The 269,974-nt window shown below is 59.1% G+C and overlaps 13 protein-coding genes across 42 annotated transcripts; 6 read left to right on the forward strand and 7 right to left on the reverse strand.

Moving 5' to 3' along the window:
- Positions 1-4,757: 4,757 nt before the first annotated feature.
- On the reverse strand, positions 4,758-24,163 carry TCF25 (transcription factor 25). The gene is made up of 18 exons (XM_037142658.2): positions 23,849-24,163; positions 21,423-21,578; positions 20,382-20,456; positions 19,202-19,320; positions 18,638-18,703; positions 13,574-13,656; positions 12,558-12,688; positions 12,115-12,214; positions 11,007-11,100; positions 9,767-9,859; positions 9,542-9,647; positions 8,739-8,898; positions 7,578-7,665; positions 7,034-7,192; positions 6,797-6,887; positions 6,406-6,485; positions 5,195-5,267; positions 4,758-5,013 (listed from the first exon to the last, which is right to left on the reverse strand). Exons 1-18 carry the CDS (start codon positions 24,035-24,037, stop codon positions 4,855-4,857), a joined length of 2,022 nt encoding a protein of 673 aa, XP_036998553.2. The 5' UTR covers positions 24,038-24,163; the 3' UTR covers positions 4,758-4,854.
- Positions 24,164-27,148: 2,985 nt separating this feature from the next.
- SPIRE2 (spire type actin nucleation factor 2) lies at positions 27,149-63,615 on the reverse strand. Of its 4 annotated transcripts, none has more exons than XM_053672231.1 (15): positions 63,407-63,615; positions 42,691-42,734; positions 38,904-39,269; positions 36,326-36,406; positions 36,048-36,212; positions 35,261-35,347; positions 34,937-35,060; positions 34,683-34,852; positions 33,905-34,094; positions 33,039-33,160; positions 31,850-31,984; positions 31,240-31,307; positions 29,120-29,147; positions 28,333-28,448; positions 27,149-28,067 (listed from the first exon to the last, which is right to left on the reverse strand). In XM_053672231.1, exons 2-15 carry the CDS (start codon positions 42,721-42,723, stop codon positions 27,845-27,847), a joined length of 1,908 nt encoding a protein of 635 aa, XP_053528206.1. In that variant the 5' UTR covers positions 42,724-42,734; positions 63,407-63,615; the 3' UTR covers positions 27,149-27,844. The 4 variants fall into 4 exon arrangements, with proteins under 4 accessions (XP_053528206.1, XP_036998568.2, XP_036998582.2 ...); XM_037142673.2 differs by lacking the exon at positions 63,407-63,615 and adding an exon at positions 51,047-51,717; XM_037142687.2 differs by lacking the exon at positions 63,407-63,615 and adding an exon at positions 51,047-51,717 and having other exon boundaries at positions 27,897-28,067; positions 28,310-28,448.
- Positions 63,616-63,742: 127 nt separating this feature from the next.
- FANCA (FA complementation group A) lies at positions 63,743-99,219 on the forward strand. Its single transcript, XM_037142792.2, has 43 exons — positions 63,743-63,915; positions 64,308-64,417; positions 64,574-64,658; positions 65,229-65,371; positions 65,489-65,584; positions 66,593-66,666; positions 68,259-68,371; positions 68,762-68,844; positions 69,348-69,381; positions 69,839-69,905; positions 71,497-71,609; positions 72,381-72,457; positions 72,659-72,800; positions 73,118-73,251; positions 74,562-74,672; positions 75,502-75,597; positions 75,690-75,749; positions 76,468-76,556; positions 77,236-77,296; positions 77,385-77,434; positions 78,384-78,460; positions 79,780-79,893; positions 80,971-81,107; positions 81,474-81,544; positions 81,754-81,850; positions 81,929-82,116; positions 83,110-83,206; positions 84,161-84,337; positions 85,751-85,824; positions 87,474-87,599; positions 90,247-90,331; positions 91,433-91,599; positions 92,088-92,193; positions 92,821-92,877; positions 93,026-93,130; positions 93,885-93,994; positions 94,806-94,959; positions 95,889-95,951; positions 96,314-96,416; positions 96,754-96,829; positions 97,001-97,154; positions 97,264-97,356; positions 97,701-99,219. The coding sequence occupies exons 1-43, from the start codon at positions 63,837-63,839 to the stop codon at positions 97,806-97,808; spliced, it is 4,356 nt and encodes a 1,451-aa protein (XP_036998687.2). The 5' UTR covers positions 63,743-63,836; the 3' UTR covers positions 97,809-99,219.
- ZNF276 (zinc finger protein 276) lies at positions 97,380-107,217 on the reverse strand. The gene is made up of 11 exons (XM_037142708.2): positions 106,607-107,217; positions 105,507-105,810; positions 105,155-105,201; positions 104,613-105,059; positions 103,601-103,679; positions 102,505-102,588; positions 99,892-100,002; positions 99,747-99,822; positions 99,346-99,463; positions 98,460-98,559; positions 97,380-98,385 (listed from the first exon to the last, which is right to left on the reverse strand). Exons 1-11 carry the CDS (start codon positions 106,794-106,796, stop codon positions 98,142-98,144), a joined length of 1,800 nt encoding a protein of 599 aa, XP_036998603.2. The 5' UTR covers positions 106,797-107,217; the 3' UTR covers positions 97,380-98,141.
- VPS9D1 (VPS9 domain containing 1) lies at positions 107,217-119,203 on the forward strand. Of its 3 annotated transcripts, XM_037142697.2 has the most exons (15): positions 107,217-107,485; positions 108,698-108,773; positions 110,390-110,482; positions 110,575-110,737; positions 112,205-112,316; positions 112,387-112,449; positions 112,879-112,931; positions 113,020-113,107; positions 113,318-113,403; positions 113,756-114,225; positions 115,178-115,307; positions 115,549-115,757; positions 116,022-116,118; positions 117,429-117,533; positions 117,779-119,203. In XM_037142697.2, the coding sequence occupies exons 1-15, from the start codon at positions 107,387-107,389 to the stop codon at positions 117,945-117,947; spliced, it is 2,013 nt and encodes a 670-aa protein (XP_036998592.2). In that variant the 5' UTR covers positions 107,217-107,386; the 3' UTR covers positions 117,948-119,203. The 3 variants fall into 3 exon arrangements, with proteins under 3 accessions (XP_036998592.2, XP_036998588.2, XP_036998594.2); XM_037142693.2 differs by having other exon boundaries at positions 107,321-107,485; positions 113,020-113,403; XM_037142699.2 differs by lacking the exon at positions 113,318-113,403 and having other exon boundaries at positions 107,322-107,485; positions 113,781-114,225.
- A 66-nt stretch (positions 119,204-119,269) lies between these two features.
- SPATA2L (spermatogenesis associated 2 like) lies at positions 119,270-123,477 on the forward strand. Of its 2 annotated transcripts, XM_037142719.2 has the most exons (3): positions 119,270-120,065; positions 120,301-120,604; positions 121,707-123,477. In XM_037142719.2, exons 2-3 carry the CDS (start codon positions 120,302-120,304, stop codon positions 122,652-122,654), a joined length of 1,251 nt encoding a protein of 416 aa, XP_036998614.2. In that variant the 5' UTR covers positions 119,270-120,065; position 120,301; the 3' UTR covers positions 122,655-123,477. The 2 variants fall into 2 exon arrangements, with proteins under 2 accessions (XP_036998614.2, XP_036998611.2); XM_037142716.2 differs by lacking the exon at positions 119,270-120,065 and having other exon boundaries at positions 120,101-120,604.
- A 6-nt stretch (positions 123,478-123,483) lies between these two features.
- On the reverse strand, positions 123,484-130,080 carry CDK10 (cyclin dependent kinase 10). 5 transcript variants are annotated; one of them, XM_037142738.2, is made up of 13 exons: positions 129,948-130,080; positions 128,263-128,335; positions 127,620-127,691; positions 126,970-127,072; positions 126,797-126,878; positions 126,628-126,695; positions 126,020-126,072; positions 125,807-125,876; positions 125,392-125,451; positions 124,963-125,086; positions 124,774-124,895; positions 124,420-124,472; positions 123,484-124,097 (listed from the first exon to the last, which is right to left on the reverse strand). In XM_037142738.2, the coding sequence occupies exons 1-13, from the start codon at positions 130,032-130,034 to the stop codon at positions 124,000-124,002; spliced, it is 1,065 nt and encodes a 354-aa protein (XP_036998633.1). In that variant the 5' UTR covers positions 130,035-130,080; the 3' UTR covers positions 123,484-123,999. The 5 variants fall into 5 exon arrangements, with proteins under 5 accessions (XP_036998633.1, XP_036998626.1, XP_053528204.1 ...); XM_037142731.2 differs by having other exon boundaries at positions 124,756-124,895; XM_037142750.2 differs by having other exon boundaries at positions 124,010-124,097; positions 124,774-124,869.
- On the forward strand, positions 130,076-143,915 carry CHMP1A (charged multivesicular body protein 1A). Its single transcript, XM_037142763.2, has 9 exons — positions 130,076-130,191; positions 132,162-132,244; positions 137,035-137,336; positions 138,670-138,689; positions 140,145-140,222; positions 141,243-141,389; positions 141,604-141,732; positions 142,147-142,334; positions 142,514-143,915. Exons 2-9 carry the CDS (start codon positions 132,195-132,197, stop codon positions 142,533-142,535), a joined length of 936 nt encoding a protein of 311 aa, XP_036998658.2. The 5' UTR covers positions 130,076-130,191; positions 132,162-132,194; the 3' UTR covers positions 142,536-143,915.
- On the reverse strand, positions 133,432-137,092 carry SPATA33 (spermatogenesis associated 33). Its single transcript, XM_037142779.2, has 3 exons — positions 137,004-137,092; positions 136,557-136,724; positions 133,432-134,686 (listed from the first exon to the last, which is right to left on the reverse strand). Exons 1-3 carry the CDS (start codon positions 137,038-137,040, stop codon positions 134,472-134,474), a joined length of 420 nt encoding a protein of 139 aa, XP_036998674.2. The 5' UTR covers positions 137,041-137,092; the 3' UTR covers positions 133,432-134,471.
- A 1,983-nt stretch (positions 143,916-145,898) lies between the features above and the next one.
- Positions 145,899-152,473, reverse strand: DPEP1 (dipeptidase 1). Of its 2 annotated transcripts, none has more exons than XM_037142810.2 (11): positions 152,113-152,473; positions 150,091-150,265; positions 148,294-148,426; positions 147,910-148,042; positions 147,646-147,796; positions 147,454-147,523; positions 146,990-147,166; positions 146,814-146,898; positions 146,662-146,737; positions 146,333-146,468; positions 145,899-146,257 (listed from the first exon to the last, which is right to left on the reverse strand). In XM_037142810.2, the coding sequence occupies exons 2-11, from the start codon at positions 150,192-150,194 to the stop codon at positions 146,090-146,092; spliced, it is 1,233 nt and encodes a 410-aa protein (XP_036998705.2). In that variant the 5' UTR covers positions 150,195-150,265; positions 152,113-152,473; the 3' UTR covers positions 145,899-146,089. The 2 variants fall into 2 exon arrangements, with proteins under 2 accessions (XP_036998705.2, XP_036998697.2); XM_037142802.2 differs by having other exon boundaries at positions 150,091-150,431.
- Positions 152,474-165,006: 12,533 nt separating this feature from the next.
- CPNE7 (copine 7) lies at positions 165,007-174,468 on the reverse strand. The gene is made up of 15 exons (XM_053672226.1): positions 174,295-174,468; positions 172,561-172,743; positions 170,104-170,178; positions 169,816-169,890; positions 169,366-169,449; positions 168,998-169,087; positions 168,811-168,909; positions 168,530-168,616; positions 168,161-168,220; positions 167,376-167,509; positions 166,814-166,868; positions 166,408-166,459; positions 166,209-166,342; positions 165,642-165,878; positions 165,007-165,448 (listed from the first exon to the last, which is right to left on the reverse strand). Exons 1-15 carry the CDS (start codon positions 174,466-174,468, stop codon positions 165,251-165,253), a joined length of 1,737 nt encoding a protein of 578 aa, XP_053528201.1. The 3' UTR covers positions 165,007-165,250.
- A 4,447-nt stretch (positions 174,469-178,915) lies between these two features.
- Positions 178,916-198,674, forward strand: ZNF507 (zinc finger protein 507). 13 transcript variants are annotated; one of them, XR_005082138.2, is made up of 11 exons: positions 178,919-179,012; positions 179,312-179,451; positions 179,843-180,416; positions 186,498-188,638; positions 189,727-189,844; positions 193,191-193,305; positions 194,774-194,908; positions 194,999-195,288; positions 195,832-195,870; positions 196,639-196,913; positions 197,461-198,674. XR_005082138.2 is itself a non-coding variant. In XM_037142834.2 (10 exons), exons 4-10 carry the CDS (start codon positions 186,500-186,502, stop codon positions 196,788-196,790), a joined length of 2,988 nt encoding a protein of 995 aa, XP_036998729.2. In that variant the 5' UTR covers positions 178,916-179,012; positions 179,397-179,451; positions 179,843-180,416; positions 186,498-186,499; the 3' UTR covers positions 196,791-198,674. The 13 variants fall into 13 exon arrangements, 9 of the variants coding, with proteins under 9 accessions (XP_036998729.2, XP_036998773.2, XP_036998719.2 ...); XR_005082139.2 differs by having other exon boundaries at positions 198,366-198,674; XM_037142834.2 differs by having other exon boundaries at positions 178,916-179,012; positions 179,397-179,451; positions 196,639-198,674.
- A 2,896-nt stretch (positions 198,675-201,570) lies between these two features.
- DPY19L3 (dpy-19 like C-mannosyltransferase 3) lies at positions 201,571-232,436 on the forward strand. 7 transcript variants are annotated; one of them, XM_037142894.2, is made up of 19 exons: positions 201,572-201,741; positions 202,622-202,763; positions 203,571-203,707; positions 209,130-209,220; positions 210,650-210,771; positions 211,260-211,405; positions 212,532-212,655; positions 213,331-213,465; positions 215,243-215,374; positions 216,598-216,699; positions 218,007-218,080; positions 218,273-218,431; positions 219,919-220,029; positions 220,560-220,671; positions 221,192-221,248; positions 224,515-224,597; positions 230,416-230,548; positions 230,740-230,898; positions 231,920-232,436. In XM_037142894.2, exons 2-19 carry the CDS (start codon positions 202,661-202,663, stop codon positions 232,079-232,081), a joined length of 2,142 nt encoding a protein of 713 aa, XP_036998789.2. In that variant the 5' UTR covers positions 201,572-201,741; positions 202,622-202,660; the 3' UTR covers positions 232,082-232,436. The 7 variants fall into 7 exon arrangements, with proteins under 7 accessions (XP_053528186.1, XP_036998789.2, XP_036998781.2 ...); XM_037142886.2 differs by lacking the exon at positions 201,572-201,741 and adding an exon at positions 201,756-201,876; XM_037142902.2 differs by lacking the exon at positions 201,572-201,741 and adding an exon at positions 201,904-202,002.
- The last annotated feature ends 37,538 nt before the right edge of the window (positions 232,437-269,974 follow it).

Genomic DNA, 269,974 nt, shown 5'->3' on the forward strand with positions numbered 1-269,974 from the left:
CTCCCTCTCGGGTCCCACACTTCGGCCTAGGGACCGACCCCATCTTCCCACCCCAAAGGGCGAGACGGACGCCTGCCAGCGCCCTGTCGGTGGCCTGAAGGGGCCGCCAATGTACTCTGAGCTTCACCGGACCCCGTGGGGATCCGAGGGGGCAGGAAATGGCCTAACAGGCACCGAAAGAAAACCCGGGGCTGAGAGACCCTGGTTCAGAGTGGCTGTGGGTGCGGGAGGGGGGCGGGGCGGCTGTGCGGCCCTGAGTCTCGCTGTCCCCTCTGCGGCGGGAGTGCCACCGCCCCTCCCCCACTGGCGGCAGTCGGTCTCCGGAGGGACCGGCGTTGTGCCCGGCCAAACGCAGCGCCTGGTGTGCGGCTGCTGCTCACTGAATGTCGAGTCAGGCACTGTGATAAGGACCCAGCCAGGTGAGGGACGGCCGGGGGCCGGGGGCATGGCGGCGTTTCTGTCTCACTCCCTGGTGTCGCCTGTGTGCCTGGACTCTTGGTCCCAGTGAGGCGCGAGTAGGGGCCAGAGTGCGTGGAGAGCCAGAGTGAGCATAAGGCGGGGTCTCCTGCAGGGAAACCTGGGGAAAGGGCTCTCCTGGTCGGAAGAGAGGGGAGGGGGACCCTCACAGGAAGGCAGACAGCGGGTAACAGGTCCTTCTGACGTCTCAGTGACAAACCCTCCAGGAAGGGTGTCCACAGTCAGCCCAACAAGCTTGTGGGGCTCCCGTGTCAAGGTGCAGGCTCAGGAGGGGCCTGCGGGCTGTGCCGTGCCCGGGCCCCTCTCTTCCCCTCCTGAAACTCCCCAGTTTGGCAAGTCTAGAAATGGGTCTTTTGTTCTCCGGTTGCCCCTCCCCCACAGTGTGGCTTTCCGTGGTTGGCTTCTGGCCACCTGGGGCCCCTCCCTGCCCCCCATTCAGGGGGTCTTTGGTGAGCATTTGGCTCTCCCCTGGAGCTGGCTGTGCCTTCCTGTCTGAGCGAAAGAATAAGCTTTGCAGCATCCTGTCAGCCAGGACCAGCTTCTCTGTGGGATGGCACTGGGCCTGGACAGCACCCCCTCCAATCCCAGGGGGCTCTGGTGCTGGCTCAAGGCTGACTCACCATCTCATCTACCAGCAAAGGCTGGCCCTGCCGGGAACCAGCTCCCAACCCCGAGGCCAACAGCCAGGGCTGGAGCTGCCAGCATGCGTGGGGTGGGGCCTGGCCTGGTGGAGCTGGCGGGGCTGGCCAGGGGGCTGCAGAGGGCACTAGAACTGCCCCGGTGTTGGCTGGTGCACCACTCTGGACTCCACTGAGCCTGCACCAGGAACAGGGCCGACTGCCTGCTCAGTGTCTGTGGAGAACCCACTTGGCTGCAGCAAGGGCCCCCAGTACCAGGCAGCATGGCTGCCCCAGAGGCAACTCCCAGGGACCCCCCCACCAGGGGACAGCTTCACTGTAATTTGGGGGGGCCTTTCAATCCCCTACCAGGACTGATGGTGCTGGAGGGACAAAAACCCCAGACCCTGATACACGGGGGACCCCTGCAGGGGTGGGGGCTCCCCATGCTCTGCCAAGGCCACAAGAGGGCGTGGTGGTCCTGCTTCTCTGGTAGCCGAGGTCAGCCTGGACAGCACCAGCCTGGCCACCATGGAGGTGACGGGACAGGGCAGCTGCCCCTCTCTCGCTGCCCTGGGCTGGGTTTACACACAAAGAGAAGCAAAGATGCGGCACCTGACTGGGTGTAGCAAGGGCCCACTCGCTCCCCTGGGGCACGGCCTCAGGTACTCTGGGCCCTTTAGGGTTTCTAGCTGGCGTCTGGGCTTGCTTCTCCCCCTCATCACTCCCACCCAAGCCTCCCCAGCTCCTCCATCCTCAATCTTCATAGGACTTCTGGAAAGAGCTGAGGCGGGTGGTAATGAGGCTGCTTCAAGTACAGGATTTATTACCAGGCACTTCCCAGCCCTGAGACCCTGGGTGCTGGTCACTGATTCAGATGGCCTTGGCACCGAGCAGGTACTGGCTGGCACTACATGTGGGTGCTCCTGGTGCAAATGGGCCAGGTCCCCAGCTCCCCCTGCACCAGAAGCCCAGAGGAGATTCCCCCCACACTCCCCCTGCCGCTCCTGCAGATGTGGCCCTCCACCTGGGGCAGCTCCTCACTTCTTCCCGAAGCAGCCCTGTGGGTCTGGGTCCTGCTCCTCATGGGACCCCTCCTCCCGAGGCTGCACGAAGGCTCTGCCAGCTCCGGACTTCTCATCCAGGTGGGTGGAGCCTGGGTGGGTCCTCACCCGTCTCTGGGTTTAGGCAGGGCCCTCCCAGAGTGGGTGTACCTGTCGAGGAGCTGGGCCTGCCCCATGCCTGCCTTCCCCCAACTCCCCGACATACATGCCGATTCCTCTCTGGCCCCAGCCTGTCTCTGCAGCCACACCTCCAGATTCCTAGCCCGTCCTCTTTGGCGAGTGACTTGGCCAGCCACACGGGAGCTGGGCTTGGTGGCAGCCACGCTTCCCGTGGCCCAGCACGTGCCCTCCCAGGGAGCACAGCAGTGCCTCTCAGAGTGCCTTCCAGAGCTGCTGGCTTCGGGAGGCGTAGACAAGGGTCCACGACGGCGTGGCAGATGATGAGGGCCGGGCAGAGGTGGAAGTTCTTGAAGACACAGTGGCAGATGGGGCGTTGAGGACACAGGACAATGAGCAAGAGGTACAGGAAGAAGGGGCCCCAGCAGAGGAGGGAGCTGCCCAGCAGAGTGGTGAGCACACTGAGCCCTTGAGGCCCAGGCCCTGCAGGACCAGGCGCTGCCTGCCCTGAGGCAGGTGAGGCTGTGGCTGAGCTTCAGCACGGCCAGGAGGAGGCTGAGACCCGGCAGGGCCGCCAGGGGGGCACAGGAGGCAGCAGAAAGGCCAGTGGTCAGCGGGAGAAGTGGGGCCAGGAGGGTGTGGGGGTGTTTTGAACATATCTGTGACATTCCTGCTGAAGTCCATTCTCTCCCCCGTCCACCCAGCCTGACGGGCCTGCAGGCACAAGCACACGTTAACGTCCGCTCACAAATAATGACCACTCCCTGCAGTTGCACAGCTCTCCCTCCTTCTGTTTTGAAGTACATCACAGGTAGCACACACTCGTTAAAAGTGTGTGATCAGAAGAGCCAGGGAAGCAGTCCCAGAATGAGGCGCCCTCAGCCCGCCACACACAGTGCTGCCTCTTCCCTGGGCTCTGGTGGGCAGCCACATGTTCCCACAGGGGACATCAAGAAGAGGGGTTTCATGGTCAGAGGCACCTCTCCCATTTTCCAAACTGGAGGACCCACGTGCCTGTTACTGGCCATGCACAAGCCCCCCACTGCCCACAGCTGAACAAAAGGACGGGCCCCACCGCAAACCCCTCCCCCCCATCGGTGCCGTACCCCAAAGGGTCCCAGGGCCTGAGCACAAGGCTGCACCGTGGCAGGAAAAGTGGCCTCAGCAGCTGAGCGGGGGACCCGTCCCTTCCACTCGCCTTAGGGCCCCCACTGCAGCCCTCCATCCCTCCTGCCATCTGTCCCTGGGGCGCAAGGGCATCTTCTGGGTGAGCCAGGCTGGGACCCAGCTCCTGTCATGGCATTCCAGGGACGTTACTATTTCCGACTCTATAAATGAAGACTTTGAGGAGTCCAGTGCTCCCCTCCCGGCCCCCCAGCCTGAGACTTCAAAAGGTGTGAGAACTGGGCAGCCTCTGGCCAGTGACCACAACCCTCTTCCTGGTGAGGCCTCAGGACAGTCCATCTGGTTCTCACTGGACTCTGGGGACCCCATGGCAGGGAGACAGCAGGTACAGCCGAGCTGTACAAAGTGGACATGCAGCCGTCCGCTTTGTGGTCAGTTACAGTCATGAGGGAAACATCTATGGTGATCACAGATAATCTTGACGTCAATCACACCACCGAATCTCCAGTGCCCCTGGGAGCTGGCGTGCAGAGTAGGCATGGACACGGTGTCCCTGGAGCCCGCCAGAAAACCAGGCACCTGACCCACAGTGAGAGGTTGAGAGTTGGAGCCCTCGGTCTTGTTCATGGTTGTCCCCCTGGCACCAAGCACAGTGACAGGCACACACCAGGCCTGCATCACACGAGCATCCAACGTACAAGTGAGCCCCACAGGGACACCAGGGCACGAAGAGCCCGATGAAGGGGAAGGAAGGGTCCTGCAACCAACCACGGCCACACCAGCGAAGTGGGGTCACTGCCTGACCGGAGGCGCAGGTGGCCTGGCCCTGTTGTCCTCAAAGAGGTGCCCGAGAGCCAGGGGACACACAGGCACGCGGGACGTGTAGCCGTGCCCTGGCTCTCGCCACAAAGAAATCTCAGGAAGGGCTGGGCCAGAGGTGGGTCACAGGGTCGTTTCAACTTGGGAGGGCACCCAGCAGACAGGATTCCTCCAGTTCACTACTCATGCCCTGGATCCTTCTGGAACCAAACAGGCTCCCGAGTCACAGGCAGCCCTGTGTGGTTCTCAGTTGCCAAACAAGTGTGCCAGCACCTGCCGCAGCTGACTGGCCCAGCCACCAACGCTCTGTTCGCCCTGAGGAGCAAACGTCCCCGTCTCTGCCCCGTCCATCCTTTGGCAGCCCTTTCAGGCTGCCCTCTGACTCTGCGCTTTCCCACAGAGCCCTTCCACTGGGCTGGGCAGCCCACGCCCATGTGCCCAGGCCGGTTCTCAGCGGTATGTGGGCGAAGGCACAGCCTGGGAAAGCAGGGCCACGCGTGCAGGAGTGGCTGTTCCCGCCGACAGGAGAGACAGGACAGGCAGGCAGACACCATGTTTTTACTTTGGGGAGCTGGCCAGTTCCGACCAGATGAGTCAGGACCGTCACTGCACAGTGCAGGCACGGCGTCCCCTGTTCAGTCCCACTCCCCATCCCCCTCGGCGTGGGCCTCCTGCGGAGCCTCCGGGTCGTAGAAGTGGAAGGTGGCCATCATGTCTCGCACGGCCAGCATCAGCCTGTTCAAGCCCTGGTTGCGGTCCAGCCCCTCGGCCCCTCCATCCTCTGGCCTCTCCCCCTGTGGCAACGAGACCGGTGTGAGCAGGGCTGTCAGGCACAGGAGAACCTGCGGAGGCGAGGAGGCCCTGGAAGCCACACCCAGCACGGCCAGGCTGACGGAAGAGAGTTCTGTCCAGTTGGCAGCTACAGGCTCAGGTGGGCATGGCCCAGCGACCTCGGCAGACAGCGTGCTCACCTACCTCTGTGGTGTAACTGGGCAGCAGTGACCGAAAGAAGAGGGCAATTGTGTTTCCACGGCTCGCGGGACTCAGCCTGAAAAGGAGAGGAGGGTCAGCAGACAGAGCAGGGGTGGAAAGGCAGCGGCTAGACAAGGGCTGAGCTGGGACCCAGAGCCCCAGGGGCAAAGGGGGAGGCTGTTCCTGAAGGTGGCTGGCTCGCTGAACCGGTGGAACGCACTGCACAGGGGCCTGCTTCTGAGAAATGCTGTGGGTTCAGAGTGTCCTTCAACACTTAGAGCTAAAGGGGCATAAAGGGGCCAGAGATTCCGGAGCAAGTGTCCCACGAAGACCCCTCCTGGTGAAGGGCGGTACTGCAGCCCAGCTCTACCAGACACAGAGCTGCCCTTGGGAGGTGGGAGGGCCTGCTCCAAAAGCTGACAGTCCACAGGGCTGGGCTGGGGGCAGGGTGGGGGACACCCCTGAGTCAGTAAAGTCCCACAGCCATTCCTCAACACTGTGATGTCCGGCATGTCGGCTTTTTTCTGAACCCGTGAAACTAATTTCCACCTTGACTGCAGGGTTTAACTGGGAAATGTTACCTCGTGAACATGCAATCCAATTCTTATAATTTGGTGGAAAAAATTCACCCTACAAAACATGTTCTACCAAGATCTGAAAGCCCCTGCTCCCTTAAACGAGTCAAGTTGGAGACGACCCTTCCAGACCTGCGAGTCAGCGCTGGGGAGCTCGGATCGGCAGTGATGCGGTTTCAGAGGCCAGAGAAAGGAAGCAGCCACCCACCCCCCGCAGCCACGGACCCTCCCAGCCCAGACGCGGGGCCTTTGCACGAGCTGACTCTTCTGCTCAGGCCCAGCAGCTGTCACCTCATCGCCTGGACAGGGCGCCTCCGGCCACAGTGCGCCCACCACTCCTCCCACACAGCTGCAGGTGGCAGTCCCCAGTCCCTGCCCCTGGTGTGCCTCCCCCACCAGACTGCATGCGCCAGGAGCACAGAGCTGGCCTCACTCTTGCTTCCCACTGAATACACAGCACCTGCGACTGAGCAACGCTTCTGCATCAGAGAGAAATAACTGACGGTGTTCACACCCGCAGAGGCTGGTCTGTGACCCCAACACTCGGCTCTGTGGACCTGTGTCTGGAGGAAGCAGCAAGCCCAGGGTCCAAAGCACTGAGCCAGAAGGCAAAGGAGCGAGCGACATGCAGACAGGTACCTCTCAGGCCTCGTGTAGGAATAGATGGTGTCCGGAGGAGGCAGAGGGTCAAAGCCCATCACAGACTGCGTGGTCACGTCCTGCAGAAGGTGACACAGGACAGAGAGACAGTCAAGCCCTGCGCTGTGCTTCCCTCCCCACAGCCTGTCAGCCGATCCTGCTCTGGACTGGCCCTTCCTGCGGGAGCTGACCCTGGTGGCCAGGCAGGGCTTACTGTACCCAAGGCTCGGGCAGCAAGGGTGGGACACACGACCACCCGCGTACATGCCACAACCTCCACCCAGGGTGTCAGGATGTCTCTGCGGAGCAGCAGGCTGCAGGCTGTGGGCGCCCGAGGCTCTGAGGGAGGGACCAGTTCACATTGGCTCCTGCCGGAAGCCCCATTCCTTACCGGGGGGAGGGCGGCAACAGCTTCCTTGATCTCAGAGAGGATCACATGACGGTGGATATTTCTGGGTGCACGCTGGTAGAGCACCTTCCGCCTGGGGCCCGGGGAGAAGAAGGGACAGCCCATGGAGTGAAACCTGCCCTGACCCCACGTTCATGACCCAGACCCCTGAGCAGTCGGGCCTCGTGCTTCCTGTGCGAACCCATCAGGCCAGTGCCCCCCCGGCTGCCCCAGGCTCACCTGCTCTCACACTCTTCCACGGCAGGGTCCCCGGCATCCACCGCCCGCAGGACCTCCCGGACGTTCTCCTCCAGCCAGCTCATGGTGGTGGCCTCCTTCCACAGGAAGTGTGACCGCCCAAGGTACAGGCTCACCAGCTGCCGCAGGGCGGGGGGCTGGCTGTGAGACAGCAGGGCCTGTCAGCACGGCCCACCCAGCGCCCCCCCACAAGCCCACGGGCAGCTGTGAGGCTACGTCCAGGCTGTGCCCAGGTCCTGAGGAGAGCAGAAGCTGCCCAGAGAGGGGGCTGCCAACCTGGGACGTACTGCTACCTGGGAGTTTGGGGGCACACGGTGCTTTCTTCTGCACATGGTCCTCACTAAGCACAAGTTCATTAATGGGAACAGAGAGAACAGAAGGGACGTGGGGCCGCTGTGCCCTGCACCCTTGCTCCTTGGGAAGCCTTGTGCTTTGGGCTGCAGGCCACTCACACACCTGCCAGGAAGACAGGCCCCCGCCATGAACACACGGGCACGTGGCCCTCAGAGCATCTGCCAGTCTTTACCTGATCTCGGCACTGGGTCCGAAGAAGTGGTGACCGGCGACGGCGGCGTCAGGCCGCACGCTGCAGTCCTCCAGCAGGGGCATCAGAACTGCGGGAGGAAGCACGGCCCCAATGTGTCACTGACGCCTGGGAAGGGCCCGCTGTCCTGCTGCCTCCCAGTGGCCCTGTCCGCATGTGAGGGAGTGGGCTAGGACCCCTGCGAGCATGGGAGCTGGACGTCCTCACCACAGAGGCCACACACCTGTCCCCTCAGCGGCATCCACCCTGAGGGAGAAACCTCCTCCCCAGTGACTCTCCAGGGCCTCCTGCCCCAGGTCCTGCCCAGAGGCAGCTGCGTGGGCGAAGGCCACGTACCCCTGTGGGTCACAGAGCAGGCTGCGTGGGTGGGCAGCTGTGCCACATGGGGGGGTCCAGAGCCACGCCTCTAACACCACCAGGCAGTGGCCTGGAGGCAGACCTCCCTCCTCCACATGAACAGACACACAGCTCCAGCCGCTGGGTGGGGAGGGTCCGTTCCCTGAGACCTGCCAGGCAGCCCTGCGTGCACAGCAAGTCAGGCCAAGGTGCGCGGCAGGGCTGCGGTGGCTGAGGTGTGGGGCGCTGGAAGCCTGAGCCGCTTGCCCTCCTCCCCGTCCCCTGCACAGCCCTTCCAGTCCCTGTCTGCTCTGGCGCCACCTCACACACCGTCCCAGTGCCTGCCTGCCTCCCTGCTGCAGGGGACAGTGGCGAGCTCCTCTTACAGGTCAGAGCCCTCTGAAGATGTGTGAGGTGCACTTCAGCCACCGAAGGGATGAGCCACAGGCCTCTGCACCCTGACACCCACGGGACAATGGTTCCAACCTGTCCTGCAGGTTGTCCACAGGACAACCTGCGTCTCAGCCCCTCCAAACGGAAAGAGTCAGGACCACAAGACAAGAGTGGGAAGCCCACCTGGCTAACTTGCCCTCCTGCCCCACTTGTCCCTCCGTCCAGGGCCTTGCTTCCTGCTCCTTAGAAAATGCCACACCTTCTTCAGAAGCTAAGTCTTTTTCAGACAAACAGCCAACATCAAAGACATCCTAAAACCCCAAGCTACCCTGAGACCCAAGTAAGTCCCAACTCCTCCTTGGCTTTCACTCGGTCCCTCGGGCTGGTCTGACAGGGAGGGCTCGGGGCACCCACCTCCGGGGAACATGGTGAGTGCCTGGCGCAGCAGGAGGGAGGCCTTCTCCCTTGTGGAACTGAGCTCCTGCTCTGGGAGGTCTGCCTGCTGGCTCAGCAGGAAATACGCCAAGGGCACGGAGAAGGCAAAGTTTGGGAGCTGGGACAGGTTCCGGTGAGCCTACAAGGAGTGAAGACGGAGGCAAAGTTCCCAGCCTGCCAGCACACACGGCACCTCTGCAGCACTTAGTGTGACAATGACAGTCTCCCCTCTGGGGGGAAACGACACACAATCTGCCCCTTATCCACGGGGGACGTGCTGCGAGACCGCAGTGGGCGCCTGGCGCCGTGGCCAGCACCGAAGCCTGCGAGCACCGTGTCCCCGCCTGCACATGCGCATCCGTGACCAACTCCAGTTAACGGACGGGGCAGCGTAAGAGACAAGAGTAAAACAGAATGACAGTTTGAGGTACCAGAGTAAGAACAGCACAGATTTCTCTTCTTTCTTTAAACTTCACTGACGGAAGATTTATTTCCACCACAGATTTTAACAACCTCAGCGTGATTTTTTTCTTTCCTTGTCCAGTCGCTTAAATGAAACTTTTTACAGCTTTCCTGGGGCAGTGCCGAACCTCTGGCACCGGCGCTCTGGTGCTCTGGGGCATTAATAAGTGAGACTGGGGGAACCTACGTACAAGCCCTGCGATGCCTTGACAGTCTCTCTCATAACCCAGATGGCTCATCTGTGCGCCTGTCAACCAGGCTAGATGCGCTGGGGTCTCCCAGGACCCTTGCCAGGGCCCATGTTGGGCGCTCACTCCTACCTCCCACTCCTCAAACAGGCGGATCAGGTACTCGTAGCTGCGTGCCCGTAAGGCCAGGTGGTCCACCAGCAGCAGCATGCACAGGGGGTCCTCGTCTGGCTCCAGGCTTGCAGAGGCAGCGCGGGGCAGGGGGCAGAGGGAGATAAAACCCAGAGTGAGCCCATGTTGCTGTCATGGGCCTGCAGCTACTGAGGAAGAGGCCGCGGCCGCAGCCAGGATGCCTACCTCAGGATGAGCTTGCAGTACTCCAGCGCCGTGCGTGGGCAGCCACGCTTCTCTAGGAAGCTCAGATGCTTGTACAGGGCCAGGTAGAAGCTCCTAGACCCAAGACAGTGCCGCGTGAATTAGAGCAACAGCAGGCCGCAGAGCCACGCCGCCCTGTCCTGCTGGCTGCGCCGGCACTTCCTGTGGAGCCTAATCCGTGAATGTCCGGAATGTTCCTGGGTCTGCAGAGAAGGCGACGCTCCGCTTGTTGTTTGAGTTACACGTGTGTCCGTGTACAGAAAACCAAGCTTATCTGGTAGGCCGAACCTCTATCTTGGGTTTTTGTTTAAGTCATTGAAATGAGCAGTCAAAACCCAGTGCCATCACCGCCTGGACCCGCCTCTCACTCCAACAGCCACAGCAGCTCTGTGGCCGGAGCATGGAGTCTGTGGCAGGACGATCCGAGTAGACCGCTGTTTTATCCAGACCTCCCGCCCAGCTAATGCCTGGAAGTGTGAGTACTTCACAACCTGCCCCAGTGAGCTAAGAATTCACATGGAGAGACCAGGCTAACAGACACCGGCAGTGGGCGGCTCAGATGGAGCCCACAGTGCAGGGGTGCAGTGGGTCAGCACGCCAGGGACCAGGGTGGCCTCTGGTGGGGGCAGGAGCCAAGAAAACGCTCCTGGCTGCCGACACCAGAGAGAGCTGGGGAGCAGAGGAGGGTGTGGAGAGCCCAGGACAGCCAGCATGTCCCCCACACCAGGGCCCTGACGACCAGGCTGAGATGAGCGGGGGGCTGCTGAGGCCACTCAGGGCCTGAGCAGGGCCCTCAGGGCAGCAGAAGTTTCTGCAAGACGCAGGGGTCCCATATGCAGAGTTCAGGTCACTGCCAGAAACAGGGTCGGGCTGCACCCCAGGGACACACTCAAGAATCACACACACTCGCAGACAAAGCGTGGCAGGGCACTCTACACTCACAGGAAATGAACCCTTCCGTGCAAAGACACATGGGACCCTGAGTACAGACCCCCCCAGGGTGAAGTGGCTCATCAGGCTCACTTCTGACATGGACAGGCACGAGCCCAGTCAGTGGTCCCCGGCCAGAGCCCAGCCTCCTGCATTTACGCTTTAAATACAGTGCGATGCCCTGTCTGAGCCACCAGGGGGCCCCGTGTGGACAGCCCATGCCCCTGCTCCCGCTCCCCACCACAGGTTCTCAAGTCACCTGCGAGGAAAGAGCAAGGAGGTGTGCACGCACCTGTTCTCAGGTCTGCGGTAGTCCAGCCGGCACACCCCACTGGTGAGGCTGAACAGGGGGTGGAAGGCACACTCCATGCTGTACAGCGCTCTCTCTGTGGGCCACACAAACACCAGGGGACAGCGTCACAGCCACCGTGCAAGAGACTGCAACCCCGTCCTCTGTGCCTCACAACACGGAAAGCTTGGCAAGGAAGGAGGTCAGGTGGCTAGGACTGAGGGAAGAGACGGGGCACAGACGTGACGCTGGAGGTCCCCGAGGCCACTCTGCACTGACTTCACCCACAGGGCCTGAGCTGGCAGCTCCGGGATTCCAGACAGAAATGCACACACGTCCTTCCCTGGCCGGGTGGCTCAGGCGGTTGGAGCACCATCCCACAGACAGAAAGGTAGTGGGTTCTATCCCCAGGTGGGGCACGTAGAAGGTAACTGATTGACGTCTGTCTCACATACTGATGTTTTTCCCTCTTTCTCTCTCTCTCCCTTCCTCTCTAAAAAGCAATAAAAAAAATATCCTCAGGTGAGGATTAAAAAAAAAAAAAGAAATGTACTCATGCCCTTACAAAACTCACACACACAGGCTCCAACGACTCATCCACAAGGGCTGAAACGCGGGGCATCTGCCGAGTGCAGTCTCACAGTGGAACGCCACCAGCCTTGGAGACGGTGGTGAGTGAGGCACCCAGACAGACACGTTTCTATGATTCCACCGTTCAGAAAGGTCCAGAACGTGCAAGCCCAGAGACAGAAAGCAGACTGGTGGTTGCCCGGGGCTGGGAATGTGGCAGGTGACCGATGAGTCCAGGCTAACAGACACCGGCAGTGGGGGCTCAGATGCAGCCCACAGTGCAGGGGTGCAGTGGGTCAGCACGCCAGGGCCCTTTCATAAGTAATGAAAGTGGTCTAGGATGTATGAGGGGCTGTATGAACTATACACTTTTAAGTGGGTGAATTTCATGTAACATGAATTCTACCAAAGCTGTTAGTTTCACAACATCTTGGCAAACCCATTCGCATCCTAGCATCATCAAATGACACCTGTGCCACTAGCCAGCCTCTGACACACTCGGGTGAAGGGACGGGAGGGCTGGGCAACAGGCAGCTCTCACCCACGAGGTCTCGTGCCATCTCCTGGTCGTCCTGGAAGCGGCAGGCGTCGCTGAGCTGCAGCAGCGAGTCCACGTGGTAGGGGCTGGTCTGCAGCAGGACCTGCGAGGCCAGAGAAAATGCTGGCCACAGCCGTGGGCAGGGCCCTCCAGGGACGATACCCAGGAGACACCAGACCCCAGGGCACAGCTTTCTCTTGGGTACCAAGCCTCAGGGAAAACATCACCAAGGGTGACTCAAAACGCCCAGCTCAGACACTGATGGGCATGGCTGTGAAGCCAAACCCCTGACTTGACTGGAGAGGCAGCTCGGGACTCTCTGCGCCCAGGTGTCTCCGCCTGCCCGCACCCCCAGGGCCCAGGCCCCACACCCAAGGCAAGCAGTGAGCCCACACTGCCTGCAAGCATGGCCCTCGTGCCCCGGGCAGCCTGCGGGCCCCACGCACCACGATGTTGTTGGGCTCCATAGACTCCACGGCGGCCAGGAACTTGTGCTGTGTCTGCTGGTACTCCTCGCTGTGCTCGAATGCAAAGTAGGACAGACCTTTCTTGGACTCCAGCAGCCGCATGGACAGGCCTGGGGACAACGCCGGGTCAAGGCCCTCAAGGTGCTCTTGGTGGGGAAGCTCTGCACTCAGCTTGAGCTGCCACAAGAGCGCCAGCCCCACCAGGCCAGCCAAGTGGCTGCCGGCCCGCACCCTCTCTGTTCTTTCCTGCAGAAACGCTCCCCCAGGGAGTGTGGACAGAGCACCAGCCCTCGGGACAATAGTGCAGGGGCCAGCCAGGCAGGGAGGAGACGTGACTGAGACCCGTGACCAGACGCCGTTTGTCCCTGCTCCTTGTGCCCGAGCCTTCGGGGCACAGGGGCTGTTTCTGCAATAAACCTGGACTCCCATTTCCCTTCAGCACCTTCACGGACTCGGCCCGCGGTCCCCGGTCGCCCTAAGCTCACACTGTGCTGATGGCCGCACTAGGGCCACGTGCCCCAGGACACACGGCTAACATGCCCCCATCTCTGCCCAGGCTCGGGGCGTCCCTGCCTCACCGCTCACCCCCACCCCAGCCCCAGGCCGTGCAGCCGTCCCAACAAGCCACTGGCCCACACCCCACACCTTTCTGCACAGCTGCTGTTTAGCTTTAAAGTACATGACATGTTAGTTTGCAACAAAAAATAAAATGTCACACTTTAAAAACGAACTTGATTGCTTGCTGTGGTGTAGGATCCACAGGAAACAGCAAGAGGACAGGGAAAAACCGCACTCGAAACGTGGTCGAGATGACACACAGCTGGTGGGGGGGCTGTGTCCCAACGCCAGGAGTGTCTCCTCTGGCACCGTGCCAGGCCCTCGGTCTCCACACACGGCTCTGCACAAGCCGAGGAGAGGCCGGGCCAAACAGGCTCAGACCCCGGCGGCGCCCAGCGGCGGCCCCAGCACAACCCCACACCGCCGCAGCCCCTCACCTGGCTTGCTGTACCGGGGCCAGGTGCTCTTTGGGGTCGTCAGCCACGTACACTTGGGGTACAGGCGCTGTCTCTGCCGTGGCCTGTGGAGGACAGGACGTGGCACAGCTTCATCTGTGCTGCCCAACCTTTGCCCAGCTGTGGAAGCAAAACCGCGGGGCGGGGGGAGAAGGTGCACGGCTGCACCTCCACATGCGGTAATATCCTCATGTGACCACTGCTGGACGAAGCTGGGGCCCGGGACCTCAATAACCAGACAACGAGAGAAAGCAAAGAAATAGGAAACTGGCAGCTTGGCAAAGTGGCAGGGGAGGTGAGGGGGTCACAAACCCACACTAAAGACGATGAGGAGGAGAGCGAGCCTGCAGGCACCCTGCGGACGCCCACGAGCCGCGTCTGGGGGACGGGCAGGGCAGGCCATGCATGGGCTGACCTCCCTCTAGACGCGAGGTCCGTCTCCCGCCCTCTCTTGGGACTCCCCAACCCAACAACGTTTGAAAAGGGGAGAGACCTGGCAGCCTGCTAACGTCAGCACTAACACCAGTTCCTGGGAGGAGGCTAGCCCAACAGCAGCACAGGGTGGGCGGCAGGCACAGCTCTGCAGGCTTTGGGGTGGGTGTCCCCGCAGCCCCTTGCCCCATACCCAGGGTCTCTCTGCAAGTGGCAGACCTACCCGAGCACTGGTCACAGGAGGGGGTTCCACTCTGTTAGTGATGTTTTATTTCTTGAGCTCAGTGATGAGCACACGGACGTGTGTATGTACTTATCTATATATTTTTAATAAACTTAACTATTTCACTTATGAAAAACAAGAGTGATGACTTCTGGCCAAGATGGAGGCGTAGGTAGACACACTGTGCCTCCTCGTATCACCAAAAGACAACGATAATTTAAAAACAAAAAACAACCAGAACTAACAGAAAAATCAAACTGTAAGGAAGTCCATCAACCAAGGAGGTAAAGAAAACACATTCATCCAGACCAGTAGGAGGGGCAGTGATGGGCAGCCGGGCAGAGAGGACTCACAGCAAGGCAGTGGCTGGAGGATCAGGGCGGGCAAGGTGGCCACTGGCAGACCTAGTGAGGCGGTGGATTATGGACTAGGCAGTCCCACATTCGTGTGCAGATAAACCGGGAGAAACAACTGGGGAGCAGGGCGGACTGCGCACCCCCGGGCCCCAGTGCAGGGAAATAAAGCCTCAAACCACCGATTGAAAACACCTGTGGGAGTTGAGGTGGCAGCGGGAGAAACTCCCAGCCTCACAGGCAGTCCGCTGGAGAGACCCACAGGGTCCTAGAACGTACACAGACCCACCCACCTGGGAATCAGCACCACAAAGGCCCCATTTGCTTGTAGGAAGTGGCAGAAGAGACTGAAATCCGACAGAGAGCAGAGCAAGTGCCATTGTTCCCTCTTGGAACCCTCCCCAACATATAGCGTCACAACACAGTGACATGGATTACCCTGCCAGGGCGAACACCTAAGGCTCCGCCCCTCACTATGTAACAGGCATGTCAAAACAAACAAACAAAAACAGATCAAAGCTCCTGAAAAAATACAACTAAGTGATGAAAACATAGCCAACCTATGAGATGCACAGTTCAAAGCACTGGTGATCAGAATGCTCACAGAATTGGACTTCCGCCAAGATGGAGGCATAGGTGGATGTGCCGTGCCTTCTCACACAACCAAGTTTAGAGACAACTAAATATTAGCAACAGAAAACACAACCAGAACACGGAAAATTGAACTTTTCGGAAGTCCGTTAACAACAAATTCTTCAGCCTGACCGGTAAGGGGCGAAACCAGCGGCTGGTGAAGCGGGGTTGCACAGGAAAACTCGGTCAGACGGACTCAGGCGCGCGGAATCCAGGCGCAGGGTTGGACCTAGTGAGCGACCGAGTGACCGCGGGGGAGACAGTGGGGGAGCGGTGCTGCGTGTTGACTGTGGTCGCGCATTTGTGCACGGGCCGACTGGCGAGGGAGTGAGCGGGTGGACCGGGCCGGCGGGTCCCCGCGGCAAGCAGCAGTGGAGGGCACCGCCATTTCCCTGCTCCGACCCCACCTCCACATACAGCGTCACAACCCAGCGACCTGGGAGTCCAAGGCGCCGCTTCTCACACTTAAAGGACCAGAACAGACCAAAAATGGCGCAAGAAGATCTCAAAGCCCCAGAGCCCATAGATCTAAGCCATGAAGAAATACCAAAACTCTCAGACACACAGTTTAAAACACTGGTGATCAGGATCCTCACAGAACTGGTTGATTATAGCCGACAAATTAGACAAACACATGAAGGCGAAACTAATTGAAATGAATGGAATTGCACAGGACACCAATAGCAATGAAAAGGAAACTGGGACTCAAATCAATGGAGTGGACCAGAAGAAAGCAAATAATGGCCAAACAGAAAAGAGTCAAGAAGCAAGAATTCAAAGAAATGAGGAGAGTCTTAGGAACCTCCAGGACATCTTTAAACGCTCCAACATTTGAATTATAGGGGTACCAGAAGGGGGAAAGGCACAGCCACCAGTGGAAAACTTATTTGAACAAATAATAAAGGAGAATTTCCCCAATCTGGCAACAGAAATAGACTTCCAGAAAGTCCAGAAGTCCAGGAAGCTCGCAAAGTCCCAAAGAAGTTGGACCCAAGAAGGAACATACCAAGGCACATCATAATTACATTACCCGAGATTAAAATTAAGGAAAGAACCCAAGAAGCAGCAAGAGAAAAAGAGAGAGTTACCTACAAAAGAGTTCACGTAAGACTCTCAGCTGATTTCTCAAAAGAGACCTTACAGGAAAGAAAGGGCTGAAAAGAGGTATTCCAAGTCATGAAAGGCAAGGACCTACATCCAAGATTGCTCTACCCAGCAAAGCTGTCATTTAGAATGGAAGGGCAGATAAAGTGCTTCTCAGACAAGCTCAAGTTAACAGAGTTCATCATTACCAAGCTCTTATTATATGAAATGTTAAAGGGATTTATCTAAGAAAAAACAGATAAAAAATATGAACAGTAAAATGACAGCAAACTCACAATCATTAACAACCACACCTAAAACAAAAACAAAAGCAAACTAAGCAAACAACTAGAACAGGAACAGAATCATAGAAATGGAGATCACACGGAGGGTTATCAACAGAGGAGTGGGAGGGGGAAAGAGGAGAAAAAGCACAGAGAATAAGTAGCACAGGCGGTAGGTAGAAAATAGACAGGGAGAGGTTAACAATAGTATAGAAAATGTAGAAGCCAAAGAACTTATATGTACAACCCATGGACATGAACTACAGGGGGGGAAATGTGGGTGGGAGGGGGTGTGCAGGGTGGAGGAGTATGAAGAGGAGGAAATGAGACAACTGTGCTAGCATAATCAATAAAATATACTTTAAAAAATGAGTGAAAACTTAAACTGTGTTAGAAACAGGGTGAAAAAGCACGTTTCTGCTCCCAGTAAGAAGTCAAAAGCTGCAGGGGAGGACGGCCACACGAGACAAGCCCGCAGACCCGCAGGAGACTGACCTGGGAGACGGTTCTGCACAAGTGGCCAGGTGCCCACAGGAGAGGTAACTGTGCCGTCTGTGGAATCCCAGGGACAGCCCAGACCTGCAGAGACCTTCCTATGGACAGACTCAGACTGGACCGAGGCGGCTTTGACTGTGCTGGGCAGTGGGACAGGGGGTGGGAGGGGCAGAGACAGAGGGGAGAGGGCCATGAGCCTGTCACAGCAGGGTGCCAGTGAGAAAGGGCAGAGCTCGCAGCGGACGCGACTCTGAATGGCCAGCAGAGACGACGGGCAGGCGCCCGTGGGAACAGGTGAGGGACGAGAGGCAGGACGTCTAGGGAGGGGACCTCGGCTTCACAAGGCCATCGGGTAGAACTTAAATTTTCAGAAATAGATAAGTATAAACCAATAAAAACAAACATAATTATTATTAACTCAATTACTAGCTTCAACTCAGACAGAAATAAGACCAGGCAAAAATGTCAAGAAGTGGCAGCGGCAGACCAACAAACGGGCACAGGGCACGAGGGTCGGGGCAGGGAGAAGGCCGGCCTAGGGTAGCCCAGGTGACCAAGAGGAATGGTTTGAAGTGCAAATGTTTTTCATTAATATTAAAAAAGAGAGAGAGAGACAGAGTCAGAAACCCCTGTGTCCTAAATAAGACCAAAAATAAAAGCAAACTATAAAGTAAAAACCATTATAAATACAAGGAAAGTGTAGGCAAACAACAGGGCAAAAAGTCCTCACTCGACCTTCCTCATAATCAAAGGAAGGTCAAATCATCAACACAGCTGTCCACGTGCTCGGGGCAGGAGGGGGGGGGACGGGGACACAGCTGTGCTGCTCTCCTGGTGGCCAATGGTGTGACGTGTCGCTGGGAAACCCAGATCGGGGTGACTTCTGTAGAAAGGCTGGAGCAGATACAGGGGCTGCAGCTAACACACAGGCCAATGCCCATCCCCTAGAGAGCAGTCCCCCGCACACCAGGGTGTGGCCGCCGGGTGTGTGGGGACCGGCAGTGCTCTGGGACCCTGGGGAGGTGCAGTGACCAGCAATCTGTCCTGAAGGGTTGTCTCTTGGGGGTTGTCAAAGCAGGAAATTCTGACTTGCTTGAATTTTTTAATTAGAAGTATTTAGTTCTATAATTGGAAAAAAGCTCTGTAATCAGACAAAGCTTCTGTCAGGGTAAAGGCTCTCAGAACACCTGTCCTCCCACAGGGAGCCCCAGAACCAGCCCCTCACGCCCTGAGCATTTCTCGTCGAGATTCCCACAGGGCACCAGCCACTGAGAACTGTTACATTAACAGAGATCAAACTTGTCCCAGAACTGAGACTTCAAGTTTCTTGTGCTGCTAATTGAGAAGAATGAACCTACCTAAGATTTCAAGGCTAGCAGCTCAGACTCGAGGAATCTCAGAGCCTTTGCTACAGAGAGCAGCGGGCCCAGCAGCCACAGACAGGCCCAACTCCAGCGGGGCCCTGGGCCCAGCACCCACAGGGTCTCTGCTCACCAGGGCTTGGAGAGCCTGCAGTGGAGAACATAACCCACGCTGGTCTTACCTTTGCTCCCCCAGGACAGCTCGAGCGCCAAAATACCTTTTCAGTTCGGTGTCAGGATTCAAGTGTCTAGAGAATTTAAAATTAAAACAAAAAAAATTAAATTGAGTTCTTTTACAATTCCCCTGACTCTGGGAATTTTAGAAAGTCACATAAAATCCCCAGTGGGGAAAACTGCTATTTTGGCGTCAAAGACCCTTTGTAAGCCTGCTATCTCTACAGCCACCTGACCAGAGGCCAAGTCGGGAAGGTGAAAGGCCTGGACTAGGTGGGCATCCCCCACTGACTCAGCAGCAGCCTCTGCAGTGGCCACGGGCTTTCCTTCAGCACCTGCGGGGACCAGATGAACGACTGACCCCAGGATGACATCCCAGGGCAGCAGTGTCCCCCACACACCCAAACTAAGAGTGAGAGACCCCTGGAAATGGAGGAGTCCTTTGTTCCCCTTTCTCCTTGTTCCTCCACATTCGGTAATGAACCCCTATCACTTTCATTCCAGGAGAGTAAGCGTTCCTCCTCCTCCTCCTCCTCCTCCTCCTCCTGGCGGGGAGCCCTGGTGGCCGGTACCTGTGCTCCACATACAGGACGTGCCTCCTCGTACTCAGGGGCTGCGGGCTGGGCCGCCCCAGGCCACCACTGTCCTCGATCCGCTCCAAGATACGATCGATGTCTTCCAGCCCATTTTCCTAAAAGCCCCCAAGCCCTGTATTAATCACCGTCTTCACTTCATTTTAAACATCAAAACAACAGATAACATTGTGATTCACTTTGACAAAGAACAACGGCCACACTGCTAACTTCCTGAAGGAGAGCGAGCACATGACCCAGAGCGGAAGAGAGTCTTCCTGGGAGGGGCTCCGAAGAGACAGAAGCAGCACAAGGGCCCCGGGCCATCTGAGTGGCGAGCCCACACCCCTGGCCTCACAGGTCCACGCACCTCCTCAGGTAATTGAGCTGGGCCTGGAGATGCTGATGAACAGCCACAAAGCTGCAACCTCTTTTGGGGGACTAAGAGAGGGGGACAGGGAAGCCCAAGGGCAACATGGAAAACACTTTGTGGGGACACACTGCCCCTGGGGCATCTGCTCCTCAGCAGTGGACGTAGGTCCGGCCTGGAGCTGCAGGACGAGGGGCTCTGCCATCCCACAGAGTCATCCGGGGGCACGGTGGGCTTGGGTCTCAAGGAATGACATGAGCAAACACAGAAGCAAAGCTGGGTAAGCAATTTCCCCTTTAAATTTCTCTAACCTCTAAATTAGTTACACTCCTGGTGGGAAGAAATCAAAGTATCAAACAAAACCAAACTGCTTTCCCTCCCAGACGTGGTGGCATCCCTAACACCTTCCCGACTTCTGTGAGAAGTGCTGCAGGCACCAGCCCCACGGAGGGACACCGGACAAGACGAGCAAGGCCGGGCTGCGTGCACAGGACGCGGTGCCTGCGGTGGGCAGACTAAGCTGATTTCCACAACAGGCCACGGCTGCGGAGATCGGGCCGAGGCTCGCGTGTGTGGTGCACAGCGGCAGATCTGAGAGACGCTCGCCATGAAGACGCGCGAGCAGTCTGAATGGGGGGCAGTAAGAGGAGACAGGGCCACGGACCCGGTCCTAAGCTCCGTATTTCGTTTTATCACGTGACGGTAAAGCCTCGAGGACATTTCTGCTTCACACGGACAAACGAACGAGCTGCCTCCGACACCACCTGCGAAACAGCCAGGAAAGGATGGGCGGGTGTCCGCCGAACATACCAAAGTTTCTCCCGTAGCATTTTTCTTATTTTTCTGCTTCTTTTTCTTCTTTCGGAGTTTGCCACTCGTATTAGACTAACAAAAGAAGCACATCTTAATCAACGGGAAGAGACAATGAGACCTTCCACCCTGACACCCACAGCGGAAGCTACTGAGGGACAGTCACACAGGATGCAGGCCTGATGTCCCCCTTCCACTTCCTGAATGTCCTGGGACCTCACCTACTTCTCTCAGACAACAAACAGCTCCCTGAGCCGCCCCACCTCTGGTCCAGCCTCCCCCTTCCTCTCAGACCTCTTTCTGACACAGCTCAGGGCTCCCTGTGACCTCCTGAGGCTCAGAGTTCTGACGTCTGCCCACCGGCCCTCTGCTTTCACCCTTCACTTTGTCAAGCTCTCTCCTGCCACACTCGACCACCGGGAGCCCGGGCCCTGCATCACAGTCCCTATAGCCATGTCCCTCTGCCTGAACACCTGGCACGCCCTCATCTGGCCCTCTGCTCCCATCCCAGTGTGGAGCACTGGGAAGGCACCCCCACACTCATCCACTCTCCCCAACTGGAGCTGTCCATTCATCCATGTCCCCCTCAACCAGAGGCCCCTGGAGGACAGAGACTTGTCCCGAGAGCCCAGGAGGCTCCCTAAGCATGTGTCGGATAAGTGAGCGAAAGGTCTTTGTAGGAGTGTTCCCAAGTGCCCCGAAGAACACAGAACTAGAGGGGCCTACACATTTCTTCAAGGTGTGTCCACCCAGGGCCATGGTCCACCCGGCCTGAGCTCCAGACGCACATTTCGGAAGAGCACGCACCCTGCTGAGCAGGGGACTCTCTCGAAAATTAGGGAGACGGCACTTGTGCTGGGGAGACTGGTCTGGGGACCCTGGATGCAGCAGCCCCGACAGCCACCAGTCTTGAGGATTTCATGCACATCTGACCAGGGCTCCCCAGGAAATCTGGGGTGACTGAGCAATGAACAAGATGGAATTCAGAGAGTGACAGCAGGAGTATGTGCCTGGGCCCCTCTGCCCCACACCCCCCCACACCTGCTCCAGGGGTGCTGCCCTGCCAGCCTCCTCTCCATCCTTCTTGCGCTCGGCACCTCCACTCTGGGACCTCCTTTTGCTCCCCGACACCGCAGCATCTGTGGGCAGACTCTCTCCATTCACCACTGGCCCCTCCTCCAGGTCCTCAATGTTTATCTGCAGAAACGGAGGGGAGAGAAGGGGGTATCGTATGGGTGTCCGGTCACCACTGCGTCCTGAGCTACTGCAAGACGCGTCTGCATCGGCGGCAGGGAGGCCACACGGGGCTGTGGAGGAAGGAGTGCCAGCGTGCTGTGCCCCGCAGGCCTCAGTGCCAGCACCTGAGCAGGTCCTGGGTCAGGGCTTCCCCGGTCCACAGAGGGGCTGCGGCCCACGTGGCCCATGGTGTCCTGTCTTCAGAACCGGCAGCAGGCAGAGTCCCCAAACATCACAACTTATCCCCCATGAGCACCGCCCAGGGCCACTGTCACACAATGGAGTCCACACTCACCCCCAACACGGATGAATCTGAGGATCACAGTGTTGAACAGGTGCAACTCCCAGGACATTCCCCACCCCCCCGCCCACCAAACACACACTCTGGAGGAGAAATGGAGACAGGGGTAGGGGTGGCAGAGGTGGGTACAGGTTACTGTGAAAGCTCTGGCCCTTCAGCTAACAAATTAATACAGAAATAAAAGAGGCCACCATGTAGCAATAACCAGATCCGATGGACCCAATCCGGTGCACTCAAGTCCAAAAATAAAGAAAACTGTATGTTCAATTTAGAACATCTAAAAAATATAAATCTAAAAAAAATCTATTCTAACCCTGCAAGCCTGAGATAGTTTTGAAGTGCAACTGGGACCACGCTGTGTTGTGACTTTTCATTGATGAGAATGCAAGGCAAAAGCACCACTGCCGTCTCCAGTGGGCCTGCTGTCCAGCGGGAAAGTGGCAGAGAAAGCAGGGGTCAGTTTTGTGCTCTTGGGTTTGCCTTCCTCACCAGTGGAGAGTTCCACGTGGAAGCATAAACTCAGGAGTGTGCAATGTGTCTAGCAGGCCCCTGGGTCTCTGTGGATGAAAGAGCACCTGATTGGACAATGCTGGAATGCTACCAAAACGGGGTCTGCCACGGCACCGCCACTAGCAGGCGACTGCTCCCTCAGACACCTTCTTCTGCGTGGCAGCATCAGGACGTCAGGGGCCCCGTGTGGTCTGGCTGGTTAGGGTCTTGAAGCAAAGCGGGAAGCTGGAATGAGGCTACTATGGATATCTTCCCTAAACTGTGGGTGTCATGGAGGACCGGAACCCACACTTTCCTCATCATTTAACTAAGGGTGCCACCGGAACCTCTTGTTAGTTGGGTGCTGGTTTCCTAGTATAAAGTAATGCTCTCTTCCTTTTAAAAAATCCTATTTTTTAGCCCCCTTTGGGAATCTGAGGTGTTTTAAGGAATTCAAGTTCACAATAAACTCTAGGCCGAGCTAAACCTCAACAGAACGAACTGCTGATTCTACATGCACACTGGGCACGCACTGTGCAGGACACACAGGTGAGCAAAACACGTGTTACCAGCCCACACAAGGAGCTCAGGGAAGCAAGAACACGGTAAAGCACATAACGCCCTGGCAGGGTGGCTCAGTTGGTTGGAGCGTCGTCCCATACACCAAAAGGTTGCAGGTTCTATCTCCGGTCGGAAACGTTACTCTCTCCCTTCCTCTCTCTAAAATCAATAAGCATATCCTCAGGTGAGGATTTTTTTAAAATCTATAAAAAAGACACAGTACACACAAGAAAATTACAGACTGAGGCCAGCGCTAAGGAGACACGGGTGGGGTTTATTCCTTCAATTCACAGCTACTGTGTTACTTCTCTGTGCTGGACACCTGGCTGGCGGTGATGCAGCGATGAGCAAGACACCACGTCCGGTGTGAGGAATAAAGAAGAATGTTTGTAAAGACCCTTCAAGTGCCTGGCGTGGAGATGAAAATCAAGGGAAGAGCACTCAAGATCCTGAGAAGGGGAGCCTCGCCCCCCACGCTTCCGCCCCGCCCACCGATGCCACAGCCCCGCCCACTGCACGGCAGCCCCACACCTCAACTGCTGGCTAAGGTCACCACAGGCAGCTCAGACAACTTGCCCCGCCCCTGGTCACAGTGGCCTCGCCCCGAGCGTTGGCTCAAACCGGAGGTGGCCCCAACCCCAAGTGGCCCCGCCCGCTGCCCCACCCCACCCCCAGGACCGCATGCCCCGCCTACTCCCCAGGCCCCGCCCTCTCCAGTGCGGCCAAGACCCTAGGTCGCCCCGCCCTCAGGACGTCACTGCCTCACATCCCCACCCCACCCCCACCCCACCCCCACCCCACCGCCGCGCTGACCCGCCCCGTGCAGACCCGCCTCCCACGCGGGGTCCCCGCCGCCCCTACCCCAGGCGGCGCAGCTCACCAGCTCGAACCGGTTGTTGACTTGGACACCCTCCTTCTCTGCAACCCGGAGGCGCCGAGCGCCTGGTCCCCGCTTTGGTCCTTCTTCCGCATCATCGTCATCACGGAAGCCAAACTGCAGGGCGCCGGGCCCGAGGGGCTCCTGTCCGCGCTGTTCCCCCCTTAGCCTCCGGAGGGCCCGGCGCGACATAAGACCCAACGGCCGCTGACGTCTAGGGACTGGGAGAAGACTGGCAGAAAAGAGAGCGGCTGACGCGCCTGCGCACTTACGGCACGCTGGCGCTCGGCTGGCTTGTGGCGTCTGCGCGCTGCGGCTCTCCGGGACTTCCGCTCCGTTCCCGGTAGCATCAAGGAAGGTGCGGGCATGCCCAGACTTGTTCTCGCGCGATTTGAGTGCCCCTGGCGGGTGTGTCCGAGTCTTCCGGAGGCGAGCCTGCGAAATGTCGGGCTGGGATGTGGGAAAGGGGCGCACAGGCTCCCAGCCTCCTGCGCTGGGACCTAGGCCCTGCGTGGGGTCAGGCAGGCGGTGCCAGGTGAGGGGGCGATGCGCAGGTGACAGCTGGAGGGACCTAGAGGGCCTTGGTCCCCGCTCTCCGGGCCCTGCCCGTGACTCGTCAGCCTGACTCTAAGGCTGTAGACCGGACAATCCCCGCATTAGCAGTGAGCGCATCCAAACCGAGTAGCTCCCCAAAGCTGCGGAATTCCGGGAAACACGCAGGGACAACCCCCATGCCAGGATGGATTGAAACCGAATCTGTCCTGCTTGCTTTCCGTCGCTGATGCGCCCCAAGTAACTTCTTGTACCTCTAGATATGGGAAACTGTGGTCTGAGGTGCACTCGCCACCCTAACTGCATCATAATCTGGGAGGTTGTTAAAATAAAGATGAAGGACCCAGCCGTAAACATTTCAGGTGGGGCGTTGACATTTTAAAAAGCTCTTTGGAAATTAAAGTGTGAATGCAGACAGGACCTAGAACCCTGCACTGCCATCCAAGTGCAAGAGCGAGATGACCTGGTGTGGCAGCCTTGAGCTGGGGATGGCTGTCACTATGGATCCTGGCCAGGTCCTGTGCTAAATTCTCACCTCATCTTGCGAACTAGGGATCCCCTTTTACAGGTAAAGAGAGTGGAATTCAGAGAAAAACTGGCCAGGTACAGCATGGCTTTGCATTTGTGTCTGTGGCTCCAGAGTTCACAGGAGGAAGTGTAACAGTGGAAAATTGTAACCCACCCCACAGTTCTTTCAACATTGTTTCTGTAAGTGCGGACTCTGACTAATATGTAGCTTATAGATGAACAGCATGTTTACATAAGAATCCTAGGAATTAATTTCAAAAGATACAGTCCCTGACCTTCAGGCACTGAAGGGCCTGACCTCCAGCTCTGGCAGTTTTGCTGACCTTCATTCCTGGAGCCGGATGACGTGAAGCCAGGATGATGAAACCAGGATGACTCACAGTGGACCATCACTTGCCTTATGGTAATGGGCTGTTCGTCTGCACGTAGGGAACTTCACAGCCCCTTTCTTGATCCTAATGTTCTGTTCCCCTTTTCCTCCTTATAAAAACCTCTGCCTCCAGTGAGAGATGGAGATGGGCTTTGAGATGTGAGTCCTCCATCTTCCAAGACATGGGGTTTTTAACATGAGTCCCACATCTTCAAGGAGACGGGCTTTGAGTCCTGAATCCCATCTTCCACCCATATGACCAGCATCTGCAAATTAACTACTTCCCTTTACACCAGCACCTGCCTCTCAAGTATTGGCTTTCCTAGCGGTAGGCAGCCAGACCTGTTTTCGGTGGCAGAAGGCCACTGGCAAGGATGGAGAAGGGGAGGCAGGAGGGGATATGGCCTGTAGGCCTGGTCATTGGATCTCGAACAGCTTCACACCACTGGCTTATAGCTTCTGCCTCAAGCTCCTGCAGCCTCACCTGCTCTAGCCACTCCCCCTGGGTCCCCTAGAAATCCCACCCCCATCTGCAATCCAGCTAGAGGGTTGTGCTCAGCACAGGTGGGCCCTCCAGGACGCCACCCTGCTGTCCAGTCTGTGCAGGGCCAGGCTAGCTGGTGAACAGGTTGTGTCCCTTCCTGGTCCAGTGGTGTGACCAGTTTATGCAGGCTTACTGTGGGTGGAAACTCAGGAGTCTGAGGAGCCTGGAGCCGCTTTCTGCTTTCCCCATCACAAGATAGCTGTGTGACCCCGAGGGGGGCAACGTGCAACCCCATTTGAGTGGCACCTTCCTTGAACCTGAGCCTTCCTTGAGCCTGAGTCCACGTACCACCAGAAATGTGTATGTAAAGTTTTAGAGGAAGTGACCTTCGTGGGTCAGAACCTCGGACGGGGGCGGGCAGGGCTTGGTTCCGTGGGCACCGCACAGCCTCCGGACCTGCGGTCCTCAGGAGGCAGGCCCAGCAGCCTGGGGACAGCAGTGCCAGTGACACCCTCTCCGCCCAGCCAGACAGGTTTTTGTGTGGCCCTCCATTTCCAGGGCTTCCCGTGTGGGCCAGAACCCCAGTTGTCCCATGTTGAATTGGGACAGTGACAACAGTGCTCACCCCCCAGGAGCATCTGCTTGTGGAGCTGCTGCCCACATGTGCGCTTTCTCCTTGCTGGCTGTGTGTCTGGGAGCAACTCCCATCCTTTTGGTCCTGTTTTCTCATTTTTGAATAGGAATAATACCACTCCCTGCCCGTGAAGTGCTCAGAACAAGGGCTGGGAATTGGCTACCGTTACTGGCTCCTGTAATTTTGCGTAACTGAATATTCTGGACCCCAGCTGATGCAATATCTTCTCCCATAAACCCATCTGTTACAAGTCATGTGCCTTGGGCCTCCTGTAGACCCCTGTCCACCGGGCAGGCATTGGAACCTGGTACCCAGCAGGCCTGGGTTGAGGTCCCGGGAAAGCTGGGTACATCTTTAGCAAAGTTCTTGGGATGCTTTCAGTCTCAGTTTCCTCATCCACAGGGTAAGGATGACAACAGATGCCACCTCCCAAGTCCATGTGGGCAGACAGGGCACACAGGTGCTCCTCCAGTCACCATCCCCAAGAGCAGGGTAGAGATGCTTCCATCCCACAAACCCCAAGGAGCATCTGGGGGACTAGGACAAAGGGTCCCCCAGGCCAGCCAGTGACAGGCAGCCCTGCTGGCCTTAGGACCAAGGTGTTGGGTTATGAAGTGGGGTGTAGAGAATGGCAGTGGCATCCCCATCCTGCCCCCGGGGGCGGATGGCCCCTCAGAGCCCAGCTTCCACCTTTGGAGGACACCTCCACTGCTGTGGCCGAGCAACCCTTAGTTCACGCCCCGACAGGAGACTATGAGACCACCTTTATTAGGCCGAGAACATAACCCACAGGTACAGGCTCCCCCAGGTGACCAGACCCAAGGCGTCGCAGGGTGTGGCATTGGGCAGGGAGTGAACCTGGCCACAGACCTTCCCAGGGGATGGCCTTGGGACACCTGCCTGGGAGAGGCTCAGCCCATGCAGGTTTCCCAGGTGCCTCCGAAGCCTGCATCCCTGCTGCAGAGCACAGACGTGAGCCGGGCGCTCCATGCCCCCCAGACCAAGGTGCCCTTCCCAGCCAGGACATCCACCCGAGGAGGGATGGAGAATCACTGCAGGGGCAGGGTCTTCCCCAGAACCCCCCCCCCGGCCTGCCTCCAGTCTGCCCTCCTTCCCATCCTGTGCCATCCCCACCCCACCCAAGGAGTCCAGAGGAAACAGCCTCCCGGGGAGGGTACTGGAAATGAGCCTGATGGGGGAGGGGCCAGGAAATGTATATAAATATATAGGCTGTGTATGTGTTATATAAATGTATCTATATATGTATATATGTACATGCACACTTGGGAGGCTGCTGGCAGCTGGGCCCTGGGACAGGGTGAGAGGGTGTCCAGCCTGGTCCAGAATGGGCCCAGCTCCTCCCCAGAGGCCTGGCCACCTGAGGCCACCTTGAAAAGGCTCTCGCCAGGTGGCCTGGGGTGGCAAGGGCTATCACTGGTAGTCAAGAGTCCAGGTGCTCGGGACGTAGAGGGACTGGGTCTGGCGAGTGCGGCGAGGAGTGGTATTGAGGGCGTCCACACTCTTGCGGCTTGAGCGCACCACGTCCGCCACAAAGCTGGTGCAGTCGCTGCAGACGTCCTTCAGGACGCGGCCGTGGGTGTACATGTGCGGGAACTCCTCCTCCACACTCTGCCACTGGGGCCCCTGCAGGGACCTGGGGCAGGATCTGGCGGTCAGGGAGGCCCCACCCCGCGTCAGGTGTGCAGGGTTTAGGAATGGACGTGCGAACAAAGTGCATCCCAGCAAAACCGCTTCCTCCGAGTCCCAGGCCCTCACCACCCAGCACGGTTTCCGTCTTACACCCCCAGAGCCCTCCCAGACCCCTGCATCTGGTTTCCTTGGGGTGTCCCAGCAGACAGGACTCCCCACCCGCACCCTGGCTCGCGTTACCGTTACCGGCAAAGAGCAAAGGCACGCACTGGAAGGCATCTCTCCTCTGTGTCACTGTGGCTTTGGACGCTGCCACCCTCTGAGGACTCTCAAAGCCCAGGGTGTAGACAGGGATGTGTGCAAACTTCTTAGAAGGCATCTTCATCTGTGGACGAAGGAGTGTGGGTGGAAAAAGTCTTTCCCAGGGACAGCCCAAGCTCCTGAAGCCCCCTGGGTCACCGCGAGATGCCACGCCTGGCATCTGAAGGCATGTGCCTCTTCACACACACACCCAGCCACAGCCACTCACACACAGGCGTGGAGCGGGCCCTGTGCGTTTCCCAGCTCACAGGGTCGAGCATCGGGCCCTGTACGCAGCAGACAGTCCCCTGGGACCAGGAGTGGTAGGGTATGACCTCGGGGTCTGGAAACACTGGGGATGAAAACCCCTCTTCCACAGATTCCTGTTTCTGGGCTGAAGCGTTAACGGGGTGACGCACTTCTAGTCATTACCCATTTACATCAGTGCACACGTGTGCGGACACCTGAAGTTACAAAGAGCCCCCCAAACACTGGAGGACGTGTGGGGTCAGGAAGCTAGGACTTTTGGGGGAAGGGAAATGTTTCTTGGCATGGTCTTATTAACATGGAATGTTAAAAAAAACAAAAAGCAAAAAACCACAGTCCTGGAAAGTGCAGGAATGGGTTCCGCCTGCGGGGAGGAGAGGCGAGGGTGGTGTCCTCTGACAGGAGACCGCAGAGCCCCCGGGGATACTCCCGGCCAGGCAGCAGCCAAGCGAGACCCCAGGGGACTGCCCAGACCCCACGGAGCCTCACCTTTACGCTGCAGGAGGTGCAGACCGCTCTGGAAGGGAAGAGGAAGAGGGTCAGCCCGGTGAGGCCTCGGAGTAACAGCTGCTTCCTGGCAGGTGTCTCAGCAGCACACCTGCCTCTGGCTGGGCCCCTGGTTACCTCCGTGTCTCACTAGCATTTGACTCTCAAGTCTAGCTTTTCTCTTTATTTAGTTCTACACCCAAACTATTCCTGTCCTTCACGGCTCTTTCTCAGCATGTGTGGTCTGGAGTTCTCACCCCCCCCCCCGCACCTGTGTGGGTCCCACGCTTCTCACCACAGGAACCATCTGAGCCAGAGGGGCCACGATGAACGTTTTTTATTCCTCACATCTGATTTCAGAAGCAAATGCACTTTTTTGGGTAAACATTCAAACATTAGAATTGTAATTCAGACAATGGGTCCTCTTCTCTGAAGCCCAGTCCTCAGAGATGGCCCCAGCCAGAGATGCAGCCTTCATTTTCCTGGTATAAGCTTAGAGGTGCCAAGATGCACATTGCAAATAGAAAGGCAGTGGTGTCCAACGTGCCGTTCCATCGAGATGCACCAGGGCTCCTCCACATCAGTGCAAATCGCCCAAGTTCATTTTTAGAAACAAGCAGGTGATTTCTTGGGTGGGTGTCCCATCAATAAACCACTAGGTGAATTTTATTTTATTTCACTGTGGTCAGGGAACACACTTTGCGTGACTCGAGTCCTTCTACGTTTTTAACACTTGTTTCATGCCCCTGAATATGGTGTATGTGGGTGAATGTTCTGTGTGTACTTGAGAAGAACATGTCCTGCTACTGCCGGGGGCAGGGCTGCTCGTTCCCAGGGTGGGTCAGATCTTCTAGAGCCTCAGCTTCTTCCCGTCCCCCAGTTCTACCAGTTGTCGAGAGAAGGCCACTGAGGTCTCTAGTTATAACTGCATTTACCTATCTTCCATGTCGCTAACTTTCTGAACATAAATGGAGCTCACAACTTTTAATGTCCTGATCTGCTGATTCTCACATCTGTGTCAGTTCTCCATGATTATGACTGATTTTTCTCACGATAGGTCAGGTCTTCCTGCTTCTTGACATGCCTGCTAATCTTTGACTGGATGCCAAGCATTTTATCTTGCTGGGTGCTGGATACTTTTTATTCCTATTCTTTTTTTCATTTGATTTTTTAATTACATCTTATTGACTATGCTATTACAGTTCCAATATTTCCCCCCAGCCCTTCTCCACCCAGCACCCCCGACTCCCCCAGACGATCTCCACCCCATCGTCGATGTGCATGGGTCAGGTCTGTAAGTTCTTCCGCTGCTCTATCTCCTATGCCATACTTTGCATCCCCGTGACTATGCTGTAACTACCTATTTCTATGTCTTAGTCCCTTCACCTTTCTTGAGCTCTGTCCCGGGAAGCAGTTAAGATACTTGAGAATAGTCTGGTCCTTTCAGGTCTTGCTTCTGTTGATTGTTTAGGTCTGGGGCAATGCTTGGTCTCGGTACTTATCCCCCTAGTAACCAAGACCTTCTCGTGCTTTCCACTTGGTGGCCCATGAGTTACATTCCCGCCACCGCTGGTGGGAGCAGACGCTAAGTAGGGTACTGTTCCTTAAACCTGTAGGGGAGGGTCTGTAAGCTTTTTCTCTAAAGGGTTATATAGTATTTTAGGTGTGGCTAAATGACTAACGAATAAAACTCTATTAATACAAAACAGGCGGTGGCCATGTTTGGCCCATGGGCTAGAGTTTGCCAATCCCTCATTCTTTCAAAGCCTTCAGTAATTTCCTTACATGGGTGTATTGACCACTCTGCTGAGCACTCAACGGGGACCTTCGGCATGTCACTGAGGCTTGTTCTCGGGATAGCTCTCTCCTCCCTGAGGGCTCTGGGGCCTGGGGCTCCTGGGGTGCTCAGCTCCACCGCTCAAGGAGCCGAGCAGGCGCTGACTCATGGCCCAGAAACTCAGGCAATGGAGGTGAACCAACCCCACCTTTTCTTATGACCTGCCTGAGAGGACACCGCCACCCCCAATCACAGGGAATGTTCTGTCGGACAGTGCTGACCTTAGGGCTTCTCACCTCCTCCTGCCCATGTTAATTCACAGCCAAGGTGCTTACAGAAGACTCACCTTTTGCAAAAGAGACAGGTGGACGGCCAGGAAAACAGCGGGAATTTGCTTCGGCAACAGCAGCAAATCTGCAAGAAAAGGCCTCGTAGAAGATCAAAACATTAACATTATGAACATTAAATGGTAATAAATTCACAACTATCAACAATTGGCTTAAAAAAAACCCAAATGAAGCAAACAAGCAGAACAGAAACAGAATCATAAATGCGGAGATCACATGGAGGGGTGTCAGTTGGGAGGGCGAAGGAGGAGGTTGGGGGAAAAGGCACAGGGAATAAGAAGCACAAATTGGCAAGTACAGACCAGACCAAGGGAGGTTAAGAACAGTATAGGAAGTGGAGAAGCCAAAGAACTTATATGCATGACCCATGGACATGAACTAAGCGGGGAGCTTGCTGGGGGGAATGGAAATACCAGGGGGAGGAAGGCAAAAGGGGAAGAATTGGGATAACTGTAATAGCATAATCAATAAAATGTATTATTTTTAAAAAGAAAAGGCCTTGTTAGAGTCCAGTTTTGTCTAAAGTTCACTGGGTCCAGTCCTGTCCCCCCCACACCCCCATCCAGGGCTGCTGTGTTGTGAGGGTGTCCAGGGTCCAGGCTGCCTCACCTTCCCCTTCTTCAGGCTGCTGAAGAGCTCCCTGTTCTGCAGGAACTTCTCCATCTCAGCCTTGACCAGCACGCGGCGCACGCCCATCACCTCCTCCACGGTCAGAGCCAGGCTCTCCGCGGGGTGGCTGAACTCCTGCACACGGAGCAGGGGTCGGTGCTCCCTGGGGCCCTCAGTCCTGGGGCCTTGCAGGAGCCTCCCACAGCTCTCTTCCCTGCGGACCCTGACGTCTTCCTGGCCTTGGTCCACCCAGGCCCAGCAACTCCCACAAGGCCCCGTGCCTCAGCTCACGCACTCCGGGAGCTGCACGGGCCTCCATGACTTCTCTGACGAGACCTTCTGACGCGGCTGTGGGAGAGGCTCCTCCAGGCTCACCGAGCTCTTAGACAGAAGGTCGGCAGCCCCCACTGACACTCCCACGGCCGCCTCCCTACCCCAACCAGAGGCCCTGAGCTGGACCCGACCTTCAGAAACTGTGCGAGGCCATCAGTGTTTGTTGCTGTAAGCAGCCGTGTTCAGGGGTAATTTTCCGTGCAGGGAAGGACAACAAATTCAGAGCGCAGGGGAAAGCATTGCCTTTGTGGGGGGTATTAATAGTAGTACTACTGTGCATTTACGCTTTGCAAAGCATTTTAACATCTGATCTCACTTGAGCCTCTTGCTCAAACATCAAGGAAACGATACAGAGCACCCACTGACGTCTCTCCATATGCCGGCCAGGTGCCCGCTAGACAAAATCCCACCCTGAGGCTCTGGTCAAAATGCCAGCAAGTGTCAGAGCAAATTTCACAGCTAATGAAACCGAGGAGCAGGGAGGGTCAGCAGGGTCGTGGCTGAATGGAGACCACCGCCTCACCCCGGGAAAGGGCTCCCTAGTGCCGCCACGAGGACTTCAAGGCATAGGGTCTCTCCTCTGTGCTAAGCAGGGAGCTGGGACTCTACATGCCCACTGTCCCCTTGGCAAGGTCCTTCCCTTCCAGGGGCCACAGTGCCCAGAATGCCCAGCAGGGGGCAGCAGAGACCTACCTCCCCAGACGGCGGCCAGGGCCGCATGGACCAGCCACGCCCACCAAGGGAGGCAGATGCCACTCTGGGCTTCTGCTGGAGCCTTGTGCTGGGCACAGGTGAAGCTGAGCACTCGAGATGCATCCACCCCAGCCACCCTGGCCAGCGCTGCCCTTCCACTCACCAGCCACAGGTGATTGGTGTCTGGGGTGGCAGAGGCCTCTGGCCTGTCCCCTACTGAGCTCAGGTCACCGTGTCGGGAGGAGCTGGGATCAGCCTGGGACTGGACGCTCACAGGGAAGGGACCTGAGGAGGAGTTCAGAGACCCTGTCAGAACAACCCGGCAGAGATCCTGGAGGGGGCTGCCCAGGGGAGGAGGCAGTGGGGTGGCTTCACGGAGGCAGCAGGAGTAACCAAGCAGAAGGTCGAGTAGAGAGCACGTCACCCACGTCACGGGCCCATGCCGTGCAGCAGGCCCAAGGGACCCCGAAGGGGTCTGAGCCCCATGAATGAGCCAACGTTGGGAGTTCCAAGGCAGCCACGGCGCAGGCCCTGTGGGACCTGCCTGCTCTGCGGTCCCACTCACTGCACCGGCACTAGGGACCCAGAGGGCAGAGAGGGGCAGGGGGTCAAAGGCAGACTAGCCTCCACCATGGGGTCTCCGAGTCTTCAGGTTGGCGGAGACAGTGAGGTATGCACTGGCCTGGCCGGGACCTCTTCCTGGCCAGGAAAGGGGGTGACAACTACCAAATGGGACCATTCTGAAAGTGATCACAGGCCGAGGTGACCTAGAGGGCAGAAAGGGGGCCTGGCCAGGTCCGGTGGAATGACAACCCCATGTCCTGCCCGCATTTCGTGTGGCCCCAAGACTCGACCTGTCCTCCGTGACGATGGACGCAGAGGAGGAGGCCCTTGAGACTCGGAGGTGACAGAAAACGGGATGAGCTCCCTGCACCCTGCAGGTGCCACCTGCTCAAGAACAGGGACCCAGGCCAAGGGACACAGCACCCAAAGGACAGGACCAAGGGAGGGGCGAGAGGAGGCACTTGCCCTGCTCCTGGGTGCTGGGTCGGCAGGTGTGCATGCTGCCCGCACGGGCGCGAGACGGCTCCAAGCCTCTTGGGGGCTGAGTGGCTGGCTGCAGCCCAGACGCCCCTTCTGCCCGGAGCTGGGCGAGGTCGTGCTCTGAGAAAGAGCGGTCCCGCTTCAGGGTCACCTCCCCACACGGAGACTCTTCCTCCTGCGGACACACCAGACCCAGGCCTACCCTCACCACTCCACCCATAGCACGACCTGCCCGTGCCTGCACTGGGGCCACTGGGGCCACGGGGCCACCCTGCACCCACAGCCCAGTCCAACTGTTCTCTGGACAGGAAAGGCAAGTGGTCCCCAAACCAAACCGTTCCCTGCAGCCTCTGGAAAGCCCTGGAGAGGAGAGGCCTGGCATCAGGTGGAGCCTGCTGAGGTGGTCACCAACCCGGCCTTCCCAGTTCAGGGGGCAGCGAGGACAGGCTGGGAGCCCTGCTAGGACATGTTGGCTTTTCACCTCGACCAGGGGGCTGCTCAGCTTCCCTCCCAGTCCCAAGATGACAGTCCTTTCAGTGCCGTGGGAACAGGGGCCTCAAGGCCACTGTCCCTGTCATCCTCTGGTTCCCACCATGCTTGTGCCCAGGACAGGACACCAGCATCAGGGAAGGGTGCTGCCAGGGGTCCTGAGCAGTGGACACCGCAGCTGGAGGCTGCACCTGGGTTTGCTCGGCCCCTTCTCACCTCCTACCCCCCCCTTCCTCCCTCCCTTCTGTCTCTTCAGGCGCCTGCGGGGTCTGACCTCCGACGTGTTCATCTCCTCCATCTCTGCCAGTGTGGGCGCCTTCAGCAGGACCCGGGGCCTTGGGCGTCGGGCACAGCTCCCAGCGTCCGTCAGGGACAGGTTGATGCAGGAAGTGGACTTGACATCCCCAGAGCAGGCGTTGAGGATGCAGGGCAGAGAGCCAAACCCTGGGTGCGGGGGCAGGACGGGAGGTGAGGGAGGGCGCAGGTCGAGAGGTGAGGGGTGGCAAGGAGGGGGCATCCCTGGCTCACCCCGGCCACCCCAGCGCTCGGCGGCCACGGGGCGCAGCCTCCGCTCCTGCTTGATCTCCTCCAGGATCTTCTCGTGCAGGGTCCTCTGCTTCTGGGGCAGGGGGCGGAGCCTTCTCTCCGAGACCTGTGGGGGTGTGGCAGTGCAGGGTCCAAGGGGTGCGAGCCAGCGGGCACAAAGTTGGGGAGAACCACCAGGAGCCCACACATCAGGGAGCAGAGAGGTGCCCATTGAGCTCCTGGGGCACCTCCCTCCGCAAGAACTCCAGGCCGCCCTCCTGGTGGGAGGCGGGGGCGGGGGCGGGGCTGTTGGTGAGGAGCTGACACCTGCTTCAGTGGAGGCCGGGAGCGGATGAAGTCCAGGATGAGTTCGTGCGCGTCCTTCTTCACCCTGGGAGGGATGTCCCCATCGACCTGTGGGGAGGCGAGGAGACCCGGACCGTGAGACCCCCTGGGGCTGTCGGCTGGGGCGGGGCCGGGAGGGTCTCGCTGAACCGTGAGCAGGACCAGGCCCTCGCAGCCTCCTCCGGTGGCTCCCCAGGAGCTCCTGGAGTCCGGGGCTCTTCCCAGGGAATGCGGGCAGGGTGGTCGTGAGAGTCGGATGAACTGGCACATTTGAAATTCTTAGAGTGGGCCCTGACTGCTGCTTGGTGGGTTGGGTGATGTTTATTCTGAAAAGTGCAGGGTCGCCGGTGCAATTCCAGGTCAGGGCACCTGCCTGGGTGGGGCAGGTTTGGTCCCCTGACAGGGTGCTTACAAGAGGCCCCTGATTGGTTTCTCTCTCACATCGATGTTTCTCTCCCTCTCCCTTCCTTTCCCTCCCTCTAAAAATCAATAAGATCTTTTAAAAGTAAAAACATTCCTAGAGCGATGCCAGCATCCGGCAAGGGCCATAGAAGCATCATCACACTGGACGATCCTGTAGCCTCAGCTCCCAGCCCTGGTTCTCCAGAGCCCATGACTAAGCTCTCCCTGCCCTTGACTCACTGAGTCCCCGGTGCGACCCTGTGAGTCTGGGCCACATCTGCCGACTCCCACTGGGACCCTGGCTCAGCTTGGTTGCCCGCACATGGCAGGTGGGGCGGCCTGGCAGCAGCAGCCGGGGCCTGCTCACCATGACCTTGCGCAGCTTGTAGTTCCTGGCGCGGATGTCCTGCATCAGCATCTCGAAGGGGGTGAGCTGAAACTCGGTGGGCAGCGGGTTGAACTCCTGCTCCTGCACCTTCTTGAGCTTCACACCGTGGCGAAGTTCCCGCATGAGCTGCACCCAGAGCCGGGCCTGCACCCCGAGGAGAGGAGGATGGCCCTTAGCCACAGCAGGGCTCCCCGGGCCCCCTCGGCTCCGGTCCTCAGGGACCCTGGACGGGGGTGGGGGTGGCGCCCTCGTCTCACCCAGTCCGTGTGCCCCAGGTTGTCAAGCTCCGCCAGTGGCTGCTCCGCCCGAGGCTCGTCCTCCCGAAGTTTCTGCAGCATCTGTGCAGGGGGGGAGGTGGCAGATGGCAGCTTGGGGGACAGGCACCTGCCGGCCATTCGCTCGGGCCCTGCCCTTACCACACCAGCTGTGATTCCACCAGTAAGACAAGGGCTTCGGCTTGGGGGCTCAGAATAATATCTGGGGAAGCTGAGACGTCGGCCATGGAACCCACGGGACCTGTGACATCCCATCACTGCCTCCGGCAGCTTCTGCTGGGCAAGCACACCTTCCCTGGTCTGCTGCGCACCCCCAGCGAGGCGAGGGGCCCTCCACACACGGCTCAGAGCCCCGCTCGCCTGCGCCTGTGAAGCGCTGTTCCTCAGACCTCAGCCCACGGCCCCTCCTCAGGGGTGCCTTTGCTAGCCTCCTGCCCTGGGCCATACGCACCCACCCTCCCAGGGCACCCCGGACCCAGCCAGAGGTCTGCACAGATCTGCTTCTGTGACTGTTGTCTGCACTGTCGACTCCGAGAGGCCAGGCCACACCTTCTGTGGTTCCTCCTCACGTCGGTGTCCCTGTCTCCTAGTACAGAGTGACACGTGCCAGGTCTCGAGTGTTGTTGGATGGAGGGGAGTCGGGGGAGGCCTGGGTGAGCGAGAGAGTGAGCCCCTGGAAAATGGTCACGGGCCTGTACTGTTTGAACTGGGGAAAATGCCACCATTGTGGCCAGGGCCCAAGAAGGACACCGGGGTCGTCAGGCAGCTCCTGCGCTGAGAATCTGGGAAGAAGCTGCCGGGTCTGCTGCCACCATTGTCCTGGGTCTTGGCAGCTTCCGGGGCCTCTGTTCTCACCAACCCCTGAACCCCCACCCCGGAGAAGCGTCTGCCCTTTGGCACACAGTCCTTCCCCCTTCTAAGACAGAACCGGTTTCCCTGGCTATAGCCCCAAGTCACTTGCCAAACTGCTTTGGAACACTCTAGAAAACACCGCCAAGTTCCTGAGAAGCACAAGGTGTGTGAGTCTAAAAATAGACTATGTGTGACCTGGTGGTCCCTGTGGGCGTAGGGAATGAAGGTGTGCCTCCCATTCTCCTGCAGTACGTACACCTGTCCCCGAGCAGGCTGTCTGCCCAAAATGCCTGACAGGCTTGTCCCACAGAGAGACCCTCCTCCCTCTGCGCCCGCCACCAACTCGCCGAGCCTCTCCTGGGTCTACTGCTGGGTCTTTGTGCTCTTGCTAAAGAAAGAGCTCCTGGCGCCTGGGTCAGGAATCGACTCTTAACAGAATGGAGGCTTCAGAGCACCCACTAATTAGGGCGTTAGAAGCACGTCTCCACGATGCTGAGGAGTGGGGTGGGAGGCCAGCAGGGGCCGAGGACCCAGCCCACCTTGGGTCATCGACTGGGCCGCAGACCAGGCCCAGGAGGCTCAAGTGGCAGCTCTAACTGGTCCTGCACTGAGTCCCCGGCATCAGTCAGAACAAGCCTGAGAGCCTTCTCAGGCCCAGAGCGCCAGGGACACTGCCCAGAACACTTCAGGTGGGAGGAGAAGAGACCGCACCCATCATGGGTCACGGCGAAACCAGGGGCCAGCATCAGTTAATTCCAAAAACATCTTCTGCCACTTGTGCAACAGAGGGAAGCTAAGGCCCCTGACTTCTCCCAAGTGTCCATTTTCTCATCTGTGAGAGGCCGGTGTGAGGCAGGGGTCCCTGTGCACGGAGACCCCCATTTCAAGGAAACACCTCAGTTCCTTCCAAGGGCGAGGCCCGGAGAGGTGAAGGGCCAATTGTCAGCTCCTAACACTGAGACCCCCAGGGCCAGGGCAACCCTGAGGGAGAAGCCCCCCGAGAGCCAGGGGAGGCCCCAGCCCTGCCCGGTACTGGCTGTGACTTGGGGTGAGGGAGAAAGCCTCTCGGAGCCTCCACCTGCTCCTCTGTAAAAGGGTGACAGGCACGAGGGGCCTGGAGAGCAGCGTCGGCCATCACCGGCAGCAAATGCCTGGGCAAGTGTCCCTCACATAACTGCCTGTGGCCCCAGGGCTCCCAGCCCACGGAGCACCTCTGTGGGTCCAGGCTGCAGGGAGCAGGGGCTGGCTGCCTTTAGCATCCTGTCTTCAGGTGGAGCCAGCCTGCCCAGGTAAGCTGGAGGCGGGAGGTCGGGCACCGGGGAGGTTAAAGACCCCGCAGGAGTGGGGTCATGGAGCCAAGAGGCTGACAGGCTTTTAGGCAACTCTCTGAGCCTGTTCTCTCTGTGCAAAACTGGGTAAGAAGATGTGAGGGGCACCTTACAGCCTGCCAAGGTTTAGAATGGCGCCTGCTGGACGGACAGAAGGACAGAGTGACCCACACTCGGAGGGGGCACAGACAGCCATGCCCTAAGAATGACCCCTCCCCAGCCCTCTACCACCCTCTACCTCTACCCTGCACCAGAGGCAGCACCTACGTCCACCACCTCCTCCTCCTCCTGTGACCCCTCCACACGCTGGCCCTGGGCCCGCCCCCTCCACGAGCTCCGCCCCATGGCACACCCCCTGAGCACCGCCCCCCTGTGCTCACCTCCTTGGCCTCACGAACTCTGGCGAGGAAAGCCCGCAGCTCCAGCGTCTCCACGAACAGCGCCCGGCACACCGCCTGGTAGTGGGCCTGGGCGCCCCGCGGGTCCGTCAGGCGCGCTGCGCACAGCCGCATGGCCTGCGCGAAGGTGCGCACGACGCGGGGGCTGCCTTCCACCTCCTCCTCCTCCTCAGGGGCCCCATAGCCCTCGTCTGCCACCCCGCAGCCACCGTCCTCGTCATCATCGCAGTCGCTGTTGGCCATCAGGTCGATGAGCTGCTCCAGCTGTGGGCTGAGCTCCCGCTCCTCGCTCTCGTCCAGCCCCCAGTCCAGCGCCCGATACACAGCGAAGCCCAGCGACTGCACCATCTGCAGGACCGGGTGGGGGGTCAGATGGGGCCACTGGGAACCTGAATGACAGGACCCAACAGCAAAGGGAACAGCCAGCCATGGGCCACAGGGGACCACCGTGGGACCGCCAGAGCAAGCCACGGGTGGCCGGTGTGCCCACCACACAGCGCAGCCACTGCGGAAAACACGGGCCGGTTCTCACCATTCGAGCAGGCATTCACCACTAAACGCCTCTCCCGGACACGTGACCCAGAGGAAGGAAAACCCTCACAAGGACTGGCCCCGAAATGCCCCTGGCGCCCAACCCAGGAATGTCCAAACGTCTTCCACCGGTGGACGGCACACAGGCGTGACCCATCCTTACAGCAGAAACGAGGCACCAAGCCCCCCCCCCCCAGCCATTGTCTCACACCCTAAACGCCTGGTGGGGGCCAGCGTGAACCGGCCCAAAGCCTCCATTGGTTCGGGCCCTTCGGTCTCATGTGCAGCCACAAAAAGCAGCTCAGTGATTCCAGACCCGGGCCGGCAGGGGCGGGGCCTGGCCTGGACTTGAACTTCGGGCCATGGAAGAGGTCGGGTCCATGTGGTGAAGTGGGGGTACATTTGTCAGAACCTGTCAAGCTCAAGTGTAAAACACACCCCCATACATTTGATTACCAGAGACACCCTAATTAAATGTCATCTCCTAATGTAACGTAACCCTACCTTGTAAATCTGAGGCGAAAGGCCTGCATACCCAGTGCCTGCTGTGGCGACAAGCCGCTTCACTGTGCACGATCGCATTTGACAGCTGAACTCGTGTACAACTGACCTCCTCATTTAGGCATTTAAACTGCATGTTAACTTCAAGGTGTGTAAATTTAGCCTAAGAAAGAAAACCCTAAGAAATAACTGCACCTGAGAGGTGGGGGGGGGGGGGGGGGTGGAGCTACTGGGGGAAGAAGCCTTGGTACCAGTTGAAATCATGAGGCTGTTCTGTTTGCTTCATATAGGCTTGAAATTCTCCATAATAAGTTTTTTTAAAGGCCATCAGCACGTTAAAAATCTGTGCATCTTATAGTGCAGAGATGTTTTAACTCAGCGTTCCTCAGTTCTTCCTGGCCGTGAACCCCACTTTCAGGGACTAGCATGGACGTCTGTGGAACCAGAGTCCCATGGGCACATCCAAAGCCCAGGGAAGCAGCCCCAGGGATGCAGCCGATGCAGCCGAGCACTGAGGGCAGAGGCTGACCGCAGGGATGCTGCCGCCCTGTGCTCATGGCAACGGCACGGAGACACACACAAAGGGCGACGGCCCTGCTGTGTCGGGCACCTCGCTGAGCTCGTGGCCACCGGGCCTTGCCTCACCATGCCGGGGCACCTCTCGAGTCACAGGCAGGGCACAGAGGCACACGCCCGGCCCCTTGACTGAAACTAGCAACTAGCTGAGCTGAGCCTGAGGCTCGGGTCGGTCCACGGCCCATTGGAAGGCAGCTCGGTGGCAGGTGGAGCCACGTGCTCACCAGGGCAGCTGCCACTCCCCCACCACCTGGCCTCAGAGGAGCCCCCCGGGCAGGGGACGGGGTGCAAGACCAGGATTCTCTGTCCTGCAGACATACCTTGGGAAGCACCCTAGACCTCAAGGGACCTGGGGGCCAGCTGGGCTCAGGGTGACAGGTGGGAAGAGAAGGCTCAGCTAGTCCTCGGAGACCATCACCTCTCTGATTTAGGTGGGGGCATGGGCAGGGTCACACCCTGGAATCCAGGGTCAAAGGGCACAGCCCAAGGCCTAATGGCTGCTGACGCCTGACAGGCAACCACAGGGCCCAGGAGCCCCCGGGGCAGTGGGCTGGGAGCCACCTCATGCCCCTCAGGAGACTGCGTGACCTTCACACAAACTCCCATCTATTCCTTCAAGGAGATGGGGGCGGAGAAACTTCATGCCCACTCTGGGTCTGCCCCACAGCCCTGCTGGCCTTGCTGGTGGCTCTGACCAGCTCTGCCCAGTGAGGAGCGCTCTGCCACATGGGGCAATACAGACCGGGGGGAGTGATGGAAAAGCCCCCAGCCCCAGCAAAGCACAGCACCTAACTACCAGCCTCTTCCTCTTTGTCCAGGCCCCTGGCCTCAGTGAGCTCCACAGCAGTGAAAGGGTCAACTCCCTGCAAGCCTCTTATCCGATAGCTTCTGTGCCCCCGCATACCTGGAAGGCTGGCACTGGCTTTCCCTGAGGGGAAATCTGGGCGGCCGGCCAGGCTCTTTCTCAGGCCCTGCAGCCCTGCCTTTGGCGGGGGCACCAGCCGGGGGCCAGCCCAGGAAGAAAGGAGCTACAGCAGTTGGCCGGCTCCAACTCAGGGCCCAGGGAGAATCCAGGGGGCGTTGCAAGTGTCCCTGGGCACATTTTCTGGGGTGGGGCTATCGGGCTAACGTGCGGGCCCCCAGACACAACAGCCCGGACAAAGTTCCTGAGAAAGGGCTTGGAAACTGGTAACCACAGGGCTCCTTGGCGGTGGGAGGTGTGAGTGGCGGGGGCAGCCCTAGGGACTCGCCCAGGAGGTGGGGAGCAACCCTGGGTGGTAGATAAATAAATTCCAGAATATTATGCAGCAGCGAAGGGACTACCAGCCACGCGAAGTGATGAAGCTGAGTCTTGAAAACATCGTTTTTTCCAAATTCCAGAAAACTATACAGGGTGGGGCCAAAGTAGGTTGACAGTCGTTCGTGTGGAAAATAATACAATAAATAATTCATAATAATATGAGAATAAACTCTGAGTACTCATGACGGTGACCCCCACTTGCCCACCCTACACGCAGAGGATGCAGGGCCCCAGCAGTGCCAGGGGTGGGGCGTGGGTCCTGACCCTGACCCCAGGGAGAATGGCCAGCAGCTTTGGGGTGGTTTTGTTACTGTTGTTGAACCCTCCACAGCCGGTGACAGAGCCGCCTTCGGCCTGTGCTCATCCCCACTATGTATAGCCTGTTTAATATATAAATGTGCATTTGCACAGAACTTTTTTTAAAAGGCAGTGGAATGATAAACATCAAGTTCAGCACACACTGGGGAGGGGCAGGTGAGTGGGAGATGCCGGGGTCTGAGCTCAGGGTGGGGTGGGGGTTCCCAGGCATTGCTCACGGGGCTGGTTTCCTCTGTGCTCCCTGACCCACGCCTTGCCCACACTGTGTGCCCGGCGACGACCCCACACACCACGTCGCCTTCACTCCCTCAGGGAGGAAGGAGCAGGGGTCAGGTATCTTGGCTTCCCCTCCCCTGCAGGGCCAGGCGGCTCACTGGGGTCCAGACCACACACCTGGGTTCTCTCTCCCCCACCCACCCTGGGGACAGGATCTCGTCACCAGCCCCCTGCAAGGAAGCCCGCGCAGACACAGAAGCAATGGTGTAATGATACAGGTTAGCTTGAATATGTATCAAGTAAACGTAAAAACTGTTTTACCAGTACCTGGGCTTCTGAGTTGGCCGGTGACACCACCATGGTTGCGGGCTCTGCAAAAGAGAACAGATGACAGGTCGGGACATGCCCCATTCTGCAGACCCGAAGCAGGGGGCCGCCCAGCCACCCTCCCCTCGGGAACAAACGGCGCGTCTCCCAGAGCTTCCTTCACCGCACTGGGAAGCTCACAGGGGGCTGAGCCACTAGTCACTCGGACAGACGCCTACAAGGTCCAGCTGCAGACTGGACGTCCAGGTGCACGGTCAGGACAGTGAGGCAGGCCCTGCCCACTCACAGCGTGGAGCTGCATGCGGAGTTCCAGCAGCTGAGCTGGGTGAGTGGCATCGGCCCCCCTCTGGATCTGGGGGGGCGGTTCACCCAGACTGCCAGCCCCCCATCAGAGCCAGAGTGCCCCTTTGAAGCCCAGGTGCTAAGTCAGGCTCTGCCCGACTTAGTATTTTATTATGCTTCTTACCCAGCGTGGCACTGAGCTGGCATGTGGACATGTGGCTGCTCATGTGCCCCAAATACAACCCGGGAGGAAGGTGCTTTCAGTGCCCATTTCACAGATGAAGAAATGGAGGCCTACTGGGGAGAACTTGTTTGTCCCAAGGTGTCACAGGTAGTAGGTGGTGGTGCAAGGGAACCCAGACTTGAGCTCTAACCGCTACTGAGCCTGCCTCCCGGGGCCTCCCAAGAGGCCAGGCTGGATGAGACGGGACCCAGTGCTCCCCAAACCTTCCCTGAACTCAGTAGGTGGAGCTGCACTCGGTGTGAGCTTCTGCTGCCTTACATCCCCCAGGAATGAGGTGGGGAATAAAGACACGACCCATTAAATTGTCCGCTCAGCGAACCTGCTCACTGCATGAATATTTTCAAAATGCCACCACGGTCCAGGAAGATTGCCAAGATAAGGGGACTTTGCATCACATTAGATGCAAAGAAGCATCACATTAGATGCTGACCATTAGAAGAATGGAAAGCACCCGCCCCCAGGGTCGGTGGGATTCCAGCAGGCTGCTCACAGGACACTGTGACAGTTCGTGGCCATGACTGGGTGGAGGCCGTGGAGAAATCAGGCTCAGAGCAAAGGTACTTCCTGGGCCAGACCCGTGCCTGGAATTATTTTGATGACCAGGAAGGGGTGTGGCCAGCCTGCAGGGCTGCTTACAAACTGAGCCTGTCCTCCCATCAACAGGAAGCTGTATGGTTGGAATAATTTTAATGCTTTTGTCCCTGGCTGAAATAGTTCATATGTTAACAAAAGTGCTCGTGAATCTAACTGTGTGTCAAGTTGCAAGAACCTGGCGAGTCTCTGGGTTTGGATGAGCAAGCTGCCCCTCTGGGGGGTCTGGGGCGATGGAGGCTGTGCCCAGCTCTTTGCACAGAACCCTTTGAAATGACGTGTTGTGGCTTCAACCCGTGCTGCCACCTCCTGGAGCTCGGTGCTGTCATGTCCACTTTACAGATGAGAGCACTGAGGTTCAGACAGATAGAGAAATGTAGCCAAGACCACAGAGCCAATAAATGGCTGGGCTGGGAACCACATACCCTAAAATGTCCCCTCCCCACCCACCTGGAACACCCCGGCACAACCGAGTGAAGCTACAATAACTCGTGACCAAGGTGGTCACCCAGCATCACGCCAAGTGGCGTTTGTTCCTTTAGAAAATCACCCCCGTGGAGACCAGAGGCGGCCAGATGGAGGCAAGGGTTGGCAGCGGGGGCTGCGGGGCGGATGCCCCACTGAGGTGGTGCTACAGCCAGGAGCCAGGACACCTGGTGCCCCGGACAGTGCCTCTGTCCCTGCAGGGGACTGGATGTACTACGGAAGGAGGCCTCCAGTTTCTCTTCTACAAAACCCCAAATATGGAGAAATCAAGCAGCTCCCGAGTTTTCTTTGCAGTGACCCTCTGTCATAGAAAAGACGGAAGAATTTGCTCGTGGGGACTGCAGCCTGGAGGCCCCTAGAGCAGCTTCAGGTGAAGTGCTCCCACCTGTGTGGCAGGTGAGGGGCAGGAGGGGGCTCCCCCGCAGCCTCAGCCCCCATCCACCTGGGGCCAGGGGTGGGAGTGAGGGGCACCATTCAGGCAAGGGTCCTACCTGCCTCTGCCACCATGGCTGTGACTCTGGGGTCTACAGAGTGAAAGGGCACCTGCCCCACCTAACGAGAAAGAGAGCAGACGCTTCCCAGGGCACGACGCCCTGCAAGGATGTGGACCAGCAAGATGGCAACAATGAGTGGCGAGCGTCCTGCCCAGGACTGCACAGGCCTGGGGTCAGGGCAGCGAGTGGCCGTGGAGGAGACCCCAGGCATCTGGAGGGAGGCTGGCCACAGCCTGGGCTGCAGCAGGCTCTGCAGGCGGGACCCCCAGGGGTCTCAAGTGCTGACAGTCACTGCAGACGGAACAGTAGAGGGGTCTCTCAAGCCCGGGAGGCTCCCGCCTGTCACATCTCAGGCTTAGAGCAGCCACGCGGCCACATGGCAGGGCAGACATAGGCCCAGGCCGCTGTGAGAATGTGGCCCCCCCCAGTGCTGGCGGACAGGACACCAGCCCCCACGCCTCTCCAGTCACACCCGCTCACCACCATGCAGGACACTGGCGACCACTCATGGCCGTGCCCCTCCTCACAGAGAAACGCTGCAAACACATGGACGACATGTCCACACAGGGGACCCTGGACAGACACCAAGAAGAAGGAGATGTCCTTTATAACGAGACGGATCAGCCTGCTCTCAAGGGGAGTAGGAGGCAGCCCCCTACGTTCGCAGGGTGGGTGCCCTGAGCCTTCTGCAGTGAGGGGGCTCCCCTCTCACTTCCTGAATTGTGTGCATGTGTGACAGTGAGCGAAGCCACCATGTCACCTCCTCACACACACTCAGAGCTGGGGGTTGGCGGGGAGACAGGGCCTGGAGCCAGTCAACCGGTGTGTGGCGGGCACCTCCTCTCATAAACAGGGCGTCGCCCACCACACCGGTTACTGGAGAGATTAAAGAAACATGCACCGAAAGTCTGGTGTCTAGCAAGCTACCAATAAACGCCGTTCCACCAACAGGAAATGAATCTTACAACATAAGTCAGGTGTCACCCGAGACCAAGCGCTGGTCTCTAGTAATGACTGCTGGAGGCAGGGCGGGACGCCCACCCGAAACCATGGAGCTCGTGTGTTTGTTCAGCAAACAGAGAGAGCTCTTTGGGTCCAAGGCGGCCGCACTTCGCTCCGCCACCGCCCCAGGGCGGGTGAGCTCAACGTGGGTGAGTTTGCCACGAACTCACACGTCACCCACAGGGTTGCCTCCCTGCGAGCAAGAACCCAGGACCACCAGGCACCGAGTGAATTCCGGGGGGCCAAGTCGGGGAGACATGTGTGGGCCAGAGCTGCCCTCCCTGAGACAACCCAGGCCCAGTCTCCGCCTCTCCACCAAGTTCTAGCGCCTCCGCTCCCAGGAGCCCCCACACCAGCCCCTGCCCAGGCTGGGAAAAAGCCCAGGGAGACCCCACCGGTGGTCACAGCAGATGGGCCGCAGCCCAGAAAGCGATGTTCCAACTGCCTGTCCTTCTGCCCAGCTAAGGACGGTGGAGGGAGCTTCTCAAGCGGTTTTCAGGGACTCTGTCCTCTAGGCCACTGCTGCCCAACAGCACAGCCAGGAGACAGGGCAGGGGGGCTTGCCCAAGGCCACCTGGCTGAGACCCAGCCCCCCACTAGCCTGGCTCTGCAGACCGTGACTGGGCCCCCTCTCTGACCAGTTGAGTTGTCCTGCTACTGGAGGCGTTCCAGCAACAGCAGGGGGACCCCTCCTTAAGGTGTGGCCCGGGGGATGCACGCACAGGACACCAGTGGCCCCAGAGAGGGACCTGCAGCGTCAGCATCAGTGGGACTTGTCAGAAATGCACGTTTGCGGGCCCATTCCAGGCATGGGGGGACCTGCAGCAGGGTCATGGCACTCGACGTGCCCCTGAAAAACAGCCCCTGAAAGTGAGGGGACTGTAATTCCAGAACCCGTGTCCTGCCGATGCTGCTGAGGAGGAAGTGTCCACCCCCCGTGGCCCCCCTCCTCGGTTCCACCAGCCTGTCCGCGCCCCAGTCCTAGGCCTGCGCAGGACCTGTGACCCTGGGGCCTGGGGGAGGCAGAGCAAGTGAGGTTGCCAACCACCTGACCTCTAACTGCAAGAGAAGGAGTCTGTGTCCAGTTCATATGGGTCAATGTGTGTGGTTTGTTACTGCAGCCAGGGAAATGCCCACACTCTGCTTTTAATCTGCCCCCACCGGCTCCCACTGTCCAGTCCCTGGGGAGGGGCTGTGACACCGGCGCCCGTCAGTGGGGACAGATGTGCTGACACTGAACAGACAGGGTGCCAGATGGAGGTGAAGACAGCAGGGGCACTTCCTCCGGGTGCCCCGGCTCACTGCAGGCTGATCTGCCTGGTCCCCTGGGAATCTATTCCCAGGCAGACGCCCTGGAGGCCAGACGCCCTCTGAGCCGCCCAACAGCATCCGAGTGAAACCCCAGTGTCTTCCTGTGGCCGATACTCACCGGCATGTTTGCTTAAATGCCTACATCCCGGGACCAGATCAACCAGTGCCACAGTGCTGCCTTTGTGGGGCCACGAGGACCTGGGGTGGGGACGGGGCGGCAGGACCAGGGTCCCAAAGGCGGCAGAGGGGCTGGAGCTGTACCCACCATAAGCCAAATTGCAAGGGTGCACAGAGACCCCAGGGACCCTGTCTCAAGAGTTGAAGCCTCTCCTGAAAGCCCAGGGCAGGATCTGAACACGGCAGGTGGGCAGGGCGGTCAGCCCAGGAGGCAGGTGGGTGGAGCGTCTCCTGGGGTCATCCATGCAGGGAGGGTCAGGATTGCTAGGGGTGGCCTTCCTGTGAGGTCACTGCTGCCACGAGTGAGACCAAATCAGGACTGCTATCTGCAAACACACCCGGCTCTGTCACACCCATCGGGTGCCCTTCTCTCACCTGCACCTCACCCCCCACAGCGCCAGGCCCTCAGCACACCCGCAGCCCGACCAGCCCCGCACCCGGTGCTCTGAAGGGGGTGCCGGGTGTCCTCTGGATGGAGGGCATTTTACATCAGCTAGACATGTGCATGGCAGGCAGCAGCCCATTCCGGTCAGGGCTTGTGTGTGGGAACCTGCGCCCATGTTTCCGCGTGTGCCTGTGTGTCTGAGAATGTGTGTGCGTGTCTGAGTGTCCACGTGCCTGCACACACGTGCTTCCTGGGCCCAGGGTAGATGCAGGCTCTTACCTGTGCTCCCCCACCCGTGTCCCCCACTCCACACACGGCACTGACACCCACTTTATGGAGGAGGAGTGGGGGTACTGGGGAGACGCCCCTCCTGCTCTCCAGCACTGCTCTGTCTCTAGCCGCTGGGTAAAGAGGTGGGAAAGAGATTCCTGGCTCCATGGGGCTCATGACCCAGGGACGCCCAGTGCCCTGTGGGACTGACTGGGTTTCTGCGCCGGGAAAGCCTGTGTCCACGCAGCCTGGGCTGCGCAGGGAGCTGCCTGCAGGGCCTTCGCCCCGAGACTGCGGTGCTTGAGGGTCAGTGGCCTCAGAACCAGAGGCGGAATGGAAGGTACAGGACTGGCTGGTGCGACCTGGCTGACAGGTCACGTGAGGCACTTGAGCATCTGAAGAGTGGAGCCTACAAAAAGCTTTAGCACCAAAACTGACAGGAAAAACCAGGAAAGTACGGCAGCCGGTAGATTAGCAGAAGCAGAATGGAGACGAGGGAGAAAAGGGATGAAGGGGTGGGCTCAGCTGTGCGGTTATCCACCCCCAGCCTCAGGGAGCCCGGAGGAAAGGACGCTTCCCCAGCAGACACAGGCCCGGAGGGCAGGGGCCTCTCTGTCACGGTGACGGCCAAGCCCTGCCTCAGGTGGACAGATGCTGCCGAGCGCATGGCGGGGCCGCCCGGTCACTGACGGAGCTGCCCCGGGATGCGACCTTTGTCACGGGCATTAGCTCCCGGCAGTTCACCGCAGGGCCCGGCCAGCTCCTGCCTCCGTCAGACAAGGAAGCCCCTCCCCTCTGTGGGCTCCTTCATGGCCTCTTAAAGGTGCCTTCACATGTCAACATGTTTCCATTTTCCCACTTTGGAGAAAAGGGGCTTCCAAGGGTCATGAAGAAGTCTTCAGACTGAAGCTGAGGGAGCTGCTTCTCCCTGCTCTCCCCCTGCAGGTCCCCGTTGGCCTGCTGAGATGCTATTAGTCATTCCCCTAAGGACGGTGGAGTTCTGCAGCTGATCTCCTGAAAGTTATTGTAAACATTTACTTATCCAGAGAAAGTTTCTCTGATTGCTATTTACAGTGAGAAATACCTGCGCACACCCCTCCGAACGCTGGGGTGCCGCCTCTGACAGACAGCTGGTCTGAAGTCCAGCTGATTCACGAAGGGTCAGTAAGGGCAGAAAAGAAAGTTCGGGTAATCCGTTTTCCTTCATCTTGAAACGGCTGCAAGTCACTAACCTTATCTACCTTTACGACATGTTTATGCACAGAAACCAAAGACCGTAATGACTGGAAAATTCAAAACTGGGCTCCCTGATGTCACGGGCTGGTGCCGCCCCATAAAGCTCGCTCAGCGCAGGAACGAGCAGCTACGAGTGAGCTTTGAACCCAGCCTGGGTTTCCAGTCCAGCACATGGAGGCAGCAGAAAATGCTCCTGGTCTTCAATAACCAGGAAGAAGGGGCTGATATGTCCCTGGGGGCTGAAGAGACGGACCGTGTCTGACCACAGCCGACAGCCCTCTCGGCACACTTGGGGGAGTGCCAGTGAGACACGCAGTGTGGCTCGCTCACCGTGCGAGGGGTGCAGGGTGCATCTCTGTTCTAACCTGCTGCTGGGATTGGCAGGAAACTACTTACACTCTGGACCTCAGTTTCACCATCTTTAAAATCAGAGGGTCAGACCAGACCGGGCAGGCCCCCGCTGTCCGGTCCTGCGGTGCCCAGAGCCAGACCTTGGGCTACATGGTCTCCAAGGGTGGGGCAGAGCACTAAGATGGTGTTTTTATCAGAAAAATACAGCATCAGGAGAACCAACCTTTGTGAATATCTAACTCCAGGGCCCACAGGCGAGAGGCAGTGTGGGGCATGGGGCTCCCAGGCCCGCCTCTGAAGAAGGCTTACTGAATGCGGAACCCAAGCCCTGCCTCCTTCGATGGGACTGGGTGTGCCTGAGCCTCGGCTCCCCGGGAGTAAAATGGGGGTACCCCTCCGTGCCGACTCTTACAATTCTCACCGGCATCCCATGGTGGGGGTGGAAGCACAGCACGGGGATGACCAGGGGGCACAGCCATGGTTCCAGGGCAGGGTGCAGCAGCCTCCCCTCCCCGAGGTTACCAGAGAGTCTGTGCCCTCCCGGGCTTTGCCCTGGTCCTTCCCATCCTCCACGACACCTGCCTGAAAGGGTCTCCACAGACCCACAGCTCCTGGGGCTGCAGAGGCTCCAGTCTCCTCCAGCCCACGCAGCCGCTTTGTGCCCCCCACGTGTCAGCTTTGGGGGAACAGCATCACCCGCTCCATGCCAGGACTCCTCCATGCCAGGACTCCGGTTCCCCAGGGAAGAAAACAACTTTTTTCTTAAAGAGACAAAAGCCACCTTAACGCACCATGCTGAGTAGACTTTGAACACCTTCCAAGGGTTTCTTAGTGACGGTGAAGAACAGAAAAACTGCACAAGTTGTCTCCCAAGTTCTACTCATCATCCCTTGCTTTCTATTGGGGGGAGGAAACAGGGCGGGGACAACCCAGCAGGAATTCCAGGGAGACCCGCCCCTCCTCCTTTCACCATCAGGCCCTCGAAAAAAAACCCCAGGAGGACATCTGTCCTTTCCTGCCCAGGGCACCGGTGCCACAAGGGTTCCCCACCACGAATCCTGAGAGGAAGAGGCCAGGTGGGAGAGGGCGGGCGGGCCTTCGGCGCCAGGCCGGAGCTCCTCTCCTCTGAGGGCAACGTGCCCAGCTGCAGGCAGCCCCCCCAAAGCACCTGGCCCTGAAGCTGAGAGGCGGGTTCCAGAATGGGGGAGGGGCCAGGGACGGAGGTCCCGTCTCAGCAGAGTTGGGGCGGGCGGGGGGTGGCGGTGAGGGGGTCGGTTGGCTTCCAAGCCAGAAAAGGGACCCGGCCTTCCTGTCCGCAGAGAGAGAGAGAAGGCGGAGAGAAGGGTCAGAAAGGGGCGCCGGGTGCAGCCGAGGCGGGGAAGGGGGGGCGTGTGCCCTGCCCAGGAGGAGAGAGGAAGAAGGGGTCACAGCCGCTCCCCCAGGACCGACGCCGGACCGGCTCCCCGGGCCGCCCGCCACCCCAGCGCCGCCCGCCCCAGCGCCCGGCCACACCCCCGCCGGCCTCACCCGCTGCGCCGGGCTCCAGCCGCGCGCCGACCGAGCCGTCCCTGCGCAGGAGGATGTCCGCCGTGTCCCGGATGCGCCGCCGGCCGCCCGGCGCGCCCCGCAGCCCGCGGCAGCACTGGAAGCACACGGCCCACGCCTGCTCCTCGTTGATGGGCTGCTCGTACGCCTTCAGCACCTCGTCCAGGGACAGCTCCCACGGCTCCGGCTGCCCGCCGCCCGCCGCCCGCTCCCCGGCCGCCGCGCCCGCGCTGCAGCCGCCGGCCCCGGCCATGGCCGCCCCATCATCGCCCGCTGCGCGCCCAGCCGGTTTCCATAACAGCCGCGCCGGGGCAGCCGACGCACCCGCCGAGCGCGGGGGGCGGGTCCCGCGCCTCCGGCCGCTGCTTTGTCATCCTCAGCGGCCCCGCCCCCAGCGCGCGGCGCAGGTGAGCGCGGGGAGGGAGCTCCCAGCCTGGGAGGGGCGCCAGGCCGGGGGTTGCTGGAGCCGCAGCAGGGGCTGGAAGCCGGGGAGGCCGAGGGTGCGGGGCGCAAGGCCGGGCCGAGGGGAGGCCCGTGCCCCGACGCCGGTCTGTCCGTCCCGGAGATCCCGGGAAAGCCAGGCGGTGGGCGCCCACGCCCGGCCCTTCCGCAGGTCCAGAGGCCGGCTCCTAACCCAGACCACGGTGCAGCGATGGCGGGGGCCCCGCACGCTGGGCGCGGGAATGCGAGAGGCAGCCAGGGGGACTGTGACCCCCACCCCCGCGAGTGCGCGCGTACACACACACACACACACACACACACACACACACACACTCAAGATGCCCGCAGCGGCCTCTGGCGGTTACTGTCGGGCGGTGGGAGCGAGGGAGACCTCACAGCACAAAGCACTGAGTGAATGACCCTTTTCAGCAGGACAAGGGCCTGCGTTAAATGCTCCATTGTCTCCGGAAAAGTGAACGGCGTCTCAGCGCACCCGTGGGCGGAGGTTGTGCCTTCATCCCCTGCCAGCTCCCTGGTCCCGCGGGAGGATGGCACCCTGGCACCCCAGCGACGTTATCTGGGCTAACCCGAGACCCCTTCAGCCACAGGGTCAGGTGGTCAGAGTTAACAGCCAAGCGCAAGGGGTGAAAAAAATGCCAGTCAGGCCCCAGCCTGGACCCCCTCGCAGCACAGGACATGCAGGTTCCTGGAGGCTCTCCCCGGCTGGGGTGAGCCCGGGGTTCTGAAGTCCCCGAGACTCTGAGCCATGCAGTGATTTCCCCTCATTCCAAGGAGACGTGGGGCAGGCTATCACCTGGGGTCCTCTGGGTGTTTAGTCTTCAAACAAAAAGGAGTTTGACAAAGACGGGCTGTTCAGAGGCTCTGTGTTTGGTAGCTGGGAAACTTTCAGCTCTCCAGGCTTATTCAGTGGAAACAACAGTGTTGGCACTTTGGCAATGGCGTGCGTGGGACGTGTGCTGAGTAAATGGCACAGAGCAGCTGGGACTCAGGTGACTCTCCTGCCTAATCTCTTACACACACACACACACACACAGTTGTTGGCAGACAGACGAAGACTCGTCCAGGTCTGCCTTAGAGCGGCAGTGGTTTAGGGAAAGTGCCCCCGGACTCTCACCACAGAGCCAGGCGTGTGACTGGTGGGACACTGTCCTCCCCCGATACCATGCACTCGCTCCCGATGAGCCCACATAATGGTCAGACTCCATGGGAGTGAGGACTTCCATCTGCAGCGCCTTTGGTGGAGGGGGCGACGCTCCTGGCCAAGGCCAGGCCACCCCTGCCCCAGGGCAGTGGCTGGACAGGGAAGCGGCAGTCGTCCTGATTGGAAGCTGGGTGAGAGCAAGAGACACCTTCCCTTCAGACCCGGGTTTTGGTACCAAAACAAACACGAACAAAAAGAGAAGTAGCTTTCCTGCCTTCAAAGGGCCTCAAGCCCCCCTCTGTGACCACACGCCTTTAGGATCTCATTTGATGAGCAGGTGTCTTGTTAAGGGCCTTGTGACAACCCACACCTGCTGACCCAGTGGCCTTGGCGGTCACCTGTGTAAGGGTGCAATGCCAGTTATGATCTGGCATTGATCATTTAAGTTTTTTAAAATATATTTTTAAATATTTTATTTATTTATTTTTAGAGAGGGGCAGGGAGGGAGAAAGGAGAGGGAGGGAAACATCAGTGTGTGGTTGCCTCTCACGTGGCCCCCACTGGGGACCTGGCTCACAACCCAGGCATGTGCCCCAACGGGGAATCGAACCTGCATCCCTTCAGCTTGAAGCCCGTGCTCAACCCACTGAGCAACACCAGCCAGAGCCGATCATTTAGGTTTTAAAAACTAGGTTTTACTTATCTCTTGGTGTCTGAAGGTTTGCCCCTCTGGCTGTGACCAAAGCGAGGAAGCAGAAGCACCAGTTACCTCTCCATATGCCCCTAGAAACGTGTTTTTCCCTCCCAGGTCACTTACCACACATCTCCCCCAGAAAAAAGTGCTGCATGAGACCTAGAAATGGCCCTGGAAGGTGAGAAGTAAGTCCAACGAGGCCTCCAGGGCGTGGTGGTGGCAGAGAAAGGGACTCCAACTTTGTAGCCTGGATGCCACTGGAGAAGACACCATTTGGGCTACCTCTGACAACCAGGGGCACCAGGGTCCAGGCTGGTTGGTGGGAGCATTGGGGACAGTGATAAGTTCCACCCGTTAGTCACCAGTCAAGTCCGGACAACTATTTCCTTCCCACGGCTGGGCCCAAAGCAGTGCCCACAGTTTTATTCATCAGGCTGAGGGCTCTGCCGTGAGGTGCCCACATGGGTGAACAGTCATCCTCTGGGCTGCACAGAAAGGGAAGCTTCTGATGGGGGCACAGCACAGGCACCTGGTTGGGGGGGCATTCATCCATGCCCAAAGAGGCCGTAGGGTAACATTTTGCGATTTGTCCGAGGAGTGTGATTGGAATCAGAGATATGCTCGTTCCTCTATAATTTGAACTTGCCACTCGGGTTTTGGGAATAAACAGTGTCCTTCCGGCCGTTACAAGAGGCCTGGCAGAATCGATTGAGGTCAATCATTAACTCAGGTTGGAAAGCGTGGACCAAGGTCATTTCTACTTGCACCTGCTCCTCAGAAACATGTTCTTTATACTGACTGGCCTCCCAGCACAGGAGGAAGTTCCAGGGGCGGTGTCACGCCTCACTGTTAGGGCCGTGCCTGGAGACGGAATAGGAGCGTTTAGTGCTTGGAGGGCAGGAATCACTTCATCGAGCTGGCACGTCGGCTCCCAGGTGTCCGTCTCGCGCTGCAGGCCGTCTACACCCAGGCACTTGCTGAGCCCCGGCCGTGGATGTCTCAGGCCGGTTGGACAGGCCAACTGGCACCCTCCCCTACCCTGTTCTTAGGGGAAAACAGCGCGTGGAGCACCTTCCCTACAGGCGGGTGAGGTTCCCAGTAGGTGCTGATGTGGAGGGGACCCCACTGGTTGTCTTTCCCGTTCTCTGTGGGGTTTGGAGGGAGCTGTGACCGCTCTTCACCTTGGCAATGCAATGGGAGCGGCAAGCAGTTCCTGGCTGCCCTTGGCCAGGGGTGAAGAGGCTCTGGGGCCCAGACGTCTGAGCCTCTTTGCAGACATGGGAGGTAGAGGACCCTGATTCTAGGCTCCTGGAGGCCGAGAGGATAAGTTCTAGCTGGGTCCCCAGGAGCCCCATGGACAGCGCTTGCATAATTCCAGGGGTGGGGTGGGCGGGTGCAGGGCTCCAGGGCCAGAGGGGCCTCAGGGAGGACACCATGTTCGCTGAGACAGAGGTCACAGTAGTCACATACAGGAGCAAGGTTGGGTGCAAGGTCAAAGACAGTTCGAGATGAGAGGCCATGGATTCCACTGGCTGCAGCAGACCGCTCGGCTATGGAGACGGCAGTGCCAGGCTCTGGTCCCCTCACCGATTCCACTTCAGAGGGAAAAACAGGTCGGCTTCCCCCAGGGGACCCGTGCGGTGAGCAGGCAGGCTCCTGGTGCCAGGACGCAGAGGCCCCTGAATGCTCTCTTTGTCTGGCTCCTTGCGGCCAGGCTGGGCTCAGGGGTCCGGAGAAAGGGCTGAAATGTGAGAGGCCGGGGTTTTGTGCTTTAGGTTTATTTTGGGAGAACGATAACGGCTGTGAATCCCAAGGGAGCTCAGAGAGCCAGGCTGTGCCTGAGGGCTGAATGGGAGCCCAGAACAGCTCCCAGGGAAGGGCCCTGGGAGGCTCACTGCTGGCTTCTAGGCTGGTGGGGAGGGCGAGGCGGGGTGGGGCTTCCAGACCCCAGCACTGGACTCTGAGGTCCCAGGGCCAGGCCAGGATGACCACCACAGATGCGGGGCTGTCCTGTGTGAGGCCGGCCCAGAAGAGTGGGGCTTTGGGGAGTTAGCTGCTCAACCTGTAGTTAAGTGTAGGGAACGCCAGAGGACCCGGTTTGCTTTCCACCAGAGACGTTGGAGGTCATTTACGAAGTCTTGTGTTTTTCCAGTTTTCAGCAGGGAGAGCAGGGCGGGGCACTTCCCAGGCACGTTACTCACCCACCAGCTATAAGCACCCCTCCCAGTCCCCACCTCCCCCCCAGCCTGCAGTGAAGCCAGTTCCCAGCACAGCTGACACCTCTGTAAAACTGTAGAAATAATGACCAATCCATGTTGGCTGATACGACGACGTTTGAGGTGCACACACTGGCCCCAGACAGTCCCTGCCATGTGGCCCACTGACTACAAACTCACACGTCCCCTTGTCTCGCAGAGCGGGCACACCGTCCACCCCGTCCCGTGCTCTGCTCCTCACTCCTCAGCTGGTGGGGAGCTGTGTGAGTGTGTGCAGCCTCTGTGTCCTGCCGGTGGCCACGTCGACGCAGCCCCAGAGGACAGGGTCTTGTTGGCTCAGTGGCTGCTGTCCCAGGCACCCCGGGCCCTGTAAGGGAAGCGTGGATGTTGGCTTCTACAGGTGGCCCGTGTGGATTCTAAGAAACAGACTGTCTGGGTCTGTTTCACCAATAAACACTGTCCCACAGCCCTGCACACGACTGTGCCCATCCATGCAATCCCAGCGCTCTTCGATGCTTTTTCAAAAACTTCCTCTTTGTTTCCCAGTTTGAGTAATTCCTGTTTTGCTCAGCCTTTGACAAAGGCTTTCTTCATCTCTGCCTCCATACTCTTGTGTCTCATGGTCCTCCTCTGTCTGTTGGGGACCTTTCCTGCCGGGGACGTCAGCGTATTAATCGTGGTTGTTCCAACATCGGGGGCTCACCTGGGGCTGGTCCTGTTACTTGCTTTGTCTTTTAAGAGTGGGTTGATTTGGCCCTGGCCGGGTAACTCAGTTTTTTGGAGCACTGTCCCGATACAGCAAGGTCGTGGATTTGGGGGTTTGATCCCCACTCAGGGCACATACAAGAACCAACCAATGAAGGCGTGAATAAGTGGAACAATAAATCGATGTTCTTCTCTCTCTCTAAACATCAAAGTTAAATAAAAATGTTTTTTAAAAGAGCAGTTTAATTTTTTTCTTTCTCTCATAATTTTTGATTGCATGCGAAACATGTGTGGGCCAGAGGGGTCCCAGACGAGCTGTGTTTTTGTGTCTCGCGTGCAGAGCGCGTCCTGCCTGCACCTGTTCTCTGAGCTCTGACCTGTTCCCCAAAAGGTCTCGCCCACCGCAGGCTCCCCTGGGCACATCACAGTGACATGTTTGGTGATTCCAGTTGCTGGGCACCCTGCTTCCTCTTTCTTGGGAGCAGCACAGTAGGGACTGTGGCGCTGGACCGTGACAGCGAGCTCTAGGGGGGTTGAGTGTGTGAGCATGTGGGGTGGCTCCTGGAACCAGCTGCTCCCCGGCAGCTCCATCTGGAATTTGACTCGTTCAGATTCTGGCCCCCGTCTTCCCCGGCTTCTGTCTCTGCAGCGCCCTCCCGGCGTCCCCCTCAGTACTGACACCGCCCTTCCACTGGCTCACGTTCGGAAACCTCGGACTCTCTCTCACCTGGCAGGTCAACCTTCAACATAGAAACAGACTGCCTGGCTACGTCTCTGCACCCGCACGACACCCCTCTGGGCTAAGCTTCCCGCCCCCCATCTTTTACCTGCTAATCGCCAGAATCCATCTGACTGGCCTCCATGCCCTGACCCTGCCTCCTGGGGTCTCATCCCAACAAGCTGCATAATGCGGGCATGCACCCACCAGGGGCCGGCTCCCTGGGCACCGGAGCCGAGGGCTTCACAATGTGACAAGGTCCACGTGGATGCGCGCCTGTCCCCCTGCCCCCCATCTTAGTAGTCAGACCTTCTATGTTTTTCTCAGTGCACTAACCACACTATTTATAACTCATTGTCCATCTCCTCCCACTAGGCAGTGAGCCCTGCCGCCACCAGCAGGGACTTTGGCAGCTTTCTCACTGGTGGGTCCCCAGGGCCTGGACAGTGGTGACCCCATGCTCTTGGCCTCTCTCAGAGAATCCATCACCTCAAATGACACTATTTAGTGGCCTAAAACAACGGAAATTAATTTTCTTATAATTCTGGAGACCAAGTCTGAAATGGAGTTTCAGACGGCGCACGTGAGGTAGGACTGCGCTCCCTGCAGAGGGTCCAGTAGGGAGGGAAGCTCCTGCCCCTTCCAGGCTTGGGGCTCCGGCGTCCTGGGCTTCTCTCCCCTGTGTCACCACCCTTCTCTCCCCTGTGTCATCTTCTTTTTGCCTCTGATGACTCTCGCCATTGGATTAGGGCCCACCTGGATCATCCAGGGTGATCGCCTCTCAAGACTCCAGATCCACACCGGATTTCACCTGCAGAGCCCCTGTTTGCAGGCGAAGTCACGCAGACACGCCTCTCCTCGGCCACCACTCAGCCCTGCAGTGGGCGAGGCAAAGCTGCTGCACGTGGATGGGAGCCAAGGCCGCACACTGACCTGTAGCAGTAACACTGCACTCAGTGCAAAGGGAAAGACAGGACGGCCAGTTATAAAGCGTTTCCCTGATGGAGCAACACCATCATTACTTTCATCAGAACTCGACCCTTAAGTCCTCCAACACGTGTTTTAATACTCTGGAATCAGGGTTTCATGAGGGGGTCTGCGACCCCTCGGACCAACTACCTTGGCCGTGAAAACAGGGCTGGGACACAGCACTTCTCAATCTGCATGTCTGTTTGCTCACTAGTAAAGGTATGGTGTGGCCAAAAAATTAGAGAGAGGCCCTGGCTGGCGTGGCTCTGTGGACTGAGTGCAGGCCTGCAAACTGAAAGATTGCTGGTTCAATTAGCAGTCAGGGCACACGCCTGGGTTGTAGACCAGGTCTCCATTCAGGGGCACACGAGAGGCAACCACACACCAGTGTTTTTCTTCCTCTCTTTCTCCCTCCCTTCCCCTCTCTCTTAAATAAATAAAGTCTTAAAAATTTAAAGAGCAAATATTAATGTGTGTGTGGTCTTGATCCAGCGATTCCATGACTTGTAACTCATCCTAAGGCAATAAAGACAAGTCTGCAGTCTCAAAGTTGGCACATTTTAAAGGAGTCTGGCTTCCCAAGGGGAGTGAGAGGGGATGACTCACACTCAGCAACAGGCTGGTTCCACGGCGGGGGCAGCTCGGAGAGGCAGTTAACAAGGCTTCGGGAGAGTGGGACTGCTCCATGGCCAGAGATGCCGTGAATCATTGTAGACGGAAAACATGATTGTGATGCGGCAGTTTAAAAAATTGCCAAGGAGAAAGCCTGAAAATAGGCACAGTAAAATATCAGTGGAAGCTGTTTCTGGGTGTGATCTTGGGCAAATCAGTGCTTTTCTGTACCTTTCATTGTAGTCGTCATTCAGCATGTGTTTCTACTTTGGTAATGGGGGAGAAGGTCCTTCCCATGTTTGAAACAAAGGTCTCACACCTCCCTTCTGTGCCGAAGTGAGTCCAGGTGGTCGTGTGACGGTGCTGGGGGCAGTTTTTGTGCTTGGAAGGACCCTACCTCCTGGATTCGTCACGGTGAGGGGGGCACTTTTGATAACCAAGCCAGGCTCTCTCCTCACACAGGCCTGAGGCAGTATTCAATGTTTTTATTTTAATCTATTTCTCTATTGATTTTTTAAAAACTTTTTTGGACCAAGAGAGACAGAAACATCGATTTGTTGTTCTGATGTTATTTTTGCATCACTGGTTGATGCCTGTCTGTGCCCTGACCCAGGATTGAACCCACGACCTTGCCATATCTGAATGATGCTCTAACCAACTGAGCTACCAGGACAGTCTTTGGTATTCTGAATGTTTTCTGTTGCTGAATCAGCTCCCTTCTTTATTTTGGGTCTTTCTGACTAAATTGTCTTTGAAGTGCGAAATAGTTCCTTGGCTGCCTGCGGCTGTGGTCCCACCAGAGGCAGGCGACCGACTCTGCTTTCTCCAAGAGCTCAAAGTCCGGCTGGGCCTCCTTGTCCCTCTCAAGGCAGTGGCTGTGACAGGACACAGAAAGAAAGGGAGTGAGAAGGACGACTCTCCTCTCCTGCCTCACCCCTGATTTGGCTCAGCTTTACTGGGGGGCCCTTCAAGCCACTCCCAAGCTCGCCAACCCCCTCCCGCAGGCAGCCCCCCAGCACCTGTCTGCGCAGCAGGGGACAGGGGCATCAGCACTTTCACGTCCCTGCTTCTCCATTTACCACTGCCACTGATGGGTGACTTTGCTGGGAAGAGCAGAGGACAGTGGGGTTAAGTGAACTGTGCGCGTGTGTGCACGCACCCACACATGCTGAGCTTTGTGCTGTGGCTTCCTGGCTTTGTCTAATTGAGATTTGTGGCGGCCACTACACAAGGACGGCAGCACAGAGTCCCTGCTCCTGCCCGCTGCGTCCCACGCCCTCCACCTCCGATTCCGTAGAGGCCCCCTTCTGGGAAGGGGCCTGGCAGCACGGGTGTTGGCTGCTACCAGGTGGCCGGCTGTCCAGACGTTGCCCTTGGGGAAGGAGAGCCTTTAGACGGAAGAGGGTGTCCCCTCACTATTGCGTCACCTCAGCGGCTCTCAGCTGGCCCTGGGCTCCAGATGAAACCCTAAAGGTCACTCTTGGCTGTGGACCAAGCGCTCTGGACTTTCACGCACAAGTCCCCGGGAAACTTGCCGGCATCTGTCAGGCTGGTTTTACAACTGGAGAAACTGAGGCTGGAAGGTTTTCTGTGCCTTGTTTTTCTCCTGAGTAGTCTGGGTGCTTGCAGGAGAGGGTCTCAGCCATTCTACCCTCTGACTCTAATGGCCTCACTTCCTGAGGAGAAGGTCTCACCACAGCACCAAGATCCTTTGGCTGCCTCTTCCTACAGCACAACCTCGAAGTGTAGAAATGCGGAACATTGGTGTTCTCACAGCAAACCGAACGTGCGCACTGGCGCCATGCATGGGCCCTGCCTGCCCCGCTGAGGCGGGTGTGGTCCCCAGCCTGCACCCGAGCCCGGCCGGACAGAGCCAGGTGGCCGGCGTGTGGCCCTCAGGTCTGCGCACGCCTCCAGCTCTGAGCACGGCATCCCTCCAAGCTGGACGAGTGCTGGCGGGTTTTATGAAGCTATTTTATAACTTCACTTGGTTAAGGGAGATTTGTGTCTACACTTTGGAATTTGGCAAGCTTTGGGAGAACGCAAGTCTGATTTGATTGCTAATTAAAATAATTAAAGTAATCAGGGCTCAGTCCTAGTCGGCAGCTTGAGGAAGTGAAGAGAGAAAAGCTTTTCACGGAGTGACTCACGGCCCAGTGGAAACTCTGTTCTCTAAAACTTAATAGTCTCCCCCCTCAAATAACCTGAAAGGTGCCGAACACAGGCAGCTCAGGGCGAGGTCTGAGCTCTCACAGAGGCACGGCCCACTGCGAGCCAGAGGGGGGGGGGGCGGGCAGAGCTGATGGCCAGGACCCCGAACGGGACTCTTGGGGCTGCCTGAGCACTGCTGCCTGCCTGTTCGCTGTGGTTTCCTAGTCACCGTGGAGTGGGAGGCGCTGAGAGGATCCTCATGCGGACTTCGGGGGTCTGACTTGGTGTCCACACCCCACCCCTGGCCCTGTGTTTCTCAGTCACAAACAAAAGCGTGGTTGTGCTGAATGCGGCCTGAGCAGTCAGCACGGCCTGGGGGTGGGTGGACAGTCCAGAGGGGCAGAGAAGGGGCACAGGTACCAGGCACAGGACGAACCTCGGGGAGGGAAGACCCCTTAGTGCTCAGAGCCACAGGGGGCGGGGGTGCATGTGGAGCTGCCGAATGGCCTCTCCTGCCCCCAGGGCTTTGAAGAGCATCCCGAGGTACCGGCTTTTATGGATTTTCCAGATATAAAAGACCTTTAGTCACTTTCCAAGGGGAGGGCATGGGAATCGGAGTCTGTGAGGGACTCACCCTTATCCCCAGTCTTTCCTGGCACCTCAGACAATGCCAAGGAAAAATCCTTCCTGTTCTTTCCTGATTCTTGCCCATTTCCACGTACAGAGTGTCATGAAATAAGGGCCATCCCCGCTGTGCGGGGCAGAAGGGTCAGGAAGAGATGAGAAGCAGATTCGGCAGGGGCAGGGGGAAGACCTGGCTGATGGGACTGAGTGGGAAGGTGAGCTGACTCTTCCAACCCGCCGTGCCATAGTGGAGATACACGTTGGTCTCTGCCTCACCCCCACCCTCCAGAACAGAGCAGGCATGGGGGGCTGGGAGAGGAGTTTGCGATGGATCGTGCCCACGTGAAGAAGCCTCTATAAAATCCCAAACTTACGGGGCTGCGGGGAGTTCCCAGATCGGGAAACACATCCATCCCAGCTCTGTGGAGACAAAGACCCCAGCACTCGGGACCCTCCTAGACCTCAGCCTGTACCCTTCAGCATATCCTTTAAAAAACTGGTAAATGTTTCCTTGAATTCTGTGTGCTGCTCTAGCAAATTAAGTGAACCCGAGGAGGGGGTTAGAGACTCCCCAATTTGTTGTCAAATCTGGCAGAGGTTGCAGATAATCTGGGGGCCTACAACTTAGCATTGGTGCCTGAAGTGGAGGCCATCTTGGGGGATCTGTCTCCGCAAAGATGGTGGCAGAATTGACCTGAACTGCGGGACACCCAGCTGGTGTCAGCACTGCTTGTTATGGGGTCAAACCTCCACATATTTGACCCCCGGAAGGGTTAGACGTGGTGTCCTGTGTGAAAGTTAAGGAAGCACAGGAGACAGACTCATGTAGGTGGGAAGAACAGGCGCTTCTCCTACTTAGGAAACTGGGTTGTGCTTCTAATTCACCCCTTGGAAGGGCCAGGGGACTCGGGATGCCTTCCACACGGTGTCCACCGGCTTGTCTTCTCACACATGTGTAAAAGTGGTACAAGGAACAACCTGTCCAAGCAAACCTAAAGAGCTCTTTCTGTTTGCGGTGATGAGAAAGACTGTGTCCTTATTCACGGGCTTCCTACAGTTTATCCTCAGCCCCAGGGCCTGGGGAGCCAGGCAGTCTGCTCCCCTTGCCCAGAGGTTGGTTGGTCGGTGAAGCCCCACGGCCCCAGGCGGGGTGTAAACTTGGCTTGGTGGCCTCAGCTCTAACCCTGAGCTGCCTCACTTCGCCTTTTAAGAAAATGACTTGAATACTTTGATGATCACGAGAGGAGATACAGGAGAGGCTCAGGGGAGCAAAGTTTCATGAGTCTTAGGGCCTCAGGGGGCAGCGCCAGGGTGGCCGGAAGATGGAAGACAGGAACGAGGGGAAGGCTAAGGTCACTGCCTTTGTTGGGGGTTTCCATGGGAAAGGCAAGGCTGGGTGGGGGCAACTGCCAGGACCAGCTACTTCCAAGATGTCTGGCACCAGACCCAGCGGTGACTGAGGCAGAGCACTGTCGCCTCCTGGGTTTGGGGCCCAAATGGAGCAGATGTGGCTCCGGACCCCTTGGTTGGCGTATCACATGCACGCTCCCCAGCCCTTTGCGGTGGCTAAGAATTGGCTAGACCGGTACAGGCAGTCTCTCCCCAGCTTAAGCTTTTTGAGATGTAAAACCATAATACAATGTCCAGAAAATAAAACATAAGCATATGAAAATATTAAATGCAAACTGTATTTGTAGAGTGGAATACTACACAACCAGAAACATGGGTGAGCTTCACCTCCGCACACGTAAACCGGAAAGACACTATGCACTGAAGCCTTCAGCCCGGCCCCCCGCCGGGAGAGGGCCTCTCACCGGGCAGTTCTGAGTCCTGTGTTTGCGGCTGGAGGCTGGCGCTGTGCTGTATCATTGGGGAGCCGGAATCCTGTGGTCACCAAAACGTAAAGTCCAGTGACATTAAGCATTTAGTTCCTTGGTGTCACTGGCCGCTTCCCGAGCTACCGTGTTGGGAGGAGGGGACACAGACCAGGTCTGTCCTCGCAGGTTGTACCGGGTAGCGCCCGCGGGCTGATTTCCCCGTTTACACTTACGGTCTGAAGGACGTTGTCCACGGTTTTTGGCGTCTTTCTGGATTTGGGTTTGGCCGGTTGCTTCTTCATGACCAGCCACGCGTCATTGTTGGCAGGAATAATGCGTGCTGCGTGCCGCAGTTTTCCTGTAGGTGGATGCCGTTTTGAATCTGCCCCGCTAAACACCAACTCCAATCCCAGCTCCACCCCGCCCAAGTGGGGGTCGTTTCCCTCCTGCCCGCCACCACCAAGATGGCCGCTGTACTAGGTCTTGCCCCGGCGGGGGTGTGGTCGGGCAGCGGCCAGCCAATGGAAAGGCAGCGCGGGCCTCCAGCCAATGGAAAGGCAGCGCGGGCCTCCAGCCAATGGAAAGGCAGCGCTGGCTGCGAGCCAATGGGACAGCAGCGCGGGCCGGACGCTGGGAGCCGCGGGAGAGTCCAGTGTTCACGCCATGTCTGGTTCCAGCATGCGGGACAGCGCTAAAGACCCCGGGCCCCGGGGCCGCAGGAGGACGTGGGCCGAGCTGCTGGGTACGTGGGCGCGAGGGCCGGGACTGGGCCCCTTTGCGGGCCCCTTCCCACCGGAGCCTGCCGAGCAGGGGAGGCCAGGGTCTTCCCCCGCGCTGGCTGCTTTGAGCCCGCTCGGATCCGACCCCGACCCTCCTCCTGACCCTGCACCCCGAACTCCGGCTCCTCCCCTGGTCGTGGAGTGTCAGACGTCGTGTTGGGAAAGGCAGCCCTGTGAAGGGGGTGCGGTCTCCCGCACGGCCCGGGAACGCGGGTAGCTGCGGCGTGTGGCCTTGGTTCCACGCCCGGCCATGGCCCTCGGTGGGCCCGCGGTGAGGCTTGGGCAGGGGGCGGTGTCGCCAGGGCCCGCTGCCGGGTCTCTGACTGGCGCTCCCTTTGTCCGGCCCTGCCCTCAGTGGGCAGGGTCAGGAGACAGAAGCCCGGTGCTGAGCGGGGACAGCAGATCCGGGCGGCCGCGGTGCAGCTTCTAAGGCGCCACCTGAACCTGGGCCACCTTCTGCTGGAGGTAAGGAGCCGGGCCTGTGCGGCGGACCGACTGCGTCCCTGCGGGACCAGAGGGTCGGTGGCGCCAGCTCCGTGCTGACGGGTGAGGAGCCAACGGGGTGCGCTCACCTTCTGGAGGTGCAGCTGCCGCACGCTGCCCAGTTTATGTTACTTCCAGGTGGGAGGCCCGCTGCCCGCGAAGCTGCGCCCCAGCGCCTGGCCTGACCTGCGGTCCGACCACGGCAACCTCGGAGCCCTGGTCGGTGAGTCACAGCCTCCTCCCCGCCCCCCCCAGCGCTGCGTCCTACCCCAGTGGTCCAATCTCGTCTTTGACGCCGAAGTGATTATTGAAAAAAAAACAGGAATTCACAAACAGAGGCTACTGTAGTTCTCAACTTATTGTGCTCCTTTGAAAAAGTTGGTAGAACTTTAAAAAAAATTTAGGTGATTTTTTGAGAGACATCAATTTGTTGTTTTATCTGTTTATGCATTAACTGGTTGACTCTTGTATGTGCCTTGGCCCGGGATTGAACCCACGCTCTTGACTTACCTGGATGCTGCTCTAACCATCTGAGCTCGGTCCAGGGCAATAAAGCTCCCCATCAGAATGTAACTGCCAGCCCCGCCTGTGTCCCACCAAGCACACGTGTAGGTGCGCAGCTGTGGGCTGCAGGCGCTCTGACAGCTGCTTCCAACCCAGATGGTCTTCACCCAGCTCCTGTTTCCCTGGACGTCAGTTCCCCCTCCGCAGGCAGCATTCTGTGGCGTCGGAGACCGCGGGCCTTCTGTTTTCGGTGTTGCAGTGTGTCTCCCGTGCTTCGTGTTGTCTTCAGGCTCTGCTTTGCGGGACCAGGCCTTGAGGCTGGGGGTTCCAGTGGCAGTCCTGGCCAGCCAGACGGTGGCCTCCGGCATTGTGCAGATCTGCAAGGCGCACGTCGAGCCCTCTCTCGGGGTGCTGCTGGACCCGGAGCAGAGAGTAAGGCGGCGTGACGCAGAGACCATGCTGCTCTTCTAAGCTGTTGGGGAAAGTGGGATGTTTCTTTAACATTGTTCCAGATGTTTGCCCACTTTTACACAAGACTTCTCGTTTCAGAAGAAACTGTCTTCCTTGTTGGAGATCACTGGGCAGTTATCGGAGCACGACATGTTCTCCCGGCTCTCCTTCTGTCAAGAACTGTGGAAAGCACAGGTAGCAGCTCTGACTCCTGTGGTCGCAACTCTTGACTCCGGGGCTCTTCCAGTCAGGGTCCTGTTGTTTGGGGGGAGCCACCAGGACCCCCAAAACATGGGGGGGTCCCCCATGTTTCTTTGAGAAGAAAGCCTTTCCACCAAGCACCCCAGCAGCCCCCGAGTGGGGATGTGCTGAGCAGGTGCCTGCGGGCAGGAAGGAAACACTCAAAGACACCGTGTGTACGCGCAGCACAGGGCGCGGCAGCGGTGGGGGCTGCCCATGTGGCTGGGGCTGGGAGGGGCATGAGTGGAGGCGGAGCGCAGTCTGCCGGGGCTGCAGCCACTGGAGCAGGGTGACCGAGGGGACCGTGTGTCCGTGCTGGGGGAGGACAGGAGACGGGGCCCCGGTCACAAAGGGTTGTGCCGTGTTGAAGAGGGAACTGTGTCCTGGATGCTGTGAGGGGCCTTGCAGGAGCCCAAAAAGAGACTGGCATGTTCCTTTGTGATTTGGAGTCTTGTGGTGGCCGTGGTGGAGGAAGGTCTGGAAGTGCAGGAAGCCAGTGACTGGGCAGGTCCCGCCGGAGCCTGCGGGACCCGTGGTGCGGCTGGTCAGGAGGAGGGAGCCGCTGGCTGTGGGTGTGTCTGCAGGCTTGGTGGGGTTAAAACCCTGGCAGATGAGGCACATTTCAGGCTGTGCTATTACTGTACTTGGTTTTCTTTCTTTCTTTTTTTTTAAAATTTATCTTTAGAGAGGGGAAGGGAAGGAGAAAGAGAGGGAGAGAAACATCAATGTGTGGTTGCCTCTCGAGCACCCCCTATTGGGGACCTGACCTGCAACCCAGGCATGTGTTTTGACTGGGAACCAAACCTGTGACCCTTTGGTGTGCAGGCCTGTGCTCAATCCACTGAGCTATACCAGCCAGGGCCCTGCACTTGGATTTTCGATAGAGCTTGGCGATGAAGACCACAGGCTGCACGTTCCATAGGGAATTCGTCCGGAAGGACTCAGCACTGTCACTCTCTCCAGGATTCTCTGTTGCTGGAAGCTGTGTGGCGTCTGCACGTACAGAACGTTGTGAACCTACAAGAGCTGCTGGAAAGGTAGTGACGGTAGAACGTTTCCTTATGTCACGTGACTCCATGTTTGTGACCTGGTCCTGCGTGACTTATGCATCACAGCCAAAATCGCCCGGGGAGGCCATTACAGCCAATCTTTGAACAACGTGGGTTTTTTTCCCCACCAGTGAATGCAGTTGGCCTTCTGTATCCATTGGTTTTGCGTGTGTGGGTTTAACCAAGAGGTTCAAAACCAGAATTCAGTCTGCAGCTGGGAATCTGCGGGTGCAGAGGGCTGGCCGTGGGCGTTCTGTGTCATTTTACATGCAGACTTGAGTACTGTGGTGGGCCCTGGAGTCAATCACCTGCAGATACTGAGGGATGGTGACTGTATTGCATTTTGGGGGAGTCAGAAGTTGTCCATGGGTCAACCGTATTTTATTATTTAAAGAGAATGGTTTTTGTAATCGAAGTCTTATGTGCACACTCGGTGATGTTTCCTTTGTAAGCTGTATCATGTGAAAGTGTGTTTTTAAAAACTAGAAAGATGTTCAGGTAAATGTGGTTTATAGAAAATGCGTAAGGACTTCTGCCCCCGCCCCTCGTAGAGTCCCACCAAGGCTGAGAACGGGGGTTTTATAAGAGAAGTACAGCCTGTGAGGGTGGGAGAGTGTGGGGGGAGCCATACTAACAACAGAGGTGGGTCCCAAGAGGCAGGTGACTGAGCAAACTTGAGACCAGCTTGTGCTGAGCCAGCAGCGTGGAAAGAAGGGAGCCAATCCGGTTCATTCTTTCTCCCTAAAAGTCTCAGGGACTGATGGCCCCAGGTGCCTGTGGATGTGGGGTGGAAGGGGAGAGACTGACGCACTGAAAGCAGGTGCCAGGAGCACTTGGACCTTGGATGGGCCCTGCTCTTCTTCAGGCAGAAGCAGCTGCTCCTCCCCTGGCGGGTGGGGCGGGAGACTGGGGGCTGCGGGTTTACTCTCTCGGATGGAGAAATGGCCTCTTGTTGGGGGCTTGTCTGGCAGCTGAAAATGCTGTGTTGAAACCACTGGTGATGAGACACGTGGGCCCCGTCTAGATTTTAAGTTGGATCTTTATACCAAAAACATTCTGATGAGTCAGAGAAGGAAAAAAAATTTATGAAAGCACTCAGGGGAGTCCTAGAGGGATGTTTTTGTAACCTTGAAGTGGGGGAGGCCTCAATATTCCAATTAAATATGGACAAAGGATTTCAGTCAGTTCCCCAGAGAAGATGGGCGGATGGCCAAGCACGTAAAGGGGCTCAGCGCCTGTGGTCCTCGGGAGGTTAAGCTGAGAGTGGCCGATCCCCTGGTGGCGGGCTCTGGCCTGGGGCTGCTGCTGTGTCGTCTGATCACGTTGCAACCGAGCGTTCTGCCCCCAGCAGCAGTCCGCTGCTCGCAACCGGTAAACTTGAACACGGTCGTTTTTCACATTAGTGAAAACCACGTCAGCATCCCGGAGGGCTTTCCACGTGAGCTCTGACTTCCCGTTCAGGAAGCTCAGGTGGTTGCTCGAGTGTCCTCCGTGGCCTGAGCCTCCTAGTGAAATGAGGGGGGGAGTGGCCCGGTGGCTGTGGAACCGTGGGGCCAGGTGTGCTGTGTGCTTGTCCCCAGCCACGAGGACGCGCAGGCAGTGGCGGCATGGCTCTTCGGGAACGTGCGCCGTCTGTGTGAGCAGACAGCAGAGTCCGGTCCACACTCAGACATCGCCGGGGCCATGCTCTCTGGTAAGTTCCTCCCGGAGGTGGTTCCTGGGTGCAGCTCACTGAGGCCAGCTGTCTGTGATGAGGACCGTGGGGAGCAGGACAGGCCCCATGCCATGGCGTGGGGAGCTCGCACGAAGTCATCTCGGGCCGTGCCTGTCACAGTGTGTTTGCATTCAGCCTGAACTGTGTGGGAACTGCGGTAAGTCTGCCTGCTGCCCCGTTGTGGAAGGGGCCCCGTGGCTGGTGTGTTTGCTGAAGGAGGAGGCAGGAGCCCCCACGGGTGTGGCATGAAGTGGGTCTGGGGCTGTGCTGAGTGAGTGCATTTCACGCACAGGGGAGGGTTGGGAGCCCCTGTCACTTACGAGATGACTGGGATGCAGTGTGTAAGTACTTCGTTTTTGTGCTTTCCAGATTTTATGCAAATGTTTGTTTTGAGGGGATTTCAGAAAGACTCGGGTCCTGGAAGAAATACGGAGGCTGAACGGATGCCCCAGGTAGGAGGAGAGGCGGAGGGGAGTGCCACAGGGTTGCTGGGTTAGCCCCCCACCCCCACCTGCCATGCCTGTCCTTGGCCGTCCCTGGCCTGGTGACTGGCCTTGCTGTGACCATGAGATGCCTCCACAGTCTTCCTCCCTAGTCCAGCAGGTGTGGGGAGTGGGACAGGCCGTGACCTCCCCCCGTGTTCTCTGGGCCTGTGCTTACAGACAAGGGAAGGGTGCTCTTTACTGGGCACAGCTGAGACCCCGCAGCAGGACCCCCTGTGCGGGTAGCATCCGGGCAGTCAGGACATGTGCGAAGTGGGGCTGGGGCCTCAGCGGTCTCAGGACGTCAGACAGACACTTCCCGAGAGTCCGCTGTTCGCTCTCTCTGTTTCCTTGTTGGGATAACACGCAGACCCAGGGGACTCTTAGCAGCACCCCTCTTTAAAGTTCGTTTTGTGTGTGGCGCTCGCGTGGTGCGCGGGCGTGACTCAGCGAGGGGCTCCGTCTGTCTGCAGATTGCTGCCGCTGTGCTGCAGGCGATGCTGCTCCGTGAGTACGCTGCCCGGGCCCCAGACTGGGAGGGTCCTCCGCTCCCTGCCTGTCCGTCTCCAGGGTTTCACCTGTTTGCAGGGGTCCTGTACAGTCCTCATACTGGAAAACCCCTCCTGTGGGTGTAATTTGGCATAAACTTACCCCCCTTTTTCTCCTGGCTCAGTTCCTCAGAGCTGTGAATGGCTGATTGTGTTTAATGGTGAACTTGGGAACATTTGATTATCTGCATATTGCTTGCAGTGACTGGTTTTAAAGGCGTCACTGAGCGATTCACTTTGAAGCTTCAAGGCCTTGTGCCATCTGGGGTTTGGGTGGCCCGGGAGGCCCGTACCTTGGAAGTGAGGGGCTCCCACCAGAGACGCCTGCCTTGTGTGGAAGCACTCCATCGGGGGTGGTTTTTGGCGGCTGGGACGGCGGCTGACGCCTGTGCTCTGCTCCCTGCGGCCGGCGGCAGTGGCGCTGGAGGCCTTGGTGGACGGCGTGCAGGAGGAGTCCTTAGCACACAAGGCCGCGCAGTGCTGGTATGTTCCCGGGAAGCCTTGGGGGGTTCCGCTGGGTTAGAGGTCCTAGGTGTTTGAAGCACCCCCAAGTACTGACGGGGGCTCCTGAGCACGTGGGCACTGTCCTCATGTCTGCGTCAGGAGGGGCGATGGCGGCGAAGCACTGGGACCCGGGTCCGCCTGCCCCTCTCTGGGCCCCTTGTTCCTCCAGGCACAGGCTCTCGCCGGTCACGGCGCCCTCTTCCCGCCCTGCCCTCCTGGCCCTGGAGGGGCTTCCTGCAGCACACAGTGGGCCGTCGCCCGCACCTGAGCCAGGGCCCCCGCTGAGACCCCAAGTGGCCCCGGCTCTGCCGCGCTGACTTCGTCTCTCTCTGGCTCTGGAGCTGCATGCGGACACTCTGGGCTGGGCCTGGGGATCGACTCTGTCCTGGGAAACCCGAGAGTCTCCTAGCATCTCCCTACTCTATTCTGCTCTGGTTCTCCTCAAATGCTTTATAGTCCTCAACGGGGCTATGTCATTCACTATTCTTATTACTTATTTTTTATCCTCACCTGAGGACATTTTCTCTTTCAGAAAGAGAGGAAGTGGGGGGAGAAACATTAACATGAGAGAGAAGCATCGATCAGTTGCCTTCTTGTACACGCCCTGACCAGGGATAGAACCTGCAACCTGGGTGTGTGCCTTGACCCGGTACTATGCTCCAACCAACTGAGCCACACCGGCCAAACTTGGTTCCCTACTTTGTGGAAACAGTGAAAACACTGCTTTGGTCTCTAAATTTTACACATTTTGTAATATGCCTAGATAGCACGAACTCACATCCCAGGTGTCAGATAATGACCATCAGTCTGTTTTTAAAACTTTAAATCAGTTGCCAATACCTGTGCTGAAATCAGATACGCCCGCCAGCGGACCCTGTTCTCCCTTCTGCCCCACCTGCCCTCGTTTGTGCGGCTCTGGCAGTGCACATACCTGCCGCGACCCTCCATCTCCCCCACGGGGAATCGGGGCTGACCCTGGCACACGCCCCACGTCAGCCCTAGTCACTCTCCGTCCCTCCTCGCCTGTCCGTTGACGTCCTGCTCCCTCTGAGGGAGGGCCGTCCCTCCTTCCTGCTCCTGTCACAGGACACTGTTGGCTTTCGGAACAGTTGTGAGTGTGAGCACCTGCGTGTGCCAGGCCCTGTGCCAGACACTCCACACGAGTTTGGTGTAACCCTGAGGCCTGACCCCATCTCACAGAAGGGGAAACTGAGGCTTTGCAGCATTGGTGGCTTGCTGGGGCCTGGCCCTCTGTTGGGTTTAGGCCTCCATCCCACCGTGATCCTCAGGCCCGACCCTTGCTGACCTCCAACCTCCTGCCTCTTCCTGGCTGGTCTGTTGCCTGCCTGTGGTTTTCTCTCTTGTGGAAACTACGCTCCCAGGATTCTGTGGCACCATGGTCTGGCAGAGGGTGTTTCAGGATGACGGAAAGGGCTGCCCGTGAGCTGCCAAGCTGGCAGTCGGGACCTGATGGTCCCGGCCTGCTTTGCTGGACGGAATGCTTTGATGAGCCATCTGAGGTTGTGGGGACATTAGGACCCTGGACATCTCCTTTCTGCTCCGTTTGCAGGTTCAGTGGGTTCAGTGGACACACGCTTCGCAGTATAATTTCGACAGATTCTCCAAAGAGGTTTTTCAGACACACGCTGACTCAGATCCTCACTCACCAGCCTGTGCTGAAAGGTGGGGACCACCGCGGCTTCCCTTGGCGGGAGCTTGGGCCCCACGTTAACACTCTCGGACACTGTGAGGTCAAGAAGGACGCTATTGTTATCCAGCCTTTCATTTGAAAGTGGTGTTTTCATAAAGGACATTTAGAATTAAAGAAGTGTGGGGGAAAAACTGTCATTCTTCTTGTTGCCAAAGTAGATATGTCTTGAGTATGAAATCTGTTTTTCCTGGGTCTTTAAAAACAGTTATGCTTTTAAATTCCAAGGTTCTGTTTCAAGATGCATATGTCTCACGAAAACCGTGTGGTGGCTTGAGGAAGTGCTCTGGTGTTCAGCACTCGTCCTCCTGCTAATGCGTGTGCTAGGCTGATGGCACCGCTCGGGACCGATGGAGGGGCACGCCTCGCCCCCGGAGCCGCCTCTGGGCTGCGGTCCATCCTGGCAGGTCCTCCGGGGGGACTCAGGCCGGTGTCCATCCCCCGGACCCACCCCAGCCTGCCGCCCGCATCCTCACTGCTCACTTACCGGCAGTTACAGCTTAAAAGTAGCTGCGCTCACGTGCAGCTGATGCATTAGAGAACTTTTATAGCAAATGTAAAGGAATGTTTATATTTGGACCAAAGAGACATTTTGTAACAGAAATGGCTAACAAATAGGAAAATGGTGAACTTCGCTAATTGAAAAGGTGCAAATTAAAACAAGGTAGCTTTTTGACATTGCAGCTTTAGAACACAGCTTTGTGATGAGTGCTGACGTTTTTTGTCTGTTCTTCCTCCTGGTGAAGTCTCCGATGCCGTTCACATGCAGAGGGAGTGGAGCTTCGCGAGGACCCACCCTCTGCTCACCGGCCTGTACCGCAGGGTGAGTTGGGGGGCTGGGGGGCAGGTAGGAGGCCGTCTGAGCTCTCCGGCTGAGCGCTGCGGCTCCGGTCCTCACAGAGGGAGGCCCATGCTCTCCACACGGCCGTCAGCCAGTGCTGACCGCTGCAGAGAGGGGCTCAGGTGTGTCCTGCTCCTGCCCTGCAGCGGTTTTGCTCCGACAGCCCACGAGCTTTGTTTTCAGCTCTTCGTGCTCCTGAGTCCGGAGGAGCTGGTGGGCCACTTGCAGACCGTTTTGGAGACACACGAGGTGAACTGGCGTCACGTGCTGTCCTGCGTGTCCACGATGGTGGTCTGCTTCCCCGGAGCACAGCAGCTGGTGACTGGTGCGCTCTGGTGGGCGTCCTGTGTGTGTGTGTACAGGTGACAGGCGTGTTGTTAGCCAAACCCCAGCGTTTGGGGTGAGCCTGTGGGCGGAGTCAGTGTCCATCTCAGTGAGGACAGAAGTCCTCCCCTGCCCGAAAGTGCCCCGTGTCCAGTGCCCTTGGGCTCTGCCGCTGCTCGTCAGCCTCGGGCAGTTGCTGTTTGGCTCCTCTGACCAATTCCCAGGCCCTGGAAGTCGGCGTGGGGCCTGCAGGTGGTGGGGGCACTTGCTCCCTGGTAGGACGTACGCCTTGTATTCTTCTCCGTTATTCCTGCCTAGACTGGGTGGCCCGTCTGCTGGCCCGTGCGTTTGAGAGCTTCGACCTGGACAGCATGGTCACCGTGTTCCTGGTCGTGCGCCAGGCTGCGCTGGAGGGCCCCTCCGTGTTCCCGCCCTACGCAGACTGGTTCCAGGTGCGCCGCCTCTGCTGACCTGCTGCCGCCCCCAGTAGGTCGTCGGCACATCCCCAACCTGTTGCGAGAATGAGTTCTGGGGGTCCGCTCTGAGGGGTGTGCGGAGGATGGATGGCAGGGTCCTCGAGCTGCCCAGGGACGTTTCTGTGTCGGCATGTCACCTGCCGAGAGCCCTGCCCAGGTGCTCTGGCCACTGTCAGGTGTGCCAGGCCTCAGGTTTGTTCCCTTCTCGAGACAGCACAGGGCAGCAGAGGAGGCTGCAGTGGTGCGTCCAGGGCTGCGCTTTGGGCTTGGGGTTCCCTTCCCGCCTTTCGAGTCAGCCACACTGAACTGGAACTTACAGAAACTGGGACGGACCCTTCAGCGAACACTGCCGCCCTTGAAGGTCTGGCTCAGTCTCTGTTTCTCAGGAACAGACAGACGTGGCGTCAGAGTTAAGCTCTGGGTTGGGCAGAGTAGTTCTGAACTCATCACGAGACATTCATGGCTGCAATTTTTCTAGTAGTGAAGGAAACTGCTTTTCCCTGGAGCGGCACCACCCGCTGCTCTTACCCCAGTCTGGTGGGGGGTGTGGTCCTTCCCACGAAGCCTTCGTGCACCGCAGGCCTGCCGCGGGGGCGCGTTTCCTGCCCGTCCGTCTTTAGTGTGTCCTGGAGGCTCTCTCTCCATCGAGTGGGTGTTGCCAGGACTCGGGAACCCCTCTGTGCGATGGGGTCCTTTTGTCTGATGGCTTCTGCGTCCACCCCATCAGAGCGTTCAGAAGAGGCTCGTTCTCTGTGGAGAACAGCAGCAGCGGGGTCTCAGTGTGCGGGGGGCCGTGACAGGGCCTGGCTGCAGGACCTGCGTGGTTTGGGAGGTGGCAGTGTGCCCTGGGCCAGTGCGTACCGGTTTCCCTCGCCCCACTCACCCCCAGCACTCGGTTCCTGGAAGGCGTCTGCTGCGGCCAGGGCTGTCGGTGACCTGGGGGACCGCCACCTCCACGGCCCTGGCCTTGCCCATGCAGGCGAGTATGGAGGCTGTGCGTGTCACTGGGGAAGAGTGGCCTCTCTGTGGGGAGCATGGGGCTTCCTGGGAGGGGCCTCGTCAGGCAGTTGGTGAGTTGTGCCTCTGAGGGTCATCGGACACTGCAGGTACTGTGCCAGCTGCTTCCGTGGCCGAGGCTTCACTGTGACGTTTGGGAAGGGCACGAACCTAATGGCCCCGTGGCTCCTCTTTTTAGTAGCAGTTTGCCACCGTCGAGGTGCCGCCCCGACAGGTGTCTGTGTGGACAGCAGGCGTCTGCTGCCTGCCTCATCCCCGTCTCCCCCCAGGCCTCCTTCGGGAGTACGAGGGGCCACCACTGCAGCAGCAAGAAGGCGCTGGTCTTCCTCTTCAAGTTCCTGTCCGACCTCGTGCCCTTTGAGGCCCCCCGGTACCTGCAGGTGAGACGCTGGCGACAGCAGAAGGCCACGAGGCAGCCCCTTGTCCGTCCCCTGCCGGCGGCCATGCAGCAGCTGCGGGACTGACGTGGGAGGGGAAGGTGTGGTGTCCCGTGTTTGGTTTTCAGGAATGATCTGTTTTTATACCGAAGAAGAAGAATCTGGAAGGAAGTACCCAGAAGAATTCTGGGTGTGGGAAACTATTTTTGCAAGTCTGTGTTAATCTTACGGTTAAAATATATTTATTTCTGTAAGTCTTATTTAATTAGATGACTGTACCCAACATTTGTTTTTGGGGGAGGGCATCTGGAAATGGATTCTTGCCTTTTTTTAATTAAGAAATTGGCATTACGTTCTAAAGAGTTCAGGTGAGGTCATAGGCAGAGACAGAACGAGCTGTGTGCCCGTCACGGTGAAGCCCAAGTGCTGCTCACACCTCTGGCGCCTCTCTGCCCACCTGCCCGAGTACCGGCCCCAGGGCCCTGGGCACCCGTGGGAGGCTTGACCGGCCACCCTTTCAGATGGAAAAATGCCTCAGAAGCCTGCCCACCAGCAGCAGCATTGGCACCCCCACCTCAGGAGAGGCGGGCACAGGACCGCCAGGGGTTCCGTGGCCGAGGAGGCCTGCTGCCCGGCGTCCTTGCCTGCCCACTTCTGATGGGAAACCCCCAGCGCACGTGGAACCTCTCACCCAGGGTTCTGTCCACCTCTCCTCCGACTTTGCCCTTGTGGTCTTGGGCTAATTCGGACTTTTTCTGTCAGTGGTACAAGTGTCTCCCCCCAAAACCAGGAACAGTCGACAGGCTGTGTTCTGCTGTATCGCCTGCTACAGGTGCACATCCTCCACCCGCCCCTGGTCCCCAGCAAGTACCGCCCCCTCCTCACGGACTACGTGGCGCTGGCCAAGACACGGCTGGCCGACCTGAAGGTGAGTCCTGGCCTCCCCTCCCCCACCCGGCCTCCGCCACAGCCACCCACGCCCGTCTGGTCCTCACGCTCCCGCTCACATCTTCTCTGCAGGTTTCTATGGAAAACATGGGGCTCTATGCGGACTTGTCTTCAGTCGGGGACGTCATAGAGGTAACTCCCCTCAGTGCTGGCCCTCGGGCGTGTCCCCGTGCCCTCCAAGCACAGTCTCATTTCCTGTGATGCTGGAGTGTTCAAGCCTTTTCTGTGTGGGACCCGGGGTGTCCGGTGCAGTCGGGGGGTCCCAGTTGCCCCGGGTGCTCGTTCCGCAGCGTCCGCACTGCTGACAGCAGGAGCAGGCAGCCCGGCGTCTGGGGAGGGCTGTCCGTCCTCAGGGTCTGAGCGGAGGGTGGGCCGCGCCGCGCGGGCAGGCGTCGTGCGTCCTCAGGAGTCTCGGGGGAGGGTCGGCTGCATTCACGTGACCCAGTGTCGGGAGGCAATGTGGTGCGTGTACTTTCTAAGGCCCTTTTACTTAAAAGCCGTGAGGTGCTGAAGAGCTGTTATAGATGCCGTTAAAGGGAGTATTTTGAAATACTTCCTGCGTTTTTTTATTTTAAGATCTATTGTTGCATTTCTTTATAATATCAGCAACTATGTCTCTGTTTCTTCTCACCCGGAAACTTTTGGAGCACTGCAGAGTCCGGGAGGCGGCAGAGAGGAGAGGCAGGAAGGACGTGGGGGGGCAGGCAGGGCGGTCGCTCAGCTGCTCGGTTGGACTTGCGTCCGCGCCGTCTGGGTTCTGAATGTTCCCACGTGCTGTGCGTCAGCCTCGGCACCTTTTACTGCAAAATGATAAGTCTTCTTCTTTTCTTTCCTCTTTGCATGGACTCAGCCCCACAGCCAGGCGGCCCAGGATGTGGAGAAGGCCATCCAGGTGTTTGAACACACAGGGAAAATCCCCGTTGCCGTCATGGAGGCCAGGTAGGGCCCAGCTGCTGGAGCGGTGCCCTTGCGGCTCCCAGACGCCTCTGCAGCAGGTGCTCGTGTTCGTGGGGAGACACCAGAGCCTGTGTGAGCGTCCCAGGAGTGGTCCCGTGGCTGGCGGGTGCAGAGCCCCTGCTGTGACATGCTTTCTTTAGAAAAGGCCACGGCACCCCCCAAACAGCCAACGGGCGTTGCTGAGTGGAGCCCACACTGTCTGAGGGACAGTAGTTTTTATTACTGCGTCACTGGTGACCAGTATTAAGCCAGTACAGAGAGTCGAATAGCAGAACTGTTAAATTTGGTGTCATCCCAAAACTGAAATTCTGGCTGCTATCATGTGAGGCCGCTTTATTAAAGTGTTCCTTCTGAGAAACCTGGTCCTGGCTCTCGGGATTTCTATGTCAGCTCCAAGGGGGATGCCAGCGTTGACCCGAAGTGACCCCTGCGGCCTTGCATTGACTCAAAGCCATAGCCACACCAGGGACAGGACACAGGCGGTCACAGCACAGAAGCACAGACTACCGTCTGCATGAGCTGGGACTTAGCAACATGATGTAACATTGTAGTTGCAAACTGAGACCCCGGCCCAGTGCCCCCTGGAGCGGACACTGGCGTTGCTGGGTGCACTGAGGCTCCCGGTGCTGCTGTTGTCTGAGCCCGCTCTTCTGCGTTGCAGTGTATTCCGGAGGTCCTACTACGTGTCTCACTTTCTGACCGCCCTGCTCACGCCGCGAGTGGTCAGTATGCTTCTTCATGAACTTGGGCCCGAGGTGGCGGGGGGCGAGGACGTCCCTGCCTCACTGGGGTCTTGTGTTTGCCCCACAGCTGCCGAGCACCCCCGACTCCCGAGAGGCCTTCGTGGAGTCTCTGAGGAGGTGCGTGCGTCTCTCTCTCAGTTTGGGCAGCGCAGAGAGCGCTGGTTGTGTGTTAGAGCTTTGTCTTATTGCATGTGCGTCTTGCTTATAAAAAAATTTGGGTTCAAAATTAGTTGGTTGAGATTTTACAAAGAAAACTGGATTGTGAGTCTCTCCACTCTGCGTGGAGGAGGCTGGTCTGGGGACTAAAGACAGTGTTGTTGATGCAGAGTCACCGTGAAAGGGGCCGTGCCGGCTTTTTATCTATAGTTGGATGGTGTCGCTTCTTAGTCTTTTTGACATTTATTTTCAGTCTTTTTTTAAATTTCCAGTCTTAAAAAATGTTTTTTTTAAGGTTAAATATAGATGTAGAAAAAGGAACCATAGTTGTATAAAATTTATCAAAAACAGCCACCACCCTTCTCTGTCCCTTCGCTGGAGACAACTATTTCCAACTCTGAGCTGATTTTTCAATTTCTTTCCAGCTCTTTAAACTCTCCTTTTAAAAATGAATTTGCTTATTTATTTTTAGAGAGAGGGAAAGAGAGGGAGAGAAACATTACCGTGTGGTGACCTCTCACGGGCCCCCAACCGGGGACCCAGCTCACAACCCAGGCACGTGCCCCGACTGGGAATCGAACCAATGGCCCTGTGGTTCACAGGCCGGTGCCCAATCCACTGGGCCACACCAGCCGGGATGGCTCCCTTTTACTGCTCGGAAATTACTGAAAGTTGAGTGAGAGAAGTGAAGTTTGTTCATAGTCTCCCTGGGAGGGAACCGCTGTGGCAGACGTGTGCTGGCGTGGCCCTGGCCCCGTGAAGGTGCCGGTTTCTCTGCAGCTGGGTCTCAGGGCGCAGCGTTGTGCCCTCTCTCTCTGCCGGGCTTCTGAGGGCGGTGGCTCTGGGACTGTCGGCTTGTGAGTCAGCTCCCGTTGTAGACGACGGGTTGTCATGTTTCGTTCTGGTTCAGAGCAGACAGAATACCCTCGTCCCTGTACTCCGCCTACCGCCAAGCCTGCTCCGCCGCTGCCAAGGAGAAGCCCGCAGGTATGGCCGTGGGTTCTCGGTCACGGGATGGGTCAGTGGCACCACGGTCCGTGCCGTCTGGTCAGGCAGTGCTGGATGTGACTCCAGATCTGCCTGATGCTGGCACCAGTCGTAGGCCAGGATGGCTGGACGTGGTGCTGTCTGCCACGCCCTGAGTCCAGAGGCCCTGGTGTCACTGGAGGGAGCACGTCCACCTGCAGTGGACGCACCCTCCTGGTGCCGCACCCGCAGGGGACAGGGTGGTCTCTGCCTGTCCCGAAGGCCAGCTTCACACTTAGGTGCCTCTCGGGCCTGTCTCGGGGGCTGGTCTGGGGCAGCTTTCTGACCATCTGGATAGTTTGTGGGGTGGGGGCTGTCTTTCTGGCCCCAGGGAAAAGCTACATGGACTGAGGCCACACTGGAAGGGTGTGGAGACGAGACCACCACCGCAGCAGCTGGTCAGGCTCGGCCGCGTGTCCTGGCCGTTCACCAGGTGGCTGTCAGCAGTGCCACCCGGCAGCCGTCTCAGCACTGGCCCTTCACGGGCAGGGGCAGTGCTGTCCAAGTAGCTTGTGCTCGCTGGTTTCAGCCCTCTGGCCTCTGTAGGGCTGTGTGGACTCATGGGGCTTCTGTCTGCCAGAACCCCCTTTCCCAGCCTGGGTGGTTTCTCACAGATGGAGACCCGGAACCCCGAGTGGGCAGAGGACAGGGGTCCGGGGCTCCCAGCCGTTGGCCTGGTGCTGAGGCAGCAGCTGTGCTGGAAGTGCCGGGTGCTGCCGGTCCTCGTCACCAGCCCCCCGGCCCCACTTCGCAGGCTCTGAGAGTGTCCCCTGCTGCAGACCGGATGTGGGGGCCTCCTACCAGGGGCCCCGGGTTTTGACTCTCGATGTCACTGTAGGGAGACCCCTGTGGCTCCCCTGTGGTGTCAGAGTCTTTGCCACTGATACCTCATTGAACTTGTTCTGCTTATAAAAGGCTAACCCTTTTTTCTTTGATTTTTTTTGCCTCCTGTGGTGAACAGTAATATAATGGCGATACTTAAACGTTTGAGAACCAAGGACCAAACTGTCACCCACGCTTCTGTTTCCAGCCGGGCCTCACTCACTGCATTTCTCCTCTGGTCCCATCAGGCACTTGCTTCCCTTGTGGCGATGGGGTGGATGCACCAGGCTTGTTCTTAAACTTCTTCTTAAGTGTTCTGATCGTTGATATGACAGCGTCCAGCCTCGGGATGGTTTCATCTCCTTATAGACAGAGAGGAGGTCACGGACACAAGGAGGTCTACAGTCAGCTCTGTGTGTCCTGTCCAGCCTGTGGTTGATGCATCCCCGATCTCTCAGGTGTGGCCCGGGGAATGGAGACGGACCCCAGCTGTGCAGAGGACGCCCTGGCACTGCTCACAGCTGCACTCGGAGAGCTCAGGGCTGCCGTGGCTGACCCTGCCCAGCACGACGGTGAGGGTGGGCTGGGGCGGGGCCGAGGGGCTGGTCATCCCCTCGTGCTGGTAGTGGCTGGTGCTCTGGCCGTTCATTGTTTAGCAGTGAGGCCTGACCACGGTGCTGGCAGGTGTTGGGTGTGGTCCCCTTCAGACAGGGTGGGGGACTGGTCTCCAGCTGTCACACACCCTTGGCAGAAGGCGACTGTTCTTCCGTTCTGCACCCCCTGGGCCAGGTGGTGGAGGGGAAGCTGGGCGGTGCTCCCGGGTGTGGAGCTTTCTCTGCTGACAACACCCATGTGGTGTTGCAGCCTCCGCCTGCTGCTGGGTAAGCCCGAGTGCTTCTGTGCCACGGGGCGCACAGTCTGGGAGACAGAGTGTGGAGTCCCAGCGTGCTCAGACATCAGTGATGGGAAATGCAGAATCTGAAGTGACAGGCTGTGTGTGTGTTTACCCAGGAGCTGTGACATTTTGTCTTACGAAGTCATTTTATTCCAGCCAAGAACAAACATCCCTAAGAGCTGGTGGAGGACATGCTAATAAAGCCACCTTAGTGTCACCACTTGCTGGACATCTGCCCGTAGGGCCTTTGCTGGGATGGGGGGAAGAGAGGCTTGACCTTTCAGAGCTGTGCTTCTGCAGAATGTGGTGTCTGGAGACCCTGGGGCCTGGTGGGACCTCAGAGCTCCAGCAGGGTGTCTGAGAAGCCAGGTCAGCCTCGTTCCTACAGGTGGCAGGCCTTCCATTTGCACACAGCGTGGTTGCCCCGCCCACTCTCCGGGACCTCTTTGCTGTTGGCCTCCAGCAGACAGCAAAGTTTTGGGGAGAGTTGGTGTGGGACTCAGATGAAGGGTTTAGATGAGTGGGGAGGTGTGTCATGGTGACAGACTGCATCAGCCCTCACATGTGCAGGACCGGTGTGGACGGCTACTGCCCCTCTGCACTGACACGTGCCCCCGTGGCCTCGTCACTGCTCCCTGCAGCGAGGCCCTGGGGTGCAGTCAGGCTGGTGGTGGGAGGTGTCTGCGTCCCCATCGGCCCCTCTGAGCACCTCCTCCCTGCAGCCCTGTTCGCCTGACTGGGCTCCTCGGTGCAGCTCTCTCCGCTCAGGTTGCAGTGGTTGCTGAAAGGCTGAGCTCGGCCCTGGGCCTCTGCGAGGACGACGGCAGCCCTGAGGTCTCAAAGATCCAGCTCAGCATCCTTGCTCCCAGACTGGAGCAGCGGGAACAGCAGGTGCGTACGAGGTACCTGAGAGCACAGCCGTCTCACCTGCTGGTTTGTGCTGAGGAACTGGAAGCCCTGTTCTTCACGTCTGTGGCAAACATGCAGCGTCCCAGGCCGTTTGAACCAGGCTGTCGCCGGCCCAAAGCCTGAAATGCCTGCTCTCTGGCCGTGCTCTGCTGTGAAACTTCCCAGCTGCAGCTGCAGGGTGACACACGGCTCGTCACGTGCCCAGGGTTTGGGAGCCGAGCTTTTCGTCCCAGGCAGCTTCGGAGGGGCCTGTTCGCGTGCGGGTGTTGGCCGTGCACACGAGACGGTGCCCAGCTCGTGCGTGACCCCTCTGGGGTGTGAGGCCCTCAGCACCGTCTCCCTTCTCAGGTTGTGGATCTCCTGCTGGCGTCTTTCTGTCAGAGTGTAATGGTGGCCTCCAGCTGTGCCCCACCGGACAGGTAGTCTGGGCAGGGAGAGCTGCCCTGGGCAGCCTGGTGCTCCGGGTGGGCTCTCATCCAGTGGGACGTGGCAGAAGGGGAGCCTTGCCACAGGAGACCCTGCTATTTGGGGGACAGTCTGGTTCTCACTGAAGCCTCCTGGGCCCCTGCGGTCGTCCTCGGGCTCTGAGACGGCTGTGAGTGACCGGGACTGGCTGTTGTCTCCAAAGGCAGGGCTCCTGGGCTGCCCACTTCGTGACGGCCACCTGTGGACGCGCGCTCCTCCCCGCGGTGCTCTCCAGGCTCTGCCAGCTGCTCCGTCACCAGGTAGGGCTGCCGCCTCCCTCCAGCTGGGCGTGGGCTCTGCCCCTTCCCCCTGCTGAGCCGGTTTCTCTCCCGCTGCAGGGCCCGGGCCTGCGGGCCTCGCACGTGCTGGGGCTGGCCGCCCTGGCCGCCCACCTCGGCAAGCCCCGGTCTGCGCTCCCGGAGGTCCACGTGGGTCCCCCTGCCCCCTCCAGGGGCCTCTCCATCCCCGAGTTCTTCGACAGCCTCCTGACGTGCGGGTCCAAGGAGTCCTTGCTCTTTTGCCTCAAGTGAGTTCCTGCCGGCCCCTTGGTCACTTGTTTCCTCTGTGGACAGAAGTGACGGGTGTGCCCCACGGGTGGCCCCTGGTTAACGTTTGTGAGCACCCTTCCAGGATCTCGTGTGTGGGTGTTTGTGGGAGAGTGCTGGTCTCCTCGTTCGTGGAAACGGGGTCACGTGCTGCAGTGTGCTGACCCGCAGTGCCCTTGAGTGTCTCTCAGTGTCCTTCGGGCCAGGGAGAGGGGCTCCATTTTGTCTCGGGGTCACAGCCTCTGGTTGGGTCCCCGGCTCCCCGTGCTGAGCAGCTGCTGCAGGTGCTTCTGTAGGGTGAGTCCCTGCCTGTGAAACGGCCCCATCCAGAGGCAAACTCATCCTGAAGGGCTTTGAGATCCATCCTTCTGTAAGTCCGGTCCGTTCATGTGCCACTGCACCAGGCCCCGGGGCGGAGCCTGTCCCCGCCCTTCTGAGCAGGGACCCCTGCCAAGTGGACAGTGAGCGTGCAGGGTGGCAGGTGCGGGGGCACAGGTGGGGGGCTGGGGGTGAGAGCAGCTGCCTGGGGGGGCAGGGCTGTCCTCTGATGGGGTCTAAAGTGGGAGCTGTTGGCTGGAGAAGTCATGAGGAATATAGGGGCAGGAGAGACATTCATAGTGAAGTCTGTGTTGGGTCACTGCCCCTGGACATCCGTCCCAAAGGCGGACGGCCCAGCACCCTGTCCGCCCCGTGGGCTCTTGGCAGCACTGGACAGTCCCTACTGGGAGTCGGTCCTGCAGGTGCCTCGGGCCCCACTCTCTTTCTTGCCACCTTCCTGACTCTCTCTGGGCCCAGAGTCAGGCTGCTCTGGTTGTCTCTCCTCTGAGCCTCTGGAGCCCAGGCCGAGGGCAGGCACTCAGGCCCTCTGGTCCGGAAGGTACCGGGTTCACTCTGCAAGACTCATCATACCCAGGCCTCACTCCCCCTAGTTCATGGTTCCCATTTCTGAGTCCAACTTCTGTTTGAATTTGCAGATTTTGTACAGCGGCGATTTCTTACGCTCTGTGTAAGTTTTCTTCCGAGTCATGTGATGCTTGGTACAGCTGCCTGTCTCCGGGCCTTATTAAAAAGGTGGGTCTCGCCTTCTCTCCTGAGCCTCCAGTTTCCATGCAGAAGCCCAAGGCACGGGCCCCCCAGTTCACAGGCTGTCTGCCTGGCTGGACGCTGCTGTGCCTCTTATTCCGAGTTATAGTGAGGGGTGTGGGTGACAACTGCAGACATTCTTCTGTTTTTTTTTTTTAAAGAAACAGACTGATATCTATAAACTAGGTAAACTAAAAGGTAAATATTCAAACATCTGCCCATTCAAAGTTTTTCTATGTTTCCTCTAGAGTTCTCTCTTGTGAGTGCTTGTTATGCTTACTTAGAAACTTAAAGCACATCAGAAACCTGAAACATTGGCCAGGCAGGGGGGGTTGCTGCTTCGTAGGCAGAGATTTAAGGAGGCCCCTGGTGAGGTGCAAACCTGCATCAGGGTCAGCTGAGCTTTCCAAGCCCCGCCTCCTGGGCCTGGATCGGCGCTGGGGACAGCAGGGTGGACAGCAGGGCCAGTCGCTGGTGATGCGCTCAGTCCCAGGGGCCAGGATGTAAAGCATGGACTGCAGAGCAGGAGTGGCCCCGGCAGCGAAGTCCTCGGTACACTGTCCAGTCCCGTCCCCGTGTGGTCCAGCCCGCACTCGAGAAACACGGGAACAGCTGCCCCCCTGGAGTACGAAGGGCACATGTGAACTCATCCCTGACAGGCTGTGCTCACCCAGTGCCACTGTCTAGTGGGGGCCCCAGCACTGACCAAGGCAGGGAGGACGCGTCACTCTGTGGGGGGGTCAGACCATCCATTCAGCTGCGTGCGCTTCTGCGCGTGTGCAGGGCTGTTCCCCGAGGCGCCGCCGTCCGTGCCCAGTGCTGGTCACTGGGCACCCAGCACGCCCTCTAGAGGAAGGCATGGCCACTGCAGGTGACACAGGGCACACTGGGCCAGGTTGCGTGTTTCCAGAACCTCTTAGACGTATCATTGTCTCTCTTCAGTTCCAGTTTGTGGTGCTCAGATTGTTCTCAGAAGCCCGAGGGCCTCTCTCTGTGGAGGACGCAGCCAGCCTTCCCTGGCGGCCCTTGTGCCTGCTCCCAGTCGACTGGCAGCGAGCCGCCCTCTGTCTGTGGAGACATAAGGCCTTCCGGGACCTGTTGAAGGAGGAGGAGTTTCACGTAGGTCCCACTGGCCTTTCCCTCGCTTCTCACGTCGTCCTAACTCAGATCTGGGACCTGAGGACATGGTGGGTGGGCAGGTGGGCGCGCGGGCATCGCGGACTTTGATCGAAACTGTTATTGGGATGGTTGCAGACCCACACGCAGGCGTGAGAGACCAGACAGACAGGTGCCTTCTGCCCTTGGTCAGTTCCACCCCACAGTAACATTTTGCAGAGATTTTTCTGGTAAATTATTTTTAAATATATATCTTTAGAGAGAGGAGAAGGGAGGGAGAAAGAGAGGGAGAGAAACAATGTGTACTTGCCTCTAGCACATCCCTGACTGGGGACCTGGCCCGCAACCCAGGCGTGTGCCCTGACTAAGAGTTGAACCAGTGACCCTTTGGTTCACAGGCCAGTGCTCAGTCCACTGAGCCGCACCAGCCAGGGCGCAGAGATTTTGAAGAGTGGACGAAAGTGTATTTTAAACATCGGCCAGGCTTCGATTTGGGCCCAGGCCTCTCCGAGCCCAGTTCCCGGGACCCTCGGCCACTCCAGCCTGGGAGCTCCTGCTCCACGGCTTCATTTTCATAGCTTGTCGCTTCTTTCTTGGATGCTTGCCTGTTTGTTTTGGTCTTTAAAAACAAACATGTGTTCCACTTGCTTTATTTTAAAACTCTTTATTGGTAACTATGACCTTCATACAAGAGTAGGCCAAGCAGGTACCGCCCCAGGCCCTCAGGGTGGCCGCCCCGCCCTGCGGCGTTGCAGCCGGCCCCTGGTTCTGCCTCCCCGAGTCCTGAGCACGTGTTGCCCGGCTCTGGCCCTCACTGCTGGAATGTGCTGCACACATGTTTCTGTGACGCGTTTTCTCACAAGCAGCGTTAGGTTCTAAAGTTAGTCCTGGTCGACACGTGCTCCAGGAACTTAAAAACCAGAGGTAGGCTACCGCAAGTGTTTGGAGCGTGCCATCTGGCAGGGTCACACTTGCCCAACTCCCTCCCGGGAATGAGAAAGCGATGCTTTCCCAGTGCTGTGCACAGTAACCCGAGAGTCCGCCGCTGCCACCGCAAGACTGTTCAGACCCGCGGTGTGCTGGAGGGCTGAGCTCAGAAGTGCCGCTCCTGCCCTGGCCAAGTGGCTCAGCCGGTTAGCGCGTCTCCCGATATGCCATGGTTGGGGGTGTGCTCCCCAGGCGGGGCACATGCGAGAGTCCCCCAGTGATGCATCAGGACAAAGACAGCAGCGGTGCTTTCCCCTGTTTCAGTAGCTTCACGCCCGAGTCCAAGTGAGCAGGGGTCAGTTCTTCCTCAGGGCCTGGGGCGGCCAGCAGCAGAGGGGGGTGAGCCCCCGGGGGGCTGTTGGGTGATGTGGGGCTGTCCGTGCCCTCTGCGCTCCGTCCTCGGGGCGACACAGCTGGTCCTTCCCTCAGTTGACTTACAGAGACTGGGTGCAGCTGGAGCTGGAAATTCGGCCTGAAGTGGATTCTCTTTCAGACACAGAAAGGTAAGTGTTTAAAGGGTTCTGCCCTTCAAAACGCCACAGTTTTCCACATGATCTGAAAGTCTGGGTTTCCTCGTTATATCTTTAATTTACTTTTTATTTATTTATTTAGCCCTGCCCAGCCCCTCTTTTTATTTTATTTTTTAATACTTACTTTTAGAGAAAGGGGAAGAGAAACGGGGGGAGAAACATCACTGTGTGGTTGCCTCTTGTGCGCCCCCTACTGGGGGCCCAACCTGGCCTGCAACCCAGGCATGTGCCCTGACTGGGAATCGAACTGGTGACCCTTCAGTTCGCAGTCTGGCCCTCAGTCCCCTGAGCCACACCAGCTAGGCTATATCCTTAATTTAATGTTCAGTGTAACACATTACCTGTGAGCACAATTTCATTTCTTTATTCAAGAGAAACTGAGCTCTTATTTGTCAGACGACTTTTAGGGTGTTCTAGCAGCTGGGGAATGCGTTGTAAGTGACACACCTGCCCACGTGGCACCTCGACCCCCGACTCCTCTGACTGGTCACTTGCTAACGAACCACACCGCTGGCCCCTGTGCGGGCCCGAGGACAAGCAGGTAGACAGTGGAGCAGAGGTGGGGCCACGCTCTGTGGCGGCACCAGGCAGGGCTGCGAGGGCAGGTGCCAGAGAAGGGGCAGCAGCCAGCACGCTCCCCGAGTGGGACAGGAGTCACTGGCGGTGTGACTCCGCCTCCACCTCTCCTGTGGGGAGGGCACACACAGCCGTGGAGGAGGCCTCAGGAGCACTGGCCTCCAGGGGCGGGCCAAAGTCTGCGGGCCGGTTACCAAGACTGTCGGGAGGTCCAGCGTGCTGTTCTGGGGGTGCAGGCTGGGTGCTGATAGGCCCATGGGTCGGGGGGTGCAGAGGTCAGGGTGGGCACGGTCAGCCTCAGTCCAACCTGCCCCTGTGCCCTGTGAGGTGGGAGCCCCTCCCCGCTCACATGCAGTGCCGCCTTCCCCACTCTTGTCTCGGGGTGTCAGTATCCAGATGGAACACGGAAATAATGAGAAAAGAAGTGTGTGGCAATGGAAAGAGCAACTAACTGCTTTGTCCAACAGTGCAGGTTTTTATTTCCCTGTGCCAGGCCAGCCTTGACAGGGCTTCGCAGAGGTGCCCACCTGCCCTGGGGGCTCTGCCCTTCTGGACCTTCTGTCTCTCTGGTGGGAGGGCCAGTGGCCATCTGGGTCTCCCTGAGCTGCGCCGGCCCCTCCCTCTTGTGTTTTTTAATTATGAGAAACCCCCAGATGGGTCTGCGCAGGTCTGAGGCGGGAAGTCCCAGCTGGTCCCCGGCTCCTGGCTGCCTCAGGCTCGAGTGGGAGTGTCCCGTTGGGTTTGGCTCCTTCACAGACGGCAGTGTCGGTGACTCTGTGCTGCGTTTGCAGTTTGTCCTCAGACCTTCGGGGGGGGGGGCAGCTGTCCACGTCCCGAGCCCTGTGCTGTGGACCTGGGGGCACTTCCCAGCCTCTGTTCCCCAACCCAGCAGGTGTGGATGGCCCCTGAGGGGCTCCCTGCAGCCCCAGACCCCTGGCCCCACCCCCTGGGTGCTGTGCTCCTCACGGGGGGCGGGGGGGGCACACTCGGAGCCGTGGCCGTCCTGCTGGGAGTCACTCAGCACAGACCCGGGGTTTGCTGTGCAGGTGGGACTTCCACCAGTGGGCCATCCGGGAGCACTACCTGCCCATGCCCTCCGCTGCAGGGGGCTGCGACGGGGACCTGCAGACGGCGTGCACCGTCCTCCTCAGTGGGATGATGGACTTCCAGAGGTGAGGAGTGCGGTGCCGGGAAGCGTCTCTCTTGTTACAGATTTAATTACTCATTTTTAGAGAGGGCGGAAGAAAGGGGTAAGAGGGAGAGAAGCTTCGTCATGCGAGAGAAACGTCACTGTGGTTGCCTCTCTCATAGGCAACCTGGCCTGCAACCCAGGCCTGTGACCTGACTGGGAATTGAACCAGTGACCTTTTGGTTCACAGGCCAGTGCTCAGTCCACTGAGCCACACCAGCCAGGGCTCACTTTCAACTCTGGTAGTTCTTTTCATTCCCCTCAGCCCAGTTTGTGTTGCCCAAAGCACAACTTAACTTACCTTTCGATGGCAAGTCTGCATCTACTGAAAGTGAAGGCATCTTCCCGAGTCAGTCCCCTCCATGTGCGCTTGCCAGTGGCAACGACTGTGTCTCTGTCTTGTCACCTGGAGCTCAGGGTCAGTGAGTGTGGACAGGGGAACAAGTGTGCTCGTGGGTGGTGTGCTCCGTGGGTCCCCACCCGAGGTGCACGTGCAGTGACCGGCGGCCAGGGCCGGCAGGGGTGTCCCGTGTCGTCCAGGCCGTGCGGGGTGTGTCTCGCCACCACACGGTTGCTGTGGGAGGGGGTGAGGTCGCGAGTCCCGGCCCCGTGTTTTGGGGAGTGCACCACATCACTGCAGCCGCAGGGAAGGAGCCTGTGGAACAGAGTGCAGGCCGGACGCCCCTTTTTCCCGCTGCCCCTCTGTCCTCCACAAGGGTCTGCCCGCGTGTGGCCCTACTCTCCGCACACCCTTTTGGCGTGTGGCGGCTCCAGCTTTCCCAGGGGCTCCTGAGGTCGGCTTGGGAGGTGGATGCTGTCTGGATTTGTCGGTCTGGACGGTTGTCATGTAAGTGAGACTGCAGTTCGTGGCCTCCGTCCGGCTCACTTGGGAGAGTGTTTTTAGGGTCTGGCGCCGTGGCGTCTGTCAGAACTTCCCATGGGAGGGCGGACCGCGATTCGTGTGTCCATCATCCGTTGACAGACATTTGGGCTCTCACTGCTTGGCTTTTGTGAGTGACGCCGCTGGAACACTTGTGTGTGGGTCTCGTGTGACCTGTGCTCTGTTTTTCTTGGGCACGTGCAGGGAATGGAATCACTGGGTCACACTCTGGGTTTGACTCTGAGGAATTGCCAGGCTGTTTTCCAAACTTACGCCACTTCACGCTCCCACCAGCAGGGGGAGGTGTTCTGGTTCCTATGCATCATCACCAACGCTGTGGTGACCTGCCTTTCGGACGGTATTTGTCCTGGTGAGTGTGCAGTGGTATGTTCCACTGTGGCTTTAGTTTCTTTTCCTGGATGGCTTAATGATATTGTAACATCTTTTCATTTGTTTGTTAACTGTCCATGTATCTTCTGTGCAGAAATGTCTGTTCAGATCCTTTGGCCATTTCAGAACTGGGTTGTTTGTTCTATTAGGTGTTAAGAGCCCTTCAGGATTCTGCACACCAGGTCCTTAGCCGGAGCGTGAGCTGCAGGCATTCTCTCCCGTGCTGTAGGTGCACAAGTCATTTACTCAGGTTCAGTTCTCATATTCAGGCCTGTAATCCGTTTGAGTTAGTTTTTGTATGTGGTATATGTTAGGGACCCCGCTTTATTCCGCACAGGATGTCCAGCTCCCTAACCCCATTTGTACAGGAGACTGTCCCTCCCCCATGGAAAGGTCTCAGCCGAGAACCAGCTGACAGAGGGTGACGGCTCCACGGCCCATCTGCTCATGTGTCCTCTCGTCCTGTCTGCCTGCTCTGCTTTGGGACTAGGTTTTCAACTGGGGAATGTGAGTTGTCCAACTGTTTAAAAAGATTTTATTTATTTATTTTTAGAGAGAAGGGAGGGAGAAAGAGGGAGAGAAACGTCAATGTGTGGTTGCCTCTTGCGTGTCCCCAACTGGGGCTGGCCTGCAACCCAGATGTGTGCCCTGACTGGGAATAGAACTGGTGACCCTTTGGTTCACAGGCTGGCGTTCAGTCCATTGAGCCTCACCAGCCAGAGCTTTATTTCACTTTTTAATATTCTTTGCTAGTGCACAGAAATACAACTCATTTTTCTATATATACATTTTCTATTCTGCAACTTCATAAACTTTTAGTTGCTGTTTCTTGTGTATTCTCTTGGGTTCTTGTGAATAGAGACGGCCTTTGCATCTGGGTCGTCCTGGCTAGAACTTCCACTGTAGTGTTAAATGGACGTGGTGAGAGGGGACATCTTTGTCTTGCTCCTGATCTCAGGAGGAAAGTGTCCAGTTTTCAGCACTGCGTGAGGTCAGCTGTGTGTTCTTCACCAACGTCCTTAGTCCCGGTGGGGAGGGTCCCTTCTCCCAGCCGGTTCAGGGTGTTTAATCACGGAAAGGGCACTGAGTTCGGTCTGTCGCTTCTTCCTCTGTGTCTGTTGAGATCATCAGATAGTGTTGGTGGTTCTGTCGCCATGTCTGTTACATTCATTGATTTCGGATGTTGGACTCACCTTGCATTCTTGGTACAAGTCCCAGTGGATCATGGGACATAGCTGTTTCACATGTTGCAGTTTTGTTGTCTGTCGGTGACTGTGACCATATACCTCCCTGGAGGCAGGAGGAGCAGGGTCCACAGTTGGGAGACACTCAGGAGGCTTTCGCTGTTGTTTTGTTTCAGTTCAAGGAGTTACGACCACTCAGAAAATTCTGGTTTGGTTTTTGGCAGCTACACAGGAAATCGGGATATTTTTTCAAGATTGCAGGTGAGTCGGAAGATGCAAAACTCAGTATGTTCACTGCGTGAAGCTGCCTGATATTAAAGTGTTTAGTGTGAGTATCCTAATGGGTCCTCCGGCAGCTGAGCAGAACTGGGACCCCCACACATGCCGCGGCCCCGGCCCCGAGCTCCAGGGCCTCTGTGAGTGTGCCCAATGGCCATTGTAGAGGCACAGGAGCCGAGGCTGTGGTGCCACCCTTGTCCCCAAGCTTTGGGACATTTCTGAAAACAGAGATGATTGAGAAAATACCAACTTAGTCATGAAACTGTTGCTGCCCCACGACTTTTCTCATCACGCGACTGCTCCCTTTGGATCTCGGGCTCTGAGAAGTGATGCGGGTGGCTCCACACAGAGAGTCACAGGGTCCCCGGGAGCAGGGCTCCTTCCCCCGGGGGGAGCCCTCGGAGAGCCCCGCCGTCCCCACGTCCATGTGGGCTCGGGGCGCCTGCCTTTGGAAGTGCACAGCAGTCCCGTTTCGTGGGGTTCCGTGCGTGGGTTTCATGCCCCCTGGCAGCCTGCCTCCCTGCTGCCTCTCAGAGTGCCTGGGCGGGGGACGGAGGGGACGAAAGGGGCTGTGGCTGGGAGCACTGGGGGAGCTTGCTTACAAGTAAGTGCTGTCCCACGAGAGAGACCCCAGCGCCCTGATCCCTCGTCCTGACCGCTTGTCCTCCACATCTTTCGTGATGGAGGGAGTCGGGACCAGGGAGGGCACCTGTTTCGGTAGGGCAAGGGCCGTGCTTCCGGGGTGGGGGTGGGGGGCTGCTCCTCCGCAGGCACCGGAGCACGTTGGGGGACGGCACGGGCACGCCGGCCTGTGCGCCAGCTGTGGGTGAGTCTGGGTAAAGGTGTTCTTTGTGCTGCTCTTGATTTTAATTTTTTTTTTTACTATTCTTATTTTTTTAAAAATTCTGTGACTTTCTAATTTCAAGTAAAAAGTCACGTCCCACTTACTCTCCAGCCCATGTCAGGCTCCTGATTGGGGCAGACAGGAAGCTCCAGGGACTTCCTGCCTTTGCATTTGGGGACAGAGAGGCACCTGGAACTGGAGGTGAAAGTGCAGGGGGTCTCAGCCTTGTTTTTTTCCAGGAGATGGCTGCTGATCTGGAACAGGGCCTGGCAGTGCCCCACGGCCACGCCGCCTCTCGCGGACACTTCCTCTTCCGGGTGTTCCGCAGCCGGCTCCGGGCTCTGGCTGGCGGGCAGGACCTGGCCTCCCGCCTTCAGAGACAGCAGGAGCTGCTCCTGTGTAAACGGTAACAGCTCTGGAGTCTGTCACTCGTTTCTGTGCCCCCTGTTCCTGGCCTGTGCTGACATCTTCTCCCTGGGGTCCCATGGAGAGCAGGGCCTGAGGGGTGAGAAGCCCTTGGGAGCAAAGGCTTCCTGCCCAGACACAGGGTCCCTCTGCGAAGAGACGTCACTGGAAAGCATGCAGGTCACAGGAAGGAAGGCCATGTGTGTGCAGAGCTCACCATGGCTGCGTTCACATCTGTCGGGTGCTGGGGTCCCCCAGGGGCAGAGCGGTGCCAAAGCAGCCGAGCCTGCGGCTCTGGGCCCCCAGTGGGAGGGTCTGCTGTGGGGCCCTGGTGCTTGCACTGCCCCCATCTGGGGACAGTGGGGACTGCAGACCACCACACTCCGGGCCTGAAGGCGAGCTGGGGGGTCCCTGCAGCCCCGGGGTCTGAGTTCTGGAGAAGCGGCGTCAGGCCGGCCTCCACCCTTGACGCACTGCCTCCTCTCCAAGGGTCCTCCTCGGCCTCCCTGCATCCATCCTCATGGGCAGCCCCCAGGTGGAGCCGCCGGCCGCCCCCGACTGTGCTGAGTTCTTCCAGTTGGTCAACTCTGAGCTGGTAGGTGCTTGACCTCACGAGAGCATCTGTCGTCGCTGAGCCACTTGCCTCAGGGCAGGTCCCAAGCACCTGGGTGTGCAGCCCTCCTCACCCACCCCCGGGCTCGCTGCCTCCTCCACAGAGCTGTCCTCGGCCGCTGAGGGTGGGGCCTGCGAGGCGTGCAGACCATGTGCTCACGATGCACTTCTCTCTTTCCCCTGCTGAGTCTGGGTGACGCCACACTCACCCACCAGGTGGCCCCGTTTCCTTCCATTTTGCAGGCGGCTCAGTGTCAGGGGCTCTGATCTTACCAGGCTGGGTAAGGTGATAAGTAAATGTGCCCTCTGCACACCTGAGGGGTGTTCCTCTAACTTTCAGAAAAGCACGGATGTGACTAGAGATTGAACCGAGGTTCCGTTTAGTCACACAGCACCCTTCTCCTGCCTCCTCGGTGCCTGGACCGCGCCCCCCCCCCCGCAACGCTGTTAGCACCATCGTTGGTGGGCTGGGTGCCCTGGCTGCTGGGAGCAGCTATGGGGGAGGCAGCGAGCAAGCAGGGAGGGCCTGGGTCAGGGTGTGGGGGGGGGGGCTCCTGCCAGAGGCTCTTCTGCGAGTGGCCCCTCTCTCAGTGGCCTGTGCTGTTTGCAGAGAAACTTCTCCCACGGAGGTGCCCTGACGCATGACATCACCGTCCACTTCTTCAGGGTAATTGCCCTTCCCCTGGCCCCCAGCCTGGCCTGCACAAACCACCTGGGCTGGGCCCTCGTGTCTGGTACTGCTTGGAAGCCATGGTGTCTTTCAGGGCCTGGGTTCACCTGCAAACCACTAAACTTCTGGCCCCTCTCTCCTGCAGGGGCTCCTTCACGCCTGCTCACGAAGCAGAGACCCCTCCCTGGCAGCAGACCTGACCCTGACCGCCTGCCACACTGAGTGCCCCTTGGTTCTGACCTCTGCCCTGGTAGGCTCAGCTGTCTTCCTAGGGCTGTTTCCCACCAAAACGTCATCCCAGTTACTGTAACTCGAGAGAAAAAACTTGGGGAGAAGTTAGGAGAACATGTCAGAACACAGGTCGGGTGACCGGTTTCCCTGACTCTGCATCCCGAATGGCCTCAGGCAGCAGCAAAGCTGGGAGGGAGGGAGGGGCGGGCCGTCTGCATTTGTCCGCTCCCACCGCTGCAGTAGGACGTTAGCAGCCAGCGCTCTCCCACGGGTGTGGTTGCGTGTTCGCTGCCTTTGCCTCTTGGCTGCTGTCACTGGGAGCAGAAGCCACCTCAGCCACTGCTGGCTGGCCTTGGTGGGGCCTTTGGGTGCCCTTGACTTTTTTAGCACCCTGACAACACACAGCTTCCTCACTCCCTTCCTCATCTCGCTGGGACTTGAGCTCTTTCACAGGCTGGTGGTAGCATTTTGCCTGCAGCGTAGTGGGTGACCTGTTCTGTGTTTCAAACACCAGCTGTCCATGGGGTGTCGGGGGTGGTGGGCCAAGCTCTTGGGCAGTAGGGCACCTCCTCAGGTAAGGCCTCTGGACTCCGGGCACTGGGCCTTCCTTACATGGAGTGCATGGGGTCCTGCCCTTGACCTGATGAAGTGTTAGGTCAGTGCGAGCCAGGCTAGGGGCGTCGGTCAGAGGGGTTGGATGTCTCTTGCCCCAACCTCAGTGCTCATAGAACAGTCGCCCAGACCTGTCGACCTGTGACCTTTCCTCTTGGCAGCTGTGGTGGCCACGTCTGGAGCCCGAGCTTCGCTCTAAGTGGAGGTGCTTCCAGGACCCATGGCCCCGAGAGCTGCAGAGGCTGCGTGAGGCCTGGGAGTTTGCCGGCAGGTAGGTGCTGGCCCCGGGACCCAGGGACGGGGCTGGGTGTTTCTAGGGGCCGACTGGGTCGTCTCCAGGGTACCTTGGAGTGCTTGAGGGTGCCTCGTGGGCAGGATCCACTGGACCCGTGAGAGGGAAGCAGCAGCACTAAGCTGCCGTATTCAAGTGAGAAGTTTAAGAACATTCTGGAGAGACTGACCCCAGCCTGAGTGGTTAACTAAGTGGTTTCTGGGGCTGGGCCAGCGATCAGAGTTAACGCCGCTCCCGGCACTGGTGGGTGGGTGGTCTCCAGTATCCTGCTGGGTGTGGGGGTGATGGCGTCCCCATCCAGCCTCCAACGGGCTGGAGTTTTTGTCTCTGATGCACCGTGTCTCCCTGCAGGGTCCGGTGCTCAGAGTGTGCTCAGAAAACCAACAAAGCAAGTCCCGCCCATAAACCTAATTCTACAGAGCAGATAGTTTCTTACACCACTGCATTCCACTCCATTATTTGTCTCCAGCCTGTTTTCGACCTGGAGAACCTCTCTGTGCAGTGCTGCCGTAGAGGGACGCAGGCTGGGCTGCTGAGCCCCGGCGGCCCATGACCTCCCTCCAGAGCCCAGGCCACTGGGGCAAGGGGCCTGGTCAGACCCCGCTACCCCCCGTGTTTGGGGCACAGAGGCATGCTGACCCCAGAGACAGTTCTGAACCCAGGACAAGCCCATGGCAGGTGGGGGCTCTGCAGACTGTGTCTGCTGACTGGACCTTGCCGCCCCCCCCCACTTAGGTGTCCGGTGGCGGCTCATTTCCCAGGCTCCTGTAATGACACATGTCTCTTCCAGCTTCCTGTCCCCTGATGCAGAGTCCCCTGACACCATGTTGCCCGCTGCAGGCCCAGCCTGGGTCTCTGCGGCTGCGCTGCACTTTGCGGTTCAACGAGCCGAGAAGGGGAGCCTGTGGCGCGGCCTGGAGAGGCTGTGCCGCCTGCAGGACGAGGCAAGTGCGGCCCTGCCCCCGCGCCGCCCCAGCAGGCTCTGTCCAGTGGGCGTCCTGGGCAAGGAGCTCCTCAGCACTCACCTCACAAACTGAGCTTTTCCAAAGACAGACGGGAAGTTTCGGGGTTTTGTCACTTTATTTGGAAGTAAAAGTTACTGGGTTTAAGGTTCAATAAGACTTTGACTTTCAAGTTCATTGTTCCAAAAGAACCCCTTACGCTTCAATTTGGAAGTGTTTTCATTTGTCTTTTTCTCACCCTCACCACCACCCAGGGCCGGGCAGTCCGGTCAGCCGTCCGTTTCTGCAGCCTCGGTCAGTGGGGCAGGGCGGGGGCAGAGCAGGCAGAGGGAGCCGCCCCCATGGGGAGCCACGGGCCCGTCGGGACCCTGTACCCAGGGTGCCCACCAGAGCCAGGGTCCGCCTGTCAGCTCAGCACGTGCCTGCCTGGCAAGTAAATTGTGAGCCGAAGTATTTTTGGTTATAATTTTACTTTGTAATTTAAAGTAAAAGTCCTACAAACCAGAGTCTTCCCTGATTGTTTGCAGGCCGTTTTTATCGGAAGGGTTCTGAGTGTCTCCAGAGCCTCCGGCCTGGTGTCCTGAGGGGACAGGGTCCACCCCTGGGCGGGTGAGGCGGGATGACCTGGCAGCGTGTATCCAGGGTCTCGCTAACCTGCTGGGCAGCTGGGGAGTGAGGCTGGGCTGGCTACTCCGGAGGCACCTGAGCTCCCTGCAGTGGGGCGGGGGGCGGGGGCTCCCACACCAGGGAGACCAGGCTGAAGACGAGAATGAAAAGGACCCAGGCAGTGACAACTGCGCTGAGGGAAATTTCTCCCTTCTGTGGTGACCCACTGAGGGGGGGGGGTGCTGAGCCCGGGGCTGTTTCTGGAGCAGGGAGGCCGCCCCTCGGGTGCCCTGTCTGTGTTACAGCTGCTGCTCGTCCTGCTCTTCCTGTCCTCGCTGGACCTGCTGTCGTCTCCTCTGACCCCCCGGGTACGTCACTCCCTGGCTAAGGGGCCCGCCTCCCCAGGGTGCGTGGAGCTGCAGGTCCCCGGGTGCCTCCAGGCAGGTCCCCGAGTCAGGAGCAGGCAGTTCTGGAGCCTGGGTTTCTTCAGGAGCTGTGCTCACCAGAGACGACCCTTCAGCCATGTCTCACTTCAGAACTTGGGTGCCTACCGTCCGTGGCCTCTGTCAGGGGTCCCAGGGTGATGGTCTCTGTAGGTTGGCACCATGTAAGGCCCCCTCCTGTGACAAGGGTGGTCCCTCCTCCCCACTCGGGCCCAGCCCGCAGCCCAGGGAGAGCTGTTCCACCTGCAGACACTGCGCCTGAGTCCTCCTCCCTCCGCTGCCCACAGGCTGCCAGCTCCCCGGCAGCTTTGGACGTTTGTGCCGAGGTCCTGGGGTGTCTGGAGAAGAGGAAGGTGTCCTGGCTGCCACTCTTTCAGTTGACAGACACTGGTAAGGAGTCTGCTGAGACCCGATAGCAAATGGGTGGCCTTTGTCTAGTCACCAGCCGTCAGGGTCAGAGTGTGACCCTGACATCCGAGTCTTTCTCTTCAGAAGCAACTTTCAAATGTTTATCTTCTTGCAAGGCATGTAAGCCTAAGTGTTCGTCAGGACAGACACAGTACATACTCATTTAAACAACGAGGTTGGTGGAGGACCAGGGACCCCAGGTGGCGCTGGCTGTGCTGTGGGGCCCACCTGCCTGGCCCCACAGGCACGGCAGGGGGTCCTCTGCGGACAGAGGCTCCAGGGCGAGGCGTCCAGTCTGACCGAGCCCCTTGGGTTGCAGCTGCCGGCCTGGGGCACATCCTCCTCCGCCTGGCCGCGGACCAGCACGTCAGGCTGCTGCCCGTCGCCTTCTACAGGTCAGTCCTTGCTGCTCTGACGAGGCCCGGTGCGGCTGTGTGGGAGGTCACCGCACCGGGCCGTGCCCCGCCGCCGCGGGTCTCCTCCAGCCGAGAGGGTGCCTTTACCTCCCTGTGCCGCCTGCGCTCACCTCCAGGAGGCCGTCACCCGACATCTGGTCTCACCTGCAGCCTCCTCCCCTGCTGTGAGGAAGACGCCCTCATTCAGGACGCCGCGTTCATGCACGTTGCCGTGGACATGTACCTGAAGCTGCTCCGCCTCTTTGCAGCTGGGGAGACGGGTGCGCTCTCGACCACGGCCAGGAGCCACGGACTCCAGGACCAGGCAGGTGCAAGGGCTGGCTGTGTCCAGGCAGAGGGCGCGCCCCCCAGGCCCACGGTGAGCTCTCTGGGGCCTGAGGCTGTGACCAGGGCTCTGCCTGTCCCCTCTGTAGGGGGACCCTGTTAACCTGGTAACAAGAGCTCGGCGTTTTTTGCTGCGATCAGTGCCTCGGTGTCCCACCCAGAGCTTCTCACACATGGCAGAGGTAACACCCAGAGGCTCACCTCGCTGTTTTCTTAATGTTTATTAACTTTGGAGAAAGAGGAGGTGGGGGAGAGAAACATTCATGTGCTGCTCCACCTGCTTATGTGTCATCGGTGGTTTGTGCTCTACCTGGGGATCGAACCTGCGACCTTGGTGCATCAGGGCAATGCTCCAACCTACTGAGCTTCCCTGCCAGGGCACCGCGGTGTTCGCTTTTCAGTCCAGATCTTACTGTGTCAGCCTGAGAACGCAGAGATCTGACTCGGGGCCCGGTGGCTGTGGTCACCAGCTTCCCTCTCCCTGTGCCTGGGTGTCCGGTCAGTGTGGAGCGTGGTTCTCTTGCAGCTGCTGGCCTCGCACGGAGGCTGCGACCCAGAACTGAGTGCCGCCCTCCTGAGCAGGCAGCAGGCCCCGGCTGACGCGGGCCTCTCCCCGGAGCCCCGCCTCTTCTGACTGGACCCCAGCACATACCACACCTCTGTAAATAATTTATTGCGAGCGTGACACGGAGCTCCCGCCACTCTGACAAGTGGATGCAGCTCTCCTGATCGCTTGGTGGGGAACAGGAACTGACTATTTAAAACTTGCATCTGGCCCCAAGTCAATGTAGGAAAGTAAACTGCTGGTCCCAGAGTGGACACAAAGGCCACCCGGCCTCGCACCAAGCCCCCCACACCCCAGCACAGGGCTCTCGGGGCGAGCAGAGCGCTACCATCAGGTCGCATGGGAGGACTGTGGAAGGCGTCCTGTGACCCCGTCTACCACCTGGCGGGTTCAGGTGCACCTTCAGGTGGGCTCAGGCTTCACAGCCTGAGCCTCGGTGGCCCCGGGCGGCTCCAGGGGCGGGGCCCTGTCCTGGGTCTGGGTCAGGGGGTGCACCATGGACATGTGCACGTTGAGGTTGTGCGCCTTCTCGAACCGCCGGCCACACTGGTCACAGGCAAAGTCCAGCTCGGTCTCGGCTTTGTGTTTGGTCATGTGGTACTTGAGGGATGCCCGCTGCCGGCACTGGAACCCACAGACTTCACACCTGGGGACAAGAGGAGGTTACAGCAAGGACGTGGGTGCCGGCGTGGCCATGAGGGGACGCCGGCCCGCACTTACTGCAGAGGCTTGGCTCCTGAGTGCCGCATCTGGTGGACAAGGAGGTGCTTCCGCTGCTTGAAGGTCTGTCCACACTCATCGCAGATGTAGTTCCGCACCTCTGGGGGCGACAGGTGAGCACAGGTCCCAGAGAGCCCCCCACCCCCTTGGCCTTCCTACACTTGGTGCCACGGCAGGGGACCCTGCTGGCCTTCTTCACCAGAGAGACACTTCTGATACCGTTACCACGGCGGGGGCTTCCTCTGAGGCCTCCGGATGGTTGAAGCCTGTTTTCTTAAGTGTTCGAAGGTCCCTTAATAAATACTTGAGCACCTTGGAGAATTCCTATGCTGGACCCGACGTGCACAAGAACACGCACTGCAAAAACCGCAGGGAAGGAGCATCCCTGGGGAGCCAGCCACAGAGCAGACAACTCTCAGTCAAGTAACTCACTCACACGAGGCTTCTGTGTAAGAAAGATTATCTGTCTTGTGAGGAGGAGGCTGATTCAGGGACTGCCTTCTGGACAGGGGCAGCCATGAGGCAATCGTGTGGGCCACACCAGTAAGGGGGGAAACCATGACACTGGTGTCCCGTGAGCCCGGTTGGAACACAGCGGAGAAGTGGCCCTCGCAGGCTGACAGGGTCTCGGGGGCACTCGCTCCTCCCTGCACTTTTTCTCCCTCACCGTTTCCACAGTGTGTGGCTTCCTCTTACAACTCCCAAATCATGTCGTTTAAATTTTTTTAAAAACCCATCACAATAAACAGAAAGGCCTTGGGATTTCTCTGCTTATTCCCCTCTGACCAGCTGAGCTGACTGCCAACACTGCAGCCCAGGGGTGTGTGGACCCTCGGGGCCGTTCCCGGGAGGGGGGCCGTTCCCGGGAGGGGGGCCAGGCACACACCTGTGTGGATGAGCTTCACGTGCCGCTGCAGGTAGCGGTCGATCATGAACACCTTGTTGCAGCCCGGGTGGGGGCAGGGCCTCTCTCGGACTTCCTCATGGTGCTCCTTAATGTGCTTCTGTGGGTGGTGCAGCCCCGAGTTCGACAACTCGCCTGTCAGGCAGCACCTGCCCCCCCCACAGGCCCTGCCCAGCACCCTTGAAGGAACAGATCTGACCGTTCCTCACTCGAGATGGGTGCTCTCCCAAGTGCAGAGGCTAGTGCCTCCTCCCCCACGGGGCACGCCAATGGTGGGGGGCTGCTTTGTGCCTCCGTTTCCCCAGGATCGTGGGCACCCTCGGGTGGGTCTGCCCCTGGCGCTTCCCCCAGGCCCCCACCGACTTCAGCGGTGCCTGCCTCACCTTCATGCCATCAGCCCCTCGGTACACGGCCGTGCAGCCCTGGTACGGGCACTTGTAGATGGTGGGCAGCTCCTCCCTGCAACAGAGCGCACCCTAGAGCTGCCGCCCTGGCCACACCCTGCAGGGCCGCCCCCACCGGCCTCACCTCTCACAGCGGAGCTTGTTCTTCCAGCCTGGCTTCGGTCCAGGCTTTTTTCGGATTTTTGGTTCTTCGGGCCTCTTGGCTTCTTTGCTTCCGTTCTTCTTACCAGGCACTCTGGAGAGAAAAGAGCCATCAGGTGCAGCGATGTGACTGTCCGACCTCTGCAGTGCTCTGGCTTCCCTCCGCACTCACTCTCCAGGGTGGGAGGCCGGGCTTCTTCAAGCTGCCAGGGTTCACCTGTGTCAGCCTCTGCTCACCGGGGGCCTAGAAGCAGACTTGAGCCACCACAGCCAGGACAACTCGGGAGGCAGAGGCTCGGCACTGCCACCTTGGGAGGGGTGACCACGGCCACTGTGGGAGTGGGTTTACTCTAAATATCACAACCACGCACTCTGTGCCCTGGCCAAGTGGCCTGGTTGGTTAGAGCATCACCCTGACACGTCAAAGGTGTGGGTGCGACCCCCAGTCGGGCACTGAAGGAACCACAAATGAAGGCGTCGACAGACGGAACGACACACTGACACTCCTCTCTCTCTCTCTCTCTCTCTCTCTCGCTCTAAAAATCTATTTAAAGAAACACCTTGCAAAACTTTAAGCATCATTCCCCACCAAAACCACCATGAAGACAGAAAACCAGATCAGAACTATAACTGTGGACTCGGGGCCCACCCTGACAGGACATCCTCGTGGGGGAGACGCTGCCGCTGGGAGAGGCAGGTGCTCACCAGCTGCCACCCCCACTTCTCAGCCCTGCTGCAGGGCCAGGGGCTGCGGGGACCAGGCTGGGTGCAGCAGCGCCCCCTGCAGTATCTGTTAAGGGGAGACACGCACACTTGTTTTCCTTTTTGGACCCCAGACATTCAAGGAACTCTTGTCAGAAAGAGAAGGGAGCTTTTGGGGCCACATGTGACAAGCCCTAGGACGGCTGACACCATCCTCAACGGTTCAGCTGAACCCTGCCCTCCGAGATCAGGAGCGAGAAATCGGGACTGGGTATCCTGGCCGGAGAAGTTACACTAGGAAACGAACAAGAGCCATCTACATTAGAAGGGAAGGACATCACCTCTATTCACAGATGACATGATCTAATGTGTAAAAAACCCCGAAGAATTCACATATAAAATAAAAATTCAGGAAAGTTGCAAGGTATAACATCAAACACCAGTCCTATTTCTATATGCTAACAAAGAAAGTAGAAAATTCATTTGCAATTCCATCAAAAAGAATAAATTACCTTGGAATAAACTTAACCAAGGGGGTGAAAGACTTGTACACTGAAAACTACAAAACACCGATAAACACAAATAAAGACCTAAACAAATGGAGAGGTGCCCCAATTCACGGGTTAGATGGCTGACACTGGGAAGACAGCAGCACCCCCCACCCCCGAAGGGATCTCCAGATTCAGTTCCGATCAAAATCCCAATGGTGTTTTTTGGGAAAGGGAGAGGAGCAAAAAACCCTAAATTTCACACTGAATTTCAAGGGACGCTGAATAGCCAAAAAATTTAGAAAACAATGCTGGAGGACTCACTTCCTGATTCCAAAATTTACTACAAAGCTACAATAATCAACACTGTGGCCCTGGAATAAGGACAGATGATGCAGACCAGGCGAACAGAGCAGGAAGAACAAACTGATCTTCCACAAGGGTGCGGAGGCCACTCAACAGGGAAGGGACAGCGTCTCCAACAAAGGTGCTGGGAAACCACCACACGCAGAATGGAGTCAGGTCCCTAACGTACACCACACGCAGACATTAACTTCAGTGGGTGAAAGGACTGAATGTAAGAGCTGGAACTACAACGCTCTTAGAAGAAAGCAGGGGTGAGTCTTCATGGTCCCACTGGGTCTGGCAGAGGTTTCTTAGCTGTGACACAAAACACAGGCGATGGAAGTGAGAACTGGGTGAGCCAGACTTGAAAACCACCGTTTCTGTGCACCAAATGACCCTATTAAGAGAGTGAAAAAGAGAACCCACCGAACAGGAAAAACTACCCCACGATCCAGTAGCACAGAGACAACTGATTAAAATACGGGTGGAGGCCTCGAAGAGACATCCTTCCAGAGACACAGCACATGTAAGGAAGCTCAGCATCATTAAGCCTTAGAAAAGTGCAAACCTAAAGGACAAGATATGCTTCCCACCTGTTAGCATGACCATTTAAAAAAAGAAAATAGCAGTGTTTCCTGGATGTGGAGAAAACAGACCCTGTGCACTGCTGGCAGGAATACAGAAGGTGCAGCTGCCGTGGAAAACTGTGGAAGACCGGTGCCAGAGGCATAGCTGAGATCGCCGCAGCGCTGGGACCTGGGCCCAGACTCGGCATGCGGAGCAGGAATCAGAAGCTGGCAAGGCTGCCCTGGAGGACGGGCACAGGGAAGGCGGGAGCTCCGGAACTGGCTGGGCCAGGCCCACGGGCCTGCCTCGCTCTCATGAGGAACCTGAAGCCGGGTTCCAGAGCTGAACCGAAAAGGCCTCAGCTCACTCAGGGACTGCACTGTGCTGGACCTGGTGGGCTGACCCAAAACGCATGTGCTGAGAGAGCAGCGCCCAGGCCCCCACCGGACTCCGCCCCACAGCCCCAGGCACGTGCACGGAGGCTGTCCCCTTACTTCTTCTCTGGGTCAGGCTCGAAGGACTCGTCAGAGGACTGGGGGCTCTGCTTCTTGTCATTGTCGTCTTCACTCGGGAAGTCCCTAGGACAGAAGAGGGAGCCTTTAGCGAAGCCCTAGGGTGGGCGACGGGTCTGATGCAACTTCCTGTCTGAAGACATTGTGCGCCCCCACGTCCCACGTGTTGTTCTCCTGAAAGCGTCCTAAGAAGCTGAAAGCCCCGAATCTCCAATCCCACCAGCTAACAGAAACAAGCCTGGGCCACTGAAGTCCAACAGGCTGGTGATCTGTGAGCCGCACACTCCTCACACCAGGGCCTCTCCACCGGGCCCCCGGGGGGCAGCAGACCCTCAAAGGCGGTGGGCTTCTGAGCATGCGGGTGCTCAGAACATCACCTCATCCTATCACTGAGCACCTGCCAGGCAGACAGGTCAGCTGTCAGCCATTTCAAAGGTCACAAAGGCCAGAAAAGCTCTGTGCGCCTGTGACCTTCACCCCAAAGCATGAATCGCCATCCACACTGTCCCAGTTGGGCAGCTGCCATTCTCCAGAAAGGCTGGAGGCCAGCCGGCAGCCTGCAGGGCAGCCCGTGACCACTGCTGGTGCTGGGTGCCTCTCGAGCACACTCGCGGGTTCTTCCAGGACTGTGGTCCCAGGCGCCCGCTGGAGTCACACTGAAAACCACTCCAGCCACAGAAGAAGTGCATCTTCGCTCCAGCCACAGGGGCGGGGCTAGGAGGGGGTCAGTGGTTCCTGGCTCAGAGGTGGGGGCGGCCCAGGAGCAGACAGCCCCAAGCCACAGCTGTAGCACGACACTGGCTTCCTCTGCTCTAGGACACGTGGGGTCACACAGAACCAAGGCTCTGAAGGAGCAGAGGCCGCCCACAGGGCCCCCCAGGAGCTCCACACCGCCCGTGTCCTGCTCCCTGGTGGCTGCGTCAGGGTGGGGCACCCTCTGAGACCCAGGGAGCCCCCAGTCGGGACCGAGAAGTCTGGAAGCACCCCCAGCCAAAACGCGAGCAGCAGGCCCCTAGGGTGGTGGAATTTGATTTTCCAAGGAGAAATTTTAGGCTGTTTAAACCCACTCTTCTCTCACCCCTCAGAAAGGTCACTGAACTCGTCTTTTACCCGATCATCCGAGGCTGAAGATGGCAACTGCTTCTCACCCAACTGCCCTGAGAAACAAAGAACAGGACCGTCACCCGCCCAGTGCCAGCGGGCCTGGCGGAGCCTGCCTTGTGGGGGTGCCAGGGTCCTCCAGCCTCCCATTCCAGCCCCTCCCAACTCCACCCCAGCGGAGCCCTGGACCCCCCACGTGTCCAGCACGGGTACAGGCAGTGCCAAGCACCAGAAACCAGCCCCTCCCGAGACTCAGACCCAGCCATTTCAGGGTGGGACAACTCACATGGTGCAAATGTCTCAGAACATTTAAAAACATCGCTGTTATCGAGGTGTCACACACAGTTTAAGCGGCCATGCGGCCCTCAGGACCCTCCAACACAGCCCCTGCTCCCGCCCAGCACCTTGAGGGACTCAGACCCAGACCCTGCCTGGGAGCTGCACTTTCTGAAAGCCCACAGAGGGCGCACAGACAGGAGCGGCCGTGCGCCCACACACAGACAGGTGCATGAGGGGCAGCTGACAGCAGGCGGGAGGCCGGCCTGGCCCTGCTAATGTGACATCTGTGAACAGCTGCACCCACCCTCCAACGGCACTGTGGGACAGGGCCCCAAACAAGGGCCTGTGTCTCCCCTCAGCACTCGCTAGAGGAGCCCGTCTACTCCGGTCCCACTGAGGTGTCCCCAGGGCCCTGGCTGAGGCCCAGGAAATGACCCAAGACGGCCTCGAGGCACCAGGAGTCCTGTACCCCTGAGCCCCACAACAAAGGCCCCATTCTTCTCCCCCGCGGTCCCTGGGCTGAACAGACAGAGAGACGGTCAGCAGAGGACCGCGCCTCCGCAGCCCTGCAGGCACAGGGTCCTCGGCCCTCCCCGCCGTCAGACGCCCATACACAAGTGCCGCCCACAACAGTGCAGACACCCGCTGCCTGCTGAGGGCCCTGCTCAGGAGTGGGAATCCTGGTCTGATGGCCCGGAGGAGCCTCCTACCTGGAGCCCCACTTGGGGGGAGGCCAGACTGAGGCAGGGGGCTGGGCCCAGGCCCCACAGGGCTGCCATCTGAAGGAGGCTGGGCCACATCCGTGTTGGGGAGCTGTTCCGTCTCGGCCCAGGCTGTGGTCACTCCGCCCTGGGAGCTCGGAGCAGCAGCCCCGGTGGGGTTGGGCCTCCGACGGTGGGTGAGCCGTGGGGCCACCTCCTTGTCCCAGGTCCACTTGACTGCCAACGCGCTGTCCAGGAAGAGAGCCCCGCAGCTGGAGTCGGTGTCCATGGTGTAGTCGTGGCCTTGGTCGCAGCTCCACACGGCCTGGATGACACCGCAGTACTCGGACGACAGTGTCTTCTGCAGGCTGGGCAGGGCCCCACAGCTGGCTGCATGTCCATGCACCCACCCCACCAAGCTGCGCAGGCCTTCGGGGCTCGAAGGGATCAGGTCCACTGAGGAAAGGCACAGAGACGGCAGCCCGGGGGCTGGTCAGCAGCAGCCCACAGCGAGTCCACCCCCCACCACACATCTGGTCCTGGGCACTCACCCAGACATGCTCCCTCCTCTGCTTCTGCTGGGGGCTGGGCACCCACCCTGTAAAGGATCAGCAAGCCATGAGCAGCCCCACAGCAAGCAGGGGGTAGGCTTGCTCCCTTCACTGCCCTCCCCCACGGGTGGCTGCCCCTTCCCCTCACAGGAGTAGTCAGTGCCACCACGGCCCTTACCCCCCACCCTGGCCTCCCACCCCAGCCACACAGGGCTCCCAGGAGTTTGCTGCCCCTGCACCATGGCCTCCCCACTGCACAGGTCCCCACTGGGCACTCCCTGTGCTGAGAACAGCAGAGCATACAAGGGCTTAGCCTGAGCACCCCCACACGAATGAAGGAGGGAGAGCCTACTGTGCGCAGGGCTTCCGGGGACTCATTGGGGACACGTTGACTCTCTGAAGGAAGGACTTGAGGAGGCCATGGCACTGGTAGAACTGGGCGTGGCAGTTCTTGCAGACAAACTGAGACAGGGCTGGGTCCTGATGGACAGCCACCCCCAGCAGGTGCTGAAAGTCCCTGACGAACACGCGCTCCCCTGAGGGTGGTCTCTCTGAGCTCTGCCCAGGTGCCCGGCCAGAGATGCTTCGGAGACTCCGTGTGGAGAACTTTCCGTGGCAAAGGCGGCAGTGCCCCATGGTGAGAGCCCGACCTGCTCCTGGGCAAGCACAGAAGACAACGAGTCAGCCGGCAAGGCGGCTTGCTGCACAGGACACGCAAGACCACAAGCTCCCAGAAGGGGAACCACGCGCAGCCTCCCAGCTCCTCGAGTGGAGAACCCTCCCTGGGGCCTCTTCGGACACATCCCTAAGATACAAGCCCATGTCTGGGCCACAGACAGCGTTCTGGCTCTGGGCTCCCAACTGAACATTCAGCCTTTGGGAAGATGTGGCCAGTGGGGGTCTTCTGGTCCAGAAAACCTTAGGAAGAACGCTAGCTGCCTCCACTCCGAGTCCAGCAGCACTCTGAGCCCACAACCAGACAAGGGCGCCACAAGAGAAGAACTACAGGCCCACATCCCTGACGAACACACACATGCAAAAATCCTCAGCAAAACACGAGCACACCAAAGTCGCCAGCACGCTGAGAGGATCACACACCAGGACACAGTAGGACTAATCCCGACAGTGCAAGGCCAGACCCCCTGCGTGCGGGGCCCCAGCTCTCCCAAGCCCCACTTGACCCACCGGGCTCTCTGTCAATGAACCGGCCGCCAGGGCTCCGGAGGTGAGGCGATTACCCCTCCAGTCCCTCAGCGCAGCACCGGGACTGGAGTCCAGGCCGGTCCGAGCCCGAGAGGCAGGGAGGGTCAGCGGCTTGCGAAACGGCCCCCAGCGCGGGCGCCAGGGAGGCTCCGCCTGCCTGCCTGCCTGCCGCCCAAGGACGCCGCGGGAGAGAGGCCCGGGGCGGTGGGCACCGAGCGGGACATGGCTCCTCGAGACGGCCAGACCTACCTGCCTCGTCGGCTCCGTCCTCGCAGGCCCGCGCCGGCCCCCAACCCAGCCGCGAAGCCACCAAGGCCGCTGCCTCGTCCACAGTCGGCCCGCTGCGGGCGGGGCGGCCCCGGGTCCGGCCGCCGCCCGAGCCCCCGCGCTGCCCAGCAGTCGCAGGCGACAGGAAGCGGCCGAGCCGGTCCCGTTTCATGGCGGCTGCCCCAGCGCTCCGCCCCGTTCGCCTCTGCTCGGGCCCGCTCGGCTCCGCCCGGCAGCACTCGGGCCCGCTCGGTTCTCTGGTCGCGGCGGCTTGGCGCCGCTAGGTCCTCATACGCCCGGAGCTCTCGTCAGCTCGGCTGCACTGAGCTCGCTAGTTCTCTCCAGCATCCGCCGTTCGGCTCCGCTCCGCTCGCGGGAAGCGGGCGGGGCAAGGAGGGGTGGGGCCGCGTGAAGGGAGGGCCGGAGCGGTGAGCGCGAGGGGCGGGGCGGGGCGAGGAGGGAGGGGCGGGACCCACGCGGCTAGCGTGTCACAGACGTGAAATGAGGGGGCCGGTTGTGGGACTCGCACGCTCGTGGCAAGTGCGTGAAGAGGTTATTGGAAGGCTCCGTCTCTTCCGGCCTCGGCGCGGAGCGCGGAGCGCGCGGCGCGGGCAGGGCAGCCGGAAGTGCTCCCGTGCCGGTCCCTCGTGTTCCGGCGGTCCCCGGCTCGGGCGGCTCCCGCTCCCCTGCATTCTTCGTTCCGGTATTCTAGCCGCCCGCCCCGCCCCTCGGCCCCCAGCGCCGCCTCCCCCGCCCGGCGCCATGGCCGCTGCGGCCGGGGACGGCGCGGTGAAGCCGCTGCAGTGCGCCATGAAGCTAGCCAACGGGGCCATCGAACTGGACACCGGCAACCGGCCCCGGGTGAGGCGCGACGCGGCGCGACGCGGGCTGCCCCTTGGAGAGGCCGACCGGGTGGGCGTGGGCGAGGGCGGGGCCGCGGGGTGGGCACCCGCAAGACCCCACGGCGACTGCGGGGCGCTGGGCAGGGTGTCGGCTTCTGACCTTGGACAGCTCCCAGGCCTGCCGGCCGTCTGTTGGCGTCGGGAATCACAGCTGCGCTTTTTATTTGTGAAGGGGGTACAGGAGGGTCCGCGGCGCAGCCTCTAAAATAGACCTGGCAGACGGCATCGCGTGTGTGTATTTTCCCGGGAAATACTGTAGATTTAATCAGATTCCCACGGGGGACGACATCCAGAACGGCAGCCCTGCGGTTCCTCCGTGCAGTGGCTTTCCAGGCGTCTGTCTCAGCCGCGGGCGAGGGGGAGAGGCTGTGCCTTGTTCCGAGGATGATCTAAGGGTGGCGACCAGGTGGGAAAGCCGGCTGAGCCTCGCAGGGCTGCCCAGGTGCAAGAAGGCTGCGGGAGCCGGGGGCACATCCCGGCCCCTCAATCCCTTGGGGTCCCCAAGCCCCAAGTTGGCTTTCTAGGGCAGCAGGTGCCCCCACAAGTCAAAGATCCTTCCCGGAGTCCATTTTATCCTAATCTCTGAGGTTAGACTTAAACACAGAGGGCTAGGATGCACCAAACAACAATGAAACACCATGCTGTGGGTTCCAAGCGCCCAGGGCTCTGTTCAGAAAGCAGAATACTCACACCCGGGAAACTGACAGTAATTCTAGTGTTCTAGACTCCCGTCAGGAAAAGGGTTTCCCAGAACCGAAGCCAGAGAGTGATTCTACAATTTGCAACCCTACTCCCTCATTAGCCTCCCAGGAAAAAGATGTCAGAGCCGCTGAATGAGCGGCACAGGAAGGAAACTTGTTGCATGGAGTGAAAAATGGCAGTGGCTCTCACGCTGCTTTCTCCGGCCTCTGAACAAGCATCTCATTTCCTTCCTGTGCTGGAGAGAAAGGCAGTGGGAGCAGGTGTGGACACCCCGCTGGGCACCTTTTCCTTCAAGTCTGGAGAAGAGGGACGCTCCTGTGTGAGCCCCAGGCAGACTGCCCAGACACTCAGGTGTATCTCAGAGATAAGCAGACACCACTGTTCCCATTGCCCACAAGGGCCATGGGAGAAGTGACAGGATCTTTGCCTCCACTGCCTGACCCCTGCCCTTCCTCTCCCCTGGGCACAGGAGGCATACACAGAATACCTGAGGAGCATCCACTACATCTCCCAGGTGCTGCTGGAAGAAGTGGAAACCACCAAAGGTACAGCTCTCAGCTTCACTGCTGCTCTTGGGCTGGGCAGATTCTGGACACTGTAGCCCTTGGTGGGTTTCAGGCCTGGGGTGGCCTGTCCTACACACTCTGTGAATGGGCAGGCACTCAGTGAGCATGAGCTACGGTGGTGGAGTGATGTGAGAGCAGAAAGGGACAGGTGCCCTGAGGGGCGAGAGAGGGTGGGACATACCAGGGGGAGTGAGTTGGGCAAAGGCGGGGGCAGCATTTCCTGCAGAGGGATGTACAAAAGCCCTGAGCTGAGGGTGGGTGCTGAGTGAGGGAGGGCCGGCAGGCTGGAGAGGGTCAGGGGTGTTAGAGGTGGGCAGAGCCTTGGGTGGAACAGTGGCCACCCTCCTGTGAGGGTTCACTCTCGGAGGCTCCAAGTGAAGAGGCCAGAAGGGGGTGTGGGGAGGCTGGCAGTGGTGAGGCCCCCAGAGGTGGGTGAGCTTGGGAATGTTCTTTAAAGCTGCACCTCTGCGGCCTTGGTGGAGGGGTAGATGGCGAGGTGTGGGGGGGACAGGGAGAGGGGGTGCAGGAGCACACTGGCAAGGGCGGAACAGAGGGCTGCCCTAGCGGCACAGCCTGCTTGGTGCCCTGCAGTCCAGCGTGCACAGGCACAGTGGCCAGGGCGAGGTGGGCGTCCCCAGTGAGCTCGGCGGAGCTCTGAGCACTGCAGGGTTGAGGACAGGGAGGAGCAGGGTGGCAGTAGCCCTCGTTGGGGATGGGGATGCCTGAGGACAGAGGCCTGAGGGGTTGGGGAGCACTTGGAATAGGGCAGAGGTGGGGGTGAGGGCAGTTTCAGTGGGAGTGTGTGGTCACAGCTGGCTGGGAGGGGGCGGGAGCTGGGCTGGCGCCCTCTGCAGATTCTCAGGTGGGGCTCCTGTGGCAACTGCTGGCAGGAGCTGTCTCCTAGGTGGGGGCAGAATGGAAGCTGTGGGGCGGTGCCAGGGGGGCTGGGCGCAGCCAGAGGCAGGGAGTGAGCAATGACACTATCTCTGTGAAAGGGCCCATGACCCTGGCCCACCTGGAGGAGGGGCTGGAGGTGCAGGTGAGGTCCCCAGAAGAGAAGGCTTATTAGGGGGGATAAGGGACTAAATGGTAATGGGGAAAAGTACAGTACAGGTTAAGTTAAAAAGTAGAAGGCCCCATTAGGTGGGGAGAGGACTCTGGTGGTCCAGCTAAGACAACAGGATAGCTGGCCAGAGGCTGGGCTGGCCGGGCTCAGAACCCAGGATGGACAGTCAGAGATGAGGGTGGGCAGGCTGGCCCAGGGGTCAGAGGTTAGGAGACAGCAAACATGCTCCTGTTTTTTTTTTTTAAGTATTTTTATTTATTTATTTTTAGACACAGGGGAAGGGAGGAAGAAAGAGAGGGAGAGAAACATCAATGTGTGGTTGCCTCTCATGCGTCCCCTACTGGGGACAGGGCCTGCAACCCAGGCACGTGCCCTGACTGGGAATCGAACCGGCAACCCTTAAGTTCCTAGGCCGGTGCTCAGTCCACTGAGCCACACCAGCCAGGGCATGCCCTTGTTTTTATGTCAGCAAAAATCTGGTTGGTGATTGAGGTGAAGGGAACCAGTCTCCTTGTCTCTTGCCCCCTAGAAGCTGGGGAGGCCGTGCCCCCGGAGACCCTGAAGATGCTGAAGCTGGCCGAGCAGTGCCTGGAGAGGGCCCAGTCCACGGCTGCCAAGCTCGGTGAGTGGCAGCAGCGGGTTTTCCTGGGGCGTCCGCCCGAGTCTGCGTCCTCTGTGGGATGTGGGCCTTACGCTGACTCGTGTGCCTCGCAGGGAAAGCCCGCCTGAAGCCGGCCATGCCCGTGGCTGCTCCTGTGCCCGCACCGACCGGCCGGCACCGCCGGGTGTACTCTGACGAAGGGGGGAAGCTCCTCCCGTTTCTGCCGCCCGAGATGTTCCAGAGGCTCCAGGTGGTGGAGCCGCAAGGCTCTAAGAAGTAAGATGGGGCAGGAGGGAGGGGCCGAGTCTGGGTGCAGGGGCACGAGCGGGTCTCGGCGTGGACCGCCCGGCACCTGGCAGAAGCCACACAGATCGTCTCTGGGGAAGAGCGCCTTGAATTTCCATAACGTGAGAGGCACACAGTCTGAGACAGCTAAGCACAGAAAGACATAAGAAGCCGCAGGGAGGGCGGCGGAAACAGACCCACAAATCTTCCGATGGAGTTGTCAGACGTAGCTTATAAAACATCATATGTTCTATGTTCAGAGAAATAAAAAGGCAGGTGTGGAAATACCCAAATACCTACAGGGGGAAAATCCCACAGGAAACAAGAAACTGTAAAATCTGGCCTGACAAATAAAGAACCAGGTGGAAACAAAACAAAAAATATAATAGCAGAATTACTGTTACAAACCGAGTGGCAACAGTGACAACAAGTTACCGTTGATACTGGACAACTGAGGGTTGGGGGCGCTGAGCACCGTGCAGCTGAAACCCGGAGCAGGGCTGACGTGGGCCTCAGAACACGCGAGTCCCGGCAGCAGATGGAAATCACAGCCGACCTCAGACACCACGGTTCTGAGCTGCGACATCTGCTCATACTCACAGATTTTAAGTAAATTGTAATTTAAAGTGAAATCTGCATATAAATGAGCCCATGCATTCAAAATGCACTGTTCCATGGTTAGCTCTGTCTCCTCCATAGAAACCTACATGTGTGCAAAAAATGACACTTTGATAAACAGCAGAGTAGACGAAGCCGAAACGAAACGAGTAAATTGAACAGAAGGTAGAAGGATACCCAGAATGACTTGCAGGAAGAAAACTGAAGACAGGAGACGTGAGAGGCAGGTCTACCAGGGGTCACTGGAGTTTCCGAAAAAGAGGAGGAAAACGACAGGAGAGGTGTGCTCTTTGAAATATGGTGGCAGTTTTCTAGAGCTGATGAAAAACATCAAGTCCCAGAGGCCAGTGTGCAAGCAGGGTCAATGAGGAGGGCCAGCGGCTCCCAGCCCACCACTGCCAGGCACGCGGCCTCCGTCCCTCTCCAGCCCAGGAGCTCAGGGAGACGTGGGGCTGAAGCTGCTGCGGTGGGTGGCTGTTGGTGGCTGTGATCAGTGGACACGGCTACCCCCCATGGTTACAGACTAGTCTGTCTGGCTCACACGGTGCCTTCAAAGGGCTTCCTGTTGCTGTCAGACACGTGACGGACCTGCACGGAGGTCTGATGCTCAGCTTCCCGTGAGGGGGTGCAGAGGCGGCAGTCCTGGCCGCTGGACACCCACCTCTCAGCGGGCAGTGACCCAGCCCTCCGAGACCTTCTCCCTCCTTGTCACTTCCTGCCAGAGCTCTCTCCTCTGTGTCCGCACCTCTGGTCTCGGGGCTGGGTCAGGAAGGGTCCTTGGGTCCCCAGAGCATGGCTGGGGTTCCTGGGGCCTAGACAGCAGCTTCTCACCATTTCCAGGGAGCTGACACCCCTGGAGGAGGCCTCCCTGCAGAATCAGAAGCTGAAGGCCGCCTACGAGGCCCGGGTGGCCCGTCTGGACTCCAGCCAGGCCCTACAGAAGACGTCACTGGTGAGCGGGTCCCAGGGAGGCTTGTGCTGGAGGGACAGAGGGCAGGCGTGATCCCCTCCTCCCCTCCCAGACCCTGTCCCTGCAGCGGCAGATGATGGAGAACCTGGTGATCGCCAGAGCCCGGGAGGAGACTGTATCCTTTCCATCCATCCATCCATCCATCCATCCTCAGAGTCCAGAGGGGAAGGTTCAGGGTGTGACCCTGCGTGAGAGGGAAGGGGGTGGTGGGTAAAGGTGGCAGGAGGGGTCAGTTGGTGGATCACTCAGTCAGTGTGGGAGCAGAATTCCTCCAGCTTGGGAGAGGCTCGTGCTCAGGGACGGTCCCTCTCACCCCTGGGGCCTTTGCAAAGACACCTGACCCCGCACCCAGTGCCCACAGCCTCCACCCTCCAGTGGCCTAGGACTTGCCTTCCTTCTCTGAGTGGGTGCCTGTTCGGCCTGTGGACTGGACTGCACTGCCCGGGGGGCCGAGGCAGCAGCCTCCTGTGTCTGGCTGGGCACTGGGACGGCCTAGGCTTGGGGCACATGTGGGGCCTCAGACGCGGCCTTAACTCGGCCCCAGCTGCAGAGGAAGATGGAGGAGCGCAGGCTGCGGCTCCAGGAGGCAGCCAACAGGTGTGACCCTGGGCCGTCTGGGCCTCGGCTCCGAGAGGCCTGGTGGGGCCCGCCCGGCACCTGAGGCCGCCTGGTCCTCTCTCCCCAGGAGGTTCTGCAGCCAAGTCGCCCTGACGCCAGAGGAGCGGGAGCAGCGGGCTCTCTATGCTGCCATCCTGGAGTACGACCAAGACCACGTGAGTCCCGCAGGATGGGGTGGGGGAGAGTCCCGGGGTCCTGGACAGAGGATGCGGGGTCACGTGGGCCTCATGGTGTTGGGTCTTCCCTGCACCCCAGAGAGGGTGTCAACAGTGCGGCCTGACCTTTGGGGTGCAGCTGTGGCAAGGGGAGGGAGGGGGCACCCCACCGGGGGGCCATGTGCTGCTCCAGGGCCTTCCATCCTGCAGGACTGGCCCAAGCACTGGAGGGCTAAGCTCAAGAGGAGCCCTGGGGACCTGTCACTGGTGACCAGCCTGGTGTCCCACCTGCTCAGGTACCTGGATCCTCAGGCCCTTCCTCTGGCTGCTGGCCGGCAGGACTAGGAGGGGAAAAGCTAGATCAGGAGGCCAGGCCCCGTGCGGCCCAGGCCCCTGTGGGGCTGCCCCAGCGCCTGGCCCCTTGCCCCGTGCTCCTTCACTGGCCTCCATCTGCTTTCTCTGAGGGCAGCTCGGACTTTATTTGGAAAGAATACATGAGATGCTTCTCTGGACGGCAGTGAGGGGGAACGTGGGGGAAGCACTGGCGTGCTCAGCCCCCAGGACAGAGGCCAGCAAGTGGGCTGCAGCCCCTCCTACCTGCCGGGCTCTCGCCGGGCCCACGTGCACAGCCTCCACTCTGGTTTGCAGCGTTCCCGACCACCCCATCTCGCAGCTCCTGAAGAGGCTGCAGTGCACAGTGTACCGGGCGCTGTACCCCGTCGTGAGCAGGGGCGCCGCCGCCACCTCGGCCCCCAGCAGCTGCTCCCTGCCCCCTGGAAGCCGACGGCTCCGGCCCTCACAGAGCCTGCACTGCATGCTGTCCCCGCTGGAGCCCAGCCCGGCCCTGCGGCCCCCTGACGGGCCTCCTCCCAGTCCCCCCCCAGCCCCACTCCAACCTGGGCTCCCCGACAGAGGGGTGGACAGCAGCCCTAAGGGGCCTCCCTCGCCCCAGGTGGGCAAGGACAGCTCCTTCGAGGACCTGGAGCAGTTCTTGGCCACCTCTGAGCGGTGGGGCCAGGGCCCCGGGGGCCGGCCTGAGCCTCAGCCCCCAGAGGTAAAGGAGGAGCCGTTGCTGGCACAGTTGAGGGGCACCGTGAAGGACATCCACGAGGCCATAGGTGAGCGAGCAGCTCGCAGGACAGTGGGTGGGTGCGGTGCTGCTCGACTCGCAGCAGGCCCTGGAGGGGCCCTTCCGCGGGCTGCAGCCCTGCCAGCCCCAGCCTGCGGAGCCTGCTTCCCAGACAGGCGCCCACCTGCCTCCGGAGTGGCGGGCTGGCTGTGGGCCTGGCAGCCCCTCTGTCCATGGCCGTGTTCTCGGGGGACTGGCCCATGGCAGTCTCGTGAAGTGGGGAGTCTGCCCTCAGAGCCCCTGGCAGCCAGCTGGTCCTCCAGGCTGTCTCTGGCTCTGAGTCCTTCCAGGGCAAAGACATCCCACGCATGTAGCCTGGCAGTGACGATGGCTCACCCCCAGCACCTCCCACTTTGCGAATAGCGTGTGGGTTCCCCAAGGGTGGACAGTGGCTGCCAAACAAGAAGGGGGGGTCCCAGGGTTTCTAAGTGCCAGCCGTCCAGGGCCTTGTTGTTACTGTGGGGCCCCTGCTGAAGGTCTCGGGGCAGGGCCCCCCTCCTCAGGAGGGCACCCAATCTCTCTGGGCCTGAGCTTTCTTGTCTTCAAGTGTGTTTCTCAAGTTTCTCCAGGTTCCTGCAGTTTCGGGTACAAACCCTTTCAGAAAGAGCCCCTGCTCAATGATCCTTCCCAGGCAGGCCCCCTCAGCCCTTCAGGGAGGCTGGGCGGGACCCTATGACCGCCCAGGGACAGGGGCCAGACCCCAGCTCTGATCCTGGGCCTGGGCCTCCAGGGCTGGGGGTGGGGCTGGTGTGAAAGGGGGTAGAGGGAGGGCCAGGCAGATGCCCCTCTGCCACTGAGCCGGGATGCTGGCTGTGGCCCCAGCCACACGGAGGCTGGCTCTGGGAGGGTGGAGGAGCAGTGATGGGGGAGGGGCCGGTCTGGGGGACATCCAGGGGCCTCCAGCTGGCCCCACAGTGCCGTGTACGGTTCTGTCCTGGCAGACAGGCTGCTCTCGCTGACCCTCCTGGCTTTCGAAGGCCTGAACACAGCCGTCTCCAAGGACCGCTGCCTGGCCTGCATTGAGGAGCCCTTCTTCTCCCCACTGTGGCCCCTGCTGCTGGCCCTCTACAGGTGCCACCCCCACTGCGGGCCCCTGTAGGGTCTTCCTGCGTGTCACTGGCCCTTCTCCACCCCCTGGGCTGCCCTGGCTGTGCTTCCCTGGCGCTGAGCTGAGCGTACCCTGGGATGGCTCCCATTTGCTCGTGGGCACATCTCCCCTCCAGTGACTCAGGATCTGGCCAGCTGCCCCCACCCTGCCTCTGTGCCGGGCAGGGGCCCGCAGGCTGCTGAGCCTGGCCTCTCTTGGCCCCAGGAGCGTGCACCGCACCCGGGAGGCTGCCCTGAGCAGGAGCATGGAGCTCTACAGAAACGCACCCCCGGCTGCCCTGGGCATCCCCAGCAAGCTGCTCCCTCCAGACCCAGAGAGCCTGGGAGCCAGTGCCTACCCCTACTGGGCAGCAGCCCAGGAACTGGGGCTGCTGGTCCTGGAGAGCTGCCCCCAAAAGAAGCTGGAGTGCATTGGTGAGGGGCACTGGGAGGAGGGAGCAGGGACAGCTACCTGTCCTGGTGGGTGCCGTGGGCTTGTGGGCTTTGGCTGGGACCCTCCTCCTGTCGAATGGGGTGTGTCCTATGGGACCTGAGTGGTGCAGAGGGCCACATCCGAGGGAGGGGTCAGCCATGCAATGGGCGGGGGCGGTGTGGGTGCCGGGAGCTGTTCTGGCTGCCAGCTGCTGGCTGTCGGGGGTGGGGCCCTGCCCCTGACCAAAGCCTCCCTTCCGCGTGCAGTGCGGGCCCTGCGGGCCATCTGCGCCTGTGCCGAGGGCTACCACCGGGCCCAGGAGCCTGTGCCAGAGGCTGGACCGCCACCCAGCTCAGCGGCCATGTGAGTCTGGGGCAGGTGCTGACAGAGGAGGGCCCGCCCTCGGAGGCTGGGGAAGAGAGGAACCACCCACTCTGCCTGCATCTAGGGCCATGGCTTTTGGCCCTGGCAGTCCCAGCCCCGGTGGGCAACACATCACTAGTCCTTGGGGCCAGGGCTTCCCTGAGGGGCTTCTTAGTGGCAGGGTCCCTCGGGCTACTCCGAGGAGTGTGGGCCTGCCCCCCAGAGAAGCAGGTGCTTGGCTTCTCTGTGACCCACCCGGGGTGAGCTGCGAGGCAGGGGGAAGGAAGAGCCTACTCCCTGCTCCGGGCCGCCAGCCCCGGGCTCCTGCATCTTCCCGGCCCCTTCCGCCGGAGCCCACGGCCCTGATGCCTAGTCCTGCCTCAGTTTCACCCGGACCTGCCTGTGGCCCGCAGCCTCCTGCCCCAGTGCCCGCCTGGGGTCGGTGTTCCCACAGCACCTGCTGGGGCTCTGCCTCCTGCCACCTGCCCCAGGGGCCAGGGTCATGCTGCAGACACCTGTCACTGCAGCCAGGTGGGCAGGCCATGGCACCTCCCCACACCCAGGTGCCTGCAGGTGACTGACAGGTAGAAGTCAGAGCTGAGTGGCAGGTCACCAGGGTGGAGCTCCCCCAGAGGAGAGGGAGACAGGTGCCACCCCGCCCACCCCAGGGCCAGGTTGGCTGGGAGTTCCAGCCGGGCCCTCACAGACCCCTTCACCAGTTTGCCATCTGGCTGCAGGTGAGTTGCTGCAGGTGGCAGCCCCAGGACTGAAGGCTGCTTAGTCTCGCTGTTGCTTCCCCAGCTTCCTCCCCTCGCACCTGTCCTGTCCCTCCAGCAGTGCGGGGCCTGGGGACATAGGGCAGGGCCTGAGCAGGAAGGAACTCACCCTGTGAGAAGCTACCCCCTCCTGTCAGACTCCAGCTGAAGTCTGCCCTGTGCTCCCCTAAAGAGACCACTGGCTGTGGGGCCCCTGCGTTGGGGTGCTGGGGTGCTGGGCCTCCCTGATCAGCTCCCTCAGATGCCTCTCACGGGGAGCCTGGGGTGCCTGGTGTACTGAGCTGAGCGACACCCGATTTCAGGGATGAGCAGGCCACCTCCCATCATGCTGCACCCCAGGCTCAGGCTTGTGAGGTTGCAGCCACTCCCACCCGTCCTCTGTAGGGCCTTTTTGGGGATGGCCTGGCAGCTCTTAAGTGCTCTCGGGGGGCGGTGCTGGTGCAGAGAGAGCAGCCAGCAAGCGCAGGACCTCTGCAGGGGCTGAGCAGCCCCTTGGCCCCAGAGCCCCCAGCCATCTGAGCCTCTGTCCTGCAGTGGTGCTGACGACCTCCTCCCCATCCTGTCCTTCGTGGTGCTCAGAAGCGGCCTCCCGCAGCTGGTGTCGGAGTGCGCTGCTCTGGAGGAGTTCATCCACGAGGGGTAGGAACCCCGGGCTGAAGCCGGGCATGCGCCCTATGCACTCGGCCCACAGCCCCCCTCCCCAGCCCCTGCCTCCCTGGCTCAGCCGCCTGCCAAGGCGGAGGGCGGGGAGAGCTGGGGCCCAAGCCTGAAGCAGTGTCTGCCTGAGGAGTGGACTGTCCACCCTGCCCAGCCTCCCTGAGGCCCCTGCTAGAAGGCCAGGGCCTCTTCACACCCTCTCAGTGACCGGCACCACCTCCACGCAGGTATCTGATTGGAGAGGGGGGCTACTGCTTGACCTCACTGCAGAGCGCCCTGAGCTACTTGGAGCTGCTGCCCCAGGGGGCCCTGGGCAAGGACAGGAGGAGGGTCCCTGCCGAGGACTGTCCGGGAGCCACCTGCCCTGGGGCTCTGCAGCTGTTGCCCCCGCCCTGACCTGACATCTGCTGCCGGGGCTGCTCCTGACTGGACGGGGCTGAGCTGAGCCAGCTCCCAGGCACCAGGCCCTTCTCTTCCCTGCTCCAGCCTCTGAGCAGCCTGCGCGGTAGGAGCCAGAGCTGCCAGCTCCCCTGGGGGCATGAGGTTGGAGCCAGGGCGTGGGCCTGCTGCCCCGAGAGGGCTCACTGAGCCAGCTTCTTGTCAGAGTCAGGAGCTCGTCAGCCCTCTGCCCTGGAGCCTGGGGCTTGGGTGGTTTGGGACTGTACTGTTTATTTATTGGGCATTGACCACTCCACTGTCCCTTGGACTCAGGCGTCCCCGGGACACCTGCTGTGGCGGGGGACTCTGGGCCACATTCCCACCCTGGGCAGTGGGCGTCGGATGGGTGGGTGGAGGTTCCTACCCCCACACATCCTCTTCTGAGTTGGTGCGGACCCAGGGGTCAGGGCCTGCCTGCAGCCCATGGCCTGGCCCGACTCTGCCTGTCCCCAGCAGCCACTGAGCTGGCTGAAAATAAAGAGGTCACCGACATCTCTGCCCGAGTGGGTTGCTTGCTCCCCACTCACTGGCCAACCAGCAAGAGCCAAACTTCCAGAGACCACTTCAGCCCACCCACCACAACAGGCCCTCTGCAAGGGACTGGGGTAGCCCCGGAGTGCCCCCTAGGGCAGGAGGCTCTGAGGGGTCTGGCGGGGTGGAGGCCACGCCTGGGCAGAACCTGACCCCGCAGCATGCAGCCTGAAGGGCTCTCAGGAATCAGTTTTTGCTCCAGAATGCAGACATGTGTGGGCCCCTGAGCGGAGGTACCTGCAACTCCAGGAGAGGAGAGAGCAGGTGGCGGGGCCCCTCATGGGCGTGTGTGCCAAGGAAGAAGGGGCCCCAGCAATCTGGGCGGCCAGAAGTGGGTGGCGTGGGCCCATCCACAGCAGACACTGGGCACGGGAGTGGTGCTCAGGTTCTTAGGGAAACACTGTCACAAAACGGCGACCAGACAGTCAGGCATTTACTGGGCCAGGCAGTGCCCCAGGCCTTCTGAGGGTTCACCGCCTGAGGTGAGGTGCCTTCTCCAGCGGACGACTCTTGGTGACGGAGCTGGGTCTGAGTCCAGCAGGCCAGCTTTTGAGGCCACTGGGCACCTGGGGCTGCTGTCCTGCCAGGGTCCTGTGAGGGCTGTGGTCCTCCGCCCACCAGTGCCTCAGGAACGGACAGGGCCGCACCTGCGTTCCCCCGTGTGGGTGGTGAGGGCAGGGGGAGGGGGGCAAGGACTTTCCCTGGAAGCAAGAGCTCACCTCCCGCCTGTGGGCCTGGGCTCTCCACACCGCAGCCCCTGCTGTGCCCAGTACTCTCCTGGTGTCCAGGGCAGCAGTGGCCCAGGCCTGATGAGGGACGAGAGCCAGAGAAGCACCATGGAAACACTCGGAAAGCCCTGGGCCAGGGGCCTGGGCAGGCAGGCCTACGGTCGGGCCCCAGGGCTGTCGTACAGCAGGGTGTCCACCTCCGCCCGCTGCAACCACAGGCGCTGCTGCGTGTCGGCCTACTACTCAACTCACCCTGCCAGGTAGGGCGGGGGGTCCCCCGCCGTCAGAGGGGAGCCCCACCCTGCACCTGGCTCCCAGCCGGGCGGGTTCAAGAGGAGCTCCTTTACTCCCCTGCTTCCCCACCGGCCGCGCACTCCCCAGGGCCCTGCCGGAGACAGCGGGGCGTGGCCGTCCGAGCTCTGGGCCTCCTGGGTGGACGTGCCGCTGTGATGCGCCGCCCATTTACGGGGGCTCTCGCTCTGGCCTCGTCTTCAGTGAGGGACTGGCCCCGAACGGCACCGGCACCTGCACCTGGGAGAGAGGAGCGAGGCAGAGGCAGGTGGCCGGACAGGTGCAAGCGCCTGTGCCCGGCAGGGAAGTCCCCAAACCAGCTCCGCCCCATGGGGGAGGGACAGGCCACGCCCCTGGGCGCGCCCCTCTCAGCTCCTGTTAGCTGGGGGGGCGGTGCTTGATTCAAGCCCCACCCTGAGCGTCACCGCCAAGGCCGAGGGGCGGAGCTGACTGCTGGCGGAAGAGCCCTGTTGGGGACAGGCCGGAGCAGAGCAGCGCACGCTAGGGGACCCTTGGGGACGGACAGGTAGTGGGGTCGCCTACGGGCCCCTCGACAACATCTGGTGGCGAGGGGTGCTCTGCTTGGGAGTGGGGACTCAGCTGGCGGGGTGGGGCGCATCTCCAGGAAGGGGGTAGCCTGTAGGTATTGGGGTGGCGAGTTCGCGGGTCTGGAGCCTGGCCTGGAATGCCGGGTGTGGTCTTGGGGCACCCGGCCGGCGGCGGGAGGGGGCTGTGGTTCCTAAAGCCCTACCCGCCACCAGGATGGGCAGCCGCTCGCTGTCGGAGGACTACCGCCTGTGCCTGGAGCGCGAGTTGCGGCGCGGGCGCGCGGGCGTGTGCGGGGACCCGTCGCTGCGCGCGGTGCTCTGGCAGATCCTAGTGGAAGACTTCGACCTGCACGGGGCGCTGCAAGACGACGCGCTAGCGCTGCTCACTGACGGCCTGTGGGGCCGCGCCGACCTGGCCCCGGCGCTGCGCGGCCTGGCCCGGGCCTTCGAGCTGCTGGAGCTGGCCGCTGTGCACCTGTACTTGCTGCCCTGGAGGAAGGAGTTCACCACCATCAAGGTGGGTGCCCGGCCGAGGGGGCTTCCTTGGGCAGGCATTGGGCTGGGGGATTTCAGGTGCCCTCGGCCCAGGGGGTTCAGGGCTCAGAGCGCACTGAGGGCACCCTGCCCTGTAAAGCTTCAGTCACTGCCCTCCCCAAAGTGTCTCTGCGGCCCCAGTTGCCATAAAGAATCCTAGGACAGGTGCACAGGAGGGACTTGAGGGTCAATGGTCACCCTAACCATCCTGGATGTGGGCTGGATCCCATTTATGGAGAACGAAGCCAAGCAGGTGCGCCCTAATGAAGCAGGCAGGGCTGGGGGGCCAGACTGGGCATGGACCTCTTTCACCACTCAGCCCAGGTACAGAGGGTGTGAACTGGCCTCTAGGTGAGCTGCCACCAGCAGGAGGGGCAGGCCCCTTGCTTAATTTAGATGAGTGGGAAGGTGATGATGTCACTGGGCATGTGGGCGAAATGCCTCTGCCAGTTGCCATGGCAGCAACAGCCTCTGTGGGGTGGTGAGCTCTGGAGCCCACTGCTCAGGGAGGGCACCAGCTGGTCTGAGGTCGTAGGGCTTTTATTCATCTGTTCAGGGGGCAAGGGGTGGTGTAGTGGGCACGCAGGGCCTGCCCCGCGGCTTGGCGTTGGGCCAACCTGGGGGAGTCTGGTTGAGCCAGCTCCCCAATTTCTCTGAAGCAACTTCCCAAGTGGACAGAACAGCCCAGTTAAAGGTCTGTTCCTTGTGAGGGGAAGGCGGAACCCTGGGTCTGGAGCCTGCACGCAGTAGAGCCTCGCAGAGCTGACAGGGAGGCTCCGTCAGCAGCTGTGGGCGGAGGAGCGCTCATGGGGTCCCATCCTGACAAGTCTGCTAGTTGCTCCCGGGAAGCTCTCACCCCCCGTAGCCGTGAGGCAGTGAGTTCTCAGTGTGGGGCTCTCTGTCTTGTTCTGAGGAGCCAGAAGAATGCACTCGTTGCCTAAACTGTGATGGAGGGGGCTGCCTTAGTCGATGAGCCCTGGGCTGGAGGTGGCCCTTCGTGTCAGCATAGCTAAGCTCTGGTCACCTGGCGCCAGCCGAGGGAGGGTGGTGGCCTGGAGCTGCCGCTGACTGGCCCTTCCTTGCAGACATTCTCTGGGGGCTACGTGCATGTGCTGAAGGGCGCGCTGTCGGAGGACCTCCTTGTCCAGAGCTTCCAGAAGATGGGCTACATGCCAGGGGACAACCACTGCCTCATGGTGACCGCCCCGCCACCTGCCTGCCAGCTGGTGCAGGTGGCCCTGGGCTGCTTCGCCCTGCGGCTGGAGTGTGAGATCCTGGGAGAGGTGCTGGCGCAGCTGGGCACCAGCAAGCTGCCGGCCGAGGTGCTGCTGCAGGCACGGCGGGCCAGTGTGGACGTGAGCTCCTGCGTGGCGTGGCTGCAGCAGAGGCTGGCCCGGGAGGAAGAGCCACCGCCCCTGCCCCCTCGGAGCTCCCCGGCTAGGTTCCGGGCCCAGCTGGACCTGTACCGGGACCTGCAGGAGGACGAGAGCTCGGAGGAGGCCAGCCTGTACGGAGAGCCCTCCCCAGGCCCGAGCTCACCCTCCCCAGAGGCTGTCTACCGGCCACTGCCCTGGGAGCAGAGTGCCCGGCTGTGGGGCGCTGGTGGGGAGGCCTGGGAGTCCCTGGAGGAGGCTGCGGTGCCACAGCGGACCAGCAGCCCACCCCAAGGAGCCTTAGAGGAGGAAGAGCAGGAGCCGGAGGCCTTTTTCCTGTCTCTGCATCCAGAGCGGCTGAATCAGCCTAGGCACCGGGCCGCCCCACAAGGCCCTGGGAGCCCCAGCCCCCAGCACACACACGGGCCCGTCCCCGAGTCCCCGGGCTACCAGGCGCACAACTGCCTGGCCCCTGGCGTCCTGCCCGCCCTCTGCTGCCACACGTGCCGCCAGCTGCACACTGCCCATTGCGTGGCCCTGCCCGCCTGCCGTCGGGGCCACGAGCTGCACACACTGCTGGGCGACACGCAGCAGCGCCTGTGGTTGCAGCGGGCGGAGGTGGACACCCTGCTGTACGACAGCCCTGGGGCCCGACCGTAGGCCTGCCTGCCCAGGCCCCTGGCCCAGGGCTTTCCGAGTGTTTCCATGGTGCTTCTCTGGCTCTCGTCCCTCATCAGGCCTGGGCCACTGCTGCCCTGGACACCAGGAGAGTACTGGGCACAGCAGGGGCTGCGGTGTGGACAGCCTAGGCCCACAGGCGGGAGGTGAGCTCTTGCTTCCAGGGAAAGCCCTTGCCCCCTCCCCCTGTCCCCACCACCCAGACCTAGACCAAAATGTGCTGGATGAAGGACTCTGGCCCATCAAGGCACCTGAGCCTGTCCCCGGGAAGGGCCCTTCCCCCCACACAGCAGGGGCGTGGCAGTCAGCTTGGAGTTCCTGACCCACTCCCTGCAGGTTGTGACCTAGGAGATGCTGCCTCCTGCCAGTGTTGCAGGGGACCTGGAGGTGACACTGAGCCTGGGCTCTGAGGACTCTGCCAGGTGCATGGCTGACCTGCCCAGGCTCAGCCTTGGGGGAAAAGCTGGCCCCACGGGCAGAGAGTGACTGGACCTCGTGTCAGGGCATGGAGGCGCTGGGAGCTCTGGGTCCTGGGCAGTAGCAGCAGGGCTGATGGAGCCTGGGGCTGTGAGGCCACTTGGGGCACCAGCACCCAGCTTCCCATGAAACCCACCCAGGCCCCACAGTCAGCACTTGTCTGGGCTCCAAGGCCAAGGCAGGCAGGGGCAGCCCTTTCCCAGGTTCCAGGAACCACTCACCCACTGGACTGGTGGGTGGCTGGCCTGGTATCCATGCCCACCCCCTTCTTCCCAGCTACTGCCCTCCCAGGACAGGGTCTCAAGTACATTAAAGGACACGGGACCCGCCTGCGTCTGTCAGGAGAGCTTTTATCTCTGTGTTCCTGTTGCTCCAACCATGCGGTTCCTTTCTGGGGCTCAGCCCCCAGCCCAGGGCCTTGCTCTGGTACCCCGGTGGTCACAGCCCAGACCTTGGTCACTGGGTCCCACCATCCCTGCCCAGGGGTCACCGCAGCTTCTCCCTGGTCTGGGAAGACCGTGGTGACCAAGAGAGGGCACAGCATCCCTGAGAGGTTGCTCATGCTAAGCTAGCAACACCCTCTGAGATGAGCCCAGTAGGTATTTTGGAGCTTCTACAAGCCAAGGGCATGGCAGTGGGCAAGACCTGGTGAGGCCACCAGATGGCGCCAGCGCAGGCCGGGTGGGACCAGCCCAAGGTTGCACCACCGGAATTACCCCCTGGTTCTGGGGCAGCGGTGGGTGGAGGCAGCAGGAACACGTGTGGTCAGCTGAAGCAGCTAGTGAGTCCAGCAAAGGGTCAAGCTGCATCTTGGGAGCCTGTCAGCCTGGCAGGCAGGGGCCTCCAGTGGTCAGGGCCTGCAGCGCTTGCTCTGGCTCTCAGAGGTGGCCGGAGTGGCCCGCTTGTTGCGATGGTGAGGGAAGGTGGGCATGAGCTCTGGCTCACAGGCTGCGGAGAGGGGGCTGTCAGCACGGGGCAGGGGGTCGGAGCCCCGCCCTACATTCACAACAGGCCCCAGGGCCACCCCTCTACCCCTCTGCTCCAATGCTGCGACCCACAGACAGCATCTGTGGCCAGGGCCCAGTTGCTACCTGCTCAGGGTCAGTGCCCAACCTGGACAGGTCTGGGCTGGGGGCTACCTCCCGCCCCAGGCTGGTGGCTGGAGGAGTTCCCAGAGGCTGTCCCAACACCCTCCAGAAGGTCTCAGAGTGGACAGAAAGTCACTAGCCCACAGTTCTGCAGGCTGAGCCTGAGGGTCTTGGGGACTCACGCAGGGGCTTCTCCTTGAAGTAGGAGCTCTCCAGGCAGTCCCCGGCCGTTGCCCTGCAGGACAGCGCAGCCCTGAGCCCTGCTGGCCGCTGCTCTCACATCCGGCCTGATGGGGTGGCCCTGATTTCTATTTCCCAACAAGGACAGAGGGCGGGTGGGAAGGGAGGGCCGGGGCCCAGATACCAAGGGGACCCTCAGGGTGGGCTCTGTGCCCCGAGAGGGCAGAGGTCACCAGACCTGGGTACATGTCTGGGGAGGGGCCAACTCAGCCTCTGTTCTGAGAGACCCTCTTCAGAGGGCTTGGGTGGAAGGTGCCCCCGCCCCCTGGGGCCAGCACCTTTTCTTGGGGTCGTACATGAAGAGCAGGTTCAGCAGGCGCAGGCCGGCCTCCGAGAGCCAGGGGAACTTGTGCTTCAGGTTGTTGTACGGCTGCTTCCTCAGGCTGTACTGGCTGGCCAGCGGCAGCTTGGAGAAGCCCTGCAGGACACAGGGGCTGAAGCCTGGGGCAGGCTGGGCAGGGTGAGGGTGGGGGCTGGGCACTCACCGGCCAGATGTTCTCACTGGGCGTCCCCAGCAGCTGCACAATCAGGTCCACCTGGTGGATCTCAGACGTGCCGGGGAGGAGGGGCTTGTGGGCCAGCAATTCGGCCAGGACACAGCCCAGGGCCCTGCGGGCAGAGCAGGACCCCCTCACACACCTGCCAGCGCCCCGCCCCTGTGGCCCGCTGAGGGGTCAGAGGACAGGCCGAGATCCAGCAGATGTCACAATGGGGTGGCCACATGATGGGGTCCCGCAAGCCCCCTGGTGACCACAAGAACAGGGCCTCCGTTCTGAGGACCACGGTGCCACGGCCCACGTGTGTGTCCTTGCTTCCCCCCGGGACCCACATCCTGGGAGCTGGCGCACAGGTGCTGCCCACTCTGTCCCCGAAGGCCTCACGAGACCTGCCCTCCCGCCCCTGCCCCATCTCACCACATGTCGATGCTGGTGGTCTGCGTGCAGGACCCCAGCAGCAGCTCAGGGGCTCGGTACCTGCGAGCAGAAGCCCCTGCCTCATGCCCGGCCCTTCCTGGGCCTCCATGGGGCACAGCGGCCTGTGGGGCCCTCCCAGCGGCCACCAGCCTCGCCCCCTCCCTTGCAGCTCTGCCCAGGAGAGCAGCACTGTGGGGACACTGTCACTGCAGGCTCCTGGGGACACACAGACAGCTCTGGGCCCAGGGCGGGGCCCGTGTCCTCCCGTGCCATTCCCGGGGCCACAGGACACGTGCCCGGAGGCGCCTGACGCCAGTGCTCCCTACCCCTCCTCAGGCGGGGCAGCGACCACCTCCCACCCCAGACCCAGCCTCAGCCACCGCCCCCAGCAGCATGCTGGTCCCCAGGGACTCACCACAGAGTGACCACCTTGGGTGTCATTGGCTTCACGGGGATGCCATAGGCCCGGGCCAGACCAAAATCCGCTGGGACAGGCCGAGAGACAGGAGGGAGGTATGTCGCCCAGCGAGGCCCCCGCTGAGCCCTTAGGGTACATGTAAGAACAGTTCTGCCCCCCCGCAAGGGGCCTGCACAGAGACACTGCCTCGGAACCAGCCCCCACACCTACCTGTCTTCACGCAGCCCTTGTCCGTCATGAGCAAGTTGGAAACCTTCAGGTCCCTGTGACAGAAAGGGGGGCGTAAGGGTCACCAGGAAGTAGGCTCCACACAGCGGTCTACTCATCATCGTCCCAGCGACACTCAGAACGCTGTCCCTCCTGTGGGGACGTTTTAAACACGAGCGGGCAGCGCAGGCGTGTGGCAGCAGGGACACCCACCTACTCACCAACTCTCAGAGAAAGTGCAGGGCCAGGCCTAGGCCCGGGCCCCCCAGGGCAGCACGGACAGCCACCCGGCATATAGAGCCGCTATCCGCACAGCCCTGCCCTGGGCTCCGACGTCCCCCCCCCCCCAGGCCCAGCCTTTCCTGGGCCAGCTACGAGACCGGGGCTGGTTCTTGGGGCCTTCATGGCACTCGCACCATCTGCTCCCCGAAGGGGAGGCCGAGCACTAGCAGCCCCCGGCTGTGCTGAGCTGCGTCTGCTGCTGCTCCCTCCTGGACCCTGGGGCAGTGACGCACTGCAGCCAGTGGTCAGTACTGGTGGCCACACTTCGCCATGTTAAGAACCAACACCAATGCCTGAGGCCCGGCACCCCCAGTTCCCCAGAGCCCCACCTGTGGATGATGAAGTTCTGGTGTAGGTAGTGGAGGCCCCGGAGAACCTGCAGCACAATGCACTTGACCTGTGCAGAGAGCCGGACACTCAGGGCAAGTCCTATTTGACACAAATGTGCTGGACAAGGGCCTGTGAAAGCTGCCCCTGGACACCCCCCACCCTGAGCACCTGGGCTTCGGAGAAGGGTGTCGGCATGTTCTCCAGAAGGCTGGCCAGGTCCTGCTCACAGTAGCCCATCACCAGGAAGATGCTGGAAGAACAAGGGGAATACCCCTGCCACCTCACCCTCCTCCCCGGTGGGGCTGGGCAGTGGGCTCCACAGGGCCGAGCAGACTGTTCACCTCTCCAGGTGGTTTCCCACAACCACCTCCTTCAGCTCCACGATATTTGGGTGGCGAAGGCGGAGGAGCAGCGTGATCTCGCGAAGGCTGCTGATGGGGACCCCTGCAACAGGACCCACCTCCATGAGCCTGCCCTACAGACAGGGCCCCTGCACCCAGCCCCACGTCAGCCCGCAGTGACCCTGCCCTACCACTGTCAGGGCTCAGCCACTAGCTCGGAGACTCGAGGCCATGCATGCCAACAAGCACCTCGAACCCTTCCTTCATCAGATGCTAGGCAGTGGCTCTCTGCACAGACCACTGTGTAGGGAGGTCCACGGTGAGCAGGGCAGGGCCCAGGCAGCCAGGGAGGGTGGGGGCTGGGTACACGGGGGCTGCCTGCCAGGCCTTGGGCAGGGATGGCTCCACATGGGCTGAGAGCCTAGAGCTGAGGCAGAAGCTCAGGGAGACAGAGGAAGGGACTGCAGCCTCCAGGGTGGGGGCGGGGTGACGAGCCAGAGCCCGGAGACTGGCCTCCGCATGGATGCTCTTGGGGGCTGTCAGGTGCTCTCAGTACTGAAGGCCCAGTCCTAACGGGGCCCCGGGCACCCTGAACCTTCCTGCCCCTCCACTCTGCCCTGGAAGGGGCCCAGCACCCCCACCCCACTCACCATCCTTCTCCTTGTCCATTCGCACTTTCTTCAGGGCGACAATCTCATCCGTCTGCGTGTCCCGGGCCCGATCTGGGACAGAAACTGAACGGTAATGGAGTCCAGCCCACCCCCAACCACACACCCTCGTGCCTCGCAGAGGCCTCCCCTGACACCGGGGCTTCCCTTCCTCCTCTCCTCGGACAGCCAGGTGCCCAGTGCCACTCAGTCTCACTGTGACGCCGACAGCCATGGCCCCACTGGACACAGGCTCTGTCTGCGCTGGGTACAGGCTGCCTGGTTGTGAGACACTCCCTGGAGGGCTCCGTCTGGGGTCAGTGTGCAGACCACTGCTTGGTGACCTGTTGTGACTACGTCCTAACACAAAATCAGGTACCTCACCTAAAAAAACAGCCCTCGTTTTGCACAAAGTTGGCTCCTGTACGAGTTGTGCTGGTTTGTGAGGCTTCCCAATGCTTAGCGGTGGGGTGTGCCTCCGTGTCGCAGCAGCTGCAGCGCCAGCTGCCGCAGTGAGGGAGCCACATGTAGTGTGGTCATTCAGACAGACAGTCGCCTGTGCCAGTGGCTGCCCTGACTCCTCCAGCCCCAGCGCAGCCACCGCCAGACTTTCCTGAGCCCCTGGCCTCCCATCTCAGCCACTCACACACAATGCCGTAGGTCCCTTCCCCGATGCGGTTCAGCTTCTCAAACTCCTTCACGCTCCGGCACCGTCCCAGCTGAAAGAGAAAAGGTGCAGGCAGCGTGAGGAGGCGGCGGCTGATGGACGGCCACAGGTAGGGTTTCACACTTCACTGGTACTGCCTACATCCCAGGTACCAGACAACAAGGTAACCACACACTTGGGCTTTTCAGATGAGGAAAAAGGGAGGGTGACACTTTGAACATCACATCACAGATGGCCCAACTGCTGCCTTCCAATCCTGTGGTCCAGCACAGGCTGCCTAACTCGCCAGCAGCTGACTATGGTTCAAGTGAAAAGCTCACTCCCTCAGCCATGTTGCCAGCCATGTGCGACGGGTTCAACAGCCCCACGCGGCTCAGGGTGACCACACAGATGGTGAACAAAGCAGGGCAGTTCCACTGCCAAAGGAAGCCTACCGAGTACACTGGTCTAAATGATGCTCTGCAGGTGGCAAAAACTCTGAGATCCTCATGAAGCATCTGCCAGAGTGGCAATGCCTCTGTCCCCACGAGGCAGGCAGGGCTTCTTCCTTGCAACTATGAAACACTGCTCGGTGGCAGGCAGCCACACAGTTGGTGGCTGTCCCCCAGCCTCCCTCGCAGCTAGTATGACCGAATAACTAAATTCTGGCCAAGGGACAACCTGGGTGCTTGGCCCACCCTGTGGAAAACAGCTGCCTGTCTCTGGAAGGTTGAGGGAGGAAGGAATGAAGCCCTGCACTCGGCCACTGGATTCTGGGGTCGCTCTGCACCTGCAGTCAGCTTGCACACTGACACACCTTCGTGATGAGCAGACTGCGCACTGCTCCTGTGTCTAAGCAGCACACTAGGAAAGTTCCAATTCTGACAGCACCCCTCTGACGTCTAGGCTTCTTGCACCAGTCCTTACTCTCCAGGTCGTTCCTTTCCTGGAGAACCAAGTGGCCTGGGCTGAGGACCAGCCCATGATCGCCACCTCCCTTTCCCACCAGACTCCCTTCCTCATTCTCTTCCCTGTGACTTTGCTCCTGACACTCGCTCAATGTGGCCTCCTCATTTCTGTGCCCAAATCCTACCCCTTTCTCAATTTCTTCCTGCCTCCCAGTGAAAACCATTTTCTCTCTGAAATGACGGTACTTTTGTCCTGAGACACCTGCTTTTGTGCATGTTGCACTGTCCTGGTGGGGGTGTGTCTAACTGCCCTCTGAGGACAGGGCCCTCAGCACCACGCCGGGAAAGGGGCCCGCATCCGAGGCCGTTCTGAGTGAGGTGCGGCCGGCCCGCGGGTCCTGGGAAGCTGTGGGTGCCCGACTGATCCTTTCGTAGCCCGGGGGAGGCCACGCCTCCAAGGCTTCCCGGGGATCAACCCTCCTCCGACTCAAAGGGCTCCCGGGTGCAACACTAAATACAAAGAGGCGGCGAAGCCCGGAACCTGCTCTCAACGAAAGAGCCCACGGCTGGAGAGCGGGCCCGCCCCTTCTCGGCCCGCCGTGGGCCTCCAGTTTCCCCGCCAGCCGCTAAGGACTCTGGGACAGTGGTTCCCGCCCACGCCGGAAACCTTGGCGCTGTAGCACCACACAGAGGGCCCCGAGCACTTCGGCCCCGCCCTGCCGCCGGCGAGGGTGGGTCCACCCCGAACGACCCCCAGATCGCACCCTGTGTTCGCACCCTGTGTTCTGGAGGCACCGTGAAGAAGCCTTCCTTACGGATACACTTCAGACGGATCTGCTCCGTCTCCGGCTCCGGGTCGCCCATGCTGAGCGTGGAACCCGCTTCCCCAGTGCGGTGGAGCAGTCGGCTGCTCGGCGCAGGCGCGGCCCTACTTCCGGGGGCGTCCTGGCTTCTTCAATGGTTACCAAGGGAACCGGAGACCTCGGGGACTCAGTTCCCTGGCCGCGCTTGGACTATTGAGGTTCGCGCCCTACTTCAATTTTATTTTATTTTTTGAGTATTCTAGAGATTTATTTATTTTTTTTTAAATTTTTTATTGATTATGCTGTTACAGTTGTTCTATTACCCCCTTCATTCCCCTCCACCCTACCCCCATATCCCCACCATTAACCCCCCCTTTAGTTTATGACCATGTGTCTCAAGTTCTTTAGACTCTATATTTCCCATGCTATTCTTGCCCTCCCATCTATATTCTATCTACTGTCTATGCTACTTATTTTCTGTACCTTCTCCCCCCTTCTCCTCCTCCCACTCCCCTGTTGCTAACCCTCCTTGAGATCTTCATTTCTATGTTTCCACTCCTGATCTAGCTGTCCTTTTAGTTTGCTTTCGTTTTAGGTGTGGTTGTTAATAACTGTGAGTTTGTTGTCCTTTCACTGTTCATGTTTCTTTAACTTCTTTTTCTTAGATAAGTCCCTTTAACATTTCATATACTAAGGGCTTGGTGATGATGAACTCCTTGAATTTGATCTTATCTGAGAAGCACTTTATCTGTCCTTCCATTCTAAATGAAAGTTTTGCTGGATAGAGTAATCTTGGTTGTAGGTCTTTGGATTTCATGACTTGGAATACCTCTTTCCAGCCCCTTCTTGCCTGTAAGGTCTCTTTTGAGAAATCCACTGACAGTCTGATGGGGACTCCTTTGTAGGTGACTGTCCCCTTAGCTCTTGCTGCTTCTAGGATTCTCTCCTTCATTTTAATTTTGGCCAATGTAATGATGATGTGCCTTGGTGTGTTCCTTCTTGGGTCCAACTTTGGTACTCTCTGAGCTTCCTGGATTTCCTGGAAGTCTATTTCCTTTGCCAGATTGGGGAAATTCTCCTTTATTATTTGTTCAAATAAGTTTTCCACTGGTGGCTGTGCCTTTCCCCCTTCTGGTACCCCTATCATTCGGATGTTGGAGCGTTTAAAAGATGTCCTAGAGGTTCCTAAGACTCTCCTCATTTCTTTGAATTCTTGCTTCTTGACTCTTTTTTGTTTGGCCATTATTTGCTTTCTTCTGGTCCACTTAATTGATTTGAGTCCCAGTTTCCTTTTCATTGCTATTGGTGTCCTGTGCAATTCCATTCATTTCAATTAGTTTCGCCTTCATCTGTTTGTCTAATTTGTGGCTATAATCAACCAGTTCTGTGAGGATCCTGATCACCAGTGTTTCAAACTGTGCGTCTGAGAGTTTTGCTATTTCTTCATCGCTTAGATCTATAGGCTCTGGGGCTTTGAAATCTTCTTGCGCCAATTTTGGTCTGTTCTGGCGCTTTAAGTGTGAGAAGCGGTGCCTTGGACTCCCAGGTCACTGGGTTGTGACGCTGTATTTGGGGGCGTGGTCAGAGAAGGGAAATGGCGACCCCCTCTGCTGTTTCTCACAGCTGGGTGCGGAGGAGCAGTGCCTTAGGTGGTTCACCTGGGCCAGGCCACTCAGAGTCACTGGGTTATGACGCTGTATGTGGGGGCGTGGTCAGAGCAGGGAAATGGCGGAGCCCTCCACTGCCGCTTGCCGTGGGTACCCACCGGGCTCCGGTCCAACCGCCCACTCCCTCGCCTGTCCACCCGCGCACAAATGCGTGACCACAGTCAACACGCAGCCCCGCTTCCCCGCTGTCTCCCCCGAGGTCACTCGCCTGGTCACTCCCTCGGTCGCTCACTAGGTTCAAACCTGCGCCTGGATTCCGCGCCTGAGTCCGTCTGACCGAGTCCTCCTGTGCAACCCTGCTTCACCAGCCGCTGGTTTCGCCCCTTACCGGTCAGGCTGAAGAATTTGTTGTTAACGGACTTCCGAAAAGTTCGATTTCCCGTGTTCTGGCTGTGTTTTCTGTTGCTAATATTTAGTTGTCTCTAAACTTGGTTGTGTGAGAAGGCGCAGCACATCCACCTATGCCTCTATCTTGGCGGAAGTCCCTACTTCAATTTTAAATCGGGCAACTGACCCCGCAGGGGCACTAACTGACGGCCGCCGGAGGAGGACGGATGGCCGCAGGGATCTCGGGACCTGGGGGCTGCATCCTGGACAGCGAGAGGTGAGCTTCCAAGCTCGAGTGCGGGAGCACGACTGGCCCCTGGAGGCAGGGCTTGGGTAGCGGCTGCGGGCAGACGGGAGGCCGCCGGGGCGGACAGTGTGGGAGCTGCGCAGGCAGAGGGGCCAGGCGACCAGAGGGTGCGGTCGCGCTGCCAGAGCTCAATTAATGTGAACGTAAGTCACGACGTTGCTTAACTATGAAGTTAATCAAGTTAATGCACCAAAATCCGTTGTTTCCGTTTAAATTAATAAATCATTCTAGCTTTGTAAAGTCTTTCATTTTTTAATACCATATTAGTTTCAGGTGTGTAGCACGGTTAGATGTTTATATGTTATTTAGGAAGTGATCCCCCTCCCCAGATACGTCCAATACTTTCCTGGCTCCTTCCATAGTTATTGCAGTATTCACTATATTCTACATTCTAGGTCCGCCCCGTGACTGTTCTGGAACTGCCCATCTGTACTTTTTTGTTTCTAATGGGAAGCATTTTTGTTTACTTTGATTAAAATCCAAACACAAGTATTTGTATGACAGTTGGGTTCACAAAAGGGAAGAGCTTTCTGACCATATCCTTAACCCTCCAGAGACTGTTTTATAAAAATATGGGATGAAATCCAAGTGTTTCTGTCCCCTAACACCCACACCGGAACCCTGTGGTCGGTGTCGTTCTGACTGTTGATCCATTTGCACCCAGCTCTGGAGTCTTCTCCAGTGAGGACACCTGTCCCACAGGTGTCAGCCTCAGCTGTTGCCCAAGGAGGAGGCACCTTGTCCTGCCTCCCAGACTTCCCACCAGGTGACAACCAAAGGCCCCACGGACACTGCCTGTCCTCCTTGTCCTCTTGAGTTCACCCCAGGGAGGGACCATCTGCACTACTAGGTCCCTTGGCCCTTCCTGCCCACAGGGCGCTTCCAGGAGAAGCCCTGGCAGCCTCAGCCCACTTGTTCACAAGCTGCTTACCGAGGTGAGCACCAGCACTGTGGTCAGGACAGTTTTCAGATTAAGACACTCTGGGCAGGGCTGGGAGAGCAGTCTCTAGGTCCAAAAACAGAAGCGTAGCAGCTGCTAGGAGCTTCATGGGGCAGGAAGGCCTGTGGACTCTATGGGGTAAGACCCACATTTGTACAGGCTGGATTTCTCTGTACACATAGCTGTAGCAGTAGCCTAAGTAAATACATTGAACAAACAGTGATATTGTCTGACTGGTGTGGCTCAGTGGGTTGAGCTCAAGTCACCAGTTGGATTCCCAGTCAGGACACATGCCTGGGTTGAGGGCCAGGTCCCCAGTAGGGGGCGCGTTAGAGGCAACCACACACTGACGTTTCTCTCCCTCTTTTTCTCCCTTCCTTTCCCTCTCTCTAGAAATTAAAAAAAAAAATCTTTTAAGAAATATATGGTTACTAATGATGTGTTAGTAACCAATGTCAATATGAGACTTCTTGTTTCTCAGGTTATACTGAAACGAATTGATTGGAAGTCAATCACACTATTTAATACTAATGGAACATAATCCTCATAGGCAGAAATAGGAACTGTGTGTACAGTTTGCTTCCATTCTGCAAACAAAGAGCTAACACAGTGCCACCAGACTACACGTGAGACCAGCCAGAGTGGGGCGTTCTCTCCAGCTGCACCTGAGCGCTGCTGGCTGTTGGGCACAGCCTGGGGGTCCCCTGGATGGATGCCCTCGTTCACAGCCAGAAGGACGAGAAGTGTCAACCCCACTCTCCTCTTCCTGGGGCAGCGGTGACAAGGTTGCTTCCAAAGTTCTTCGTGCACATGGGCCCTACCTCCTATTCTACATTCTCATTCTGGACTCTTAATACTCTGGGCCAGGTCACAGCCTGGCTAGGAGCCTTTAGGCCTTAAAGTTCAGTGCTCAGAGTCCCACCTTCTTCCCAAGTGTGGGGACACCTCATTCCCCCCAACTACCAGGACTCACCACACACCCCTCAGCGTGTGTGGGGACTCCACTGGCCCCCAGGAGTCAGGGCGAGATGTCTCTCCTGCTCTCTTCATCCCTCTGCACAGGCCACCATTCCAGCAGGGGGCATGACTCATTCATTTAAGAGTCGCTCTGGCCCTCAGCCAAGCTGCCAACAGGGGGGGCCCTCCTCTCCTGCAGGGGCCCCTGCAGCTTCCTGCCTGGCAGGGCGGCCCTCCCACCATCACAGCTGAGACTCAGAGCACCATGAACAGGGGACAGCTACTTGGGGTGGCTGTTTATTATTTGATTTGTGAGATGTAGGCATCGATGGTGCTGGGGTTCCTGTGCCGGGCGTAGGGGCCCCATTCCACCTGCTCCCTAATGGTTTTCTGCTCCTCATTCCCACCAGAGCTGGAGTTGTAGCTAACGAGAGTCTCACTTGAGGCTCTGCTGGTGACGATCTGGGGAAGGACAGCTCTCTTCTCGCTCGGCCTGACCATTGCCTCAGGTTTCTCTAGAAGGAAGGAAACACCCAGTACTCAGCCTGGGAGAGCGGACAGGGTCCGTCTTAGGGCCACAGCACAGGGAGATGTGGATTCAGGAGAAAGGAACAGACAAGGTGGAAGGCTGTCAAAACAGCAAACGGACATTCTAAAGCTTAAACTAAACATCGTCTTTCTCGGACGAAAGCAGGAGACTTCTGCTGCCCACCTCAGTGGCATGGCACTGCCCAAGGCTCAGGTGGCAGGCACGCCCCAGGGGTGAAGGCCCAGGCACAGTCTCCAGAGAAGTACCAATCTGGTAAAAGCTGTCGGTGCGGAACCTGGTCAGAGTGCTGTACAAATGGACATTTCTGATGTTGGTCACAGTTTTTAAATTGTTAAGGTCACAAGGGATGCACAGAACTTCAGTATGTTGAATGTTACAACGCACAGCAGTGCTTTTGCTGCCGCCTCCCCTGGGGCTTCCAGCTTGAGGCAGTCCCTTCAGGCCTCTGCATGTTCGTGGGTGTCAATAGTCAGAAGACTCCGCCCACTGAGCATCTGCACCAAAATGGCTTTGCGGTGCACTATGCTCCCCACCTAACCCCTTACAGGACAAGAGGTGGCCCATTCTCAGCCAGAGTGATGACAGTGCACAGTGACCCATGACAAGCTTCTGCAGTTGTACAGAGGAGGGAACTGAGGCAAGGGAGGTTCACAGCGCCTACCCAAGGTTGGTGGCAGAGGGCGGTGTGGGTTTCGGGGCCAGAGCCCTTGAACCCGTCTTCAGTCTTTCTAACCACTGCCCAATGGCCACAGCCTGTGCTAGGCGCTGAGAGTGCCTTACCTTTTTATCATTAAGCCCAAAACTTCCATCATGTTCTGCATAATTTAAATTGGGGAGTTAAAATTTTCACATTGATTTATGTAATCTTTTTGTATATGTTAAGAACTACTTAAAAGGTTAGGAATATTCCATTTAAAATAGCATGTGGATTACAAGTTGCCAGAAGCCCCTTGACAGGCAGGGAACATTCTCCAAACCTCCTCCCGAGGCCTTGGGCCTCCGCTGCAATCTTCCTCCCTGTGTTGGGATCTGAGTCCAGGCCTCACTCCCCAGCCCCATACCTCATTTCAAACTGCCCTCCATGACCCCACAGATGCTTCAGGCTGAACCTCTCCCCTCCAGGCTGACAACAGTCCTCCTGGCCCAGCAATGACTCAGTCTCGTGGTCCTTGCCACCACCCTTCTGGCTCCATGTCCCCACGCCCCATCCTATAGCAGGTCCCACCGGTCCACCTCCTGGATCCTTTGTAATTCTGGCTGGCACTCCCTCATCAGCTCGTACCCAGTAGCAGCAGTGGGCCTGTGACACGTGACAGGTCTCCTCTCTGCCCCTTTATTCTGGAGACAGATTTTTCCAGGGCATGAACTCCATCACACGTCCCCCGTTTTAATTTCCATAACCCACGAGATGGAACTGGTAGGAGATTTCATCCTCTGGCTGCTTCTGTGGCCTCATCCCCCCACCCACATGGAAAGGTCTGGCCACCCTAGGCTGTGACAATGTGAATAAATTTGCCAAACTGTGGCAGCCCTTTGTCCCACCAAGGTCCCTCTGCATCCCATCTCACACAGCATGTCCACCCTCTGGGACAACAGTGGCATGCTTGCTGTCTGTACTAACCCCTCTTGCCTCTCTGCTATGCATGTATCACTTGGCAACTTCCCTCAACCTTTACGGAACCTGTGTTTCCACCTAGTGTTCTGGATCTTCCCCTCCTATGGAAAGGTCCTATACTCTTCCACCATCACCCCCTGTAGCCAGGATTCCTCACTTTGGCTCTTGTTTACTCTATCCCCAAACTCCCTGAAGCTGCAGCATTCTGGGTGAGTCCTACCTTTGAGTTCAGGTGACAGGCACTGCTGCTTGGCTGCCACCTTCTTCTGAGAGTGACACTCTGCAGGCGCAGTGTCTAGTGGCTTCTCAGAGTCCTGGGACTGCCTGTTCATCGACCCTTCCTTAGGCCTTGGGCCTGAATAGGTGTACCCCTTGTTTTGCTCCTCACCTGGAATATATGGATAATTAATTCAAACTATGATTTACTGAATCTAGGGCAATGGGTCCACTATTCTTCAGTTGCCTGCTTTGGTTCGGAATGAAACAGGCAGCTTGAAAGACTTGGGTCATTCCATCTGCCCAAACTGGACGTTTCCATGGAAGAAAGGGCTCCCGAGGCATGGTCTTCAAGAGGGGGCTCCGGTGTAGCAAGGGCCGGGCGCCCGACACCCCAAGCCCTCGTGGGTTCCGGCCGCTGCAGAGCGACAGCGGGCCGGCGGCCCTTTACCTTTCCCGGGTTTGTGTTTGCTTCTGCCTAGCCCCATAGGTGAGCCCGCCGCCCCGCTGACAGAGCCGGGCACCAGCACCACTGCGGGCGTGACTCACAGACACCACCACCCGACGGAGCCAAGGGGTCACCAAGGCAACCTGCAGGCGAATGGGCCCGCGGTCCTCTCGGTCCTCTCGCGAGAGGGCCGGCCACCGGAAGTGAAGAGCGACCCAGTGAAGAGCGACCCGGAAGTTCCCACCTGGCACAGCCAGTCGGCTGTTCGACCCGCCTCCGAGAGATCTAGTCCCACCACCTCTGCGAGGGTTCCAGCTGCCGGACTGGCCATGGACGGTGAGAACTGCTGCCCTTGGAAGCGCGTGCGAGTGCCCCAGGCCTCGACCCGCGGCTTCTGATCCCCGGCCCCCAGTTCCCCGGCCCCCTCAGCCGCCGGCTGCCCCTCCATCCTCTAACGCCGGTACCATCGACGGACACCGCCATTTGGGGCCCCGGGACGTTAGGTCAGAGGGAGAAGCGAAGAGAAATAGCCAAGCTAAGGCCAGCAGCACCCTGCCCGCCGGGCCTGCCTCACGAGAGCCCCCGGGGTGGGACCTGCCCTCCGGCACTAGGGAGACGGGGGGGGGGGGGGCGGTGGCAGCTGCGCGCTGGGCCCCGGAAGCACGGAAGGGTGGGTGGGTGGAGCTGCGGTGTTTGCTGGCCTGATAAGGAGGTTTTGAAAAATCACTTTGCGACACGCGAAAAGCCACGCAGTCATGTCAGCGTCGTGAAGGAAATCTGTACAAATGGCCTCAGAAGATAAAGAGCGTCCCTCTACCCGCCAACACACACACACACCGTGGTTGCTGTTTGCTCCCCAGTTCACTCAGCTCTCCGGGGAACTTTGACTGCCCGCATCACTTTGGGCCGAGATTTTGCCGTAGCAACGTTTGGCTCTTGGGTCCCTGGCGCCTGTGCCAGGTGCGCTGTGGGTTCTATCTAGAGTCCCCGCCCCAGGCCTTGACGAGGCCCGCCCTGAGAGCCATGGCCCTGGGCTCCGTGGGCAGCGCTCAGCTCCCCAGGCTGGGGGCAGGGCTTCGAGTCGCCCCCCTGAGCCAGTGCGGTGAACCCTCCTAGGAGTGGGTCCAGGTGAGAAAGTGTTCAGCTGCACTCGAATCTCCCTGGCTCTTGGGTTTTGGTGAGTGAATGGCAAATCGGGTACCAAGGAGCTTAGCCTGACCGGATGGCTCTGCCCTTTGATGGCATCACAGCTATTGCCCTGCTGTTTCCATCCATGTACTTTGGTGGGTAAAGAGTGTGTAAGAAATGCACCGTCAAGTGGGGAAAGGATTCAGGGGGAGCTTTGTAAAGGTGCCTGAGTCACAGTAGTACCACCTTGAGTTTTTGCTGTGGGCCACTTGCTGCCTCTGTGACCTCCCATGTGCCTGCTGATCCTGGAGGTCAGCTGGTGCCATCTGGGTGTTGCCGATGAGGGCATGGAGGTTCAGGGCCCTGCGTGACCCAGGCGCCGTGGCCAGCAAGGCAGCAGAGTGGTGACGTGGTCCATCAGCACCGTCCATGCTTGTGCTCTCTTCCCACTCCTTGTGTTTCGGGGTCTCCGGTCCTGTCTGCTCGTTAGAAGTATTGTTTCCCGTGTTTCTTAAAACCTTTACCCCCCCCCCCTTTGCAGATACACTGTTCCAGTTGAAGGTATGTACTGAGTGGCTACGTGCCCTCACCCCGACCTGCTGGTGTATAAATCTGGACACTCAGAGGGACAGGTCATCTGCTGGGCGACCACTGCACAGCCTTCTGCCAGAGTGGTAACAAAGGGCATCCCTGAGCTGCTTGGTGGAGCGTTGATCCTCTCCTGGTCTCGGGCTGACTGGTAGCGCATCTGTCACTGAGAGCATCCCGCCAGGCGTCAGCCTCTGAGTCCTTGGGTCCTGTGTGGTCCCGGCAGAGGGCCGGGTGGGCATCTGAGTGGGGCACCTGCCTGGGTGGTGTCTGAAGCTCTGGCAGCTCCAGGGTAGGCTCCTGCCCCATCTCCCGTGCCTGCTCACACAGTGAGCATTGCTGGTGTTCGAAACGACTGGGTGGTAGGGACATGCTGGGTGCCCTGGCTCTGCCTTACACCGGAGGGTGGGGGTTGGGGAGGCACAGGGGGTTTCCTGCCCCAGGGCGGGAAAGTCTGTTTTTTTCCTTCTAGAACATGGGAGTGGGAGGTGGACAGACTGGAGACTCAAGTGCCAGCGGCGTGGGGCCCAGGGCCATGGGGTGGCCCAGCTGGCCGGCGGCCCTCCCGGGAGGGTGGTGTTGCAGGCCGATGGGACGGGACTAACTGGCCGGCGTGCGGGGCTATGGGCCCCGGGGGCTTGGGCCTTCCGGCGGGCTCCCCTGCCAGCTTCCTGGTCAGGAGAGGTCTGTTTGGGGGCCATGGGGGTCACTCTGACCAGGTCTGGGTGGGGTCCCCAGAAGGCAGGAGGTGGCTGAGGTGTGTGAGGGCTTGCGTGGGGACCCCTGCTGTTGCCAGTGGCGGGAGGGCCCAAGATACCTGGCCCCAGGGCAGCCTTTGTTCGGAGGTGGAGGTGGTGGGAGGGCGAGGACTCTGCGAAGAAAGGAGCAAGGCCAGCGGTGGGCTATGGTGGTTGGGGGCCATCAGGGAGGATGAGGGAGGGATGGGGCTCAGAGGCAGGCGCACTGTGAGAGTTTGCAGGTGCGCGAGGGGGTGAGGAGCATGCTGGGACTGGGGTTGGTGTGCAGGAGGGGGGTGAGAGCTTGGGTGTCACTCTGGGTGGACAGGTGCCCCCTGAAGTGCGCCGTGTGGGTGGGTAGCCCAGTCCAGCAGAGAAGTGAGGACACGGGTCTGGGGACACAGGCAGAGCCAGGAGAGGAAGTGTCCCCCTGCCCTGCACAGCGACAGCTCTGTGATGCCTGCCGCCTGGCCGCAGAGTCCCACCTGGCTGCTGTACCAGGCGGTGTGAGCTGGAAGGGTTTGAAGAAAGGAAGAAGGGTCGCAGTGTCAGACACTGAGGGAGAAGCACCTGAGGCAGGAGCCTGCTGATTAGGGATTGGCAGGTGACCTTCAGGAGGCCCTGCACCCTCGGAGCCTGGCAGGCTGGGGGGGGCCTTACCAGTCTGACCCGGGTGTCTGCCTCTGCTCAGTTCACAGCGAAGCAGCTGGAAAAGCTGGCCAAGAAGGCAGAGAAAGACTCAAAGACAGAGCAGGCCAAGGTGAAGAAGGTGAGACAGCTGCCACCGCTGACCTTGCTCTTGGTGTCTTTTTTACTTTTCTAATTTATTGGTTGACTTTAGAGAGAGGGGACAAGAAGGGGGAGAGAAACGTCAGTGTGGGAGAGAAACGCCACTTGGCTGACTCTTGTGCATGGTCCCAAGGTGGGAACCAAACCTGCAACACTCGGCTGCAACAGCCGAGGCACGTGCCCTGAGTGGGAATTGATCCTGTGACCTTTTGGTTCACAGGCCGACACACAGCCCGCTGAGCTGCACTAGCCAGGGCTCCTGGCATCTTTCTGGTGGGTGTCACTTCCACACAGGGAAGGACAGACCTGCCCAAAGCCTGCAGTGGCTCTGTGTCCGCCCGCCCACGGGGTGTTCAGAGCAAAGAGATCAGACGTTGCCTGTGCTTTTTCTTTGGAGGTCCATGCTCCCTGTTGGTTTCTAGTGCTGAACTTGGTTTTCCCACAAATGGTGCAGGAGGCGGGCTTCTGCAGGCCCTTCCCTGACCCCAGCCGCTCAGCCTTCTCCTCCTGGTGGAGCTGTGCCTCAGGCTGAGGGAAGCGACTCCTCCATGGGGTTGGGGGCAGGGTAGGAGGTTCCTGGGGTCCCTTGTCAGGGAGGGGCAAGACAAGAGGCTAGAGGGGTCTGTGCTCTTGGGAAGAGGGGGCCTCTGTGGGACCTGGTGACTTCTTACCTGAACGATGGCTCCCAGGTGGAATGGAGGCCAGAGAATCCACTGGGGGCCTGGGCCCATCCAGTTGGTGGTGCCCATTCCAGTGGTGGTGTGAGGGGCCTGGGAGGAAGCTGGGGAGACCAAGTCATTGGGGGCATGAAGGGATAGCCCTGCGTCCAGACTTCCCCGCTGGAGGCCTGCCCCGGGCACCCTGGCTCCCGAGTGGGCATGGGGCCTGGGTGTGTGTGATGCTCTCAGCTCTGTGGAGCATTATGAAGGGAGCCCGCCAGCCGACATGTCCCAGGAAAGGCCAGGCCCTGGAGCCAGGCTGGTGTCACCTCGAATTTCAGGCCCTGCAGCAGAAGAACGTGGAGTGTGCCCGTGTGTACGCCGAGAATGCCATTCGCAAGAAGAACGAAGGCGTGAACTGGCTGCGCATGGCATCCCGTGTGGATGCCGTGGCCTCCAAGGTGCAGACGGCTGTGACCATGAAAGGGGTGAGTGCTCGGCTGAGGTGCGTGCGGGGGCTGGCGGGGAGGGTGCTTCCCTGCGCACAGCAGGTGTGCGCCGAAGGGAGCGTACTGCCCGGGAGCCACAGTGTCCTGGACTTCGGTCTCCTCGTGTTCACTGTTGGATCGGTGGCGCAGAGGGCCTGTCCCTGGTGGAGATGTCCCTTCCTTCAGTCCTGTTGTCTCCTCCCTCCCATGCCAGGTGACCAAGAACATGGCACAGGTGACCAAAGCCCTGGACCGAGCGCTCAGCAGCATGGACTTGCAGAAGGTGTCCGCAGTGATGGACAGGTTCGAGCAGCAGGTGCAGAACCTGGATGTGCATACCTCGGTAGGTCAGCTCTCCGCCAGCAAGCGCGCAGCACAGGTGGCTGCCCTGCATTGTCCCCCCCTCGGTGTCAGTGAGTGTCCTTTGTGCTGAGCCACTGCAGGGCCACCTCCAGGTTACCTGAGCCCTGTCAGGGTCCTGAGCACACACAGCTCAGGCAGAGGAGGCCTGGGGCAGGGGCAGGCATCTCTCTGTGGGGTCAGGGGTGGCTGGCAACGCTCCCTGCGTGATGGGCACCTGTGTTCGGCCCCCAGAAGCTGGAGAGAGCCAGGCATGGGCTGCAGAGAGTGGGGCTGGAGCGGGGAAGCAGGCAGGGAGTGCAGTCCCGCAGCGGGCCGTGGTGGGGACTGGAGGGCCTGCTGAGGCTGCAGTGGAGGCTCCTAGGCCTGCGCCTGACAGCCCGGAACCTGGCCCTAGGTGATGGAGGACTCCATGAGCTCGGCCACCACGCTGACCACACCGCAGGAGCAGGTGGACAGCCTCATCGTGCAGATTGCAGAGGAGAATGGTCTGGAGGTCCTGGACCAGCTCAGCCAGCTGCCTGAGGGCGCCGCGGCTGTGGGCGAGGGCTCCGTGCGCAGCCAGGAGGACCAGCTGTCACGCAGGTGGGTGGGGCCCAGGCCTGAGGCGGCTCTGTGCTCAGGCTCCTGAGTTTGTGTGCCGGTCTCGCTGCATCTAGGCTGTGCGAGCATTGCTCCAGAGGAGCCATGACGAGGGGACTTGGCTGCCTGTGGGTGCTCCCAGACGCCGCCCTCCCCCATGGGGCTCTGTTGTTATTTTTCAGGTTGGCTGCCCTGAGGAATTAGGAGCCCGCAGGGCGCTGTCTGGGCAGTGTCTCCCTGCGTCCTGCCTCCGCTTTGGGGCTGCCCCTGCAGCAGCACCAGCCCTCACTGCTCTCAGCATCTCTTGCCTGCCTGACCTAGGACCTCTTGTCCCCTTAGGCAGGTGGCGGGTGAGTTTGCACAAACTTCTGACTTGTGGGTGATTTCTGTGACTCTTGGCCAAGCAGCTGGTGAGTCGGCAGGCTCCCTCCTGTGCCCGATTCTGCGAGGATGTCAAGTGATGGCGCCTGTGCTGCTGGCTGTCTGCCAGTGGGGTACAGGGTCCCCTGTTGCCAGGCGGCACCTGGAGCCCTCTCAGCAGCGGGCAGGAGCTCCCCTACCCCTGGACAGACAGGGCCCAGGCCCCAGGAGACGTGGAGGGTGCCCTCGGGCCATTCAGCAAACACACCCCGGGCTGCCTTTGCAGAAGTCCCGGAGGTGGGGTCCCATCCTCCAGCCTGGGTCAGTGCTCCTGCCAGCTGGCCAAGCCCCTGAGGTACCTGGTCCCAGGGGCAGGGGTGCTCACTCCAGGGGCCATTCTCATCCCCTCGGCTGCCTCTGGTGGGCCCTTGGGTATGCACTGACCCCTTGGAGCCCAGGCCCCTCCTGGCCTAGGAGCAGTCACACCTGGTCACAGCTCCTGGCCGCGAACTGCAGTGCCTCCCCCCACCCGACAGCCCCTCCTGCCTTGCGCTCACACCTTTGACCTCGGAAGCCAGAGTGGCTATTGGGAGCCCGGAGAACCGAGTTGGCTGTGGCCACGCGTGCAGGACAGAGCAGCAGGCTTGCCCTGATGACCTGCTGGGTGGCACCCTCTGTCCTTCACATTCCTGATGTTTACGTCGTTTTCTTGGAGCTGTTTGGATTTGTTTTGAGGTTTTCTTGTAGTTTTGGGGGTTTCTTTTTTTTTTGCCAAAATAGGAGTGGGCAGAAAATTGGGAACATGGGGCCCACCCACACCCTCGGTGCAAGCTGCTGGGGGCTGCATGGTGGGTGCTGACTGGTCGGTGCGGCCCAGCCTGCCTTTCCCGAGGGCAGGCTGCCCAGTCTGTCCTCGCACTGGGGGCTCTGGTGGACAGACCCGCTGGAGACATTTATCTGGACTTACACATTTGTTTCTTCCTGGACTGGGAGCCCCTGGGTGGTATGGGGGCAGGCTTGGTGGGCGGGGGGGGGGGGTGGCTCTGTCTGGCTGTTCTTCTGACATATGGACCTTGCCTCACTCCCCAACCATGGCTCCTCGGTGTCAGAGAAGGTCCTGGGAGTCCTGGGCCCGGTGGGGGGAGGGGCTGCGGTTCATGTGAGGACCGTGGGTATCTGTGCCCTGCTCCAGAAACGCTGCTGCAAGTAAACAAGGTGATCACTGAGAAACGGCTCCGGGTTTGCTTTTGTGGTCTTGGGGTGGGGGAGCTGTGGCTGGGGCTCTGTGGCCTTCCAGCCCCATGTGGACACTGAGGGGACACCTGGAGGACTGCAGGTTCTCGGGCCTTGCCCAGACAGACAGATGCTGGAGCTTTTACCTTTAAATAATTTTCAGCTTCCGCTTGGGCGGAGCAGCGTCCCCCACGTGACAGGTCAGCTGCACATGACAGGCTGGAGCAGGGAGTCCTGCCACGGGACTGCCCACAGTGGCGCTGCCCGCCAGGGATGGGGGTAGTATTGGCCGGCCTCTGCCCCCGCCGAGCATCTGGTGGGAGAAGTGGGATGACTGGATGCACAGACGCCACACCCCGACACCTGGTCATCCTGTGACTGGCTTCCTGTGTGTGGTTCTGTCCCCGGGGGCCGCAGCCCTGCCTGTCATTGCCATTCCTTGTTTTGACAAGGACCGTGGGTGTCAGTGTGGTTCTCCAGCCATTCCAGAAGCCACACCCGCGCGCCCTGTGTGCGCTGGAGACCCAAGTTCACACTTGCAGGCCCTCCCTGTCCTGGAAACCCAGCCGCCACTTGCTCACTGCCTGCTCTGCCGCCTGGTGCAGAGTTTCGACCCCGACTGTGCTAGCCTGAGCCTGGCCAAGCAGAGGACAGTGGGCAGAGTCTTTGCCGTGGCCTCCAGCACGTTGATGACGCTCCTTGTCACCATGCCCTCGGTGAGGAGGTGGTCAGCTGCCTATGGGAGTCCCTTGTGTTCCATTACGGGGACCCCCGCCGCTGCCCCCACACTGGGGGCCCTGGGGCTGCTGTGCACCTGGCCTGAGCAATAACGTGAGTCCTTCCTGGGGGTGGGGCCGCGGCAGGTAGTGCAGTCCCCAGAGTGACGGGTCCAGGCGCTGCTGGGACATCCCTGCACCAGAGAGCTCCTCGCTGTGGGGTAGGGGCTGCCCTGGGCCAGCCCCTGGGTAGGGGGTGGCCAGGACACCAGCGGTCGTGGGGCAGTGCCCCTCCTTGGGAGGGCTGGGGGTGTGTCCCCACTGACGAGTGACCACTCGATGGCCCTGGGGATTCTGAGGTCCGGTCTCCCTCTGGTACGGTTGAACGTGGTTGCAACTGTTCAGGGCAAGCAGTGAAGCCTTTCTCAGGAGAAGATGCCCCAGGGGACCCCTGACACGGGGGTGGGGGCGGGATGCCTACTCAGCGGAGGGAGGGCTTGGCTTTTTTTAAAAACATGAATTGCATCTCAGTGGCCAGCAGACACCCATGAAGGTGCCTTCCGCAGAGGGCCCAGCTGGCCAGGGTGGCAGGGCCCATGCCCACAGGCTGGGGGTTTGTGCTGCTTCACAGGGGGCCCACGTGGGGCTACACCTGGCATCCACCTGTGCACGGGGGCCGTCTGGGGCCTAGAAAGGACCTAGAAAGGGCCCAGGCGGGTTGGGCTCCCAGACTGGGTCTGTCTGTCACCCACGGGCTGTTTGTCTCAGGACACGTCCACACAATGCCCAGCAGGGGGTGCTGCTCCCCCCCAAATGAGCACCCTGCAGGACTGTTCTCTGCCGCAGGCAGGCGCTGCGGCGTGGTCCCGAGGCCCGCTGCCCACCCCCACTTCCAGTCTGTCCACAGAGGCTGGAAGGGGGTGGTGGGCACACCTAGTGTGAGTGCCTGTGGGTGTGGGTGGGTGTGCATGCATGTGCAGATAGGTGTGGGCACGTGTGTGCAGGTGTGTGTGCCATGTGCAGGCATAACTGGGAGGACATGGGTGTGTTGGCGTGTGTATCTTTACAAGTGTTTGGGGGACGCTGGAGCCCAGGCTGTGTTTTTAAAGACACCCCCAGCAGTGACATGTGAACCCCCCCTTCATACCCCAAGTCCTTCTAAGATCAGGGCCCTCCGAGGCCTGGAGGTCCAGTCCAACCAGGGGCTGCCAGGTCACCAGATGTGACCTGAGATCCGCAGGAGGCCCCTCCAGGGTGACACACAGCCCGAGGGCTCAAAGGGGTGGGTGCCTTTATTGAGGGTCTTCTGTGGGCCCGTGTCCCGAGCCCCCACCCCTGCAGCCTGCTGCCCAGGTGCCCGCTCAGGCCAGTCATGTGCGAGGAGCCGTGTGCCTGGAGCCCAGGGTGCTCCACGGTCCAGTTTCCCCTGAGCTTCCAGAGCCCAGGGTGTCATAGAAGTCGCAGGCTGAGGAGGGCAGGGGTGAGGGCGGCCAGCAGGACCCCCGACTGGCGGTGGAAGCTGGGGGCCTGCGAGTAGCCGTAGTAGGTCCTGCAGGAGTCCTCCAGCTCCTCCCTCGGGATGAGCGCCTCCCCCGGGGGGCGGCTGTGGTTGCTTGCCTGTGGACATACGTATAGTTGGGCTTCTCGCCCACCTGCCTGGCAAGGGGCTGGGTGGGCGGGAGCCCTCCTCACCTGCTCCACCGCCTCGAACACCCTCAGCAGGTTGTTGGCCAGGGCGCCCCTGACCTCCTCCTCCGTCCACTGTCTCCGGAGCAGCTCGGCGACCAGGTCTGGGTACTTGGACACGTCCTCGAGCCCCGTGGGGACCCTGAGAGGAGGGCGGAGAGGACGCGGCTCCACTGCCCTGGGGTCAGGGGCTTGGGGACCTGTCTGCCCCACCCGAGGCACTGGGGGCCTGATGGGGTCGCCTCTAGAAGGGGAGGTCTGCCGGGACACTTACCCTCCAGCCCCTCGTGACAGGCCCCTGGGGGTCACGATACCGGCCCAGTCTCCGTCCTTACCTTGAGACACCGTCGAAGTCCCCCCCGAAGCCCACCGCTTCGGCCCCTGCCACCTTCCTGATGTGGTCCAGGTGGTCTGCAAGGGAGGCCCCAGGTGTGGGTCCTGCCGGAGGCGCCCTCCCGCTCGGCCGAGGCAGCTCACACCCACCCACCTGCTACTTGGGACAGGTTGGCCTCCTTTTTGCAGGCGACATAGTCGTTGTAGAAGTTCACCATCACCAGGCCGCCGTTCTTCCTCTGCTCAGGACAGGGAGGGGCTGTGGGCGTGGGGTAGGCTCACCACCCCCTCCCCGGGGTCCGGGGCCGCCTGGGCCAACAGGCGCCTCACCACCAGCTGCAGCACATCATCTGGCACGTTCCGCCGGTGCTGGCACAGCTGGAAGGCGGAGGAGTGGCTGAAGATGACCGGGGCCGCAGACAGGTTCAGAGCAGCCTTCATGGTGGCCACGGACGTGTGCGCCAGGTCGATGAGGACACCCAGCCGGTTCAGCTCCTGCACCACGCTCTGCGGGCACATGGGCTTCAGGGTCTGGGAGAGCCCCGCCCCGGCCATGGGGGCGAGGGCCGGTGCACTCGTGTTGGCACAGCCTCGTGAGGTTCACTGCTGCCCCCCGAGAGGTCTAGGCGGGGGGTGCTTTTGGGCAGGGGCCCCATGGGTAGAAGATTGGGGTCTGAATGCCCGCCCTTGGATGACCCCAGCCAGCTTCCTTTCGTGAGGAAACAGAGACCCCAGCAGGTGGGACACCGTCTCCTGGGTCATGTCTCTCCTGAGGGTTCTTGCCGTTTACTCACCTTCCCAAAGAGCGACAGGCCTTGGTTCTGGGCCTTGTCGTCCCCCTTGTCCACCAGCCAGTTGTCGGCCCTGGGGAGCGGGGGAGAGTCATCGTCCCCAGGACCCTGCCCCCATCGAGACCCAGAGCGGCAGGGCTGCGTCTGAGCCCACCTGCGGCTTCTCCCGAGCCAGGGCTCCCAGGGGCCACTCACCAGGGCGTGTTGCAGTTGTGTGTGAGGGTCAGGTACCGCATCCCCACGTGGTAGAATGCCCGCAGGACGCCCAGGCTGCTGTCGATGGAGTGGCCGCCTTCCACACCAACCAGACTGGCCACCTTCCCGTCCTGGAAGGCCTGTCGGATGCCTGTGAGCAGAACCGCGCAGGGCCGTGGGTGTCTGGGCAGCAGGTGCGCCCCCTCCGCTCGGGGCGAGGTGGGGGTGGTGGGGACCAGGGCGGCTGGTTGGGCCGGCACCCACCTTTGCTGTTGGTGACGCACACGAAGGTCTCAGGGTACTTCTGGCACATGCGGTGGATGACATCAATCTGCTCCAGTGTCCGCCTCACGGCGTCTTTGTTCTGGGTGTCACAGGGCACATACGCGGACCAGAACTGGGGGGCAGAGGGAGGAGCTAGGACCCGGGGCCCCACCCTCCATAAACATGGAAGGTCGGGCTGGCTCCCCTCCAGTGTTGGAAGCAGTCTCTTCAGCCCGTGTGGCTGTTGAGTTCCCTCCAAAGCTCTGCAGACCCAAGGAGGTGGGGGTACGCTGCCACCAGAGAGGGGCTGCACATTAGCCAGGATCCCAGGGAGGAGGAGATGGACCCCCAGCCTAAGGGGATGCAGGGCCAGCCCAGCCGTACCTGGCCCCCCACAAAGCCAGCCTTCAGCTTGGGGATGTTGGTGTGGGTGTCGGCCAGGTGGTTCAGGTCGGCCTCCTCCCTCCAGAGCTGGTTGTTGAACCTCTCCAGCATCACCCAGGGCAGGTCGTTGTGCCTGGGCCAGGAGGGGGGACGGGAGGCAGGTCAGCGAGGCCACTGGGGCCTGGGGCTCCAAGCTCCATCCCGGGTCTCTGTCCCCTGTGGTATTCCAGCTTCTCACAGGCTTAGGTCTAAGGCTGTCCTCAGGTCATAGGTTACTCATTACCTAGACACACCTGAGTCAGGTCACCTGCACTGAGAGCCATAAATGCATAGGTCTTCCCTCCAAGAACCTTTCCTGGGTGTCCTGTGTGTGTGTGTGTGTGTGTGTAGAAGCCACGGAGACTGTGGGAGTCAATCAGAACGCAGTCTCGGGCCCATGCAGACCACCAGTCGGAAGCTGGGTTTTATTAGTACAGTGTGTGAGTACACGCCTGTGCCCGTGCACACACAGGCGTGTGGCCACACGTGCACGGGACCTCTAGGCGGGGGTCTTCTGGGTCCCTAACCCAGTGCAGTCTGGGCCTAAGGCTTCGTCCTTGGGATGCCCAGGGCCCTGGTGCCACTGCGGGTCACCCCAGCATGCCACCCCTGCCTCTCTGAGCACCATCGGAGACCCCAGAAGCCTCTCCGTTCTCTGAGTGGGGGGTGGGGGTCTGTGAATGGTGAGACTGACTGACGCTAGGGGTCAGGACGCCTGGCTGCCTGCGTGGAGGAGGGTGGGGCCAGAGTCCAGGCGCTGTCACCAGGGCAGAGCTGCAGCAGGCCTCTGTGCAGACCTCACGCCTTTCCTGGAGGCCCCCCTCCCCGTCTGCCTAGGAAATCCAGTCCCACCCTCCAGCTGCCTCCCAGAGGGAGAGGAGCCATCTCAAGCCACAGTCCATCCTGCGTGTGTCTGTGGTCCGGGTGGCCATGCTTCCGGGTGCTGGGGGCAGCTGTTGTGGGGCACGGCTGGCAGTGTTCCCCCCTCCCCCTTGGTAACAGACCCTCCCCCCAGTTTTAGCAGGGCACATAGCCACTCGAAACAGACATTTCCTGCCCCGGCTGGTGTGGCTCAATAGATTGAGTACTGGCCTGCAGATCAAAGGGTTGCTGGTTCGATTCCTAGTCAGGGCAAGTACCCGGGTTTGGGCCAGGTCCCCAGTAGGGGGTACACGAGAGGCAACCACACACTGATGTTTCTCCCCCTCTCTCTAAATACATAAAATCTTAAAGAAAGAAGAGATACTTCTGTCCTCTTCCAGCTGGGCGTGGCCATGTAGCTCAGTCTGTCCCGTGACAGCCGTTGCTCCCCTATTGCCCCTTTACCCCGCCTGGTGGCAGGCAGACAGTGCAGTCAGAGTTCACGTGGCCACCGTAAGCCCTGAGGGCACCTGGGGAATGGTGGCCTCACTGAGCCCTCGCCCTGTGGGACGCCAGGGTCCCCCCGCGGCTTCCCCATGTTGAAGCTGCATGTTTGGCCGTGAGAGGTGCTGACACGAGCTGGCCTGCCATCACCGGCTTTGACCTTGTCCACCTCGTCCCAGCCGTCCAGGCCTCTGCACAGTCCCAGGTGCCCACATCCTGGCTCTCCAACTATTGCCGGCTGCCGGGCCCTGCAGGCCTCTGTACAGCCCCCAGCACCTGCACTGGGACCCCTCTCGCTGTGCCCACTGCCTCAAGTGCACTATCATGTCGGGCAGTACCTGCCTCGAGTCATGGACACCTGGCCTGGCTCTTGGCCCCCCAGTGGCCACTTACCCGTCAATCAGAGGGGTGGCCTGCATGATTTTCTTCGCCTCTTCCTGGAACCTGTCTGCGGTGCAGATGGCCACCAGGGACCAGAGCCACCAGCTGGCCCACATGACAGTCCCCAGGGGCCTACTCCCACGCTGCGCCAGGCCCGACTGTCTTGTGCACGGAGGATAAGCCGCGGCTGGAAGACAGTGCAGAGGCCTTTGTTCAGGTGATCACTGTTTATGAGTGGTCAGCACATTCCTGGCGAGGAAGGGCAAGTGCCAAGTCCCCACTTGTGGCTGGGCCCACGACGATGCAGCTGAAGGCTGCACTGTTATTGCCTCCGTCAGGACTGGGCCTGAGGTCTGCAAACAAGAGCTGGAGGTGAGGTGAACTTCGCTCCCACCACACCTACCAGTGCCAGTGTCTGCACCCCAACTTCCGCACAGGCCCCCCGGTCCTGCTGCAGGCTCTGGCGGGGAGAGGCCCTGGCCCGCATCCTCTATGAGCTGGGATCCTCTCCCCACCGGCTACAGCCTCCAGTCTCCAGGGCCCTCAGCACCAGACGCCCATTGGACCACTGCCTGGGCATTGGCTCAGCCCATCCCAGTGGCACAAACCTGGACACAGTGACAGTGTGGCACTTGCCTGGGCACAACTGTCAGACTGGGGGCACCAGAAACCCAGTCATTGCAGGAATTAGCATTTTAGCACAATACTTTAAAAAACTAACACATCTGTGCCAGTATAATCCACTATGAACAAAACGTCTGACTTCTAAGTAAAGGAGGGCCAGCGTTCTGATGTCCCCGTCTGGCCCGGCCCCACTGGGGTTCTGTGTGGTCCATCTGACAGCTTCAGCTTCAAGTGTTTCTTGCAAGTTGGTGACAGGATGACATTTCTAGGAAGGATGCTGTGGGTGTGACCCCATTCCTAAGGGACCACCTGGTGAGAACTCGGACCTCCCAGTCACTCCATGTGGGCCCCTCCCCAGAGCTGCAGACACAGCAGAGCTCGTGTGGTGGGTGGCAGTCCTCCAAGCAATGTCTCTCGGGCACATGCCCTCCTTGGGTCGCGGGCCCTTTCTCGTGGGTCTTCTGTCCCTGTGTTTTCTGTCCCTTTTTAGGTTTTCTTCTGCTTTGCTTCTGTCCCCAGCATGGTCACTTAATGTTTTCTTTAGGGAATTGCATATTGAGTTTCTCGGGAGTGGCTTCTGGTGTGCTGGTGGCTGTGGACTGGCTCCGGGTGTGGAGAGAGTGTGAGTCTGCCGTCCCAGGCTCTGTCCTTGGCCGACTGGACTCGTCCTTCTCGTTTGTTTGTCTGTGCCTGTGGCTGCTTTGCAGCCTCACTTCCAGCAGCCGTGGCCTCCGCGCCTTCTTCTGCAGTGCCTGGGGGGGCGGCGGGGCTGTCCAGATGGCGGGCTCTGTGCTGAGCGAGCCAGCGGCCGCCGTAGACGGGGCCAGAGCTCAACTCAAGCAAAGTGCCCACTGCGCTCATTTCCAAGTCTGGTTCCCACCTCTCGGGTCACCTGTCACCTGTCCGAGTGAGGCCCATGTGCTCGAGGTGCTGTGACGTGGACTCTCTCTCTAGAGGCTGCGTCTGGCCTGGCATCTGTCTGCCACCTGGTGCTCTCTCCTAGAGCAGCTGCCCTGGGGGGCTGGCCAGCAGCCCCAGCTTGGCACGGCTGGCCTTCGTCCTTTCCCACTGAGCCCCCAGCCCCTGGTGACCTTGCCACTCGCAGACTGGTAGCTTCTCCTCACCCAGAAGGTGGTCCTGCCCTCACCCCATGCTCCCCAGGGGGCTGTACAGCCTGGTGGGTGACCCTGGGACCCCCCCAGTTGGCACAGCAGCGGGCCCTCCTTTAGGGAGTCCTGACAGGAGTGGGGCCTCAGCCTCATCTCAGTGCCTCCCTGACCCCAGAAGCCACCCTTTCCCCCTTGACCCGACACCAGGGACCCCTGCTCTGACCTGCCCTCCAACCCCTGGAGAACCCCAGACCCCCAGTCTGTGGGCCCTCTCCCCCCACCTCCCTCATGATGCACTCACCTGTCCGTCTCCGCCCAGTTCACGCTCGGGCCTCGCCGAGTATACAGCAGGGGCCCACTAACAGGTGCACCCTCACCCAGGGGCTCCAGAGGTGGGGGGTCACAGAGCCCAGGTCCGTGGTCCTGTGCTGAGCCCCCAGCGAGGAAGAAGGTGCTGCTGGGACCTGTCTCAGGCCGCCCGGCTCCCTGGTCCTGAGCTTGGGGGTTTGTTATTGTTTTTCTCAAGTTTCAGCCCTCCCCTAAGTTCTCTAGCCAGCTTCACTTGCACAAGAAGTCCACTTCTTACAGATGAAACATCCCGGGGGCCTCTGCGACACCATGGAGCAGGACAAGGAGCTGGATGTCCAACACATGTCAGCTGGTTCTGGTTTCTGCAGACGCAAGTGAGGCCTCAGTCGGCCGGGCGGGGCGGGGCGGGGCGGGGCCGGGGTGGCGAGGGCACAGGCTCCCTCTGACCAGCAGGCTGGGCTTGGGCCCGGGACAGGCAGGATGCAGGGACTGTGTTTGCGGCAAGGAGTCCAGGTCCCCGGGCGGTGCTGTGTCTCCACAGGAGAGCTGATTTGTGGGGGGGCAGCAGGGAGGGGGCTCGATGCTGGGCCTGTGATGCCCCCACCGGCGGTCAGCTAAGGACTTGGGGATCGCCGCCCAGGTAGCTTTCCTGGTGCCCGGACCCTGTCACCGCCCACACTGTCTGGGGAACCTCCCTGGTGCAGGACCGGGGCACTGGCACCCACACGTGCAGGGGGGCCATGGGTGATCCCCCCTCACTCCAGCTGTCACAGGTGGGAATATAAGGAGGGCCCAGCTTGGGGGGGGGGTCCACCAAGTGGTTTCTGAATCGGAGGCTTGGGTGGGAGGCACCACCTAGGGTTCCAGCAGCTCAGTGGGGTCACTGTGGGGATGACCAACCCTAACCCTTGCCCACCCTCTGCCAGTCACTGTCTTTAAATGGAGGACAGTCCCCAGTCGAGGCGCTGCTGCTGCTGTGAGCGGTTCCAGTGTCACGCTGGGGAGGACGGGGACACAGTGACGGTCTAGGGGGCCGGGCGGGGGATTTCCCTCGCTTCAGAGCCTGGGGGGCCACAGTGAGAAGGGGCACTGATGGAGGGGGCATCCAAGTAGGGGCCCGCAGTGCTGTGAGGGCCGCTGCCTGGCTCTCCGACCCTCCGCCCTGGGCCGGGCTGGCCGTGCACAGCCCAGGGAGAGTGGGGGCACAGGAGAGGGGCTGAGGGGCCCTGTGCCCCGGGGAGGGAAGGACAGGGATTCGTGGGCTCTGGACATCTCCAGCAGTGGCCTGGGCTGTGGGCTGGTCCCCCAACTCCACATTCAGACAAGACCCTTGTGTAGGGCTCGCTGAAGCCCTGCTTTGGCACCGACCTCGGATGGGAAGGCCCGGCGTGGGGGAGAGAGATTTCTGCCTTTAATGGTATTACTTCCTATTCTCTGTCACATTTTCAGCATGTGCATTAAGGCGGGAAAGTGGAATGAATTAAAACAGAGGAAGAGACTCCTGAGGACCCCAGGCCACCCTGCCCTCTGTGCAGTTGATAGATTCTGGATAAAATTCCTCGTTTTATCTTTGACGTGTTTTGTCAGGCAGTCTGAAGGGACAGTGGGTCCCCTACATCCCATCCCAGCCCCTTCCTCCGGAGGCCCGGGGACTGGAAAATAGTAAGTCACGCCCTGGGACTGAAAAGTACGTCACTCTGAAAAACAAACGCAGTAACGGGTCGACACAGGACTCGTACCTTCTGCAACCCAGTGGCCTTGGGCTTGGAGCTGTGCAGCCTGGGCCTCTGTTTCTGGGCCCAGGAAGGGGGATGGCAGCCCCCCAGCAGCCTCCAGACACCCCTACAGCTGTGAGGATTTCTCACTGATTTTTTTTCTGCCTGAGGGTCGCACCTCACAGGACTATGCTTGTCCACTGCCTGCTGTCCCCAGACCTGACCCACTGTCCCCCAGGGCAGAGGAGCTGACCCCACAATCCACCCAGCGGTTGGCTCCCTGCCCAACTGTGGCTCCGAGGGGGGGCCCTGGACTGCGTCCCAGGGAGGGTCGTGCAGGCGTCTGCGGTTTGGTGTTGGGCCTGGTGCACGTGCCGTCTGAGGGAGCTGGCTCCAGTCGGGGCCTGACAGGGCCTCCTGGGCGAGTCAGCGGCCTTGGCCATGCCGCCCCAGGAGGGTGGGCCCCCTCGTCCTGGCCCTGGCAGTTCTGGGGCCTGAGGTTCTAACACTGAGATGGCAGATTGTGCCTTAGCAGCGCAGGGAGTTCCTGGTCATGACCCCAGAAGCACGCCTGACCCTCCCAGTGGGGCACCAAGGTGTCTGGGCCCGGCCTTGGCCCCTGGGTGTGTCATGGGACACTCTCCATTTGAAGGAGACGGACCTGTGAGGAGGCCTTGTGTGTGCGGTCCATGAAATGGGCCAGAGTCAGCCTGTGGCCAGTGGGCTCTCGGGGCTGGGCCCCTCGGCGGGGGGGCTCTCCTCGGACCCACACCCCGAGGGGAGCTGGGCGGCAGGTGTCCACCCCACTGGCAACTCTGAGGCTGCCCTCTGGTGGCCGGTCAGGCTCCTGCAGCTGTGACCCAGGAGGTCACTGCCTGGCGTGGGGTCTGGAGGCTGCTCAGAGACGATCACCCCCTTTCCCAGGTCAGGAACTGAGGCTGCACATGCCCAGGCCGCATGGCTCAGAGCGGGTCCAAGCCCAGGTCACAGAGTGGCAGAGAGCAGGAGTTCTGTGCTGACCACTGTTGCTGCATTTATGTTTTGGAATGCCCAGGGCAGTGTGTGTGGAGAAGGGGGCCCACGTCTCCCTTGCCCGCCTGTCCCTGGGGGTCTGTGTTCCATCAAGGCCTCTCAGAGCTGCCTGCACCTCAGTGGGTGGTCAGAGGCCTCCCGACATCACTGCCTGGACAGAGGGGACCCCTTGCCTTGCATCTCCTCCCCTGCACACAAGGGGCTGAGGGCAGAAGAGGGCACATTTGGGGCACTGGGCGTCCCCCACCCACGACATCTAACTGCCCCCTCCTGGAGTGCAACACAGGTCAGCGACCTTCCCTGAATTTCTGTATGCGAGGTGTAGGGCTGCCGAGCCCCCCAGCCCGTCCCCACGAGCACCAGGCAGCCGCATCCTGAAGGGCAAGGAACATTCTAGGCAGCACAGACGGCGAGATGTGGGGACATGGGTGGGATGGGCGGCAGGGGCCCCAGCAGGCTCTGCAGGTCTAGGCCTTGTCCCAGGACCCAGGAGGCTGCCGCTTCCCAGACGACGCGGGGAGGAGCCCCGCGTGGGGATGTGCTGCAAACCTGTTCCCGTCTGACTGCAGTGCCCCTCCTTCAAGAAGCCCATCTGTTTCCAGGCTGCGCCCTGCTGAACCTGGGCTCTGGGGCTGGGGCTGTGCTAGGCCACCCCCTCTCCAGCAGCACCCCGCCCTCTGTTCCTCTCCCCCCTCCCCCTCCGTGGGTGGCAGCACCTCCCTGGGACCCCAGCTCATTGGCCCCCAGTCCACTTACCTTGGCCTCAGCAATGCAGGCTTGTCTGCAGCCAGGGCTCAGCCGCCAGGACCTCACAGCTATACTGGCCCCGCCCAGGCCACCTGTTCTCCTCCCAGGCCTGTGCCCAGGAAGGTGAAAATGCCCCATTCCCACCTGCAGAGCCCCAAGCCTGCGAGTCTGCGGAAGTGGGGGTGAGGAGGGGCAGGAGCAGCCTAAGACAAAGGGGCTGGGCAGGAAGGAAGGCGGGAGGCACTGTTTGCTGGGGCCCCTGCCCAGGGCTGCCAGGGCCGCCGTGTCCAGCTTTGCAGATCGTAGAAGACGCCCCTGTCGGCACCTGTGAGCTTTCCCATTCTTTTCGTTGTGCATTTTAATTGTGAAAACGTAACAGATATACCAAAAGCTACGAAAGACTTGGGCGCCCTCACGGAAACGTGGACACGTGCTCACATCAGGGTTATTCACAAGAGCCAGGAAGTGGAAACAACCTGGCTGACAACCTCCGCTGACAACGGGCCAACGCGACGCGGCCTAGCCTGGCGGCGGAGTCTCTCGCAGCCATGGAGCTCGGCCCCAGCACGCCGCACACCTGTGGACTGGGGAAAGGCGCTGCTCCGTCCAAGAAGCAGATGCACAGGACCCGGAGCTGGGATGAAACGTCCAGAGCGGGACTCGCTTCTAGTCCGCTGCGGGCAGTGGGAGGGGCCCAGGGACTTCCGGAGCCAGTGCTGTGCCCTGGACTGAACCCGAGTCCGGAGTTCATGTGCTGCCCCGGACCTTTCGGAGGTGGGCGTCTGGGGGCGAGTGGAGCTGCAGGACGGGGAGTGTGCTTTCTTGAGAAGAGGACAGAGGAGCTGTCTCCTGGTCACAGCGACGACACAGTGGGAAGGTGGCCATCAACGAGCCAGGAAGAGGACACTCACCAGACACCCGCTGCAGGTGGGGGATTAGCGCCCCCATCACAGCTGCTACAGACCACCCTAGGCCACCCCACTGGGAGTGTGAGACTCAGCCTGAGAATTCCCTCACCTTCTGTTGCAGCCAAGTGACAGAGGCGACCGACCAGACTCTGGGGAGCCAAGGTCGGGATGGGTGGAATTCTCTACCAGGTGGAAAGGGGAGCCGCACACAGACCCTCTGCACAGACCTGCATGGGCGTGGGGCTCCGGGGCTCCCAGAGTCCATCCTTAGTAAGGGCACCTCCCGTCTGAAGGAGGTCCCTGGACCCTTGGGGTCCATCTGCTGTAGGTGACCTGCAGTGTGTATGGAGTCCTGTGCTCTTGCCCTCCACCCCCCGGGACCACAGGAGGGTGCATCCCTGAGAGCCTCCCCTGAGCTGGGATGGAGGAGTGGACAGGCATCTGGGGGAAGCATGAGGGGCGGGGCTCAGAGCTGGGCTCTCAAAGGCACCCTCAGGCTGCAGCCCCAAGCAGAGGTGGGTGCCCAGGGGTCAAGGGGGTGGAGGGTGACTGGGGGGTGGGGTGGGGGCCTCCCCTTCCCCCGCTGTCTCCGGGGAGCATCTTGTTTGTTTGACTGTCTTCCTTTTGTTCACAGGATGCTGCTCTCAGATCTGGCCTTCGACTCTGGAAACTCTTCCCCAGCTCAGGTCCTGTGGGGCCTGAGGACAGATGGGTGGACGCACTGTGGCCTGTCTCTGAAGGTGCCTGAGGATGGTGAGTCTGCTGAGCAGGCAGTGTGGCTGCAGGCTGTCCCAGCCGGGACCCCAGGGTATTTCTAGGCCCAGGAGGGACCCCTGTTAGTGGCCGAGGCAGGAGGAGGCCCAGCTCCCCCTGCAGAGGGGCTGGGCCCCCCTTTCTCTGCGAGAGTCGCAGTGGGAGGCTCATTCCAGAACAGGCGTTGCCCGCGTTTCCTGCCTGCTGCTGCCAGCGCCGTCTCAAAGACAAACATGCAGACGGAGTTCAAGTGTGGGCAGATTTTAATCAGTGAAACAAGCACAGCAGGGTGAAGAGTCTGGCCCCGGGCGAACTCAGCGTGGGCTTGCTGGAGATGCCGGGGACAGGGACCAGGTCCGTGAGCAGGACCAGAAGGGTCCAGAAGGGTCCGGAAGGAGAAAGTCGCTCTAACCCCAAAACGCATGTGTGACCACGTTTGGCACAAAGCAGGGGTTACGGGGAGAAAGGAGGCTGTGAGTTAGGTTCCCCAATTCATAACGGCCCTTCAGCAAGGTCTCGTTTTTCTAGACGGTTACACTGGCAAACACCACATTCAGCAGAAACCTTGAAACATTTATAATTTTGGCCCGGTTTCTTAAGAGGCCCAGAGGGGGGAAAGCGACATTTTTTCTTGTAGGGAGAATGGATTCCATCAGGCTGCCTTACCGGACGTCCAGGCCACTGTGGCTTGGCCGTGTCCCTGCGGCCTCGAGGACGGGCCCCCATGCAGAGAACAAAGCTCTGCTCTATGACTGTCAGTACTGGCACCCTGATGGCTTTCGATGGCTTTGCGTGCACTCAACATGTAAGGGAGTCAGGACTTCCCGGCCCCCTCGGCTTGCAGCGTGCGCGGACCACCCTGCCGGGGAATCGAGCCTGTCAGACATCCCCGCGGCCCCGCGGATTTTCTGCCGTCTGCCTGAGTCCCGGGGCAGCTGCAGGACTCTTGCGTTCCGGGTACCCTCTGACCCGGGGGCTCGGACTGGCGGCCACCTTGGTAAACGAGAGGCTCCATTCCCAGGACAGAAGCTGCAGAATCTTGAAACTCAGAGCCGTGTTTTATGTTTGATGTGTGGCTGAAATATGTTAGTAAAAGCGATCATGTTGAAATAAGCCAGTCAGAGAAAGACAAGTACCCTGTGATCTCTCTTGTATGTGGAATCGAGTGGACAAAATAAACAGAGACCTAGACTCGGAGAATGGACAGCTGTGAGGGGGGAGGGGTGGGGGAGGGAGGAGGGAGGGAGGAGGTAAGTGAGCGGAAGAAGTCTGGACTCCGGGTGACAAACACACGTCACAAAACCCACATGATGGCCTTGCATTGCAGCACTGTACATGTGAGACCCGTGTAATTTATTAACCAGTGTTATAATCAAACAGGGGGCTGGGTCACTGCGGAGCCGTCAGGATGTGCTGACTGGCCCTTGTCCCCGTCAGGCCCCTGCCTTCCCGCGGGGACGGCCTGTGCTCCGGGGTGACTGGGCCGGCAGCCACGTCTCGGGTGGTCACTTCCAAGGGTCAGCCATCCCAAGGAGTGTTTGTTCCGGTCTTTCCGGGCTCGATGTCCACGGAGGGGAGACGTGGGCTTGGGGGCTGGGCAGGGGCCTGGAGAAAAGTGTTGTCGGTATGGGCAGCTTTGGAACGAGAGCAGTTGGGGGTCCCCAGTCACTCTCCTCCAGCGAACGGCACCCACGTGGCATCTCCCCATGGCTGGCGGGTGCAGGCCCTGATCAGGCCCCCTCCCCTTACCTTTGGGGCCCCAGACTCTGCCCCATCCTGGGCTTCCTCACCAACACACAAGGTCCGTCCAGGTCACCTCACTGTCAGGAGCCGGCCAGCAACCGTCCCTTGACAAGGCTGGGACGGTTGAGATGCATCTGCAAGGCAGAGGCACCTGCGGCTGGATTTCCTGTCTGTCTCTCCTTACATGTTTGTTTTGGTGATCAAAAGGTGGTGGGATTGTTAGACACCTGCATTTCAGGTTCATTGATTCGCATAATTCCAATAAAGTTGTACAGAATAATTTCTTGACCAGAGAACAAAGTTCCCTCTAATGAAATAGCCCCTGAATGTCTAAAAGTTGTTGGAGTAACAGCCCCTCCTTTACCTTGAACAGGAATATACATTAATTAGAATTTAGCAGGCAAAGAAACAGGAGAAGCTTGTTAGATATTATAAACTAAGCACATAGATACAACTACCAAGGAGTTAGAGTCCATAGTACATAGAGAAACATTTTGGACAGAAAGATAGATAGCTAAGTGAGACATCACAAAGGCTTATAATGAATTTCCTAACCTCTGCTCGGTCTAGTGTACCTTTTTGCCCCATGTCAAATTCTAAGACCTTTAGTAAACAATAAGACATTTAAACTCTGTACATAGAGCTAGTTCAAATTGTCTGATTAATGGTTCTCCTGGTCAAAACAACTTTTGTTAACACATAACTGAAACTATGGAAATTCTTGTACTTTTCCTGGTTACCTCTGTATTCGTTTTTCTGCTTAACTGATCATGCCACGCACCCGTTCCTTTAATGTTATACAACAATCTCTATAAAAATAAAGCCGAAATCAAAATCTGTGAGTTCAGTCAGTCCCACAGAGGCTGGCTGTTCTCCGGCATCCAGTCGAGTGTCTGACTCCTCAGTCTCCTGCTACGTCCATCCTTCAGGGACCCTGAACCCTGCCGAGGCTGGGCCGGGGAACCTCACAACTCGTCCCTGCAGGACACACCCCAATGCAAGTGAAAGACCATGGCTGGGCGGGGCGCCCACTGCCGACCACCCCACACGGGCCTCATTCCCTCTGTAGTGACTGGGTGGGCGGGGCGCTGCCTCTGCTGATTTGTCGCAGCCTCCAGCCCAGCCTCCAGAACAGGACTCAGTCTGCAATGGGTGGCTTCAGCACCAGCACCAGCTTTGGGGCTCCCCTGAGCCCCAACAGTCTTTTTGGCAGCACATACCCTCCTGTCTGGGCCTGAGGGCAGCTGCCAACGCCACTGCCCAGCACCCACCAACCACTGCCACCCCCACCTCGGCCCACCCCAGTCCCTGGACTTGAGTGTGAATGTGATGTTAACCTTTTAATTTTATTAAAAAATAAAAAGCCCAAGTGAGAGGCAACAAGCATTTTTATTTGATATCAAAAAGAACAGCTGCCCCAGAAGCACCAATTCAAGCAAAACCCACATAGTGTTCCCATGGGGAGACAATCGAGCAGTTGTCGTGAGGCAGGACGGGGACAGTGACAGGAGAGGGGAGAAGGAGGGCCTCCCGATGCTGAAGAACGTATCTAATTTTCTGCCCTGGCTGGTGTGGCTCAGTGGACTGAACCCCGGCCTGCTGACCTGAAGGTCGGTGGTTTGATTCCCAGTCAGAGCACAGGCCTGGGTTGCAGGCCCAGTCACCAGTAGGTAACCACACATTGATGTTTCTCTCCCTCTCTTTCTCCTTCCCTTCTCCTCTCTCTAAAAATAAATTAAATAAAATCTTTAAAAAAAAGGAATAACGTGTCTAATTTTCAGTCTGGGAGCCTGCAGGTCTGCCCCCATCAGCTTGGCAAGCAGTTGTTTGAAGGAGAAGTCTGTTCTGCCCCCACACACGCCGCCCAGGCTGGTGAGCAGGCAACTGCCCCCTGCCCTCCAAGCAGGGCTCCATGTGCCGCTGCCTTGCCATGGGAGTGTCTCTGTCTGATGGTGGGAAGGGTGCTGGAGGTGGCGGGGTGTGTGTGGGCACAGGACGGGGCCCTGGGTCCCACCTGGGGTTCTGGTGGGCCTGTGGCCTTGCAGGAGAGGGCCCTGGCTTCCCTGAGCTACTGTGGGGACAGGTGCATTTAGCTTCCCTCCGCCAAGGTGGTCCGAGGTCAGCATCTAAGAACAGGACTTTGCAGGCCCAAGGGACGGTCCCCTCTTCCTGGAGGACAGCCTGAGGTCCTGGTCCAGGGCGTGGGGGTCCCCTGGGAGTGGCAACCCCCATTTCTGGGCAAGTGGGCATTAGGAGCAGCGCCCCCTGGTGGCCAGCCAATCCGAGTGACCTACTAAGCAGGCGAGCAGCATGTGGCTGTTAGGTGCCTCGCTTTCCTGGGGTGCAGGGGCTCAGGGGGCCCTGGTGGGGGAGACAGGTGCAAACAGGGTGCTGAGCAGAGAAACAGCATCAAGGTAAAGGAAACACAGATCACCTGCATAAAAGAATATCGATCACACCCGCATGACAACTAGCGTTCCGGACAGACTGGAAAGGGGTGACGAGACTCAGAACGTTCTCGTGGGGGTCAGGGCGGAGAGAAGACACAGATAAATACCCAACTCGGAAACACGCAGCTAGAAAAGTGTGAAACTTCCAAGCCAGGACTGGGGAAAATTCGAGGAGCAAGCAACCAGAAAGCCTCCCTCGGTCCGCTTAAGTAACCACCGAAGAGCGGGGCAGGAGGAAAACCAGTGAGAAAACAGGCGTGGGTAGCACTGCTCTGCCTACTTCACAGCTGAGAACCCAAAGGGGACCTGGGGGTGCGAGCCGACAAGCCACCCTACACGGGAGGGCCCAGCCAGGGGCGCGGGGTGGGCTTGGGGAGTGAGGCCTCGGTTCCTGCGGACGTGAGTGTTTGCGAATCCGAGAGGACAGGCCGGTGGAGCCCTCCGTGCCACATCTCTGCCAGGCCCCAGGGATGGTCTCCGGGGCTCAGTGGTTTGCACGCTGCCTGCCCGCACTGCGCATGCCCTCCAGCTCCTGGTACCGCCATGCCTGGCGCCCGCCCGCCTGCCTGCACCTGTGTCCGGGCAGGCGCAAGGCGAGCTCACCCCTAGGTTGGGCCAGGTCTGTGGGCAGCTGTCCAGAGCATGCACTGGAGGTCTGGGCGTCCCTGCCCATCCCTGCCACCTGGGTAGTGGTCTCTGCTGGGACCCTCCTGTGCCTGGGAGCCCCCCCCTCCCCTCCCGCTGAGCAGAGGGGCGGGGCTCTGGACTGCAGTCTGGACCACACCCACCCACCATGGTGCCTTCTGCCCCGGGTGCCCCACGTTCTGAAGGAGAACTCGCCAGCTCTTGAGGGTGAGCTGAGGCTGGGCCAGGAGTCAGCTCACACAGGAAACCCCAGGTAAGGCGCCTGGGCAGAGGGTTTAGCTCCACATTTCCTTCCACTTAAAACGGGGACTTACTAAACTGCGCACTGACCTACTGGCGCGGCCCTTCACTCCAGGCCTGAGGACTCACACTGGCCGTGGCAGTCCAGCATGGTCTGACCCGGGCGCTGGGCAGACATTGTCCTCATGTATCATTCCAGCCATTGGCCCTCAGCCCCGTAGGCCCAGAGCAAGTCAGTCAGACCTGTCCGCCCACCTGCCTGCAGGTGCCCTGTTCCCAGCCCCCAAGACTGGCTCCCCCCAGGGCAGGGAAGGTTTTGCTGGTCGAGCATCTGCGCCTCATTCTGTCAGCGAACTCCGCACTGAGTGGCTCCGGGAAGTGTTTGTCCCAGAAGGACACCAGGGCCTTTGGCCCACACAGCCTGGCCTGGCCGGCTCCCAGCGGCCGCAGAGTGGGTGGGCCGCACAAGGGGAGGGGTGGGCCGCCCTGGGGTTGCTGGTGGGTCAGGACAGGCTTCAGTAAAGCAGCGGAGGACAAAGACCCCCCACCCCCCAGCCCTCCTGACTGCGCACCCTTCGCACACCTACACATGCACACTTGTGCACAAGCACACATGCATAACACCTGCACACACAGCACGTGCACACAACACACACACCTGTGGCACTCGGGCACACACGCCCTCTGGGAAGCGTCGCTCACAAAGGGGACCCGGCGGGGCTGCTGTGCGTCAGCACTGCCCTGAGGTTCGAGACGCCTGCCTGGCAAGCACCCCAAGGGGAGAACTCCCACGCGGGGGCTCAGCGTCTGCTGCACATGCTAACAGGTACGAGGGTCCACGCTGGGCCAGGGTCCCGATGCCTTCACTCAGGGCGACGCCACGCAGGGGTGGGGGTGGCAGGCAGAGGACGGCCTGTGCTCATGGCCCTGCGCCAGGCTCTGCGTCTCACAGCCGCGCTCCCCCGCACCAATTACCGGCACTTAGTCACAGTTTCCTACCGCGCTTCCTCTCCGCAGCAGAAGAAAGAACAGCCACGACTCCCAGCGGCTGCTGTGCCTGCGCCTGGCCGCCCACGCCTGACTGAGGACAGCAAGCAGGGCAGCCCCTGGGGCGGGGGGTGCGGCGCTGACCCTGAGTCCCTGCTCCCTCGCAGAGTGGGGCACGTTCACAGGCAAAGGGGTGGAGGTTTGGCACAACCACCCACAGGGCTGGAGAAGAACCCCACTTTGCCCCGCGGTGTTTTTTACCAGACCCAGTGCCCCCCCCCCCCCCCGCTCGCGCACGCGCACAAGGCGCAGTGTCAGTCTGGGGCCGCTAACCCGTCACGCTGAAATGTGGCCGCTGAAAGCTACAATGAGCAGGGTGGCCTGCCGTGCCCGTGCGTCGGGGACACAGGAGGGACCCGCGGGTGGTTCTGGTGCAGGGTCTCTCCTGCAGTGGCCAGGAGGCGTCGGCAGGCTGCAGGTCACGGTGGCCACCCACTCCCCTGGCTCGCCCTGGGCCTCCTCACTGCGTGGCCTGCGTCCCCAGAGCCAGTGTCTGCAGTGAGCAGGCCGCGGCGTGGCGTGTCCTGACCAAGCCTGGGAAGTGACATAGGACCCAACTCTCCCTCCAGGAGGCACACCCACCCCATGGCTCCCTGGGAGCGTGGCCCAGGACTTGGGGGGGTACCCCCTTCCACCCCCAGCTCCCTGGGCCCCAGCTGCCTCCTGCTGAGCGAGGAATCGCCCCTCTTCTCAGTTGACCCCTCTGTGCCTTCTGCTCCCCCCCAGATCTCACCGGACCCACCTCGTGGTCCTGTCCCCCAGTGGAGCGCAGGGCCTGCATGGGGTCCCAGCCACTGAAACTGCTGTCCCCTCACGCAGCCTCAGCAGCCAGGTCAGGAGGAGGCTGACCCTTGCCTCCCGACCTCAGGACCCACAGCCCCACCCCCCACCCTGCACCCAGCTGCTGCCCAGATGTGTGGAGTGGGGAAGCTTCTCAGTTGTCCGCTCCACTGCCAAAGAGGCCAGCATCGGCCCTTCCAGATGCGTCATGGCCAGGTTGCCATGGCGATGCCCATTACCCCTGCTTAACAGGAGATGAATCAGGAGCTAAAAATAGGATCCAGGAGTAGATGGATGGACAGAAGGTCAGATGGATGGATGGAGGGGTAGATGGTGGCCCTGGATTCAGGGACAGGACAGCTCGTTTCCCCCGGACGAGATAGTTCAGGGGGAATCTCAGTTGGAGTCCCACCCCCACAGGGCTGGGAGGCCCTGGCGGGGGAGCCTCTCACAGACAGAGTCTGTAACTTCAGTGAGTAACACAGGTCCTCCCGAGTGGGGGCAGAGGCCGCAGCCCTCCTGACACCCTTGCGTTCTTGGGAGGCCTTCCGTCCAGTCCAGGAGGGACCTTGAGGAGCAAGCCAAAGGCTGGAAGAGTCCCTGTCGGGTGGAGCTGGGAGGGGCAGATTCTTAGCCCCCGGGGCCGTCTGCTGCTGGGTCATCCTCACTGCAGGGGGCGGGCGGGAGGGGATGGGCAGTAAAGGCACAAACTGCTGCGGGAAATGAGGACGCTTTATTGCACCCGAGCCCCAGCTGCACACCCCACGACAAGGTGTGAGGGCAGGACACAGAGCAGGGCAGAGGGAAGAGCAATCTGACTGTGGAGGCTGGTGGGGGGCGGGCCCGGGGGGCTCTGGGTTTTTCGGTGATGGGTGCCACCTGCTGGCCCCTCCCCATGAAGTCAGATGCCAAGCAGGACCCCTGCTTCTCCCTCCAGCCCCCACACCTTCAGCTCCTGCGTCTGGGTTTCCTGGGGCCTGGACGGGTTCATCTTCTAGTCTTGGGGGCCCTGAGAATGAGGGGTGGGCCTGGGCTGGGGGACAGGGGGCCCCTGGAAGGTCAGGGGGGATTTAAGGGACCACAGGGGTGCTGGAGACAGGAGGTAGCTGGCGCCCCTCCTCTGTGGGCGCTCGGGGTGTGGGGCCTGGCCCGCCGTTCCGGGTATGGGTGCCGAGGCCACGAGGCGGCAGCCCCCTGTGGCTGTAATACTCCACCACCTGCCGGGGCACCTCAGCCAGCACGCACTTGGCCAGCGCTGCCGGGGACGCCTGCGGAGGGGGGCAGTCTGCTCACTTGGTGGCGGTCCCCGGCTCCCCCGGCCACCTGCTGCGGGGAGGGGAGGGCGGCTTGAGCCCTGTGACCCCTGGTGCACTGCCGGGGGGGGGGGGGACCTGCCGCAGTCGCCGGGACCGGGGCACCTCGGGGCCGGGCCCTGACCCGCCGCTGGCCCTGAGCACTCACGCTCTTGAGTTCCCGGAAAGGCACGAACTGGACGATGTCCCGGAGGGCAGGCTCGCCCCGCGGGGAGCACAGGACGCCAGTGTCCCCATGCAGGACCTGCATGTCTGTGAAGTCCGCGTTGCCCACACCCACAATGACGACAGACATGGGCAGGCGGGAGGCGTGCACAATGGCCTCCCGCGTGTCCGCCATGTCGGTCACCACGCCGTCCGTCAGGATCAGCAGGATGAAGTATTGCTGGGGGCACAGGGACGCAGTGGTGGCCCTGTGGGGACCCTTTGGGGCAGCTGCGCCCCTGTCCTGCCTTCCACCAAGCTCCCAAGTCCACAGGCAGCCTTCTCCCCAGACACCCGGGCGGGACCGTCGACACCCCTTGGCTGGGGTCTCCAGTTTTTCTGGAGTGAGTCTGAGCTGTGCCCCAGTCACCTCTCCCCCCACTCTGGGGTGGCCCCTTGCAGCCAGGCACTGGGGCAAGGGGAGGAGGGATCTGCGGGTCCTGGGTGGGGAGGGGCTCCCCACACCCTGGAGAGACCCTGAGACCTAAGGGACAGGATCTGGGGCATCTACCGAGGCCTCGCCGGTGCGCTCCTCCGCTGCGGCCACGCGGGCCACCTTAGAGATGACGGGAGCCACGTTGGTGGGGCCGTAGAGCTGGACCCTGGGCAGGCAGTGCTGGTAGGCCTGCACCACTCCCTGGATGCCTGCAGGGGGAGGCAGTGAGCCGGGCCCGCAGTAACCCCTCCCGGGGCCTCCCTGGGGCTCCTACCTTCGCACCGGTCGTCCTCGGGGTCAAAGTTGATGGCAAAGTCGTGGGATACCTGGGGACACAAAGGGGCCTGCCAACCTGCTCGCCTCCCTGAAAGGGAGGTACCAGGACAGATGGCGGACAGATGGCAGACAGACCAGTCCCGGGCTCCTGTCCAGCCCCCAGTGCAGCGACCGAGCCCTGAGCTGCCCGCCGCCGTGGTTTTCTGCCTAAGCCAGTGGGACTGTCATCTGTGACTGGGGTTCCAGACGACCGTCCTCTTCTCCTTGTCTCCAGAGGCCAAAGGCCAGGCCCTCTGGCAGGGAGGCCAGGCTCCCTGCGCCCATCCCATGGCAGTGGCTCCGGGGAGAGGCAGGGTCGGGGGGCTGGGTACAGAGGGAGACGCACCCCAGGCTGTCCTACCTACCTCGAACTTGGGAGGGATCCGGGCTCCAAACCCCAAAGCCGAGAACCTCTTGTCGCTGGAAGAGAGGTGGCCCTGTCACCGGGGGTTCCTGATTTCCGGGCGGGTGAGGGGCAGGGTGCGAGTGGTTTGGGGGGCGCTCACAGAGCTCTGTGCCACGGGGGAGCCACAGTGAGGTGGGGAGCCTGGTGCAGGCGGGTGGGGACAGAGCCACCGCTCGGAGACCACATCTCCCACTTCTGCTCCAGGCCTGGGCACCTGCTGGGGGGCAACCCGACCTCCGAGAGGGTCGGCTCCCTGCCCGAGGGACCCTGCTGTCCCAAAAGCCCCTCCCCACAGCGGGCTCACTGTCCACACCTCAGTTTGCTGCTCTGTAAAGTGGGACACAGGACCCCCGGGGGTGTGAAGGGTGAGCAGTGCCCTGAGCTGAGGGCCACTTTCCTGTGGACACAGACTCCGACCCCACACCCACCAAGGAGTGGCACCCGCCCTCGGGGTCAGCCATGCAGGGCTGCCTGGCCCGCAGCACGGAGCCGGCGTGTCGGGGAGAGGCGGTGGGGAGCACCTGTCGTAGTCCTGGCAGACCTCGCCCACGGCCAGCAGGGCCTGCAGGTACTCGTTGGGCTGGAAGGGGTGGATGTAGTGCAGGGAGCAGCTGTTCCTCGGGTCGCCGTTGGAGGCCGTGAAGTCGATGGCCACCTGCGGAGGCCCCGAGATGATGCCGGAGCCCCTCTCCCGCCTAGCCTGGAGGCTCCTGCACCCCCACTTGATGGGTGAGGGAAACTGAGGCCCCTCAGCAAGGGGGCCTGTCAGAGTGGCTCCCAGAGTCTGTGAGGAACCCCATGGGGACACCTGTCGGTGCCCCCTGCTCCCAGAACCGCTCGCTGAGCCCGTGGGCTGCCACCATCCCTGCCACCCTCCCTGAGGGGCCAGCCCCGCACCCACTGGGCCACACCCCGCAGGTGAGTCTGGGTCATTCAGTGATACAGCAGGAATGGGGCAGAAGGAACCCTGGGCTCTCTGTTCAGCTGCACCAGGGCCACCTGCCAGGGTGCCCCTCGTGTGGCCCCTGGGAGTCGACACTCACTGAGTCTTTCCTGATGTCTTTTCCCTGTCACTGTGTTTTTCTGGAGGGTCAGTCCTGGCTACGTCTCTCCTGAGGGTGCCCAGCTCCCCTGCACAGAACAGGACCCCAGGAAAAGGCACAGGGAGAAGCTAGCGGGTGGGGAGAAGGGCCCACTGTCCCCATGTCTGTTTGCACCTCTATCCCGGGTGCCAAACCAATGCAGAGCCAGGCCCGGGTGGGGAGCGGGTGCACCGGCTGGCTGCGGGGCGGACCTGTGCACTCACCGTGAAGTGAATCTGGCAGCCGCCCATGATGTAGTCCAGGAAAGAGTAGACCCTGGAGGACTGCCAGGCAGTGGGGTCAGCTCAGCAGGGCCTGCCCAGGACTCCTTGCCCCACCCCGGGGAGCTGAGGCAGGGGTGGGCAGAGGCCAGCAGGTGTGGGCAAGGGTGGACCCTCCCTCCTCAGGCCCCTGGCTGCCTGAGCACCCAGCACCCTGGCTCCTCTGTTACCCCCGCCCCTCACCCCACCCATTAACTCCCCTGAATACTGGGGACCACCAGGCATCAGGGAGAAGGCCCCCAGGAGTTCCTCTGACACTGGGGGACCTCGGGGGTGGGGCCACTTTTGGCTTCGGGCAGAGGCAGTTAGTACCTTCAGCTCTGCCAGGATGACCACGCCAGAGTTCTTATAATGCCGCTTCCTCTGCTTGTACTTGGCGTTCACGCATTCCCACTGGGCCTGGGGGGCAGGGGTGGGCAGAGAGCCCCAGGTGGAGCGCCGGCACCAGCACCACCCCCCAGGGGCCCCGGGAGGCCTAAGAGGCAGCCGGTGCCATGTCTTCTGACGCTGTGGCTGCTGCCCACAGCGGCCCCCTCGAAGCTGAGTCAGGGCCCGGTGTCCAGAGCCTCAGCAGCCAGGAAGGGCCGGCTCACCTGGCCCCTGCTGAAAGCCTGCTGCATCTCCGAGAAGGTGGTGGTGAACTCCCCGATGAAGTCGTGCTTTCCGCGGGTGTCGTGGTCCCAAACCAGGCCCTGCGGAGCCAGCCTGCTCAGCCACCGGCCCCCAGAGGTCCCCCCACTGGGGTTCCTGCCCCCGCCTGCCGGCTGGCTGGGTCCCCACCTTCAGAGGCCGAGCCTCGTCGCCACTGCACAGGGCGCTCAGCGACACCTTGAAGGGCTCCCACACGGGGCTCAGGTTGTCCTTCACCACCTGTGGGCAGGGGGCGGCAACGCCTCTTCCTGAAACAGGCTCTTTTCTAGGCACTGACACTAATGAATCCAAACAGCCAGTGCCCCGGGATTGCTGTCTGCAGCGCCACCTGCAGGTGGGGACTGCAGGGCCAGCGGGGAGTTCTCACGGCGCCGATCCACACCCGCCCTCGGCTGCCTGTGCACAGGGGAGGGTGGGTCTGTATGTGGCGCCCCGACAGCCGGGGGCGCCCGTCCTTCCGAGTCCCACAGCACTGCGGGGCCGGGCAGCACGCTCACCTCCGTCCTGTGCACCAGCTGCCGACTCTGGTCCTCGTTGACCCGGTACAGCTCCAGGAAGGGGTCCGACTTGCTGAAGACGTCCTGTGGGAGCAGCGGGGGGTGCGGCCCTGCTCCGCCGACCCCGCTGACCCCTCACCCCTGGGGCCTCTGTCGGCTCGGAGGTCCAGTGAGGCCGCAGCCCCTCCTGAGAGCCGCCTGCTGTAACTTGGGCCCCGTTGCCACCTGCTGCCCCCCACCCCACGCCTGATGGGCAGGCAGGGCTCACAGCAGTGACAGAAATACACCCTGATGTGGCTGCCATGCAGCCCCCACTTGGCTCATCAGGGACAGCACTGCTTTCCCTGAGGCTGGAGCCCTGAAGCAGGGGCCAAGCTGGGCTGGGGCTGCCCTTTCCCGCCCAGGGCCCTGCCCGGCGGGGGGCACCCCCCCCCCCCCCCCCGCACTCACCTTGTCGTCCAGCTTCTGGGCCCGGAAGGAGAGCTCCACAAACCCACTGTTGGTGGAGATGTCCTCAGCCGTGACCTGGGCGGGGCAGAGCCAAGGTCCAGAGCCATGGTCCGCCCCAGCCAAGGCCCCAAGACGGGGCTCCCCCACCTGCCCACACCCAAGAGCAGCCCCGTGGAGGCTGGAGGGGGGCACCCAACCCCCCTGGGACCTCCCTAGTTGGTAGTATGGGCAGGACGCTCAGAGCTGCAGCGAGGACAGGGCGCAGGTCTGCCGGGGGGGGGGTCTCACCGTGATGGTGGACTTGCCCGCATTCCTGCCAGACCTCAGCAACAGTGCGCGGGTCATCTTTTTCTGGGCCACAATCTGGAGGTCAGGAAGGTCCCGAAAGGGTCAGCTCCTGCCCCCCAGGGACCCTGTCTCCCTGTCTCCTCAGCCTGGTGGCCCGGCTCCTCCAAACCGGCTACGTGGGACCCTTTGCCCTTGGGGCCTGGCAGTCACCAGCCCATGGCCCTCCCCTGGGACACTTGGCCAACAGTCGTCCTTCTCGCTCGGCCTGACACTATCACTGCACCCCCACATGGGCCCCCATCATCCACGTGTCAGGGGAGGAAACTGAGGCTCAGAGGAGGCATGAGAGAGACCACCCAGGGCCACATGAGGGTGAGCACTGGGCCTGTGTCAGGCGTCCGCAGACTAGGCCCCAAGGGTGGCTCCTGGCTGGTGGTGGGGGTGCAGGGGCAGGAGCTGGACGGGGGGAACACAGCCCAGCTCTTCCCCTCTTGTCCTGGGGTCTCATCCCTCTGCCTGGCCACCTCCCTGTTAGGTTCCAGGCCCTGAATGGGGCCAGTGAGGAGATGCAGGACGCTCTCTGCAGCCAGGGACACCTGCTCACCAGAGGGTGGTGCTCGGGCAGCTGGGGACCTCCTGTGGTGCATGACAACCCCTCCCCTGCCATGGCTGCTGGAGGGCCCCGGACTTCCTCTTGGGGGACTCAGAGCGTCCACAGCTATCACCACAGTGACGTCGCACTGATAGGCGCCAGCACTTACCTGGCCCACCCCACATGGGCTCCTGTCTCTGGGAGGGCTGGGGAGACCACGGTGAAGGGGGCTGTGTGCAGATGGGGGACAGGATGTACCCCCCCGTCAGGGGCTGCCTGGCTAGCAGCTCCTGAGCGCTTAGGAACGCTCTGTGCGGAAGAGAAAACAGGCCCAGGGTGGGAACGCTCTCGGCAAGGCGTGGGGGCCGCGTGCCCCCCCCATTCTCCCATCTGTGGGCTTCCCGTCTGGGTTCTCTCGTCAGGAAGCAGGGACAGCTGGTCCGATAACAGAGAGTGGCCAACAGCGCTTCCTGCCCGTGGCTCTGGGGTGGGTACGAGGTTCAGTCACACTCAGCGCGTCCGTAGCCCAGGTGGACAGGCTCAGGCAGAGGTCAGGGACTTGCTCAAGGTCACGGCACTGGGTTTTGAGACCACTGCCTCTCCCGCCCCAACCCCACGACCGGTCCCAGACTGTGGGGCGGCGGGTGCAGAGCAGGAGGTTCTCGTTTGTTGTCTAGAGGCTGCATCGATGTCCACACGTGTGTGTCCACGGGACTGCACCCACACCTGTGTGTGTCTGCATGTGCATGGTATGTGCACACAAATGTGTATGCACTTGAGCCCGAGCATGCATGTCTTTGTGCATGCACGTGAGCACATGTGTGCCTGTGTGTGGGTTTGTGCACACGTGTGTCCACGTGTGTCCGTGTGTGAGCTGTCCTCTTCTGTGCTCTTGGCAGGTGGCGGGCTAATCCCCGGGGGCACCCTGCTCTGCTGACCTTTCTCAGGCCCAAGTCCTTCCTAACCCTCGGTCCTCTTATCTGAGACGCAGGGGACAGAAGGGGGCGCCCTGCACCAGCTGTGGCCCAGGCAACGTGGGCGGGGGTGAGTCCGGCAGCCTCGTGTCGTGCAAAACACGCCGGACACAAATGCGAACATCCCGTGTGGTTCACGGACATGAGGTTCTAGAACAGGCTGCGGAAGACGGGCTGCGGTCCTACTCTGGTGAGTGGCAACCCCTCCCCCACCATGGCTGCTGGAGGGCTGGTGACTTCCTCCCTGGGACAACTCAGAGTGTCCTCAGCTATCTCCACGGAGACAGCGACGGTGGCCCTGACAGGCATCAGCACTTAGCTGGCCCACCCCACCCTGTGGGTGAGGAAAGCGTCCTGGCCGATCTGGGGACGCTCAGGCACACATCGATCTCCACCTGTCCAGCTGCAGGCACGTTAGACAGAAGCCCATAACGGTGCCCCCTGGTTCGTGTGAGCATCAGATGTGGGGCGTGCTGGGCGCAGCTGACACCGAGCTCTGGTCACACTGCTGGTGCAGAGGGCGGGACGGGGCCTCCCCACGCACCCGGGGAGCTGTGTGGTTCGTGCGTTAAAACCGAGCAGAGAAGAAAGCGTGCTCCTTCCTCCCGTGCATTCGGTCTCGGCCGGTGTGCGGAGACGGGGCCCAGGGCGGAGGGCGCAGACGGCAGGCTCTGCCCGCTCTAAACCACGTGAGCACAGTACCCAGCTCAAAACGACATGTTTTTAAAAATGACTAAGAAGGGACTGACAGAGAAGCAGCCATGGAAACGGCGGAGCCAGGATGCTCCCCAGAGGGACCCGCGGGGCCTGTCCCCTGCTGCACCGCACCAGCCCCCCAGGACCAGCCCAGGCGCCCCCCGCCCTCCCCCTCCCGAAGGGACAGGCACCCACCTGCCCCAGGGTGCACTCCACGCCCCCCAGGAAGTCGTCATCCTGGCAGCTGAGGCCACTGGGACCGTGGCTGTCGTAGACCTCAAAGCGCAGCCTCTGAGCCTCCGAGAAGCAGTATTCGAGTGTGAAGACCTTGGAGAACGTGGGGTGCAGGCAACTCCCCACCACCTCCGTCCGGTCCACCTGCAGCACAGACAGCAGACCCGTGGGGAGGGGCTTCCCCCAGCCCAACCAGGGCCGGCCCAGCCTCAGGCTCCCTTCTCCTGGGGTCTGCCTGGCAGGTCACGCCCTGGGAAGACCCCCACTGACCTGCACTCCACCCCACAGGACTCTCTCCAGGACCCCCGCACCTCCATCCCTGGCCTGGAGGTGCCCCTGACGGACACGGTGAGCTTCTCCGCGCCTCTGCATCTCATGCCCACCTCGGCTGCTCTGCCCCCACATCACGCACGGTGGGAACTGAGGCTCCACTCTCTGGGACAGACCCTGGAGCTAGGGCTGGGCACACCCAAGGCAGAGACCTCTCCCCAGCACTCTGCTGGGCAGCAGGGGGACTCGGGGCGCAGGTTCCCAATGGGTCCTGCTCCCTCCACCATCCGCCTTGGGCTCTGGCACAACCCCAGCTGGGTAGACAGGTTTCAGTGCCCCCCCCAGGCTCCCACACACCCTGGCACCCCAAATGAGGCGCCTGCACTAGCAGTGCTCACACCAGGCAATGAGGGCACAGCTGAGGGTGGACCCACCCGGTTTCTTAGCCCCAGGATGCCAGTGGCTCCAAGATGACAGGAGACTGTGCAAGGTCAGAGCTCACGCCGCTCGGCAGCAGAGCGCCAGACATGTTCCCTCCATGGCCCTCGCCTAGATTTCTGGTGGCCAACACCAGGGTTCCCGTCCCCCTCACTGAAGGCACCTCGGCCTCCACTGCTGACCTCCGCTCTTGCCCTTTCTATGTGAGGAGGTGACTGAGAAAGCAGTTTGCACAGGGCAGAGCGCCCAGGGTTCCCACTGCCCGGAGGGGAGGGCTGTGTGTGGAGGGGGTGGAGGAGACAGGCTTGGGCCATGGGGCAGTCACCCTCGGGACCAGAGCATGTCAGGGGGAGACCCCCACACCGCGGAGACTAAAACGCCCACCCAGAGCCAGGTCTGCGGGGTGCCCCAACCCCGGCCACAGGTGCTCGAGGGCCGGGTCACCCCAACTGTCACTCCAGGAGCGAGGGGACAGGCTGGCGAGCCCTCTCGGAGGGAGTCCCGAATCTCTGGGTCACGTCCCGGCTCTGGAGCCGCCCTCCGCTGCCTGCTCAGGGCTCTGCAGCCGGTTCCTCCACCTGGACTATGGGGACCTGGCACCTGAGGTGAAGATCCTGGTGACCCGGGACACAGAGGGGGACTGGTGACCTCAGTCCAACCCTGCGTCCCCACCCAAGCCACACCGCCCACGCCTGGGCGCCACTCACTTCTGCGTCCCTTAACCAAACCCCCTGCCTGCACCCTCCAGATCCGGCGGAACCCTGGGGGCACCCCAACTCCAGCACCCCTCTTTCCTCCTGGAGCCCCGTCCGCTGCTGCCGCACTGGTCCAGCCTCGGCCCGGCTCCTTCAGCTCCTGGCGCCCCCTCTGGACCTGGTAACCCCACCCCACCCCACGTGCCCTGGCTCCTGGGCGCCGTGCGCTGCGCCCGGCCAGCCTGGCGAGACCACCGCGGTCCCTGCTTGCCCAGCCCCCGCCCGGCCCTACCTGCACCCACCGGCCCTGCGAGTGCAGCAGCAGCACCACGCTGGGGTCGGATTTGGTGAGTGGGTCGCGGTCCAGCAGGTGCCGGCAGCTCACCCGCAGCTCCACCTTCGAGGCACATGGCGCGGGCACCACTTTGGGGGCCGCCGCCGCCCCGCGCTCGCAGCCCGCGCTCATGCTCCTGGCGCTGGCGCCGGGACCCGGCTGGGCGCACCGAGGGGCCGCGCGCGGGCTAAAGATGGCCTGGCCAGGCGTGGCCGCGCATCCTTGCACGGGCGCGGGCACACGTGCCTCCCTCCGGCGCCACAACCGGGGACTGTGGTGGGGGCGGGTGAGACAGGGGAGGGGTCAGTGGAGGGGGCGGGGCCTGCGAGTTGTGGGTGGTGATGGGGGGGCAGAGGATAGGGCAGTGGAGGGGGGCCTGAGAGGGAAGAAGCTGGGGAAAGGGTGGCCCTGGGAGGGGTGTGGGGGTGGGCTCAGCTGGGGCCCACCCAGGCCACCCTCCACCCGGCATCCCCTCTGGGGTCTTCTGGGTTGGCAGGCCTGGGCTGAGTCGGGGTTGGGGCCAGGGTGTGCCCTCCCGGACTGTGCTGGCCCACAGGAGCTCCGAGGTGGGGTGTCCTGGGAGGGTGTGCAGAGCAGGCCAGTGTCCTGGGCCTGCCTGAGTAAGCTGGACCCTGTCACCCAGCTCATGAGGTGAGGGGCAGGTCACACACAGAGGGGTGTGGGGCCACCCGGTGCCCCTTTTTCCACCCCCAACCTCTGCGGCTGCCCCTCTGGGAAGCTGGCTTCGGAAACCCGCTTGGAGCTGCTCTCTGGGTCTCCCACCCCCGCTCTCTCTCTCTCTCTCTCTCTCTCTCTCTCTCTCTCTCTCTCTCTCTCGCAGTCCAGCTTTCCAGGGGTGTGCGGGGCGGGGCGGGGGGCTCTGAGTCCTTCACCCACCAGCGCAGCCCACAGGCTGCAGGGCGCCTCTCCCCAGAGCCAGCTTCCCCAGGATGCCTGTCCAGCCGGCACACCGGACAGGACCCTTTGCCCATTCTGAGCCCCTGAGGCCCCAGGATGGACGCCTGGGTGAGCAGCAGACTCCAGGGGGAGGGGCGGGGCAGGCGCAGCAGCCCCTGACGAGGCTCAGGGTCTTCCCTGCCTGGCTCCTCCGGCCAGGCCTTGGGGAACAGGCTGACCCCCAAGCTCGACTTCAGCACCAAGGACAGCGCCGGCACCTGCTCCCTGGGGCTTCACTGCACAGCTGCCAGAGAGGAAAGGGGGGCATCAGTGGGTGACTCGCCCTGATGGCCAGGAGGGCTCCCGGCCAGCTGCTTGACGTCACATGGTGAACATGTGATGATAAGGGACGGTAAGGAACAGGTGATGTTTCCACCGGCGGCAAATTCAGAGGTGGGGAGTTCAAAAGTTTCTGAGCCCAGAGAGTCTAAAGAATGTACTTGGGTCTCCCACCACAGGCTCATGGTGACAGGTCCCACGGGGGGACCCTGGGCCTTGGCCCGGGGACCCGGCGACACTAACAGAGAGAAGCCACCAAGGGCAACACAGGCGTCCTTACAGCCCTGGTCTTTGAGGTGCAGGCTGGCTGCTGCGGGGCTGCTGTCCCCTCCTTGTTGGGCTGGGCCAGGGTGGAGGGCAGGGCGAGGCTGCAGGAAGTGAGGTCCACTTACCTCGCGGATTCTGTTGTTGTTTTACAGGGAACAGTACCATGTTCCCTGTTGCAAAACTAGGAAATGAGGATGAGCGAAAGGTTAACATTGGACGTTCACCCCCCACTTTCCCCCCGTGTTCTAAGTTTCCACAAGTTGCCCCTTCACCACGTGGGGCATGTCGGACAGCCAGCTGCAGGGACCGTCCGGTCCTGTCACATCCAAGAGCTGAGTCCCTGGGCCTCAGGCCGGGCCCAGCATGTAGTTGGCGCTCAGTGTGGTTGTGTCCAACCCAGTCACATGGCTTCTCTTTGGTCACCCATTTTCCCCCCTTTTGAGTGACAACATTAGCTGGCCTTCCTCTGTGCCATTGACAAACACTGTTGCTCCAAAGCTCGTATGTTGAAACCCTAACCCCCACGAGACCATTCAGGAGCCCCCAGGAAAGAGACCCTTCCACCACTGGCCAGCGTGAGGCTGTCCCCAGATGCCTGACTTGCCGGCACCTCTGTCTTGGACTTCTGGCCTCCAGATCTGAGGGCTAAGTGTGGTGTCTGTTTCTGCAGCTGGGTAGACTGACGGTTCACACCTGCAGCAGGAGCCAGGGAGCTGCAGCCCCCGGGGCCAGATATGACAGCTGCCTGTTTTGTTAATGAAGTTTTATTGGAACACAGCCACACCTGTTCATTCAAAGAGTGTCTGTGTCTGATGTTCTGTAGGAGCAGAGCTGAGGTGCTGTCACTGAAAGCCAGAAATACTTACTGCCTCACTTTCTGGTCCTGTAAGAAAAGTTTTGGTAGGCCTCGGTGAGGATATGGGCCCAGGGACAGACAGGACACTGTCCAAGAACAGCTCTTCCTCTCTGGTTATGCTGCCTCTGTCCCTGCTGTGCCCAGAGGCCTGCCCTGGGGACCTCTGTGCTCAGCCGCTCTGCGATGGCAGCCTGCTTGCCCAGGGCAGGGGGTGAATGGCCCCTGGGCAAAACACCCCAGGGACTAAGGAAACTGTGCACAGAATCCCACCAGCTGGGTGGCAGGGCTGCTTTGGATGCTGCAACTGTCTGGCCTCTTCTTCTAAACCAGCCGGCAGCTCAGACTCGGCCCAGCTGAGCTGAGAGGTAAGCAGGACCCTCGCCAGCTAGAGCCCATCCCAGTCTTCAGGGGGGCACCCCGCTCCCCTCCCACCCTTCCCGTTGTCATCGGCTGTGGTGTGTCCCTCTGGGGTAGTCAGGTCCGCAGTATAAAGTGAATTATCATGTGAGCCTTGTAGCACATGACAGCTTAGATGTCGCCATGCCGCTGAAATGAGGTCGGTCTGTGGCTTTTAGCAGAGAGTGAGTGGCAGATGGGTAATTTATGATGATTCTTGAGACCTGAACTATAATTATGAAGCATTTTGAGGTGTATATTCAGGATGCAAAGTATAAAGAGCCCACAGCTAATGTTAATTTATCACTGACAGCTGTATATATAATAATATATCACATCGTGTAATCTTACATCCCTTCTGACTTACATCAAGCAATCTTTTCATTCACTAATAAAATCAAGCCTTGTCATTATTCTTAATGATGAAGTCCCGTTCCCAGCCCGGAGGGGTCCTATCGTTAAACTCCTGACGTCCAACTAGCAGGCACCTGAGGCTTGAAACAAGGACAGATTGAGCTCTTGTTCCGAGGGCCTGGAGACAACGTGGGAAACCCAGAGTCCCGCAGCCCCACGGGGGCAGAACCCAGAGTCGGGAAAGTGTCTGTTGACCTTCTCAGCCACAACCCCACGTTCTCTTCTCCCTTGTAGCCTTCCCGCCTCCTCTCCCTCTTCAACAGTCATTCGTTTTTGGAGGCAGCATATTCAAAGTCTACTTTTTAAAGGTCAAGATAACAATACAATGAAAAGGACTCCATGCTAACTTGTATCCTCCAATTCTCTGTGCTGTGCTTAAGACGTAGAGGATTAATCTCTCCCCCCACCAAAATCTACTCTAATCTTATTACACCAAAGATGGGGTGTCCTTCGTAAGTAACAAGTTGGTCTTCTCAAGTTCCTCGTGGTTCGATGCCTCGTCCACCGTAGAACCTGTCCTTGCCATGGCAACACACCCCCTGCACTGCCCTTGGGTGCCACCCAGAGTTCTAACAGTGCTCCGGTTCAGGCTGTCTGATAACACCGAGTGTTACCAGACTCCCACTTTAGAGGAAACAGACCCATGATGCTTGTAGAAGCAAAACCTTTAACCTCGGCAACTGATGAATGGCCCCACAACGGAGCCATGAGACCTGGGAAGGTGGGGACTCAGTCGTCTGGGCCATCGCTCCTGCAGAGACAGAACCGGATTCCACCGGGGAGGTGCTAGATAACTGGGTGAGCAAGCTTCCCGTCTGTGGCACCAAATCTTACTGTGATTGGTTCATCAAACCAGGATGAACTCGTTCTGGGAGATGTCCACAAGTCCAAGGAAACTATGTCTGAATGTCTTTGTGTTTCTCTGACTTGAAAATGTGTCATTTAGCTTCGTATAGGAAGAGAATCACTGAGGGTTCGCTGCCCTGGCTTTTCTAAGTCACCCAGGTTTTCCTGCTGGACTCAGCATCTCATACCGTGTCTGTCTTCAGGGATGAAGGTGCCTGTTCTTCCATTAACGTTCGTGTCTGCCCGGAATGGCTTCTTCCCATTGGTTGTGCCTCTTCCAGTGACTTCAAGGAACAGAGGAGGTGTGTCAGTCAGCAGTGGCTGTCCTGTGGCAGTGACAGACAGGTCCAAAATCTCAGCGACTTCCTCTCCCTACAGACCCACCGTCCAGCGACTCTAAAATCTAGGCTGAACCACCATTGGTCCTCCAGCCAGCGGGAACAGTCCTCTGGGCAGAACTGCACTGGCCACTAGATGCTCCAGGAATGACGTGGTGCCCCTGGCTTCTGGCCACAATACACAGCCCCTCCCCCTTCACAGGCCACGCCTCTCCGAGCCAGGCGTTCAGTTGAGCCTGGTGCTGACGAGGTTTCGAGACTGGAGAACACTGGGGGAGATCATCACACGAGGACCAAACTTTCACTCACCTCCCTTCCCTTGGGTGAGCAGCCCCTCATTTGCCCCAGGCTATGGTTTCCCCCCTGATCGAATGAATGATGCTCCGATTTCGGGTCTGCCCACTTTCTGAGCCTCTCTGGGGTGTTATGAGCGAGGAGTGTTTGTGTTGGCAGCAGAAGGGAAGGGAGGAACTTGCACATTGACTGTTTGAGCTCCCTTTTAGGTATTTCTGGGTTTCTTCGTTGTTGTTTTTTCCTCCCACCCTTCCATGCTAATCTCCTGCTCAGTCTCTTTTATTGAAAAAAAAAATTTACTCAATCCTTTCTTTCTCCTTCTTCTTAGGTATTTGATCCAATTGGCAAATATTCTGTAAAAAAAAAAAAAGTCAGAATTCTAACTGCTGGTTTCCCAATCGCCAAATATTCAGGTGAATGGGTACAGAAATGCGTATCCCGGGAACCGCGAACCTGTCTGGACGGTGGGTGAGTCACGGGGCCCTCCCTCCCATCTGCCATGCCTGGCCTGCTGCAGAGACTCCGGTGCACCAGTTACTGCCCAGAGGTATCTCGGTCCCGCACTGTGACCAACTGTTCAGTTTAGCTGTCTCCCCACTGTCGCTGGCCCATCTACTGAGGCCAGTCCCATGCACCGGGCGGCGTCCTTAATGCACCCGCATCGTCCAACCACCTGGGCGAAGCCGAGTACAACGCTTTTCTCATTTCGTGTGTTAGCAGCGCCTCAGGGCCGCTAGGGACCCCGGCGTGTTTGTCCCGAGCCAAGACCCAGCGCAACCGCCACGGTGCCCTTAGCGGACAGAAGCCCACAGCCCTAGAAGGAGCTCGTGCTCCGAAAACCCTCCATCCCCCCCCACAGGCGTCCCCGCCAGCCGCCCGCGCATCCTGACGGTGAGCCGCGAACCCCGCTGGGTCTCTGCCCGCGTTCCAGCCACTGAGGGTCCAGCCCGACCTAACGCTGCACCAAGCTCAGAGGCTGCAGAGGACGCTGAGCGAACCCGGGAGGCTGCAGCGACAGCGCGGACGCACAGACACGGCGACCTGGGGGGACACAGGGGACACCTGCCGACTCCGCCCCGACGCCCGGAGGGCAGCGCGGCGACCTCCGGAGCCCACACCCCGTCCCACCGCCAGGAGCCAAAGCAGCCGGGTCCCAGGGACCCTTTGGGAGTGGCCTGTGCGCCGCCCCGCCTCCCGGCGACCTTGTGGGCGTGACCACAGGTGGCTCCGCCCCGAACTAGATCACCTGACCACCGACGGCTCACGTGACCGGCTCCGCGCCGCCATCTTGGGGTTCCGGTGGGAGCCGAAAAGCGGGGAAAAGGAGGCGCGGATCCGGCAGCACGGTGGGAGAGGACGAGGGCGAGGGCGCGGGGGCGCCCGGCCGGCCCCAGGAGGCGCGCGGAGCAGCAGCTGCCGCCGCCCTACCGCAGGTACCGCGCCCCGGGGCCGCCCGTCGCCGCGGCGGGCGCCGCCGCCGGCCATGTGCGCCGCCCCCTGCAGCCCGCGTGAGCCCGCGGCGAGGCCCGTGGCTGCCGGCCGCCGCCGTGCGTCCCCGGCGCCCCGCCGCCAGCACCGCAGGTGCAGGACTGCCGGGGCGCCGCAGCCCAGCCGCCCCGGTCCCGGGGCTGCCGACTGTGGGGAGAGCGCCCGCCTGGTGAGACCGCGGCGCCCGGTACCAGGTACCAGGCGGCCCGCGCGGATGAGTGACAGGCCGGCCGCCCCCGCCGGAGCCCCCTCCACGCAGCGGCAGGGCTTGGGGCGCGTCCGCGGAGCAAGCGCGGCCTTTCCAGCCTTCGGCCTGTGTGGCGTTCACCCCGGGCGAAGAGCGAGAGCTTTCTGCCCTGGCTGTGAACTTAGCCGTAACGTCGCGCTCCGGCGTAACGAATGCGTACCCTTTGCTCGTTTAGATTCTTTCCAGATGGGAAAACGGCCGGGAGCCAGGCGCTGTGTGGCCGGGGTTGACCTTGCGTCCGTGGGCTGCGGGTCGCCCCCCGCGTGTTGTCCTTGGAGGCTGCCGGGGCCGCGCACCGTGCCGAGGGAGCTGTTTGAAGTTTGCAGAATCACCCTTTAAGCCAGGAGTGTCCAGCCTTACGGCGTCTCTGGGCCATACTGGAAGAAGAGTTGTCTTGGGCCCCGCATTAAATACATTGCAACGTGTAATCACAAAAAACTCTCAAATGTTTTAAGTGAACTTACGACTTTGTGTTGGGCTGCATTCGTAGCCATCCTGGGCTACATGTAGCCCCGGGGGCCCCAGGTTGGACAGCCCTAGAACTGTGTTCAATTAGGATTGAGAGAGCAGTGTGAAAAGTGGTGTCAGTAAAACCAGTCCTGTTCTGAGCAGGTTAGATAAATTCTGAGCTAAAGCATAAAATGCACAGTTACTGGAGAAATTTCCAGAGCTGTTTTCCTTCTAACTTGTACAGAATCCCAAAGTTCACTTAGGAGATAAGTAATGTAAGTTTGCATCACCGCATAGGCCTCCTAGGGGTCCTTTTAACACAACATTGAGTCCCACTGCCCCAAAATTGTTACTTTGTTTCACCAGGTAAGAGAAATGGTTGGTTTCTACACACTTTTGTCCTTGGCCACAGCTGGATTTTGAAGATTGATCCAAGGGACTGTTAATTTCAGGAGCTGACTAGAAAAACATTGGCTCTGCTCCTTAACGTTGTGTAACCCTGGGTGAGTGGTTGAAACAGGCACCGAGTGTCTTCTTGTGTGTGAGACTGGGTAGCTCCCAAAGAGCAGACACACTTGCGTGGCTCATACAACCCAGCTTGGAGGGGCTGCTACTCGTTTCAGTGCTGCTGCTTTATACAGTTCCATTCTCATAGACAAATAAGTTAGTGTGCTGAGAAAGGATAGGTTTCTGCTTGTACACTGGGACCATACACACCGGGGTTCCAGTTCCTGAACCATGTATTACTTCCTGTCCCAGAGCCTCCTCTGCAGAAAGGAGGTCGCTTTTGTGAGGGCTCCCAGGAGTGCTGGACCTGGGGGCAGGTCGGAGGCCAGGGACCCTCACTGTCACAGCTGCTCAACAAGGTTAGACCTGAATGTTGGTTCACATCAGTTAGACCTCATGTGTTCCTTGTAGCTGCCAAACTAGAATTTACTTCAAGCTGGAAGCCAGCTAGGAAATGTTATATTGTGAAATTCACATACCTGTAGTATTTATACTCAGTTATTTCCTTGGTGGCAATTAACAATTACATTAAGCTAAGGAGATTTTAATCAATGGAAATAGCTGACATCAGTAGGTAAATCTATAAATAGCATGTGAGCAGTTTCAGAGTGATTTTTTTTACAGGGAGTTTAGAATTTGGGACATACAAGTTGATCCAGCGCTGCTCTTCTGTTTTACGTTGGAGGAACTTGGTACCCACAGAAACGGCGACTTGTCTGAGGCCCCACAGCCAGATGAGGCTCCCGTAGGAGAGGAGGCCATGAGCGCAAGTCCCTGCCATCTTTTGGCAGAACAAATTTAATGTTTTGTGTTTTAGAATTACAAAAGAAGAATGGGGAATTGGCCATTGCTTCTGTAGCAGATTTTTCTATTTGGAAGAGAGCAAATTGTTGTCTTTAAGAACAGTTTCTTTATAACATAGTGAACTGTCTTTGTGCGGGACAGCAAGTCCCTCCTCTCTCCAGTCCCTGGGAGGCCCGTGTGAGTCGTGCAGCTCGATTTTACTTTGATTGCTGTACTGACTGCTATTCCTGAAAGAAACAAAGTAGGTATATAAATAAACCACATAGCAAAGTATAAGGAAATAAAGACAGCTGAGTTAATTTGGCTCTTTAATTGAAAAAGATGTTCATTGTAACTTCTGCCTGTGGACTGCTCTGCTCTTGTCCGGGAGAGGAGTGAGGCTCAGTGGGAGAGGACGTTAGCACTTCCCTGGTCTGGGCTGCTGCCGCAGCCGTTCGATGCGTCCGCTCTAATGTCCTCGTGTCTGAAGGCTGCAGACAGGAAACCCCTGATCCCCTTCAGCCACGCTGGCCTTTCCAGCAGCCCCTAGACAGCGTGCCTGCTCCCCCTTCCGAAAAGAGGGTGCTGTGGCTGCTCTGCCCTGGCAGTCTCACCCTTGGGTCAACAGAGCCACAAGAGAGCAAATGGCCCCCTCTAAGTTGGGTGATTGAAGATGCAGTTTATGAAGATGCATTTTACCAAAGTTCTCAGAGCCCAGGTGGGACTCGGGCAGGCGAACGGGGGGATACCACGGTTATCTGGAGCAGGTCAGGAGACGGGTGAGGGGCCAGAGCCAGGGGCCTTCTGTAGAGCAGCCTGCCCGGAGGAGCACGGCCTGACAGGGTGAGCTGGGGGGAGGAGGCTGGGAGACGAGCATCAAGGTGTGCCTCTGCTGCCCCGAGCTCCTGTCGTGGCTCCCTGTGGGCAGAGCTCCCCCAGAAAGCAGAGCGCGGGGTCCCAGTGGTGTGCGCCCTCCTGGCACAGATGGCCTGGCAGGGCTGATGGGTGACACCGGCGGGACGCCATGTCTGCCTCACATCTTCAGGAGGCCTCGCTCAGCTTTCCAGACCAGGAGAGCTCTGTGTCTCTGGTTTGACCACGAACTGTCTGTGGTCTCCTGACGTTTTGCCTCAAATACTGTTGCATTGTTTCAAAGTTGTAAATCCCCTTAAACTTCGAAATAGGTTTGTCTTACTCAGCTCATTTTTGAACTGTGAGTACTATAGATTGAAAATCTTTCCATTCTTCCTGGTGCTTTGCTTGGTGCCTTGCGCATAACAGTTTTTTCTGTGACTTTTTATTTCCAAACGTAAGCATTTGCACAAGTAGAACAGCATGATGGACTCCGGGTTCTGATCACTCCAGTCACTCTATCTGCCAGCCTTCCTCCCTCCTCACTCTCTCCGTCGTCCCTGCCGCCCCGTGGCGACACTCTGCACAGTTGCTTTCCCTGCGTCCAGTGCAGGGTACACAACCCGCGTTGCTGCTGTCGCTCAGCCGCTGGACTGGGGTTGGGTTTGTCATCTCTGTTCTCATCTCTTGTTACTCACGTGCATTTCACCCGACGTGCAGTCCCCGGTGTTGGTGCACACTGGTGGCCTAAGTGAACTCTGTGCATGTTGAGAGAGCTGGCGTCGAGGTCAGCCTAGCCGTCTCTGCAGACTTTGTTCCGAGCTGGCGAGCCTGTTCACCGGGGACTTGGGTTTAAGGAGACTTCACTTTGGTGTTGGTTGTTGCACGTGCTTGGACACTGGCTCCTCCGGTGTCTCTCACGGTGTCGTGTCTGCTTCAGAGCTGCTGATTCCGCACTCACCTCGTGCGCGCAGTCTCCACAGTGAGACACATGAGCGCCCAGGGTGATGGACGTCAGCCGCTGGGCTCCCCGAGCACACGGCTTTCACCAGGAGTGTCTCCTCAGGGGGTTTGTTTCACGTGTTTTCCTTGAAGCAAGGTAACCGCTGCTCCTCCTCATTTCACCTTCTTCTGAAGGTGTTCACTGAACTAACCGCAGGGAGCAGTGGGCTCGGCTGCCTCCCTCTGTTCCGTCTCGAAGTGAAGAGGGACAGCCTACGGCTCCCTCGTAGCCTGGGGGTGTGCAGAGTTGCCCCCCAGGCTGTTAGCCTGCGCAGCTCCTGTTTCTTTCATGTTTCTTTGGAAGGAGGCCTGAGATCTGCAGGCGAGCGCCGAGTCTTGTGCTAGAATTGGAATGTTCTGGGGTTCCTGTCGTGAACTCCTGCTCACCTGACGGCAGCTGACAACCGAACTGAAGCACAAAGCCCCCAGTGCCAGCCCTGCAGAGGACTCAGCAGTCATGTGAAGACCGCAGCTCCCCTTGGCCTAACACTGTGGGCCCCGCAGATGGGCAGGTGCCAGAGGAGGTCACAAAGGGTTTTTCTAGAGAAACAGATTTGTCCACGCACTGGCCCCTCTTCAGTGACTGAAGGTGGGTGTGGAGATTTCTTCCTGCCCGAGAAGGAAGTAAGAAACCCTGGTGGTCCTCAGACACAGTTCTCCGGCCTCGTGGTGGTGCAGAAGGAGACGCTGGACTTGGAGCTGTGACCTTGCCCTGGGCTGGAGACGCAAGTCAGAGGCTCTCTTGTGGCTCGGGACAGTGCAGCTCCGGTGAGCCCAGTCTCGAAGCTGCACAGCCCAGACTCTGCAGTGCGGTGCCGAGTGCTGTGTGGCCTGGGAAGTCTGTTCTCTTTTGAGAGGTGATTCTCCCAAGTGGTTCAAGGGAGAGCGGGCCTCGGGGGCACGCACGGCTTGTAGTCCGGGTTGAGTGCGCCCCCCACTGTCAGTGCAGTTGGGTGGGTGGGGGAGGGACATGGTAGTGCTGGAGAAGCCCAGAGCGAACCATTCGAGAGTCTGCCTCGTGTGGACGGGCCCAGACACGGAGGCCCGTGCGCCTGGAAGAGCAGGGACGGACGAAGCTGTGTGAGAGGCTGTGGGCGAGCGTGGGGATGTGTCAGAGCCTGGGGGTCCGTCGCAGGGGCCACGGGTCACCTCAAAGCAGCATTCAGACCCTCTGACCAGGGGTAAGAACAGTGTGGTCTTCATGTCAGCTAGGGCCACTAGGAACGCCGGCGTTTACTCAGTGTTGTAAGATTCCAGAATGCACCTGAAGTACGGAAAAAAGCCTGAACTTAAAAACGTGCTCCAGGGCAACCTGCTGTTCTCACGGTTAGCCAAAGGGAATGTTTGAAGTGAAAGTTATGTCAGGAAACCGAGTGTGTAAGATTTAGGCTTGAAAGAGACCACCAGTGTGTTCCGTGGAGTGACTTCAGTGGCTCTGGCGTGTCACGTTCTGCGGGCCCCGTGCGCGTGTAGGTCCGAAGCTCCAGGGGGTGCTGGGCGTTGGCGTCCCCGAGGCCTCTCCTTCAGGGGGAAGAATCCTGTGTGAGTGATGGTTGACCACTAATGTGACCTCTGGAGAAACCCACAGCACAGTTGCGGTTTGTCCTTGGGAAGAGAGAGGAAGTAAAAGAAGGAACCACGTCGTGGCTTTTGTTTGGTGTCACGTGTGCAGAACTGCTCAGAGTCCGCTGTGCCCTTTCAGTGCCTTAACTACTACTAGTTCCCTAGTCCTTTGCCGAGGAAAAACCAGAAATATATGACTTTAGTAAAAAACTGCAATTCCGTTTGGTATAAGGAGTGCTGTTTCACGGTGACCTGAGCTGGCTCCACGTGCCCTGGGAGGGGCTGTGTTCGCTCAGTCAGTTGTGCGGAAGAGGGGGTACTGATTAGGTTTGGCTGGGTGTGGCGGGGGCTAAGAAAAAAGGAGGTGCAGATTGGGAAAGGCTTTGCAGAGAGGAAAGGAGAGGTGCAGCACTCTCCCTCCTCAGCCCCGACGGGAGCCCTCTCCCCAGAGAGGGGTTCTGAACTGTTCGACCCTCTGAGGGGGCGCAGCGCATTAGTGCGGGGCTCCCCGTGGGAGAGACTTAGGTCGGCACACACCCTGAGACCCGCTGCACCCCCTGAACTGCGCACGTGTGACTGTCCTGTGACCTGCCATCTCTCTGTTGTCTGTTACCCTCTCTAGATATGGAAGAGAGCAGCGGTGTCACCATGCTGGTGCCAGATATCGGGGAACCGGAAGCAGTATTGACTGCCGAAACTGTCATCAGCTCTTCCCTGGAAGTCGACGAGCAGAGCACAGCTAAAACAGACCCGCTGGTCCACGTTATCCAGAAGTTAAGCAAGATAGTGGAGCACGAAAAGTCACAGAAATGCCTTTTAATCGGGAAGAAACGCTCACGTCCACATGCTGGGACGTGCTCCCCCGAGTCCCCCGAACTCTGTGAGATTCCAGCGAAGGTGGCCCAGCCTCCTGCCGCTGCGGCGGCAGCGAGAAGGGCCACGCGGCCCCAAATGCCTGGGGGCCCTGACTCTCCCGCCCAGAATGATGGGAAGGGGATGTCTTACCAGTGCAGCCTCTGCCAGTTCCTATCTCCGTCCTTCCCTGTGTTAAAAGACCACATCAAGCAGCACGGTCAGGAGAATGAAGTGATACTGATGTGCTCCGAGTGCCGTGTTACGTCGAAAAGCCAAGAGGAGCTGGAGGCTCACGTGGCCAATGACCACGAGGACGATGCCAGCAGTCACAGTCAGCCCAGGCCCCGGCTGTGCTCGAGCCCCCCCACCTCCCTGTGTCCGAGACCCACAGAGAGGAATAGCAGGGCCACTCCGGACCTCCCCGTGGGCGAGAGCTGCCCGCAGACGCGCGCCATCCCTGCCGCGCCCACGGCGGACGTGGGGAGGAGGAAGTGGTATGCCTACGAGCAGCACGGCGTGTACCGGTGCCTGTTCTGCAGCTACACGTGTGGGCAGCAGAGGATGCTGAAGACGCATGCTTGGAAGCACGCCGGGGAGGTGGGCTGCTCCTACCCGATCTTTGAGAACGAGAACGAGCCCCTGGGCTTGCTGGGCTCCTCGGCGGCGGCTGCTCCTGGCGGGGTGGACGCTGTGGTCATCGCCATCGGAGAGAGTGAGCTGAGCATCCACAACGGGCCTTCGGTGCAGGTGCAGATCTGCAGCTCCGAGCCACTGTCCCCCACGTCGGCTCTGGAGCCGGGTGTGGAGGCGGCCATCGGCCTCGGCCCGGCGGTGACCCTGGATGCTAACGAGGAGGACGTGCTCGAGGTGATTTCCGACGCGGAGGAGAGTCTGGTGGCGGACAGTCTCCTCTCGTCGGCGCAGAAGATCATCAGCAGCGGCCCCAGCAGGGAGGGCCACGTGAACGTGATCGTGGAGCGCCTGCCCGGGGCCGAGGAGCCTGCGTCCCAGCAGCCGTTCCTCGTGAGCGCTGCGACCGGGGAGGGGGACGGCCCGCACCCAGCGGGAGCCCCGACCGGGCACGACGGGAGAGGTGAGGGTTGTCACACTGACCAGTGCACTGTTGACCTTGGGGGGCTGATCATAGGCTGGAGCAGCGCAGAGAAGAAGGGCAGCGAGTTCCTCCGTCAGGGACTGGCCCCCGATGAGAATGCCCCGCCGGGCCGCAGGAGGACAGACTCGGAGTCTCTTCGTTTACACTCGCTGGCAGCAGAGGCTCTGGTCACAATGCCCGTCCGGGCTGCTGAGCTCACAAGAGCCAGCCTCGGGCACCACGGGAACACGGTCCTGTTGGACCCAGACGCTGGGCAGAGGCAGGCAGACGGCACGTTGGCTGCGTATTCCAAAATGATGTCACCACTTAAAAACTCCTCAAACGGATTAGCTAGTTTTAACCAAAGCAGCTGCCCCTTGGTGGCCCTCCCGGAGGGCAGGCAGGAATTGTCTGAGGGGCAGGCGAAGACAGGTATCAGCGTGTCCTTACTCACTGTCATTGAGAAGCTGAGGGAAAGGACGGACCAAAATGCCTCGGACGAGGACATCTTGAAGGAGCTGCAGGACAACGCTCAGTGCCAGCCCAGTGGCGAGGCCGGGCTGTCAGGCAGCGGTCTGGTGGAGTACGTCCCCAGCGCGGAGCGGCCCTACCGCTGCCGCCTCTGCCACTACTCCAGTGGGAACAAGGGCTACATCAAGCAGCACCTGCGGGTCCACCGGCAGAGGCAGCCCTACCAGTGCCCCATCTGCGAGCACGTGGCAGATAGCAGCAAAGAGCTGGAGAGCCACACGGTTCACCACTGCAAGGCCCGGCTGTACCCGTGCAGGCGCTGCGCGGAGGCCTTCCACTACAAGGTACGCGGGGCCCCAGCCCGCCCGGGAGCCTCAGGGCTGCAGAGCAGGGGTGGGCTTAGTAGCTGCAGTCCTCCCGCACGGCCCGGGTCGGGACACAGGCCTGGGAAGGGCTGGTGGCTGGCCCCGGGGGTCCCAGCCAGGGAGCACCACTGTTGGGCCTGAGATCTGGGTGACCAGGGCCTGTGGGGCAGGACTCCCCTGCCAGCCGCCTCCCTGGCAGCCTCTGGCCCTTGCTGTCGTGGTTGGTGTGTCTCTTCAAGGGCAAGGGGAAGTGCGCTGGAGGGCGCACAGGTGCACACACGTGGTCACACCTTCAACCCACGTCAGCAACACCAAAAAGACCTGTTCTCGCCAAGGCCCCAGAGTGCAGGTCGTCCTGCAGCCGCCACAGGGGTGAACTGCTGAGACTCACCTCCCCGCAGGAGGAAAAACGGGCCGGGAACTGCACAGGGACTGAGAGCTCATGGTCGCTGTGTGGGCCGTTAAGTGTGTGCAAGGGTCACTCTCACTGTGTGACTTTCACCCTGTGTGTGACCTTGAAACGCACAACCAGCGAGAAATGCTGTTTGTGTAAAGGAGACATGCATTCATTGGAGCACTGGTTTACAACTAACCCGGACGGGGGGATGCGCACCTTTTCTGCCAGGTGACGGGGGTGGGGGTCTGGTTGGCAGTAAAATGGCGATCGGGTGAAAAGGCCTTGGAGGGGGTTCTGCTCCGCTCGGGCCGCCTCCTGACATCTGGTGTGGTCTTGGGCCTCCGGACTCGGGCCAGTCGGGGCTGCTGGGCCAGGTCCAGGAGGGCCTGGGCGACCAGGGGAACAGGGTGCCTTTGTGGAGGCCGGCTGTAGCGGCTGGCGGGCTGTGTTTCTGGGCGTGAGCCGAGTCCTTCTGGGCCTCCGTGTGCCGGCGAGCACACGCGTGTCTTCCCACGACTGTCAGTGCGTCAGGTGGTCTGTGAGCACGCTCACTGTAGAGACTCTGCTGACATGTTCCGTGTTTCAGGCTGTGAGGGCAGTCGCACCGTCCCCGGCCCCTGTAACTGCAGCGAGTCCGTTGGAAACTGCCTGTCAATGTCTCCATTTCTAGAGTCAGCTGAGGAGCCACGAGAGAGAGCGGCACAGCCTCCCAGACTCCGAGTCCGCGGCAGCTTCCCCCGAACCCAGGCTTCCCAGGGACTCAGCTGAGGTGAAGTGCACGCAGGAAGGTATGTGTGAAGACTCCGGGAGCTGTCTGTCACGCGGGTGGTTCTCAGGGCGAAGGCGGTGTCAGTCCTTCTCTGTCTTGTCCTGTGGGTGTGAGTGAGCCTGACCTCTGCCCCCCGGGACGCCCTGAGTGCCGAGGGACGTGCTTGGAGTGAGATGCGGCATTGGCATCTGCGCTGCCCCGGAAGAGCTAAATGCAGGGTACACCCGAGTGGCGTGCCGGCGAGCCGGGGAAGCCGCGGCGTGGAAACAGCGCCCCTCTTCCCCTCCCCTCCCACCCCAGCCGATGACCTGCCAGAGCGGCCCACCCCGCCGCTGGCTCTGGCCCAGATCCCCGCCGGGATCTTCCCCTTAACCGGGTTCAACTGCCAGGTGTCACCCGAGGTACTTAAAAAACAACACTAGAAGATCTTTTCTTGTGCGAGTGAGGTGCGGGTCGGCCAAGTTCCTGCCGAGAGGGATATTAGAATCTAAAGGCTGCATCACAGCTCCGCGAACAGGTGGCGCCTCCGCCCCCGCAGAGCCCTGCTGCCCTGGGTGCCCCGTGCGGCGCTGCCCGGTGCGGTGGGGAACAGCGTGCCGGGCGGCTCTCCTGACGGCTGGGAATTAAAGTCAGAAGCAGCTGCGGAGTTGAGGGTCTCACTGCGGTGTGCAGTATGTGACACCCAGAAGACACACCTGGCCCTAAAATGTTTCTGGAAGAGCTGGTCTGTCATCATGGGGACACCAGACGTTGTCCCCACAGATGTCTCCCGGGCACGGGAGCTCACGGCAGAGCCTCTGCCTGTGCTGGAGGCGGCCTCCTCACAGAGGAGCCTGAGGCCCTCTCCGTGTGACCCTTGTGCCTCCACGTCCCCGGAAAGGTGGCGCCAGAGCCTTTGATGTCCTCAGACTGTGACCCCCCAGTGACAGAAAATGTCAGTCCTGCTCAACGGCGCCACCTGGGCCTGAGGTCTGGGTCACTGGGACCTGCGCCCGGGGCAGGGCTCTCCCTGCCGGCTGCCTCCCGGGCAGCCTCTGGCCCTTGCTGTCGTGGTTGGCGTGTCTTTTCAAGGGCAAGGGGAAGTGCGCTGGGGGCGGCACAGGTGCACACACGTGGTCACACACACTCAACCCACGTCAGCAACACCAGGAAGACCAGCTTTCCTCTGTGTCCTCGTGGTGAACACGGCTGGAACGGGTCTTCTCTGCACTGTCTTCAGACAGCGTCCAAGTGGGCTGTTAACCGTTTTAGTAAGAAGGTTAACGTGAGCTCAGAATTGAAGGAACCAGCTCGTTATCTCATAACCAGTCCCACCGCGTTAGTGTGTCCACCGTGTTCCACTTGGCAGCCTCCTGGGGCTGAGTGTGGCCCCCCAGCCATCCCCTCGCTGCTCCTGCACTGCGGCCGCCTGCGCTCTGGCTCCTGACTGATGCCTCCTTCGTTCAGCATCAGACCTTCAGAACCTGATCGTTGGGCCTGAGAACGTGTGTTTAGCTGACAAAGAAGGGAAAAATTATTCGTGTTTACTAAACTTCTTTTAACCATTTAGTAATTTCACTGAGGAAGAGGAGAGACGTGTGGCCCTGTGGTCCCAGTCTCTGCCCATTACGATGGCACAGGTAGCTCAGGGCATGTTTTCTGCTCCCAGGTGCAGGGCCATGGTACTTGGGCTAGAGTTCTGCCCAAGGCAGGGAGCACCGTCCTGAGCTGGGTCCGGTTCTGGGTGCTGGGGTACAGGGACCACGTCAGTGCTGTTGAGGGGCCCAGCCCAGCGACCAAGTCCACGGGGCCCCACCAGAGCCGTGGGCCCAGCAGTTCCCTGTGTCTCCTTGTGGGATGTGAATAAACCGCTTTATTGTAAACCTGCAGTTGGCCAAGCACTGTAAACACGGGTCCCGGCCCACAAAGAGTCCACAGCTAGTGACACTCCCAGGGACTTCCAGGGAGATCAGGAATCTGCAGAGGTGACGGAGGGAGAACGCAGGCCCCTGGGTGTGCCGACCCGCAGCGGGACACTGGAATTCAGTGTTGTGAGCGAGAAAACCAAGTCCCCGGAGGGGACTTATGTCACCAGGGGCAAGTGGCAGCCAGGAGGAAGCCCAGGGTCTTGAGCTGAAACCCAGTTTCTCCCCCTGAAAAGCTGCCGCCCTGTCCCCACCCCGCAGCTTGGTGCTGCGCACAGTTCCCACCCCGTGACCCGTCCCAGCACTTCCCACCCGGCGTCACGGGCTGGCCTGCCAGTGCTCTTCTCAGGGATTCCTTCTGGAACTGTCCTGGGACAGTGCCACTGACAGTGAAGTCCACGTTTCTAACCTACCAACTGAGAGAGGTACTTAGATCATAATCGTGATTGCTGTGTGTGTTAACGTAACAGATTTATACCAGGAAATTAGGGCGCTTTGTTGGGCTTGGCAAAAGTGGTTTTATTGCAAAAGAGGCTTTTTATTTTAGAGAGCTTAAATGTAAACTGTGGGTTTACTTTGTTAGTTCCTGTGTGGGCTGTCCTTACACCCACATGCCGCCTCCTCCCGCTGTGGCGTGTGTCCCTAAGCTTGCTCCCACTCTGCTCTGTCAGCGTCTGTGCCTGCCCAGTCGGGCTGTGGGCAGCGCGGGCTTGGTGCCCGCAGGCTGAATGGAGGGCTGGGTGTCTCCTGGAGCAGCATCGGTGCTCTCACCACTTGGCCCGCCCTCCCAGGCTTCCCGGGTCCAGGAACCCCAGCCTGTGGCAGATGGACCTGTGGGTTCAGAGAGCTGCACATTCAGGCCAGCTATGACTTTTGTCCTCGGGACTTGTCAGGGTGATGGCTGTCAGTGCACAGCCTTGGTCCTTAGCAGCAGACAGGTGGGCAGGTGACAGTTGACAGCTATCAACAGAGGAAACCTACAAAAACGGCTGTTTGTATTCAGCCCTTTACATGTACTTTGTAGCCATACTTTGTAACATGGGATTCTGATATTAAGTTACAGCTTGTTGGCAGATCCCTTTCCTCGAGACAATGTGTCCATATCCAATATTGATTAGACTAACACCTTTCACATTAACAGTGGTCTCTGGTTCAGCTGCTACCAGTGGGCAGAACAGCCGGCATCACATCCATTGTGTTAGAATTTTGTGCAGGGTCCTGTAGAAGCCAGCCCAGTGTACCTGTGTCTGCAGGCCCAGGGATGTTGAGTTTGTATCTGCTTAGGGTCTGGGTGTAAGAGAGGCTGCGACGCCCTGTGCAGACTTGTTCACTCGATCAAACTGAGAGAGCCTTGACCGAGGCCTTGGCGCTGTGTGGTGTCCACACATGAACGTGGGGTGTGCATGCTTCCATGGGGGTCTAAGGGAAGCGCGTGCTGAAACTCCGAAATGCCTTGTCTAGAGAACAGGCCTGCGGCCTCGAAGCAGTTCCGGTGCGACGTGTGCGACTACACCAGCACGACGCACGTGGGCGTCAGGAACCACAGGCGGACCCACAGCTCCGACAAGCCATACAGGTGGGTGACCCGTCGGGCGGAAGTGCTGGGTGGTGAAGGAAGACTAGAACGTGTTAGAAACGCGTGCCCTCGTTGGAACACAGGTTGAATACTAAGAAACTTTCACACGCTTGTTTCCAGAACACTGTTCAGCGCTGGCCAATGTGGCTCAGTTGGTCAAAGCATCGTCCCGTAGACTGAGATGTCGTGGGTTTGATTTCCGGGCAGAGCATGTACCTGGCTTGCAGGTTCAGTCTCTGGTTGAGGGCACCTGCAAGAATATGAGAAGGCTGCCAGGTGGTGTCTCTGACTCTCTCTCCCCTGTCCCTCCCTCCAGCCCTCTCTAAAAAGCAATGGAAAAACATCCCCGGGTGAGAACTGGGAAAAAAGGAGAGTATTGTGTAGTTTGTTAAAGAATACAAACGTTAAGCGTGAGTCCTGGGTTGGTAGACATGCAGTCGAGGTGACGTAGAGGAGGACGCCCGTACCTGTCAGCTTCCTGCCTTCTCAGTTTCATAGAATTCATGTAGCAATTTCAGCAATTCAGGTGCTGAGTACTCCGTATTCCAGCAAAAGATTCTTCACACTCAAAAGCAATAAAATCCCCATGACAGATTCTGCTTTGGGGAATGGTGGGTGAGGAGGGGATGTTCAGAGCAGGGAATCGTTCATGATGGCGTTTTCACGGTGGGCACATGACGCCATGTGTCTGTCAAGACATGGGGTGGAGAGTAGACAGCGAGCTCTGTGCTGACCGCAGCCGACGCGGGCAGGGCGGGTTTGCCTGCGTGTGTCCTCATGGACATGGCTGGGCACCCACGTCCCTAATGTACCCTCTGCTCTCACGCGAGGGTCAGCCACACAGACTTCTGTCACTAACATACTGATGGTGGCGTGACAGTGTTCCACACAGACGCACGTGTCACCGCAGGGGCTGTGTCACCCAGCGGTGCCCTGAAAGAGCTTGTTGCTTCCGAAGGGCTTCGGCCCAGACCCCCCAGTGCACCCCCCCGGGCAGCTCTTTCTTCAGCAGAAGCTGTTCAGAGGTGGTCGTGACTGTGTTTGCCAGCTGCCCGCGCGGGTGCCTCTCAGGACTTTGCCTTTTCTTTGGATCTGTAAACCAACACGCGCTTCCTGTCCCAAGGTCTTGGATTCTGTTCTGTTTCCTTAGGAAGCAGAGGGATGTAAAGGGTTTTGTGTGTGTGCGTAACTCAGCGTGGATTTAGTGTATTGCCGTACTAGAACTCTTCCAAAACACTACTGCATAAGGCAACGAGATACTTGTCTTGGTTTTTATAAATTCTTCAGAGTATAACACTTTATGTCATTGTTTCTAGGAGACACATTCCGGGACATTTTAACCTCTGAAGCATTGTGTCTCTTAGAGTCAGTGAAGTTCGAGGCCTCAGAGGCTTCAGGAGAAGGGCTGTCCGACAGCAGAGTCACTGTCAGGAGGTGTGACGTGCCCCTGTGACCCTCCCCACTGCAGGTGCTGCCTGTGCGGCTACGTGTGCGGCCACCCCCCGTCGCTGAAGTCCCACATGTGGAAGCACGCGAGCGACCAGAACTACAACTACGAGCAGGTGAACAAGGCCATCAACGATGCCATCTCTCAGAGTGGCAGGTACGGTCCCCCCGCGCCTGCCACCGGGCGGGAGCTCAGGGCCTGCGTTCTGACCGGCTCAAGGTGCGGTGCTTCCGTTTGGTGTTTTAGGGCCCTAGGGAAGCCACCCGGGAAGACTCTCTGGAGCAGCAGGGAAGGAAGAGCTGGCCCCCACCCCGGCAGTCCAGGCAGTGTGTCGCAGGCCTCCGAGCCCCCTCCCCAGGCTCCTGTGGAGAGCGGGGGACAGAGCCCCGCCAGCCCTGCCTCCTGTGGCTCGGAGAAGAGCCCCAGTGCGGTGCCTCCAGGGATGGAGTATTGCGTCTTACTGTTCTGCTGCTGCATCTGCGGGTTCGAGTCCACGAGCAAAGAGAACCTGTTGGAGCACATGAAGGAGCACGAGGGTGAGATCGTGAGCATCATCCTGAACAAGGAGCACGGCTCCGCTCTGCCTGCGAGCTAGACACGCCGGGCCCTTGCCTCCCCGTCCTCCCCTCCCCCCACCCCGCCATGGTGGGGCCCAGGGCCGAGTTTAAGGAAATGACAGGAATTGCAGATGGATAGTTGGTGACCATATTTAAATATTTTGAGGGAAACGGGCTAGAGAGAAAGCAGAGATACAGTCCCGTGTCAGCCCTGTGTTATGTCGTTAGCTTTCATTGTAGTTACTGCTAAAAGCTTGTCACAGTGCAGAAATGCAAGCAAAAAGTGAAGAAAGGGTTTTGCAGGAACTGTTCTGAAACCCGTTGTTGTAAAAATGTCACAATCTTAAGCAGAGCTTGGTTCTCTTCCTCCGCAGTGGGGGGCCCGCTCTGCGCCCGATGCCACGTCCTGAGGGCGGTGGGTGGTGGCTCTTGGCAGGAGGCCGTGCACCCGGTTCCGCCAGGTCAAAAGGAGCCCGTCAGGTGCCCTAGGAGTACCGCGTTGCTCTTCTTTTTTTTTTTAAGGAAAGAAGAAAAAGAGACCTCTACATCCAAAGCTAGGATGTAAGTAGGCGTTTAAGGAATAAATTACTATCTTAAATTCACAGAGAGTTCCTATGGGCACAGGGAGAGGTAGGGGAACCCACCACACTCAGCCAAACCTGCAGCTTCATAACCGTGTGTCCCCGCGCAGGCCGCTCCCTTCCCAGATGTCCTGGTCTGTGTGGGACGGGCCACCACCCTCTAAGCTTTTATCTGACAGTGTCTGTGAAAGCCACAAAGTTGTGCAGGTTTGCACTCGAGCGTCAGACCTCGGAAATAGTTGGATCTCTTAAAATCATTTGGGGGAAGGAGGGCTAGATCCAGAATCCCCTACAGGGGTGTCCAGCCTTCTGGCATCTCTGGGCCACACTGGGAGAAGAGTTGTCTTCAGCCACACGTTAAATACATTGCAACACGTAATCACAAAATAATCTCAAATGTTTCAAGTAAATTTAAATGATTTTGTGTTGGGCCACATTCACAGCTGTGCTGGGCTGCATTCGGCCTGTGGGCTGCGTATTTGGACACCCCGGGGGGGTTGGTTTAAGATTTTCCTTTCCCGGAGCTAATTAATGTTAACAGATGAGGTGTTACCAAATGTGGCCAAAATACACTGAAAATTCTGGTTGTTTTAGAACTTGAATGACAAACGAGCAACACTGGCGAGTCTACAGGGTGTCTCCTCCCTTGGAAATTTCTCCCCCGAGTGTGGAGGACACGTGGGGGACCTGCTGACCTGCTTCGCTTTAAAACACGCGTCCAATAAATGCGACTTCTCTTTATTTACAGTTTGTATGATAGTGCATTTCCAAGACGACAAGGTTTTCTGTTGGGGCTTTTGTAGTCTTGTCCTGCGTTCGTGCCTCGTTTTGTTGAAGTCAGTTGTGCCCACACGTCCGGGCGGCACCTCGCGCAGGCCCGCCTCTCGGTGCTTTTCCTGAGCGGGCTCCGCAGCTGCAGCCACCCCGCTGTGTTGCCGGTGACTCCGGAGCCACGAAGACGGACTCATTGAATGTGATGCTCTGTGGACCCGTGTTGGACGGACACCTCTCCCCAGAGTCCAGGTGTGACTGGGGTTCGCATTTTTAGGATAGCAGTGGGGCCAGGTGTCTGGAAACACTGATTTGTTTTCTTAATTTCATTTTCAGATGATTTTTAAGCAAACAGTGGTAAGTTTGCAGCTCTTTAATTTAGGTAGCTATAAGTTATTTATGAAAGTTAATCTACTTTTGATACATGACTTTTACAGAGAAAGAAGGAATATGTATAGTAAATTATATTCCCCATGTCCACTGCATGTGGATTTATATTCATTTTCTCCTGTTTTCACAAGTAAAACTGTTACATTTCATTTCAGATGCAAATGAAGTATTTTGAATGGCCCCTTATGGCCACTCACACTGTCACCACTCAGCCAACCTGCTGGTGGCTGGGACTCAGGGTTTCTTTACAGAAACCTGTGATTCTGAGAGTTAGCAACCTTAAAAATTTTTGTTTTATAAATTTTCTTGGCTTTAACTTTATGCAATCATTTTGGAAAATACTAATAACCAGGAACATCCCATAATTTTCAACAGGGAATTTTTTAATTACTTTTTTTCATTTTTGTAGACCACTTCTATTGATTGTTACCTAAGTTTCCCATCTGGAATCATGGATTTAAAATTCCCCTGGCTCGAGGGGAAAGAAACTGACAGAAGTTCAAAGTCTTTAAATGCTCATCTGGCCTAGAACATCCTCCAAAGCTTCCCCCTGGCCTGTAGGGGGCCGCATCCCATGGTGTCCGCACCTCCTGGTGCCCGCTTTGTGGCCAGCCTTGGTGCCACTGCCAGGAGCCCCTGAGCCCTCCGCCGTGTGGAAGCAGACAGCACGTGGCGGCATCGCAGCCGGAGCACCCGTCCGAGGGGCGCGTCAGCTGTTGGCAGGGGCCTGCGGCCCTGCAGAGCCTGTGCACTTGTCCACTCTGCACTCTGGTGGTTCGAAGAATTGGTATCGAAAATGGTTTTTCAGAGACACTTAGGGACAAGACAGCGGTGGGGAGGGGACAGTGGTGCCCTGGGACCATCACAAGCCACACTCTCAGGTCACAGTGTCCCCTTCTTTCTCCGGTGTCCTGAGTGTGGACAGTGGTGAGGGCTCCAGAGTGGTGGTGTCCTGCTGTCACTCCAGGTCACCTGGACACTGCACGGGAGTGACCCTGCCACAGCCTCTGTCCGAGGTCTGTCACCCTGGCCAAGGGGCTGTTGTCCCTGTGGGTCTTGTCTCCTGGCACAGCAGGGGTGGGTACCCGCCTCTGCCTGGTGTCCCTGCTGGGGAGGAGCTGCTCTGTGGAGGCTGGGTCCGTCTGCAGTTTTCACAGACACTTATTTAATCTTTTTTACTGTGCAGCAAGGTGCTCTAAGTGATACTCTATAAAGTATATTTAATAGAACTTTGCGTTTGCTATCCATGGACACGAATACATGTATTTTTTTAAGAAATGAGTACTGTGTAACACTATGGCATTGCTTCTATAGCCAAAGTTCGAGACTCTGGAACACTGACCTGTAAAGACGACAGTTCTGCACGGCGTCCTGTTAAAAATAAGGTGACTTGCATTTCGTAAAACCGCCCTGCACAGTGAGCTGCATGCCTTAGCGCCTCCCTCTCTGCGCCGGCGTCCCGGCGGGTGGGGCCGCCTGCCCGGCCGCGCGGCGAGTGCGGCCAGGCCTCAACTACCTTTGGAGAAACTGTACGATGTTAGAGTAATTTATTTTGCTTTATAGGAGTTTGTCATGTATGGACTTTAATATTGTATTTTGGTAATAAACTTTTTGTTAAAAACACTTGCCTCGAAGTTTTACTAGCCAAAGGTTATACACATGCTCATCTTGGAAATGCTGATCTGATCACTTAGAAAGTTGGGTTTAGGTCTTGAATGTCCCAACGAAGGATTGTGATTCCCCCTGGTCACTTGTTAAATTGCTGATGGTGTCAACCTGTGTTCTACAGAGGGACCAGAAAGCGCATTTAGGTCATTATAATCACTGTGAAATTTCAATCTAACTGTGTCACTCTTTCTTGGCTACATGGTTCTTCATTCAATCTTCCAGATCACACCCTTACATGCTTGAAACTCCTGTGTAGTCCGAGTGTGTAAAAGCAGCTCTATCCATGACTCGGTGTTTGCCACTGGAGGTAAAGGTGACACCGGTGCCCACCCCTCGGTCACCTTGTGGTCTGCATCAGTGTCTCCTCACATCACACTTGTGGCGTTGGTCAGTGTATTGAACACCATCTGCTTGGATTGTCGGTCTGGTTGTCCCCTTGCGCCCATGTCTGAGGCCCTGTGTTCCCTCACCACAGCTGTGACCCCTCGTCCTGTCTCCCTACAGGCAACAGTCCCCTCCCCCATCTCCCAAGAACCAAGCTCTAATGCTCTGCTCTAAGCTCCAGATTCCCTCAAGTCCCGGCCTTGAGGGTCCAGACGGTGTGGTTTGGTGGCACCAGCCACACAGGGCTGTGGAGCACGGAGGGATGACGCGTGTGCATGCGTGCACGCAAGTGGTCTCAGAGACTCAGTTCAAAACAGCAGGAGGTGTCTCAGTTGCTTTTTACATTGGTTTCCATGATGAAATGATATTTGGGGTTAAAGTCATTAAAACTCACTTCACCAGTTTGTTTTTTAATGTAGCAACTAGAGAGTTTTACATGTCACACTGCCATTGGACAGTGCTTGGGGGGGGGGTGTTGAACTACAGAAAGCTCCCAGAAAGAAAAGCTTTATAGCGCTGTCTTTGGACTAAATCATATTATTCAGTTCTTTGTAATTGTTATAAAGTGTTCCTGGTATCCCACAGACCCCATCCATAATTCGTGTCATCGTCTTTGCTATTTAAAGCCACACACGATTTGTTTAGAATAATGTACAATTAAGTAATAACTGATGGCTGTAAACAGTACCGTCTTGTTCTCCGCCCATGCCAACTGCCAGTTTCAGTGGCATGGTCTCCACCCCACCGGTTCAGCACTGTGGGCGAAAGTGCAGTGTGGTTACGTACCCACACATCTAACTGGTGCAGGGGACCAGGTGGCCAGTCCACCCCCCTTAGGTGACAAATACAGGATATAAAGCAAAGCATCTCTGATGCACCTTCCATGGTGAATGGCTCCTGTGAGTTGAGCCACGTCCCTGGGTTGGGTGTGGCTGCAGGTGGCTTTGGTGAATGTTGGTGACATGGCAGCATTAGAGAAAGTAATTCTCTTGCAGAGACCTTGTCCCAAGTGCAGCACAGTGTAAAACGGACATTTTTGGCCCCACAAGTTCCTGGAGAAGACTTTTAATTGGTGCTATACAGTTGGCTAAATTAGGTTGCGTCTGGGTTTGTGTCTCAGAATCCAGCTGTCTATGATGCATGCACCATTTCTAGGTTTTGGCATGGGCGACGGGATCCAGTGTGCCTCCTACGCTGCGGGGGTGCAGGCGTCGCTTTTCTGGGGGGCCCATTGGTACATGCCCTGTATCTAGTATTCTCATTCAAACTGCGAAGTATTGGTAAGATTGTGGCATATTTGGGTTTTTAATCTGATCTTTTTCAGTAATGGTAATCATGGTTTAAATTGCCTTAGAAAGATACATTATTCTAGATCTTGCTTTAAATTTAAACACCTCATGTAAACCCTTAGCATTATATGAGGAAATCCCCAAATGTTGGTGTCTTTTTACTCGTAACTTAATGCAGGCGTTAAAGGACTTGGATGGTAACAGTTTGCAAAACTGGATGTAAGAAGGATACTTGGACAGTGATAACGGGGTGTGTGGGGTCTTTGTTTAAAAGGACATTCTAAGGTGGGTTTTATTAACACAAATTAGAGTAATGAGCTCAGATTATTTTATTTTTCTAACTTCTTACCTTTATTAAAAGGAAAAATAAAGCTATGTCATTGCCATTGGCATCAGAATGTTTTTAATTTATAGTAATAAATTATGCCATCTTAAATGTGTTCACAGAGGGGAATTGTGACCTTCAGAGACCCTCCACGAAGTAAAAATTATTCATTTCTCAGGCTTCTGTTGGGACCTAATAGCATCATTAAAGGCTGTTGTCACTACAGTGCGCGTCTGCAGATTCTTGCTTTTCCTACACGTTTCACGCCTGTTCGTATCTCTGTTTTAGAAATAATGAGCTTTCTTGAACTAGGCACATCTGTCACATCTCACGCTTGTGTTTGTATCTGCAGTCCGGTCTAAACCCAGCATTTCCCGCCACAAATGTGTGAGAAACTCCTAGTTCAGGCTGAGAAAATGTGCAGCAGGTCGTGGTTCAGATCTGAAGCTGCATTCGTTTCTTTTTTTGAACTTTTTATTTTTTCCGTTACCATTTAAACCCCTTATACCCTCCTCCTCCCTCGTCCCGCAATCAACCCACATTTGCCCACGTCCGTGAGTCCTTTCTCCTCGATCCCCTCACCCCCGGGCCGCGCCTTCCGCACCCGCCAGCTGGAGGATCGGGACGCGGGCGCCAGGAGAGGTTCCCTGCACTCCTGCCGGAGAGGCGTTCCCTCCGCCGGCAATGGTGACCGGAAGCGCGCTGCTTCTTTTCCGGCCGGTGGATTGCTGGTGGCGGCCGGAAATGCGGCGTTTCCTTCCGGCCTGCAAGCACGGGGCGGGAATAGGACGCCGTGAGGAGCGGGCCGTGTTGACGGACGGCTGCGGAAACCTATGGGCGCGGCCGCAGTGGCCCAGCTTCTCCTCCGCGCCCTCGGCGGGCCGCCGACGTCCGCCGGCCCCATTTCCGGGCGTTGCGCGACGTTCTACGGCCCCGGGTCATCCCCGGCCCTCGCTCTCTGCCCTCGGCGCCCCGCCCACCGGTCCTGCAGCGCCTGGAGCGGCGCGTGGACCGCCGAGCACAGGTCTGTGCTCCGGGGACCCGGCCGTGCTGGTCGGCAGTGATCCGACACCGCTTCGTCCCTTGCTTGCCGCGCGCCGGAACTTCTCCGGAACCGGAGGCCTCTGTCGGCGCGGCTGTCACAGCGGCCCCGCGTGGGGTGTGTGTCCGCTGTTGTGGCGCCCCGAGCGTGGCCGCTGTGGGGCTTCCACAGCCCGTGCGCCTGCTTTGAGGGGACCCACAGCTCCGAACCTGCGCTTCTGAGTTCGTCCCGTGTGCGCGTGGGGTGCGTGGTTTTGTGTGGACGAGGGCGTGAATGAGCGAGTGGACAGAGGAGTGAACGAACCGACAGAGGAATGAATTAATGAGCGAATGGACGAATGAACGAGCGAGTGAATGAATGGCATCACATGGATCGGTTCTTTTCCACGGAGCAAGCTCTTTGCCTTTAGGGAGTCATAACGCGCCCAAAGCCCTACAGCCGGCCCCGCTCTCCACTCGGGCTGTTAGGGAGCACGGGCGATGAAATCCACGCAGGACACAACCCGTGGTTCAGGTTTTCACCACCAGGCCCACGACAAGCTTGTGGGACTCCTCAGTGGCATGCAGCTGTGTGAATAATGTGCAGGACACAGGTGGCACTGCACAGTGGCAGGGGGCTCAGGCAGGGAGGAGGGCCGGGGCTGCTAGCGTCTCCAGGGCATCCCTGCCTCCTGCTCCGGCCAGTGTGCTCACAAACACATCATCCATAGGTTCTTGTGTTGAGTGCAGAGTTGCTGGCTGGTGGAGATGTGAAGGGAAGATGGGAAAGGGGCCAGGAAGGTTGCCTGTGCCCAGGGTGCGCTGGGGCTGAGGCCGTGGCAGGTCCTGGCCCGTGGGTAGCATTTCCTCTGCGCTGCCTGCAGGAGCCGTGGGGAGAACCATGCACCAGAGCCTTTGACACCATGATGTCCATCAGGCAAAGAAAAGGAGCCAAAGCCTCAGAAGTGTCTGAGGGTGGCACAGCCCAGCAGGAGAGTGTGACGTTGGAACGGGAGTTGCCGTCTGGTAGGTGACAAAGTGGCATGTGAGGCTGCTTTCATTTCTGCTTGTGAACTGTCCCTCCCACAGGTAAAAATGCAGTGAGACTTAACCTCGGGGAAACATGGGCTAATGCCCTGATGTTTCCATCTGACGAGTGATCTGCTTGCAGCGCAGTAACAGGGCTCTGCTGTCCTGATGGCAGAAGCCAGGGCACAGCTCCGAGGAGGAGGGCCTGGTGTCTCGCCGTGTTGCTTGGGGCTGGCGACTGTCTGGAGCAATGGTCCCCTTGCCTGGCCTCTGCTGGCCACACTGGCAGCCTGGCCTGAGGGCAGGGGTCTCGTTTCACTAACATTGAAACAGGAATCAGACATATTTTATTCTTTATTTTCAGTCAGATTCCTGAAATTTTCTCCTCTACTCTTTTTGGTTGGACTTAGAGTTACTGGTCAAATGGTGACTGGATCACAAATTGTAGGTGGACTTTACCTCCTCGACATGGAACCCGTTTGTTCCTCTGTCTCACAAACTTAGTAGATACACTGTGGTCACTGAACTGTGCCAAACACAGGCCCTGGGTGTTCAGGTGGGGAAGACAACTCCTCAAGAAGCCCATGTCCCAGTGGGCAGGACGGATGCATGTGGTTAGACACAGCGGGGAAGGCTGCGGTGAGCGGGTGGGCGCTGGCTGGAGGTCACAGGAGGAGCCCTGGCCGTCTGCTGCGGGCGGGCACGGTTCCCCAGTGCTGGGCAGCTGGGACGCAGCAGACGTGGCGGTCTGAGGCAGGACCGTTCAGGTCTTTACTGACTTAGTTGTCTGTCTGGCTTTTCCAGGAGTTTGTACCAGGAGAAGACTCTGGAAGGTCCTGTCACTCATAGCCGGTGGAGCCGTAGCCCTTTGTGCTGGAGTGCTGACCTCTGTTTACCTGGCCACTCTACATGAAAATGACCTGTGGTTTTCGAACATCAAGGTACGGGCTCTCTGCGTGCTGGGCTCCTCCGTGTGCCCTGGGAGGGCCCACGCCATGCGGCTTCCCCCGGAGAAGCTAGTCTCTGAAAGTTTGGCTGTGGAGTAAAAAGGCTTGTTTGTGAGGGTGAAATAAGGTCAGAATGTTCACAGTCGAGTGAGTTTCGTCACTGGTGACGCAGCAGCAGCGCAGAAGCAGTGCCTGTCATCCGGGATTGCGCAACCGGTGCCCTCAGGGCTGGGGGCGAGGCCTCCCCCGTGGGTCTGGTGCTCTTGGGGACAGGCTCTCACTTCTGTGTGTGTGTGTGTGCAGATAGGGTCCCAGGCAGAATTCTTCTCATGGGTACAGTTTAGAAAAACAAAAGGAGAGCGGTTCAGAAGGTGCTGCTCTGAGCTGTGCCTTCCGCGCCAAGGGCCACGGAGCGCCCATGTCTCACTCATCACGCTCCCAGGAGGGCCTGCGATGTTTTAAACACCAGTTGCCTCTTGTCTTTCTTCTCTCTTTTCGAGCATTTCTAGATTTTTTTTCATTAGACATTGTTTTCACAAGTGTATTTGCAAGGAAAGTTACACACTGGCAGTGCCTTTGAACCAAACATCCCTTGATTTGATCCAGAGTGTCGTGATCTTTGACCTTGCTCACTACTGAGGCCTCTGATGCTAGTTGCTTACAAAGATGAAATTCACCTTCTGAAGGCAAAGATTTATGATCTGAGAATAGTCAGAAGAATCAGTGAGGAGTCCGAGGGCAGTGCTCATAGAGAGCTTCCCAGAATACTTGGAGCTTTCGTTGTTGAAATGACAGATTCGATGCGGCTGACTGATTTCCAGCAGCTGACGGTGCAGCCTGTGTGGACACACCTTTATACAAGTGGTTGTGACAGCAGAGAGTCACAGCTCTTATCCCTCGGTGACAATTGCTAGTTTTCCTTAAGGGAAACTACTCACCTTTATCTCTTTAAAATGGAGTGACTATAAAGAGATTCCCTAGATTAAAGCAGGTCAATGCTTACTCATTAACACAAGTGTTTTGAATCCAGGCTCACATACCCCTGTGGGGGGGGTGCACAGCTGAACTCAAGTGCTGGTGACTGTGGGATCGGGAGACGGGCCGCGGAGACCGGGTGACTGAACTGTAAACTGTCTGTTTGGTTCTCTGATCTAAAGCTCAGGCGTGGCCTTGGTAGCAGCCTCAGCCGAGTGCACCCCGTCATCCAGACACCCAGGCACTCTTGATTTTTCTCCTGTTACTTTCATTATACTGCTGCCTGCTCGTTATTGAGCATCTGGTTTGTGGGTAACTTGGATTTAAACACTGGGCCCCTGGAAGGAGTAACAAAGCCTTCGGAATTTGCCAGCAGACTTGAACCTGGTGAGTGTGCGCTCAGCGCCCGCCATGTCCCAGCAGGCACCGTTGTCAGTGGCAGCAGCGCCACCCGGCAGGACAGGCCCCTGTCTTCACGCAGCCGCCCTCGAGTGAGACGCAGGCCAGTGGGCGGCCGCACTCCCATTGTGTTGGCGCTGTGCTCGGCTGACGCTGTGGGGTCAGGTGGGAGGGTTGGGGGCCGGGAGTGTCCTGGCTGACGTGACGTCACTGAGACCTGAGGAGGGGCAGGGGGAGCTGGGCAGGGCGGGGAAAGATGTGTCCCAGGGAAGGGACATGTGCAGGAAGCTCAGGGGGCGCAGCAGCCTCCCTGATCGCTGGCTGCCCCCTCCCTCCTTGTCCGTCAGGGCGGGGTGGAGGGCCGTCTGTCCAACCAGGAGCCTCTTTCCAGACGCTCAGGCCTCTCCTCCCCAGGCCTCCGTTCAGTTGTCCTTCCTCGGCCAGGCCTGCCCTGTGCTCCCTCCCCCCTCTCCCAGTGTCCACTCCACTCGCTGCGTTTTACTTGTTTGCTCCAGACTGTAAACTCCTGGAGCACAGAGGTCTGTGTCTCTGTTCCCTGCCGAACCCCCCGCAGAAGCGTGCTTGTCACTGGCTGCTCAGACTGCGTCTGTGGGACGAGGGGACGAGTCCTCGGAGGACGCAGAGCCCAGCCAGGAGCACGGAGTCCCGTGGGGAGGCCAGTGGGATGGTTCGGGCAGAGTCTGTTCTGTCCGACTGACGCTGCTCTTCCCTTGAGGTTGTCTTCCTTTTTAAAAACGCATCATTCTTTCTCGTTGAAAAATGAACTCGTGGGCTCAAGGACTAAATTCTTACAACATTTTGTTTCCCCAGCAAGTAAGGGTTCAGTGACAAGGAAGGTGATTCTCAATTGGCTAAAAGCACTCGGGTCACCCAGTTTTCTTACGTCTGCTTTTCCTTATTTTAACCTTTTCCACTGTCACTCTGCTATGCACTGGATGTTACAGAAGTTGCACGTCTTCCTGTTGGACGATCTTGCAAAGCAAGGAGCCTTGAGAATGTACAGGGTCTGTCCTCAGGTGGCAGCCACAGCAGGCCTGGGGCTGGTGGCCACCCCGTGGGAGCCCAGGCACATCCGCGGCAGTCCCAGCGCCTCAGAGCTCGGCCACTCTCTCGCTGCGGCTTGTCCCCTCGAGGGCAGGAGTCGTTCATCTAACAGAGGGGTGTGCACTCAACCAGACAGCCCATGCGTATGTGTGTGGCTCTGCGCTGAGGGCCAGGCCTGGGGAGCCGCTGTTTCTGGGAGGTGACCTAATCGGAAACAGGTTGTGTTTACAAGGGCAGTCTTCCCATGGCTCCCCCACTAGCTGCAGCCCCACTAGCTGCAGCCCCACTAGCTGCAGCCCTGCAATTTTAGGGGCAGATTTTATAAACAAAAGTTATGTACATGAGGGTTTAGAAACTAGTGATACGTTTCCTTTGCAAACTTAGCGTCGTTCCTCTGAAAGGGCTTGTCCGCTTTGTGTTGCTGAAGGTGCAGACCATTCACACCAAGCCGCCATTTTTCTTCTTGGTGCTTTTCCCTCCTGGCGCTTTGGTTACGTCCCTTGACACACCGCTGCAGGACAGCGTCAGCTGTGCAGTTCCTGAAGAACGCACTTCCTTTGTCTCCCCACGTCCTCTGGCGTCACCTTTGGGGGAGACTCGAGCGCTTTCTCCCAGCACCGCCCTCCTGTGGAGCCGGCGCAGACACAGTTGGAAGTGCGTGCTCCTTCAGCAGCGTTTGAAGCAGCGCCCGCCGCTGTGCCCAGGCCTTGGCGCAGCCCACCAGGCGAAGTATAAATCGCCGTAAAACTGGGGAAGTGCTTGAATGAGTGAAGCAGATGTTCTCTTAGCAGGAAGCAGATGTAAAACTTGCAGATGTCTGTCTGATAAAGTATAGCATTTGGCTCTGTGCAGCTGGTGCCAAGATCACCGATTCATCATGTGTGGATGCATCTTTGCTAATTACGGCCCTCTGCTCTGTGCACATTCCGGGTGTGTTAAGGGGGGGGTCACCAAGCTCTCTGCTCTCAGTGCTTCGAGTGGTGTTTGCCCCCCACCTTTATGAAGTCAGCTTTTTACTCTCAGACCGAGCTGGGGAAGAAGCTGCGGGTGAGGACCGTGCTGCAGCTGTCCAGTCTGATTGGCGGGTGTAGGTTCGATGTCAGAATGTCCCAGGGAAGACAGCATGCTGCGAACACGTTAGGGCAGCCGGAGAGCCTGGTGTGGCTCAGGTGGTTGGAGCGTCGTCTCACAACTGAAAGGTTGCAGGTTCAATTCCTGGTCAGGGCACATGCCTAAAAGCAGTGGAAAAGTGTCCTTGGGTGAGGCTTAAAATGTTTTTAAGGCAGCTGGAGAGAAGAAGAGGAATGTAATTAAACTTAATGTTTTCTTTTTATTTGCATTGAAGGAAGCCAATGGTGGTTCAGGTAGCATCTAGACGGGAGCGGCAGCAGGCCAGTTCTGTGTTACCAGAGCAACGGCCGGCTTTCTCGGCAGCTGAAATGAAAGTGGATGCAGGGACCAGGCTGCTAAGAAGTGCAGCCTTTGCTGCCATGGAAGGCAACGTCTCAAGTCAGTAGCAAATGTAGCAGCTGAACAAGCCACCCCGTTTCGTGTTGTCCTTTTACAAAGCACCTGTGCTAATGACAGACTCTCAGAACCCGCCCGAGCCTTGTAGTCACCGTCGGTCTTTCCCAGCCACGTTCATTTTCTGTGAAAGGAAGCTCAGCGCATGAGGTTTGCTGCCCTCCCCACGCTCCCGTTTTTTTTCTAGAGTTAACAAAGATAGAATATAACAGTTTGTTTTTCAAGACCAGTGATTGGATTTTTATACTCTTAAATACTTGTGTATTTCTTCAATGCATTATTCATGAACTGATAGCAGAGATATTTAAAGGTGGAAGAAGTAAGTGATTTTCAGGTAAAGGGCACGAGTGGTTCTTTCAGTGAAGTATTTATTACCGCCCGAAACGTGGCTGGCAGCAGGGGAGCTGCCAGGGGCTGGTCCGCGGGGCCAGGCCCCACCTTCCCCAGGAGGCGGGTTTGCGGGGTGGGGTCGGGTTAGGGTCGGCGGGGGCAGGGGGGCAACACGCGGCAGACTCCAGGCCTGGAGGGTGGAACGCAGGTGCGGAGGACGGAGTTGTGACACAGACCGCAGTGCTCTGTTCACTGGTGTCGTGTTTTCACGTATGTGAACATGCATATCTGTATACGTGTAAAATGTAAGACCTGAGAGTATTAACGCGATCATTCCAGAAACTTCTTCAGCCTCACGACCAGTAGCCTGCATATGTTACACGAATGGTTTAAATTTTATGAAAAGCATCTCACAACCCAATTGACTAACAGCTGTGGCTTTACATTTTAGTTCTCCTACAACTGACCCATTACGTAGAAGTGGTTTAAGTTTCTCATATCCATTTTCCTACACAAATGCTTCTCCATTTGTCAGCGGAAAGCCCGCATGGGAAAGGTGTGCCCCGTTCACCGAGGGAGCGCCCCTCTCGTGTGCTGCTGTGAGCAGGTGTCTGATGCAGTTACAGTTCTCCTTTGGTTTTTTTACTCCCACCCGAGGACATGCTTATTGATGATGGAGGGAGGGGGTGGGGGAGAGACCAGAGGGACGTGCAAGGCTCCTTGGGGGACTTTCAATGCTGTTTCTGTTCTGTCTCTCGCCAACGTTCTGTGAGAATGGCGCTGTGTGTTTTCTAAGTTTTAATTTGTGTGAAATACAAGAAAAGCGTTAACTCTGAGACACCAACTGAACAGAACTAGTTGCCTCTGTTTTTTTAAATGCTTTGTTGCGGAAAATCTCAACCATGCACAGCAGCAGAGAGGACAGCACAGTAAACCCCTCCCTGTGACGCACACGCGGCTTCGGCAGCGACCAGCCTTCTGCCGTTCTCATTGGCCAAGATTTCCTGAGGCTGTGTTTTCAGTTTCTTTTCCTTTTAAGCTGTAGCCCTGGGCCCCATTTCCATAGTGACCATAGATGCTAGAGCCCAGGAGGGCTGCAGACGGTGGCCTCCCTTCATTGCAGGAGGTGGAGCGGGAGATCTCCTTCCGGACCGAGTGTGGCCTGTACTACTCCTACTACAAGCAGATGCTGCAGGCGCCCAGCCTCCTGCAAGGTAACTGCGGTGGGCGCCGGGCGTCTTTCCTCGGGAGGCGGCAGTCTGTCCACGGCAGCGTCTGCTCTGGGGAAGCCGTGTGGTCCCTCACGGAGCCCCCCTGTCCTTGCCTCCCGGCTCTGCTCCACCCCAGACTCAGTCTGTTCGCAGTTTCTCGGTGCCGCAGCCGACTCCCCTCAGACCATTTGGGAGGTGTCTCTGCAGGGACGGGAGCAGTGTCTGGGAGGAGCATGTGGGTCACACACGAAAACCCCAGTGGTCCCGGTGCCCTTCCGTCACTGCCTCTCAGCATTTAGAGCCAGAGGGCGCCCGAGGAGCGCCCGCCCTGACGGTGACTCGGGCCCGCAGGTGCGGTGCTGCACTCTCTTCTGGTCATAGTGAGACCCCAGACCCGTCATCTTCCTCTCTGTGCCGTAGGAGCCCGTCAGGCCGTCCCTGGGTAGACGGGCAGTTTTACCCGCGATCGGGTGATCGGCCCCCAGCTCTTTCGGGATCATTGCTCAGACCCAGGATCTCAGCAGGGCCACAGGGGCAGTCTGGTCCCGTCCCTCCTCCTGTGTCTGTCAGCAGGAGCTCTGTGCCGTGGAAAGCCTTTTCCTGCCCCAGGGTCTGGTGGCCTGAGGTGTGGTGGGTCCCAGAGAGGCAGCCGGAGGGGAGCTTCCTGCAGAGTGGGGCCGTGCCTGCTGGCTGGCCAGGAGTCAGCAGTGTGCGTGGAGACGGTCCTCGCACGCCCACTGCCCAGGCTCCCCCCTTCTGGGCTGTGGCCTCCGGTGGGGTGGCCTGGGGCCCGACACCACTCCCACCTCACACGCAGCCTCCACTGCCCCTGCAGAAATAAAAGAAAAGGTGGCATGTTTATCCAGCGGGGTTGTCGGTCAGTGTCCGCGACAGACGCGCCAGGCCCCAGTGCGGAGACGCGGTGGCGCTGGGCTGGGAGGCGAGTGCCTGTCTCCCGTCCGAAGGCCACTGTCAGCTGTGAAGGCCGCTCTTCCGTAAACTTCCACGCGGACGGGAGGTGGAGGCAGCCCTGCCGTGGTGTCGGTGTCTCACCGGGGTTTCCAGATCCGGACACAGGCCACACACCACCGTTGTCGCTCTGTCTCTGTGTCTTTTAGTCTGTAGGTTTCTCTCCATCTATTCTTACCGTTTTTTGTTGAAAACACCAGTTCATCTACTAGTCAGAGTTTCCCACTTCCTGGGTTTTGCCATAGCCCTGGGTGCCCTCTTGTGTGCCGGCTGTCCAGCTGTCCGGCTGTCCGGCTGTCCGGCCGGTGGGGGTGGGCCTGGGGCTGGGGCTCCGGTCCTGGCTGGGGTGTGGAGGCCGCCACTTCAGGGGCCCATTCTGCAGAGCCCACGGACGCTTGTGAATGAAGGAATAAATAACTTTAGTAGCAATTATTTTTCCTAATTTTTCAATGATTAACCTTAGGTTTTCGTGGCTTAATGTATGACAACAAGACTGAATCTATGAGGACAATCAACCTCCTTCAGCGAATGAACATTTACCAGGAGGTTTTCCTCAGTATTCTGTACAGAGCGCTGCCCGTGCAGGTATGTGTGCGACGTCCCCGAGCCAGGAGTGGGGCGGACTGCAGGGTCCGTGACTCTGGTCTCCACCTGCATGGGCTTGGTGCGAAGCCGCCACATCTGAATCATCTTCACACATGCTGCGAACTTGGCTTTTTATTTGTGTTTTGTAAGATATTTTGTGCGGGTGGACGCTCCCTGACATATATATATATATATATATATATATGCAGGCAGGCTCGAAGTAATAAGTATTTTTGTGTACAAACATGTGAGCTCTCCTGACTTACCTTTGGAATAAAAACATTGGAAGGTTAGCAAGTCACAGCGACCACTCTCGAGTGAAACTGGGCACAGTTGGCTGTACCCAAGGAGCGAAGCCAGGTTCCCGGGACCGCTCCCCCTTCCCGCGTGTGCAGCACCATGGGCTGGGCGCTGGGAGTCAGCTTCCGGGACGGCAAGGGGAGGACTGGGGCTCCCCTAATGGGTCTCGTTACTGTTCCCTTCCACAGAAATATCTAGAGCCAGTTTACTTTTATATTTACACCTTATTTGGACTCCAAGCGATCTACGTTGCAGCCCTTTACGTGACCAGCTGGCTCCTCAGTGGCACGTGGCTGGCAGGACTGCTGGCCGCCTCCTGGTACGTCACCAACAGGTGAGCTGGAACCGGCGCGCCTCTCCCTGTAAACGTGCGCAAACGTGACGTTTCTTCGTTTCCAGTTCAAAGAAAGTTGTTCTGTCATGTCAGTCAATGTGGGCGTCTCTGCCCAGTGGCGTCTTCCCACCCTGGTCAGTGAGGCGGGACGTCCTCCATGCGTGTGCTCCTGCCCTCCATGCGTGCGCTCCCGGCCGAGCAGCAGAATGCTGGACTGCGAGTCAGAGAGGCGTGCGAGACGCCCCTCTGCCACCTTCCCTCTCGGCCCGCAGAGGGCTGCGTGCCACTCGCGGTGAGCGAGGCCTAAAGCGCCGCACAGATGCGAGAGACTGGTCTCCTCTGTGATCACCTGCCTCCACGCACCGCGGCACAGACGTGCGGCGCACGCTGAAGACGGCCCGGCCGACAGCAGCACCAGCGCCGATAGGAGACTTAGCGGCTCAAACCCAAGTCCTGACGTTTATTTTATAACCCTAAACAAACTACTTTTTATTTAACTTTACTCAGTAATTACTCTGTGCCCAGCTCTCAGCAACATGCTTTGTGTGTGCGTTGTTGTTCATGAGTGTGAACACACGTGAGAGCGCACGTAGAGGTCAAGGCATCTGTGCTCACAGCAGCACACACACAGCGAAGTGGCCCCAGGCGCCCCCTGCGCTGCGCTGCCCCTGCATTTGGGCTTCGCGCACCGCGCCTGCGAGAGCAGGTGGGAGTCAGACTTACTGTTCGCACGAAGAGTAAATACAAGGCATTCACTGAGTGCCTGCTGTGTGCTGGGTGGTCCATCTGACCTGCACCTGCCCTCGAGGGGGTGCACGAGGGGGCGGGGAGCCTGCACCCCGGTCTGCGAGGGCCGGGCAGGACCCGGTGTGACGCAGAGGAGGGCACGGGTGCCCGTGGTGGGAGCTGTGGCAGGCAGTCGGCGTGGGCACGCATGTTCGCCACCCCAGCCCACCGCCTGAACACGTGTGTGCAGATGGGTGACCTGGATCTCAGTGCCGATCATAGTGATCGAGACCCAACAAGCAGAATCTAAGTGTCCTCAGTGCAGCATAGCTGCCACTGCAGGACACCCGGGCGTGGTCCCCGCGAGGGCAGTGGTGGTCACCGAGTCTCTTCTGCGCAGGGTCGACACGACCCGGGTGGAGTTCACCGTCCCGCTGCGGGAGAACTGGGCGCTGCCCTTCTTCGCCGTTCAGGTGGCGGCCGTCACGTACTTCCTGAGGCCAGACCTGCGGCCTCTGTCTGAGGTATGTTGTTACGAAACATCCTGCGTTTTTTCTTTTACTTTTTAAAATTTATTTCCAGAGAGAGGGAGAGAAAGATCAGTGTGTGGTGGCCTCTCACCCACCCGCTAGTAGGGAGCTGGCTCACTTCCCAGGCCTGTGCCCTGACTGGGAACCGAACTCATGTCCCTTTGGTTCGCAGGCCAGCACTCAGTCCCTGAGCCTCACCAGCCAGGAAAAACGTTCTGCGTTTTTAATGTCTAGTTGCACTGAGAAGTGGTGACCTGCACCCCGTCCCAAGTTCTGCGTGTGGAAGGGCCTCAGTCCGTGCCCAGTGTCTTAAGTTAAACGGAGTGGTCTTCTGAGTGTTGTCCTCCTTTGCAGAGAAAGTGGTTTCTTTTTCGTTGTTTAAATACACAGTCTGCCCTTGTGGCTGCAGCACACCCACAGTTGCTACGAAACTGTCGGAATTCTGAAGCCGTGTCTCTCGGGACGCGACGTGACGTGTCGTCGCCTCCGTGCTGGCACGGGGCTCATGCTGCACATGGGTGTGTTTACATGCTGCGTGTCACTCGGGGCGTTTAGAGCTTGAACGACAGAGGCAGCAGCGGGCGAGGAGGTGTGACCGCCCTCGGAGGCTCGTGTGCGAGGCTCTTCCTCACCAGCGACACGCGAGTCACACGGGCCCTCTCTTTCCAGAGGCTGGCCCTTGTCACCATTTTCGTGTCCACCTTCGTCTTCAGCCTGACGTGGCAGTTCAATCAGTTCACGATGCTGCTGCAGGCGCTGGGACTCTTCGCCCTGGACTCCCTGGACATGCTGCCGGCCCTGAAGGTGAGCTCCACCAGCCGCTGGGCACCGCTGCCACGGGAGGAGCGTGACACGTGGGTGTCACCGCTGAGGCGGGGCTGCTCGTAGCTCACGGGAGTGTGGTGTTTGGAGGGGGCGATTCACGCAGCCTCATGGGACCATCTTAACTTGTATTCTGCATATTGCATGTTAAATGGAATGAGGGGAGATCCGAGAGAGAAGCTGGAATTATCTTCTGGGGGGGGGCGGGCCCCCGTAGTCCAGGCTTCCCCGACTAGGCGAGTGTTCTAGGAACCTACCTGTGTCATTGACCAGCTGGCGTTGTTGCGAGAGGCTGCGCTGGGCCTCAGTAGAATTTTTGGAGACTCAACACTCTGCCCATTTTGTGACGGGTGACTGACGAGTGCACCTGCCCACACCAGGCTGAGTGGTCAGCAGTTTTTGACCAAAAACAGCATGACCCCCACCCCTCTCCACTGCCCTCCCCCACCCCAAGCCGTACCCCACCCTCCCTCACCCCCAGCAACTTCGTTTTGTTTCCCTGGGTGAAAAAAGCCCTCAGAGGGAAACAAAAAACTGCAGAAGCTTTTTTTTTTGCTAAAGAGTATCAGATGGGGAGGACTGAAGGTGACTGAAGCTTCAACGTGAGAATAAACACAGTATTTTTTATGAGTAAGGTCTGGAGTTTTGGGGCCCCCCTCTGCTACATTTATTTGGAGCAGGAGTATGCAGACTGCCTGCCCTTTTGAAAGGTGACTCCAGTTTTAATGTACGTGACAGCCCCGTTGACGTGTGTGGCTGTGTGCTGACCTTCCCAGCAAGTCCGTGGGGTGTGGCAGCCCCTTGGCAGCCTTGTCCACACTCCACAGTGACCTCTGACCAGCTGCCACGTGCGTCTCTGTCACCCTGCCACAGGATCTTGCCCGTGGCACACGGAACTGCGACCCTTCTTTGTGCCCCCGTGTGCGTGAGAGGCCTGATGCTTGAGTGCTTGAGGCAGGTCTGTGTCCTGCAGGGTCAGGAAACAGAGCGAGGGGGAAACCCCGTTCGTTGCTGAATACAGTGAAATTTTCATAAGCCACTATGAATAGGAAGTGGCCTAATTGCAAAGAGAAGACAGAGGTACCAGCTCTTCATTCTTTCCTTTGTGTGTGAGGCATTTTCTTACGTCCAGGTGGGCGGAGCTGGCTTCTGTCAGTCTTCACTCCACCCAGAGGGGGGCGCTCTCCTGGCATCTCCGTACCTACCCTGGTGGTCCTCCTGCTGCTCCCCACGGCGCCTGCACTGAGGCAGGTGTGAATGGCCCTGACTTCCCTGCGGGCCAGTCCCCACAGCTGGTTTCTGCCAGGATCAGCATGTCCTCGGTGCCGCACTGTGCTTGCTCCCACTCCCACGAGGTGTTCAGTCCCTGGGGGAAGAACCACACACACAGATACAGTGAAACGGTGTTTGCTGTGGTTCTGCACCGGGGAAACAGGAAGTGATGGAATACGTTAAGATCCTGATGGTGGGCTGTCAGCCGTAACTGTGAAAGAATTTAGACGAGAACGAGGGAGCGTGCAAACTGCCTTGCTTGTCTCTGGAATGTGTCTGCGGCATCGTTTGCCGCCTCCGCTCCACAGCGTCCAGTTTGTTTCCTCTCCAGTTAAGGTTACAAAATGTCAAGTGTTGTTAAAATTAAGTAAACAGAAGTCTGTGGTTTAGTTTCCTGTTTGGCTTGTGTTACTGGTGTGGGTGTGTTTTCTGTGCATCTGGGTCTCGGGGTGGACGGCCTCACCCACGGACTCTCTGGCTGTTGCAGGCGACGTGGCTCTACGTGATTCAGGTCGCAGCTCTGCTCCTGGTCTGCGCACTTCAGTTTTTCAATTCCATGATTCTTGGATCGCTGCTTATCAGTTTTAACCTTTCAGTGTTAATTGTAAGAAGACTTCAGGTAGGACTTTTCTTGTCAGTAAGTGTTTTTATATAAATAGTGTGGTTTGTGGGACCTCATTTTTATGCAACATTCAGAGGGACACGCGTGAGCAAGTCCCCACTAAAAGGCAGGAAGGCAGTACTGGTATTTCCTTTCGGGAAGTTCCTGGTTAGCATTCCCGTTTTTATTATTTCTCTGAGAATTGGAGTCATCATGCAATTTAGGGATTAACCAAAGACGCCTGCCTGAGTGCCGTGGGTTCGAAGTTGGGGTAACAGAAAGCTTTTGCACCCCTGCCTGTGCTGGGCTGCAGAGCAGGTGCTACCGGAGCAGGGACACGCACAGGCCAGCTGGCGGGGCGGACCCCGCGCCCCGGCCCCTGCCCCTGGTTGCCGACACCTCAGAGAGAACACGAGCTCTCGGAAATCCAGGTAGATGCCTTTGGAAATAAGGGGGCATTTCCTAACGTATCATGTTTCAACACATTGACCCCCATCTTTTGATTTTGGTGCCTGATTAGAGTTTTCAGAATCGGTGGTTTTCCCTTCACAACAGCACCGAGCCTGCGGCCTCTGCCCCAAGCACAGGAGGGACTTGGGAGCCTTCGCTCTCCAGGAGGCGTTTTGTTCTCTGCTTTCGGGGGAGCAGACCCTTTTCCTCACTAGCGTCTGTCAGCTGCTACCGACCAGCTCACAGAGTCTCTCAGGAACAGGCTTTTAGTTGATGGTCAAAATATTAGCATCCGTCATCCTCTCCACCCTCGTTATCAGTAAGCGTCACTGTGTGTGAACTGGCTAGATACTGTCATGCGTGAACACTCGTGAAGTTTTCCGAGGCTGGAAGAAAGCTAGGGGACATCGGCGTGCACGGCTGGCCCGCCGTTGGCCGACTCCGCTGCTTTGTGCTCGCTGCGGCCGCCCCGCCCGTGGTGCGTGGCAGTGGGCCGAGGGGGGGAGGGCTGGTTCTGTCCGTGCCCCTGAGCACCGTGGAAGTGGCAGGCCCCGTGCTCTGGTTGCAAAGGGCACGTTTTCCCATTTTATGCTTATGAATGGATTCGTGTAGTTTTAGCAAATTGCAAATATTAAAATACTGTAAGCACATGGAAATTGGTAGGTTGTATTTTCCACATATTTTCCCTTATATGTTGCATGATCCATTGCTTTAAATCCTTAAGTAATCCTAAGTGTTCACGAAGCTATATTAAAATTTAAGAATTACAACTCAACTCTTTTAATTTCTAGAAAGATCTGAAAACTGGAAACCTCCTTAGGAGGCTTGGGAAACTGTCGTTACATTTGCTCGTGGTCTTGTGTTTGACGTTGTTCCTCAACAACCTCACTAAGGTAGGTCCTGACAGTTCCCTAGGGTGAGGAGTTACCAGTCTACTTCAGGCTCGGTTTTCATTGTTTCAGTATCAAGGTTGTTTTCTTGACTTTGGCCCCTGCTTTTTTTCTGTTCACTCTTCAACATGTTCTACCTTAAACTCCCCTTTTGAGTTATTAGACTTTTGGAAGCTCAACTTTAAAAGCTGTAAACAAGTATCTCCAGAGATCATTTTCTGCACTGCGGAGCTAAGAAAGCAATAAGGCCTGATTTTTACTGGGTCAACTTACTCAGTAAACTGGCTTTCCTCTCAGAACCGAGTGCCTTACGGAGGGGATCCTGCGCCCTGGGAGGCCGGTCTCAGGACAGGCCACGTGTGCGGGACGTGCCGCACTCTGACCACTGACCACCGAGGGAGACCCGGCCTCTCCGGGCCCTCGTCACCACGCCCTTCACCCGCACACGCTCAGTGTGCGTCCAGGCCTTCTCTGAGCGGAGCGTCTGCGTTTCTGAGAACCCGGGGAAGCTGCGGGTTCTCCCCGACGCTCCGGGACCCACCCTGGCGGGCCGTCACTTCCGCTCCCCAAGGAGCCACGTCTGCTCCGTCCCCCTCGACATTTTGCCTGTGACTTACCGTGACAATGACAGTGTTTAGGGGAACAAAACAGAACATCGGTGAACTTGCCATCTCTCCCGTGCCTGTGGGAGTGTGCGGGCCAGGGTTTGTGGGCAGCAGGGCCGTCTCAGGGGAGCCAGTGGGGGGTCTCTCGGAAGCGTTTTCTGCACCAGCCTCACTCTGGACTTGGCCTTCATTTTCCTTCTGGTACGATTTCTTCCCTGTGTGTGTTGTGGGGGTTTGGCAAGCCGTAAATCAAAAGTAAAACTGTGACTTAAAATCACAGTCGCCAGTGGTGAACACAGGCGTGTGTGCGCCCCCTGGAGGGCTGCTGTCGAGGGGCCCACAACCCCGAGCCCCATGGCACACGGGCCTTGTGGGCTGCGCACACGCCTGAGGCCGCAGAGGACTGAGCCACCGGTCTTCTGGTCCGAAGACCTGTGCCCAGCGGGCTCCAGCTGCCTCCCTCTGTTGAGACCACAGAAGGCCGCCTGGGACCTGCTTTACCCGCTGGGGTTCCACGGACAGATGAGTCTGTTGGGGAAAGAGGCGGGCAGCTGCAGAGGCCCCCGCTCGGCGTCTCTGGCCCGCAGGCCTCTGTGCACGTTGGTTGCGCTTGCCGCTGGCCGGGCTCGGGGCCTGCGTGCCGTGGAGACTCCAGGCCACTGTGTGAGGCACTAACAGCAGCTTTTGCTTGTCCCCCTCCAACAGAAAGCCCTCAACCTGAAGTCAGACGAACACGTATTTAAATTTCTGAAGGCAAAATTTGGTTTCGGAGCGACAAGGTATGACTATATTTAAAATCGATTTTTCTCTTCAACAAATAAAATCTAGGTTTACTTTTTCTATTAAGTCAGCAAAGACTTTAAAACTTAAGTTATCGTTGTGCCTTCAGCTGTTAATTTCAGGCTCATTTTAAGGAAAAGGTTGTGGTTTGCTGACACTGAACTTAACCCTCACTTCCCGTTTGCCCCCAGAGACTTCGATGCGAACCTGTACCTCTGTGAAGAGGCCTTTGGCCTCCTGCCCTTGAACACGTTCGGGAGGCTCTCGGACACCCTGCTTTTTCACGCCCACGTGTTTGTCCTGTGCGTCACGGCGGCGGCAGCACTGGCCGTCGCCTTCCGTAACCTCAGGTGCGGCGGACGTCAGAGACCAGGGCTGCGCCTCCGCCAGCTGGCCCGTGTTGCGGGGAAGCTGCGGAGCTGAGAACACGGGGGGTCGGTCAGCTTACGGGGGGGGGGGGCGCGTCTGTCGGGGGCTCTGCCGATGATGCGTGGGCCCAGGTCCAGGGAGCTGTAGCCGACGTTTCAGGACAGAGTCATACCAGTGGCGTGGGGGACCTTAGCGCGTCACTGTGACTTTCCAGTGGATCCAGGGGGGACAAGGCCTCCAGACGCCCAGACATCTCTGGCCCCAGTGGCATTGATACACAAGGGACCCTGATAAAGTGTCACGTGGTCTTCAAGGGGGGGCCTTTGCTGTTGCTTCCCTCTCCCCACGGCTGTGCGGCGTCCACCCCCACTCACCACCAACACCTCTAAGAGGGGACACGGACACACGTGTTTCTCAGTGGGGTGCGGCACGCAGCAAGCGACGAGGCGTTCCTGCCAGAAGGGGCCCTGGATCCGCTCACACTTGCGCAGAAATGGAGAAGTGCATCAGCCTCCCTGTCAAACGCAGAGGGTGCGGATGGTTACCGGGCAGGTGATGCACTGTCTTCCCCCAGTGAGCAGCCTTGCGGGGACTGGGGGGGGGGCACTGTTATTGACTGAAAGGTAATTTGGAGACGGTGGTGAATGCAGCATGCAAGATGGGGGTCCTGATCCAAGGAGACCATCTGAAGAAGCAGCCGCAGCAAACAGAGAGCGAGGTGTGAACAGGGGTCAGGTGGTGTTTCGGAGTCGCTGTCAGTCCACGGGTGTAATTGCTCCGACAAGTGTGTTGGACAAGTCATCTGTTAGAGACACCTGCGGGGTGTCGGCAGGTTGAAACATGATCGTTCCTGAAGAAACTGAATTCCAAGTTTATGGATACATCTTTACTTTTTCTTATTTGTAAAAACTTGAGCCCTGGGTGATGTGCCTCAGTGTATTAAGCACCAGCCTGCAGACCAAAGGGTCCCCAGTTCGATTCCCAGTCAGGGTACGTGCCTGGGTTGCCGGCCAGGTCCCCAGTAGGGGGCGTGTGAGAGGCCACCACACACTGACTTTTCTATCCCTGTCCTTCTCCCTCCCCTTCCCTCTGTGTTTTAAAATTTTTTCTTCAAAAGGAAACCTTAAAAAGCACTGGTAACTTATAAAATATCTTTCAAGATCTTAGTTTCAGTGATTTCAAAAGGATTTTTTTTTTACTATTCCCTTATCATTTAAAGGATTGAAGCACTTCAAATTTTTACTTTAAGTTAAAATGAAATTTGTTAAATTGTTGTCCTACTTACAGATGCACTTACATTACACTGTTAGCCTCATAAATTAGAATGGTCAGTAATGTGTTCTATCTTGGAGAAATAATACATTTCTAGGTGTATGAAAGTGTAAGTTTCTTGTATCCTCTTTAAAACGACTTGACGCAGTGAGAGTTCTGCACGTGCTCTAACCTGTGTGTGTGCTGCTTCCCGCAGCGGCCGGTCGCCCCCGGGGGTGGAAGCGTGCACCGTCGGCCTGCGGCCAGAAACCGCCTACAACTTGATACACACCGTTCTGTTTGGATTCTTGGCCCTGAGTACGATGAGGTAATTTTAATTTTGGCTCATCTGTCTGATTTGTTCATTCATTCAGCCGTTCTTTACCTGGCGTCATGTAGAAATGAAATTGGAACTGACGTCATCCTCATTCATGACCAAGGCTCCTTTGATCACGGGTGGCAAACGCAGGGCCCACAGGCCAAACCCGGCCCTCCACCTGGTTTTATCCGGCTTGGCACCTCGTTTCTGCCCGGCGCCAGTGCCCACCAGCTCCTTGCCCCTAGTTAAGGAGCAGTTGCATGTACACAGTCCTAAAATGACATTTGGTCCTCTGAAGGCCACCACGAGGCTGATGGGGCCCCCGGTGACAATGAGCGTGACACCCCGCCCTAGAATGTCTCTTGCCTGCTGTTTCTGTCAGAGCCAAGTCTCACCGGTAACCGGTTTCCCCGGATTAGCAGCCCTCCCCCGACTCTCCGGGGCACTTCTCAGGGGGCAGCGAGGCCGGCCGCTCTGCTTCGGCAGATGCACCTCGAGGTTTCGGGAAGATTTGACGAGCGAGGCTGTCCTCCCCGCAGGATGAAGTACCTGTGGACGCCGCACCTGTGTGTGTTCGCAGCCTCCGGCCTGTGCAGCCCGGAAGTGTGGGGGCTGCTTCTGAGGGTCGCCCGCCTGTACACCCCAGCGAGGGTCAGTGCTGCCCCTGCGGCTTGTTTTCCCCGCTTGTTCCGCTTCACCGAGCAGGTTCCCGTCCGTCATGAGCAAACGGGTACCGACATTGAAGCTAAAAATAGATGGTTGATACGTTATGACTTTACAAGGATTTTTTAAATTTTTAGTCATTTTTCCCCAGACCATAAGTTGGATGTGCTCATTATGTGCAATTTGGAAGTACTGAAAAGCACAAAAGGAAAATTTACAAATCACCAGCGACCCCACTGCCCAGAGTTACCACGCGTACCTGTGATGTAACTGTGATCACCTAAAACCGGTGATCGGAGGGCACAGGGTCTGTGTGGCCCTGCCCGCTGCGGCCACGGGTGGGGGGGGGGTAGCGGGGCCCCGCCCTCCCCGGCTTGTGGCTTTGCGTGTCGGGGGACGCCAGTAGATGCCCCTCAATGTGAATTTCTGTTGTTTAAAAAAAATCATATGTTTGCCGAGCAAAACTGTTGAAAACACTTAAAATCTACATGTTGTCTTTCTTACGTAGATGTGCGTATTGCGGTACTCAGTCCCGATGTTAATACTGCTCTCTCTGTGCTACAAGGTAAGACTGATTTTCTCACTCTTGGAGTTTGCCTACGTGGCAAGTGCTGCTGCGACCCAGTGACCTTGTGCATGGCGGGCGGACAGAGTGCGCCGTGGGGGGCGCAGAACCTGCCTGCGCTCAGGGCGGTCGGCCTGATAGGAAGACGGGCCGTTTCCCAGATAGTACTTAGGAAGTGAAAGCAAAAATGGCCACAGTTTAATCTTTCTGGGTAATTTTGGTTCTGACTCACTCTTCAGCCGATGTAGGTTCTGAGAATAAAGATGTTTTCAGACCTATTTTGAGGTGAAAAAGTAGGAATGTTATTTTCCCCATGACCTGCCTTCCGAGGAGCGACATGGCCGTGCCCTGCACGCGGCCCGTGGGGAGGGCGGCCCCAGCGGCAGGGGCAGCGCAGGCCGGGCCGCTCCGTCACCTGGGCTTGGAGGAAGCGCGGCCCCTCGTGCTCTCGGGCGCCTGGCTCCTGGAATGGCGCCGACTGTGCTTCGGGCCTGGCCGTCAGCCGGGTGGGCGACTCTGGGACACCGCCGCATCTTTGATGTTCACAGGCTCGGATCGTCACCCGGGCAGGTGGCCCGGGGTCTCCATGTGAGCTCTCAGCCCATCTTTAAAAAAATACTACATGGGTTTTCTTTTAAGTTTAGATGGTTTTCTCCAAATTTTGTTCTAATTAGAACAATGGACTTCCAACCCCCTGTGTAGGGCGCCCGGTCTGAGAGGCGACCTGTGGGGAGGGGACTCCCCGGAGCCAGCTGCGGGGCTCACTCGCTATGTTTTCAAGTAAGCCAAGGGTTTAGGCTAAAAAAGAGTTAGCTAATCACTGTGTTGGATGATCCCATTGTAAATATTTCAGAAAGCTGTGTTTGGTCATGTTCCTGTCCATCAAGCTATTTGTTGTCCCGGGCAGAGCCCTGGGCCCACCCCCGGACACTGGGGCCCGCGGCACCAGGTGGTTGCCCCCCCGCCCCTGGGGCTGCAGTTGCCCCAGTGTGGATAAACGAGGCGTCTCGCAGACACCTGAGGAGCTGCAGCAGGGGTCAGGCAGACGCCGGGTGAACAGTGGGCCCCCGCACAGGAAGGTCACACTCACGCTGCTCTCGCCTCCCCACTGACCCCATCTGCCCACAGTTTCTAGGCGGTTCAGCTACTTTCTTCAAGTTTTACTGATTTTTTTTAAAGCCGTTCGAGGACTTAATCCCCTCTTGTTGATAGGAGGGTGGGGGAAGGGCCGAGCAGAGGGGAGAAGTCGTGCCCCGGAGCTGTGGGTCTCAGCCTGCTGAGTCAGAGGCTCTGGGAGCCCTGCAGCTGGGGTTGCTGCCCCTGAGGCCGGACGCTGCGTGGCTGGTTGGTGAGAGCCCTCGGGCACCCGGCGTCCTGGGCCCGGCTGCCCCTCCGCCTGGACTCAGCAGAGGCCGGTAGCACTCCCTCTGCTCGGTATGACCAGAAACGTGGGCGACACTGCAGAACGTCCAGGGACCAGGGCAGACCTCTCCCCGCAGAACCACAGGGCCTTTGTGCTGCTGGCTCCGAGGGAGAGCCCAGAGCCCTGGCCGGGCTTGGCCCCCGGTGAGGGGGTGCGGCCACGGGAGGCAGGGCAGGCAGTCCCACTTCTCCGAGCTCGCGTGGTGGGGAAGCACCGAGGTGGGGAAGCACCGAGGTGGGGGGGCTGGCGCGCGCGCTCGGCCCCGGAGCCGCCTCCTCGCAGCCGTGGAGCAGGCTGGTCTGTGGGCGATTCGAACTCGGTCCCGAAGCCCAGCTCGAGCTTCCCGTGCGGTGGTGGCGATTTCGGGACGTCTTGTTCGTAATGCCGATCTTGCGCACGTCTCTTCAGGATGGTCCTGTTTAAAAGGGAAAAGCTCCATTCTAAAGTCAAGACTTTAACAGTATTCTTACTGCCATGTTGATAACTTATTTGGGTTGTTAAAGTTTTATATAAACTATCGCTGATCATTTAGAAGCAACATTTAGTTGCTTCTAAGTTTTCATATTATGTTTGTAGATTGTAACATTTTCAGAATTAATAACAGCAACTTTCAAACTAGAAAAATATGGAATGTCCGTTGAATTCACTTATTCAAAAATGTTTTCCAGCAAAAGCATTAGAACACACCATAGACAAGTTGATGTCCATTTTATCGAAGTTGCGGGGGTGACGGTAGCTGGACCCGATGCTGGCACCAGCTGAACCTGGAGCTCCAGGTGCCGACCCCGCTGGTCCACCCTCACCCCGGAGAGAGACCTGAACGAGCCATAGAACGGCCAAGGATGAGACCAGCAGAGGGAGTGGGGCAGCCGGTCCACGCAGCGTCCGCACCCTCCCCCCTTCCCCGCTAGGGTGCGTGGACGCGTCCCATGTAGGAAGCGAGTCCCGGTGTCCACTCAGGCGGGAGCAGGTGCTGAGGTCTCTCTAACCGTCACGTGATGACACCACCAGTGTCTCATCCATCATTGCGTTAGCCAGACGTGTTCTGTGAGCACAGCCTCCGAGGGGGACTCGGCCTGGTCTGCTCGACCGCCAGTGTCAGCACCACGATCCTCGGGGGCGCCCGCGTGGGGAGCCCTGTTTCGGGGCTCATCTCTGCCACTGCACCCGTGGTGATGATGGTAAACGTCATCACCGGACTTGTAGGACTTGTAGGACAAAAACTGTAATCACATTATTCCACCCCACGTAGCAAAAGGGGGCTGGGTTTGCAGTCAGGTTTTGGGGCGCTGCTCCGCCCCTTGGTGGCCTGGCCAGCCCAGGGCCTTCCTGCCTGCACCTGGAGAGGACGGCACGTGGCGTGGCGGGCCTTCTGCAGCACCCGTCGCCCCCGCGATGGTGAGGCCCCTGTGCGGCTTGCGCAGCACCCCTCGAGCACCCCCACGCTGCTGTCTTCCACCGGAGCACCCCGAACGGAGGGCGGGCGCAGGACCGTGGTCACCGCTTCCAGATTAGCTGTGAACTTTGTCACAGTAGCCACTTCTCACTCCCAGTTAACGTTCCACTGGGTTCTAAGGACGGCATTTTTATTGAGTAAAACAAGCTCATTTAAAAAAGTCGGCAGCACCTCTAGTCAGAATCAGCTCTGACTCTGGTTGGTTCTGGAAAGCTCTCGGGGGTCGGCTGTCTCACAGCAGAGGGGCAGGCCATGGGGGCAGAGTCCGGGCCCCACTGCCTGGAGCCAGCTCACACGCCCAGCAGCCTCCACTCTGCCCTTCCACCTTAGTGACCGCCGTGGGCGTGGGTGGATTTTGTTTTTGTTTTGTTTTGTTTTTGATTTCAGTTCTGGCCAGGAATGCTGGATGAGCTGTCGGAGTTGAGGGAGTTCTATGACCCAGATACAGTGGAGCTGATGGACTGGATTAAGTAAGAGGATTTTCTTACCCTTTCCCCTTTGGGGGCCTTTCGGGTCTCTGCAGACCGGCGGTCTGTGCTGCGGCGCTCACCGAGTCTCACTGTGGAGGTGTGCGTGTTCCCGAGTTTGTCTGTCCAGCTCTGTATTTGGAAATAACGTTCCTTATCCAAGAACTTGCCACCGCAGCCCAAAGAGGGGACCCCACGAGGGGGGGGCGTGGGGGGCACTGCCAGGCCCTGAGCGAGGCGGGGCCCCCACTCGTTCCAGCACCTTTGGCCCGTGTGGGGCCCACCTGGAAGGGGTCCTGGCTGAGCATCCATGCAGCTCATCGGTCCACAAGCTGTCGCCACACCTTGTACAGCGCCCAGGCCTGGAGCTCGTGGGGCACAGGGGCCTCTGGGCGGGGGAGGGCTCGTTGTGCTCGCACCTGGCGCATTGGCACCATCAACCAAGAGTCCTTCGGGACTGAATTTCTCAGTCACGTGTGGGGACATTTGTGACAGCGGCCCCCAGGAGTCTTCCCTGGGGCGTGGGGGGTATCGCCCACACAGGCTGCCCAGTGTCCCTGCAGTGTGTCCCCAGCACACCCACCTGTCCATGTCCCTCTGCACTGCCCTGGCTGCAGGTGTCTCCTGGACGGAGGGTTGAAGCCCAGTGTCTACGCCGGGTGGAGGCCTCTGTCAGCAAAGCCCGGGGGCCGGTCCACGGGTCTGAGTGTCCGGGAAGCACCTGGCTCTGCGAGGCCCAACGCGCGGCACCGGGGTCGCGGCACCGGGGTCGCACCTGGTCCCTCGGCATCCTGAGAGTGCTTTGGTTGCTGGAGTTCTTTGTCCCCTGCAGTTCAGAGGGACCCGTAGGTCTGAGTATTTTGAGGTGTGACGTCCTAATTGCTTGGCTTCTAGAAATAGTCTGCCCGGTGAGGGGCGTGCACAGTGTATCGAGATTAAGAAAATGGACCAAACTTCCTTTGCATTTAATCAAAGCAGAAAGAATTGCTCTCTATGTTTTAAGTAGGACGTAAGCTAAGTTCAGACCTTAAATGCCTAGAAACCGCTTTCACATTTCCCCAGCCCCTTCGGAGTATTTCTGAAATTCTGTAAATCCCTGAGGGGCGGGTGAAGCAGGCGTTCATGCTCAGCAGTCGTGAACCTGTTCCGAGCTTCGAGCTTCAAAAGCAGAGGAGAATCTTTGTTTCCAATGCCACCAGGTCTTTCTGGGACAACGTGTAAAGCACACAGCGTACCCGCGTCTGACCTGCATGTGCCTGCCACCCCCGAGGGCCCTCACCGAGTGGCTCCCTCGCAGGGCACAGTGTTTGCAGCTTGGGCGGCTGCCGAGGGGCCAGACGGAGCTGCAGGGACAGGCGGCCCTCCCTGCTCACACGTCGGTGGGGGTGGCTTTGTTTGTTTTTAAGTGTATTTTACTGATCATGCCATTACAGTTGTCCCAGTTTTTTCCTCCCCTTCCTCCCCTCTGCCCTGTACCCTCCCCACCTTGGCTCCTGTCCGTGGGTCGTGCCTGTGAGTTCTTTGGCTCCTCCACTTCCCATGATGTTCCTGCCCCCCCCCCCCCACCGTCTAGTTTGGACCTGCCAGTTACGCTTCTTACTCCCTGTACCGCCCCCCCCCCCCATGATAACCTTCCGTGTGACCTCCACTTCTGTGATTCTGTTCCGGTTCTCGTTGTTGGCTTGTTGTTTAGGTTTGGTTGTTGTTGGTTGTGAGTTTGTTCTCATTTTACTGTTCATAATTTTAACATTTCATACAATAAGAGCTTGGTGATGATGAACTTGAACTTGACCTTATTTGGGAAGCACTTTATCTGCCCTTCCATTCTAAATGACAGCTTTGCTGAATAGAGCGATCTTGGGTGTAGATCCTTGCCTTTCATGACTTGGAACACTTCTTTGCAGCCCCTTCTTGCCTGCAAGATTTGTTTTGAGAAATCAGCTGACAGTCTTTTTTTAAAAAATTTTTTCTTCTTTCATCTTTTTAGAGAGAAGGGGAAAGAAATGTCAATTGGTTGCCTTTTTTAAAAAAAGATTTTATTTACTTATTTCTAGAGAGAGGGGAAGATAAGGGAGAAAGAGAGGGAGAGAAACATCAGTGTGTGGTTGCCTCTCACACGTGCCCTGACTGGGAATCGAACCAGCACTGAGTCCACTGAGCCGCACCGTCCAGGGCTCAGCTGACAGTCTTATGGGCACTCCTTTGTAGTTAACGGTCTCGTTTTTCTCTTGATGCTTTAAAATTCTCTTATCTTTAACCTTTTTTTCTTTTTAAATTTTTATTGGTCTCTTTGTGTGACAGTGACGTACACATGGACAGGGTCCACGCCATCTGGATGACCTTTACCTTTTTTTTAAAAAATACTTTTATTTATTCATTTTTAGAGAGAGGGGAAGGGAAGGAGAAAGTGCGAGAGAAACATCAGTGTGTGGTTGCCTCTCATGTGTCCCCTACTGGGGACCTGGCCTGCAACCCAGGCATGTGCCCTGACTGGGAATCGAACCGGCGACCCTTTGCTTCCCAGGCCCGTGCTCAGTCCACTGACCTACACCAGCCAGGGCTGGATGATGTTTACCTTTAATCTTGAGTAACTTAATGATGATGTGCCTTGGTGTGTGCTTCCTTGGGTCCAGCTTCTTTGGGACTCTCCCAGTTTCTTGTACTTCCTGGAAGTTTATTTCCTTTGCCAGATTGGGGAAGTTCTCCTTCATTATTTGTTCGAACAAGTTTTCAGTTTCTTGCTCTTCCTCTTCCCCTTCTGGCCTCCCTGTGATTCAGATGTTGGAACGTTGGAACTTGTCCCAGAGGTTCCTCAGCCTCTCCTCATTATTTTGAATTCTTGTTTCTTCATTCTGTTCTGGTTGCATGTTTATTTCTTCCTTCTGCTCCAAATCATTGATTTGAGTCCTGGTTTCCTTCCCGTCACTGTTGGTTCCCTGTACATTTTTCTTTATTTCGCTTTTGATAGTCTTCACTTTTTCCTCTATTTTGTGACCATGCTCAACCAATTCTGTGAGCGTCCTGATCACCGGTGTTTTGAACTCTGCATCTGATGGGTTGTCCATCTCCTGTCACTTAGCTGCTTCTCTGGGGTTCTGATCTGTTGTTTCATTCGGGCCGTATGTGTCGTCTCGGCCCACCAGTCTGGGCGAACGTCTCTTTAACTCCTTGGTTGTCAGGGTTCTTTGCCGTTGGATTTCCTGGCAGTTCTGGTTGTGTAGGGTTTTTAAGTCAGCTGTTGTCCTTTCGGTGTGAGGAGGCCCAGAGCTCCTGCCTGCGTCTCCAACTTGGCTGGAGCCCTGGTTGCTGCGCTTTCTCCAATAAGGAGTGTCGTGTGGGGATGGCAGCCAGCCGTCGTCTGTGCTAGACAGGCCTGTCCCTTCCCTGTGCCCGAGAACGTCTCCACAGAAGACACACAGCCCTGTGGCCTCTGTCTCTGAAGTTGAGAGAACGTGTGTTTCATTCAGCTCCCACACGCGTGTCTGCGGCACCCTTGCCCGGCCATGCGAGTCCATGCCGACTGTGGAGGCCGGTGCTCTCAGACGCACCACGGGGCCGGGACGGAAACCGGGCTGAGCTCACGGGCAGACGTAGTCTCTGCGGGGGTGGGGCCGGGGTGTCCGCAGAAGGTTCTGTGCCTGCCGTCCACAGGCCCCCGACCATCCCCTGTGCTTTGCTCCTTCGAATGAGACCTGGGACCGTGGGGTGAGCCTGCCCGGAGCCCGGCCGTTCCAACAGGAGACGCCACCCCTGAGGTTCCTGGCTCTCGATAATGAGGCTGCGTGTAGACACAGGTCCCCACTGGACCAGCTCTTTCCTGTTTTCTCCTTGAGAAGCCTGAGGGGTCACGTGACACATCACCCCTCCAGCCTGGTGGTGCCTTTGCCTTGGGGGCCGCGCCCACCCGCTGTGGTGCGGGGGTTGGGTGTCTCAGTGCATGCGGGTCGGGGGGCAGTGTCTGTGGCCCACTGACGGTGTCGAGAGCATTGGGGGTGCCCGCCTGCAGTGGGGGCCGAGTGGCTTTGAGCAGACGGGCCAGGGTGGCGTGTTGGCCAGGGCAGCGCACAGCAGGCCCCAGACGGGGCGAGAGGCCAGGCGCCCGTCCTGCCCCGGCCGTGCACTGTGCCCCGTGAATGGCTCTCTGCGGGTCCCTGTTGGGGACTCAAGCAGTGATGCTAGGCCACCACCCCTGTGTGCCTCCCTCCCCATCCCCCATCTCTGCCAAACAAGTCCCCGGGGCTTTCCTTCCGGAGTCTGGGCCCGTCTGTCCAGAGGACCAACCCCTGGGTGTTGACCTGCACTGTTCTCGGACCACCAAGGGCGGTGGGCCGGTCAAGGCCAGTGGGGAGCAGATAGAAAGGGGCAGCTGGGCAGGGAGGATGATGGTAGCCTCTGTCACGAATGTTTGTCTGTCTGCTGTGGTTGGCGGCCATGGCCACAGAGGGTGTTCAGTGATCATGCAGCGAGTAGGCTGAGCTTCTGTGAACATTCTGCTGAGGACTCTGCACGGCTCCCATTGTCCTGGTCCCCTGACCCCATGGGGCAAATGTCAAGAGCTCCCTGGACATTGCTGGTTCAGAGGACGGAGCAAACACCTCCCTGGCTTGTGCTCCTGGGCCTGCTGGTCGGGGGACCGCCTCTGCACCCAGCCCGGCTCCCTGGAGCTCTTCCCTCCTGGAACCCGCACTCCGGACTCTGCTGCCGCTCAGGTGCCGTCCCTGAGTTTGTGAATGAGAATCCCGTTGTTGAGAAGAAGATCTTAAATTTTTCTAAAGTAAACTGTTTGAAAATGTTACCCTTGAACTGTAGGGTGTCTTGCTCATGGACATGCTCAGTCCTTGGCTGGATTAGCGTTAAATTGGAATAACTGGAGCAGCCTCATGGGCTGGGGGTGGGTGGGGACCTGCAGGGAGCTCAAGTCCTGCCTGGCCCCAGCCTTTGGGCGGCCACTGCGGCTCTTCCTGGGAGTCTGCATCTCGTGGCTCTGTGGCAGGCCGGCCCCTCTCAGTCACCTGGCAGGCGTGGGCCAGCAGGTCCTTGTGGGAGGCCACACGGGCTGTGGGCACGTTCTCCACAGTGGCGCCTCGCCTGCTGGCGGGTCACTTCCAGATTTCAACGTAATGGGCCGGAGTCGAATCTTCTATTAAGATTCTTTTCTCTGGGGCGGGGGAAGGAAGGTGGCTTCGCCCAAGTCTGGGCTCCGGTGTCTGGGAAGTGAGCTCGTGGTTGGGTGGCAGAGGCCCTGTGCTCTGAGTCGCTGGCCTCCCAGAAGACACTGGTTTCCAGGGGGGATACGGCGCCGTGCCCCACGGAGTGACATCCGCTCTCAGAATCCCCTCTCCGAGCTCTTTTGTTTGCACTGTCTTAATTTCTGGAAGGTACTTTATAGTTATTTCTGGGATCTCTTCTGCTTGTTAAAGCCCTTAGAACTGACTTGCTCGTCTGCCCTTTTTGGCTTTGAGGCTCATTGTTTGTGGTCGGCAGTCCTTGAGCTGCATTCGCCCGAAAAGCAGTGGGAACTCTGGCGCCCTCTCTCCTGTGGGAGCAGGCTGGGAGGGCGCCGTGGGGCTGGAACCTGGGAGCCCGAGGCAGACCGTTGGTCGGGCAGCCCCGTCAGAGCCGCCTGTCCGGAGCTCCCAGCCCGACACAGACGCGGAACCGTGTGATCTGGTCTGAGTGCAGACGGGAGTCTCAGGCTGCCCCTCGGTGTTTTCCGACCGCAGGGCCGTGCTCCCCTCGCAGGGGCGCAGACTGTGCAGCACCTGCACTGGTGCCTGTGAGCAGCCCAGCAGTGGGGTGACCGAGGCTCTAAACCTTTCAGTGCTCACACCCCAGGGACGGCGGTGTTCGCCGGGAGTATGCAGCTGCTGGCGGGGGTCAAGCTGTGCACGGGTCGGACCCTCACCAACCACCCCCACTATGAGGACAGCGGCCTGCGGGCACGGACCAAGGCGGTGAGTGCCTGCTGTGCCTTCTCCGGCTCCTTCGAGGGCTGCGAGGGGACATGGGGTGCAAGTGGTCAGAGAGTGCCCTGTGTGGGGCCAGGCGGGGAGCCGGGTGCCCCTCGGGAGGCCGCAGTGTGCCCGGGGCGGACTCCCGGCCGCTGAGCACGCCCCGCCCTGCCCCGTGCCGGCCGCCCCCACAGGTCTACCAGATCTACGCGAAGAGGCCCCCGGAGGAGGTGTACGCCCTGCTGCGGGCCCTGGGCACCGACTACGTTGTCCTGGAGGACAGCGTGTGCTACGAGCGCAGGCACCGGCGCGGCTGCCGGCTGCGGGACCTGCTGGACGTGGCCAACGGACACGTGAGTGCACGGCTGGGGGTCCCGCGTGCCTGTGCCCCACGGAGCGACACCGCACCACGGCCTCTCTGCGTCCCTCGGGCTGCGGAACCGGTGGGCGAGTGCGGGGCCCTCCCCGGGCAGGGCAGGCAGAGCCTGTCCTCCGCTGGCCCCCAGGGGGCTCTGCCCAGCATCCACAGTGAAGGGCTCGCTGCCAGCACGTTCGCCTCATTAAAGCCCGTGCTCTTGAGCGTCGCCGGGTGGTGGCGGTGCCGTGGCCTCCCTGTGTCCTCATGTGTCCCTTTGTCCAGCAGGCAGGATGCTCTTGGGCCTGCTCACCGCAGGGCAGAGGGACAGGGGCCTGTCCTAGAGCCCGAGGGCCACACCCCAGGGTCAGGAGACGTGAGGTCTGATCTCTCAGCAAAGTCCGAGTGCACGGCACATTGTTACGAACGGGTCACACGCTGTCACGGGACCCCCAGAGCACGCGCCTCAGAGCCGCCGTCCCCCCTTTCGCCACCTGCTGTGCCCACTGCTGAGGTGCTGGGCGCCTGTCAGCCTGCGCGCGCCAGCCATCACCTGCTGCGGGAGGCGCACACGGCTGTGCCTGCGGGGGGGGGGGGGGTCCAGGTGCAGGCTCCGCCCAGGCGGCACCGCTTCCCGCAGCTCTTGAGCTCCAGGGAGGAACAGACCAGAGCCACGCGTTTCAGTGTTTCTTTGCCTGTGGCCCTGTCTAGCCAGGCCGTCCGGTGAGCTGGGAGGGTGGTTTCTGTCCTAGTGTCCCTCTCGGACTTCCCTTCTGGGAGAGGAGTGGACACACAGAGGTCTGGGCCACCCCGGCTTTGCCACAGACGGTGGCTCCTCGCCTTGGCGCTCACCTCTGTGGGTCGGGGAACCGGGGGACCCCCAATGGCCACTGACATTGAAACCAGGCCACGCAGGTCCACTGAGGAGCCCAACGCCTGTCCTCACGGGTGTTGTCTCTTATAAATGTGAGCTTTGTTTTTTTTTCACCGAATTGCGTGGGGCTTTGCTTTGGCTCCAGGTGATGGACGGCCCGGGAGAGAATGACCCAGACTTGAAGCAGGCAGGGCACCCCCGCTTCTGCGAAGAGGTCAAGCGGGACCTGCCGCCCTACAGGCAGCTCTTCACACGGGTATTCCAGAACAAGACGTTCCACGTCTACAAGCTGGCCAGGGACAAGTGACGGCTTCCTCTTCCCTGACACACGAGACTCCCTGGGGACGAACCTCTGCAGATGGCGTTTCGTGTGGGACCAGGTGGCCCGGACCCTCGCGCTGTGACACAAGGAGGCACACAGATGTTTACACGGCTGCTCCCGTCTGTGGAGTGTCTCGCACCAGCTCCGTGCCGTCTCGCTTGTCTGTGTCTCCCTTCCACGCGTCCCAGCTGCGTCTGGTTGGCGTCCGCAGAGTGACCCAGGGCTCTGTGGTCGGGGACAGCGCCTGCTCCACAGGCGGCCGGCATGGCCCGCTCTCTGTGGGAGCCCACGGCCTGTGCAGGGTTGGGAGCCTGCGAGTTTCCAGTGGGCCGGAGCCAGCGACGGGGTGCCCAGCTCCCCGACTGTTATCCCCAGAGAAGCCCAGCTGGTGGCTTTGTGGAAGCCCTTCGGCACCACCTGGACGTTTTATAATGTTTTCCAACGGTCACGCCTTTAACATTCCAAAAAGAATCACGTTAGGTCTTTGTAACCAAATCTCCTTTGTGCTCCGTCTGGAATGTGATGAGCCACATGTACCGTGCACTGCCGTGTGCACACGGGCGGCTTCCGGGCCCACACGGCAGTCTCTGAAGGGCAGTGCGTGTGGTCGCGTGTGTTGTCACCGTCCTCTGTGGCTGTTCTCAAACCTGCGTCCCATTTCACTGGTCCTGCCAGAAAGATCACTTTTCTTCATTTCTTACTTGTTTAAATTGACTGGGTTTGCAAAATTTTGTAAACAGTTTGTTTTTAGCCTTTGTATTTTTTACAGCCTAGAACCTTGCAGAATCCGAATATTTTTAGAATATTGTATCTTAACTAATGATTAATACAGTATTTTTGGCGGAGTGCATTTCCTACCAAGCCTGGCTGTGGTCTCACTGTGAGGGCCTGGGGCTGAGGCTCCCGCCCCAGAAACCCAGAGCCTCGGAGTCCTGCTGACCTATAAGCACCCAGGGCGCCCCGAACGCCTGCTCCGAAGGCCTGCTGATTGCTTTTACGAGTGACCTCTGACAGTGGGGACGTGGAAGGGTTGTCGGTGGAAGCGTCTTGTGCACTTAACGAGGTTGAGATGGCTGAAGACACAGGCCCCCCCCTCGCCGGCCCGTGACGCCCCTGCCTCCCTGCAGCCTTGGAGAAGTCAGTCAGCACCGGCCTCCAGGTGTGGGTGGCCTGCGGCCCGCAGCTCTCTGCTCAGTATCACTCACCAAACAGTACCTTGAAGCAGGCTGGACAGTGTTTGGACTCATGGGTACTTGGCTTTTATCAAAACCTACTAAAATAAAAATTGGCAGTAGCTGGGTGTATTAAATTATGCAACTGAAACTCCTGAATTACAGCTTTTCTGTGTCTCTGCAGTTTGGGGTGTTGAGTAGCAAGCCCTCAGGGCGGCCGGGGCCTGAAGGGGTGGTTCTCCCCCCCCAGCACCCAGTGGCCTGGGCCCCGCGCACACGGAGGCCCCTCGTGGCGAACTGCAGGGCTCCGGGTTCGTGGATTAAGTCCCGTCACCTCCAAGTTCGTTCCTTTGAAACCTCCCTGTGTGTGTCAGTTGGGGCATTTGGATCGCCAAGGTTCTCAGGCCTGGCCTCACCGTCGGGGGCGGTCAGAGACCCTTCCTCAGAGCCCCGGTGTCATTCTTGCCAACACATTCGGCGTCCAGTCTTCAGTGGAAGTGCCCCAAAACCCCTTCAGGCCACCCACAGCGTCTGGACTGTGGGCAGCACACAGCCCTCTGTCCTGGGGACCAGGGCCCTGCAAGTCACGGGAAGATGTCCATGCTCCTTGGTGTCCCTGTCATGAGCTTCTAATGGAGCATGGGGACGGGGTGGCGGTGGGGGGGGACTGACCACCAGCTCCCACTGACCTGAAGCTCGTGCCTGTGGCCTGAGCCCCCCATGCACAACCCAGTGGCTGCTGATACTAGATGACCTCACGGTCCATCTGCCTTTGGTTTTGCTTCAGAGCGAGCTCCCTGAAGGCCCCCCACCGACCGGCTCCCCAGCCCCCTCGGCAGCCTCACCGCCCGGAGCTGCCTGCCCAGCCCCTCGGGGGCTGCGCCTCCGGCCTCGGCTCTGCACCCCGCTGGGCTGCACCCCCGCTGCTGGCTGGGGGGCCGACAGCTGGCTTCCTGCGGACCCCGTGGCTCGGGAGCAGCGTGTCTTCCCTCCAAAGTGCTCCGGCTCTGGGTCCTCCCTCGGGGCGCAGGCCCAGCCGAGGAACACAGTTTCGCGCACGACCAGAAGGGATGTGAGTGAGGAGGGGCTGGGAAAACGTGTGTGGCCCCCTGGGGTTTTCAGACCTGCTCTCGAGAGCAGAGCTGCCGGCAGACGCTCCAACAGGCCGCAGGTTGGAGGCCCAGCAGAGACCCAGGTGGCATGTCCAACGCCGGGCATGAGCAGGGTGGCAGGACATCTGGGCTCCAGAGCAGCTGGCTGGGCTCCCATCCCCCACCTGCCGCACCAGCACCTCTCCCACAGCTCACACCTGTGGGCCCCTGGATGGAGACCCCGCGTGACCAGTGATGGGGCCCTGTCTGCGCTGTGTTATTGAGTGGACCTGCCTGGAGGTGGGAGGTGAGGCAGGCACTTCCGTCTGCCTCATGGGCTCTCCGCTACCAGGCACGGAGGGCCACAGCTGGGTCCAGGGTAGGACTGGCCAGAGGCATCCTGAGGTTGGTGCCGGGCCAGGCAAAGGTGGGCGGCGGGCACCTTTCTGGGGTGGGGCCTGGGTCAGGGGCTCTGCTTGTCTATTTCACCCATCTTTGGGGACATAGCTCTGTGCTCGGTTGTTCTGCCTGTAACCCCTGCCTCACCTGGGTCTCCCCTGGCAGCCGAGAGCTCCAGGAACAGTGGCGACTTGCCAGTCTTGTTCATCGACTCCCCCACCCCCCTCCCAGCCCAGAGCAGGGCCCGGAATGCTACCTACACTCAGTAAATAGCGACTGAATGAAAAAGGGGCTTCACTCAGCAGACACACTCCCAGGCACGGACGTTATTTGAGAAGCTACTTGAAAGCTGTTTTGGGGGGAGATCGGGCAGCAGATGGAGAGCTGGGGGCCAGGGAGAGAGAGGGCATCGTGCTAGGGACTTCGCCTTGAGCTTCAGAATTCGTGAGCACTCAGGAGCTGTGAGGTGGGCCGAGGTGCTCGGCTTCTCTGTGCCCTGTTCCTTCATCCGTGACCTGGGGACAGTGACATCTGCCTCACAGGCTGTCGGGAAGTTGGGAGGACGCACTGTTCGTGCCTCGCCAATGCCCGCACTCGGGGTGAAGGACTGCGACAAGAGTTGATTATGATGGCAAAGGTTCAGGCCGGACGGACGTGGAATGGGCATGGAGACCGGGCCCCTGCGAACAGAGAACATGTAGCCTGTGAGGGCCAGCGAGCGCCCTGGTCCTCGGGTGGGCGTGTCCTGGTGGGGAGCACAGGCCGCTCTGGGTGCCGGCCCCAGTGACGGGCAGGGTGGCATCAGGGGTCACACCGACCCGGGGCCCCAGCACACACGGAGAAGGGGCTGCTGCCCTCACCCGGCCCGTCCATCGGGGGCTGTTTCGGGACCGACTGGGCACGTCGCGGGAGGCCCCACGGGCTTCAGCCTGTTTTTCCCACGTGTAGATTTTCTTAGCAACTGAATTTGTGCCAACACCCTAGGGTTTAGTGATATTTTGGTTAAGAAGTTCAGAAGACTTTGGACTTGGCTTTGACAAATTGAAAAGTGAATCAGATTTGCATTATGTAAGTGGCTTATTCAGATGAATGCTTCTATCTCTTCAGATTTAAAATTTCAAAAGCTCAAGATTTGCTATTTCGGCAGCAACAACGACACCCAGGGTTTGGTTTCTACAGGTCTCATCTTAGACCTACGTCCCTGACACTTCGAGACATAGGGTGCTAACAAGTCTATTCAGTCCGAAATGTCTGGACCGCCTGAGCTTGGTGGCCGTGCCACAGTGATGCCGCAAAGAAAGACAAAGCAGGTGGTGGTCCCTGATGTCATCGAGGGAATCGGCCACCCTTCTGAAAACAGCTCAGCTGGCCGGGGCTTGTCCGCACACCAAAAGGTTGTGGGTTCAATTCCCAGACAGGCACATACAGAGGTTGCTGGCTTGGTCCCCTGTGGAGAGCATGTGGGAGGCAACAGCTTGATATTTCTCTCTCTCTCTCTAAAATTAATAAACATATCCTTGGGTGAATGCTAATTCTCCCAAGGGTCACGTGGTCACCAGACACAAGCCACCTTCCCCGGTTTCCCGATGGAGCCTTGTCTGTGAGCAGAGGGCTCGGGTCTCGGGGGGTGGCTCCCCCGTGTGTTCTGTGCCTTGAGGAGTCCGGGCAGGGTCCCGTGGTCCCCCTTCTCTCCATCCTGTGCATTTCACCAGGTGCTTTTAAAGGGCCGCTCCTGCTGACCCTCAGGGGCAGCTCTGCTCTGCCGTCAGTCAGCTGACAGGGTAGACTGAGGGCTTCTGGGTGCGGCCCTGTGTGTGGGCCCCACGGGGTCCAGGTGGCAGCGAGTGGACCCAGTGAAGCCCGGGAAAAATGGGTTTTTCGAGAGGACACCAAACGTGCATGTTAATGGGAAATAATTATATGTGAAAATATCTATGAACTTATTGGGAAAATTTGCCAGGATTTGTATGGTGTTTAAGGTTTTTCTCAGCACAGGGATCGTGTGACTTTTATGCAGATTAACATTAGTGCCCTGCTATGCAGGTGCATAGTGACACCGGTGTTGGCACGGAAAGTGCAGATTTTTTATGCTTTAGTGGGAATAGCACAGAACAGAACCGTCTCCATAGTGAGCAGCAGCCGACCCTCAGCGGGCCTGGCTCGGAGGCCTGTGTCCGGTTTGCCGAGGGAGCCGGGGCGGTGAGCCTGGCCCCGAGGCACAGTGCCAGGGACACGGTGCCCTGCCCACCGAGCTTCCCGGTTCCGGGGCCACCACCTCGCCTGCCCTCATGGGAGCCGCTGGGTTTCCCAGCTGCCCCGGTGGGGCCTCCTGCAGCTTCCTCTGCACGTGGTGGGGACTTCCTCTTCCTCAGGTCCCTGCAAAGAGCCCTGTTCGCTGGGGAGCCGTCCCTGACGGGCCACAGCTCTGTCACGCCGCAGTCTGTGTGGTTGTGACATGGACGTCACCCCGTCCCTTAACGGTGAGTTTGGGGCCGGCGTGAGTGCGTCAGCGTTGTGCCTGGCACCCGTGTATGTTAGTGAATGAATGAGGCGACGGAGATTCTCGGGTGGTTCAGCATCAGACCGCTGTGTGGCTCAGTCCACGCAGGCTGCTGCAACAGAAAACCACAGGTGGGGGTGGGGGGCTGCCAGGCGACAGGCGCTGTTGTCTCTCAGTCCTGGGGCCCGGACGTCCCGGATCGCGGCACCTGCAGGTTTGGTGTCTGCGGGGATGCCCCCTGCTCCTGCCCCGGGAGGGTGGCATGGCAGCTGCCTGGGGGTCCGAGGCGAGGTCTCCAGTGGCCCAGGTCCTGCCTCCCCCCACCCCGCCTCAGGAGACTCCCTGTAAATCCCTTACCTGCCGAACAAAGACCTTCGAAGCTGCGGCCTGTGGACGGCCGTCGTGATTAATCCCGTCCGACCCGCTTTCGGGCAATGCAGGGCTGCGGTCAGCAGGAAGCCCCACCTCAGATGGTGACCCCCCGTTAGGGCAGGCGGCGCCCCCGTTCCTCCTTCTAGGAGATTCCAGCACTGGCGGCAGGCTGACCGCTGCAGGGTGCAGGCCTGGCTTCCCCGGTCAGGTGCACCCACTCTTCTCATCTTGAGACTCACCTGTGTCCTCACGGGATCTCGGACTCGGAGGATGCCCTCTGAGACTGAGCGTAGGACACCTAATGGGGCGGGAGTGCAGCTGAGGAGGTCGCCGGCAGCCACACGGCAGGTGGAAGAAGGAATCTGGACAAACAATGGAGAAGTAAAATGGTGTCTCAATTCACTACAAAAAAAGAGAAAAAAGGGAAAGACAATGGAAGCGTGTTTCCTGCTCTGGACGGGGCCCCAGGCTTGGAATCAGCTTCCCGAAGTCTGGTTTTCATTGCCCTGTTTTCACTTTCTCGTCTTCCCTGCTCGTGGGAGTGGGTGTCACAGACCTGTAGGGTCTCGGGGTTGGAGGGGCAGAGGGTGGTGGCTGGGGGCCACAGGGCGGGGTGAGGACCCAGGAGGCCCTGCGCCACCTCCCTCCCTGGGGACCCGCTCACAGGGTGTGACCTTCTCCCATGCACATGGGAGGAAGGCCAGGGGCATCCTCAGTGTGCGTCCATCTAAAACGAAATAACCTCATTTTACTGTTTTGCCTCCTTTTTCATTTTTTAAAAAGATTTCGTATATTATTCACATTTAGAGAGAGGGGAAGGGAGGGAGAAAGAGAGGGAGAGAAACATCAATGTGTGGTTGCCTCTTGCGCACCCCCTACTGGGGACCTGGCCCGCAACCCAGGCATGTGCCCTGACTGGGAATGGAACCGGCGACCCTCTGGTTCACAGGCTGGCACCGATCCACGCACGGAGCCACAGCAGCCAGGCCTGCCTCTCTTTCCAATATCCCCAGGTGTAGTTAGAGGATGGGGACTGTCTTCAGAACGGAGGGAGTCTGTAAAGCTTCTGCCCGTCAATACGGAACCACTCGCAGCCCGAGATGTGCCGAATGAAGGACCAAAGAGGGCCGGCCGGCCATGGGCAGGCTCAGGGGTCGCGCCGTCGGGGTGGGGCCCATCGGTGGCTCGCGGACACGCCGGGCGGTGTTCCATAGGATGTGAATTGTTAAGCGATGTCAAGTAGAGTTTTGGCTTCGCTGTTAATGACATGTCCTTGAAAGGACACGTGAAAGGAGCTGTCCTGCTGCCCCACACACGTGTCCCTACACACGCGCATGCTCCTGGCAAGACAGGCCACTCGCTGCAGTAGGAACGTAAGGCCGTGCCCCTCCCACGTTGGGGACGAGGAAGAGATGACCCCTGCGGAGGGACGAGACTAGACCGAGAACTGATGCGAACAGTCGGAGGAGAGTGAGTGGAACTCGGGGAGCAGGGGGAGCTGGGTCTCGGCAGCCTCCGCAGAGGGTCCTTTGGGCGGCAGCCCTGGCCCCGCCCCACCTTCCCTGCTCAGGTCCTGCTTCCTTCTCCCCTCGGAGCCTCCTTTGTCTCTGCGTCATAATTTCCCTCGCCCTTTGAATTGCAATCTAAAGCTGTTTAAAAATATCTTCATTTACACCTTTCAAGTGGTTAATACATGTGCACAATTTGAAACTCAAGTAAGTTCCCGCCCCCCCCCCCCCCCCCGCGCCGGCCCCCGGTTTTCTGCAAAGGGACCGTGGTGAGGAGCTCACCGTATTTCTTAAAACGAGAATCTGTGCAGACAGGTGCACTGGGGGCGGAGCGCACCTCCGGTGCTGCTGGTGCGTCTCTCCCGCTGAGGCACGCGGTCCCGGCGCGCGCGTGGGCGCCCAGAGCCGCCTCCCCGGTGCCCGGGGCTGCAGGACCCCGCGACGGGTTCACTGTGATTTTCTTCACACGCCTTCTCGCACGGACCTCTCGCGTGTCCCCAGTGTTTTGCTGTAATAAATTCCCTGTGCAGACATCTCTTTGCGAACGTCTGCAAAACAGGTTTTCAGAAACAGGATTGCTGGTCAGAGGGTGTATGCATTTTTAAGTTGGGAAAATATCCCGCACGTCTCCGGTGTCTGCTTCCCGGCGCCGCCGCGCCAAGCCGGTGCGATGGGAGCCGACTTCTGACAACCTGTCAGGCACAACACGCATCCGCGCGCGCGCGGCTGCCTGGCTCGTCCTCGCCGTGAGCTGCCTGCTGGCGTCCCGGGCGGTTTTGCTCAATCCGGGGAAGAGTGTCAGGTGGAGAGAGGTCACCCCCGGGCACAGATGGGAGGAGCGGGAGAAAGCCTCCGGAGCCGCGGGAAGGAAAAGTAAACCCCGGGACTACTTTCCCCGCCGAAGCCACGGCGGCCGCATCGCGCCCTGTCAGCGCCCCGCTTCTGCACAGATGGCGGGTGACGCGACGCTTCTTCCCAGGGCGACGCGCAGCCTCTCCTCCCGCGGGCCTGGCGCTCACGACGCCTCCGCGCAGGGCTGGAGGCTGCGTTCAGGGAAAACTGCACGGAGAGCCCGTTGTTCCGTTGCAAATGAAAGTTCAGCTTTCCCGCGACGTGACCGCGGCGTGATCTCTCCCCGCAACCCGCCCCGTGGACCTCAGTCCCCGACCAGCGCTGGGGCGCAGGCTGAGCCGGCAGCTCGCGTCCGGCAGTGACCTTGAGGGGGCAGCAGCGCCGCACTCAATCCCGGGCGCCCCGCATCCCCTTACAACGCGAGAGTAAAAACCGCAGTAAATCAGCATAATACTGATTGTTATAATTTTATTATCAGCGCATTAAGTCAATAAAACATATCTGCAGTGTCATTTGCACGGTGTGTAATTTTTACTGGTGACTCGGTATGTCTGAAACACGCATGCTTAGAACGACAGGGCGAGGAAATCGGTGGCGCTTTGTGCAGAAGCTGGGGGTGCACTGCGCGCAGCGGCAGAGCGGAGCGCCGGACGCCTCCTCCGCGTCAGACTCGACACTGTAACACACCCTCTCCGCTGTGTCCAGGGGCCCGTGGCTTGATGGCTCACATTCCTGCCGGTTTTGGGGCCCTTTTCCATTTATGATTTTGTACAGCAGGGGCATCTAATATATGGTACCCTCTCAGGAAAGGGGAACGTGTTGTTTTAAATAATGAGGAATAATGAAACTTATTTATGAAGGAAGTCAGGAAAATTTATTGTGGAATCACTGTAAGAGAAACATGCAAATTAAAAAAACCTGCTTAATAGCATATTCATTACCAGGGCGCTTCCAAGCAATGAAATAGGGTAAAAGGCAGGATATTAGGGGAGGACCACGGCGCACGGCAGGTGCAACACAGGGCTACCCTGCTTTTGTGTCTTGTCCATTGCTATCAGATTATCACAGAATTACTGTGCAGTTACTCATGATGCAAGACACTGAAAATGCGCAGATCTATATTTTTGTGACTTTTTTTTTTTCACTTCATGGGGGTGATTGTGACAGGTAAGTGACGGGAGCTGGAGAAGTGGGTCCTGTCCGTGTCCCTGGTTTGAGGACAGTAATGACGTCCTGGCTGTCACTTTGTCCTCGGTCTTTGGTGAAACCTCTTTAAGAAAACAGTGGAGGCGCGTTATCGTCGTGTGAGACGCTGGACGGGAACTCGAGGCTGCGCCGCCGTCCATCCCGGTGGCCTCCAGAGCGGGGTGCGCGTGGGCGGTGCAGTCGGTGCGTCGGTGCCAATGCGCAGGCGCTCACTCAGCGGGCGTTGGTAAGAACTTGCTTGGGCCGCAGACCGCGCTGGGGCTGGGGGTCCTCAGCAGAGTGGTACGTGCACAGGCCAGAGGACTCAGGCCCCGGCAGGCAAAGCGGATGTCATGCTTGCGGGGGCAGGGGTCACCTTGGTTGGACAGAACTGAGCACTTACTCTGCATCAGGAGCTTGGTGAGCCCCTAATGGGCCGTTTCTTACGATCGTCTCCCTAATCCCGTTTTGCGGGGGGTTGCAACCATTCCCATTTCACAGATGAACAAACCGAGGTTCAGATTCTCGACCCTTATCTGCAGCACTCGGCTAACAGGGTGAGCTGGGGTGTGCACACAGCACTCCTCATCCACATGCCAGGTCCCCACGCGTCCTCCCTTCACTGTCACTCAGAAAACTGTCTCCCACGAGGCTCCCGAGAAGGGGCTGGCAGCGTGGACAGAAGGGTACCAAAGCACAGAGGACAGTGAACAGAAGTGGTGTTGACTTTATTCAGGGCCTGGTCCCCAGTCAGGTGGCTTCCCGGTGGCTCTCTGGTCCCCTGCTGACTCAGAGTGGGGAGGAACCTATGGGACTGTCCCTTTGACTCACGTCCCTAAGAAGGGGAGCCATGCAGTGGTTGTTAGTCAGACTGCCTGGGTAACATCCCAGGGAAGAGACACCGAATGTTCCAGCTCCTGTCCCTCACCCCAAACGGGGATGCCACCGTGCACTTGTCTGAGATTGGAGTGGACAGTCTGGCGGTGGCCCAGGACGGGGTGTGTGAGAAGCGTCTGGGAAGGGTTTTCCACGAGTGTCTTCATTACTGATGGTCTTCTATTCCCTGGGCGATTGGCACAAAAAGACATGTTGGAGGAAATCCAAAGAAAAATGGAATTAGGAGCTCACACTTTATCTGCATGCAACTTTGATACAGAGATCAGAGTGATGTGTAGCTCCATGCAAACAACTCCGAGAAGAGGTGCCTTTGGTGAGGGCGGCCAGCTCTGTGGAGCTCAGATAAGCTGATTAGTGGATGAGACGCTTACCCCTTCCTCACCCAGGTATTGATTTAATTTGGGTGACAGTGTTGATCTGAGGAGGCTGATTGAATATGTCGGAGAGCGTCTGTGTGAAATGGCCGAAGAGGGCGAGTTCTGTGACTCGCAGGAGGTCGGGTGCAGGTCAGGGGCTCAGAACCGACCCGCCTCGGCCGCTCCCCGCTGCGCCCCCACGTCAGCCTCGCGGAGCTGGGAGTCCATCTGCCACCCGGTCCCCTCGGGATCCGACTGCAGAGCAGCCACTTTTCAGAGCCGCCTCTCACCTCCTCGAAGCTTCTTTTGTATGTGATGGAACCGTCTTGCAAACACGTCACCACACAAAAGATGAGCCCCCAGTGGCTTGCTGATACTGAGAGAAGCGCCGTGGCGAACTGAGAGAACCCATGAAAATGGGGTGGCTCTTCCGGGAGCACGCGGGGTGCAGCGGCAGTGCGCCCTGCCCCTCTGGGTGCCACTGCGGGCTGCGGGCCAGGAGGCTGCTTCGCCGACGGGGCCGGGGCCCAGCGCTCAGGGCTGCCTTGTGTCTGAGCTTCCCAGCACTCCTGTCTGCTCTTGGTCACTGCGCTGGTTGTGGTAGTTGAAAGGGACAAGGTAGCTTGTCAGGAAATCAGTGGACGCTTTGGCTCCTGGTCCTTTGAAGGTGTCAGGCGCACACACACACTCGTGAACCCTTAGGTCCACACACTCACTAACGTGTGTGCACATTCTTTCCCGACCTGTACTCTGAGCTAAGGAGGCGGTTTCTCTGTGAGTCAGAAGCCCTCACTGTTCTCGCCGCCCGAAGCTCTTGCCGCTGCTCTCACTGAGGCTCCACACGTGGACGGAGCGTGGCTCCCTCATTGGGTCCAGCTGCCCAATGGTCCTGGTGGGCACGGTGCTGTTCTCACAGCGTGGGCGCTGCCGCTGAAACACGGAAAACCAAGGTTTGCCTTCTGCAGGGGTGGCGAGGCCGCTGTTCCCTGCCCGGCTTGGTTTCCCGCCCAGAGTCCCGTGGTCGCAGGGCAGTGAACGCAGCCCAGGATGCTTCCAGTACCTTCTTCCCCTCTGTTCCGGGAAGAGGAGGGGGGTGGGGATGGGGACACCACAGTTTTCCGAGTGAATGTCAGGCTCTGATGGAGCTCTAGCCACTGGGCTCAGCCCATGGGTTCAAGTTCACTGGGGCCACAGCAGGCTGATTCTGCTAGGGGTGGCTCTTCTTCTGTCCCTGACAGGAGAAAATTACTGCCTTCCTGGAGGGTGACACACGGGAGGAGTTTACATTTACAGCTGACATGAATGAAATCCGATGCCTTCGTTCCTCATCCTCACCCCCTACAGCCTCCCCGGGGACCCTGAGTTACCCTGAGTCCAAAACAGAGGCTTCCGTTCTCCCAACGAGAGCAGCGGGGTGGAGAGAGGGGGAAAGACGGCCCGAGCGCTTCCCTGGAATGATCCAGAAAAGATTTTCGAAAGGCCCATTATCTGGGTTACTGTAGCTCAATGAGGTGAACATTTCAAATGGTAACTGATACAGTTCATGTTCTTTAAAGTCGTCATCACCATTTTCTTCTGATTTTGAAAAAAAAAGTGAAGGGCCACGAGGGGTGCTGGCTGCCCCCCCAGAGCGGCAGCTGCAAGGCTGCCGAGTTTACCGCCGGCGCTGGGCACGGGGACGACTGGCTCCGTGCCGTGTGGTCCATCTGCACAGCAAGCGAGCCACCGTGACCGAATCGCCCGGGGACGTCGCTGCGGCGTCCATTGAGTCCCATGAACCTGCGGTTTAACCCTAACCCTCCTCTTCTGAGTTCCGACTCCTAAACTCTCCCTCCCCGCACCCCTGGTTCTCTTTTGCCCACTTGCCTCCACGAAACCCCAGAATCTGCTGCACCGGCCTCCAGACCTGGGTGAGGCCCCGAGGGGAGGCCTTCCCTCCGCAGGTGAGAAGGATTCGGGGCTCGAAGAACCCACCGTGGCGGCGTCTCCACGGAGCGGGAGTTTCCGTGCATGCTGGCCTTTGTTCCTGACCTCTGCTCAGCACGGGTTTTCTGGAAGAAGTGGGAAAAGCCGTGTGCAAACAAGGGGTCAGACGGTTCTCACACCAGAGGGGCGTGGCCTTGACAGCACGTGTGTCTCTTCCGTGTTGGCTCCGACACCCTGCAACAACAACAGCAAACACACGGGGAACCTTGTGCCCCCCTCAGGAATGAGGGGGACCCCAACACGGCCACAGCTCATTTCCATCAAGGGTTTGTTCAAGCCCAAACCTGCCAGAAGTTACTCTGAGGCTGGTCATTCCCGCCACATGTAACCCATGAGCCTGTCTTGTTGGCTCCGTCGACAACCAAACCAAACCCCCAACCAACCCACTGCGGCTGCCCCCCCCCCCCCCCCCCGTCTTCCTGCTGCTGCACCTGCTCCCCACACCCCATTCTCGACAGTGGCCAGAATCACCTTTAAAAAGCACCAGTCAGGTCACGTCTCTGTCCTGCCTGGATGCCTCAGGGTCTCCTGACGCCCTGGGAGTGAAGTCCTGCCTCTGTGGACCCCACTGGGGACTGGCTCCCCCCGTGCGTGCGCCCAGCCGCACCTCCGCCCTGGAAGGCACTGCTGGGCCTCAGCACGGACTGTTTCCGCTGCTCTGCACGCTCCTGCCCCACCCTCCGCGACTGGCTCTGCCCGAGCCTGTGGGTCTCTGTGTAAAGGTCTCTCCTCCGAGAAGCCTTCCCTGACCCCGGAGGCCTCGCTGACCGCACCAGGGCCTCTCTGTCCCCCCACCCTGTCTTTTCCCCCCACAGCATTTCCACTCTGTCGAGTCGCCCTGTCCGTGGTAATCGCCGGTCTCCCCGTAGGAGCAGGTGAGTGCAGGAGGCTGGGGTTCCCGGGACGAGTGTGCGCCGCACGGGGCTCAGCACCACGGACAGCGCCAGGCCTGCCGCTCAGAGGGGCCTTGAACCCAGTAGGTCCCCCGGGGTGACCGGCCACCGGGCCACTGGGCCCTCTCAGTCTGTGTCTCTCTGTGCTCTTTCCTGTCCCCCCACCCCTCCGGGGCCTTTTGACTCACCTCTTCCCCTTCCTCTCCTGAGAGTTTCTGGGGGAGCAGCCCTTTCTGGTGGTTCTTTCTTTTTTTAAAGATTTTGTTTATTTTATTTTCAGACAGAGGGGAAGGGAGGGAGAAAGATGAGAGAAACATCAATGTGTGGTTGCCTCTCGTGCGCCCCCTACTGGGGACCTGGCCCACAACAACCCAGTCATGTGCCCTGACTGGGAATTGAACCGGTGACCCCTTTGGTTCACGGACGGGAGTTCAGCCTATGACCCACATCAGCCAGGGCTGGCGGTTCTTTCTGTTCTTTGTGAGAAATTGCCTCACTGCCGTTCCACGCCAAGCCAGCCGTGCCGGCAGCGGGGGCAGGGCAGTGTCCTCTGTAGACTCCAGGGCTTGTCTGCAGAACAAGACGTCCTGGGTGACGAGGAGTCGTGGGAAGCACTGGCAGGGGCACTCACAAGGTCCCGGCCCTGGATGGGCCCCACAGACCAGGAGACGCCCCCATGTCTGCACATCAGCTTGGGAGCCCTCTGGGACCTGGCGCTGCGCCCGGCTGCTCCCCAGTTACTGCAAAGAAATGGGAGAAAAGGGGGGAGGACGCTGCGGGGCCTCCGGACTCCCCAGTGGCCACCTGCATTGCAGCAGGACAGCGTCTCGCAGCAGCCGTGGCTCTCGGTGTGGAACGAGGAGAGTGGGTGCCCACCGAGGGCCACTGCTCTAGCCGGGAGTGCAGAGCGCAGGGGTCAGACGCCCTCTTCCCTTGAGGACACAGTTCTGTCTGAACAGATGCGCACCCCAGCGGCCAGCTCAGGGGTTTTGTGGGCGGTGCGGGGGCAGACAGGGAGCCCCCACTGGGCAGGGCGAGCTGGGGAGGGGACTCGGCGATGGAGGAGGCTGAACTGAGGATCGAGTGTGCGCCTGCAGTGGTCTCGCACCCCCACTGTGTCCGCTCTTTGCTCGTGCAGCTTGTGAGAAAATTCGGCGCCCGTGCTGGCGGCAGGCAGACTCCCTCCAAGTGCACAAACGCTCCGCCTGCAGCGCCGTCTGCCGCCGCGGGTGGGGAGCGGCTTGTTGGTGCGTGGCCTGCCGTTCGGGACCAGGGCGCGTGTCCCTCGCAGGGGAGCTGGGCTGCAGGGAGGCACGGGCCCCCACAAGGCTGCGAAGTACCCTCAGCAGGTCCCCGAGAGCCGCGGAGACCTGACCAGAACGTGCACCCTGGAGTGCGGGCCGACCAGTGCGGCCGGGCCTCCTTTCCTGGTGCCGGCGTCGCCCTGTTTCAACGGGTTGGGTTGACTATGACGGCCCGCACGTGACACAGGCGTGGGTCCACCCGTGTGCTCATCAAGTCACTTACACTGTGTGTGGCTGAACGTGTGTGGGTAATGCTGGAAACTGGGGAATTCTGAACCACAGCCACACGTCTCTGCGGGTCGGCCTCATCGCGGGGGAGGAAGGGGCTCCGGCGGCTGGCAGCCGGCTCTGCCTCCCGGGTTCACACTCCCCGACAGCCTGTGAAGGCGGCTCTGCACTGGGGCTCAGACTGTGGGCGCCGGAGGCTCCCGGGCCCTGGGGCCCTGCTGGCAGCCTGCGAGGTGTGGGCTGCTGCCAGCCCACGGCTCCCAGCCCCCAGCAGCGCTGGGGAGAATCGAAGGCGACTCTTTAGAAAGTGAAGGAAAGATGCTTTTGTGAATCATGTTTTTCAGCTCCTAGAAGACACCCTGAGTTTCCAGTTGGGTTTCCTGGACTGTCCTGAGGTCCAGGTCGAGTGTGGGCTGTGCCACTGCTCATGGTGGAGGAGGGGTGGGCTCTGGCTGCGTCCTGGGTGCTGGGGGTGGGTGTGCAGCCCCTGCCTCCTGTGATGCCGTTATCTCATCCTGCCCCAAATCTCTGAGAACACAACTCCTGCCAGATTAATACCCAGAGAGGCTGAGTCTCCTGTTTACAGCTAAAAATAAACAGCACAAAGTTCTCAGCATCCTGTGATCTGAGTGAGGCGCAGGCAGATGACTCGAGGCTCTTACGTGAATGTGTGACACACTCGGGGACCCCGAAGGGGGGCTGGAGGAGGCTGCCAGACAGGGTGTGCTAGGGGTCCCATGCCCCGGGGGAGTGCGTCTCACACGGGCCGCCTCGCCTCCCTCCTCGCCGTGGTCCTCTCCTGCCCAGGCGTCCACGGCCCTACATCCTACCCAGCCTCATGTTTTCCGGGAGAACTTACACGTCAGTAACACACCCCTCAATCCTGACGGTCAGCACGTGAGTGGCGTCCACAGTGGGGAAAAGGGCGCCCAGGTAGGTTCTCCGAGTTCGGCTTTCATTTTTGCAGAGCTATATTTTCGGATCTCAGTTCCCGAGAAATAAGCTGGGGATTGTGTGCCTCAGCAGTACAGCAGCACAAAGGTGCGGCCTGCCAGGGTTACAGGGCTGTTGCTTCTGTAGCGATCTGTTCCTAAGGCGCCCGGGGAATATCTCGCACGTATCAGGGTTTTGACCTCTGTGGCTCTAACTCTGCAATCCTAAAATGTATTGTCATTCTCAGACGAAACTTAAAAAAAGGAAAAGCAATTAAGCAGTTGCCTCGTGTTGTATAGATAAAAAGATCTAGATAATCAGCTGCATCTTTGATTCTGCTTGATTGATTAATTAATTAAACGTTTATTGAGCCGGGCCTCACTGGGTGCCGCATCTGATGGTCAGGGGCCTGGAAGGTGATTTGCAAATGTTGACGCTGCCGGTGAGGGTTGCTGGGGAGAAGCCACACAAAACGCCGCAGTCAGCAGATGTGAGACCGGCGCCTTCATCCCCTTCCCCTGCACCGAGGCCCGGGCCTGCACCTGTGGGGGTCGCAAGGCGTGGCCGTGGCCGGTGTGGTGGGCCTCCGTGTGGGGGCATATTGAGTGTACATGTGAGCACGGGTGTGGCCAGTCGGATTAGGTGGGGGCAGAGGTCCCACTGAGATCGGTGGGGACATTAATTGGCACACACCCCGTGGAGTTCGATGCAGCTGCCTCCATCAAATTATAAGACGCCTTGTCCTTTGATGCAGTTGCTCAGCTTCTGGGAATTTATCTCAAGGACATACACACACACCCATGATGCCTGTGTGGAGATATGTGATACTAATTCATTGGTCCGCTGTTCAGGGCGCCCCCACTGTATCCCAGGCACTGGGGAAATGGCAGTGAGCACTGCGCACTCCACAGAGCTTCTATTCCGGGGGGGTCGGCAGAGGGTGACAGACGCCCACACACAGAAGTCCGACAGGGTGGCCAGGCAGCTCGGGGGCCTGCGACGGGCACATTTATGTCATTGTAGTTGCCAACAGCGCCCTTCTGCTCTCAGAATGTCCCAGCCGGCACCCTCAGGTCTCTGTGACATGGTGCAGTGATAAGTGATATGAAAAAAGAAAAAAGTAGAAAAAGAGGGAAGGACTGACCAGCGTGGGGGCCGTTGTAGGTACTGTCCCTCAAAGACTGTTCACGGGAGCAGCACCCCAGCCGCCCAACCAAAGGGAAACAGCCACCGTGGAGGACCGGCTGGTGACCCGTCACCTGTATACACTGGACACCAGGCAGCTGTCGACCGAAGCAAATGAGCTGCTTCCCCCTCGGTGACAGTCCGGGATTCATTGTTGCTTTAGTACAAAGTAGCTTTAATCAATGTGGGTGGGCACGTACGCCCGCCTTTGGCCTGGCAGAGCTCCCAGGGCGTGCGTATCGGGCCGCCCAGGCTGCGTCTGCAGAGGGGCACCGGGCCTGGGGCTCGGGGTGCAGGGAGGCCTGCGTTTTACTCGGCACCGATTTATGTCCTTTGACTTTAAAAAGCGATGGCACGTCGTCCCTATTTGACAGTAACGACAGCGAAGAGAAAGCACTCAGGTCAGCACAGCAGGTGGGGGCAGGCTTCCCACGCCCCCCCCCCCACCACCACGCTGGGCTCCCCGGGGAGAGTCAGGGACCAGGTCTCTCCGACGTTCACGTTCAATGGCTATTTTTAGTGAGTGATTCAGTGAATCTATGATGTTTCACAGCCACTCCAAGCCCCCCCTTGCCCCTGCTTGGTTTTGGGCGAGGACATTTCTGGCACTTCAGCGGGCCAGGTCTGTGCCCACCCCCGGGGGCTGGTCCTGCGGCACAGGGTGAGGGGCGTGCAGCCGCCGCTCAGTGGATGCCTGCGGCCTCTGCCTGGGAGGACACAGGTGGTGTCCGCTTAATGGGGAGCCGGCTCAGCCTGAATCAGCTCCTCCCCGTCCCTGTGACCCTCAGGACAGAGCATGTCATCGAGTAAGGACCCAACTTCTGGCGTCCCTCCAGCTGCTGTGCTGAGCGTCGTATTTATAGCGCCGATTAATTAGCACAGGTGAGAAGCAGGGAAGAGGAGGTGAGAGTGAGCAGGTGACGGTGACACCCTGTGACGGTTAGTGCCAGGCTGGGCCCTCAGAGTGTGAACTCACGGGCGGCAAGGTGCCACGCAAGTGCCGCGTTCTCACCAGCCCGGGCCGACGGCGGGAGACAGAACCTGACGCAGGCGGCCCGGGTCAGCGGCAGACGCCCCTGGTGTCCGCTTTCCTCGGCGCATACGGTGCTGGTGGGGAGGCCCCCCTGCATTTTGCTTCTCCTGGAGAGAAGTGGGGAGGCCTGCCAGGCCGGGGGGCCCACAGCGTGGGGGGCTCACCTCGTTCTGCCGCGCCCACAGGAGTCTCTGAAACCCCTGCACAGGCAGCTGGGCGCGGATGCTCAGGGAGAAGGGGCGGTGCCAAGGCTTGGCCGCAGAGCACGGGACTTGGGGACGACCTGGAGCGGCCTCCCGGGCTCTTCCTGTGGTGAGAGGAGCCACAGAGAAAGGTTCATGGCCACAGGGTCCCAAGGCCTGGGAACCTCGAGAGGGCATCTGGCTTAGGGCCTCATGTCAGGATAAACGCCTGGGGGTGCTCCGGGCAATGTCAGTCCCTGGTGGGGCCACGTCAGAAGTTCGCCGAGTCCCTTCTGTTCTGGGTGATTTCCCCCACCCCAGTGGAAAAGCCACCAATCCCGACTGAAATGCCACACTTGCCCCAGGAGCCAGCCCCAGGCCACGGTGGGTGCAGGGAGGAGGCTGGAGCTCGCCCCGCTGGGCCTGGGCCTGTCTCAGCAGGACTGGTGGCCGCGGGGTGTCCCCCACAGGAGGCCTGCAGTGGAGGACCACGGTGTGGGGCGGGGCTTGGGGGGAGATCTCGGCACACGCATGGCTGAGTGGGTCCCGCTGCGTGGGCAGCCGACGCCAAGACACTGGAGTTTTTCTGCTCAGAGCGTCGTCTCGGTGTGGCCCCTTCTGTATGGCCTCAGCTACAGGGCTGCTGTTCGGTGCCAGTCCAGGCGGCTCTCGGCCACGCTGCTCTGCGGCTGTAACTGTCCCGTGGAGGTGGCAGGGGTGAGCGCCGCGACCCCCTGCGCTGCCGCCATGACCGGAAGTCCCGCAGTGGCTTCCTTATCTTCGGTGTCAGCGTTGGACCGGGACCGGATCCTGGTGCCACTTTCCTGGTGTTTTTGCTGTTTAGGACTCATTGGGCCTCTTGGCTCTATAAACGCATACTTTCCAGAAAATTCCTGGGAAGCATGGTTGGTGTCCCTTCACCTAACTTTCTCTCTTCTCTCCTTCCTTTCCCCTGGGACTCCAGTCACCACGCGTGAGACTGCCCGACAGTTTCCCTCGGGTCCCTGACCGTGTTCCCCGGTATTTTCAGACTGAATCATTCCTGTCGATCGTCAGCCTTCAAGTTCACTGACATCGCCGCGCATGCAGAGCCTCGGCCCGGCACTTCCCTGTTGTGTCTGCTGTGGGACGTGCCCACCACCCACCCACGATGGTGGTCCTCCGACGTCCTGGAGCGGCTTAAAAACCTTTTCCCACTCGTTACAACATGTGGGTCACCACGGGGTCAGCCTCTATGGAACGATTAAACAATTATGGATAGATTTTGACACTTGTTTTCACCTCTAGTAATTTTCGAGTGGGTAGGGGGCGTGGCAAGTGCCCTGTGGGGATTCCAGACGGCGCCGCCTTTCTGTGCCCAGTCCCAGCGTCCGCTCCGTCAGGTGGTAACGTCACCAGCGACCCTTTCCGCCTTGGTAGATGTACTGTCGTTAGGGTCTGTTCTCATCTTGAACACACCTCCAGCCCTCACTCCGAAGGCACGGCCTCTGTGAGATCTCGGCGGGAGGCAGGGGTTGCTCAGCGAGGCTGCTCTGCTGGGCGTGGCTGACACGACCCCAGGGTCACCACACCACTTTCTGCCCCACACAGGGCATGTCGGCTGGGCGTCCCGGAACCTCACTTCATGCAGCACGTCCCAGCCCACAGCCAGGCGCTGTGGTGACCCCCCCGACTGGGCTCACAGGGCCTGACTTTGCGCAGTTTCCTCTTTGCTCCTGTTCAGCTGCACGCAATCCAGCCACTGCAACAGCCTGGACCGCCAGCCTCCCCTGATCAGTTTAGTGTGACGGTGGCTCCGTTTGGGGCCTTCACCCTCGTGCCGGGGCAGGGAGGCGCCCCCGGGCAGAATGCGGGAGAAATAACGGGGTTCACGCTTTGTGGATGTCTCATCTCAGGATCACAGTCCTGAGCCGTCTGCCGTTCACAGTCCGTAAACAGTGGCCATGTATATTTGCCGAGTTTTATGACTGTTTTTGGTGAAGGATGAGTCTCCTATCAGTTCTTCTGCCATGGCTGGGAGCTGAAGTTCTCCAAGATTAAAAAAAGACTTTATTTATTTATTTTTAGAGAAAGGGGAAGGGAAGGAGAAAGGGAGGAACAGAAACATCAATGTGTGGCTGTCTCTCAGGTGCCCCCTACTGGGGACCTGGCCCACAACCCAGGCATGAGCCCTGACTGGGAATCAAACCCATGACACTTTGGTTCACAGGTTTGAGCTCAGTCCACTGAGCTACACCAGGGATGGCTCTTCTTTTTTTTTTCTTTTTTTTAATTAACACAGTATTTATTTGTCTTTCCTCTATCAAACCCTGAGCAACCATTCTCCCCAGGCTGCCTGGGAGGTGCAGGGAGAGCAAACCCCAGGGCAGACCAGGTGCAGCGGAAAGAGCCGTGGGGGGTGCAGACGGCTCCTTCGTGGGGCACAGAGGGTGAGAAAGGCCACCGTCAGGCAAAGAGCCGCCAGCCTCGTAGGGGCAAAGCCCCGAAAGGTGTAGCAGAGGACGGCTGTCTCCGCAGAGCAGGGTTTCTCTCTGCCAGCGGTGAGGCTCCAAAGCCCAGACCCAGGACCAGCCCCGAGCCTGCCACTCACACTGTGGCGGCCCGGGCCCCAGTGCTCTTGGCTGCTATGTCGAAATCCCTAGGGACGGTTCTGGTTTGGAAGCTGCGGCTACAGACAGGTGAGGGCGAGGGACGTGGGGCTGCCAGCTGCCCAGGCTGCTGCCTGTCTGTGTCTGAATTCGTTCGAGGAGCAGGGTGCGTGCTGCCCAGCCCCACAGCCCAGAGGCACCCCGACTGGGGCCCGTGGAGACACACCTGGTGCAGGTGCCTGCTTTCTGGGGCTGCGGGGCGGGGGGGGGGCACAGCTTTCACACCAGGCGGCTGCAGTATCTGCCCGAGGAACCACAGCTTCTAATTCCCGATGTGGGCCTATGGTTTCGAGTTGGCAGAGAAGACTTTGTGTATAAAATCCCAGCTGATTATTATAAAAACATTCCAATTATGGTTCCTTCACAGATCTGGAGTCTGAGGCTCAGTGAAGTTCTGTGAAGAGACACACACGGCTCGGTGAGGGGGGTGCGGATTTGAGCTGAGCTCCGGCTGCCCCCGGAGCTCCACCCAGGGTCCTTCTCCTTGGGTCACGGTTGGGAACAGCTCTGCAGCGGTCAGGGCGGCGACACTCTGGAGGAGGTGTCTGGGGAGGTGTGACAGCTGCGAGGAATGTCAGGCTCGTCCCCCACGGAGGACGACTTCCCTGTGTTTACGAAGATGAACACATGTGCCCATCAGGAACGTCTGTGCGTGTAGGAGAGCGTTCCCAAGGGGAAGCAGACGACCGCCAGGAACAGCCTGGGTACGGAGTGTCTCAGGTCCTTCCTGCTGCTGTGACCGAGGGCCACAGACTGGGTGGCTTTCGCAGCTTTCTTGACCTTCCCAGTCGTTGCCTGAGTGCGGGCCCTCGGGCAGGGCGGCTGACTTGGATATTTTTTCCATACACAGGCTGGATCTCAACAGAGGACGTTTAATGAGTATGAAAAAAGACATCGATGTTGAAACTAAGTAGTTTTGTTAAAAGATCTTGGAATAGGTGTCTTTCTGGGCTTATCTCTCTTACAGAAAGCAATGACTTAATCTGACTTGTAATCTTAATTAAAATTTTAGAAAATGTATAAGGCAGCATCTTGGTGCTGCAGTTCACCTCATCGTCCTGGCTCTGGACCAGGGGGTGCAGTCACCCGGCCTCCGCCGCGCAACAGGTGAGAGGCGGATGTGAACGCGTCGGGCAGCAGCTGACGTGGCCTGCAGCCCACGCCAGGTGGCGGCGGCATCCCGTCCTCAAACCCCACATGAACTCCGGCGTGCGGCCTGCTCGGTGGAATTGGGGACTGTTCGTCCAACCCCGGACAGGTCCTGGGTGCTGTGCGGTGGGCATGGGTTGCCTTGTACGTCCCAGCACCCAGTGTGCCTGGTTCACTGGGCGGGGCTCACCCGCTGGTCCTCCGAGCCCACGTGCTTCTGCGAAGCGTTCGCCCTCCAGCTCGAGAGAGGGCGTGTGACCCAGTCCGAGCCAATCAGTGCACTTCCTCTGCCTGGCTTAGTGATTGGCTCGGGTGTATCACGTAACCCCGTTCAAGGGCGCTTGGGCCGCAGGTCTCAGTGCTGAGCTCTGGTTAGGACTGGAGCAGACAGTCTCTCGAGGTGGATTCTCTGTCATCGGCAACCAAGGGGGACCCCACGGCCGCACCGGCCGGTCCCTGAATCACCTTCATCTCTGGGCCTGTTCTGTCCCACGGATGAAGGAGGATTCTAACGCCCACCCTCTCGCGCCCCGGAGAAAATTCCCAAGCTCCAGGGTTTGCAAAACGCCTTTGGCCCGAGGACAACAGGGAGGAAGGTAACAATGCTGGCTACGCCTCCGCTTCTCCCAGCTCCTCGCAGCCGCGGCAAGTTCACACGTCTTCTGCTGGCAAGATGGGCAAATATTGCAGCTCAGCGGTAGGAGCGAGAAGCCTGCATCCCGAGCAGTTGGGCGGCGCGCCTCCTTAGCAGCCCCAGCTCTGTGTAATCCTCCCGAACGGCGTCGGAGCGCGCGGGTGCGCGTGCGCCCGCGTAGGAGGGTTTGGACTCCCTTCGCCTTTTGTTATGAGGGAGAACAGGGAGCAGATTGGAGAAGGTTGTAACACTTCCGCAGCCCGGGGCCCGGGCTGCTTGCAGCGCCGTCTGCCAGTTGGCGTCTGCATCTCAGGCCTCTTTGATTTATGTATTTACTGCAAGGCGGCCGAGTTTCAGAGAAAAGGAGAGGCGGCTCTCATCTCGTAGTGGGAGCAAGGTGTGATTTCTCCTTTCTTATTTGATGTCAGAAAAGAAGAATCTGTTCAAGGCTTCTTTTCACCCATCTGAAAATTAAGATGTGGGATGTGGTTTCCCCGAATGATTATCCCAGCGTTTTGTGAGATGAGACCATTTAATCTGTGTGTGCGGCTTACATTAGGAAATACAGATAAGCAGAATTAAAAAAAAAAAACAAAAACAAAAAACCTTTGAAACAAACACCCAGCAAACAAATCTTCTAAATCTTATCACCAATCAGGACTCTCCTTTCTAAACCAGTTAAACATATGACCTACAGGCCAAGTCTTTGCAGGGGGGAATTAGAGGCCGAGGCGAGTGTGGCGTGGGCGGGGCGGGGGGGGGCCTTCGGAGGAGCTGTTGGGCGGGGCCTGACGGGTCTGCAGGAGGGACCACTGCAGGCTGAGGAGCGGCAACAGCGACAGACACCCCAGTGTCCCTGCCACCAGCTGGGCAGTGCCAGTCTCGCCTGCCTGAGATGCTTCAAGAGCGCCCGGGAAACCGGCCCCTGCCCTGCCCTGCCCCCAGTCTCTGCAGACCCGTTTCCCACTGGGTACTGCCCTCCCCGGCCCCTCTCACATACAGCAGATTTATCCACCCGTCTGAATGTCTCAGCTCAGCAAAGTGTCCAGGCCCGCAGCGGCATCGTCCCCAGCACCTGGCACATGGTAGGGACTCAGTCCCCGTGGGCTGCAGCCCCGCCTTTTCATCTGTCTGGTTTTGAAATTCTGTGTTTCTCCCCCCACCCCACCTCCGTGCTACCACTTTCTCCACCCAGAGCCCTTGGTGTTCTGGGTTCTTGCTCCGTTCCCCATGCTCCGGGCAGCCTGCCTGCGTGTGCTGTGACTCCCCAGGGGTGGGGTGAGGGTCCCGACGCTGCTTCTAGCCCTGACTGACAGGGAGGGTCCCTCACACTGACACCGTGCCGCCGTTCCCCTTTCTTCCCAGGTGGGGACTGGATTTATCTCTCTCCCTCTCGCAGAGACTGTGAAGTCAAAATGCAGCGATCGATGTGAAGGCGAGGAGGCCCCATGCTTTGCCGTGTCGTTACGACTTTCTTAGGGACTCAGTGACCCCACACGTCTGTGAAAGATGTGGCCTGCGAACGGAGAGATGAAGCTGCACCCACTGCAACCTTGGCAGACAAACCCCTCATCCGGTTCCCTTTTTCAGGAGAGAAGGCGGTGGGATCGGGTCATTTCATGGAAGATGCTCTAAGAATGTGACCTGCACCTCATCATTTTAAGATTCCACCCTTCCCGAGCCTCTCCCCTCCGCGTCCCTATCCATCTTCGAGGCCTCACCTTCGCTGGGCACCACATTTGCGCTGATGGATGGCAGGCAGTGGGGGATGCATTGGTGGTGCGGAGGCAGTTCCGAAGGCAGAGCTCTCTGGCTTTGCATATCATTACACCTAGCCAGCGCTTTGCCTCCCGAAAGCTGTCGATTTGTGCATTATTGCTATTCAGGCTGACAAATGACAGTAATTGTTCTTAAGTTGAAGAGCTGCTTTAATACGCTGTCTGGCCCGGGAATTTCCGAGCACCAGGGTTAAGCTGGTGCTCCACTCGAGCCCGCGGAATGGCCCTTTTTTCATCTCCGACTACGGCGTTAATTGAATCACTCGCTATTCATGCAGTCTGTTGCCTTGGTTCTGAAGGTACCGCGAACGGTGGGGAGGGAGAGGCTTCCTGGGGCCCGGGGTAACCGTGGGCCCACTTCAAGGACACGACCCGGCTCTCCCAGGGGAAGGCAGGCCACGTCTGCCGCCCAGCGTGCTTCCCGGGCCCTTGGCTTGCGGCTCGGTGTGTGGCGTCCTGTGCCCAGGGCCTCCCGAGTCCTCGAGGGGAGCCCGGCTCCGCGGCCAAGAGGGTGACTTCTCTGAGGCTGTTGTACGTTTCCCAAAACTGGGGCTTTGAGTGTGGGATTCTCGCATTTCACTTTGTTGGCGCCTCTAACTTTTGGGTTGGGAGCTTCTGCTGCAGCTCGAGCGGAGTCCGAAGTGAGGACCGTCCAGGTGACGTGGCGTCTACCCCAACCATTCAACCCCAAGGGCCCATCGGGACACTGTGGCCAGAGGGCCCTTCCTCTGACCGGAGGAAGGGAGGGGATTGCAGCAGGAAACCGGGTAGGAGGGGCTGACCCCCTGGTTCCAGGGCAAAGAGGGGCGGGCCGGGGACCAGCCTGGGGGGGCAGGTGCGGGCCGGTGGAGGCCTGGGGAGAGCGGCAGAGGCCCCCGGTCCAGCACTATGGGGCTCGGTGGCGGTTGGGCCTTTTATCCTGAGACCAGCAGAGTGAGTGGCAGGTCTCACCAGGGGGAGGGCCTGGCGGACCGTGTCCTGACAGTGCCGTTTTCTCTGTTGCACGGAGCCCTCAGCTCTGACTCACGTGGAGGAGTCAGAGGCTCAGATTGGTTGTCTATTCACAGACCCTGTGCTGGAGAATACTCTGTACCCAAAAATCTTTTCCAGAAACTTCCACCGCAAGTCCAGAATATGCAGCACGGTCTAACTATGGGGGGGACCAAAACGCCTCGGCAAAACCGGAAACCATCCCTGGGATGGGACGTGGCCAAGATCAGTGGGACCACCAGCGGCCTGAGGGACTGTGGGCCTTCGAACCCAGGCCCAGCCTGTGTCTGGGGTTGCTCTCTGAGGCCGGATGTGCCAGGCCCATGGGGTCAGCTGCAGGGCTGGACAGGGGTGGGGCTGAGGGACCCTCTGTGGTTGATGGGCTGGCGCAGACAGGGCTGGTGTGTGTGTATGTACAATGTGGCTGCTGATGGGGTCCTTGTGGGGCATCTCACACTTGTTTCTGTGTTTAGGGACCACATGTTAGTGTGCGGCTCGGCAGTTCTGGGGTGTCCATTCCTGGGGACCACTGCCACCCACCCGGGCCACCAGGCAGCCAGGCCTGTGCCAAGATGAGGAGAGGGGGAATCCGAAGGTCCTGGGGACACTGTCTGCCCTGATTTTCTTTGGTTCCGCCTGCGGGACGGCGTGGAGGTGGTTTGGGCCCTGACACGTGTCCGAAGGTGTGTCGGGAAGTGGGGTCAGGGGCCAGGAGTGCAGCCAGACTGCGTGGGACCGCCCTCTCTGGAGCCGCAGCCCCAGCCCCTGTGGGGCCGTGCACCGGCCCCACAGTGACACCAGATGTGACTCACAACCTGCCTAATTTGGAAATCACGCCGGGGACGGAATTGAAAACACGGCAGTTGAGTTGAAGTGAGCTCAGTGCACGGGGGGTTTCAGAGACAGATCAGAGTGACAATGTGGAGGCCGCTGTGAAGAACAAGTGTTCCCCAGTCGGGAACCGGGGCCCTAGTCAGGTGACTGGCCCCTCAATAGGCAGCCAAGGCCTGTGTGTGCATCCGACCTGCCTTCCCCTTGCTGGTCTGTCCTGTGAAGTTTGGTCAATTGTTGACCCAGGAAGCTGCAAATCCCCTTTCATGTGGAGCGTGTGAGGCCCGGGGCCCGGGAGGACGCCGCACCGCTCCCTGCCTGCGTCACCGCCCTCAGACACGCAGCACCGTGCGCCGGGGAGCGCTTCCATGTTCCACTCAGCTCCTCCCTGTGTTTTCAAAAATAGACGCAGCTCAGATGAAGCACAGAGCAGCAGCCCCTGCCGGTCACAGCGTTCGGAACTCGTCTGACGGTCGAGGAGGAGGAGGAGGCGGCGGCGGCCTTGGCCACCAGGGCACGTTGAGAGTTCCTGTCCACCCGCTGTGGTGCTGACATGTCCTCGTTGGGACTGAGTCCCTGACCCTGTGGTTCACAGACCCTGTGGACGCTGCCCCCGATGGGTCCCGGCTGCGCTCCCTTCTCTTCGTGGTGCCTGCTCTGGACTGGCCCACGCGGGTTCCGAGGGAGCAGGACGCCACGCGGTCCCTGGTTACTTGTCCCCACATGTCCCACCCCCATCCCTGCGGTAGGCTGCGAGCGCCACAAGGGCAGAGGTGGTGTCCTGTGTATCTGCGTGTGCCCCAGGCACCCCACAGCACCAGGCACAACGAGGGTGCCTGGTTGGAAATGGGGTTCGGGGCGCCGAGATCCTTCCTTCTTTCTTCCCGTTCGCTTTGCTGGCACCATGGGCTCCACATCCCCGCCTCAGCCACCCGTCCGGAGCCTCTGTGCCCTGCACGTTTGTGGGCTCCAAGGCTGGGTGACGCCTGCTGACCTGCTGAGACCCCAGATCCAGCAGGCAAGGCAGTGGGGGCCGAAGGTCAGGACCCCTGCCTCTCCCGAAGGGGACAGCAGGCTTCTGCGTCTCGAAGCGCTGGGCGCGCGGTTCACACGGGGAGTGACGGGCCGGGAGGAGGTCACGTGTGGCGTAGCTGCTGGCCTTCCGTTTGGGTCGAGGGGTCACAGGTGGGCACGGAGCGACGCCCTCAACCAGAGCCAAGCTCTGACAGGATGGTTGAAGCAAATTCCAACAGCCAGAGATGGGTCCCCTCACTGTCCTCTGGGGACCAGTGTTGACTGCCACGCCCCCTCTGGACCTTGTCCTGGGAGGGTGGGGCAGCAGGAGTGGAACGCGGGGTCTGGTGTTGGGGTGTGAGCATGTCCCGTCCTGGAGCTTTTGGGCTTTCAACCTGTCCTCAGGGGACACTCGGGAGACAGACACCTCAGGGTGACACCGTGGCTTTGGCACTGCGGGCTTGCTCCTGGCAGGCGGGCTTGGCCAGAGGGCTCTCTTCAGTTTTTTCAACCCCAGGGGCGCCATCATCTGCAGGCACCTGCTGTGACCTCAGCATCATCTTCTCCTGCCACCAAGCCAACCCGGAATCCCCACCTTCCCCAAACCACAGGGAGGCGCCCCACCCCCTTTCCTCCTGGAAACTCGGAACGGAGAAGCCAGTACACTGAGGAGGAAAACACTTTTCCTCTGCTCCCCCTGGAAGCCAGGCTGATGCAAACGTTCCCATGGCAACGTTGGTCCTCCCGCCGTACCTACCGCAGAACCAGCCACAGGTACAGAAGGCTCCAGGACCCCAGCCCGCACGTGTGTGTGCAGATGGACCCACACTTGCCCCAGGGCCGCCGGGGGCCCTGCCGATCCCCTGCGTGCCGGGCATTGGGGACGGGGGGTCGTCTGCAGGGCCAGCAGAGCACGCAGCATGTCTGGAGGCTTCACGATGGCAGTGTCCTTCCTGCTCCCCCGAACAGTCAGTGGGGCTCAGGCTGGCCCCCCGAGCTTGTCTGACAGTGAGCTGGCCACGGCTGTGGGCAGGAAGGACCGGGTGGGGCGGACTGATGGGGTGGCCTGGGCTGATGCTGCTTCGGTCCCGAGTGTGCGGGTGCGTGGCCAGTTCGGACCGCGTCTCTGCCTCCCCCCAGGAGCTGGCGGAAAATGCAGATGATTGCTCGGGGGTGGGGGTGGGGTCTTGGGGCTCCTGGAGGGTCTTGGGCCGTCGTTCATAACGTGCCATGTTAGTTCAGAGAGTGATGGCCGCAAGGTGGCTGAGGAAACTGCTGTGTGTGGAGGGCTGTTTCCTGGTCACTTGTGGGCGTGTCCATCACTCTTTCGGGTCCTGTCTTTGTCTCCCGCTGTGCAGACAGGACGAAAGGCTGGGGATTCGTAAGGCCGCGTGTTGGAGCTGGAGACCACCTGTGCAGCCCAGGTGCCTGACCACACACTCCCATGGGTGCCTGGTGACTCTCGGCCTGCCTTCGCGCCGCCTGGCCGTGCGTCCTGCACTGGACCGAGCCCCGGAGCCCCCAGGTGGTCTTCTTCTGCACAGGCTGACCCTCAGGTGGCAGGGTGGCACGCCTGCCTGGCGGTGGGCAGCGCGACCTTGTCCCTGCCTCAGGTCGCCCGCTTTCACAGCCGCCTGTGGACCTCAGGCTAGGACGCAGAAGGCCACTGACCACCAGAGGGCGCCAACCTGCAGCCTGAGGCTGCTCGCAGGTGGGGGTGCAGGTGTGAACTTGGGGTTTTAAATAGGGTTTTACCCGAAATCCAGAGGGCGAGGAGTCCAACCCGTTTCTGGCTGTTCCTGCGTTTATTGGAACCACTCTGCCCACGGTGACGGCGTCCTGAAGGGGCGTCACGGTCTACAGGCCCTGTGGGGGCAAAACCTTGTGGAAGTCCTTGGTTCCCGACCTTCTCCTCTAGCCTCGTGGGAATGAGTGGTCCCTTTGTCCCCGTGGGAAGCTGTGCTGAGCCCCAGGCCCCCACCATGTCGCCTGTCCTGCACCCAGCCCCACTGCCCTGTGGAGAACTGGGGGCACCAGGGCAGGCGGGGGCTCTCGAGGGCCCACAGAGGCCTCTCGGCAGGAATTCGCACCCCCAGCATTGCTCTTGTCCCCCGAGGGCACTGAGAAGTGTCCAATCCGCTGCAGACGCATGGGGACTCTCTGCTGGGTCCCTCCTGCCGGCACCGTCACCGAAGGGGCAAGCCACGGCTCCCCTCAGGGGTGTCAGCTGGAGAGAGAGCCCTGAGGGTGGGTGGGTGCCGGGACATCATCGTTACCGTGGGGAAGGGCCAGCCCGGCAAACACTGGGAATGCCAGTCACTCCCTCACTTTTGGGCCCAGGGCCTGTCAGCCCACTGGGGCTTCCGTAACAGAATACCCTGGAATGGGTCACTGGAATGGACCACCAGAATGACAGAAATCTCTTTCCCACAGTCCTGGGGGCTGGGTGAGCCAGCTCAGGGTGTTGGCCGGCCTGGCTCTCCCGACGCCTGTCTCTGGGGAGCAGAGGACAGCAGGTGCTCGTGACGGGGTGTGGGGCAGGGGCTTGAGTCCTGCTGTGGCACTGTCTTCTGTGCCACAGAAGAGGGACACATGAGGTCCACTGGCTGTGAGGTGCTGAGTGACAGCTCCTGCCGGGGCCATGCCTGTCCTGGGACCGGGCCGTGCGTGGGGCACAGGCTCTAGGAGTGAGCTGTGCACATCCCCGGTCCCCCTGGAGGCCCCACGGGTCACCTCCCCTGGGGCAGGTCAGCAGCGCTGGTCTCCTCCCGGGCTTGGCAGGCCGGGGCTGTTGGCCCGCAGTGTGGCGTGGGCTGGGAGATGGGCCTGCGGTGGTGGGCAAGGCCGGAGCCAGCAAGGCTGAGGTGGGGTCTTGCCTGCCCCACGGGAGGTGGCCTGCCTGGCCCTCCACTCCTCCCAACGTCAGCAGATGGGCCCTGGTCCTGGGCCGAGGGCCCAATGGCCTCCCGTGGCCAGGACCACTCCCCTCTGTCTTTCTGGAGTGTTGGTAGCCCTGCCTGCCGTGCCAGCAAAGACCTGCAGGGGGCGCCGAGTTCCTGGTCACCTCCTGGTCCCCGGCCTCCGAGGCCTGGCCAGCTCTGGGCATGTCGTGTGCATGTTTTTGTCACATGAGTGAGCAGCAGGGGGTGGGGGGACAGGTGCCCATGTTGGATGTGACAGGGACCTGCCCTCAGACCCCTAAAGGAGCACGTACCCCTCCGCTTGCCTCAGAAAGTCTCGCCTCCTCCCACATCTGGGGCTGTTTGCTTCTGGGGCCCTGTTGCTGTCTGTCTGTCTGTCTGCCTGTGCACCCCTCGGAGTGTGGGGTGCACGCGAGGCCCAGCTCTGCACAGGCTCCGCCCGGAGCCAGCGGGGCCACGGTTAGGGTGTCGGGCCCGCAGCCGGCCGTTTTTCCTGGGTGCCAGTAACCCCTATGGCTGCGGCGGGTGCGGCATCGGGCGGTGCGGGGAGGCCAGGCTGCCCCCGACCTGCGCCGCCCGCGGCCGACTGTCAGTAGCGGGGCCTCCGCGCCTCGCCAAGGAGACGCAGCTCGACCCTCCCGGTGTCCGCTCGGCCCCTTCACGGGCTTGTTCGCGCGCGGGCTGCGGCGGGGCCGCTCGGTGCCATTTTCTGAACCATCAGGCATTTTTATACATTAGCTGCGGGGAGTGGCAAACACGCGATGTGAAGTGTGCGGTTTTACTCCATAACCAGATTGTAAAATATGAACTGAATTAATCATAACTGCGAAGACTGATGGCCCGTTTTCTCTTATTTTATCTTTAGTGCCTTTCAGAACATGCTTTAGGACCGGCCCCGCCTGGCGCTGGGGACGCGGCCGCGGCTGGGTGGTGGATAGCGGAGGCAAAGGTCAGACCGGAGGCTGCGCGCGAGCGTGCGCGGGATTTATTGTTTTAATTAAGAGCGTGGCAGTTCATCATAAACTGTTTACGGCGTTTCTGCACAGTGCAGCATTTTGAAATCAGCTGTTTTAATGAAAACATAATGTCATATCTGTCAAAGTTCTAAATATTTTGAAAGTGAAATATGGAAACAAGAACTTTAATTCTAGGTTTACTGAGATTAGCTCATTGAATTGCTTTTAAATCCCTGAAGAGGGTCACGCCGTGGGTACCCTGCGGTTTCACGGAGGTGACTGGGAAGAACAATTCCAGGAGGCTCGCACGCTGGTTATTTAATAGTGAAAATACAAGTTGAAGGTTAATGTATCGAAAAACAAAACCATTACTGTCGGTGCCGGGTTTAGATTAGAGGCGCGGTAATGGGCGTGCAGGGCCCGGCTGTTTGGGGAGGCCGGTGGCAGCGAGCGGGGCCGGGAGCCTCTCGGGGCGGGAGAGAAATGGAGGTGCCCTGTCCTGTCTGGTGGCAAAGCCTCCGACTCACCGTGTTGGCCGCTGATTATTTACAGTGACCTCCAGGGCGGAGGGGCTTCGTGGACATTGCCGGCTGTGCCGCGTGAGGCCCCGGTCATCCGCTCTCACAGGCGTGGGCATCGGGGCAGGCGGGCCAGCCCTTCGTGGTGACATTTGTTAGGGAGTCGGATAAAATATTTGTCTAATCTGGAAATTGTGTTTTTAGCTGTTCTCTCACTGGAAACAGAAATTAAGCTTGTCGTTAGATGCCGGGCCACAGGAGTCGACGGGGCAGGGTGATGTATGTGGAGAACCGCTCCAGACTTGGTCAAGCTTCATATATATCGTATTCCACATTATTTTATTAACTTTAATATCTGCACTTCCTATTACCAGACATGCCCCTCATTCAAAGCACAGAGGCACAGCTCTCTAATCAGAACTGACAGGCCATATGCTTTCTCCCAGCCATTACTCGGTAGCCTAGAGCAAGGGACTCCGCTTCCTTGAAAATGTTTTGAATTGGGTTATTTTTATTGAAGTATTAAAGTAATTCTTCAGATTTTAGGCTATTATTTAAGCACTTTTGGGAGAAGACAATAACCTCCAGATTCCACAGGCTTTGTTTCTGGAACAGTCCGAGTCACTGTGTCTTTTTAACGCCGGTTACGCAAGTGTCTCAGAACTCAGTCCGACCAGCAGGGGCCGAGGGCGTTCAGGTAATTACAGAAAATTAGTGGGCCAAATTTGTTTAGGCAAGCACAAACGTGTAATATTAACACTGCTCCAAAATCCAGGCCCTGCTTGCTGGATTTTCAGTGGCAAATCAGCATTTCTATTTATTTTATCTCTGTGTTTTTGTAATTTGGTCAAAATGGCCAATGGCATGGCTAAGACAGCTGATCTGCGATGGGGTCGGTGGAGGCTGAGAACGGACTGTGACTTTGGCACAGTCTGCAGCCTGTGATGTTGGAGGCGGCCAGACCCTGACCCGGGAGTGTGGAGTGGGGGCCCGCTGTTGGGTGCTTCTGGCTGAAGTTCAAGCCACGTGGAGGGGCTCACGGTTCCGTTCTGGGCGTGGCTGTGTTCTACCAGCGGTTGTAACGCAGTGGAGAGTACTCACATGCACGGCCTGGACCAGCGTGTCCACCACAGCTGTGTGGGGGGTGGGGGCAGGCCCCCCCGGGCTGAGCGTGTCACCAGAGTGGACTCGGCCTGCGCCAAGCCTCCGGTGCTGCCAGGACGTCCAAACAGAGATGCCATGTGCTCGGGGCCAAGCTGTCGATGCAGAGTTGAGGTTGGGACTCAAGGTCAAAGCCAAGCTGCCCCCACTTAGCATGGGGAGAAAGGCTCCACCTTACCCCTGCCCTTCCGCCCAGCCTCAGGTGGCTTTCCTTGCAGCTGGTCATTTCTGATGGGACTCAGGCAATAAGGTGTCAAGGAGCCGCCAGGAAGGGTGGCTTCCCACACAGGAGGACGAGACCTCAAGAAAGCCAGCCTTAGGCTGCTGGGAGGGGGGCTGGGCCGGTTCCACTCCGGCCCCCGCTAGACCCCTTTCCGTTGTGGGGGGATGCATGCCGCCAACCGCGGGCCACCTGCAAACCCAAGACCCCGCTGGGCACCCAGCGCGAGGCCTCCAGGGAGCAGCTGGGGTCTCGGAAAGACAGAGTCCTCGTCCCCACACCCGGTGTCCTCATGGGGGGTCCCGGACACGGAGCCCAGCGCTCGGGGACCTCGGTGAAGCTGTGTGCATGTCCCGTGGGTTCATGTTCCCATCGTCCGAGCTGTTGGAGCAAAGGTGGCCTCGAAAGGCAGTAAACACAAAAGCAGTTTCCACGGCAACCAGCTGGACATCAAACAGAACAAGGGAGCCAGCGTGTGCTGACCACGGGCCTGGTCATGCCACTGCACGCTGGGAGCCGGCCCCATGCTGTGGCTGTTAATTGCACTCACCCACACACGTGTGTGCACTCACGTGTGGGTGCACAAGTGCCCCGTCCCAGGTCTTCGTAGCGACGTGTGGGACGGGCCCCGGGCCCCTTTGTCAACGAGGGAACACGTCTCCGGGACCTCTTAGCCCAGGGGTTCCACAGGCAGGCGAGCACAGTTTGCTTGGAGATGGGGCAGAAGCAGTCTTCCGGGGGGTGCTCGAGCAGCCTCGGTTCTGCACCCGGCCGGGGGCTGCGTCCCTTCTGCTGCGTGCGCTCTGTGCAAGGTCCGTCGGCAGAGTTGGGGGGCAGGTGATGGTCCCAGCCCTTCCCTCCGTGCCCCTTGGCTCCCCAGCTCCCTGGCGGAGGCGGAGGGTCTGCCTCACTCTGTCAAAGGGCCGCTGCGGGCGAAAGCTCAGGGGCACCCGTGTGTGCGGAGCATGGCCCTCGGCCTGTAGAGCCCACGCCTCTGAGATGCAGGAGCCACAGGACGACACAGCTGGGTCCCTGAGTGTAGATGTCACTGAGTCACCTGCAGTGCAGACGGCTGCCCTGGGAGACTCCCGGCTCCCAGCAGGAAGCGGTGCTGCTGTGTGTTTGTTACGGCGGCGTAGCCTACCTGATCCTCTTGTGTACCTGTGCTTATACACCTGTGCCCACACACCTGTGTTTTTACACCTGTGTGTACACACCTCTGTTCACGCCTCTCTGTCCAGGCACTGGTTTGGGCAGCTCCTCCCTCTTCCCAGGCCCTCAGGAGGAGTCCCCTCCTGTCCCTCCTGCCGTTTGACTATTCACAGAGCCATTTGTGATCTTTGTATTAGGGATGCAGCTTAAACAGAATTGCACTATGCATGTGGGGGTGCCAGTGGCTCCTCCGGCTGGAACCCATGTGACGAGAGGCAGAGTCCCCGCTGGAGGGCACTCTGTGTGCACTTGGGCCGCCACCAACCCCTCATTTAGTTGCCCTGACTGCCCAGGACAGGGGAGCAGTTGCCCCAGCCTGTCCGTCTTGGGGAAGGGGCGGGGCTCCAGGCGGCAGGACACGCCCCCCGTGGGCCAACCTCTGTCCCTTTTAGTGATACTCAGTCACCATGAGAGGAGATTGAAAAGTGGATTTATTGTTGTTTTTAGAAGTCAGACCTGGAGATGAGCAAACACAACAACAGATGTGTAGGAGCGTAAGTCGAAACAATATTTTACAATAACATTTACCGAAATACATTTATGTACTGGAAACTATGAAAAATCGCTCTTTCAATGACGGAGCAGTTGCTTCCTTACATACAGGTGAGGCTCCAGGGCAACACATGCTCTCGGCACTGTGGCCTTCCTGGGGACCTTCTGGAATTCTCCACACGGCCAGGTGTGCCTGCCGTTGTCCTGTGTCCTCGGCCCCCACTACACAGGGGCGTCAACGAGGTGTTCAGGGAACCCCAGGGCCAGAGTCGGGCAGGACGTTCACGTGCAGTGAAGCCTGCTCCCTGCAGAGCAAGGGGACGTCCCCAGCCTGCTCATGAGGGGCCAGCATTCCACTCATCTGGGCGCTCCTGGGAGGGCACCGCGGTGCAGGTGGCCCCGAAACAGTGGCTGCTGGTTTCCCACTCTGGCCCCTTCCAGAGCCCTGTCGGGTAGGGTTCTGATAAGAAGCACTGATGCAGACAGACATCTGGACGTTGTCATCCTTGGAGACCGGTGATTTCTGCAGTGTTCCGGAAGGGGGACTGATGGGGAGGGTTTGGCCGTGGGGTTTCTGAAGACCCCAAAGACCCCCGGGGTGTGGCTGCTGGAGTGGGGACCGCCACACAGTGTGGGGCCGCAGGGATGAGCCGTCCCACTGGGTCCACACTCCAGGGAGGCACAGCATCTCCCAGAGCAGACGGATCTCGATGGCGCCGGCTGCTCCTCTGGGTGTCTGTCTGGGTGGCCGTGGTCTTTGCCACTCGGCCCTACCACGTGACTGCAGAAGGAAGCCGGCATGACGGGGGCTGGGGCCGAGGAGCAGGAACCCAGGTGCCTTTGTGGAAACAGCCCCTCACGCCCTCGTCTGGGCTGGAGACCCGAGGCCCCCTCTGGTGCCATTCTCCTCGCCCAGTGACGGGACCTGCTGTCCTCAGCAGGGGACCTGGACAAAGCCGGCTTGTGACGCAAAGTTCCTCTCAGGAAGACGAGGGCGGAGTGTGTGCCACACAGAAGGCAGACGTGGAATGTGAGGCCCACACCCTCCGCTTTGTGCCAAATCACGAACCCGAGTGCGCACACACATGTGCACATGTGCTCACACGTGGAGATGTGCGCGTGCTCGTGTGTGCGTGTGCACTCGCCTGGGGCCTAATTAGAACTGCCCGACTGGGATCCACGTCAGAACCAGGAGCACCCTCGGGTGGGTCCCTGCGCACGTGAGCCCTGGTCTCGGTGACACGGGGCGGCTCCTGCCTCGTCTGTCCCGCCCAGCACACGCAGCCTTCACGCAACGCGGCGTTAAGAACCGCGTAATTGCCACCGCAATAAATTTCCCAGGACGGGCGGGCGGTGCTTGCCTCTGCGGAGGGGAGCTGTCCTCCAACGGTATCAGCGGGAAGCTGCGGAGAGAACAATGAACAGAAGTATCTGGAAATATATTAAGATGTATGTGCATACATTGGGCATTAGCACCGTGCATATGGGGAATATGCTTCAAAATATTTCAAACATTGTTGACCTTTGTTATATAATTCTGGGCTGGGGAAACATATTTGCATAGACTTAGCAATATATTGTAAATAACTACACAGGACAGTGTGTATTTTTCCTTAAGATGCAGTGTTATAAGCAAGACATTAAATTATGCCTATCAGACAAAGCAGCCAGATCTCCGCGTTTTTTTATGGCACATTCTACTGGGAAGACAACCTGCCTCTAAACAGCACCCGCATCAAGCGCCTGATTCATGCCGTGACATGTGGCAGATCCGAATGCGTTATGGATCTCCCCGGGATAAAAGCAGCACAGCGAAACCGTCACCTTGGGATGTTCATTGAGTGAATATTTTACAGACACTCTCCTTTTATATTTATATAATAATTTAGTGTTATGACACTTTTTTTAGCCGAGTTGGCAGTTTTTCTTTTTTATAATGGTATTATATTTGTGAGCCTATTAAGTGCGTATGGGATAAACTACAGAAAAAAATATTTTTCATAATTCCTCAGGGTGCTTGTAGCAAAAAAGAAAAAAAACAAAACCATATTGGTTTAGAAAAATGTTAATAAAAGGTCAAGCAGAACTTCCCAGTGCTTAGCGTGACAGCCGGGCCTTGTCGGAAGTGTTTGTCAGGGGACAAGGGTTTAGGGGCTTCCAGGAGGGAATGGGCGCCCCAAGTCCCATCTGAAAGGAAGACGGACCCCCTGCAGATGGGTTTTAACAAAAGATCAAAGCAGCACGCAGGTCCCCCTCATCTCCCTTGTCCCCAAACAGGGACCTGGGCCGCGCTCCCCTGGCTTGGATCCCAGGGACCTTTGTGCTGGGCCGCTGCTGGGGGCTGTGCAGGGCGCCCCCCAGCTGGGCTTCGTTCCGGGGGTCTGGGGAACGAGGGGGGTAATCGGGGTGCTTCTCCCTTTTTCCATCCTCCGAGGCAGACAAGCACAGTTACCCTTCCAAAGCAGAGGGGGCGGCAGGTGCAGGGTGAGACCTGTGAGTGCCCCCAGCAGAGCAGACGCCACGTGGGACCCGGTCCCCCCTTGCCCCTTTCCCCCGGGGCTGGGGCTGGGACAGCCCAGCCGGGGTCTCCAGGTGGAGCCCCGGCACCCTGCGTCCTCCTGCGGCCCTTGGCACTGGTCTTTGTGCGATGTGGCGAGGTCACAGGGTCCCCAGGAAATTGGTCCCATTTTCTGAGGATCTGCCCAACTGTGTGTTTGCCGAGTTCTGTGAGTCATTTCACGAACGACAGCGAGGGGCCTTTGGAGCCTGACTCCGGCTCCATGGGGGGCTTGGGGCCTGCTGGGTGGCACTGTGGCCCCGTGGGGGTGTCCCTGGGTCGGAGTGGGGGTGTCCCCGTGTTGGAGCGGAGCCTTCAGACTGTCGTGGCATCTGCGTGGACAACGGCTCGCAGCTCGGCTTCCACCTGGGACGGTCACTCCTGCGACCCTGGGACACACTCACCACTGGCCACACTCTCAGCCAGGTGTCAGGCACTCAGGACTGGCAGACAGTCACCGAGGACACGTGACCAGGGCTGAGCGTGGCAGGCCGGGTGGAGGAGGACAGGCTGGGGCAGGGCGGCCATGGGCCAGGTCAGAGCGTCTTTATTTACAGTTCTGAAATTTTGCTCATCGTGGTGTCTTTTTGCATCAGCGTTGAGTTTTTGAAAATGTTCCCTTTCCTATTGCTGAGGTTTCCGTTGTCCATCCAGTGTGGGGCTGAGCGCTGGCCTGGGAATCGGGATGACTAGACCAGGTCTTGGGGGCGGCGCGGGGTAG

Source organism: Artibeus jamaicensis, unplaced genomic scaffold (genome assembly GCF_021234435.1).
Source record: "Artibeus jamaicensis isolate MK-2021 breed Jamaican fruit bat unplaced genomic scaffold, CSHL_Jam_final contig_755, whole genome shotgun sequence".
In the NCBI taxonomy this organism is placed as follows: domain Eukaryota; kingdom Metazoa; phylum Chordata; class Mammalia; order Chiroptera; family Phyllostomidae; genus Artibeus; species Artibeus jamaicensis.

What these genes read in the sequence shown, in the direction of transcription:
- TCF25 (XM_037142658.2), bottom strand. Translation starts at nt 24,037, where the DNA reads ATGTCGCGCCGGGCCCTCCGGAGGCTAAGGGGGGAACAGCGCGGACAG. An exon ending in GCTGTCCTGGGGGAGCAAAG is followed by an intron (nt 13,657 to 18,637) that starts GTAAGACCAGCG and finishes TGTCCTCCACAG; the next exon opens with GCCACGGCAGAGACAGCGCC. An exon ending in TGGAGCCCAACAACATCGTG is followed by an intron (nt 12,215 to 12,557) that starts GTGCGTGGGGCC and finishes CTGGCCTCGCAG; the next exon opens with GTCCTGCTGCAGACCAGCCC.
- SPIRE2 (XM_037142673.2), bottom strand. Translation starts at nt 51,317, where the DNA reads ATGGCCGGGGCCGGCGGCTGCAGCGCGGGCGCGGCGGCCGGGGAGCGG. An exon ending in GCTGGAGCCCGGCGCAGCGG is followed by an intron (nt 42,735 to 51,046) that starts GTGAGGCCGGCG and finishes TCTCTTTTGCAG; the next exon opens with AGCCCGCAACCATGGTGGTG. An exon ending in CGGCCAACTCAGAAGCCCAG is followed by an intron (nt 39,270 to 42,690) that starts GTACTGGTAAAA and finishes CCGGTCCTGCAG; the next exon opens with ATGGTGCAGTCGCTGGGCTT.
- FANCA (XM_037142792.2), top strand. Translation starts at nt 63,837, where the DNA reads ATGTCTGGTTCCAGCATGCGGGACAGCGCTAAAGACCCCGGGCCCCGG. An exon ending in CTTTCAGTTGACAGACACTG is followed by an intron (nt 96,417 to 96,753) that starts GTAAGGAGTCTG and finishes CTTGGGTTGCAG; the next exon opens with CTGCCGGCCTGGGGCACATC. An exon ending in GCCACGGACTCCAGGACCAG is followed by an intron (nt 97,155 to 97,263) that starts GCAGGTGCAAGG and finishes TCCCCTCTGTAG; the next exon opens with GGGGACCCTGTTAACCTGGT.
- ZNF276 (XM_037142708.2), bottom strand. Translation starts at nt 106,796, where the DNA reads ATGAAACGGGACCGGCTCGGCCGCTTCCTGTCGCCTGCGACTGCTGGG. An exon ending in TTCAGTGACCTTTCTGAGGG is followed by an intron (nt 102,589 to 103,600) that starts GTGAGAGAAGAG and finishes CTTCTGTCCTAG; the next exon opens with GGACTTCCCGAGTGAAGACG. An exon ending in GAGGGGCTGATGGCATGAAG is followed by an intron (nt 99,464 to 99,746) that starts GTGAGGCAGGCA and finishes CACCACCCACAG; the next exon opens with AAGCACATTAAGGAGCACCA.
- VPS9D1 (XM_037142693.2), top strand. Translation starts at nt 107,387, where the DNA reads ATGGCCGCTGCGGCCGGGGACGGCGCGGTGAAGCCGCTGCAGTGCGCC. An exon ending in ACACCGGCAACCGGCCCCGG is followed by an intron (nt 107,486 to 108,697) that starts GTGAGGCGCGAC and finishes CCCTGGGCACAG; the next exon opens with GAGGCATACACAGAATACCT. An exon ending in GTCCACGGCTGCCAAGCTCG is followed by an intron (nt 110,483 to 110,574) that starts GTGAGTGGCAGC and finishes TGTGCCTCGCAG; the next exon opens with GGAAAGCCCGCCTGAAGCCG.
- SPATA2L (XM_037142719.2), top strand. Translation starts at nt 120,302, where the DNA reads ATGGGCAGCCGCTCGCTGTCGGAGGACTACCGCCTGTGCCTGGAGCGC. An exon ending in AGGAGTTCACCACCATCAAG is followed by an intron (nt 120,605 to 121,706) that starts GTGGGTGCCCGG and finishes CCTTCCTTGCAG; the next exon opens with ACATTCTCTGGGGGCTACGT.
- CDK10 (XM_037142731.2), bottom strand. Translation starts at nt 130,034, where the DNA reads ATGGGCGACCCGGAGCCGGAGACGGAGCAGATCCGTCTGAAGTGTATC. An exon ending in CGGTGCCTCCAGAACACAGG is followed by an intron (nt 128,336 to 129,947) that starts GTGCGAACACAG and finishes TTTCTCTTTCAG; the next exon opens with CTGGGACGGTGCCGGAGCGT. An exon ending in ATGTACGACCCCAAGAAAAG is followed by an intron (nt 124,473 to 124,755) that starts GTGCTGGCCCCA and finishes GCTGTCCTGCAG; the next exon opens with GGCAACGGCCGGGGACTGCC.
- CHMP1A (XM_037142763.2), top strand. Translation starts at nt 132,195, where the DNA reads ATGGCCGCAGGGATCTCGGGACCTGGGGGCTGCATCCTGGACAGCGAG. An exon ending in TGCATCCTGGACAGCGAGAG is followed by an intron (nt 132,245 to 137,034) that starts GTGAGCTTCCAA and finishes GCTTCTGCCTAG; the next exon opens with CCCCATAGGTGAGCCCGCCG. An exon ending in GAGGACCAGCTGTCACGCAG is followed by an intron (nt 142,335 to 142,513) that starts GTGGGTGGGGCC and finishes GTTATTTTTCAG; the next exon opens with GTTGGCTGCCCTGAGGAATT.
- SPATA33 (XM_037142779.2), bottom strand. Translation starts at nt 137,040, where the DNA reads ATGGGGCTAGGCAGAAGCAAACACAAACCCGGGAAAG. An exon ending in CAAACACAAACCCGGGAAAG is followed by an intron (nt 136,725 to 137,003) that starts GTAAAGGGCCGC and finishes CATATATTCCAG; the next exon opens with GTGAGGAGCAAAACAAGGGG. An exon ending in CCTGTCACCTGAACTCAAAG is followed by an intron (nt 134,687 to 136,556) that starts GTAGGACTCACC and finishes CCTTCCTTCTAG; the next exon opens with AGAAACCTGAGGCAATGGTC.
- DPEP1 (XM_037142810.2), bottom strand. Translation starts at nt 150,194, where the DNA reads ATGTGGGCCAGCTGGTGGCTCTGGTCCCTGGTGGCCATCTGCACCGCA. An exon ending in GTGCGTCACCAACAGCAAAG is followed by an intron (nt 147,797 to 147,909) that starts GTGGGTGCCGGC and finishes TTCTGCTCACAG; the next exon opens with GCATCCGACAGGCCTTCCAG. An exon ending in CAACCTGTCCCAAGTAGCAG is followed by an intron (nt 146,738 to 146,813) that starts GTGGGTGGGTGT and finishes CCTCCCTTGCAG; the next exon opens with ACCACCTGGACCACATCAGG.
- CPNE7 (XM_053672226.1), bottom strand. Translation starts at nt 174,468, where the DNA reads ATGAGCGCGGGCTGCGAGCGCGGGGCGGCGGCGGCCCCCAAAGTGGTG. An exon ending in CGGGCAAGTCCACCATCACG is followed by an intron (nt 169,891 to 170,103) that starts GTGAGACCCCCC and finishes TGCCCCGCCCAG; the next exon opens with GTCACGGCTGAGGACATCTC. An exon ending in ACGAGGCTCGGCCTCTGAAG is followed by an intron (nt 168,910 to 168,997) that starts GTGGGGACCCAG and finishes CTGGCTCCGCAG; the next exon opens with GGCCTGGTTTGGGACCACGA.
- ZNF507 (XM_037142834.2), top strand. Translation starts at nt 186,500, where the DNA reads ATGGAAGAGAGCAGCGGTGTCACCATGCTGGTGCCAGATATCGGGGAA. An exon ending in GGTGAAGTGCACGCAGGAAG is followed by an intron (nt 189,845 to 193,190) that starts GTATGTGTGAAG and finishes TGCCTTGTCTAG; the next exon opens with AGAACAGGCCTGCGGCCTCG. An exon ending in GCACATGAAGGAGCACGAGG is followed by an intron (nt 195,289 to 195,831) that starts GTGAGATCGTGA and finishes TTTTTTTTTAAG; the next exon opens with GAAAGAAGAAAAAGAGACCT.
- DPY19L3 (XM_037142894.2), top strand. Translation starts at nt 202,661, where the DNA reads ATGATGTCCATCAGGCAAAGAAAAGGAGCCAAAGCCTCAGAAGTGTCT. An exon ending in TTTGGTTTCGGAGCGACAAG is followed by an intron (nt 218,081 to 218,272) that starts GTATGACTATAT and finishes GTTTGCCCCCAG; the next exon opens with AGACTTCGATGCGAACCTGT. An exon ending in GAGCTGATGGACTGGATTAA is followed by an intron (nt 224,598 to 230,415) that starts GTAAGAGGATTT and finishes TAAACCTTTCAG; the next exon opens with TGCTCACACCCCAGGGACGG.